At 45.2% G+C, this 288,358-nt stretch overlaps 1 protein-coding gene across 3 annotated transcripts; it reads left to right on the plus strand.

Annotated features, from left to right (window-relative positions):
* Positions 1 to 6,436: 6,436 nt before the first annotated feature.
* Positions 6,437 to 241,041, plus strand: LOC147460233 (ARM repeat superfamily protein). Of its 3 annotated transcripts, none has more exons than XR_015187951.1 (40): positions 6,437 to 6,658; positions 23,119 to 23,332; positions 23,444 to 23,539; positions 36,307 to 36,424; positions 37,009 to 37,185; positions 53,558 to 53,728; positions 53,806 to 53,861; positions 53,965 to 54,054; positions 54,145 to 54,296; positions 55,006 to 55,085; positions 55,168 to 55,287; positions 64,169 to 64,228; positions 113,533 to 113,701; positions 113,923 to 114,065; positions 114,148 to 114,264; positions 114,675 to 114,855; positions 145,099 to 145,190; positions 145,370 to 145,528; positions 145,629 to 145,785; positions 146,117 to 146,256; positions 158,541 to 158,616; positions 158,699 to 158,873; positions 158,955 to 159,036; positions 159,142 to 159,312; positions 168,686 to 168,778; positions 168,868 to 168,966; positions 169,454 to 169,543; positions 185,324 to 185,484; positions 185,604 to 185,802; positions 185,864 to 186,046; positions 205,715 to 205,810; positions 205,889 to 205,956; positions 229,193 to 229,550; positions 237,625 to 237,843; positions 238,126 to 238,764; positions 238,836 to 239,242; positions 239,340 to 239,586; positions 239,800 to 239,982; positions 240,073 to 240,679; positions 240,768 to 241,041. XR_015187951.1 is itself a non-coding variant. In XM_086511316.1 (40 exons), exons 3-40 carry the CDS (start codon positions 23,259 to 23,261, stop codon positions 240,301 to 240,303), a joined length of 6,129 nt encoding a protein of 2,042 aa, XP_086367442.1. In that variant the 5' UTR covers positions 6,522 to 6,658; positions 22,923 to 23,005; positions 23,119 to 23,258; the 3' UTR covers positions 240,304 to 241,041. The 3 variants fall into 3 exon arrangements, 2 of the variants coding, with proteins under 2 accessions (XP_086367441.1, XP_086367442.1); XM_086511316.1 differs by adding an exon at positions 22,923 to 23,005 and having other exon boundaries at positions 6,522 to 6,658; positions 240,073 to 241,041; XM_086511315.1 differs by having other exon boundaries at positions 240,073 to 241,041.
* Positions 241,042 to 288,358: the final 47,317 nt, after the last annotated feature.

Here is a 288,358-nt window from a genome sequence, read left to right on the forward strand (position 1 = left end):
TGCCAACGAGAGGCCAACTTTGGAGTTACACCACATGCATTCCACGTTGAAACAGAGGATGATTGGTTGGACTCTGACACGCCTCTACGATACCCTATTCAGCTAACTAGCACCTATGGGAAAGTGCTATATAACGCCTTATTAGACACGGGTGCTAAATATAATATGTTGTCATATGGAGTGTGGTGTCAGTTGGGAAAGCCATCTCTATCTGAGAGTACTATCCAAGTCAAGGATATCAATAAGAAAAAAACTGCGGTTTTTGGAATCTAGCACACTTAAGTCATTATGACAATGGGGTTGTAGCTCAAGACTTTTTGGTCATGCCTGTTGGAACTATGGAAGGCAATATAAACCTAGGACGCACGTGGATGATAGCGACCAAATGCACTATTGATTGGGGGACTGGGTGTCACGACGCAGAAACCAACTCTTAGCCCTGCCACTCAAGCCATAGTCTGTGAGATATTACCTCATAAGGAAATATAACCCAAAACATTGCATGTCCAAGAGGTTGAACCATATGTCCCTATAGCCCAACTCTCTAGAGCTTCAACTTCTGTAGTTGAAACAAAGCTTGAGACACACAAGACCCATCCTAATATAAAAAATAAAATATACAAGTGGGTCCCTAAAGCTTCTTTATGGACCATTGCTGATGCTAAAAAATAGGAGCCTTGTAAGAGACGCCCCACTCACTCCCAAAAATGTAAGAAAACATTGCCTTGGATTCCTAAATGACTATTGGAAGCCCAAGGCTACTATGAAGGAAATGATCAAATCTGGGTGCCAAAACGTAAATTGTGTTCTTACATGTCACCTGACCCATGTGAGTCAAATCTTGTAACGATAAAGCCAATTGAAGATCATGGGAAGGAAAAGATCACAGAACACTATACACCCGATTCGGAGCTACTTTGGGTACCCAAGCGAAAAAGGCTTGTTTTGCTCAACTCAGAAATAGAAAAAACAAATGAAGCTTCTTGCTCTTCATGTAGTTCATACACGGAAATAGAATCTTCGACACAACCTTCACCTACCATTGAACATATCCATACAAACAAGAAAGAATTTGCACCTCCCATTGTAAGTTCACTAGCTACAACAACATTGCAAGTAAAATCATGGAAGAGTACCTTACCACCCTTGCAACTAGATTAAACGCCTAGGGTGGTCAACAACTATTGGTCAAAGTCTTCACCCATGACAACTTGGAACAATTGATTTCAAAAGGTGACGACATCATTCCAAAAGGTATGATCTACCTAAGGAAGGGGGGAGTGTTTGCTGACATCCATCATTCACTTGCTCCCCTCTTAACCTTCCTCCCTGACCTCTCAATCTTTCAATTTTAGGGAATGTATATATATAGCCCTTACTCAAGAAAACAAAAAATAAAAAAGTAAAAGAGCAAGAGCCACCAAACAAAAAGCTGAAAACCTACAAGTTCTAGTACATGATCCAAAATCCTAAAACACATTATGCACAAGCACATGACCTTTTGACATGACCCTTATAATATTTGCACACTAATCATCATTTATCTGTGTGTACAGACATGGCTAGTACACTAAAGACAAATGTTTCACATAGTCTACCCGATGATTGCCTGTGAGGAATGGGATTTGGTAGATACGCTAGCATGTGAGAGGAATTTTGAGAAATTAGAATGGCTAATACATCTCTTGACCACGAGTGATCCATACTTAGTAGAGGACGTCTTTCCGATTTCACAAGCTTACCCTCTTGACCAAGATGACTATAGACGTCTAATGACGCTCTTAGTAAACATTTGTGCCTCTAATGATGAGGAAGAGTTACGTGATTACACGGATGGCACGTATGGTCTCATGGATGATGACTTTGTTTTTCTTTGATGATGACGAGGATAGTGGTTTAGACCTAGGGCTACCTGCCCATCTATCAATATCTTGTTCTCTTTACTCTTTAGGGGGTGCAAATAATTAGGTTAGGGCTCCTTATGTTGTTTGATTGTGTTCAATAAAGTTTGGTGCCTCTTCCCACTGATGTGTCTCCTAGAGGTATTCCTTGTATTTTCTAGTGTGTACAGGAATGCATTGCAGGATTGCGATTTTGAGCTTCATGGAATCTTTGTCTCGTTCACTCTTTGAATCGAACACGATCATCAACACGAACAAGTGTTTCTTCCCACTGATGTGTCTCCTAGAGGTATTCCTTGTATTTTCTAGTGTGTACAGGAATGCATTGCAGGATTGCGATTTTGAGCTTCATGGAATCTTTGTCTCGTTCACTCTTTGAATCGAACACGATCATCAACACGAACAAGTGTTTCTTGTCCATTAGCATTGCCTCTTGTTTTTTTTTAGCATCCATGATTGTCTGCTTTAACTGTGATTGGTAGCATAATACTCAACACCTTTGCTTAGTATTAAACATATAATTTTTTGTCATAATCCCTTATCTAGGTTTAAGAATCAAGCAGTATGATTAAGTTAGTTTGACCAAGTTAGGCATTAGAGATCTTCTCTTAATACCATGGGGCATGCCTTTCTAATAATCAATGGTTACTTTAGGTTCTTAATTTGATTTAGGCAACATTATGTGCAATGTACTAGGGATTTCTAGTGGACTTAATCCCTATTGACCTTTAGCTTAAGTATTATAAAGGGAGTTTGCTAGTGTAATGAGACTGGGGAGGTAACATTGTCATATGACCCGCCAAAGTTACAAAATTGAAAAGCTGAAAACGAACAAACAAAAGTGCCAAGAATGTAAAATCTTAATTTGGTACTTCACTACATGTATTGCCTATGGTACTAGAGCCCTAGAGGTTCCCGGTGTGGGCTCTTTTTCTTGAAAATCAAAAAGCCTAAGGCATACAAAATAAGCACACACATCAAAATTGAATCAATGTGAGAAAACTTTGGGGGTAAAACAAAGGGAATAATTCAGGCGATGATTTCATAAGCAATTCCTTTTATCGTAACATAACTACAAGGTCTTCTAGGAATAACCTCTAGTCATCCCTCGAACATGAAATACTTTGCTCTCACGATTAAATAGTTTAATTGACCGCAGGGAATTGAGAAGCTTGCCCATGGTATTAATAGTTGACTTCTAGTGCCTCTCGATCATTACATTAGCGACCCCAGACTTGTTTGTTTTTTTTACTTTTACAATTGCTTATGCGTTTAATTTTATTATAGTTTAATGTTTTATTGCTAGCAAATTGTTTAATATTTTGTTACCAATCAATTTGTGTGCTTACAACTGCATATGCTTTTTAATTGTATATGAGAATGCAATTACTATACCAATTTTGGTTGATTTTGCAGTGATTGAAGAAGGCTAAGGACATTCAATCTCAGATGTTCTTTCACCTCGACGAACGGGCTTCATCTCAATAGCTTCTGAGGAGAGAATCTACATCAGAAAGGGGGGCATCTTAACCCTCACAGACACCCTATCATCTCCGACAAACGCCTTATTATTTATTTGATTGAGTCATGGACTGGGATTGTCGATCCAATCGGTGTGTAGGTGATCTCCAATGAGAGGCGCACCACTTATCTTATTTTTACAGTAGTTTTGCAACGACCGGCCATTGTGGGCACCCATGTGTGAATGGGTCAAACTCTTATAAAAGGTCCATGTGACCTAAAAATCCTCATTCTTGGAGGTGCAAGCTAAGAAGTGCTCTTGCTTCATCTCTGTCTCCTTCTCCCTCGTGTGCTCACGGGTGTGTGTGCGAGAGAGAGAGAGAGAGAGAGAGAGAGAGAGAGAGAGAGAGAGAGAGAGCATCGCGGCGGCATCAACGGTGGCGAGGTGGTTGAGCGCGGCATCGACGGTGGCTCCTTCTTCTTTGTAGCACAAGATCCTTCACGACAGTAGCATTGAACGGTGAGTGACACACCATTGTTTCTTTGAGCTTGCTAGGGCTGTCTAGTTGTGTGCTTGCAGCCTTTCGAGGCTTGCACACAGTGCACATACAAGTTCCTAGCCTCCGACACGTGCGACAAAGCCCACAGAAAAGAAGTGGAAACTTTTTATGTTTGAGTATTATTTGGATGGAGAAGGTTTTGTTTTCATGAGTGAGAGTCAAATCGTGTATTTTTTTAGTTGATTGGGAGATTAAACTTATGTTAAAAAAATGCATTCCTAAAATCATAGCATTGCCATGGAGAAGGTTTTGTTTTTTAGTTGATTGGGAGGTTAAACTCATGTAAAAAAGACATTTCCAAAATCATATGACTACCATGCAGTGGTGCGACAAATATACGTATCTGTGAAAATTTACCAATGCCAACTTTAATAGTGGCTTAAGTCTTACAATTGAAACATTGATCATTAAAAATACTATTTACTTTGTGAGGTGAAGATAATTGAGAGAGAGAGATGTTGTGCCAATCATGCAAAAATGAAATCATGACTACTACCATCATTTAGGAGAATTGTGATATCGTGCTCTAGACTGTGTCCTTCACTTTAAGTAAAGTGAGTGGAGATATAGAGAAGGGTTGTCATTGTGATGATAACTACTACCATCATCTTTACTCTCTATTATGCCCTTTGCTTTAAGTAAAGTGTGTGGAGATATAGGAATACCTAGAGAAGGGTTGTCATTGAGGCCCCTCTTTACACTTTAGTTCATGTGTTGCACCTATCACTTATTTCATGACCCTTTATAGGGTGGTATCTCAATAAATATGTACAATGGAGCCATATCAGTTTATTAAAAAAATAACTACAACATTATGCAAAGATAAATGGGCCAAGAAGTATTATTTTATTGTTTGCACCTTCTCCTCAGTTCCCAGAGTTCCAGTCTACACAACATCAAATCACTATTAGCAAAAATTAAAGACAACACATTAATTAACCATTACACATCAGCTATCCCAATTGTAATGCAAACCACATACAACATGATGGTGTCCAATCTTGTAATAGAGAAATAAGTTCACTTGTATGATCATACTTCAAAGGGTGAGAAAGGAGTCGAATCACTATGGAAATCTACTTTTACACATACAATGGTATGTGTGCTCATTATCAATGGTTTAACTTTATGGAGTGGAATTAATGGATTCACATGTAGAAAACACAATGGGGATAGTGAGATTGACTATATGCTACTCTCCGAATCCATCATGTATTGCATAAAGAGTTTTATGCTTTGGACAATGAATTGGAATTAAAGTGCAACGAAAATTGTGGACCAATTAAAACAACTAATTAATTATGAAACATTGAGCATATTCAAACATGATAATTGCAAAGCAAGCATTAACTTAAATTCAAATCACACATCACATACATGTGCTGGAACAGAGAGAGAGAGAGAGAGAGAGAGAGAGAGAGAGAGAGAGAGAGAGAGAGAATTCAACTCTAGTGGAGGGCCGGACTTTTTAGAGCCAACCTTCCCTATGAAAGGACTTTGTATTAATTTAATTATTCTTCTTCAAAAGAGATTTTGATCAATACAACTAGCTAATTGCACTTTTAACTGCACAAATTGAAGAGATAAAAGCTCTAAAATTCGACAAAGATTGCGATTAGGCTTTTCACTTAAATCAACTCATTGAACTCAATCCCAAGGCCTTAAAAACCTCTTGGCTCATAGGATCCATGGAGATTAAGTAAGAATCATGTTGGAAAGAAGATATTTAAGCATTAAGAATTAGTTATTTGTATAGTTAATTATGCATAAGCATGAGCAAGCCAAAGCTACGAAAACTTGTGTGGGAGAAAGAGAGACTAACTATTAAAGTCATTTGCATGCATGCAAGGAATTGATTCAAAAGAAGATAAGAACATAAGAAGTCAAGCGTCAATTATTTCAAGTCCAAGGAAAGGCTCAACATGTGGAAGATTTTGGAGAAACTTGAAGAGCAAGCAACCTGAGAGTTTTGGCAATTTGAGTCTTATGGATATATACATGCATTGTAGGCAACAATATGAGCAATTAAATGCTGAAAAGATGTCATTTTATGGTTCACTCCCATGTATGCCCTCTATTTTTAGTATTGAGCATGTCTGCGATGGGATTGAAAGTTGGCCACTCACAAAGTGGGATATCTTTAAGGTATCAAGCCAAATCCTGGAGCATCAAGAATCACTATTGTCCCCATACATAGACAATCACATGTATCTTCCTATGAGGATGATAATAACATCTCTCTATCTATCTTCTTGCATCGTGCTAGCATTGCCCACCGACTTCAACACAAACCCTACCTAAGCTTCACGTTGTAGGTCTCGCCTCTCACAGTTAGCAACACATGTGGGTAAATATAGATTCTACTTCCCATCTGAGGCTGAAATGACAATGCCAACCTTAAAAAGCTATCTTTAAACATCTAACACTATTCATCGTGAGAACAACATACCTAGAGGATATATAGTTTCCTAAGCTAGAAAAAGTCATTTAGCCTAGGGTTGGTTCAAAGGTTTAAGGAAGGAAAAATGGATTGAAATACTACTTACTAGAAGAGAAAATTTTAACGTGAAGCCATGGCGACGGCACTGGCAGCGCAGCTGCAGGCCTTAGCAACAACCTCAAGAGAGGAAGACAATCAGAGCTTTTACAAGCAAAAGACACGCCCCTCCATCCTCTTCGATACTCGCGAGGCTGCTGACATTGACACTGCCACAATTTTCTCCCTTGCTCTTTCAGGTTTGCAAGCCCTTCTCTGTTTTTGTGCCTACGGTGTATTTTTACTATTCCTTTCTTTCTGTTTGTCAACAAGCTAACCTCTACTCCAATGCTTGTTTATTCTGCCCGAGAACGTAATACGAAGCACATGTCACTTATGCAGAAAGTTCTGCAGCTCCTTGTGGATGCCAGAGATCTTTTTCCATGGCAAAATTGGTGGTACCTTTATAATTCGTGTGGCTGTTTTTGGCTGCTGCAAAATCTACGTTTGAGCTATATTGCTATTGAAGGAGGTACATGTGCAGCATACCTAGATGGCTAGGTGTAAAGAACATTTGGACATAAGGTAGCCTTCATACGATGAAGGTGAAATGGAGGTTTTAGTCGACCTCTGCTCGATTTTGAAAATCTTCTACTTTGCTACAATACAATGCAAAGGCCATCACTTTTTTGCCCTAACTGACTTCATATCTACTCCGAAGCGGTAGGTGACAGAAGAGAGTACCTTGTTGCAATCTGCAAGCTTGATGGAATGTTGATTTTTTGTGACCAAGAGGATCTCGTGGCTGGTCGCTATTCTTTTTCACAGTCGTTGGGTTGATTTGATTTTGTTTGTGGCGGATTTGGAGAACCATCTTCAGATTAACCAGTCCTAGCCGATTCACATGCCCAAGTTCTTGTCGATCATTAACGGGGGACTTGGGGTGATGTCTCTGAAAAGACTTCGGTTCATGATGAAGAAGTTTGCAAATTAAAGTTATTTTCTTCGGTGTGGCTGACACAACAATACGAGGCCGATGTGGTCATAACGTGGAAGGTTTCTTTTTTGGAGCAGATGGAGCGGTGTTGGTGTGGATTACCCAAAGAGATCCGGCGATATTGTTTGCAACAGAAGTCCAAGAGCTCATGAAACATGCTATGGACAACTTCTCCATGCATTCAAGCTCCTTGAGTTACGTGGCAAGCAAGCTAGTGTCCAAGCTATCAGAGAAGGAATCTTCGAAGGAGAAGGAGAAGGGCAAGAAGTAGCAGAAGAAGAAATCCATAGGGCCTAACTTGATAGTAGAAGAGTGTTCCAAATAATAAAAAAAGGGCAAGTGCTATGGCTGTGGAGAAGTTGGGCACATCTTAGCTAATGTCCTAAGAAGAACCATAAAGGAAAGCAGAGGATAAACGAGAGAGTTCTAAAGTGGCATCGGAGCGAGCAAAGAAAGGAAAGACAAACTCATGACCCGTATTGGATTTCATGAAGGCAATCCTAGACCATGGGGATGAGAGGACTGAGCTTGGCAGAGCGTGGGGCAAGGTATGAGATGAGGTGGTCTTGATATTTTTCGATGGTGGAGAAGCCAAGACCAACTTAATTTCACCGGAATTGATGGCTCGACCTGGAGTAATGCTTGAAGAAATGGGACCACAAATGGATGTGGTTTTAGCGGCACCTGGGTGTGATGTTGCCATTACACTTGTCATAGGCAAATCTCGGTTGCATGCTCATGTCAAAGGAGGCAATGGAAGATGCAATGAAGACAAGAACTGGCTCATGATCCGATGGACACATTGACTCCGCCAATGCAACATACAAGAACAAGGTGCTTGTGGAGAAGAGAAATTGATGAGGTAGAAAGGACAAGACGAGAGAAAATGTAATGTAATATTAACGTCTTCAAAAGGCCAAAATGACCTATGAGACCAAAAGGTTACATGTGGTGAATCTAATACCATGTCTGGGTACAAAAAGTACAAAGAACTAAAAAGAAAATAGTGGGTAGGGGTGGGGTGAAAGCTGATACAAAGGAAAGACAAAGGGTGAGCTGATACAATGGAGCTCTTTGACAGTCGAGGCATCATATATATATATATATACATCAGTATCCGGGACGGCTCTTGTGTCGTGCCAGTATGGTATGGATCCTCTGTCGCAGTCTGCGTCGATATCGAGAGGGCCCTCTCATCCGTGGGCGACGGGACTGCTCCAACTCTATGATCTATCGCACGATCAAGCAGTATGCCTCTGGTACCCCTGGTGTTGTTATGCTGTGGGGATTGCTCGAACTCCTCTGTCTGTGACTGAAAGAAAACTGTGATCTTCCGCTGTCGCTGGATCTCTCATTGTGCCCCTCTTCAAGAGGCCCTCTTTGTGTTCGCGAATCTCTAGTAAGTATAATCCAAGGCATCTCTGATCCTGGTATCTCATGACCATAGAAAGTGGCCCAAAACCCTCTCTGAATAGACAGTGAAAGCGGTCTCATATCTCATAGTATACTGGGTAGTGACAGATGTAATGTAGCTCTGTCTCTGGCTCTATTTGGCACACCTGACAAATCTTGGACTCAGCAGGTACTCCTCTAAATCTGCCTGTCTCGATCTCTAGCTGATGTGAGGATGTGTGTATCTGTCCAATAGCACATCGTATCTTGTGGGATAGATGAGTATCCATGTATCCTGGTCTGATCACAAAACCATCCTTCGTGAGTTGGAGAAGATGCTCTCTATAGAAAGTCATCTTCGTACCTAGCTCATGTGTGGATTGTATCTATGTCCTCTTGGTATCCAACTGAATCAAGTCCTGTCTGATGAGCCTGGTAATCTCTGCTCTTGTGAGGAGGATGGAGGGTGCATCCAGAGAGTACTGAAATGGGGGTGGCCGGTCCATACTAAAGCCATGTAACTGAAACCAAGATGCCATCTCTGCATACCAACATGATCTATCTCCCTGCAATGCCAGCTGTCACAAAGACTTTAGTGCTAATCGAGCATATCTGTCTCTAGGGAGAGCCCAAGTGCTATGCATAAATGAAACTGATCGAGTGAGTGCCTCCACTACCAATGGAGGAGCAGCGAGCTCCGCCCTAACAATGTCATGTGGTACTGAGGCCTTGGCCTTAATCATCCAAGAAATCATAGACACCAATGGCTTCTCCATACATCTCCATCCGTCAGTACTGCCAGCTCTGCTATGATGATCAATTGAGGGCCCCATATCTCCACTCCGTACAGCATGGCCGAAGTAACCAAAGTGTCAAAGAGCCAAAGCTTTGTCCGAGGTTCTTGGAACTGAACCTGCGAACATATGCTCTCAAGTCTCCCCAATGCTGCATAGGCTCTGGTCAATCGCGTATGTGTTGCACGCCTCAGCTGGACCACTGAAAACCGCCCCAAGATAAGTGTATGTATCTGCATACTCCACAGTCTCTCAACCATATGTAAAAGTGGGGGCGGACCTCCTTACAGACAATCCACTATCCCGTGCAAAATCATGCAATGCATCCAAATGATGCTGCATCCCTACTGGAGAATCGGAGATCAACACAATATCATCAGCATATAATAGCAACGGAATCCATGTCCCTGCAAGCTGAGTACCTCTATCACCCTCTGTATGTACATAATCTGAAAACTCATCTACATATATCCCAAAGAGAGTCGAAGATAGGGGACAACCGTGCTTCACCCCAATGGTGGAGTGAACCATGTTGGACATGCCCTGAGTAGTGCGTACTTGCCCTACCACTGTCCTGTATAAAGCTAAGATCCCCCAGATCAGCTCTGTGGGCACCCCCATGTCTTGCAATCTGCGTATGAGTCTGGCTCATGGCACTGTATCAAAGGCTTGCGGAAATCCACAAAGCTATAATATATCCTCTTGCCATGGTGTCTACCCTCCTCAATAATGGCTTTGAGTGTCAAAATCTGGTCAAGAGTGGAGAAACCTCTCCTGAACCCTGCTTGTCCTGCTGCCCGTATGCCCTCTTTCTCTGCCCATCCACTTAACTCATGCTCAAGAATTGATGCATATAGCCTAGCCAGAGTGTGACCAACCATGATGGTTCGGTAATTCTCGGGAAGCATAGGATCTCCCGACTTGAAGATAGGCACAATAGTGGACATACTCCAAGTCTAAGGGAAACCCTCATACATGGCTCTATTAAACATCATAGCAAGAGGCTCTACAAGCATATCTCTGGCATGGATAAAGTGCTCTGCTACCAGACCATCATGATCCTGTGCTCTTCTTGTCTTCTACTTGTCAATGGCTTTCCTTATCCTCTCAGCAGTAAAGAAAGTACATGTTTCTGGGCATGCCTTTGGAAGATCAGGCAAAGATGGCTGCCTCGATGCTGTATAGAGATGTAGCATATTCTCCCCATGTCTCTGTGGAAGTGATGGCTGGCGGTGGAGAGTGCTCATTGAAAGCCTCCATGCCTCACTAGAGTCCTGACTCAGAAACAACGGATACAGATCATGCTCTAATTGAGATAGGTAAGCCCTCTTCTTTCGTTGCACTAGGTGGCGGAAGATAATACGTGATTCTCTATGTGTAGTAGTACCCATGAGCACCTCTCTATGTGATTTGATCCTCGTCTCTCTACACTTCTCATCATACCAACTGTTCTGAGGCATGCTTCCAGATCGTCTGCGTGTAGGCTGGCTGTGGGGATATGCCTCTGATGCTGCATCATGCAGCGTCTTTGTTAGAATCTGGGTGAGCTCATCTGGTGGTTGTCCTGGCTCCTCAGTGCATAGTTGCCTATATATCTCATCAGTGTATACGTGATCCGTCTCCCTCGTGAAGGTATACCGAGTATGTGTGGATGTAAAGCCTTGGGTGGAATTGCCTGGCTTGGATTCACCGCCCAACCTCCCTTATATAGCCCCTGGCTACTGAACCCCCTGTTCCACATTGGCAGCCGACCACTTATGGCCGAGGTCCGTGACCTCCCCTGGGTATGCCCTTGGCATGACATTACTCCCCCCTTGGAGAAGCGTTTTCGTCCTGGAAAACAAGAGTGATGATACACTAATGTTTCCATAGTGGAATCCTTCATAGATCCAACTGTTTGCTTGAGTGGAACATGGTTCAGTAGGAGATTCAATGAAACCAAGAGTAATATCTTGATTTTCTACATTGTTGTCCCTTTGTAACCATCTTGTGTTACCAGTTCCTATCCAATCATAGTGTGTAGACTCCATTTAGAACGCACATGAGCATGCTAAACGAGCTATCACAACAAAGTTGTACCCGAAAGTACCTCCTTTCACTGTCCATGAAAGTAACTTGATGACATAACTCATCGGCCAAGGTTAAGTCCTTGACTTGTTCTCAAAGTCCATCAGTAAACAACTCCACCATAATTAGTTCTCGACTTAAACATGAAGGGACTAAATTGAGTCACAAACATGCTTTACCTGATTGTAAGCAACGCCAACTAGAATGATACATTCTTGCCAATTGGAATGTTTGGTGCTAACGTACGCGCTTTGCATATCCTTCAGCACAAGAGTACACTTGTAACTTGTAATCTGCCTATCCTCTTTGGATTATGACAGTATTGAGATGTGTTTTTCCCCACGGTTTACAGACAGTCGTCCCAGATGACTAGTAAACGGGGATCACAATATCGTACAATAATGCTGAGGAAGCAACAATGTCCTAAATAACCATCGTGGTTAACTTGAAAAATCCACAAGCACCCAAACCGAGCCATGACCTCGATTGGTGATTCATAGACCCAAAAGTAATCTCAGAGAGATACTGCACATAGAGTGCAAAATGCTTCATCAGCAATCATTTTATGAATGCGCATGCCTTTCCAAATCAGCCTTTGCTAAACACTAGGGTCCATAACACCTAGTGTGCATACATTTAGCAAAAAACAGATCCGAACCTGTATATCCATAATCGTCCTTGCCAATACTTATGGCGAATATGGTGCTCCTAGCACACATTAAAAAGGAATGTAAATAGTTCTGAAAAGAAACTAAATACTTTCAGCTGCAATCATTTGCCTGTTGTGCTGAAACGTTTGAACCATAATAGAAGGTGAAACAGTGATCACTTCTAGATGGATACATCAAATAGAACAAACAGGTTGTAGTCTTAGTATTGATGTGTTTACTTCTTTGTTGGATGTGAAGCTCTACAATAGTAGAACTGTTAAAGTTTAGGCGTCTCAAGTGAACTGAGTTGAAGGGATTTTGTGACTCTGACATGGCTGGTGATGTGGATACACGGAAATCCACAAGTGGCTCATAAACAACCATCTGTAATGTTGTTTAGCTGCACTTGTACCTTAACAAGTCATTCCAAGTATCCTACAATTTCTGGCCACTGAAATTGCTCTTGATACGTCGTGCTAAAAATGGGCTAGAAAATAGATTTGACCAGTACCTAGGGACTTTGTCGTGACACGGAATTGAAATAGTGGGTGCCACTGTCAGTCTTAGAGACTCATATTCTCCACATGTGGAATATGTCTCATATAAGGATGTTTGAAAAAAACATCCTTCAAGTACGCGATGTACTTGTGCGTGGAGGTAACTGCAAACACTTTACGACGGGAGTGAGAGGGACCCTCATTAGCCTTGCTCCACACTAGCTAAACCGAACTCCTTGAGTTCCTAGACCATGTTGTATCCCATGTGACATGTGCCAAATAAACCCTACAAGTGGGTTATAATTGCATAATGTAGAAACTTATTTTGGACACCACTGCCCAAATGTCGTGGCTCTTACATGACCTTCTCTTTTCTTTGAAGAGCAAACATAATTTATGCATCCTGCATAAAAAACAAACCAAAAGAAACAAAACCAAAACAGATGCGTACCTATATCGGAGTGAAAAGCACCTGCCTAAATTTCCCCCGGGCAAAGGCCTAGGAACACTAATTGAAAATTAGTGAAATGCAAGTAGTACTGCACATGTAACTTTGGGTGTGGCCTTTGCAAACCAGACCCCTTGGGTAAAATCAGCATTGTCAAACCCCTGGGTTAAATGTTGCAGGAAAACTACTCAACGATTAGCCGATAGTATCTTAATTCAACTTTGAAAGTTGAAATTATCCACGAGCCCTTGGCAACTTATCAACTTCTTTCCTTGAAAGTGCAAGTGTGAAGATTCCAAGAATTGACCATCACACTTAATAAGTGATTTAATAATCACGAGCTGGGTCTTACCCCAAACTGGACTCATACACACTCGTAGTGCTAGAGATAAAATAAGAGATCCACTGAAGTTGGAATCGTATTTACAACTAGATCTTTTCCGGAAACTCCATTCTTGGGTTTTTGTGAACAGCCGTGCTGTCTGAAATATCCTAGCGTCATCTATACACCTTGGTAGAGATAAGCCCTTACGAGTTTAAGGCGTTCAAAAACTCAACTGGATTTTCACACTCAAAGTGTGTAGTGTTAAAATATTGCCCAAAAAATCAGTAATGGCAAGACTCTTGCTTGTCCATTATAATCGATGGGTACTTAACTGGATAGAAGTGTTAGTTCTTGAAATCAATCATTGATCGACTACAAACAAATGGCTCTTAGCCATGCCAAAATAGGTGTCAATAGATGGCGCTTAGCCCCCTTAGTCCGATTTGTGGTAACAACCATCTTAATCGGATGGAATGAACTGACCATGGTCGTACTTGACCCCTAGGTAGTCTCTCAGGGCACCATGGCCAAGATTAAAATAATGACACGCTCCTGCAATACAATCATATACAGAAAGCTATGAAAACGACAAGAAGGTGAATCTCAAACCTTTTAATACGTCCATTTTGGAATAGTTGACCAAAAGCCTCGATGCGATGTCCTTATTGTCAACACTTTGCTATTGGATGTACCATGAAGCATCTCCTATATACCAAATAACCTTCAACATGTACGGAGTTCCGTCAAAAATCCGTGAGGCTACGACCATGTCGTGCATGGTGCTCGTTCAAAGTTCTGCAACTATAGAAAATCGGCGGCTTGTCGAATATGTGTCATAATCTTGCCGAGATGTAGCACCTCGCCGTGCTCGATGAAGATTGTGATCGACCTTATGGCGCATGTACCCCTTGTTCATCTTGCATGATTGTGCAAGACCCAAGCTCGGCATATTCAGAATTGTTTTGATTTTGCCGATGTTGGAGAAATTCTGCAAGAGCGTGCCTTGACGGTCTTGTCGAAGCATGGAAGAAGAGGATGGGGGGCCGACCGTGGGCACCCCTCCTTGTTCATGGCTCTGCCACCGTGGGCGGCCAGTGTGAGAACACAAGAAGAAAATTGAAAAAACTTATTGCCTGCATAACGATGGCGATTACAGGGAGCAGCGCGCAGGGGTTGCAGACAAGGAAGCGCTCTATGCAAAACTCTCCGGGCTTCGGCCGCGTGACGAGAATTCCCTGGCTCGGTGGCGCGCACCCGTCAAGCATTGCCTTGCAGTGTTTGGCTTCGGTCGAAACACCCTCTCCCCTCGCCTCAAGAGGCTCTGCACACGCAACTCTTAGTCGACCGCCTTGCAAGGAGCACTGTACATGCCGAGCTTCGTCTTCTCGTGGCCAAGGTTTGCATGGAGCATGCAATTGTATGCCAAGAACTCAACGACCCTCTTTTGCATCCTCATCTTTGCTATGCAAATCCTGAAAATCCTAAAAGCATGTCCTTATCTTTTTCTCCTCCTTCAAGGAGAGAGAGAGAGAGAGAGAGAGAGAGAGAGAGAGAGAGAGAGAGAGAGAGAGAGAGAGAGAGAGAGAGAGAGAGAGAGAGAGCGAGAGAGATGCACAAAGCCATGCAAAGCCATCTTGCCCCCTCCTCCATAGCTCTCCTCCTCTGAGCTCTGATACCAGTGTAAAGCCCTGGGTGGAACTGCTTGGCTTGGATTCACCGCCCAACCTCCCTTATATAGCCCCTGGCTACTGAATTTCCTGTTCCACGCTGGCAACCGGCCACTTATTGGCCCAGGTCCGTGACCTCCCTTGCGTATGCCCTTGGCATGACAGTGGAGGCCTCTCCCAATGGAGTTGTGTTGAACTGGAACGATAGAGTGAAAGACAAGATAGCATGATCGACTGCTACCCCAACCGGTCTAGTTTCCACCACGGAATCCTGAAAGGAAGGAATGAGTCCTGGCGGAGCCATAACATAATCCACTGGACTAGCGCCATGCCGATGTGGAAAGCATGTAAAACCTCCATCTTCTGCAGGGAATCGCTGTAGGCCATTCAAAATGGCCAATCCATGTGCAGTCCCCATATCAATCAAGTATTTGCCATACTCAATGTGCTCCTCATCCTATGATAATCTAGACATGCCCATTTCTGTAATATCAAGCTCTCTCATCAACTCCTCTGAGGTATCATAGAATACTGTCTGGTGGTGGGCAGTCCTAGCATTGATGTTAGGTGCAGCGGAATGAATGTTGTATTTTCTCAAGATTAGTGATCACGAACAAAGTGAGTGGATCTCCTCCGAAGGCCCCACTCTCGTCGGCGAGAGTGGTCTATTCTTTGATTGCACAAAGGTGTACAATGCGTATGCAATGGACTATGCAACTTGGTCTATGCCGACGACGACGACGACGACGATGGCTGAAATCTGAGATCTTCTAATCGCTGAATTTCGTGACTGTTTCGGTGGCTCAAAATGACTGTTTTGGCTGCGTTTTCTTGGCTGAAAAATGAGGTTTCTTAGGGCTGAAAACTGATGGTCTTTACGGGCTGAATCTGCTACACTTTAGGTGAATAATGCGGGTCTTAATTTGCTGCTGAAATCCAGAAACGCCAGGGCTGAAATTGGTCCTTTTGTCACCGGGGTTCTGCAAATGCAAAAACGCTAGGCTGATCTGCTGTGTCGTGATGACGCCGGGGCTGATCTGCTGTGCACAAATCGCCAAGGCTGATCTGATGCAAAAACGCTAGGTCTTCTGTGGAGAAAACGCCAAAGTAGTCGCGGGGGTTGGTCTTGCTGAGAAGTTGCCTGTTGAGCAAGGTGCTCCTGCTGCCTCTTCTGCCAAAAAGTGCTAACTTGGGTTTGCTTATATATTAACTTAGCAAAATTGCCCTACCTACTTTTGTAGGAAAGTCACTTAAAAATAATAAGTGAAAATCCCAATAAATAGGAAAATAGGCTAAATGCATTGGAAAATTCCCCTAACTGATGCTAATGGATTCTGATGGGAATTTCGATGATCATGCTGTGTGCAATCGGAGGATATGCATCTATGCTAAGTGACTGGGCATGCACGGTCTACGAATAGACTCACAAAAGTGCCAGATCATTGCTAATCTAGACTTGACTGAACTGACTGAACCCTGCTGTGGTGTAGCTTGTCCACGGACACATAGGGTTGGGATGTGTCACGTGAATTGAAATCCCCCAAGATAATAATGTCGCCGTCTCTGGAAAACTCCCATATCATCATCTAAAATAGAGAAGGGGGATTGTCCTCTAGGTGATGCATATACTGACGTACTAGGAGGAAAATAGCAAATAGCGATGTAGAGATATTTGCCTGTCTCTGCCTTCAGTCTTACCCACATATATCTCTCATGCTCATCCCTCCGAGCTATATGTATCAGAGACTGTAGCTCCTCCCTGAATAAGACGGCCATTCCTCTTGAACCTCGTCCTCTGCGCTCTGATCGAGTCTCCTGTCTGCAAGTTGTCTTCCATCTGTATCCGCTCACATGGGGCATGTGCCATGGACTGCCCCGGGGCTTGATGCGTCTCAGAGTAGAAAATGATGTCTCTCCCTGTGAAACTATTCTTAAAGGCCCCTACATCAAGGCGCAAAGATCCATTACAATTCCATGTAGCCACTCTGAGTGTGGTCCCATAGGTCTCGCGCCGTCATGCGGGGCGCTTCTCCAGAATAACCACTAGTCCATCCCTGTAGAAGACCACTTTCCTCTTCTCTCGAGCTGTCATCATCTCGGGCATAACTTCTTTCATATGAGCAAGCTGTGAGAGTGTGAGGTCATCCCCAAGGAATATGCCAGTTTTCTTTAGTGTAGGACACTTCTTCAAGAAGTCCTTTTTTGCCTCCATGGATGGGACGCGCATGATTAGAGCTCTTCTTTTGAAGTCTCCCCATTTCCTTGTGTCTTCTTCCCTACCCTCCATGCCTTTGTATGAGTAGCCTCACTACCCATCATGCGGAGAAGTTCTTTGACTTCCCCTTCCACATCATCTTGGTCTTTTAGACCGGTTATTCGTATGTGCAAAGCTCTAGTCTTCCTTCACTGCTCTTCTTCTAAAGTCATGTTGATGATTGTAGGAGTGGGGGTAGACGTGGTTTCTTTCTCCTTCCCTTTCCTAGCGACTTCTATCCATTTCTCTGCCTCATCCGCCTTCTTCTGTGTCTTCGTGATTACATCCACCCACGAAGACTTCTTCGCCCCATTTTGTTTCTCTTCCTCTTTGATCATCCGTACCTGTTCCTTGATGACCTTGATTTCCTCTATCACCGAGGGTTGGAATTCACCTTCCTCTAGTCCATTGCTTGCTCTATCAGCGAGCTCTCGCTTGAGGGCTGAGACCTCTTCTTTGAGTGCTTGTGAATCCGCCTTAAGTGCTTGTATCACTACCTGCAGGTCCTCTTTCTCCTCCTTCCATTGCGTGCCTTCGTTGAGGAACATTTGAAGAAGGTTGGCTTTCTTCTTCCACCATCCTTCCATCTCTGCTTTCCATTCCTTCATCTCCCTTTCCACTTGTGTTATCCGCTTGTTTGTAAGCATGAAGGTCGCCTTCGTACGGGACTTGCAAACTGGTGAAGCGCTCATGACCTCCATCGTAACGGCCCCTGTGCGCAGACTAGCAGGGCTGCGCGAACCAGCAAGTCTGTTGTTGTGTGCCGCCTTATTACTGCCAATTGCGAGAGCAGCGACAATCCCAGCTACGAGTCTCCAATTTGGCGAAGGTCCCAAAGTATCACAAATACAAAGGAGCAACAAACCTGTGCCACTGATAGAGATGATGTCCTAAAGAGATGCACTGCGACCCCTTTTGTGTAATAGAGCCAAAAAAGGGGGGACTCAACTCGCCCCGTCCTTGCCAATTTTGCAGCTTTAATGGAGACCTTCGTCAAGAGTGATTTCCTTTTCACTTGCACTCAGAATGCAGGCCTTTCTGGGCTTCCCTTGCAGCGACGAGGGGAGAAGTGCACTGAGCTGCAACAGGCAATTGAGACAGAAAGAAAAGAGCGGGCACCGGGGAAGAAGCAAAATGTGTGTGGGCAGACAATTGCGTGAGTGTGTGTATTCGCGTGTGGGTGTGTGTGTGGCGTGGGTGTGTGTGGTGAGTGAGAGGCGAAATGCTCTGTACCTTGTGTCCTGCTCGTTCAGCCCTGTCTTGCGCGCTCTGCCCTGTCTTGCGTGACCTGCTCCCCCTGCTGCTGCCACGAGGGCTGTCTCTCTGCTGCCACGCGGACCCCTGCCTCTATGCGGGCTGCTGCGAGAGAGAAACTGCGTCCCGCTGTAAAGGGAGAAAGACTTGCGCGTTGCTGCTTACAGACCTGCGCGCGCTGCTGAGAGAGTTGCGCACTGCTGCCCGCCAGAGAGAGAGAGAGAGAGAGAGAGAGAGAGAGAGAGAGAGAGAGAGAGAGAGAGAGAGAGAGAGAGAGAGAGAGAGAGAGAGAGAGAGAGAGAGAGAGAGAGGCCTTGGGATGCGTGTGCAGGGCTGTAGGCACCTAACAGTGGCAACACAGAAAATTATAGCACGCTGAAATTGACCTGTAGCTCACCGTAAAGCTTCCAGAATGCAGGGAAAAGCGTCGTAGGCGTGTACTTTTGGCCTACAGGGATTTTGCACCGTTATGTTGGCATAATTGGGTCAAAAACTTGCAATTACAGCCATGGACAAGTCCGGACAGCTTGGAGGGAGTTAGGTGAAAGTGATCGGATCGTTTCTTTGCACTAAGAATAAAGAAATACCGAAAGAGGCACCAGTCTTTGGGGCCAACAGGTGTCGGCGTCTGCTTGGTAGCGCTCTCATATGTGTTTGAAGTGTCAATCGTTATAGGTTTTTATTTGCAAAGTTTCTCTGTTTCCTAAAGTTTAAATTTAAGTTTCAGGTGAGCCAAAGTCTACCGCCCTACGGACCGGTTTGATGGTTCCATTGCCGGGACAGAATCACTTTTTCCTCAAGAAGTGAGTCTCAATTGGTTTTTGGTGAAGACACAGAGTGCGGGATTTGGCCGACAAATGGAAAGGCATTATGGAAGAGGGTTCCTCTTCGGAGGTTAGGTAGGCAATTCCTACAGTGTTTTGAGGTTGGCGAGAGCTCATGGTCACCCCTATCTGTACCTCTTGTTGATGTGAGTGCTCCACCAGTGCAGGGCTTTATGACTAGGCAACTTGAAGGTGATGCATTTAGGACTCAGTTGGTTGCCGATGTGAATGTTTTCACTCGACTAGTGCAGAACCCAAGGTTTATGGAGTTTTTGCAAGCGCCACCAATGCCACAATAGACATGGCAACTCACACAGCCAGTAGAGCCCGTTGAGGCTCAAGCCCAGATACTTCATGCGTCCTAGTAGGATAGGGAGCACTCGCACGTTGCGGAGTCAAGGGCTCCAAGACAAGTTCCTTCTGTTGATGAACAGGTGGTTAGGACGCCAATTCCACAGGTCTTGTCAGTTCAACCCACCACCTTTCAGAGTCCACATGTTGCATTAAATGGACATGGAACCAGTTTCCAGGCAATGCATCAGGTTTTTCCACCACCCACGGTACATCTTGGGTATTTCGGGGGTGGATCTGTGTTCCTAAGTATGGCTGGTTATGCGCATGGAAACCAACAATATATGTTAGAAACAGTGTTTGGGGGTATGGAAGGCATGAACCCCATGTATGGAAATATTGGCATGCAACAAGGCTTTCAAAGCAATCAGGTCCAGTTTGGGGTGCCACAGGGCAATTTTGGTATGGCTGGTTTTTTTGGACAACAGCCAGGTATGGCACTTATGACGCAAAATGTCAATGACCAAGGAATGCCGATGATCCCTTTTACAGTGCCCATGTTGCAGGCAATTCCCTATGACAATTTGGGGGCATTGGAAAAGCCAAAAGTCTACAAAGAAGGTGGTGCAATTGTAAAGTTTGACACTTTCAGCGGCTAAGAGTTTGACACAGCTTATGCAGGGGGGGATTTTACAGAGGCCTCTAAGGTCAGGAAAGCTGCCACTTTCTTGAAAGGCAATGCGCTTACATGGTGGACGACACTGTTGATGCAAGGACAGGCACCCGCCGCATGGGTATACTTCAAGCAAATGTTTGCATCTGCGTGGCTGTCAAATGAATTTGAAGCCGATGTCGTGACGGATTGACACCAACTCACTGCGGCTACTTGCAAGAGCCTACATGATTACAATCGGAGGTTTTGTAAAGCGTTGCTCTCAGTAACCTCCTATAGGTTTGTGCCATTGACAAAGCAGATTGAGAAGTATTGTTGTGGGTTGCCTAAAGGGCTTCGAGATTACTGTACAAAGAACAAAGTGGCTACCTTGACTCAGCTTATGGAAGTTGCCAACACTGGTCTTGCCTTGTTGAAGGGAGAGGACAGTGGGTTTCTGGGCAACGTGAAAGGGGGGAAGCAAAAGAAAAATTCAGCAAAATAGCTTTGTAAAAATGGCTCTTGAAGCGTCACAGGGGTTAGAAAAGGTCAACAAGGACAAGGACTCAGGCGAGACTTCTGGAGCGCGGGCATAGAAACAGAAAAGGAAGCCTTTTGTGCATAAGTCGCTCGAGGAAAAGAAGGTCTTGATGGCTAAGAATAAATGCTTTATATGCGAGCAGCTTGGTCACTTTGCTACAGATTGTCCACAAAGGAAAAGACTAGCTGACTCAGATGACCCTCACAGGTATGCACATTTCCATCACGAAGGATGGCAAAATTGGAGAGTTTTCTCGCGTAAAAACTTGTCCGATTCGAAGGGGAATTGGTCCATTGCGTGCGGAAGCATCTGAGACACATGTAGACGTGTTCGCGGCTCGAAACGGTCCAAAACAGAGAATTACAGCCTGCTGCGTTTTTCTGCAGGTTTAGGGTTTCGCAATGAAACTGTAGGGAATCGCCAGTGGAGCCTCGGAAAGGCCTTGGGATGTGTGTATAGGGTTGTAGGGCCGTAGGTATCTAACAGAGGCAAAACAGAAAATTACAGCGCGCTGAAATTGACCTGCAGCTCACCGTAAGACTTCTAGAATGCAGGGGAAAGCGTCCTAGGCGTGTATTTTTGACCTACAGGGATTTTGCGCTGTTATGTTGGCGAAATTGGGTCAAATTCTTGCGATTACAGCCATGGACAGGTCCGGACAGCTTGGTGGAAGTTAGGTGAAAGTGATCAGATTCTTTTCTTTGCACTAAGATAAAGAAAAACCGAAAGTGGCGCAGTCTTTGGGGCCAACAGGCGTCGGCATTTGCTTGGTAGCACTCTACTTCCAAGCCGTGTGTGTTTGAAGTGTCAATTCCCGTTACATGTTTTTATTTGCAAAGTTTCTGTGTCTCCTAAAGTTTAAAGTTAAGTTTCGGGTGAAAGCCAAAGTCTACCGCCCCACGGGCTGGTTTCAAAGTGCCAAACCAATCACCAAACACATGCCAAAAGTGTGATTGAAACTTGACTGTTGGACCTAAAACTGTCGATTGTGGCAAACCACAATGGAAATGCCAACACTTGATGGACAATCGTGCTCGTGCTTTTGCTTTGAGTGTGTCATGCCGAGGAGTGAACATGCAAAATCGATTGACATGACCTACCTTGGGGAAACATCGTGAAGTCCTTGAATGCAAACTCTTTATCTTTTCTAGAGTGATCTTCATGCATCTGTGCTCATCCGTGAGTGAATCCTGTGCATCGTGCAATATGACATTCCTATGAAAAGGTAACACATAAAGATGCCAGTAATTTTAGCAATTTCAGCTATTAGTCCCAGTAATACCTTTTATGTTGTATAAATTTTGGTTGTCTAATTAGTTTGCACTACTAAACAAGGTTTAAAAAATGGTTTTTTGAGAGCAGGGTTTGTGTGGGCGCACATAAATATGTAGTGAGAGACATCATTAGGTTTTTGTGATAGTTAATTCTTTGGGAAGTTATTTCTGTGGGGTTCTTCAGCCATGCTATTGTCCTCTGGGAAGATTTATTGAGTGGGGTTATACAGCCTTGTTCCTTGAATCTCCATTGTCAGAAACTGCGTTCAACTTTAGTCAGGTGCTGATATTTTACCTCAACAACACTGTTTCAAGTTTTTTTTGTGACTGCTTGTAAGATAACCTTTTCCTACTTGCTCTTTTAAAAAGAAGGAAGTGCAATACGTGTTAGTGCAAAAAGGACTAGTGAAAGACCTGGAAGAAGCAAAAGGAAATGATGACACGCGCGTGCGTGCATGCACACGCACACGCACACGCACACACACTACATCAGTGCAAAAGACTGCCTTATATAGTGGAGGACACCGTTTGCTTTCTATAGTCCTTGAGTCTCGACTTTCCATTATATTTTCACCAACCTGTCCTTTTCATCTGTAGATATTTTGCAAAATTTTTGTCTTCTCGGAAAACCGTACTAGCCATCTCCAATTTGCAACAAAATTCTTTCACTTCTTGCTTAGGTGTGAATCTTGCTGGAGATTTTTGATTTGGACATTCCTCAACAATATAGCTATTTTGAACTGGTACATGTGCTGCAATCATAAATGGTTGTTCTTCTCGCAATGACATGCAGGTTTTGAAGAGCTCGCCACAGCAAATCCCTTGTTCAGAAATTTCAAGAAGACTCTATTTGGTGTTGAAAGCTGCCATACAGATAGAGAATTAGAAGGCCACGATTTTAATGCTAATCTTAACACTTCCATCCACAATTTTATGTACCTGGTCTCAGATTTTGTTCTGCTAAGGCCAGCTCATCAGACACTGGAATATCTGATCCGACGATACAAGTTGGTGAATTATTTTGTGTGTGTTTTGGGATGTGTGCTTATAGCGACAGCAATGTTGAAATCTTGTATGGGTTAGGCTACTAACTTTTTTTTTGTGTTGACTTGTTAAAGGATCCATATCTACAATGTAGACGATCTGATAAAATTCACGCTTCCGTATCATGAGACTAGTCTTTTTGTTCGGATCATGCAATTGTCAAATATTGGGTATGTTTGAAAGAACTTTTCTAAGAAAAGTCTGGTTGTTTGAAGTATTTCTCCTTAAATTTGGTTAATAGTTGCTTACCCCTTTTCTGACAAAATACTGGTTGCTTACTTCATTTCCAATATTTTTGCATAAATCTCATCAATCTAAATTTTCTTGTGGGGTCTAAAGGCCACGTTGGTTCCATGTATATATGGCCATTCGTAGGGTGATCTTGGCCTATGAGACTAATCAATGCAGATGTGTGGTATATCCTTTGTCATCCCAAAAAAGGAAAAGCTAAACTGAAAATGTAAGACTATCGCTAATTGGTAAATTGGTGCTAGGACTCACTCTGGAGTATTTAATGAGTAGTGTTGTGGGGGGGTTAGGGGGGTGGTTATGCGGGTGATGACCAGGGTGAATGGAGGATGGAGCTCTTCTGCCGGGAGCTTGTAATGCAAAACCATATACATAGGGGGTATACAAGCATGATTTGCAATCTAACTAGATCCTACCTGTACTATATGGGGGGTATAGTATGGTGTACATGAGTGAGGGGGGTATCAACAACTCCGTAGGGCTAAAGAATATGCGTGGATCTGATTTGAGTTGGGCCAGTCACCCTCCATTCTCGGTGGAACTTGGTCTCTGAAGTGCTACCTAGCACGAATGATGGTTCCATATATAGATACTGATTTAGCAAGTGCCTCGACCATGAGAGGGGGGGGCAGCTAGCTAGGCTCGAATAATCTCATGTGGTGCTGAGGCCTTAGCCTGAATCATCCGAGAGATCATAGAGACTATAGGCCTCTCCATACATCTCCATCCATCAGTGCTACGAGATCTGCCATGGTGGTCCCCAAATTTGAACTTTGTAAAGCATAACCGAAGCCACTAGAGTCTCAAGAAAGCCAGAGCTTTGCTCGAGGTTCCTGAAACCGAACCTGCGAACACATCCTCTCCAATCCTCGCAAGGTTGCATAAGCTCTCGTCAATCTAGTCTGTGCTGCTTCCTCAATGAAAACACCGGTCCACTCAAGACTACCCCAAGATAGGTGTATGCATCCACCATCTCATGTCCATATGTAAACGTGGGTGTTGACCTCCTGACCCATTGTGGTGTGGTGTTTAACACCATAACCTTGGGTTTTCCTAGGCTAACAAACAGTCCTTTATGATGAGCAAACGTGTACAAAACATCTAAGTGACGCTGCATCCCCTCCAAGGAGTCAGAAATCAACACAATATCATCAGCATATGACAATAGTTGGATTCATGTGAACAAGAGGTGGAATACAGATGCTCGTTGCTACTGCTCGCCCCCGCCTTCCCCCACCCCCCCCCCCCCCCCCCCCCCTCTTCCCCCCCATTGCCCTCGAGTAGACTCTTGAGACTTTCTGTTGTGCATCTGGCGCACTGATCAACTGGAGAAAGATAGTGGCTTTCTCGGTTGGTAGTGCTCCTACGCCCAATTGGATACCAGGTGAGGGTTTCTGGTGGATTCCCCCAGAAACTGCAGTTCGGTACTTGGGCTGTCAGGTTGGTTTGGACTTAGATTGCTCACCTCCTCTTGTCTATTAGGAGGAAGTTGTTACACTGGAGCTCCGCACGGCTTTCTTTGGCAGGCAGACTTGTAGTGGCCAACCAAGTGTTGTTGGCTACTATGTGGTACATCACTTCTTGTTGGATCTTCTCGAGTTCTTGTATCAGCCAAGTAGAGAGGCTGATGAGGAACTTCCTTTGGTCAGGGCGTGACACTCGGATAGCCAGGGCCAAAGTGGCATGGCAGGTCATCACTCTCTTCCTTGTTCTCAGGGAGGGTTGGGGATCATAGACCCAACACAGGAGAGCAGAGCCCTTCTTGGGAAGTTCATCGTCAGAGGATTTCTTCCAGGTGAGAAGCCCTGGAAGGAGTTCTTGCTTCAGCGGCTTAGTGCTAGGGTGCCTCAGGTTGGAGGCCCCTGGCGACCCTCGACTCGATGGATTTTCACAGAGATGCGCAGAGTTGGCTTGAGCAGGAGACTGGAGGATCGCTTCGCTGTGAGTCTGCTCCGATCTTGGGAGCAACTGCGGCAAGGCTTGGAGCAGTGTCAGCCTACTTGCACGGAGGAGCGCCTGAGACAGCCCCTTGTTTGGAACCCCATGGTTAGCACTCAGAGAGGCCACTTGGTTGGTAGTTGGCCTCATGTTTCCTGGGGTCCCATGGCAGAGGGTCCAACACGCTCTCTAGGTGACTGGTTACAGTTTTCAGGCTTGTCAGAGGAGCTTCAGGGCATTCAGCTACAGGGCATGAGAGGGGTGTAGAGCATGTGTCAGGACATCTCAGAGACTGAGTGGCTCACACCTCTGGAGTCAGCAGCACCCAGATGGATGGGAGCCTTCACGCGATTGGAGGTTCTCATCTCAGTTCGGGCTTCTCAGAGACTATACCCTCTCTGTTTTTCGAGCTACAAGGTGAGGGACGCTAACATCGAGTTGTAGTAGAGGCCCCGTAGGTGACAAAGTGCTGTTTTCAAAGGATCCGCATGGTGGCCATCTGTGGGAGGACTTGTGTCATAGATCGCGACCTAGCAGCTCTTGAGACTGGCCACTGGAGACTGTGGGCTTGGGAGAGCTGTCCACTGACACGAGTACAATGGGATTTTGGAGAGTGGCTTTGGAGGGAGCTTTCTCCTCTGCAGACCCTCTAGGTGTCCCTTTCTTTCAGTACACTGTTCAACTGGGACGTCACATACTGGTAGCGCAGAGAGGCTCGTCCTGCTGCAGCACCTCATTGGCAGGAGGAGGGTCTCACAGCTAAGTTCTTGGCAGCTTTTTGGGAGAGGTTGTGGGACTCCAAACAGCCGAGACGAGTCACTTTGTTCCAGTGGCTGGTTGCACACAGAGCTACAAGCAATTGGGAGCTGGCTTGTACATAGTGGTCTCTCGGCCGCATGTGCAGCTTGTGACCACCCTGTGGAGAGTCAACGTCACTGTCTTTGGGACTGTTCTTTGGCACAACAGGTGTGGCTTCGTGTCCTTCGGCTGATGCAAGCTCTTTCCACAGCTCGACAGTACACTTGGGGGGCAGCTGCTTGGTCCACTCTCACGGGCCTGGCACTTCAGTTTGAGCTATCTTCCACCAACAGGATGATAGTGATGCAGGGGGGCCGGCCTACACTCCAGCGTGCTATAGAGCTTACTCCACAGGAGTGTTGCAGTGAGAGAGAGGAGTGTTGGGAGCTCATCAGTGGCGTGACACTTTGGTTCATCTGGTGGGCCTGCTGCTTCCGCATCTTCGAGGCTCGCCTTGTACCACCAGCAGAGATTGTTCGGGATCTTTGGCTAGAGCTGATCCATACTCTCAAAGGACAATTTGAGAGACTCCAGGGCAGCTACGACCGCATGCCGGAGTGCAGAGAGGCTTTCCTTCGTCTCTGGCGCCCTGGGCCTTTTTTCACCATGGTACAGGGTGTGCTTAGATGGCACTACCGTCCACCTGTGTGGCTTGTCCCTCCTCCCATCTCTTGATTTAGCCTCACTATACATATGCTGTTTTTTCATTGGCAGAGTCTCCCCATTATGATTGTCGTAGCCCTCTCTTGTAGAGGTGGTTGTAGCCCTATGGGCAGTTTCATTAACTAATAGAAGGATCTTTTTCTCGGAAAATAAAAATAGTTGGATCCATGTCCCTGCCAACTATGCTCCTCTATCACCATCCCTCTCAATGTAGAAACCTCATCCACATACATGCCAAATAGTGTAGGAGATAGCGGGTAGCCGTGTTTCGCCCCGATAGTGGAGTGAACCAAATCAGAAATCCCCTCTGGAGTGCGTACATGCCCCGTTATTGACCTGTATAGAGCCATGATCTTGGGGGGGGGAGAGAGAAAGAAAAGAAAGAAAGAAAGATTTTTAACGTCTATGTCAGGCCGAAATCGGCCTATGAGACAAATCAAATGTACATGGTGTGTATGTCATCCGTCTATCGGAAAGACAAATGAAACAAAACTGATACAAAACTGAACTGAATGTAGGTAGTGGAGTATCTGAGGAGGGATGGAGCTCTATCTCTAGGGGTATATGCATGTCTATATGCTCAAGGTAGTACAATCATGAGAATGCATCAAGCTATCTAGCTCCATCCTGTACTAATGGGGGGATGTAAGATGTGGTACATGGGCGGGTCTGGTGCCAAGGCTACCCGAATGAAAGCTGTCGGGTCGGCCCTCATCTGAGCCACTCGCTCCTCAGTGGCACGGCGCTCCCGGGCTCGGATCTCCTCGATTTGTCGGTGGTGGGAGCTCGCGCCCCTGTAGCCTGTGACTTGTGGTCGTCGTCTAGCTCGGCTCACCTCCGCCTGTGGGAGTGTCACTCCCCTCTGAGTGTCTGGTGAGGGAGGGGCGGCAATCCTCTGAAAGAAGTCTGTGAGCTGCGACTGTCTCCCCTCTGTCTGTGTAGCTGTGTGTGGCTGTAGTAGTGTGTCCCGATGGCTCTGTATCTCTAGTAAGAAACGTCTGAGCTGTCTCTGATCTCGAGAGTCCATGATCTCTCGGAGAGTGGGCTGTCCTCTGAATAAGGCCTCATACCTGCCTCTGATCTCAGTGTATGCTTTGCATCTACATACAAAGTGCTCCTCACTCTCCACCTCCTCTGTGCAGGCTCTGCAGACTCGCTCCTCCCTGAGAACACCAGTATGTCTCCCGATCTCAATCTCTAACCTGTGTGAAGCCACTCTCAGCTGACCAATCGCCACCCGTGAGCTATGTGGCATATATGTGTCCATATAGCGTGGTCTCTGTATGAACCCCCCAGACAATATGGTGAGAAACTGGTCTCTGTAATATGACATCCTCGTCCCCAAGCCAGGTGACTCCCAGACTCTCCTAGTGTATAGCTGCCACAGATCCTGTCTCAATACCAAGTTCCTCTCACTGCGAGAGAGGTGAACATATGGTGAGTGGGGGTCGTACCTGAATGGTGGTAGGCTCTCCATGTCAAGACCGTGTCCCTCAAACCATGCTCTGACCTATGAGTACCATGCTCTCTCATGCCCACTCTCTGATAGCTGTATAGCTGCCTCAAATGCTCTACGAGTAAGTCTGTCAGGAGGTAGCTCTCTCATCCTCTGGATGAAGCAGACTGTCTGGAATAGTGCCTCTACAACCATAGGTGGTGTGGCGAGCTCGGCTCTAATAATGTCATGTGGCACTGTCTTCTTGCTGCAGAGCAAGCGTGAGATCATACATACCTGTGGCCTCTCAAGCTGTGTCCACTGGTCAGCTGTCAATCGTGGTGCCCATACTGCCGTCGAGTACATCAAGGCCGGGGTGACTAAGGTGTCGAAAAGCCACCCCTTCGTGCGGGGCTCCTGAAAGTGTGCCTGGTGGCATCTCCGCTCTAGCATGGTCAGAGCTGCATATCCTCGGGTGAGCCTGTCAACAGCAGCCTGCCTCATAGTGAAGGGTCCTGGTAGGCTGGTGAATGTGATGCCAAGGTAGACATAGGAGGTGACTACATCAACCTGTCCTCCTGCTGCTGTGAAGGTGGCAGCGCTCCTCACTGCACTGGATGTGTGAAAGATCATAACCTTGGTTTTGCCAAGGTTCACAGTCAACCCCCTGTGTGTGCTGAATTCGTCCAAGGCCTCAAGATGCCGTTGCAAGCCCTCGGGTGACTCTGAAATCAACACAATATCATCAGCATATAACATGATGTGGACCGGAGTACCTGCCAAGTCGCTCCCCTCTCCTCCTGCTCGCAGTATGTAGTCGGAGATCTCGTCGATGTAGAGCCCAAAGAGTGTCGGGGAGAGTGGGCATCCTTGCTTAACACCAATGGTGCTAGCAATGGTCTCTGAAAAACCGCCTGGGCAACGAACTCGACCCGTCACCCTCTCGTAGAGAGCATATATGGCCCAAATCATCTCTGTTGGTACCCCAATGCTGTGAAGGCGCTGGAAGAGTCTCTCGAGTGGGACTGTGTCAAAGGCCCTGCGGAAATCCACAAAGCAGCAGTAAAGCCTCTTCTTCCGCGCCTTTGCCCCATCAATGAGGCAGCGCAGAACGAAGATGTGATCAGTGGTGGAGAAAGCTCGTCTGAAACCTGCCTGGCCTGGAGCTCGTAAACCCTCGGTCTCTGCGTAGCAGCTGAGCTGTGCCTCAAGTACTGCTGCATATAGCTTGGCCATCGTGTGGCCAATCATGATAGTCCTGTAGTTCCCTGGGTCCAGGGTGTCGCCAGATTTGTGGATAGGCACTATGGTGTGCTGTGTCCACTCCTCTGGGAAGCCCTCCCCCATAGCCCGGTTGAAGACATGTGCAATCAACGGGGCTATAGTGGAGGCCGCATAAATGATGTGCTCACTTTGTAATCCAGTATGGTCAGCTGATCGTCTGTGCTGCATGCGGCGTATGGCCCTCTCTACCATCTCTGCTGTAAAGAAGGAGGAGCACGTGGGGCGTGGCTCGTGTGGCTGCGGGATAGGAGGCGACCCTGGCACCTCATAAAGTCGCTCTCCATAATCATGCCATATCTGTGGATCCTCAATAGCTGTAGTCGGACGTGGCTCGCGCACGGTGTGCCATGCCGTCGCGCTATCCATGCTCATGAATAGGCGGTATAGCTCAAGCTCCTGTGCCTCTTCGAATGCTCGCCGCTTTTGGCGTGTCAGCGTCTTCATATGCCGTCTGGCCTCTCTCTCTGTGATCTCTCCTAAGGCTCGCCGTGCACGGAGGCGTCGGTATAGCTCTCTGCACTCATCATACCAGCGGTTCTGAGGCATAGTCCCGGGGGGGGGAGTGCGTCCTGTGTGAGTGGTGTGTGGAAAAGAGCTAATAGCTGAAGTGTGGAGAACGGAAGAGACATGTGATGTGAGAACTGAGAGTGGTGTGGATGGGTGGAGGAGGCATAGGCCATGCTCGACCTCGGCCGAGTAAAGAGAGGCTAGCTCATGTGTGAAATGGATGGTGGTGTGTGGAGTGTGTGCTGTGGAGCTGTGTGGGATGGTATCTCCGGTGATGGAGAAAGAGAGGTATGTGTGGTCGGTTCCGATGGGTATGGGTGGAATGGTGAAGGATGTGATAAGGTGTGTAGCCTCCCTGGGTCCCAGAATATAGTCGACTGTACTCCCCCCTCCCTCTGCAACTCCATGTGGCATACAAGTCAGGCCCCCTGAGGTGGGCCACTGGACCATCCCGTTATAAATAACGAGACGGTGCTGGGAGCCAAGTCGAAGTAGATGTCGTCCGTAGGCTGTGACTGGAGCTCTGTCTGCTGTATCTCTCATAGTAGCCTCCTCATCTAGAGTGTGTAGTGCCTCTGGGTCCTCGTGGTCATATGCCTCACACTGCTCACTGCGCGTACGAGCATTGAAGTCTCCCATAAGGAAGACTTCACCCAGTGTGGAGTACTCCATAATCTCCTCCGTGAGGCATGCGTACGGTGACTCCTGCTCAATAGGGGCGAATCTGGAGCCTGTGGGAGCAAAGTAGCAAAGGGCAATGTAGACGATCCTGTCTCGTGAGAGCTCGAGGCGAATCCACATGTAGCGGGCCTGTGGTTCCCGGGCAACAATCTGTAGTCTGCTGTGAAGCCCCTGTCTAAAGAGTATGGCCACTCCTCCTGAGCCACGAGTGGTGTGCTGGCGCATACATCCCCGATGTAGAGACTCCCACTGGAATCCATGTATCCGTGGTAACGCTCTCTCTGGGCTCTCGTGTGTCTCTGTAAGTAGAATGATGTCTCGACCTCTCATCACCTCCTCAAGTCTCTCTGGGTGTGTCCATAGGTCTCCATTGCAATTCCAAACCGTGACATGAATCTCCTCGTGTGTCCCACAGGCCGCGAGTCCCTATGCGATGGTCTTGCCATCAATGATAACCCTACCATCTCGATATACTGCCTTCTTCCCTTCTTTGCGGGCTTGGTGGACTCTAGGCATGCACGCGCGACGGTGATCTTGTTGCATCTTTGTGAGGTCATCATCAAGATAAATCGGGGGGCCTTCTAGCCCTCTCAAGATGACCCTCTTTCGGAGGAAAGAAGTTCGAGACTCCTCGGAGGCGAATTGGAGGATGAGAGCTCTCTTCTTTGGATCTTTGCCGGCTCTCCAAACTTTGGAGAAAGGGATCTCTTCTTCCTTGTATCCCACTTTCTTGCATAAAGCTTTCCCATCGCTCTCGGGTGTAGACCCTTCTTCTTCTTTGATGCCGGTCACTCGCACATTGAGACGGCGAGCTTGTCGCATCTTCTCCTCCTCGATGGTTGTGTGTACGATGAGTACCTCATCTTTTTGGGCTTCCTCTCTTGCTACCTTCTTGATATTCTTTTTGACCACTTCGACCCATCCTTCTTTGGTGGCCTCTAATTTGTCCTCAATGCTTGCGGTGAGGGCTTTGGTGATCTCCTCCTTGAGGGCTTCCTTAGCCTCCTCTTTAATCTCTCCTTCCTCGGGGGTGAGGGATGTGATGGAAGCATGAAGGAGATCGATTTGTGCCTTCATCTCTTCTTGCTCTTTCCTCCATCTCTCCCTCTCCTTCTCGTTCTCCCGTTCCCTTCTCTCCTCCTCCTCTTTGAGATTTTGGATTTCCGCTCTCATGTCCTCCTTCTCTTCGTTCCATAGCTTGATGAAGGTGGCTTTCTCCTCCCTCCATATCTCTCTCTCCATCCACCATTCTTTCATGTCCTTCTCCAATTGTGCAAGCCTCTTGTTCGTGAGCATGAAGGTTGTCTTCATTGTCGATGTCGGCGTCTTGATGATGGGGGAAGACATGGTTGTCTTCGAAACTACCCTCTCTTCATATTGTGAAGAAGAGGGGAGAAGGGGAAGAGAGGGAGTACGTGTGTGTATGCGTGTATGTGTGTAGTGTGTGTGTGGGTATGTATCCGTGTGTGTGTGTGTGTGTGTGTGAGAGAGAGAGAGAGAGAGAGAGAGAGAGAGAGAGAGAGAGAGAGAGAGAGAGAGAGCTGCGTGATGGGTAGCGAGGAGGGGCTGCGTGAGGGGGAGGCTGGAGGGGGGCTGCGCGAGGGGGAGGCTGGAGGGAGGCTGCGAGGAGGGGCTGCGTGAGGGGGGGGGAGGGGCTGCGTGAGGGGAAGAGAGGGAGTACGTGTGTAGCAAGGAGAGGCAGTTCAGCAGCAGCAGTAGGTTGGTATAACAGCAGCAGCAACAGGCGGGTACTGGGGGTGCTGTGCAGGTGGGGTGGGCGCGCTGAGCAGCTGGGGGGACACAGCAGCGCGCAGTACAGCAGTAGTGTGCCTGGAGCAGCACAGCAGCAGGTACGCGCGCTGGTGCAGCAGGAGGAGGGCGCTGGTGCAGCAGGTACGCGCGAGAGAGAGAGAGAGAGAGAGAGAGAGAGAGAGAGAGAGAGAGAGAGAGAGAGAGAGAGAGAGAGAGAGAGAGAGAGAGGTGCAGCGGAAGTGAATGTTGAACTTTGCTCAAGATGAGTGCTCCGAACTGTGCTCAAGGTTCCTTTTACTTACGGAAGGGAGAGCCTTCTGTTCCTTTAATGAGAGAGTGCAAATGATCACAAACAAAGTGTGACACTGTGAATGAAGGTGCTGAGACTGAGAGATAGAGAGAGAAGAATACGACACCAGAATGTTATCAAACCCTCCTCCGAAGGCCCCACTCTCTATGGCGAGAGCGGTCTACTATTGATTGCACAAATCTCTACAATGCAATGGACTTGCCGACGATGTCGACAACGATGAGGATGGCGACGAGACGGGCTGAAATCTGAAAATGCTAAGAGCTGAAATCTGCAAATCTTGTATCTGCTGAATTCTGACTCTATGTCGGTGACGACGACGATGATGACGATGCGACGATGACACGCTGAAAACGCAGATGCTGAAATCTGCGCTCCGGGCTGAATCTGCAAACTTCAGTGGATCTGACCGTGCGGCGAGGATCTGCTGCGGGAAGGTGAGGTCTGCGAGGTTTGGGACGTCTACCGCGGTGTCTTGATGTTGAAAACTGAAAGCGCTGATGTTCCTGGGTGTTTTGTCGTGAAGGATCTGCAAAACGCTGAGTGGTCCTACTGATGCAAAAACGCTAGGGCTGATTCTGTGCTGATGCAAAAATGCTATGGATGTGCTGTGTCTTGCTGTTGCCGGGGCTGATCTGCAATGCAAAAACGCCAAGACTGGATTGATGCAAAAATGCTAGGCTGTTTGTAGGCTGAGAACGCTAGGTTTACCGCCGTGGAAGGTTTTGCTAAGAAGGTGCCTGTTGGATGTCTGGTCCCTGCTGCCTCTCCTGCCCAAAAGTGCTAGCGCTAGGATTTCTTATATACTTGCATGGCTAAATTGCCCTACCCAGTTTCCCAACAAAAGTCACTTAAAAATAATAAGCGAAAATTGGCTAAAATAGGAAAAATAGGTCTATGCACTGTAAAAATGCTTCTGATTGGTTCTAATGGAAATCTGATGATGATGCCGTGTGCAACCAGAGGATATGCATCTACTCTAAGTGTCTGGACATGCACGGTCTGCGAACAGACTCACAAAAGTGCCAGATCACTTCCTAATCTAGGCTGACTGAACTGAACTGAACCCATGTCTTGTAGTAGCTTGTCCACGTACACACAGGGTTAGATGAGAGAGAGAGAGAGAGAGAGAGAGAGAGAGAGAGAGAGAGAGAGAGAGAGAGACGTGATGAGGTCCCCACCAACCCTCTCAAGGCCCCCCCACTCCATTGCCAATATGGTGTTTGCTTTTGATTGCGTAATGGGAATGTACACACATGCAACACCTCAATGCAGACTCTATTGACTCGATGGGAAATGTTCCCTCAATAACTCTTTAAAAGGAAGTACCTCCGGGGCTGATTTGATGCACCTTTCGATCCGAAAACTGAGGGGTTGTTGATGGCCACCAAGGGGTAGATCTATGGCTGATTTGCACTCCCGATGTGAGAGGAATGAAGGGCTAAAAGCTGGCTGAAAACGCAGCTGATGATGGACAACGATGGGAGCACTCGATGCGACGAGGGAATGGCCGAGAAGAGGCTCAATAGGCTGCCGAAAGGTCCGGGTTGCAACAAAGAGTTTGCGTTAGCGAACAAGAGGCTTTTTTGGCAAGGAACAGGGCTGAAAATCCAAAACGCTGGGCTGGACGACTGATCCGGCTCGCGATGCTTGCAAAACACGAAGGTAGTCTCTTGGCACAAATTTATTGTTCAACTCAGCCTATCATCCTCAAACAGATGGTCAGACAGAAAGAGTTAACGAGATTTTGGAAGAGATGCTTATACATCACATTCAAATTCGATTGGCATCATGGGGAGATTGTTTGCCACTTGTGGAGTTTGCTTACAACAATTCTCCCAATTCAGTAATTTGCATGACTCCGTTTCAGGCTGCATGTGGACATACTCCTCTTGTGCCTACGAACTTTGTTCTTGGTGTCGAACCTCTCTATGCCAAGAAGCGCAGAGGAAGCCCAAGGAAGATGCTCCGGTCCGATGCTTGCACAGTGTGTGTGTGTGTGCTCACACCCTCACGCCGAGAGTGTGCACGCCGGAGAGAATCCCTGTCTTGCTTCTCCAAAAAAGGTCCGTGTGTGAGTGTGTATGCAGTATTGCTTAAGCTCACTTTCAAAAAACCCAAAGCTACCCGATTAGTGCAGAGCTTTGTTTTTCAAAGCTTAAACACTTTGTAGCGCTGTACAAAGGTCTCAAATGCCTTCAACCCCCAAATTGCCTCTTCACCGCTTCTCCTCGATACATGCTGTAGCCTGATTAAATGCTTGCTCGACCTCTGTAGAGCTTCAAACCCCTCAAATTGGCTCATTCACCAGCGCTGCCGATTACTATTGCATTGTTTGTGTGTGTGTGTGTGTACACGCACAACCTCACAACACTTGAAGCAAAAAAAAAAAAAAAAAAAAAAAAAAACGCGCTACTCAACTTTGATTGTGGATTGCGATTCACTTCACTGACTGCCTGGATTCTCCTCTGGCTGCTGCTCGACTTCAATTTCAAGGCTTACAGAGCTGCCCAGATTCCATTCTAGCTCCAATTTCCCACGCTGTCTGATTCTCTGTACCTGCTTCACACGCACGCATCCGTGCACTCATCAACTGGTATCAAAGCCGGCTACTGCAGTCATGGAGCTTGACGGAGCTTGAGCGATGGCAGATGCGGATCGGAGCTTGGCATGGGAGGTCTTGGAGCTTGGAGCTCCCGGCATGTGCAGGTCTCCCAAGTTGGAAATAAAATCTTGAAAAAATTGGCATCTGTGCAAGAATCGGGAAAGTATGCAAGGACTCTGGATCTGCAAAATCGACCAAACCAGTGATTTGAAGGCAGAGCACATGAGAGCGGGAATGGGAAAAGCAGAGCATACACGGTGTGGTTGGAGCAGGCCTCTCAAGAGAAGAAGTGAGAGTGCTCCTTATTCATTCATGTATATGTATATTGAATAAGGGTACAAATTTTAGCATACCAAGACAATTGGTCAAGGTCAGGGAATTGGAAAACTGTTCAAAGTACATAGTTTCTGGGTCAAGGTAAATTGTTTTACCACTTCCTCATTTAACAAGAAACCATAGTTTCAGTTTTTAGCCACCTATGATAAGACCATTTCATCAAACCTCTACTCCATAGGTTTATGTTTTGTTGGGACTTTTGTCTTGCAATGCGCTTAATCTATGCACCACCTAGTTAGAGAAGGTAAAAAATTGCTGCTAACATTGCGTGGCTGTGCTTGCATTGCCTCAAATTCCAGCAAAAGAGAATATCATTTGGAATGGGCCTGTATTTCATACTTTTTCCACTTAGTTTTATAATTGGTTGATTTCTTTTTAGGAAGACACGGTGGCGGTTTCTTGAAGGTGTAAGGAAGTCCGGTGCAGCTCCACCACGAAAAGTGCTGGTTCAACAGTGCTTACATGATGCGGCCGTTTTAGATGGAATATGCGAATCTGTATGTATATATGTCGAGTAGTTCATGTTCTGTAGTTCTCTTTGTTGGTTAAGTCAGCAACCTCTGGAAGGCTGTGGTTTGTCTGAAAAGCTGAAAGTAAATTTTTGAAAAGTGTTGTTAGGAAGACTAAATGCCAGCCCACTGATTACACAAGTATCAGGAAGTTGACACAGCTCTTGCTTTTGAGCAATCTTTCCAATTTTTAGACATCTAAAAATAGTAACATGGAAAACACTGAACAGGACTCGGTAAAGGGAAATGTGTGATGATCTGCTTCCTGTACTATGTGTGAGGACACAGTTGACTGTTTTGCTGTAGATGCACATTAGATGAACTAAAGGTTTAACTGATGACCATGGAATGTGTGCTGTGGCAGCTGTCCAATCACATTTTTGTCTGCCTAGACAGGCTGTAGATTTTATTTTTGTGTCTTTCCATATTAGTGTGAATATATTTCCTTTTATTCCTGACACTCCTATATTAATATTTTTCTTCATGACCGATACACGTGTTCTCAATTGTTTTCAAGGAAAATGTTAAGCTTAAGTAGCAAATGATATTCAGTGTTGTCTGGCTGTTATCAGGCTCAGATGTTGAAGATTGGTAGCCAAACTCTAAGGGCAAGGACACCATACTCATTTAGTGTTGCAATAATCATCGAGGTTCTTGATGCAGCACAAACAGTTGATTCTACCTTAGTGAATAAGATTCTTACATTTATTGTACAAAGTTTTGACAAGGGATCCTTTGAAGAATCTGAGGTACGAAACTCAGTATGTGTACTAAGTTGTAGGTTTGTTAAATAAGGATCGCTGAAAAGTGAATTATAGTAAAAGAATAATTTAAATGGCAGAAACATGCCCTACATTTTTTGTGTTGCGTGGTTAACATCTCAGTTCATGTTGTGCTGTATGACTTGTCAATTGTTGTTTCATGGTGAGCGCAGCCAGAGACTCGCTCATTGGAGATCCGAGCCCGGGAGCGCCGTGCCAATGAGGAGCGAGTGGCTCAGATGAGGGCCGACCCGACAGCTTTCATCCGGGTAGCCTTGGCACCAGACCCGCCCATGTACCACATCTTACATCCCCCCATTAGTACAAGATGGAGCTAGATAGCTTGATGCATTCTCATGATTGTACTACCTTGAGCATATAGACATGCATATACCCCTAGAGATAGAGCTCCATCCCTCCTCAGATACTCCACTACCTACATTCAGTTCAGTTTTGTATCAGTTTTGTTTCATTTGTCTTTCCGATAGACGGATGACATACACACCATGTACATTTGATTTGTCTCATAGGCCGATTTCGGCCTGACATAGACGTTAAAAATCTTTCTTTCTTTCTTTCTTTCTTTCTCTCTCTCGCAAAGCCATTGAGGCTTCCAGACAGATTTCAGAGTGAGGCGAGGAGTCTTGGTACTCATAGGTGAGAAAATGGTTTGGAGCACATGGAATATACATGGATAGAATATGACCCTTCTAGTATGACCCGGATTCACCCTTCATCTAGCTCTCACACGATGAGAGGAACATAAAACTCAAACAGGACCTATGGCAGTTCTATGTTAGAGAGACATGGAACGACGTAGACAGCCTCTTGCCTTGAAGATGTATTATTACATCGAGCTCTTCTTGACCATGCTAGACGAGTGGTTTACTGAGAGACCACGCTACATGGACACTTACATGCCACGAAGCTCACGAGTGGTTATTGGTCAGCTCTGGGTATCATCATGTCAGGTGCACATCTAACCCTATGTGCATGTGGACAAGCTACTTCATGTCCAAGGTTCAGGTCAGCCTAGGAAGTGTTCTGGCACCTTTGTGAGTCTGTTCGCAGGCCGTGCATATCCAGGCACTTAGAGTAGTTGCATATCCTCTGGTTGCACACAGCATGATCATTTATTAATAAGTGACTTTGTTGGGAAACTGGGTAGGGCAATTCTGGTAAGTCAATATATAAGAAAAGCTAGCGCTAGCACTTTCTGGCAGAGGAGGCAGTAGGAGTCCAACTCACAGGCACCTTCTCAATAAGATCGGCAAAATCCCTAGCGTTTTCAGCCATCAAGAAGCCTAGCGTTTCCAGCAATTGTAGATCAGCCTGAGTGTTTTGCATATTGCAAATCAGCCTGGTGTTAGCAGTTTGCAGTGGATCAGCCTAGCGTTTTTGCAATTGCTTATTACCATCAGTGTTTTGCAGTTTCTTGGCGACAGAACCATCATTTGCATCAGCGTTTTCAAATTTCAGCAGTCAGACTCCACATCGCAAGCCCCAAACCTCGTAGGTCTCACCTTCCCGTAGCAGATCCTCGCCGTATGGTCAGATCAGCCAGCGTTTGCAGATTCAGCCTGTTAGTCGCTGTAACAGACTTGGACACACCAAGTCAAGATTCTATCGCGACACAACAAGAATTCACTTCAAAACAGTTCACAGTTCACAATTGATTCGACACGGCCCGGCGGAGTTCCGTGCCCAGAGATATTAGCCCCAAAGACTGGCGCCCCTTTCGGTATTTCTTTTTGTATTAATCTGTTGCACAAAGTACACGGGAGTGGTTGGGTCTCACTCTCAGACTGTGCGTCCAGATGCTCTCGAAGTGAGAGGCCAAGCCACACTTATAAAGTTTCACAAGGGATGCCAAAAGCAGAGCCCCAAAAGCTGTAAAATCAAAAGCCTTGTAAAATTAAACAACTTTGACTCTCTCAAGCTTTGCTTGTTAATTAAAGCAACCCAAAAAGCTGTCCATAACTTTGCGTAGAATTCTTTTCAGCCCATTGCATAGAAAAGCAGCCCACACAAAAGCTTGCATTCTGTACACTAGCAGTCACGTGTCAGCTCTGTACAGGCCCCGCATTTTGTGCCGCAATTTGCGGAGATGTCCGTACAGTCCAGCCTCGCGTGAATTTCGGGAGGAGCCAACATTTTTGGGGCTGTGTGCCAGGGGAGGGTATATGTGCGTGTGTACTGTGGGCACGCCATGTCACTTGTTTGTGACATATTCCCCTCTTGAAAGCATTGTAATCGCCCTCGATTAGGCGTGCAAAACAGATAGAGGCCATAAACTGTCTTAGCAGACACTGACTGTTAGTACCGACGCACTAGGAACACATATCTAGCACATGTACCAATCGACAATCACATCACACGACATCACACGACATCACACGATATCACATGACAAATCACATTCAACATTCATTCGGATCTCAGACCATGATTTATCGGCAACGTATTTAGCAATCACATCTAGATCCAGTCGGGACCTCACAGATGCCCGATCGACTAATCCTTATTGCAACCATGTCTAACGAGATCATTCAAACCAAAATGTTGCAGTCATTTCGTCTATGAGTTCCTGCACTTAAACAAGTCAAGAACAAATTGATATCATATTATCGGGAGTTCATAAAGTCATACAGCAGAATATTGTCAGCTCACAGTATCCCTGAAACTAAAAGAGACATCAGTGACTTTAGTATAAAAGAAAAATTGAGGCAATCTATTGACAAAGGAGCGGAGCAACTCCCCTCTTGTGCATACCCGCTGCACCAGATTCCGGCCAAGCTGAGTTCGGGGTTCCATTTAGAATATAGACTATGCTAATCCAAATGCTTCATGGTAAAGATTCACAATATGAGGAGTATCTGCTAGGTGCTCCTCCTCCATCCACTTTGCGTCCAATGCAGGATAGTTCTTGAATTTAACCAAGAACCGCCTTATCACTTTACCCTTAATCTTTCTCTCTTTATGTGTCAATATCTGTTCTGGAACAAGGATCTCCTCGTTTTCTTCCACTTCGGGTTGCTCATCAAGCTCCCCATCTTCGGGCACATCGCCTTTAAAGGGCTTCAAGAGACTCACATGAAAAGCATTGTGAATTCTCCAAGTGTCGGGCAGCTTCAGTCTAAAGGAGACATCATTTATCTTTTCGGAGATCTGGAAAGGTCCGTAGTATCGCATACTAAGCTTTGGAAAAAGCCTCTCCTTTCCCTTTTTCTTTCTTAGAGATGCCTTCTCAAAACGTAAGAGGACCTAATCGTTCTCCTTCAATTTCAAATCGCGAAGATGGCGATCTGCTGCCTTTTTCTGTCTTTGTTGAGATTTCTGCAACGCCTCGCGGACCTTGGCAAAAGCCGTGTCCAAGTCACGCGTGTACTCATCGGCTTCAAAAATCTTATCTTTCGTGCTTAGGAAGGGTGGAACCTTCGTAGCACCTTTAATAATCTCAAATGGCGCCTTCCCCATTGAAGAGTGTATCGTGTTATTGTAGGCAAATTCCACCAAAGGTAAATACTTTTTCCATTGAGTCTTTTGATCCGAGATGTGAGACTTCAATAAATCTAGTACCACTGAATTGGCAATCTCAGATTACCTGTCAGTCTGTGGGTGGAAAGATGACGAGAACTGCAACTGCGTGCCAATGTTCTCCCAAATAGCCTTTCAAAACAAACTCGTGAATCTGGGGTCCCTGTTGGAGACAATCATATTGGGCATGCCATGTAATCTGAAGATCTGGGCCACAAATAGTCTCGCTAAGTGATCCGCCTTGACTGTTTCTTCATTGGAATGAAATGAGTTTGCTTGTTAAATCTGTCAATAACAGTCCAGATACCATCGTGACCACTCTGTGTTCTCGGGAGATCAAAAATGAAATCCATTGCAATGCTTTCCCAGGGGCGGGTGGGTATAGGTAAAGGCTGTAACAATCCCTGTGCTTTATGCCTGTCAAACTTGACCTCGCATACGAAGCAACCACGCACAAAATCGTCCACGTCCTTCTTGAGTCTCGGCCAACAGAAGTATCTCTCCACACCCTTCAAGGTGGTAGCTATGCCGCGGTGACCCGTAAAAGGTGGACAATGGCATTCGGTCATAACCTTTTCCCTCAACGGCTGTGTAACGCACAACATGGTTTTCCTCATCAAGTAGCCATCCCGAATGGAATATCCCGCTACTATCTCCCCATTCCGTATTCGAGTGAAAATATCTGCAAAATCTGTATCTGTGGCATACTGATCGACCATATCCTCGAAGCTCCTATGATGTAGTGCGGAAATAGCCAGAACCAACGGCTTCCGGGACAAAGCATTTGCCACCAAATTCTTTTGTCCCTGCACATGGACAATCTGGAAGTGAAACTGTGACAAGATGTTCGCCCACCGCATGTGCTTTTCCGATAGTTGCTTCTATGACAAGAAGTAGCGTAAACTCTGATGGTCTGTGAAGACAGTAAAATCCGCTCCGAGCAGGTAATGCCGCCACTGAGTAACAGCATGGATAACCCCCAAAAGCTCTTTCTCATAAATCTGTGCTGTCAATTCCGGTCTTGAGAAAAGTCGGCTCTTGTAGCCAATGACATGGCCTTCTTGCATTAAGACCGCACCCAGACTACGACCACAAACATCACAATATACTTCAAATGACTTCTGCAAGTTCGGCAAAGTCAAAAATGGTCCTGTAGTCAATTTCTCTTTTAGTGTCTGAAAGGCAGTCACCTCTGTGGGTCCCAAGGAGAAAGGGACTCCTTTCTGCGTCAACAAATGCAAAGGGGAAGCAACCTTTGCAAACTTTCTAATGAACCGCCTGTAGTACGAACACAATCCCAAGAAGCTTCTAACTTCATGGACATTCCTCAAATCGGGCCAATCAAGGATAATCTCTATCTTGGCCAAGTCCATCTGCACTCCTACTGCTGACACAATGTGTCCCAAAAAGTGTATCTCTGGTAGAAAAAATTCACTTTTCTTTGCATTAATCACCAACTCGTGATCTCGTAAAGCTTGAAAGACCTGTAGCAGATGTTCTCTATGTTCTGCCTCATCCTTGGAGAAAACAATGATGTCGTCAAAGAAAGTGCCAACAAATAGTCTGCACTCTCAAAAAATCGTGTCCATCATCTGTTTAAATGTCGCAAGAGCATTGGTTAGGCCAAAAGGCATCACCAAAAACTCAAATAACCCAAAAGTCGTCTGAAAAGCTGTCTTATAGACATCTCCCGTCGCGATTCGGATCTGATCATATCCGTTCTTCAAGTCGATCCTACTAAAACACGAGGATCCCTGTTGTCGGTCAAGAATATCATCGATCCTAGGAATCAGAAATTTGTTCTTGATGGTGATTTTGTTGAGAGCTCTATAATCGAAGTACATTCTCCAACATTTGTCTTTCTTCAAAAGCAACAACACTGGAGAGCAGTACGGTGAAGTACTAGGCTGGACAAGACCCTTTTCCAAGAGGCCTTTCACTTAATCTCTTCATTCTGGGCTCGGCTTACACGGTAAGGTGGCCAGTTCGGTGGTGTGCTTCCAGGTATCAGATCAATGGTATGATCCTCAGGAGCGGGTGGTAACTCGCCTGGCAAGCCCTTTGAAAAGCAATCGTCATGAGCGTGGAGAAAATCTTGGCGTTCTTTATCAAGTTCAGACATATTTGTCCTATTCTCATCATTCAACGCTTTCAAAAAAGATCAAGTAAATAAACAGACTGGATTTCATTAATTTGGAAACAGCCGAAGCTGATACAATAGGAACAGACTCCCCCTTAAGTTTTACATCAAGTACAATGGTTCGGCCCTTCTCTGTAGTCAAAGTCGCTTTTCTCGCCCGATAGTCGACCACGGCGTTGTTCTTATGGTACTAGGGAATTCCCAAGAGGACATCACAACCTTCCAAGGGCATTATGTAGAAGTCCTCATGCCCCAAATACCCCTGACAATGCAACCGAAGTTTGCCAATGACAGGTGTAATGGCTACGTCCCTGCCGGGTGTGGCTAGAACTGCCTCTGCTAGTGGTCCCATCCGATCGGGTGTGATCTCGAGCGGCGCCGCCAATTCAGGTGAAATGAAGTTGGCCTTGGCTCCTCCATCAAAGGAAATCAGGGCTTCTTTGTCTTTCACTTTGCCCCAAGCTCGGCAAAGTTCTGTACTCTCATCAATCGTGCTTGGATCAGTACCCATGCAATCTGGAACCAGTCCTACTTTCATCTTGCCTATTCGTCCACGTTCCGCAGTTGCTTTTGAACCCTCAAGCTTGTCTTCATCCTTTGTCATTCTGTTCTTTCGGTGCCTTTTTAGGGCACTTTGCGGAGATGTGCCCGTTTCCCCACATCCAAAGCACTTTCCCTCTTTGTTGTAGAGAGCTTTTTCTCGAAGAGTAAGCTTGGGTCGTGCATCCTTTTCTTTCTTTTCTGGGATGCTCTTCCTCTTTCTACTTTCATTGTTCGAAGTCTGTTCTGTCCTTTGTGTCATGATTTCATCTGCTGGGTAGGTCAAATTGTCTGAATGAATGGCAAAACCCTGTTTCGCATGACTCAGTAGTTCCTGAATGGAATCTGATTTTTGCTCTAAGCACTGATCTCGGATCTTTGTAGGAAGTCCCAAGGTAAACCTCTCAATCTGTTCTTTGAACGAGATCTTCTTAAATGAAGAGGCTGGTAGAAAAGAGCTCCAGAATCTCTCGCAATATGCGTCCAATGTATCCTTCTTGGTCATCCGAAGATGGTTCCAAGCAGTTCGTATGTCGTGTTCGTACTCCCGAGTCAACCAAGAAGAAATAAAAAGCCTTTTAAATTTCAGCCATTTAACTGGCGTTGTCTTGTTAAATAGAAGCGTGGACCACCAAGTTCGAGCATTTCCCTTGAAGTAAGAGGTAGCCCTCCGAATCTTGGAGTGCTCTGAGGAACGCCCTCCAGAGAAAGCTATGTCAAACTGCTGTATGAAGGCCCATAAAATGCACTTGTGCTTGCGCCTCCTCTTCTGCACAAGGTTCTTCCACAGTGACCCCAAACAAGTCAACATCAATCTTGAGCATATCATCCTCGCTTTCTTCTTCCTCTGTATCTGTGTAGCCCTCATCATAGGTTGTTTCAGTCTCGTACTCATAGCTGGTGGTGTCCCCTTCGTCTCTCGCCGCCATAGGATGGAAATGGCTTTCCTTGGTCTTCAGATCGGGCATCACCTGTCTTCCTTTCTCTTTATCAGGTAAGGTAGACACTCTGCTCTTCCAATCCTGTTTGGTACCTATTCCAACAGCCACGGCCTACCCAAGATGATAGGATATGCGTTATCCCCAGCTTTCATCACAACGGAAACGTGTCAAATTTAATTGACTGATTACTTCTTTAAACTTTCGGACTTTCTTGCTTTTATCCTCCGGAAAGTCATACTGGTTGGCTTTAGGAAAATTCTTCTTCTTTGCATAAAAGCTGTGATCATCGGAGTCCGAATTGTCTGAAGACGAGTCCTCGTAGAACTGTCAGAAACTGGGCGAAATCTAGGCTTCTTTGTCTTTTTCTTGCCCTTTCCGAAACTTTGCTTTTTGCTTAGCTTTTTCCCTTTCCTGTCTTCTTCGCTCAAGTCAAAGGAGCTAGAAGAACTGTCAGAAGAAGAAGAAGAAGAAGAAGAAGAAGAAGAAGAAGAAGAAGAAGAATTGGATACTCCTTAAAATTGCACATGCTTCTTCTGCTTTGTTGCCGAGGCAAAAGTAGACCGACGACCCAAATAACCCGGGAAGTTGGTGCCTTTCTTCTGCTTTTTGTCGTGCTTTTTAGCTTTGTTCTGCGCGTCAAAAAGTTGAGAAATCCGTGTATCAAGCACCTCTTCTAATTCTTGCTCTGTAAACATCCTTGGGAGTGGGAGGTTTCTTGAGTGCTGGTTTGAGGGGTGGTTCTGTGGTTTGCTGCCACTGTGAGTGCACCTCGTCGAAGAAGGTCTGGGTCATAAATTTTGCAAATTTCGGGTCCTTTGCAAATTTTAGCATCATCTTTGTTGCATCGTCAACAATTGTCGACGCTCCATCTCTTCAAGCTCCGCCTGAGTAGGCCGAGGTAGGCCGTACTCCTTGCGTGAATCTTCTTCGTGATCTCTTTCCGCATCTCCGGATGCAAAGGAAGTTGACTGATCTCTGTCTGAATCCATAAGTGCCACGTAAAAAGGATCGGATTTCCCGCCAGAAGAGAAATCGGCCGTGCTCTGATACCACTGTAATAGACTTGGACACTCCAAGTCAAGATTCTACCGCGACACAACAAGAATTCACTTCAAAACAGTTCACAGTTTCACAATTGATTCGACATGGCCCGGCGGAGTTCCGTGCCTAGAGATATTGGCCCTAAAGACTGGTGCCCCTTTCGGTATTTCTTTTTGTATTAATCTGTTGCACAAAGTACACGGGAGTGGTTGGGTCTCACTCTCAGACTCTACGTCCGGATGCTCTCCGAAGTGAGAGGCCAAGCCACACTTATAAAGGTTTACAAGGGATGCCAAAAGCAGAGCCCCAAAAGCTGTAAAATCAAAAGCCCAAATACTGGTATGGGGAGATGATATCATGGTTTCAGGTACATGGGTTGAACATGGACAGATTGCCCCCCTTCCAGTACTCATTGGGTGCACCATCTTTGACTCTTACACAGTCGGAGATCACCAGGCTCATCCACCAAGACCTGATTCAGCTAGATACTAGGAGGACTTGGTTACAGCCGGCACAGGAGTTGGGCACGAAGATGGCTTTCTATAGGGAGCATCTTCTCCCGCTTACTGAGGATGGTTTTGTGACGAGGCCCAAATACATGGACACCCACTTATCTCATGGTATACGATGTGCTATTGGCTAGATACACACATGTTCACACCAGCTTCGGATCGAGACTGGTAGATACAACGGAGTACGAGTAGAGGCCAAGACATGTCCCCCATGCCACATGGAGCCTAAGACAGAGTTGCACTACACATGCCATTGCCCAGTTTATTATGAGATACGAGGCTTGATTGCCTATTTAGAGAAAGCTTTGGACCACTCTCTAGAGTCATGGGGTATGAGGACCTGAGATGTCTGGGTCTGTTTTTGCTCGAGCTACGTAGACACAGGGAGAGCTTGATGAGAGGCGAGGCTAGCGAGTCTCAGAGATAGATCACAGACTTCTTTAGAGTGGACACTGGGCAGCCAGAGGAGCAGCTACCACAACAGAGCTTACATTCTCCTCACACCAGAGGCACGTTGATCGATCGAGCGACCAAGCTAGGGAGATCTAGACGCCCACAACTACAGAGGACCACACAACATGGACGGAGGTTGCAACAGAGGATTCAAATCACTTTGGCCCGACATGCACGACGCTCAGTCAGACTATTGACCATGGAGGAGATTGATGAGATTTGCCAGCGAGTGATGATGGATCTCCTATGATTTAGCTCTTTTGAGGATTGTACACCTTGCTCATCTTGTATCAGCCTTTGTATCAACTCTTACCCATTATATTCCCACACGCACACCCACATTGTGTTGTATTAGCCCCTAGTCACCACTTTCACCCCCCTACTCATTTCCTACACAGTTCCAGCTAGTTGCTTAGTTCACATCTAGCAGTTAATATTTTAGTTTTTCACTTTACTTCACTTTTTTTTTATATCCAGACATTGTATTTGATCCACCAAGATTGTATTAGTTTGGGTTCATAGGTCATTTTGGCCTTTTGAAGACGTTAATATAACATGTCATTTCATTTTCTCTCTCTCTCTCTCTCTCTCTCTCTCTCTCTCTCTCTCTCTCTCTCTCTCTCTCTCTCTCTCTCTCTCTCCCCCACCCCCACCAACAACACCACATCCCGAGCTGGGGAGATACAGGAGGCCGAGGATGAGGGGATGCTCCCAGCGCTGTCGGAGGTTGCAACCTAGGATGTAGGATGAGATTCATATTGGCGAGACATGAGAGACCCCTTGTGCGGACTCTCACCATGGAGGACATCTACATAATCATGCATCGACCAGTGTGAGCTATCACCGGATTTTGATACATACATATCCACCATATGTATTTTGAGATACTACCCACTTTTTGTATATGTACCCCTCAGGCTCATGCTACCCACCTTTTATAGATTTATTATTGTTCTTGTTTAGTTTAGTCTCTGTCCTTTATCCAGACTTTGTATCATATTCACCACGATGTAACTCTTCGGCTTCATAGATCACTTTGGCCTCTAGATAAGATATTTTATTGCATCTCTCTCTCTCTCTCCCCCCCCCCCCCCCCCCCCCCCCCCCCCCTGTGTTCACCATGATGAGCAATGTGAATTCTCCTGTGGCAAACACTCTCCACATTTGTGGCCACTGTCACGATTGTGACTATGTTACAGTATTACATCTACTCCTAGTTGCAGATACACGAAATGCCATGCCAAGGAGGACCCCTACGCTTGGATGGTCACACGTGTCCCTTCGCCCAAAAGACGTGTCTCTTCGCTAAAAGCCACACTTTTTCGACGACCGGTCACACCCCTTCGCTCTACGGGTGCGACTCTTCGCCCAATGGTTGCAGCTCTTCGCCGAAAGGATGTGTCTTTACGTCTAAAGTCGCGCCTCTCTTCGTCTCCTATATAAGGAGCCCTTGTATCACACATTCACTCAATTAACACAGAGTCTTCTGAGTCTTGTTTCTGGGTTCAGTTCAAGTTTCTTTAGTCTTAATCATGAGTTTAAGTAATTAATGAAGGATTAGCAACTAGAATCCTTATAGTGGTATCAGAGCAAATTTTTTTCCCGGGATCCGAAGGTTGTGAGCCTCTCACCCTCACTGCTACCCTCTCCCCCCCTTCCTGGAGTTGTATGGAAGTAGAAGAAAGGTGGTATACACACAACTATGAGCATGAGCTTACTTAAATTTATTCTGTTCCAATTACATACATATAGAACAAAGGACAGAGATGTAGATGTGGGTGTTGCGGGAGTGCCACGTACCCGGCCTGTTCATCGGGTGGTGTCCCTGCAAGATTGCGCTCGCACCTCTTCATGTGAAAGGACGGCACCTCTTCACCCTGCTGGCACCCTTTCGCATATGGGTGTGTCTCTTCGCGTGTGTGCCCGTTTACTCGGCAAGGGGCTGAATTCCCTTTGTTGGCTACTGCATATCCAAAGGGCACCTCTTCGTGAGAGGGCACCAAGGAAGGCACCCTTTCCCAGCGCTGGCTGCTGAAAACGTCTTCAATGGTTGCTAAAATTACCAAAACACTGGGCTGAATATATGAAACGCTGGGTGGAGTAATTCTTCGCGCGCTGGCTGGCTGCCCTTTCATCAAATATTCTACGCTGGTTGAAAACTTACGCTACAGAGTATTTTTGCGCTGGCAGCCTAGGCCACTTACGATTTTGGCTTGTAATATCAAAATCCTCAAATTGGCTGGCCGGCCTTCCCCCAGATTAACCCCAAAATTAAAACCCAATATGAACAACACCCTTATAATTCTTTTAAGCCCCATGTGACAGTACCCCTTCAATTAAACTTATTAAAAAATTGCCAAAAAAGCCAGCGATGCATTATTTTATTCGAAATTTCTCCTCTGGCTTCTCCTCCCAATGCTGACTTGGTGTGCACACTTCGCGCGCATTACCCTTCGCCAATGAGAGCAATTGGATAACCTATTAGAAAAATAAAATAAAAAAATTCCCGGACAAAATTTTGCCCGACAATTTCACTCTACAATTCTCTTGCTCAGAGCCGGGCGTTATACTTATTCCCGACTCCCTAAACTCCAGAGCGCAAACTTATTTCAACAAGACTTTTTGTTTTCGGAGTACCCGTCCCAGAACCTGCCTTTACCCCTGTTCGAGAGTTCCTTTTGAGGAGTCACCATGCCGACATCACGAGACGGCGTCGAACAGTCGGAAGACGTCCTCGCGCTCATCAAAGAGCAGATGGCCACACTTTCCACAAGTCTCGCATCACTACACACTCGTTTGGATCAGATGCAGATGCAAAACAATTCTCGGAATCGTCCTACAACTTCTCGTACGACACATGCTGATTCAACACCTTCTTTCGAAGCTTCAGTGGACGAATTAAACGAACCAGATCCAACTGAAGAGGTAGACAATCGCGAACTTCAATTGCTTTATAAATTTTTTAATGCTGCAAAGAAGAAGAAGCTGGATGCTAAATTGCCCGAGCCGTATAATGGTCGTCGCGAGAAGCGCGTGCTGGACCAATGGCTGTTCAAAATGGAGTTTTACTTATCGAACACAGACTTAGTGGAAAGTAAAAAAGTTGCACTTGCTAGTCCTTTGCTCAAGGACACAATATTTCTTTGGTGGCAATGACAGGTTGCTGATGGTAAACACACACCTTCTTGGGATAAATTCCGGCGTGCTATTCGCAAGTCGTTTGAACCTGCCAATGCGGATTTTCATGCCCAGTCCTCTCTTCGCCGCCTGAGCCAAACAGGTTCCTTGGCCGCGTACATCTCAGAGTTCCAAAGGCTAACTTTGGAGATAGAGACCCTTAGTCCCTCTGATAAACTTCATAGCTTTATCGATGGATTCGAACCCAACCCAAAGGACGATGTGCACAAAGGAAGGAAGGATTATGTACAATTTGCAGTGGTGACCATGGATGGTATCGATGTCCAAAGAAACCAAATCTGTTTTATTTGAAAAGAAATTTCAACGTGGAAACATTATCGAATGTTGAACAACGAGATTCTGCTAAGGATAAAGGAAAATCAATGGTCAATACGATTCGTGTCTCAGAGGATACGACTATTCTTATGAAGCATGCTCAATGCAATTCTTCAGTTTTGGAGCCTCTCTCAAAGCAAGTTTTGAGTCTTCTTGGAACTGTCAACGGTCGTTCCTTCAATGTTTTGGTGGACAGCGGATGTTCTAATAATTTCGTCAGTACTCAGATAGTTAAACAGCTTGGCTTACCAACTCAGAAGACATCTCATTTATATGATGTGGAATTAGCAAATGGATCAAATTTGACTTGTGATGAGACAGTTCGGCAGTTGCAGTTCTAGATTCAAACTTATGCAGATGAACTGGATTTCGAAGTCATGCCTTTTGTCTTACTACGATATGATTCTTGGTCAGCATTGGTTATTTCAATATGATCCCGTAATCAGCTTTCGAGGACATACTATCAACTTGTTCAAAGATGGACGTGAATTGATTTTACGCGGGCTTTCTCATGCGGAACGAGTGATTCAAGCCTCACGTGTACAAGTCAAACAACATGATACAGTGGATTATGAAGCAAATATGATCTCCGATGCAGATGCAGAAATTCTAATTGATAAATTTTTGAATTCATTAGCTTCTCCTGAATCAATAGCTGAAGACAAAGATGATTTCTAGCAAGAAGTTTTCCCAAGTGATACTCCGTTACCGAACAAAGATAAGGACATAGTTGTTGCAGATTCTGAGTCTGAAGACAACTATGCTTTCTTTGATTCTTTGTTGGATGATGATATACCAATTGCAAGTCATGAAGTGGCAGTTTTTGAAGACGATTTTGAAGAATTTTGGGATTCGTTATTGGAAGATAATTACAGTCTCAATCCAAAATCCTCTCCAGTGATTCATATAGCTTAAGTTACCCCATCTGAAGAGTACCTTGGGAAGATTTCCTCTTCCTCAAATATTTCGCAGTTATTGGAAGATTTTGAACCAGAAATCTTACATCGCATTAAGAATTTTGAAGATCAATCTCTTGTTGCAGTCAACCTCATTATGCTAGATTCCTCTAAAAAGTCTTTGAACAATGCAATGACATGGGATTTAGCAGTAAAAGAAAAAAGGTTTTGCAAGAAGCAAAGATTGAAGACAAAGGTTTCAGATAACTCAAAGATTGAAGATTTTCTAAGATTTAATGCTTTTCTAGAATTCTATCAACATTAGAAGTCATTTCTTTGACACGGGCTCTCATTTTAAATGGGGGGGAATGTCTCGATTGTGACTATGTGACAGTATTACATCTACTCCTACTTGCAGAAACACGAAGTGCCATGCCAAGGAGGACCCCTACGCTTGGATGGTCACACCCCTTCGCCCAAAAGACGAGTCTCTTCGCCAAAAGCCACATTCCTTCGACGAGTGGTCACACCCCTTCGCTCTACGGGTGCGACTCTTTGCCCAATGGTTGCAGCTCTTCGCCGAAATGATGTGTCTTTACGTCTAAAGTCGCGCCTTTTCACAATGAGACGTGTCTTTTCATTTGTGTCTCTTCGTCTCCTATATAAGGAGGCCTTGTATCACACATTCAATCAATCAACACAGAGTCTTCTGAGTCTTGTTCTAAGTTCAGTTCAAGTTTCTTAAGTCTTAATCATGAGTTTAAGTAATTAATGAAGGATTAGGAACTAGAATCCTTACAGCCACCAACTAGCTTCTCGCCACATTTGAGATGGAGGTGAAAGAATGGAGGAAGGAGATAGAGGAATGGAGGAACGAGAAGGTGACCGTGCTGAAAGAGTCGATGAAAGATATTGAGGAATGGAATAAAGAGAAAGACACAATGAAGGAAGAGATCGACATACTCAAGGGGGAGATTGCCTCCCTCCGGGGCCGCTCATCATGTGAAGAAGGGGAGATTGTCGAAGTGAACAAAGAAGCCATCAAGACAAAGCTTACAAAGCAATCATCGAGAGTATTGATGGCAAGATGGAGGCCACCATAGAAGGATGGGTGGAGATAGTGAAGTGGAACATCCAGAAAGAGGTCAAGGAGGAGGTGGAGGAAGAGGCTAAAGTGGTCGAGGAGGAGGTGTAGGTGTAGCAAGAAATCCCTTCTCGTATACATTACCCTTGAGGAAGAGAAGGTGCACATGCCCGCCGACTCAACATAAGAGTCATTGGCATAGGGGAGAAGAAAGATCCCCCCCCCCCCCCCCCCCCCCCCCTCCCCCCCAAAAAAAAAAAAAAAAAAAAAAGATGGTAGAGAAGTAATGTACCAAGCTTGGGTACAAAGAACAAGAGCCACCCCCCTTCAACAAGATTTGGAGAGTCGACAAAGACCGAATGAGTGCGAGGGCCCTCATCCTCGAACTCTCCTCGAAAAAGTACCACTTTCATTAGAAAGAGTGATTCTACGAGAACTTATAGGCCCCTCATCTACCTAAGGTCCTAGATGACAACCTTACACCAATGAAAGTTGAACATAGACGGGCATGCATGCCTAGGGTGCTCAAAGCATGTGAAGAAGGAAAGAAGGCATCATACCGCAATGAGCGGGTCATCATTGATGGCAAGGTCGTTGCATCCCTACTCACGGTCTATGGGACACAACATGAGAAGTTTCGCATTACGGTTTGGAACCGCAATGGTGATCTATGGACACATCGAGAGAGATTAGAGGAGGTGGTGAGAAATTGAGATGTTGTCCTGCTCACAGAGACACTTGAGAGCTCAGAGAGGGGCCTACCGAGGATCCGTGGATTCCAGTGGGAGTCCACTCATCGGAAGTGCACACGTCAAAATACTTTTCGAGGGTCTAAAGGAGTGGCTGTTCTCTTCAGAGAGGAAGGGCAGAGTAGGCTACAGATTGTAGCACGAGATCCAGAGGCCCGTTTCATTGGATCCACCTAGAGATTACTCAGGAGCTGATTATATACATCGCCCCATGTTACTTTGCACCCACAGGCTCCAGATACGCTACCATTGAGTAGGATGAGGGTGGAGTTGAGTCATTGTACACATGTTTGATGGAGGGGATTATGGAGTTCTCTACGCTTTGTGAAGTTGTGGCAATGAGAGACTTCCACGCCCAAACATACTTCCACGCCCAAACATGCAGCCACCAATGTGAGACATGCTTTCAAGGACCAAGAGATAGTACATACTACAGAGGAGGACCTCATCCGAGTCTCAGCAGACACAGCCCACCCCATTGCCTGTGGACGCCATTTACTCAGGTTGGGCTCCTTGCACCGTCTTGTTATATATAACGGGATGGCACTTTGGTCTACGTGTGGAGGTCTGACATGCATGTTGCGTGGGAGTCGCATACGAGAGGGGGAGTAGAGTGGATTTTATTATGGCACCTCTGGAGGCTACACATCTCATTAGCTCTTTCACCATCCCACCCTTCCCCATCGGAGCCAATGATGCCTACCTCTCTCTTTCTTTCATTTGAGCCACCATTCAGTAGGTTATGCTCTCCCATTTGTCATAAGAGATTCAGCATTATAAGATCTGATCATGACGGATTTATGGTGCACGGTTTCACTAGCGAAGAGGTTGCAACTGATGCCTTTTTTGGTCCCGTTTCTGTGAGCGTTTTGGCTTGTTTTTAATGATAAACTTTTTGTGTGTGATAGAGCTGCCTTTGTCTGACACTATCTTTTCCATTGAAATGAATGCCAGGTGGGAGGCTTAATGATTATAGGAACTTTGGTCAATAGAGTGAAACTATCTGATGAAGCAGTAGAATTGCTCCTCAATCTTATTGGGAATGCAATTGGTAATGAGGTAGATATGCAGGAAGATGGGCTTTTGTTTGAGATGGCTGTGATGGTTACCATTCAAATCGTTCAGGTTTGCCAGGGTCTTTATTTAATCTTTCTAATGTCTTGGCTGCTTGAAATGTGTATCTGATTTTATGTGCTTTTCAGACACAGTCTGTCAATGATATCCCTGTAAAAACTTTGCGAGCTATAGCAAGAGCGAGGTATATATGTCTACAGTTTGAGAGTATTGTTGCATGGGCATGATTCATGTCCATCTGTTCTACATGCCTTTCTTGGGCTGATCGTTAATCTCTCTATATGTAGAGAGCTTTCAACAATCTTATCCAAAATATGTGCTTCTTTCAATGCCGAGTTTGCATTAACACGCCTTGCTGAAGGTCTTATCAAACATTGGTAAATGCTGAAAGCGTTTCTGTCTGTAGTGAAGCTTAATTTATATGGGACCGGAGTGTTGAATTTTTAATTTTTTCTCTGTATTTGCAGTTTGTCAAATCGTCATTATAAGCAGGTGTTCGAAGAACTTGTCAGGGCAGCTCCATCAAGGGCCGTTGCAGAATCCATGACAATCAGTTTACTGAGGTTGATCACCGAGTGTCTCAAGTCACAGGATCTTGCGAATGGAACCGTAAAAGCAAGTGAGTTCAAAAGAATGTATTGGCCATTAACATATATGGATAAGCACACCTTTTCTGTCATCAAATTTACATGTTTTGCATTTGGGTGACACCCCTTTTAGTTGCAATACACGCGTTCAAGCCTGTTATAAGCTAGTGCACTGGAACGGAGTTAACAGTATCGCTTGTTAATGCATTGATCTTAGGGAACTTGCCTGTGGGAAGGTTTTGGAAGTTTGTGTAAATGCTAGCATAAGCTGTATGAGTTCGGCCTAGAGTAGAACAAGAAGTCATTGTGTGTGAAAAAGCTTTCGTTTTTTAGCTCAATGATCTTCTCAACAAAGGGAATGAATTTAGTGTCACAACTATAATCAATATTAAATAATTAAGTGATAGCTACTTGTGATACAGTGCTTCCAACAATGCAGACAGATTGATTCCGCATTTAAAAACATATTATTCCCCTTAATTTGATAGCGGTATTGATTCAGTAATGAAGTGGTAGTTGCTTGTGATTCACTGCTACCAACAACGCAAACAAATTGATTCTGCATTTTCAAACGTATTCTTGCCCATAATTTTTTTTTCAGGATGTGATGTGATGTTTTATGATTCTGTTGTGTTACATAGCTCCATGAATGTTTGCATCCCGTATGTATGTACTACAGTTTGCTCCCTTCTGGGTTGCAGTAGAAAGGAGTTTGCTGGAGGCTTTTTATTTTCTTGACAGATGATTTAGTGAAGCTATTGGTTACAATCAAAGAAGCCTTTTCAGAAGGCGTAGAGTCTGCTATCAACAAGTTTCTTGAGGTGTGAGGCTGTTTAGTATAAATCATGAACAACTTGCGTCAGTCAATTTATTTGACATGTAAGATTTCTGTAAAACCTGCAGTCTTATGGAGGTAACAAGGATGAGATATTGAAATTATTAAATACAAGTTTCACGGACAGCGTTAATGTCATTCTTCCTGAGTCGAATCAAACTATTTACAGATCATTGCAGCATTCACAGGTACTTAGTCGCATTTGTTTGTGTTTTTTAAAAGCTAGAGGTTTGATCATAGTATTTCTGCTTTTTTAAAGCGAGTAATTTTCAGAACGAGGTCGAACGTGTGAAGAAATTGGAGGTCGCTTTTAAAGAGAATGATGTTCATAGATGCTCACACTGGTTTTGTTCCATGTGGATATGCTTCCAAGACCACAGAGCCAAAGCTTAGGTAGTCTTAGTCTGGCATTTTTGTGAGCCCGTTGGCAAGATTTGCATACCCAAATGGTTCCTACAGAAATAGTTGCGAACCAAATGATTCCAACAGAAATAAGGCATTGTCGTGTGTTGTTCTACTTTGTGGGTGCTAGTGGTGTGAGGACATAGCCTAGGCAGCGCACATGTCTCCGGTTTCGTGCGAATCAGATTCATTGCATAAGAGAAGGATTGTAATAGGATGCTTCATAGACCGATTGAGCAACACATCCTTGTATGAGTGGAAAAAAATCAATTTATTCAAGCGTAAGCAATCTATTTATTATCATGCAGCATAGCCAGTAATTACCCAACAGGTTTTCTTGCGAAACAAAATTCATGGATATTGAGGCTTCTTAGGCTGTTTCCAACCTTTCTGCTTTTCAACAACTGGATTTTTGCCTTTAGGTTATTTCAGGTTCAGCAAGCAGGCCCATTTTATTCTTGTCAGGAAGAAGATAAAATCTAATCAGATGGCACGATTCTTGTTTTCAAGTACCATGGTATGCCATTGTCTATTGTCAGTGATCGTGATCCTTGTATGACGAGCCTGTTTTGGAGAGGCTTATTTGAAAACATGGGCACCACGCTCAAGTGTTTATCACCACCACCTCAGTTAGGAGATAGGCTTAGCTGGATTGTGATATCTGCCAGCTGTTGGTGACTCTTTAGGAGATACTTGTGAGTGGTTGGTTCCCGTCGTGGGACGCATCATCATCCATATTGTATGGTTTAGCGGTCTTGTCTCGAGTCCTGAGTCAAGAGTTCTGCACGCCACTTGCACTCTCCCTGCACACTGGAGCCTCGACATCCCGTTGTACCTTGAGTCCTGAGCTTGGAGCTGTGTGTGCTGCCAGCCAGAGTTGTATGGTTCTTTGAGCTTGTTGAGTTTCATTGAGTTGAGTTTGCAGTTTTGTTTTGAGTCGTATCGTGTCTTGAGTCATATTCCACTTTTTTGTTTGAGTCATGTTCCTGTGTGATGTTTCTTCTATTACAGTGAGGTTTCATGCATACTGCACTGAGGAGCACCCACTCTAGAGAGCACGACACCTTTTCCTCGCTACAGGTGCTCTCATTTTTGGCACGCCCGGTGGGACCTCTTCTGAAATCTCATTCCGTGTAGAGAGTAGAGTCAAGTCGAGGAGCTGCTGGTTTCAGCTCTTTACCTGTCTTGCCCTATTGGGCTCGACTTGGTTTGCTTAGTCTTAGTTCTAGACCTATTGGTCTAGTCTCTCGTCTTGGTCTAGTCTCTCCGGCCCAAGTACATCCGAGTGGTCCAGTCACTCGCCTTGGTCTAGTCTCTCTCGTCCAGGTCCAGCCAAGTGGTCCAGTCTCTCTCTCTCTCGCCTTGGTCTAGTGGTGATTGGACCAGTTTTCAGCAAGTTAAGGGTCTTCGTGCCCAAAGCTTGGGGGGGCGGGGGCTTTTGGTTACTGCATGACACATACAAGGCACTCAAAAAGAGCGACAAAGTCCACTACTAAGTCCTTTGAAGTACTACCACAGGAAGCGTCAACCCTTTTTGCCAAGCAGAAGTCCACCAGCCCCATTACCCCTACCTTCTCCTTCAACCAGTTCTACACCTCCCCAATCACCCCCATCAATAAACTTCTCAAGCTAAGGTGAATATTAAGTTTCCTACTTTCAAGGGTCTCTCCACAGAGGATGCTGACGACCATGCCCGGAGGTTTGTCTCTCTCTGTAGAGGTCGTGGTCTCAACCGAGAAGATGCCTACTTAGTACTCTTTCCATCCACCTTGGATGGCTTAGCCAACAAATGGTATAGTCAGTTTGCAGAGAACCACTTTACAACTTGGGCCACGTTACGACGACAGTTTTATGAAGCTTTCAGGCCAGGGGACTTCCAAGAGAAGGTTCTGGATGAATTAGCCAATCTGATGCTCCAGCCAAATGAGACTTTTGCAGAACTCATGACTAGAACCAAGTCTCTGGTCGCTAAGCTTCCTCAACAATCAGGTGAATTTATGGTTAAGAAATGGGTGGAGAAAGCTCTTCCCGAAACCTCTCAGCAAAAACTCCGAGAGAGTCTCCAACCTGACGCCACTCTGGAGGAATTCGTCGCAGCGGCTACTCGGATAGAAGGAGCTAGGAGGATGTTCACCGACTCTCCTCAGGTAGAGACCACTTCAGTATTTTTAGAAAGTCTCTCTGATCCTTTAACCTCTTTACGCAGGGAATTGGAAGCCCTAAAGTTACAGCGAGCTCTTCAAGAGGAGAAGTCCTTCTCTCTTCGACAGGAGAAGCCTCCACATCATGAGGCTTTGGACCAGATCAAGCGCGAGCTAGAGGAGCTTAGGTCTCAGCAGGAGACTAAGGCTACGGTCTAGTGTAGCTCATGCCGCTCTCCAAGGCACCCTCAACAAGAATGCCCCCTTTGGGCTTATTGCCACTTCTGTGAAAAGTCTGGACATGAGGACAAGGATTGCTACCACCTCAAGGGATTGCGACAAATACAGCAAAGTCTTGGTCTTACTCTTCAACAAGTGCAACCACCTGCATCCCACATGGTTTCCATCCAAACCACATGCCACCCTTGCTGATAGCCCCTCATATGCAAGGTATGCAGAGCACTTTTTCCTCTCAGAGCTTTTATCGTACCCAGGCTCCCTCATCTCCTCAAAGCTTCTGCGCCTCCACCTCTAACTCCATGCACTAGGGCGGGCAAGGAACACCTCGCCCTTCGACTCGCCCATTGAATCGGCCTATTTTATGCTATAGATGTGGAGACTATGGACACAAACAAAGCAAATGCCCTCTGTCAGAAGGGTCCCTCTCTGCCGTCATTGCCCTGAAACGAAGGATCACTATAGTAAGGATTGCCCTAAACTTCGTGCATCCACGGGTTCGAACCCAAGTCAAAGCCAGAATGAGTTTACCTTTCCCAAGCTTAATTTGATAATAGTTAGCTCCATTCCTCAGCCAAGTCAAAGTGTTCAAGGTATAGGTATATGTTGAAGCCTTCTTCGAAGTAGTTTCGGATCTACAGAAGATGAAGGTACCAGGGAAACCACTGGTAGAAAAAGATAAGCTTACAGTAGAGACAATTTTGAAGAACACCTTCCAACAAGTGTCCCTCTATGACATGCTGCGGCTAGATGCGAGTTTTAGGAGTGACACCCTTGCAGTTATTCAATCACTTTACCCCGGAGCAGTTCCTAGTGGCGGGCACCTCCGAGTGCAACCATCAAAGTCCTATATGATATCCCATCCCGCTGCTCCCCTCACTGATTATAGAAGCCCTCCTCTCACTGTGTCCGTCTTGGGGTGGCAATTCTAAGGAGTGATAGTGGATGGTGGATCTGGCATCAACCTGATGCCAAAGTTCACTATGTTGGCTTTAAATCTACAGCCTACCCCCCCTGCTGCTCCCTTCACAGTTACATTGGCTGACCAGAGGACAGTCTACCCAATGGGCATAGTGGACAAGGTGCCTGTGCAAGCACAAGACTTCACATTTAACTTGGATTTTGTTGTGGCTCGTCTTCCCCAGGTTGAGGGCGGATTTCCCTTGCTCATCGGTAGACCATGGCTGCGACACACTAAAGCACTTCATGATTGGGAAAACGACGCTATGTGGATACATACTCCTGGTTCCCCAATGCAACCCATTCGCCTAGAAGGAGGCATGGATCCCGTTGTACACAGTTCTTTGTCCCTAGAGACCAGCTTTGAATTGGAACAACCTACTCCACCTGATGGGTTAGACGAAGATCTGCTGGAGTGGTTGGATGCTACCAAATCTATGCCTTGTTATGGAGTCTCTATTCAATCTTTTCCTGAAGGTACATCATCTTCCAATGTTTTAAACCCAATGAGCCACCCGAGTTTGCTCTAAGGGTGGAAATCATAGCACCTACTCACCATGCGCCCTTGGTGGAAGCCTTTGGATGGGGTGAGCCTACGAAGATTCATAGTAGCGGAAACAGATCTCCTCTACAGGAGTTCACCCCCTCTTCATCATCAGCCCTATTGGTGTCTGCTTCTCTGACCAAAAATAAGCTCTCCTCTGTGTCTAGCAAACTTCCCTTCACCGAGCTCCTCAAGGTGGGATACAACAACAAAATGTTGATTTCAAGCGTGATGAGTGCTCCTTGACGCATCAATCTCTTCACCTCTAGGAAATCCTTTAGCAATGTCATCTTGAGACCCAGTAAAAGGAAGACAATTCTATGACTCTTGTAGCAGATTGCTATGGTTTGTGTCACAGAAGATAAGTTTAGCCTCATTTAAGGTTACAAAAGGATCCATCAATACTGATTTTGGAAAACTCTGGTGTGTAAAACTATTGGGAAGACTAGTGATTGAACTCCACCATTGCATAGCATTATCTTTAAGAAATCCCGCTGCTCGAGAAATCTTGGATTCTTCTGTATAGTTCCCTAAAGCATAGATGATGTCGAATTGCTGTAGGAACTGCAATGCTTTCTTGCGATCTTTCACCCCGGAAAAAGTGAAAAATTTGACTGTCGTGCCACCATCTTCGAAATCTTTGGGTTGGTTAGGCGCATATCCCGAGTACGGATAATAAGGGTATCCATATGGGCTCCAACCATTGTAGCTTGGTGGTGGTAGTGGTGGTGGAGGTGGGGGCAATGGTGGTTGCACTGGATCAGGGTCAGATGGCTGCACCATAATCCTGAAGACTCCCTCGATCGGAACAGACAGCTGAGAAGCTTGCCGGTTGGAAGCTCTCGTACTTTCTGGTGCAGGAGGAGGAGGTACCACCTGGGGCATCAGAGGGGGTAACATGTACCTTAAAAATTGTTGAAAACTTTGCAGCATCAGAAGATTATGCTGAGGATGCCGTGAAAGAATGTCGTGGAGTTCGTTGAGCAAAAACTGCAAGTATTCTGTTGAATCCATGAATTCCAAGTCTTGGGTTCTTAATGGCTTATGCCTTGTAAGACATGAGCGGTGAAGACGGGAGTGCGCCCGATGCGCGATGAAGTAAGGGTGGGAGTGGCTGCTGAGTCCGGGTTAGTGGGCGAAGATACCTCAATCTGCTCTTTTGTAGGACCGGTATGCTTTTAGAAAAGCACACGCTTGATGCTCTGATACCACTGTCACAAGACGGGCACCATGTGCCAATAGAAAAGAACAAACTGAACAGACTTTTAGCACTTCAATAACAACTGAGCGAGAGAGAAAGAGACGACATGCGACATGGAGTGGTGGAATTCCACCCCAGAGAGTATTGGCCCCAAACCTTGGCGCCCCTTTCGGTATTTCTTTATATTGCATCAACACAGTACAAGCCGGTACTCCAGACTCTGCACCTTCTCTAGGAAGCATGCCAGAGAAAGAGCCCTAACCTCATATTTAAAGGCCCTTGGCTTGAAAAGCAGTTACAATAAAAAGCCTTTAAAACTCAAAATCTTCTAGTCCAAAAAGCAATGCCAAAAGCTACTAGCGTAACTTACAGAAATCCGTATAACCTGCCACGTCATCAGCCAGCGCAAAACGCGAAAATCTGTAGAGCCTGCCACGTCATCATGCCAGCGCAATTTTCGGAAATCTGCCACGTCATCTTTTTTTTTTGTTTTTTTTGTTTTTTTGGGCGTGTGTGCGGGTCCTGCTTTATTTTAATCTTTTATGTCACTTGGGGCCCCATCGGACAGGGTCCCCATAAGTTGGTAGGACTTCTTGCTACTTGTTCTCTTAGGGTTTAGGCCCCTCGGCCGGCCTCTGTAAGTTGGCCCCCTTCTTTAGGGCTTTGACACGTCTGCAATTTGTTACACACACACCCCCCTCGCCCCTACCCTCACCCCCCCTTGCCCCTACCCACCCCTTCACACCCCCCCTCGCCCTTACCCTCTCTACCTGCCCCCTCACACCCCCTCTTGCCCTTACCCTCAACCCCCTCGCCCCTACCCACCCCCTCACTCCCCCTCTCGCCCCTACCCTCTCTCACTCGCCCCTACCCACCCCCTCTCACCCTCTCGCCCCTGCCCATCCCCTCCCACCCCCACTCGCCCCTACCCACCCCCTATACCCTACCCTCACCCCCTCGCCCATACCCACCCCCCCTCGCCCCTACCCACCCCCTTCCTCTCTCCTCGCCCCTACCCAGTCCCTCTAGCCACTACTCACCCCCTCTTCCCCTAGCCCCTACCCACCCCCTCTTCCCCTGGCCCCTATCCACCCCCTTCCCTCCTTCCGAGTCCTCACCAAACTTTTCCCCTACCCTCCCCTCCACTCTCCAATAACAACAACATACAAGGAGTTGATAAATTTACCAGCGCATTCCAGTCAGATTTTGAGCTGCCTTGAAGAATACCAAACAAAATTTTGCGAATTCCAGTGGTGAACGAAGCCCCAAAGCCTTCTGCTAGCCAACTGTTGGCCTTTTGGCCCATTTACAGTCCCCTTGTGAATTTCAGGCTTTTGTTGATGCTGGGGCATTCTTCAGTTTCTGCTTCTGGCAGATTCTCTCTCGTGCTGGCAGTATCTATACTTCTTCATCATCTCCTACAGTTGCTTACATACCTTTCCCTCACAACTTATTATCTTCTCTACACGCAACTTCTTCACTGTGGTAGATCTACATTTTCCTCTGCTAGTTTCAGTGCCCTCTCTAGTTTCTGTATTCTCTGTCAGTTGTCAGTTTTTTAGTGTTTGTCTCACCCGGACGGTGAGTGGTCTTGTGGCGAGCAACCTGTAGCAGGGCTACAGTGTCATGTTGGCAGCTTTTGGAGGTTGCATTGACATCTAGAAAGATTTTTTGAGACACTAGAATCATCATCATCACCAGAGTGCTGAACAAAGATAAAACGCTGCAGACATTCTACCTCGCACACACCAATCAGATCATAGTCCAATTGATAACTTTTTTGCAACAACCGTTGTTATATGTATTATATAGACGTCATCCAGCAGAGTAACGTCAGCTCAGTAACCCTGAAAATGTTAAAGACATTATTTGATTCTAGTCACAATCCTAGCTGATTTGTTAGCAAGAGAGTAGTGTGGCTCTCCTCTCCCCTGTGCAACGGGCACCGCACCATACTTGACTGCTGAATCGTATGAGCTTTTGGCTTGGTAGACTACAAATCCAAAAGCCTCACGGTAAGGTCTTCCAAGTCCAGGCAAGATAATTTCTAAACTTGACCAACAATTTTGGACTAGCTTTCCCTTCTTTTTCCTTGTTTGCCAAAATATGCTCATTTTGAAGAATTTTCTCTATTGTAGAAGGAAAAATGTGTCGTGCTCAGTGTACTTTTGTGACTGTGTGTGCCTTTCAATGCAATGTGCACACAGAGCAAAAATATTTAGTGAAGGGATAAGAAGAATAGATTACTATGGTGGAGGATTGTTAGGTAGGAGATGGCCTGACTGCCTCACAACCGTCTTCCATCAAGATGCTCGTCCAAGCCTAGGACTAGCCCCACTTGGTCCATAAATCTTGGATGAGTCTTGGACTAGTCCACACAACCATCCAGTAAATTGCTTGTCCAAGACTAGTCCAAGGTTAGGACTAGGCCCGCCTGGTTTGTTCCACTGTATGCAACTGCATCTGCAGCACTGTAGCTGGGGTCATAGTTTTTCATATGCGTTTGCGTACAGCAAACACATACGGGTATGGAACTATAATTGCAGTATGTTTTGAACAGTGTTCAGGAAAAGTGTCTCTCAGCATACAATCATGCCGCCTTGAGATTCCAAAAATTCTAGTTGAGAGGAAGAGGAAAAGGAAAAACCCCGCCTACATTTTGAAGAAAACAATGTATAAATAGTCCTTTTCCACCAGTGTGCAACTTGTGGGTTGTGATCAAGTCATCTGTACTCAATTGCACGTCTAGCAGGTCGGATAACTGCATCATAAATCGCGACATAAGATGTAGGCAATGACTGAATGGAGGGAACTCCATGGCTACAAGCAGTCTGAGCAGAACGTGATGGCAGAGAAATGGATGGGTTGGTGGCAGGAGAGGAGGGGGCCGAAATGAAAGGAGTGATATGGATGAAGAATGAGAGGGCGAGTGAAAAGGTGAAATGAGTGTCTGCTGTGATTTGGAGATGACAGCGGCGTATGCTATAGATGCAAAAACATGTGTAACCATGAGAGGAGGCAAAGATCTGGCGTGGTGTAGCATGGCTCTCTGAAAACAGGAAAACCTGGAGAGATGTGGGAGAAATCACGCACCACCTTGGCTCTTGTAACCTTGAATGGATATATAAGTTGCGGGATGTGGGTGAGGATAAGCCACACTGGAGGTTTGTTACCAGCTGTAAGTCTACCGGCACTAGACGAGGTTTTTGCAACTTTATCAGTGACTGTAGAACCTGTGAATGGAACCAACCAAACAGGCGCTTGCCCTTTCCTTACGAAGAGTGTTATGGCGTCCTCATAAGAGCTCAATGGGCAGCCCTAGGCCTGTCCATCCCAAAGTTCCAGGGGTAGTATGGAATCGGTTACAATGCAAGATCGTTCGATGAGCATATGCAGTCACTTACAAGATGAAAGAGGAAATCTTCTAATGGAAAGCGTCTTTACTTCCATTTACTCACATTTATCGGCACCTGTGTTTATCAGCTTCTTTCTGAAAAAATATTGTTGATTTTGGTAGTGCTGCCAGTTTATATAGTGTTATCTTAAGTTATATCATTTCGAAGATTAATGTACTCTCTTGGCAGGCTAACATCCGTATTCTAGCGCTTCAACAGGCAGCAGCATTTACAAAAAGCAATCCGAAGGTACTGATAATGATGAATACTTATCATGCTGCTCAATGTGCTCTCATGCATGATTGTTTCATTCTCCTGCACTGTAAGGTTTATGTAAGTGAATTTGCGAAAGACACAAATGATATTATTCTAGATGCAGATTATATTATTATTTTTGTGTATCTTTGCCTCATTCGTGGGCAATTTACTCCTTGATGTTTGTAGTATGGTTGTTTGTGGTTGTGTTTTGTGGGTATGTGTGTGTGCCAAGTCGTGCAAAAGTGCTGTTGTTAAGAGCCTTGGGCTAGAGAGAGCTAAGAAAACCATATTCCGTCTCTATAGCTCAAGTAATTTTTAACTTAAAATGCATGCAGACTTGCAGTACTCCATAAGATATCCACAAACCTTTAAAAACAGGTGTTCTTGGGAAATTGTCTTGTTGATGGTCCACCTTTGGGATGGTTGTCAAGTGGTGCTTGGCCTCTGTGTAAGATATACAGCTTCAAAAAAGACCAGTCCTTCATCTATCCTGATACTGTAGATCTGCTTCAGCAGTGTGTTTCTCTATCTCTGACCACCGGCTTCCCTTCCAAATTGTTTGACCTGGTTCATGCTGCGGTGCTTCATCTTGTTCTTCTATCCTCTCTCTTCTGCTTCTGCGCCATCTCCTTTTGCCCCTTCAGCTTCTTCATTGAAGTCTCGATGCTGTGAAGCGTCTACCATATCCTGTCCTTCATTCTCGTGTTCCACTTTCTTATCCTCTTCCTGGTCATTTTCATTTTCAATGGTGCAACAGCTAATACCATCTTTTTCTGTACCAGCAGCTCCTGTTTGTGGCTGCATCCCAGTGGTGGTGGTTTGGCAAGATAGGCAAGCACCTAGTAACGGAAAGCACGCGTACAATAGGGCTGTATGAGGGAGGGTTTACTTTGTTCTTACTAAAGATAGAAATTGCCCCTGGCAACCCTGAATTATCACAACTTAGGCATTTATTGGATAACTTATATCTTAGGGTGCAAAAATCTGATCACTAATCTGTGAGGCTTTTCCCTTGCAAGATCAAAGATGAACAGAAATTGGAGGAACAATGAAGCTTACCTCTTTCCAGAGCTCATTCAGACACTGATACAGCCGAAACGTTGGCGTCGTAGCCTGATCTTGTTTGAGCTCTCTGGCAGCAGCTCTCTAATGTAGGAGCACTGAGAATGAACTTGTCCAGCGAACCGTAGGAGTCCCATTTGTTGGGATTAAAGCCCAAGTGGCCTCTTATGCGGATATGGCCGGCCGCCCGCCTAACTCACTTACCTCTAACTCTTTGTATATATTCACTTATACTTTGTGAATACTAAGGAATTGGGAGATAACCCTTCTAACAGTTCTCTGCGTACTGTACTGTGTAAGCTCACTGTGTGTGTGTGTGAGAGAGTCGACCCACGCTCCGCTCCGCGACTTCAATTGGTATCAGAGCCTTGGTTCAGTGCGGTTTTGTGCAATCGCGCGCGCGCGCACTTTTCCGGCAGATTCTGGATCCGGAGTTCGAAAATTCACACTCGGCGTTCCGAGAGCGTTTCCATGAGGCGACCTGGGGTTTTACCCCCCTTTCGAAGCCGTTTATGCCCTCAGAATTTCGTTCTGAGCACTACAGTAGAAGATAGATTTCAGCCGCAAAGAAATCCGTCTTGTGTAGATTGGCAAGCAGGAGGTGGCCGACATCAATATTGGCATCGACATACATCACTCATTAGTCTTCAGAGCATCACCTATAGACCAGGTACACATATATATCATCAGATATATATATTGCAGTCTGCATTGTTACTTCTTGTGCTTGCCAGGTTCCAGGGGAGGTGTGGCCATACGACGGCTTGACACCACTGGCATGTATTGCAGATTGATGTACTGTGATTGTGGGTCTGCTAGTTGTGAGTCACGCTAGCAGACAGACCGTCGCAGCGGTCATAGGACAGTGATTGGTCTATTATAGGATGTATGCTAGTTCTGGGCAGTTTGCTGAGCCATCTGAGAGGGTTGTGTGTGAGGTTTTTTGAAGCCAAGCACTGGGGGCTGGGTTACCCAGTGTGAGGTGGATTAGGTTGCTGGAGTTCCCCTCTACACGCATCCTCTTCGGCGACTTTTATCCCATAGGATGTATGACTTTGTGTAGACACTGGATTGCATCTTATGCGTCAGGCCGTTGAGGCATTGTTCAGGGTTCAGTTTTGAGACAGATACAGGTTCTGTCATCGCCCAGAGAGGAGACAGTGTATGCTTACAGGACAACATATTACAGAAATTTTTTAGATTTGTCACTGGTCAGCTATTTATGATTGTTTTTTGAGCTATCTTTTGGTTCTCAGAGCTCAGTTTACAGGGGAGACTCTGTCAAAAATTTTCAAAATACTGACAGTTTCTGTGGAGAGGTGTTCAGCTTGTTGATTACAGCTTGTTTACTGTGTACAGAGGCCAGTTTACAGGGGAAACTCTGCCGGATTTTTCTCAGGAGTAAACAGTTTGGCAGATATGGCATCTTCTCAAAGTGAGACTCTTTACAACATAAAGAAGCTGGATGGCACAAACTTTCCATTCTGGAAGAATCAGATTTGGAGGTTTTGGTGCAGAAAAAACAAGTGAAGCCACTGAAGCTCATAGGAGAGAGACCAGAAGGTATGGCTGAAGATGAGTGGGAAGAGCTTGACGAGTTAGCTTGTTCCACAATCATGCTGACACTGGCAGAAAATGTTTACTTCAACGTAGCAAAAGAGACTACAGCGTATGGCGTATGGCAAAAGCTATGTGGTATGTACGAGAAACAAAGTGCTGCTTCTCAGATTTACTGGCTCAAGAAATTGGTGGATTTGAAGATGAAGGAAGGGACAGCCATGTCAAATCATGTGAATGAATTTCACACAATTTTCAGCCAGTTAACAGCACAGGAGATAGTCTTTCCAGATTCAGTGAAGGCTATGTTTCTCTTAATCACTTTGCCAGACAGTTGGGATACTTTTCGTACAGCGTTAAGTAATTCTGTCGTGCCAGAAGGTCTTACAAGTGCCAATGTAGAAGGCAGCTTGCTCATAGAGGAAGTGAACAGGAAGAACATTGACAAAGGCAAAGGCAATAGTGCTTTGGTCGTTCGAGGGAGACAACAGTTTAAAGAGAAGAAGGGTAAGAAGGCACAAAACCGAAGTAAGTCTCGTGATTCGAAGTCAAAGGATGACATAGAATGCTACCATTGTGGCAAGAAGGGTCACATGAAGCGAGACTGTACGAAGTGGAAACAAGAAAAAGGAAAAACAGTGTTCTGAGCAAGATGAAAAGAAGAGTTCAGTGAAGATTGAAGAGGTGAATGTCACAGGATCTGGTTCAGACAGTGATTCTGGTATAGCAGCTGGTGACATCTTCCTTACAAGCAATCTTGATTCTGTTTTCTTGACTGCAGAGGATGGACATGCTATGAGTGATTGGATTATCGACTCAGGGGCATCTTTACATGTTTCTCCGCACAAAGAGTGGTTTACATCATATGTGGCTACTAAAGATTATGTTAGACTTGGCAATGAGCAGGTTTGTGACATACTTGGAGTGGGAGATGTGCAGTTGAAGTTTCAGAATGGCTCTTCTTTATGGCTCAAGAATGTCAGACATGTTCCAGCAATCCGAAAGAGCTTGATTAGTACAGGGAAGTTGGATGATGCGGGTTATGTGACAGTTTTTGGGAATAGCGCTTGGAAGATCTCCAAAGGTTCGATGGCTGTAGCACATGGAAGCAAGTCAGGAACTCTGTACACTTTACATGTTTCAGAGGTTAAAAACCATGTAATTAATGTGATTTAACAGCCAAGTGTGTCACTGTGGCATCGTAGGTTGGGACATATGTCAAAAAGAGGAATGGAAATACTTTCTCATTATGGTTATTTGCCTGGCTTTTCATTTCAAGATTTTGAGTTTTGTGAGCATTGTGTTTATGGTAAGCAAACACAGGAACCGCACAGATCAAAGAGGAATCATAGGGACGAACGGTTAGCTCTTGTACACAGTGATCTATGCGGACCAATGCCTAGTTTGTCACTAGGGGGAGCATCGTACTTTTGTACATTCATAGATGACTATTCTCGCAAAGTATGGGTTTACTTCTTGAAGCACAAGGATGAGGTGCTCAAGGTCTTTAAGACATTCTTGCAGCTGGTGGAGAATCAGAGTGCTCAGAAGCTGAAGTGCTTGAGAACTGACAATGGTGGAGAGTACGTTTCCAAAGCTTTTCAAGACTTTTGTGAAGCAAAAGGGATGAAGCGGGAACTTACTCCACCATATAATCCTTCACAGAATGGGGTTGCAGAACGTATGAATAGGACCATACAAGAGAAGGTCAGAAGCATGTTGTCAAATGCTGAGTTGCCTGATGGATTTTGGGCGGAAGCAGTGGCTACAGCAGTCTATTTGATCAACACGTCTCCTAGTAAGGTTCTGGATAAGAGTGCAGTGGCCGAGATGCTATGGACAGGCAAGGCACCTTCGTATAAGCATCTCAGAGTCTTTGGTTGTGAAGCTTATAGCCATATTCCTAAGGAGTTCAGAAATAAGTTAGAACCAAAGAGCAAGAAGTGTATATTTCTTGGCTACGGAGAATCGGGCGAGATGGGTTACCGGCTTTGGGATCCTGAGTCCAGAAAGCTTATTCGTAGCAATGATGTGCATTTCAATGAAGCCAAGTTTCACGCTAAGCCAGAGAAGACAGAGGAGATCAGAAGAGTTGTCTTCAGGGAAGATGGACCTAGTGCTAGCACATCAAGACAGCATGGTCAGGCTCAGGAACAGCCTATAGTGGCTAGAGAGTCAGAATCAGTTGTGGTAAGACGTTCTGAGCGTGTCTCCAAACCACCTGATCGTTATGTGTCATCTCTAAATTATGTCATGCTCACAGATTGCGGAGAACCATCTTGTTACAAGGAAGCATTACAAGTGGTTGACTCGAAAAAATGGCAGTTGGCCATGCAGTCAGAGATGACAGCTCTGCATAAAAACAAGACATGGAAGTTGGTTAAATTACCACAGGGCAAAAAGGCTCTACCTTGTAAATGGGTTTACAGGTATAAGATCACCGCTCATGATAGTCAGCCAAAGTACAAAGCAAGGCTTGTTGCCAAGGGCTTTAAGCAAGAACAAGGCATTGACTTTGATGAAGTCTTCTCTCCAGTGGTCAAGATGACTACATTGAGATGCTTTCTTGCATTGGTTGCTATATTGGATTTGGTGTTGCACCAAATGGATGTCAAGACAGCGTTCTTGCATGGTGATTTAGATGTGGAAATTTACATGCAGCAGCCAGAAGGGTTTGTTGAGAAAGGCATGGAACATTTGGTATGCCAGTTGTTAAAGAGTCTTTATGGCTTAAAACAATCACCGAGGGCATGGTACCATAAGTTCCACCAGTTTATGCTTTCTCAAGGCTACAAACGTAGTGAGTTTGATCACTGTCTATATACAAAGCAGGCTAAGGATGGCAGTTGGCTGATCCTTATTTTGTATGTGGATGACATGTTGATTGCTGGCAAACACTTGGAAGAAATTTCAGCTTTGAAGTCAAAGATGGCAAAATCGTTTGACATGAAAGACATGGGTGAGGCAAGTCATATACTTGGTATGCGCATTGAGAGAGACAGATCAAAGAAGTTGATTTGGTTATCTCAAACAGAGTATATTGACAAGGTTTTGCAACGTTTCAATATGGAGAAGGGAAAGGCATTGAGTGTTCCATTGCCACCATATGTGAAACTTAGCAAACAAGATTGTCCTGTGTCTGAGGAAGAAAAGGCTGAAATGGATAAGATTCCATATGCGTCTGCAGTGGGTAGTTTGATGTATGCAATGATTGCTACACGTCCGGATATTGCATTTGCAGTGGGAGTGGTTAGCAGATATATGTGAAATCCCGGCAAGAAACATTGGGAGGCAGTGAAAGGTATCATGAGATACTTAAAACATACAAAGAGTATGCGCATATGCTATGGTAGTCAGGATTTGAGTGTTAGAGGATACACTGACTCAGATTATGCAGGAGACTTGGATAAGAGGAGATCTACATCAGGCTATGTCTTTACATTGGCTGGAGGTGCCATATCATGGCGATCTCGATTACAAGATTGTGTTACGCAGTCTACTACAGAAGCTGAGTATGTTGCAGCAAATGAGGCATGCAAAGAAGCTATTTGGCTTGGTAGATTGGTTGCAGACTTGGGAATCAAAGTAGATATGCCAGAGTTATATTGTGATAGTCAAAGTGCTATACAATTGGCAAAGAATCCAGTGTTCCATTCAAAGACTAAGCATATTGATGTCAAATATCACTTCATTAGGGAAGTACTTGAAGACAAGCAGATACAACTGCTGAAGATCCACACCAAGGACAATCCTGCTGATCTACTCACAAAGGGACTTCCAGGAGAGGGCTTTGTGCATTGTCGTGAGTTATTGGGCATTGGATAGATGGCAGCCATGTAAATCTTTGTACATTTATGTTCATAGATTTACAATTACTTAAAGTGCCACATTGGACTTTAAGTGGGAGGTTGTTGGGATTAAAGCCCAAGTGGCCTCTTATGCGGATATGGCCGGCCGCCCGCCTAACTCACTTACCTCTAACTCTTTGTATATACTCACTTATACTTTGTGAATACTAAGGAATTGGGAGATAACCCTTCTAACAGTTCTCTGCGTACTGCACTGTGTAAGCTCACTGTGTGTGTGTGTGAGAGAGTCGACCCACGCTCCGCTCCGCGACTCACTTACCTCTAACTCTTTGTATATACTCACTTATACTTTGTGAATACTAAGGAATTGGGAGATAACTCTTCTAATAGTTCTCTGCGTACTGTACTGTGTAAGCTCACTGTGTGTGTGTGTGTGAGAGAGTCGACCCACGCTCCGCTCCGCGACTTCACCATTTCTGTAGACTCATATTGACCTGTCCATAGTTGGCTGGACATTGGCCAAGGGGTCCAAACCTGTGGTAGACCAGACAAGGAGTAGAAGGCACGCAACAAAAGGAAGGGGGTTGCGAGGAGGAAGTTTTGTCAGAGAACTACAAAGCTTCAGACTCTCAGCCGAGGAGAGATTGGAATGTTTCAAACAGGGCAAGTGTTTCATGTGTGAGTAGGGCCATATTTCGGCCAAGTGTGTGATCAAGGAGGAAAACAAAGACTAGGAAAGCAAAGAAGAACGTAGGACTTGTGTTTGCTGCTGACCCTTTGGGGATGCACCTTAAAGGGTCAGCAGCAAGATGATGAGCCTATAGGGTTGTGGAGAGCATAATAGGCCTTGGTCTTGTTTGAGGATGGTGCTAGGGTGACTGCTCGCATCGTGGAATCCCGGTTAAACATTCCAACGAGCTTGAACCCACATAAAGTTTGAATGGGTGGAGAAATTTCCTTTGTAACAGATTTCGCAATGGCCAACATGCCTTCGCATTACTCGCATCCCAATCGACACACGATTTTTGATACTCGTCATCTTGAAGGATGGTAAACTTGTTGCTGGGATCCCTTATAGGACGCGGCTTCGAGCCGTCAACTATGTCCCATAAGCCTTTCCGCGTGAACTAGAGTCGCATAATCAAGTTCCAATGCCTGGAGTTATCACCGTTCAGTTTGTCGTTGGCGCTTGACGGGGGGGGCATATTGAAGTTGCAAGATGTGGAAAATTTTCTTCCTTACTCACTCGAAGGAATGGCCACATAAATTCCCAAGCCGCACCAAATTCTGTAAAAGGGAAGCTCCAAAAGCCTTTATTTCCACGTCACCAAGATGGTCAACCTTTGCCGCCGTGCGCCGCTCTCTATGCCGCCCACCACTAGGTGGACTCATAGCGTTTTAAAACGTTGGGTCATCCAAGGGGCAATCACAACTGGCAGTAGAGAACGTTTTAAAACGCTATCGTGTCAGGGTCAAACTCGGTTGGGCGAATGGCTTGGTTGAGCTTGACTAGTGTCGAGGTGTAGTCATCGCTCTCTCCCCACCAAGTAGAGGGCAGCCCTCCGATGTGGACCGAAAGTGCCATTCCTTCCTGTTGGCGACGTTCTTGTATGCACTCTTCTACCTTGGAGGAGACAATGATGATTGCTTCGTGTACTTGAGTGGCAAGGGTGTCCACGCTTGTGGTGAGGGTGTGCTTCACTTCCTTTGCCTTGGCGAGAAGGTGCTCGTTATGGGCTTGTTTTTCATACTTCAAGGAGGAAAAACGCATCTCAGGGGCTACAAGACGCGCCTTGAGCTCTGCGTTCTCGTCCTTGAGTTCTCAAATTTGAGCTTGAAGATGATCCATCAGATCCAACAAGAGTGGGCTCAAAAAGGCATGTCCACTTTACCGGGAGAAGGAGCTGCCGTGTTGCATCGTATCTAGGAGAAGCCCCGTTCATGATGAAAGGTCTGCCTTGTTTGCTTGCTTGATGAGTAGGCCGGACTTTACTTTGTTTGCTTGCTTGAGGTGTAGGTCGAACTTGAGCCTCTGCCTTCCCTGTGGGGAGGGCTCCTTGTTTTTAGGGCCACTATATTTCCTTGTTAGCGACGGCTTGATGAGACACTACCGCCGACGGCGGTGAGTCAAGGTTAAGATGGTGCCAAGGTCGAGTTCGCTAAGCTGAATAGGTTGGCGTCGAGGTCGAGGTCGAGTTCCGCGCTAGAGCCGTGGTGTAGAGGGGTTGGGGTCACGGTCGGTATTGGGTATAGCTTGGGAGAAGGGGGTAGGGGCGGAGTTGTGGGGTGCTAAGTGCTCTCCGGCAGGGCTGCCCCTCGGCCCAGGGAGGCGGACGAGAGGGAGGAGGAGGTGGGTGAACCTCTCCTACTACAGCTAGGGTTAGAGAGATTTGATTTGGTATTAACGTCTGCGGGGGGCCCATGGGACCTCAAAGTGATACATAGTCTCCCCTCACGGGGGTGGATGGTGTAGTGTGTGTTATTCTCTTTTTGTGTTCCTATGAGTGTCTTTTGATGCTCAAGTATGCGGGTGAGGTATGTTCCGAGAGCTGTAGGGGAGGGGTCTGTCTTGGATAATAGGTCCGCAAAGGTAGAACAACCGCTTAGAAGTGGTTGAAAATTAGCCGGATGTGAGCGTATTCTGGGCATTCCAATGTCACATGTGCTTCATCTTCGGGAGCTTGCATTGTACATGATGTGCATATCAGTTTAGAAGCATCAATTTTCAGCCAGCCCTCTGTTTCTATTTTGAGCATATGTGACCTTGTGCGCATCAAAGAGATGGCTCTTCGTGCCATGTGGGGCATGGGTGTTCGTATGTGGGCCTGGGCTTCCATTGGGTTTGTGCTATAGCCTTCCCAATACTTTGTGTTGACATGCTTGCAATAGTATTCAAATTTCGAGCGGTGTTGCGTTGTCTTCCACTTGGTGTGGAGGCTATTTAGTAATGCAATTTCAAAATTCAGCATGTATTCTCCCTCCTTGCCCTCCTCAATAAGCATGTCCACATATGCTTGTACATTCCATTTAGCAAACCATTATTTAATGTCTTGTATGAGGCTCGATGACAGAAATTTACTTTTCTTTTTGTCTTTTGTGGCGCACATCCCGTTTCCCATGCAATGCGGGGGATTCGAGTAGTAGGCATCGCTTTGACCTTCATGATATACGTGTACATTTTTTGCAATGCTTTCATTTCTAGTGGTCTCTTGCCTGTCTCTAAGAGTAGCATGGAGTATGGTGTCGTCTTTTTGACCCCCATGTGTCGACATAGAAACTTTTTCTGAATTTTTTCAATTTCATTCCATGTGTGGGCTGAAATGCTTGCTTCCCAGATTTCCACTCCGTAGAGGATGGCTTGCACTACGCATGTCTCAAAGATGGTCGCTTTTATCTCCCATCTTTTTATGCTCCTTTGTGTGCACATGTTTTCAAATTGATAGTACTTGGCATGGCCGATGTCAATTCTATTATGTGCGCATTGTCCCCAAGCATAGTTGCACGGGATGTCAATCCCCAAGTACTTGAAACTGTCGACTTTCTCAATTTGTTTCCCTCGATACATGAGGGGGGCGTGGATATCCATCTTACGAGTCTTTACAATCATGAACTTTGTTTTGTCTACATTGATTGATAGACCCACATTTTCACAAAAAGCATGTAACGCATTGACCAATTTCTGTAGAGCTATAATGTCATGGGCGGAAAGAGCCACATCGTCTGCATAGATGAGCATGAGAAGTGTAAGCATCCCGATGGCTGGTTCATCCCCCTCTAGTTGAGGGAGGAAACTTTCTATTTGATCAATGCACAATCCAAAAAGAGTAGGGGAGAGATGGCATCCTTGTTTGACCCCCATGTTGCTCGAGAAAGCTTTGGACAGCCCTTCGTGCGTTTTTAGTTGACATATGACACTGTCATAGAGACGTGCTACCGCACTCCTGAGATGCATCGGTACTTTTATGCATTCCATCCTTTTCCATATACCCATTCTCGGAACCGTATCGAAGGCTTTGGTGAAATCTACAAAGCAACAGTATAATGTTTTTCCCTTTAGCCGACTCTCTTCCATTAATACCTTGAGTGAAACAAGGTGATCAATGGTTCGGAAACCTGCTTGTTCTTTTGCTCGTTTTCCATTTTTCTCTGCCCATGTGCTTATGCTTTGTTCTAAGATTCTTCCCAAAAGCTTTGCCATGCAAGATCCTACCATAATGGTACGGTAGTTGGTAGGCTCCTTTTTTGTAAAGTGCTTTGATCTAGTTCTTTTGCCAATCCTTTGGAGAGAGAGAGAGAGAGAGAGAGAGAGAGAGAGAGAGAGAGAGAGAGAGAGATATGAAATAAAATGTTATATTAACGTCTTCGAAAGGCCAAAATGACCTATGAGACCATTACAATTGGTGAATCTTATATCATGTCTGAGTCTTTCCCCTGATGTCCTCAGCAAGCTCTCCCTAAGTCTGCGCAGCTCTAGCAGGAACAATCCGAGACAACTCTGATCCTTGTATCTCATGACTCTAGAAAATGGTCTGAAACCTTCTCTGAACAAGGAGTGGAAGCGGCTGCGTATCTCATAGTACGTCGGGCAATGACATGTGTAGTGCAACTCTGTCTCTGGCTCGAAGTTACATAGGTGACATATCTTGGCCCCTGTTGACACCCCTCAAAATCGGCCAGTCTCGATCTGGAGCTGATGTGAGGATGTGCGTATGTGCCCAATAGCGCATCGTATCCCATGAGATAAGTGCGTATCCATTTATGCATGCCTAATCACAAAACCGTCCTCCGTGAGTTGGAGAAGATGCTCTCTGTAGAAGGCTATCTTTGTGCCCAACTCCTGTGTCGGCTGTATCCATGTGCTCCTGGTATCTAGCTGAATTAGATCCTTGCATATGAGTCTGGTGATCTTTGTCCGTGTGAGAGACAGGGAGGGTGGATCCAGGGAGTATTGAAATGGAGGCAATCTATCCAAGCTAAAACCATGTGACTGAAACCATGTTGTCATCTGTCCATATGTACATGCTGTATCGCCTTGTAGCGCTAGTTGTCGAGATGGCTCTAGGGCAAGTCAAGCGTATCTGTCCCTGGAGAGATCCCATAAACCGTGTATAAAGGATACTGATCTAGTCAATGACTCCATCATCGGGGGGGGGGGGGGGGGGGGGGGCTAGCTCGGCTCGGATAATCTCATGCGGCACCGAGGCCTTAGCCCGAATCATCCGAGCGGTCATAGAGACCATAGGCCTCTCCATACATATCCATCCATTTGTGTTGCCAGACCTCCCATGGTGGTCTACTGAGGGTCCCCATACCTGTACTGCATAGAGCATAGCTGCAGTCACTAGAGTGTCAAAAAGCCAGAGCTTTGTTCGCGGTTCTTGAAAGTGAACCTGCGCCTCCCAAGGCTGCATATGCTCCCATCAGTCTAGTCTGTGATGCTCTCCTCAGTGAAAACACCGGTCCACCGAAGACTACCCGAAGATAAGTACATGCATTTCTGTACTCCACAATCTCCTGATCATACGTAAATGTGGGTGCTGACCTCCTAACCCACTGTGGTGTGGTGTTGAACACCATAACCTTGGTTTTCGCCAGGTTGACAGACAATCCACTGTCATGAGCAAATGTATGCAAAGCATCCAAACGGCGGTGCATCCCCTCTGGAGAGTCAGAAATCAACACAATATCATCAGCATATAGTAACAACGGAATCCACATCCCTGCTAGCTGAGCCCCTCTGTCTCCCTGACGCTCTACATAGTCCGCAGACTCATCCACATACATCCCAAAAAGAGTCGGAGATAGGGGGCATCCCTGCTTTACTCCAATAATGGAGTGGACCATGTCAGACATTCCCTCAGTAGTGCGTACCCGGCCCATCATAGTCCTGTATAAAGCCAGAATACCCCATATCAGCTCTGTAGGCACACCCATGTCCTGTAGTCTGCGTACAAGTCTGGCTCTAGGCACTCTGTCAAAAGCTTTGCGGAAATCCACAAAGCTACAATAGATCCTCTTGCCATGGTGTCTACCCTCTTCAATAATAGCTCAGAGTGTCAGAATTTGGTCAAGCGTGGAGAAACCTCTCCTGAATCCTTCTTGCCTTGGTGCTCGTATGCCCTCTCGTTTTGCCCATCTACTGAGCTTCTGCTCAAGAACGGATACATACAGCCTAGCTAATGTGTGACCAACCATGATGGTGCGATATTTCCCGGGAATCATGGGATCTCCCGACTTGAAAATAGGAACAATCGTAAACATACTTCAAGTCTCAGGGAAGCCTTCATACATGGCTCGATTAAACATCATAGCAAGGAGCTTTGCAAGCATATCTCTAGCATGGACGAAGTGCTTTGCTACCAGACCATCATGATCATGTGCTCTCCTTGTCTTCATCCTGTCAATGGCTTTGCTTACCCTCTCGGCACTAAAGAAAGAACATGTCTCTGAGCATGTCTCTGGTGGGTCCAGCAAAGGTGGTTGCCCTGATGCTGTATAGAGAGATGTGGCATATTCCCCCCATGTCTCTGTGGAGGTGACCGCTGGTGGTGGTGAATGCTCATGGAATAGCCTCCATGCTTCGCCTGAGTCTTGACTCATAAATAGCTGATACAAGTCCCACTCTAGCTGAGATAGATAAGCCCTTCTCTTTCGTCACACTAGGCGGCGAAAGATAATCGGTGACTGTCTATGTGTGGTAATACCCATGAGCACTTCCCTCTGTAATTTGATCCTCGTCTCTCTACACTCCTCATCATACCAACTGTTCTGGGGCATGCTCCCAGATCGTCTCCGTGTAGGCTGGCTGTGGGGGTGTGCCTCTTGATGCTGCATCATGGAGCATCTTTGTCAGTATTTGAGTGAGTTCAGCTAGTGGCCTTCCCGGCTTCTGAGTGCATATACACAGAATGCGTGTGCCTCATGAAGGTATACCGAGTGTGTGTGGGGACCTCTCCTAATGGAGTTGTGCTGAACTGAAACGTCAGGGTGAAAGACAAGATAGCATGATCAACTGCTACCCCTGAACGAATGGAATGAGATTTGGCTGGGCCATAACATAATCCACTGTGCTAGCACCATGTCGGTGTGGAAAGCAAGTAAAACCTCCAGCTGTCGAAAATTTCTGTAGGCCATTCAAAATGGCCAATCTATGTGCAGTGTATTCCATATCTATCAAGTATCTGCCATGCTCAGTGTATTCCTCATCTTGAGATAGTTTGGATAGGCCCATCGCTGTAATGTCCAGCTCCCTAAGCATCTCCTCGGAAGTATCATAAAATATTGTCTCGTGATGGGCAGTCCTAGCATTGAAGTCCCCTAGTATGATAATGTCACCATCCTTGGAAAACTCCCATATGTCATTATCCAAAATAGCAAAGCGGGACTGTCCTCTAGGTGATAAATATACTGACGTACTAGGAGGAAAGTAATAGATAGCAATGTAGAGGTATCTTGCCGTCTTTGCCTTGAGCCTCACCCACATGTACCTAGCCTGTTCATCCTTGTGCGGCAATTGTTTCGTTTCTTTCGTCGCGCTCGCGGTCCTTAGCTTCATGTTGTACTACTTTGCTTGCTAGTTGTGCTAACGCAACTCGATTCGTTTCTTGTTGTTGTGCCATCATGTCCAACATCGACTTGACCATCGCCTCCATAGAAGTTGGTCCAACTCGTGGCGTAGATGGCGAAGGGGGAGGGTCGGAAAAATCTCTTGGTGGGGAGAACTCTTCGTCGCCTCTCTCATGCTCATCACTTGTATGCGAAGTATCCATTCCGTTTCAGGTGACGACCATGCACTATGATCTTTGGTTCTTAAGTTCACGAGGAACTTGGGTTCTTGAGGGTCTTGGGTTCTTGGGTTCTTGGGTTCTTGAGGATCTGCTGAAATCTGCTGCAAGTAAAACGCTGATTTTCGGGGCTGTTTTGGTGCTGCTGAAAAACGCTGAATTTCCCTTGATAAAAACGCTGATGTCTGCTGTGTTTAGGGCTGAAAACGCAGGTTTATTTGCTGCTGAAAACGCTGGATGCAAAGGATGCAATGTGGTCCTAATCCTGTGGAAAACACTAAGGCAAAAAGGGTTGCTGGCGATGCTACAAAACGCTACGGCTGAAGCTGCTGGCGATGATGCTTGGGTCCAAAACCGCCAGGCTGCTAGGGAGTGGAAACGCTAGGCAAATGGGTGCTTGAGGGTTCTTGCTGAGAGAGGGGATGACCTGTTGCCAAAGGCCTGTTGTACTCTTGGCTCATCTGCCATTTAGTGCGAACTTTGGTTTGCTTATATATTTTCTTACCCAAATTGCCCTATCTACTCTTGTTGGGAAGTCACTTAAATTAACAAGTGAAAAATGTCAAAAATAGGGAAAATAGGCTAAATGCATTGGGAAAATCCCCTAATCGATTCTAATGGATTCTGATGGAGATACTGATGATCATGCTGTGTGCAACCAAAGGATATACATCTACACTAAGTGACTGGGCATGCACGGTCTACGAATAGACTCACAAAAGTGCCAGATCACTTCTAAATCTAGTGACATCCCCTCCTTTTCAAAGTGAGGTACTGGTACCGAACTGTATGGCATCGAGGGAGATCGCCAATAGCATTCGGAATCTTGGAAGGGACTCTTGGCCGGCCCACGCTGATGTGTGGATCGTGCGGTACTTGAATTTCGTAAAGGTCTGCAATGCCTGCTTCTTTGGGCCGCGCCGAAAGCAACACAAAGTCTTTTGTGGCTCCTTCAATGCTTCAACTTCGTCTAGAATCCTGCTTCTTTCTTCTTCAAGAATTTCCATGGCTGAAATTTTGTGAAACCACTTACAACACAAAACCATGAACATACCTATTCCATGTAAAGTGAGTGGAAAAAATCTTGTCTTCCTCAAAGACTGTGCATGCAATGTAGATGAACAAAGAGACGGAGTAACAAACCGTTCATCAAACACATGCAAACAATGAGATCGAATCTTGTCATGCTGATCTAAATCAATCAACTGTGGGAAAACCCAATGGAAATGCCCACTCTTGATGCTCATACTTTCATGTGCTCTTTCTACAACTGTGTCGTGCCAAGGAAGAGACATGGAATGTGACTTCCGTGAATGCATACTTTTCAGCTTTTCATGAACAATCCGTATACATTTGTGCTCATTCATGAGTGAAACGTGCTCAACGTACAATATGTCATGCCTAGGAAAAGGGATCACATAAAGACGCTGACTAAAATACAGGAAACGATCACGAATGAAACACTCGTACGATGCGTGCGTATCAATCATGCGAACAGAATACTTTCTGTGAGGGTTGTTTGGACCTAGGCTCGAGAGCCAAGATCGATCCTTCGTGATTGATCGAATCTGCAACGAGGTTAGCTTCGCTAGAAAAAGCATCAACTAACACATCATCCTCTTGAACAATCACATCTTCTTCATGCAACTGATCATGCTCGTGAGAAATCACATCTTGATCATGCAAATCATCATGCTTGTCTCTATCATCCAAATCATCATGCTGATTATTGTCAATCAAATCATCATGCTGCTCACAATCATGCAAATCGTGTGTGTCATGCATTGGAGAAAAAGAGACTGAGAGAGTCTCCTTCGCATGAATCCGTTCAATCTTGTCCTGCATATTAGCAATGAGAGATGGAGAATGAACAATGTCCTCTCCATGAATGACAATGGGAGAATCACTTTTGGCATTGAGAGTGAAAGTGTTAGCCTCCCAATCAATGAGAGGGTTAGCATTACGAAACCATCGAATGCCCAAAATCATATCACATCCTGAGAGAGGAGAGACAACAAATCTTCTAGTGAAGGAAGCGTTTTGAATTGCAAACAACACATCAAGGGACTCCTCCATGATGAGTGTCCATACCGGGAACAAAGCCAGAGAGCTCGATAGGAGATCTCTGACTAACTTCTAGGCGGGCTCTCTCAACAAGAGAGGGACTGATCACATCATGCATACTACCTGGGTCAAACAATATGACAAAACGTTGCCCCGTCATATGACCATAACATTTAATGAGAGAATCATCAATGGGAGGGTCATGAGAAACTTGGGGCACACTCGTGTTATCATTAATTGCATGGATAGAGGAAGTGGGTGAGCAATCTGCGAGAGGGTGAGGTCATCTCCAAGAAAGATTCCAGTCTTCTTTAGAGTCCGTCTCCAAGAAAGATTCCAGTCTTCTATGGAGGGGAAGCGGAGGATGAGTGGCCTTTCTTTCGAGGTTTCTCCATTGCTCCCACTTTTCTTATTGCCCACTCTCCACGCCCTCGTATGCGTCTGCTCGTTAACCCCCACCAGAGTCATGAGTTCTTTCACCTCTTCATCCACATAATCTGGTCTCTGAGGCCACATATCCTTACGTGTAAGGCCCGCACACGTCTCCATTGCTCCTCTCCTAGTGTCAGGTTAATGATGGTTGGTGTGGGGATGGGGGTTATTTCCTTGCCCTTTCCTTTCTTGACAATCTCGATCTATTTTTTGGCCTTTTCTAGCTTTTTGTTGGGTCTTTGTGATGACATCTACCTACGAGGTCGTCATTTCTTTTTGTTGCTGCTCACCTTCTTTGATGGCCTGCACTTGTTCCGAGGATTATTTATACTTTCTAGAGTTGCTTGCACAATTTTGGTCGCCAAAGATTTTAGGCAAAGGGGTTCTATCTTTGTGCAGATCTAGACATTTGTGCAATCTATGAAGGTGACTACTGCCCCTACCACAGTCTTTTCAATTACTATCACTCTTGAGTGGATATGGGTGCTATGTTCACAGAGGATTGTGGTTATGGGCGGACCGAACTAGTGTGCCTTGAATGTCATGAGATGGGCACTTGGTGAGGGATTGCCTTGACAAAGATAGATTGGTCTAGGGAAACTAGTAACAAAAGCGTTTGCCGTAGGAGCTTGGGTGCAATTGAAGTCTCTGTCGTCTCTTCTATTTTAAGGAGACGACAGAGGGTACCCATCCCCGATTCCTAAAACAAAACAAAACAAAAAAGGAGGAGATAGCCCTCACAACCACAACAGTCCCAACAAAGTTGTGCAGAGTTGTAGGCCCTGCCCAAAGTCAACAATAGCAAAGGGCTCAACAAGGTAAACACGTATGTGCACAACTTATTCTCGTAACAGGCGGGTAGTGAGTGAGAGCTTGGTAGAGGCAGAGCAGTTTGCCTTGGGATGGGTAGTGAGATGGAGTTTGGCAAAGGCAAAGCAGTAGCCCCGAGATAGACCTTCAGAGGAGAGGACACCAGATCAGGATCGCGAGAGGAGGTACTAGGGTAGTTGGATAGAGGGATAGACTAGGACCAACACTTGATGGTAGTCCAGGAGCACCATAGTTGCCCTAGAATAGGGAAGTCCAACGAACTTTGGATCTCGTGGAGATTCAAGCGCAAGCGCCTCTCATATCAAGCACTGTTCGGGGGGAGGAGGGGAGTGAGTCCAAGAAATTTGTAGAGGACTCGGACTATTTTGCAGGCTTCGCATTTCCAACAGATGTCCCGGTTTCTGAGATCTTACTTGCTCAGTTCTTTGTGGTTGGTCCATCGAGGTCTCCAATTGTTTCTTTGACGAGTGGGCCAGACATGTTTTTCCTACAGTTGGTAGGAGCACGTCACATTTTCCCTCGTCTGGAGAGAGCTCCCGTAATCAAATTAAGAGTGCAGGTTTCACATGATGACTACTCTTGGACAAGAAAGGCTGTTTATGATATTATACAACAGAAGACAACGGTTGAGACCAATTACTGTATGGTTTGAAAGTCAATTTAGAGAGGTTTTGGGGAAGGTGGTTTGGTCAGAGAGATGTGCATCTTGGTACCTTTCCCTTGCTTTTGAGGTGGACAGTGAGTGGGTCCCTCCTACCTCTCTTACAATTTAGTTGTGCCGTAGGGTACATCATCGAGAATTGTTAGAGTGGGTATGGATGATTCTTGAGGCCTCGCCAAGGGGTTTCATAGTACCTTGGTTTTTGTTAGCTTCTACGAGAAGTTGCTTTATATCAGCCTGATACTTTAGGCAGATATGTGTAGGCTTGATCACTATCTAGATAGCTACTTTTCACCACCTGATTATAGTATCTTTATCCCTAGATGGACCCTGTGGTTTGTTATGGGTTTTTTCCCATGATTTCAATGTAGATTTTTCATGGTTTTTCCCATATTTCTTGTATATGGAGCGATGGTCGATTTTATGTAATGCGAAGGGTCAAAGCCCAACTTAGAGAGAGAGAGAGAGAGAGAGAGAGAGAGAGAGAGAGAGAGAGAGAGAGAGAGAGAGAGAGAGAGAGAGTTCTATTATCGTCCTCGGAGGTCAAATATGACCTATGGGACCAAATGAACATGTCACGTGGTGTGAGTGGAGGTCATAAGTGGCTCTCGATGCTCAAAAATGGTTGAAATGAGCGTCGCAATAGAGAGTCCACATGGTGGTTGGGAGAGGAAGGTATGTAGGGAGAGCTCCTGGCTGAATATATGGGGAAACGAGGACCTAATGTGGTCGAAAGCTGAGCACTCAAGTAGTGTGTGGTACTCACTCTCTCGCACTTGACGAGGTCATAAGGTGCTAAGTCGATGAGACTCCTCCCCAATGCCCCAACGTCCTGTCTCGCAGCGTAGAGAATGGGAGCTAAGACGAATGGAGGCAATGGTGCGGATTGCACTCAATGGGATAGGCTCAAGGATGTAGGGATGGGTTCGGTTACCGCGTTCGGAGAGAGAGAGAGAGAGAGAGAGAGAGAGAGAGAGAGAGAGAGAGAGAGAGAGAGAGAGAGAGAGAGAGAGAGAGAGAGAGAGAGAGAGAGAGAGAGAGAGAGAGAGAGAGAGAGAGAGAGAGAGAAAGAAAGAAAGATTTTTAACGTCTATGTCAGGCCGAAATCGGCCTATGAGACAAATCAAATGTACATGGTGTGTATGTCATCCGTCTATCGGAAAGACAAATGAAACAAAACTGATACAAAACTGAACTGAATGTAGGTAGTGGAGTATCTGAGGAGGGATGGAGCTCTATCTCTAGGGGGTATATGCATGTCTATATGCTCAAGATAGTACAATCATGAGAATGCATCAAGCTATCTAGCTCCATCCTGTACTAATGGGGGGATGTAAGATGTGGTACATGGGCGGGTCTGGTGCCAAGGCCACTCGGATGAAAGCTGTCGGGTCGGCCCTCATCTGAGCCACTCGCTCCTCAGTGGCACGACGCTCCCGGGCTCGGATCTCCTCGATCTGTCGGTGGTGGGAGCTCGCGCCCCTGTAGCCTGTGACTCGTGGTCGTCGTCTAGCTCGGCTCACCTCCGCCTGTGGGAGTGTCACTCCCCTCTGAGTGTCTGGTGAGGGAGGGGCGGCAATCCTCGGAAAGAAGTCTGTAAGCTGCGACTGTCTCCCCTTTGTCTGTGTAGCTGTGTGTGGCTGTAGTAGTGTGTCCCGATGGCTCTGTATCTCTAGTAAAAAACGTCCGAGCTGTCTCTGATCTCGAGAGTCCATGATCTCTCGGAGAGTGGGCTGACCTCTGAATAAGGCCTCATATACTTGCCTCTAATCTCAGTGTATGCTCTGCATCTACATACAAAGTGCTCCTCACACTCCACCTCCTCTGTGCAGGCTCTGCAGACTCGCTCCTCCCTGGGAACACCAGTATGTCTCCCGCTCTCAATCTGTAACCAGTGTGAAGCCACTCTCAGCTGACCAATCGCCACCCGTGAGCTATGTGGCATATATGTGTCCATGTAGCGTGGTCTCTGTATGAACCCCCCAGACAATCTGGTGAGAAACTGGTCTCTGTAATCTGACATCCTCGTCCCCAAGCCAGGTGACTCCCAGACTCTCCTAGTGTATAGCTGCCACAGATCCTGTCTCAATACCAAGTTCCTCTCACTGCGAGAGAGGTGAACATATGGTGAGTGGGGGTCGTACTGGAATGGTGGTAGGCTCTCCATGTCAAGACCGTGTCCCTCAAACCATGCTCTGACCTGTGAGTACCATGCTCTCTCATGCCCACTCTCTGATAGCTGTATAGCTGCCTCAAATGCTCTACGAGTAAGTCTGTCAGGAGGTAGCTCTCTCATCCTCTGGATGAAGCAGACTGTCTGGAATAGTGCCTCTACAACCATAGGTGGTGTGGCGAGCTCGGCTCTAATAATGTCATGTGGCACTGTCTTCTTGCTGCGGAGCAAGCGTGAGATCATACATACCTGTGGCCTCTCAAGCTGTGTCCACTGGTCAGCTGTCAATCCTGGTGCCCATACTGCCGCCGAGTACATCAAGGCCGGGGTGACTAAGGTGTCGAAAAGCCACCCCTTCGTGCGGGGCTCCTGAAAGTGTGCCTGGTGGCATCTCCGTTCTAGCATGGTCAGAGCTGCATATCCTCGGGTGAGCCTGTCAGCAGCAGCCTGCCTCATAGTGAAGGGTCCTGGTAGGCTGGTGAATGTGATGCCAAGGTAGACATAGGAGGTGACTACATCAACCTGTCCTCCTGCTGCTGTGAAGGTGGCAGCGCTCCTCACTGCACTGGATGTGTGAAAGATCATAACCTTGGTTTTGCCAAGGTTCACAGTCAACCCCCTGTGTGTGCTGAATTTGTCCAAGGCCTCAAGATGGCGTTGCAAGCCCTCGGGTGACTCTGAAATCAACACAATATCATCAGCATATAACATGATGTGGACCGGAGTACCTGCCAAGTCGCTCCCCTCTCCCCCTGCTCGCAGTATGTAGTCGGAGATCTCGTCGATGTAGAGCCCAAAGAGTGTCGGGGAGAGTGGGCATCCTTGCTTAACACCAATGGTGCTAGCAATGGTCTCTGAAAAACCGCCTGGGCAACGAACCCGACCCGTCACCCTCTCGTAGAGAGCATATATGGCCCAAATCATCTCTGTTGGTACCCCAATGCTGTGAAGGCGTTGGAAGAGTCTATCGCGTGGGACTGTGTCAAAGGCCTTGCGGAAATCCACAAAGCAGCAGTAAAGCCTCTTCTTTCGCGCCTTTGCCCCATCAATGAGGCAGCACAGAACGAAGATGTGATCGGTGGTGGAGAAAGCTCGTCTGAAACCTGCCTGGCCTGGAGCTCGTAAACCCTCGATCTCTGCGTAGCAGCTGAGCTGTGCCTCAAGTACTGCTCCATATAGCTTGGCCATCGTGTGGCCAATCATGATAGTCCTGTAGTTCCGTGGGTCCAGGGTGTCGCTAGATTTGTAGATAGGCACTATGGTGTGCTGTGTCCACTCCTCAAGGAAGCCCTCCCCTATAGCCCGGTTGAAGACATGTGCAATCTACGGGGCTATAGTAGAGGCTGCATAAATGATGTGCTCACTCTGTAATCCAGTATGGTCAGCTGATCGTCTGTGCTGCATGCGGCGTATGGCCCTCTCTACCATCTCTGCTGTAAAGAAGGAGGAGCACGTGGGGCGTGGCTCGTGTGGCTGCGGGATAGGAGGCGACCCTGGCACCTCATAAAGTCGCTCTCCATAATCATGCCATATCTGTGGATCCTCAATAGCTGTAGTCGCACGTGGCTCGCGCACGGTGCGCCATGCCGTCGCGCTATCCATGCTCATGAATAGGCGGTATAGCTCAAGCTCCTGTGCCTCTTCGAATGCTCGCCGCTTTTGGCGTGTCAGCGTCTTCATATGCCGTCTGGGCTCTCTCTCTGTGATCTCTCCTAAGGCTCGCCGTGCACGGAGGCGTCGGTATAGCTCTCTGCACTCATCATACCAGCGGTTTTGAGGCATAGTCCCGGGGGGGGGGGGGGGGAGTGCGTCCTGTGTGAGTGGTGTGTGGAAAAGAGCTAATAGCTGAAGTGTGGAGAACGGAAGAGACATGTGATGTGAGAACTGAGAGTGGTGTGGATGGGTGGAGGAGGCATAGGCCATGCTCGACCTCGGCCGAGTAAAGAGAGGCTAGCTCATGTGTGAAATGGATGGTGGTGTGTGGAGTGTGTGCTGTGGAGCTGTGTGGGATGGTATCTCCGGTGATGGAGAAAGAGAGGTATGTGTGGTCGGCTCCGATGGGTATGGGTGGAATGGTGAAGGATGTGATAAGGTGTGTAGCCTCCCTGGGTCCCAGAATATAGTCGACTGTACTCCCCCCTCCCTCTGCAACTCCATGTGGCATACAAGTCAGGCCCCCTGAGGTGGGCCACTGGACCATCCCGTTATAAATAACGAGACAGTGCTGGGAGCCAAGTCGAAGTAGATGTCGTCCGTAGGCTGTGACTGGAGCTCTGTCTGCTGTATCTCTCATAGTAGCCTCCTCATCTAGAGTGTGTAGTGCCTCTGGGTCCTCGTGGTCATATGCCTCACACTGCTCACTGCGCGTACGAGCATTGAAGTCTCCCATAAGGAAGACTTCACCCAGTGTGGAGTACTCCATAATCTCCTCCGTGAGGCATGCGTACGGTGACTCCTGCTCAATAGGGGCGAATCTGGAGCCTGTGGGAGCAAAGTAGCAAAGGGCAATGTAGACGATCCTGTCTCGTGAGAGCTCGAGGCGAATCCACATGTAGCGGGCCTGTGGGTCCCGGGCAACAATCTGTAGTCTGCTGTGAAGCCCCTGTCTAAAGAGTATGGCCACTCCTCCTGAGCCGCGAATGGTGTGCTGGCGCATACATCCCCGATGTAGAGACTCCCATTGGAATCCATGTATCCGTGGTAACCCTCTCTCTGGGCTCTCGTGTGTCTCTGTAAGTAGAATGATGTCTCGACCTCTCATCACCTCCTCAAGTCTCTCTGGGTGTGTCCATAGGTCTCCATTGCAATTCCAAACCGTGACATGAATCTCCTCGTGTGTCCCACAGGCCGCGAGTCCCTATGCGATGGTCTTGCCATCAATGATAACCCTACCATCTCGATATACTGCCTTCTTCCCTTCTTTGCGGGCTTGGTGGACTCTAGGCATGCACGCGCGACGGTGATCTTGTTGCATCTTTGTGAGGTCATCATCAAGATAAATCGGGGGGCCTTCTAGCCCTCTCAAGATGACCCTCTTTCGGAGGAAAGAAGTTCGAGACTCCTCGGAGGCGAATTGGAGGATGAGAGCTCTCTTCTTTGGATCTTTGCCGGCTCTCCACACTTTGGAGAAAGGGATCTCTTCTTCCTTGTATCCCACTTTCTTGCATAAAGCTTTCCCATCGCTCTCGGGTGTAGACCCTTCTTCTTCTTTGATGCCGGTTACTCGCACATTGAGACGGCGAGCTTGTCGCATCTTCTCCTCCTCGATGGTTGTGTGTACGATGAGTACCTCATCTTTTTGGGCTTCCTCTCTTGCTACCTTCTTGATATTCTTTTTGACCACTTCGACCCATCCTTCTTTGGTGGCCTCTAATTTGTCCTCAATGCTTGCGGTGAGGGCTTTGGTGATCTCCTCCTTGAGGGCTTCCTTAGCCTCCTCTTTAATCTCTCCTTCCTCGGGGGTGAGGGATGTGATGGAAGCATGAAGGAGATCGATTTGTGCCTTCATCCCTTCTTGCTCTTTCCTCCATCTCTCCGTCTCCTTCTCGTTCTCCCGTTCCCTTCTCTCCTTCTCCTCTTTGAGATTTTGGATTTCCGCTCTCATGTCCTCCTTCTCTTCGTTCCATAGCTTGATGAAGGTGGCTTTCTCCTCCCTCCATATCTCTCTCTCCATCCACCATTCTTTCATGTCCTTCTCCAATTGTGCAAGCCTCTTGTTCGTGAGCATGAAGGTTGTCTTCATTGTCGATGTCGGCGTCTTGATGATGGGGGAAGACATGGTTGTCTTCGTAACTACCCTCTCTTCATATTGTGAAGAAGAGGGGAGAAGGGGAAGAGAGGGAGTACGTGTGTGTATGCGTGTATGTGTGTAGTGTGTGTGTGGTTATGTATCCGTGTGTGTGTGTGTGTGTGTGTGAGAGAGAGAGAGAGAGAGAGAGAGAGAGAGAGAGAGAGAGAGAGAGAGAGAGAGAGAGAGAGAGAGAGAGAGAGGCTGCGTGAGAGAGAGAGAGAGAGAGAGGGTGCGCCAGTGACTTGCTCCCTCTGCGTTTCTGCAGCCCTGCACGTTCAGCAACTCCTGCACGCTCAACAACCCCAACCGCTCTGCTTCCCTAAGAGCCCATGCTCTGCTAGAAACCTGTGCGCTGTGGTGCTGAGGCTGAGAACTTGCGCGCTGTGGTGCTGAGGCTGAGAGAGAGAGAGAGAGAGAGAGAGAGAGAGAGAGAGAGAGAGAGAGAGAGAGAGAGAGAGAGAGAGAGATAGATTTTATTATTGTCCTCGGAGGTCAAATATGACCTATGGGACCAAAGTTACATGTGATGTAGTATGTGTATGGCTGATGAGTGACTCTCGATGCTCCAAAATTGTAGTGATGAGAGTCGCAATGGAGAGCCCACACTTTGGCTGGGAGAGGAAAGTGTGTAGGTCTAAGTTATGGCTGAAAATGTGAGAGAAGCAAGTTCGGATGTGATCAAAAGCTGAGCACTCTAGTAGTGTGTGGTACTTAGACTCTCGAACTTGCAGTGAGCTTAATGTGCACAATCGATTTGACTCTTCTCCATTGCCCCAACGCCCTATCTCGCATCGAAGGAAATGGGAGCTAAGCCGAATTGCTGCGATAGTGCGTATCGCGGACAAGGGAATAGGCTCAAGCATGTAAGTGTGAGTACGGTTTCCTCTCTCAGCGAAGAACATGGTTTTGTAGTTGGGGGCAATATAGGTGGTGTAATGTATGAAGCGTGACCCACCGGATTTCTCCCAAGCCGTAATACATTGGCGTTGTAGAAAAGCTTCATTCACTTGAGAGTCAATTGAAGCATCATGTAGCAAGTGTAATGCATCCCATGTCCCAAACCACTTCTTTATGTCTTGCATCCATCCAGTGCTCAAGATCTTGCTTTTATTCGTCTTTTGAACTTTTTTGCTTGCTTCCCATGCAATTGTAGGAAGTCGATGTGAGGTGTTTTGACGTATCTTTATCATGTACTCCACAACCATTTCCATGCCCATAACCTCAATTGGAAGAGATCCCGACTCAAGAAGTAGGAGCATATATGGTGTTTGTGTCTTAACTTGGAGAAAGTTTGTAAGAAAACGCTTTTGGACATTCTCAAACTCTTTCCAAGTAGACTTTGAGATGCTCCCGCCCCACACTTCAACTCCATAAAGAAGAACCGGTGTCACCAATGCATCAAAAAGATACTTCTTGAGAACCCAACACTTGATGTTTCCCGCATTACACATGTTCGCAAATGCATAATATGCTCTCTTTCCCGCTTACAAACGACGCATAGCACATTCGTGCCACTTGTGATTGGATGGAACCTCAAGGCCAAGGTACTTAAAGCTCTCAACAACTTCAAGTGTCTCGTTGTTGTACACAATGCATGGCTTCTCCTTATGGTTGGTTTTCACAAGCATAACCTTTGTTTTGGATTCATTTACAATCAACCCACTATGCAAGCAAAAGTTCTCAAGGACAACCATAAGCTTTTGTGTATCTTCTAAAGTGTGTGCTAGAAGCACTACATCATCCACATACAACAAAAGCATGATTACCGCATTGCAAATAGTGACCTCTTCAATGCCTTCTTCTTGCATAAAGTCAAGTATCATTTGTTCCAATTGATCGATGCATAGACCAAAGAGAGTTGGTGACAATGGACATCCTTGTTTAACCCCAATAGTGCTTACAATTTTTTTTGAAATTTCTCTTCCCATGCGCAATTGACAAATCACCTTCTCATAGATTCGAGAAACCGCAAGCATAAACTCACTTGACACTTGGAGTTCTTCCATCCTTCTCCACAAATTGTTACGTGGAATCATATCAAAGGCTTTCTTAAAGTCCACAAAACAACAATACAATCGCTTGCCTTTCAACCGACTTTCCTCCATAAGAACATGAAGAGTGACAAAATGATCAATGGTGCTATGGTATCGACGAAAACTCGCTTGTCCCTTTGCACGCTTGTCATTCTCTTCAGCCCAATCACTCAATTTCATCTCCATTATGCATCCAAACAACTTTGCCATAAGCGACCCAATCATTATAGTCCGGTAGTTGCTTACATTCTTTACATCCCCTCCTTTATACAAAGGCTTAACCCTATTAGTACTCCAATCATAAGGTATACCATGTTGAAGTGCAAGGTTGAACATATCACACATCCACTCATGGGTAAAATCTTCCGTCCATTTGATCATCTCCGGCTTGATACCTTGAAGATCTCCCGCTTTGCGAGTGGCCAACTTTTCAAGCCCACCGCATACATCCTCAATAGTAAAAAAAGACGGCATACATGGGAGTGAACCATAAAATGGCATTTTTTCAGTATTTGCTTGCTCATATAATTGCCTACAATGTGTGTACATATCCACTAGACTCAAGTTACCAAAATTCTCAACCCGCTTGCCTTTCAAGTTTCTCCAAAATCTTCCACATGCATGTGCCTTTTCTTGGACTTGAAATTCTTGTTGCTTTACTTCCCATCTTCTTCTCTTCTTTTGAATCAATGCCTTGTATGTATGCAAATGACTTTGATAGTTGTCTTTGTCCATAGTTGCATCAAGCTTTATCAAGGACTTTCGAGCATCTTGACATTCTTTATCAAACCACCTTTTGCGTGATCTATCTTTGTTGATACCATGGAGATGCTTTATGGCAAAGCATTCTTCCGCACAAGAACAAATAGCTTTCTTGAAAGCTTCCCATTTAGTTTCCAATGGTGCATCACATTGAAGCTTGGTCATCCATAATTTTTGCTCAACCATTTCAATGTACATTGGTGCCCGTTTGAAATCCATACATAGTGATAACTTCTCTTTCCTTTGGCTGAGATTATCATGCTTAGTTGCTTCTCCACATGAAAGATCAATACATAAGGTGCGATGGTCGGATTCCGGGGTTCATTGACCAAACATAAAACTCTTTATGCGATACATGATGGCTTCAGAGAGTAGCATATAGTCAATCACACTATCCCCATTATGTCTCCTACATGTAAATCCATTGGTTCCACTCCACAAAGATACACCATTGGCAATGAGCATACCCGTGCTATTACACATGTGTAAAAGTAACTTTCCATAGTGATCCGGCTCTTTCTCATCCATTGAAGTACGATCATACAAGTGAACTTCCTCCAACTCCCTTGAAATATATGGCATATCAAATTGTTGAGTATCATATTGCAATGTTTTTGTGCGAGCATTCATATCCCCAAATACAATAACATCACCTTCACCTTTGAAATAAGCAATGTCCTCTTCCAAATCAGAAAATGGTTGATCTCTATCCATGCAAGCATAAAAGGGAGAATCATGATGAGGAATGTAGCAACCGGCTACAAAAATGGGTGCTCTTTTTGGTGTCATAATTTTCAGCCATACATAACGTTTGTACTTGTCATCTTTCACAATTGATACAAAATCTTCCAATCCTTTCTTAACCATACATGCTAACCCTCCTTGTCCTCTTCGTTGCTTGAGATTCTTTGACCACATCAATGAATGTACATTGTAATCCTCCAAGCCGTTAATCCTTTGTGTATCATGCTCCCAAGTTTCAACAAGAAGTACAACATCGGCTTTGCTTGTTAGTTCATCAATGCCAACCCCCGCATTCCATGGGTATCCATTACAATTCCAAAAGCATATTTTCAATTGTAACTTGGTCTCATAGGTCACGCATCCCTATTTGCTTGAGAGACTTGCTTCCTCCTAGGGCACATTTTCTTCATGAGAGATCTCCTTGTTTTTATTATTCTTTTCCTCATATGCCTTGCGACGCATATTTTGTTGCTTAATAGTGCGATCTTCACATACAAAACATTTTGTATCCCTCAAATAGATCCAACTATTATCAAGGATAATCTTTCGCTTGGTCTCATCCGGCATGGTGCATACAATTGGCCGTTCTCCCGAGCGAGGAGCTCCTTGCTTCCCCACTCTATGTGCTCCATAGACCATAACTCCGGACATGCCAAAGTGAGTTTTGAAGAAATCTTCAATAACAATGGCAAGAGAAGAAGGTGTCTCTAACTTCTCTTCGGGAATTCCACGAATAACAATGTTCTTGGAACGTCGCTCCCGTTCTTTGAACTCCTCCACATCCACATTCTCAACATTCTTTGTTTGAGCCATAGCTTGCATGAGTGAGGAATTAGAAACCACATTGCTATCACATACATCAGTCCAAGACTTGTTTGTGCATACATTTTTCATGTCGCATACATCCCGGCTCATAGTGTCAAATTTCTCCTCTTTCAATACATGGTCATGCTCTACTTTGCTCATCCGCTCCTTCAAAGCATTCAAGTCCACAAGAGAGTGTTTACATTCCTTGACTTCCTCTTCAAGTTGCATCAAACGTGTTGTTTGCATCTCAAGTGTTCTCTTGAGATTCTCATTCTCAACCACAAGTACCCTTAGTGTGCCATTCTCCATTGCAAGTGCTCGTAAGTCTTCGCCTTGTTTGTTTACGGTCTCTTGCAATGATACCAAGTACGCCATGATCATGGTTTCCGATGTCGTTGGTTGGGTGGTTGTGTTGTTATCTCCACACTTCGGAGATTTTGGATCATTTTCCACAATGGTTGTGGACCTTGTTGAAGAAGAAGGACCCTTGCGAGTGCCGGAAGACATTGTATGTAAAATAGGAAATGAGAATCAATTTTGTTGAACCTGTTCACTTCGGAAATGCTGCTACAGAAACGCCTTCCATAACTCTGAAAATTTCTGTCTTTACATCAATGCGTAGAGGACTTCGTGCTCTTCGATTGAGAGAGAGAGAGAGAGAAATGAAATGAAATGTTATATTAACGTCTTCAAAAGGCCAAAATGACGTATGAGACCAATCAGTTACAAAATAGTGAATCTAATACCATGTCTGGGTACAAAAGAACTAGAAAAGAACTAGAAGTGGAACAAAATACTACTACTACTACTACAATCTAAAACTACGTGGGTGTAGCAGCTGATACAATAGGTACCCGGTAAACTGGATGTAACAGTGTGTGAAACAAAGATGGAAGAAATGGTGAGGATCCATCCTCATCTGCACTCTGGATGTCGAGAGAGTATGGCTCGAATCTTCTGTTGTAGTCTCCGTCGATGCTGTGTAGCTCCTCTCCTCAGTCGCGGTCGTCTGTATCTCTGTAGCTCCAATGCTCGGTCGATGAGAGTGCCAGTAGTGGTCGAATGAGTGTGGGACGAGCTCTGCAGTGGTGGCTGCTCCTCTGGCTGTCCCATATCTAGTGAAAAGAAATCTGTAATGTGTCTCTGGGACTGCCTCTCTCTAGCTCTCCCCAGTAAAGTGTCTCTATACCTGTGTAACTCAAGTAGATATAGTCCAAGACATCTCTGATCCTCATAACTCATGACCCTAGATAGAAGACCAAAACCCTCTCTGAATAAGCAGTGGAAACGCCCCCGTATCTCATAGAACACTGTGCAATGACATATGTAGTGCAACTCTGTCTCTGGCTCTCTCTGGCATAATCGGCATATCCTGCTGTCTGCTGGTATCCCTCTGAATCTACCAGTCTCAATCTCGAGCTGATGTGAGGATGTGCGTATCTGACCAATGGCACAACGCAAACCATGAGACATATGTGTGTCCATGTAGCTGGGTCGAATCACAAACCCATCTCCTGTGAGGTGGAGAAGATGCTCTCTATAGAAAGCCATCTTCGTGCTCAACTCCTGAGGCGGCTCTATCCATGTCCTCCTGGTGTCGAGCTGGATCAGGTCCTGACGAATGAGTCTAGTGATAGCTCTGAGTGTCAGAATATGGTCAAGAGTGGAGAAACCCCTCCTGAAACCTGCCTATCCCTTTGCCCGTACACCCTCACCCTCTGCCCAGTTACTCAACTGCTGCTCAATAATGGATGCATACAATCGTGCTAGTGTGTGTCCAACCATAATAGTGCGGTAAAGAGAGAGAGAGAGAGAGAGAGAGAGAGAGAGAGAGAGAGAGAGAGAGAGAGAGAGAGAGAGAGAGAGAGAGAGAGAGAGAGAGAGAGAGAGAGAGAGAGAGAGTTTGTAAGCAGTTTGCAGACTTGTTTAAGAGTCAGCTTAGAGAGGCCTTTGAGAAGTTGGTTTGATCAGAGAGATGTGCATCTCGGTACCTTCCCTTGGATTTTGAGGCAGTAGACGAGTGGATCTCTCTTGCCTCTCTCACAATTTTGCTGTGCTGTAGATTTGCATCCCTTTTGGGGTACATCATCAATGCGGATGATTTTGGAGCCACGGCCTAAGGGTTTCACAGTCCTTGGGCTTTTGTGAGTTGCTATAGGAGGTTTTTTACAGCGGGTGCTTTACATCGGTCAGATACACAACACTGAAATTTGTGGTTTTCACTAGGTGGACAGTGGACAGAGCTTTGGGCAGATTTGTGTAGACTTGATCACAACCGAATAGCTACATTTCACCACCTGTTTAGAGTATGTCAATTCCTTGCTGTATCCTTTGGTTTGATTTGGGATTTTTCCCCATGATCTTTTTGTATATCTTTTAAGGTTGTTCCCATTTTCTTGTATGTGGACCGGCCCCTTGTTTTTATGTAATGCAATGGGTCAAAGCCCCACTTTTCTCTCACACACAGAGAGAGAGAGAGAGAGAGAGAGAGAAGAGAGAGAGAGAGAGAGAGAAGAGAGAGAGAGAGAGAGAGAGAGGAGAGAGAGAGAGAGAGAGAGAGAGAGACCCTCGGAGGTCAAATATGACCTATGGCACCAAATATAAACATTACAAAGTGACTCCACCATATGACTAATACAACTCAAGTGGGCGGGGTATAATTTGGAGATTGTAAATTCTAGCTTTGGGGGAAATTATATTGAAGGATGCACAAGCCAACTAACCCAAGATGAGAATACGGGGGGTAAAATAAGAAGAGAGTCCTAAGGGGGTATCTTTGGCTAGTTGTAGCGGGGCTTCTTAGGAGTTCGAAAATCCTAATTGATAGCTCGTCCATTCCGGTAGACTACCCATTTACCTTGTTTGCAGGAGTCGTGCATCTTCTTGAGCTTGCTTGCCTTGTCTTTTAGTTGGTTTGTCGTTAATTCTTCAGCAATCTAGAGCTTCATTCCCTTGAGGAGGCAGGATTGGCATATCAGCTCTACACGCTCCTCTTTGTCCTTGAAGGTAAGGGTGCATTGCTTGGGTGACAGGTGCCTATTCATGTCGTTGATCTAAGAGACTCTTCTGGGCTCGATGTTGACTCGTTGGAGTATGTCATTGAGCTTGATGATTGCTTCCTCAAGAGTTTCCTCGATTGTACACCATGATGATGGGAGTCCCACGATCCTAACTTTAAATCTCATAGTTGACGTTCCTGAAGGGCCGCTTGTAGCTTGGATCTTCTTCGTCATGCCATGTATTATCTTGTGGACTTCCTTTTGGACCATCGTGACAGACTTCGTGAGGCTTCCACCTTTTGTGCTTTCGCAAGGAGAGCTTGACTCTTCACTTTCTACACGATTTTCAAGCTTCTGTAAGCTTTGCTTGAGGTCTGCATTCTCCCTAATGAGCTCGTGGATCTGGGCCTCAAGGGTGTAATTTTAGCTTCTTCACGGGCGAGAGGGTCCTTCTGAGAAGCCTCTCCCACGACAAGTAAGCTCTTGCGTGGACAAGGGGCCGGTTCGTCGGAGTGGACATGGTGTCACTGATTTGTAGTGCCTCTATAGCTTAGTTCGGAGGCCCCTTTGCTACTCCACACACACACAGAGAGAGAGAGAGAGAGAGAGAGAGAGAGAGAGAGAGAGAGAGAGAGAGAGAGAGAGAGAGAGAGAGAGAGAGAGAGAGAGAGAGAGAGAGAGAGAGAGAGAGATGATGATGATTAAATGAAATGAATTGTTATATTAACGTCTTCAAAAGGCCAAAGTGACCTATGAGACCAGAAAGTTACAAAATGGTGAATCTAATACCATGTTGGGTACAAAAGAACTAGATACTACTACTAGAATCCATCCTCATCTGCACTCTGGATATCGAGAGTATGGCTCGATTACTCTGCTGTAGTCTCCGTCGATGCTGTGTAGCCCATCTCCTCAATCGTGGCCGTTTGGATCTTCGTAGCTCCAGTGCTCGGTCGATGAGAGTGCCGGTAGTGGTCGAATGAGTGTGGGCCGAGCTCTGCAATGATGACTGCTCCTTTGGATGTCCCATATCTAGTTAAAAGAAATCTATAATCCGTCTCTGGGACTGTCTCTCTCTATCTTTCCCCAGTAAAGTGTCTCTATATCTGTGTAACTCAAGTAGATATAGCCCAAGACATCTTTGATCCTCATAACTCATGACCCGAGAGAAAGGACCGAACCTCTCTGAATAAGCAGTGGAAACGGCCCCGAATCTCATGGTACACTGTGCAATGACAAATGTAATGTAGCTCTGTCTCTGGCTCTAGCTGGCATAAGTGGCATATCCTATTGTCTGCTCGTATCCCTTTGAATCTACCAGTCTCAATCTCCAGCTGATGTGAGGATATGCGTATCAGACCAATGGCACACCGCCAACCATGAGACATATGTGTGTCCATGTAGCTGGGTCGAATCACAAACCCATCTCCTATGAGGCGGAGAAGATGCTCTCTATAGAAAGCCATCTTCGTGCCCAACTCCTGTGGCCGCTCTATCCATGTCTTCCTGGTATCCAGCCGGATCAGGTCCTGACGAATGAGTCTAGTAATCTCCAACCGTGTAAGAGACATCGAGGAAGCCTGAAGAGCGCACTCGAAAGGGGGCAGCCTATCCATGGTGAAACCGTGCGTCTGAAACCGTGATGTCATCTGTGCATACCAGCATGAAGTGTATCCCTAAAGAGCTAATTGTATGGAAGACTCAAGGGCTAGTCTAGCATATCTGTCTCTAGTAGTATCCCACAAGCTGTGCACTAAGGAGACTAATGTGGTAAGCGCCTCAATCTCCAAAGGAGGGGCAGCTAGCTCTGCTCGAATGATAGTGTTTGGTACGGAGGCCTTGGCTCTGACCAGTCGAGAGATCATAGATACTAAGAGCCTCTCCATACGTCTCCAACCATCTTGGCCTATAGAAGGTTCCCATGTCTGCACCCCATACAACATAGCTGAGGCTACTAAGGTTTCAAAGAGCCATAACTTTGTCGGATGTTGCTGGAACTGAACCTGCGAACACATCCTCTCCTAGCCTCCCAAGGCCGCAAAGCTCTAATGAGTCTAGAGTCTGCTGCTGTCCCCAAAGAAAACCTCGGCCCAGTGAAGACAACCCCAAGGTAAGTGTACGCATTTCTATACTCTACAATCTCTTGACCATATTTGGAAGTCGGTGGTAGGTGCTGATCGCCTGATTCACTGTGGTGTGGTGTTAAACACCATAACCTTGGTTTTACGAAGGTTTACAGACAATCCACTATCCTCTGCAAATTTGTGTAATGCATCCAATTGTAGTTGCATACCCTCTGGTGAGTCAGAGATCAACACAATATCATCAGCATATAACAATAATGGGATCCACGTCCCTGCCAACTGGGCACCTCTATCACCCTCTGTGTGAATGTAATCAAAGACCTCATCGACATACATACCAAAGAGAGTAGGAGACAATGGGCAAACCTTTTTCTCCCTAATGGTGGAGTGAACTAAGTCATTTATCCCCTCCGGATTGCGTACATGTCCCATCACTGATTTGTATAGAGCCATAATCCCCCAAATCAACACGATGGGCACCCCCATCTCCTGTAGTTTGCGCATCAATCGAGCTCTCGTTACCATGTCGAATGCTTTGTGGAAATTCACAAAGCTACAATAAATCCATCTCCCATGTGAGGTGCCCTCCTCAATGATGGCTCTTAGTGTCAGAATATGATCAAGAGTAGAGAAACCCCTTTTGAAACATGCATGGCCCTTTGCTCGTACACCCTCACCCTCTGCCCAATTACTCCATTGTTGCTCAAGAATGGATGCATACAACCGTGCAAATGTGTGCCCAACCATAATAGTGCGGTAATTCCCAGGCTCTGTAGGCTCAACTGCCTTGAAGATAGGCACAATAGTAGACAATCTCCAAGTCTCTGGTAACCCCTCACACATGGCACGATTGAACAACATGGCAAGAACCTCTACCAACATTTCTCTAGCATGTGTAAAGTGCTATGCTACTAGATCTTCATGATCATATGCCTTGTTGGTCCTCATCCTGTCAATGGCTCTCTTTACCATCTCAGTGGTAAAGGAGGTGTTGGTAGGTGGGCATGGCTCTGTATGATTTGGAAGGGGTTCCTGTCCAGGAACTGTATATAACGATGTAGCATACTGGCCCCACACATCAGGAGAAGTAATCACTGGGGGAGGGGAGTGCTCATGATAGAATCGCCATGCCTCTCCTGAGTCTCTACTAAAGAACAACTGATACAAATCTCGCTCCATCTTGGGCCAAATAAGCTCGTTTCTTCCGTCGCTCAATGCGCCGGGAAGCAATCCAAAACTGTCTATAAGTGATGACTCCTAAAAGAACATCTCTCTGGAGCTGGGCTCTCATCTCTCCGCACTCCTCATCATACCAATTATTATGGGGCGTGCTTCCAGAATGTCGTCTCCGACTTGGCTGAGTGTGGGTATGCCTCTGATGCTGCACCATGCAGTGTCTTCGTCATTGAAGTGGTGTACTCCTCCACTGAGAGGCTAGGACTAGCTATGCATAGAAGGCTATAGATCTCCTCTGTATAAACCAAGTCAGCGTCTGGTGTAAATGCATAATGGGTATGTGACCTGCCTTTTGATGTCTGGGCTGTACTTTACTGAAATAAAACGGACAATGTCAAAAGAGCATGATCGAGTGCTACACCCACTGGTCTCGCTCCCACTTTGAAATCCTGAATACAAGGAATAAAGCCTGGCTATGCAAATAATATAGTCCATTGTAAAGGCTCCGTGTCTGTGTAGAAAGCATGTGAAACTTGCTGCTCTAGGAAATCGTTGTAAGCCATGAAGTATGGCTAAACCATGTGTGGTCGTCATCTCCGTGAGGTATCTCCCATTTTAAGTATGGCTAACCCATGTGTGGTTGTCATCTCCGTTAGTTATCTCCCATACTCCGTCTGCCCTCTGTCATGTGAGCATCTGTCAAGCCCCAAGTTACCCACATCCAGCTCTCTAAGCATCACATCTGAAGTGTCGTAGAGGATTGTCTGAGAGTTTCCCGTTTGGGCATTGAAGTCCCCTAGGAGGATGATATCACCATCCCTAGAAAACTCCCGTACATCATCATCTAGTATAGAGAAAGGCGACTGTCCTCTGGGTGCAGCATATACTGGGGGGTTGGGGGGGGGGGGTAGTAGCATATGGCAATGTATAGAAATCAGCCCGTGTCAACTCTCAGCCTCACCCACTTGTATCTAGCATGATCATCTCTCCGTACAATATGTAGTAGTGGCTATAACTCCTCCGTAAATAGCACTGCTATTCCTCCTGAACCTCTATTCCCATGCTTAGATCTCGCGACTGTTCTGTGGGCTGTCTCCCATTTGTATCCCACCACATGTGGCATAAGCTATCCAGGAGCTTGATGAGTCTCTGAGAAGAAAACAATGTCCCTCTCTTTGAAATTGTCCTCAAAGCACCAACGTCGAACCTCATAGATTCATTACAATTCCAAGTAAGTGTGGTCCCATAGGTCTCACACCGTCATGTAGAGTGCCGCTCTGCAATCACTACCCGACCATCTCTGTAAAAGGCCTTCTTTCCCTTCTCTCTTGCCGCCATAATCTCTGGCATCACCTCTCTCATATGCGCAAGTTGTGAGAGAGTGAGATCATCACCGAGGAAAATACCTGTCTTCTTGAGAGTAGGCCTCTTTTTCAGGAATTCCTTCTTCCAAGGAGGGGAAGCGTAGTATGAGAGCTCTCTTTTGAAGATTCTCCCGGGCCATCACTCTTCTTGCCTACTCTCCATGCCTTTGTGTGTGAAGGCTTGTCCACCCCTATCATGGATGTGAGGATTGTGACCTCTTTTTCCACATTATTTATGTCCTAGAGGCCGGTTATCCTCACATGTAGAGCGTGTATCCTCCTTTGTTCCTCTTAGATGTTCATGTTAATAAGAGTGGGTGTACAAGGAGCTTCCTTACCTTTCCCTTTCTTGGTGACCTGAATCCATTTTTCGGCCTCTTCTACTTTCTTTTGTGTTGCGGAGATGACCACGGCCTATGACTTCTTCTCCGCATCTTTCTTGATAACCCGTATCTCTTCTCTCATGGTATTCAATTCTTCTATCATAGATGGCTGAATTTCGCCTCCTACGAGCCGCCCACTTTTTGCTGCAAGAAGTTCACCTTGGGGAGTTCGGATTGTGGCTTCTTGTGAGGCCGCTTGCTCTTCGACGCAAGAAATCCTTTCGCATAGGTTCTTCTCCTCTTTCCATTCCTCCATCTTTTGAAGAAAGGTTGCCTCCATCTCTTTCTTCCACTCCTTCACTTCAACTTCAAGTGTTGATATCCGCTTGTTGGTAATCGAGAACTTCATGTTGAGAGGGAGGCGGGCTATAGCCATTGGAGAGGCCATGTGAAAGGGGGTCAATGGGTAGCCCAATGGAGGGAGACCATTAGAGAGAGAGAGAGACTCAAACAACTAAAAAATTACAAGAAACTCAAAAAAATAGCAAGAAACGCTTGTGAAACCCTAGAAAAGGGAGAAAAGCAGTTTTGAACTTTTGAAAAGAGCAAAATACATATTTGAAGCCCCAAAAAACAGCAATAAACAGTGGCAAAATCCTAAAAAACGGTAAAAATCAGTTCGAAACCCTAAAAAACAACAAGAAACAGTGACGAAACCCTAAAAAACTGTTAAAAACAGTTTCGAAACTGTAAAAACAGCAAAAAGAACAATGATGAAACCCTAAAAACAGCAAAAAAGATGTGTCGAAACCCTAAAAACAGTGAGAGAGAGTCCAAACCCAAGAGAGAGAGAGAGAGAGAGAGAGAGAGAGAGGAGAGGAGAGCAAGAACTGTGTGCAAGGACAGCGTGGTCTGACAGGCAGCCAGGGCTGCCCCAGCTCTCCCTTCGCCCTGCTCCTACTATTCACTTGCGCCTCTTTCTCCTGCTCGCGCATGTCCTGCCACAACTCGTGGGTATGCTGTTGTGCCTGCTCGACACCTTGCACTACCAATTGTGGAAGCTGGTCTGCTCTTAGCGCCGCCATCTAGGCCTGCTGTCAGTTCGTGATGCAGTCGAGGACACCTGCGCTCAGTTTCTCCTTCGACCTTACAGGGTTTTAGTGTTCACGCCTGATCATCTGTGTGAGCAAGGTACTACCCCACCTGCGTCACATCGTTGTGGCAGACCCTCGTTACCTTGTCCTTCTCGGACAGTTTGCTCCCGCCAGCAGAAGTACCTCTTTCTTTGTTCTTTGGAGTGTTCCTCGCTGAGAGCAGCCAGTCCCCTTGCCCTGTTTTCTCAGCACCTTGCAATTACTCCATCGACTCTTCTTCCTCGAGGTGCCTCCCTCCTGCCCTTCAACCTCGGCCTCCATCTTTCCATTGCTCCCTTCAGTCCAAGCTACACTTTGGGTCTTGTTTTTTAGCATTTGCCAGTCTCGCCCATTCTACATGGCGGCTATGCCGGTCTCGAGTGCTCCTCACGGCACTCCATCACCACTTGCTTGTCGTGTGGACTGCATTGGCGACCTATTGTCACACATTGACTCCAAAGTACAACACTTGGCTCAGCATGCCTTAGTTGGCCGGATGATTGGACAGTCTCCACCTCGATCTTCTATACGTGATTGGTGTCAGACTGCATTGGGCACTACTCAGGGACGGATCTCGGAGCTTACACTCCTTGGCAGAGGCATATTCATGGTACGTCTTTCAGATCGCGCCACTGCCTCAGCTCTCCTGGCTCGCTCTCCGATACTCTCTGATCGCAGGATGATATACTTGACGAGGTGGTATCCCGAATTTTCCACCGAGGAGTTTGACGGTCGACACCTTATTCCCAGATTCCCTTTGACGCTCTCCTTCCCGGATATGCCTCTCCATTTTATCGATGATCATCTCCTCCAGATGATTCCTGCTCATTTTGGCAATGTAGTTCCAGGATCGTGCATCTTCTCGTCTGGCCCACCTCGCATTTAGGTCTTGGTGTTTGAGGATACTTCATTACCAGATAGAGTTACTGTGGCTGTGCGCGATCGAGACTACTCTCTCCGGATGGTAGTCACTGGCCGCCTAGGACAGTGCTTACGCTGTCACGACATGGGACACTTGGTGCGAGATTGCCCCACCCAGCGACGACATCGGCGGCAGCAACAGCCGGCCCACGGCAGTCATGCTCAGCCACGTGGTCAGCGTCAATAGCAGGTTCCTCCTTCTCACCCATCTACTACTCAAGCACCTCAGCAGTCTACAGGCGCTCCTCGAGCTCCAGCCCCCCCTGTTCCTCCCTCCGCTTCAGCTCAGACTGAGGCAGACAGTGGGTCGTAATCATTCCTTCCGTTCTCGTCAGCAACCAGCAGCGCAGCCAACTCCCAGTGTTACCTCTCCAGCTCCCTCTCAGGTTTCCACCACCCCCTTACCCCCTGCATCTCCTCACCATTCTTCTTCTTCGTGGCAGGACGACTTGCCTCTGCTAGCAGCTCCTCCTTCACCTGCAGTTCCTTCGCCCGCTCCTCCTCTTCCCGAGGTCCCTGTTCCTATGCAAATGGATCATCCACTGCTACTTCCTCTCCCTCCTCCTCCTCTTCCTCTCGCCCTTACTCTCCCTCCTCCGCCTCGTGGTCCTCCTCCTCCCTCAGCAGCTCATACATACGTCTCATGCAGTTTTCTCAGCTATTGCCCTCTTTCCTGGGGCACTCATCGGGCTGAGATGTGCGGTGACTCGGAAGGACCATTGCGGGTGCAGCTCTATCTTCTGCATCACAAGACAGGTTGTGTTCCCTCTTTAGTAGGCAGTCGCTCTCAGCCTACCCATTCCTTTTTCCTTCCATTCCACGCTGCTCATGAATGGTCCGAGGATAGGGTTCTACATTTTGTGCACTCACAAACTATGGGTCAACTTCATTTATGGTTGTCTCCTTCCGCTCCTGATGTTTTGTCTCCTCACTACCCTTCATGTATTGGTGCTATGGAGTGGGGTGATGTTTATGCTTGCTATTCATTGCCTATGGTCATTCATGTATCCTCAGATGTGGTGCTTCCTATGTCTATGCGCATTTGGGGTGTCAAAGCTGCAGCATCGTTAATGCAATGTAAAAAAGCTGAGGTCCGCAGTTGGTGCAATGAGACGCCATATCTTAGAGAGGGCTGGCGGGTAGCTTTCCTACAGCCTGAAGCCCACCCCTTGGATGGCCCAGCTACCTCCAAGAAGATGCGCAGTTAGTCAGATGCTATTCACACTCTTTCATGCAATCTATGGATTTACATGTAGTTTCTTGGAATGCTAATGGTTTACAGACTTCTCGGGTAAAAGGTTCCCGTAAGCTTTTACTTCGCAGAGATTTACACTCTCATGTAGTGGGCACTGTGGATATATTGCTAGTAGAGGAGCATAAGATTGCCACTCCCTTTGGCAATCTCATGCCCTCGGGTGCCCGCACTTTTTGGGAGCCTGCTCTGGGCCTTCATGGACAGAGTTGCGGTGTATGCATCTTAGTGGGACCACGCTACTTGGCCTCAGTTCAGCAGCATGGCACCCTTGTCGCTGGCAGAGCAGTTCATGTTTCTATTCGGATTCAGGAATCTATCATTGGTTTTATGTCAGTCTACGCACCCACTACTCCTCGGGAGAGGGCTACATTTTGGTCCTTTTTGGCTGCTGTTCTACCTGTTGTAGACTCTTGGGTTGTTGGAGGCGACTTCAACAACATTGAGAGCGATTCTGATTGGCGAGCCACCACACCTCCAGTTCTATCATCCATCTCTCCCGATGAGCAGCCAGCTTGGGATCGATTTCTTCTAGCTATTCAGGGCGTTGACGCCTGGCATATACCCTCTTTTGGTCACCACCCTGCTACACTTCATTACTCTTGGGGGTTTCAGAGACAGCAGGGGAGATTATTAGAGTGTCTTGATCGTTTTTACATTGGCCCTTGGGCAACAACTCTAGGCGGATTCACTACTATATGGAGAGGGACCAACCTCTCAGATCATTTACCCATCTCATTGTTTATCTCCTTCACTAGATCCTCTGCATAGAGGAGAGGCTGCCGCATCCCTAACAGTGTTCTCACCACTCCGGTATTGAAGCAACAGATTCATGACTTATGGTCCACGGATGCTTCTTATTGTGGACCCCTGGAGAGTTTCTTGCTCATTGCATTACTCAGTCTAGTATTTATTGCTGTGCTCAGACCGCTATTATTCATCGTCAGTTGAGGGTACGCGAGTCTGATCTTCACATCCCTCTTGGTTCCACTCAGCGCTTCCTCGAGGAGTGGCCTCAGGATGCTTATCTTTCTGGTAGACAGACAGAGCTCACATAGGAGATTCGTCGCGTATAGGAGGCTAGGTCTGAGTTCACTCATCATGCTTCGGTATCTCATTGGATAGCTAAAGCTGATCGAATGAATAAAGACTTCTTTGTTGCGCATAAAGAGCACCCTCTTGGCACCACCCTTCGGACTTTGTGCGATGCTCAGGGGACACTACATATGCATCTTGATGTTATACTTGATATGACTGCAGATTATTTTGAGACATTGTTCATTGCTGATGTATGCACTACTGAGGTTTTACATGCACGTGAGCAGATCTGGCATCACACGCGACACCATTGTACAGACCCTATGGCAGAGATTTTGTTGGCACCCTTCACACTTGCAGAGCTCCATGCTGCTATAGAGAGTCTTGATCCATCCTCTTGTCCAGGAGAGGATGGCCTCACTAGAGCTTTCTTTTTGACATATTGGGATGTATTGCACATACCACTGCTTCGTGGTTGTCAGGACATCTTTGCATCAGGATATATGCATCCGGATCTTTGTTCAGGTCTCATATCTCTTATTCGGAAGGGGGGTGACACCACTCAGCTCCGACAGTGGAGACCTATTACCCTACTCCCTTCGGTCTATAAGATATTAGCGTTGATGATCAGCCATCGCTTGCGGCCGTTCTTACGTGATATTATTCATACTTCTTAGACATGCTTTGTCATGGATCGATGCATCCTGGATAATATCTTCACTTTTTATGAGGCAATGGAGTGGGCCAGATCATCTTCTGAGCCTCTCGCTTTTTTCATCCTTGACTTCGAGAAAGCCAACGATCGTGTTGAGTGGGACTTTCTCGAAGGAACATAATTTCCCTTCGAGATGGATCTCAGGCATTTCCGCTCTCTTCAAGACTGCCAGCAGTGCTTTTACTATTGGTGGTCGTGTCAGTCGCAGTTTTGAGCTTTCTCGATGTGTCCGCCAGGGATGTCCTCTAGCAGCATATCTATATCTGTTTGTAGGAGAGACTATGTCCGACTTTCTTCGTGCTCAGAGTCATGCATTTTGTGGCTTGACCATGGCAGTACCTACAGCTCCATACCTTATCGATCAGGAGTTTGCTGATGATACTATGCTCATGTTACGCTATTTGCTAGCTGCTCTTGATGCCATGCGGGAGGCCCTAGAGGTTTTTTGCATTGCCAGTGGTGCACGCATTAACTGGCATAAATCCTATGGGTTACTAGTTGGCAGTGATGGCATACCTACTTGGGGGGTAGCTGATGGTTTCACATGGTTGCGACCGGGTCAGACATGTAGATATCTGGGCTTTCAGGCTGGATTAGATGTTACCTCACAGCAGCTGTTTGCACCCGTGCTACAGTCTATTCGCAGGAAGCTATGCCATTGGTCTTCACGTCATCTGTCGTTGGCTGGCCGTGCATTGGTCGCCAATCATGTCATTCTGGCTACAGTATGGTATACGGCTTCTTGTTGGATGTTACATTCTGGTGTGATGGCTCCGCTCCGCCGCCTAGTGCGGAACTTTTTATGGAGTGGCACAGACGGGACTATTGATATCGTGCTCGAGTCCGCTGGCCCACGATCTTTCGTCCTAGGTCAGAGGGAGGCCTTGGCATTATTGATCCAGAGTTACAGAGCCGCACCCTTCTTACCAAGCTTATTGTTCGGGGTCTTTTTCCTGGACAAGAACCTTGGAAGATGCTTCTTCAGGCGCTCTTTGCACAGTGACTCCACGACTCGGCACTAGAGATGGTCATACTTGGCAGACAGGGTATCGTTTTCTCTTTATTGATGCCCCCTTGTCCACCACCTCCGTCTCCCCCTTCATCCGATCACTCCTTCAGATTTGGGTTTCCATGCGACGGGCTATCATACGCTCACCTCCCTCATGTCCTGAGGAGATTGAGCGCCAGCCTCTCATTTGGAATGCTGCAGTTCTTGATTCTTCGGTTGAATCACCCCGTCAGCTTGGAGAGCGGACTCACATTGATTGGGCTGCCTGGGACGCAGGCCCTGCTGCCTCTATGCGGTTGTTTCATGAGACACGGATGCTAGATTCTGATTTTGTGGTAGAGCATTATGACATTGGTCGTGGGGTGGCAGATAGATTGCTTGAGATTGATACTGCCCTTCCTTCACAGTGGGATGGAGTCATGAGAGCCACGGTTTAGATGCCTCCCCATGGTGGTTGGGAAGGCCTCTTTGCTCAGAGCACTCTCTTATTAGTTCGTTTAGACACCATGCTGTTCACAGTTGGTACTGACCAGTCTGAGGGGATTCATGCTAGATTGACATATGATGCCACCTTTCCACACCCTATCCTTCCCGGAGCTCGATGGGAGGCCATCAGAGTAGTTGGCTCCCGCGGGAAGCGTCGTTGTGTTGACCCTCGTTTCGCTTCTGTTGATGCTGCAATTTGGAGGCTTTGGGTGTGGGAGCGTCGTGCCCTATCTCAGCTATATTGGGACCCAGGAGAGTGGCATTGGCCTCACTCTGACTCTACATGTGCACCTGTATCCTTCTTTGAGTACACTGTCAGGATTGGACGGTTAGCATTGATGAGACAGCAGCCAGAGCAGCCCACTCGTATGCGTTTCTGGTTACATTCAGGTCTCTCTCATGCCTATCTGCAGCAGTTTTGGTCCGCCATCTGGGATTTACATGCGGCTCGTCATATTTCTTTTTTCATGTGGATGATTGCGCATGCGGGACTCCCAGTTGGGACTTGGCTAGCTACTATGGGTCATGATCCGTTATGTACTCGCCGTCCTTTGCGACTCCCTGAGTCACCTGCACACTGTCTTTTGTCATGCTCAGCTTCCCATGTAGTGTGGCTTGCAGTTTGCTTTCTACTTAGCAGAGCAGGTGTTCAACATGGATTTCTTACTTGGGGATCTGTCTCATGGTTGATGCCGATGCCCGCCCCCATCTTTTTTACGAGGGCTCAGACACAGATCCAGCCTTTATGCTTACCTCGGTTGGTTATCAGCGAGGGACTTTGGCTATGCTACCACAGATTGCTTGGCAGGGGGATTCTCAGACACGTGATGAGGTTTTTTCAGTCATCACTAGTATTACACTATGGAATGTTTAGAGAGCTCGTTGTCTCCACATTCTCAGTGCAGCTCCACAGCTCCTTGAGGATACCCTCACTGCCATTTGGCTGGATATCATTCACACCCTGATTTGGCAGTGGGATTCTTCCTCAGGTGCATCTCGAGCAACCGAGGCTCGCCATTTTGCCTTCCTTCGGCGTTGGGCACGATCCCCACTCTTTTTCACACTTACAGGTGGACTGATTACGTGGCATTATGCCCCTCCTCGGTGGTCTCTCCTCCACTCATCACACCGACCACCATGAAATTGTTTTAGTCGAGTTGTCACTATAGTGGCTCTCCTCCTTACATTCAGCTTGTACACCCCACGTGATAGGCTATTTTGGCATCCGCTGGGGATTATATTGTACTCAATAATATACAGCCCTGACTTTTTCCCAAAAACAAAAAAAAAGAGAAATGAAATGAAATGAAATGTTATATTAACGTCTTCAAAAGGCCAAAGTGACCTATGAGAGAGAGAGAGAGAGAGAGAGAGAGAGAGAGAGAGAGAGAGAGAGAGAGAGAGAGAGAGAGAGAGAGAGAGAGAGAGAGAGAGAGAGAGAGAGAGAGAGAGAGAGAGAGAGAGAGAGACTATCCCAAGAGACAGAAAGAGAAAATGCTAGAGAATGATGATCCCCAAACGTTGGCTATCTCCTATATGAGAGAGAGAGAGAGAGAGAGAGAGAGAGAGAGAGAGAGAGAGAGAGAGAGAGAGAGAGAGAGAGAGAGAGAATAAAGAGAGAGAGAGAGAGAGAGAGAGAGAGAGAGAGAGAGAGAGAGAGAGAGAGAGAGAGAGAGAGAGAGAGAGAGAGAGAGAGAGAAATGAAATGAAATGTTATATTAACGTCTTCAAAAGGCCAAAATGACCTATGATACAAAGTCAGAGTAACAAAATGAAATGACATAGTAACTTATGGATCCTAAACTGGTAGGTGTGAACTAAGCAGCTAGCTTGGATAGCTAAATCACAAGTCACAAGAAATCCAGCATCGGTCGATGGTGGATCTCATCAATCTCCTCCATGGACAGAAGTATGTCCGAGCGTCGTGCATGTCGGGCCAAAGTGATCCGAATCCTCTGATGTAGCCTCCGTGGATGCTGTGTAGTCCTCCGCAGTCGAGGGCGTCTGGATCTCCCCAGCTCAGTCGCTCGATCGATTAGTGTGCCTCTGGTGTGAGGCGACAAATTCTGCTGTGGTAGTAGCTCCTTTGGGTGTCCAGTGTCTGCTCTAGAGAAGTCTGTGATGTGTCTCTGAGATTGGCTAGCCTCTCCTCTCATCAGGCTCTCTCTGTGTTTGCTCAGCTCGAGCAGAAACAAACCCAAGCATCTTTTGATCGTCGTACCTCATGACTCTGGAGAGTGGTCCAAAGCCCTCTCTGAACAAGCATTGGAAGCGGCCTCGTATCTCGTAGTAGAAGGGGAGTAGCATGTGTCGTGTAACTTTGTTTCAGGCTCTATGTCACATAGGGTGCATGTCCTGGCCTCTGCTAGCACTCTGCTGTATCTCCCAGTTTCGATCCGCAGCTGGTGTGAAGACGTGCGTATCTTGCGAATAGCACACTGTATCCCATGAGACAAGTGGGTGTCCATGGATCTGGGCCTCGTCATAAAACCGTCCCTCGTAAGCTGGAGAAGATGCTCTCTGTAGAAAGCCATCTTCGTACCCAGCTCCTGTGCTGGTTGTACCCATGTCCTCCTGGTGTCTAGCTGAGTCAGGTCCTGGCGGATGAGCTTGGTGGTCTTGGACTGTGTAAGAGTGAGAGAGGGTGCATCCAGTGAGTACTAGAAGGGGGACAATCTGTCTATACTGAACCCATGTGCCTGGAACCATGACGTCATCTCCCCATATCAACATGCTATCTCTCCCTGCCTGGCTAACTCTCGAGAGGACTCAAGTGCAAGGTGGGCGTATCTGTCTCTGCGAAGTTCCCATAAGCGGTGTATGAAGGAAATAGATGTGGTGAGCGCCTCAACTACTAGTGGGGGGGCAGCTAGCTCTGCTCGGATAATGGCACGTGGTACTGAAGCCTTGGCTCTAATGAGCCGCAAGACCATAGAGACCAGAGACTTCTCCATGGCCCCCCATCCATCACTGAGACATTTTCTCCCGTGTTGATCCAATGAAGGCCCCTATATCTCAGCTCCATAGAGCAATACAGAAGCCACCAAAGTGTCAAAGAGCTAGAGCTTCGTCCGAGGCTCCTGAAACTGAACCATGAACACATCCTCTCCAGTCTCCCCAATGCCGAATGGGCTCTGGTCAATCTAGTCTCTGCTGCTCTCCTCAAAGAAAATGCTGGTCCATTTAAAACCACTCCAAGTAAGTGTAAGCATCTGTATATTCCACCGTCTCCTGGCCATATGTGAAAAGAAATCTGTAATCTGTCTGTGGGACTGTCTCTCTCTAGCTCTCCCTAGTAAAGTGTCTCTATATCTGTGTCACTCACGTAGATATAGCCCAAGACATCTCTAATCCTCAAAACTCATGACCCTAGAGAAAGGACCAAAACCCTCTCTGAATAAGCAGTGGAAACGGCCCCAAATCTCATAGTACACCGTGCAATGACATATGTAATGTAGCTCTGTCTCTGGCTCTAGCTGGCATAAGCGGCATATTGTGCTGTCCGCTGGTATCCCTTTGAATTACGAGTCTCAATCTCCAGCTGATGTGAGGATGTGCCTATCTGACCAATGGCACACCGCAAACCACGAGACATATGTGTATCCATGTAGCTAGGCTGAATCACAAACCCATCTCCTGTGAGGTGGAGAAGATGCCATGATGTCATCTGTGCATACCAGGATGAAGTGTCTCCCTGAAGAGCTAACTGTCTGGAAGACTCAAGGGCCAGTCTAGCATATCTGTCTCTAGTAGTATCCCACAAGCTGTGCACAAAGGAGACTGATGTGGTAAGCGCCTCAATCTCCATAGGAGGGGCAGCTAGCTCTGCTCGAATGATAGCGTGGGGTACGGAGGCCTTGGCTCTGATCAGTCGAGAGATTATAGATACCAAGGGCCTCTCCATACGTCTCCAACCATCTTGGCCTACGGAAGGTCCCCATATTTGCACCGCGTACAACAGAGCTGAGGCTACTAGAGTATCAAAGAGCCATAACTTTGTCCGAGGTTCCTGGAACTGAACCTACGAACACATCCTCTCCAAGCCTCCCAAGACCGCATAAGCTCTCGTCAGTCTAGTCTCTGCTGCTCTCCCCAAAGAAAACCTCGGCCCAATGAAGACAACCCCAAGGTAAGTGTATGCATCTGTATACTCTACAATCTCTTGACCATATGTGAAAGTCGGTGCTGCTCTCCTGATCCACTGTTGTGTGGTGTTAAACACCATAACCTTGGTTTTACCAAGGTTTACAGACAATCCACTATCCTCTGCAAAACTTTGTAATGCATCCAATTGTCGCTGCATACCCTCTGGTGAGTCAGAGAACAACACAATATCATCAGCATATAACAACAATGGGATCCACGTGCTTGCCAGCTGGGCACCTCTATCACCCTCTCCGTCAATGTAATCAGACACCTCTTCCACATACATACCACATAGAGTAGGAGACGATGGGCAACCTTGTTTCAACCCAATGGTGGAGTGAACTAAATCAGATATTCCCTCCGGGGTGCGCACATGTCCCATCACTGATCTGTACAGAGCCATAATCCCCCAATCAACACTATGGGCACCCCCATCTCCTACAGTCTTCGCATCAATCGAGCTCTTGGTACCATGACAAATGCATTGCGGAAATCCACAAAGCTACAATAAATCCGTCTCCCATGGGAGGTGCCCTTCTCAATGATGGCTCTGAGTGTCAGAATATGATTAAGAGTGGAGAAACCCCTCCTAAAACCGGCCTGGCGCTTTGCTCTTCCACCCTCACCCTCTGCCCAATTACTCAATTGCTGCTCAAGAATGGATGCATACAACCGTGCCAATGTGTGCCCAACCATAATAGTGCGGTAATTCGCATGCTCTGTAGGATCACCTGCCTTGAAGATAGGCACAATAGTAGACAATCTCCAAGTCTCAGGTAACCCCTTACACATCGCACGATTTAACAACACTGCAAGAACCTCTACCAACATACCTCTAGCATGTATAAAGTGCTTTGCTACTAGACCATCATGATCATATGCCCTGCTAGTCCTCATCCTGTCAATGGCTCTCTTTACCATCTCAGTGGTAAAGAAGGTGCTGGTAGGTGGGCATGGCTCTGAAGGATTCGGAAGGGGGTCATGTCCTGGAACTGTATATAACGATGTCGCATATTGGCCCCACATGTCAGGAGAAGTAATCACTGGGGGAGGGGAGTGCTCATGATAGAATTGCCATGCCTCTCCTGAGTCTCTACTAAAGAACAACTGATACAAGTCTCGCTCCATCTGGGCCAAATAAGCTCGTTTCTTCCGTCGCACAAGGCGCCGGGAAGCAATCCAAGACTGTTTGTAAGTGATGACTCCTAAAAGATCTCTCTTGAGCTGGGCTCTCATCTTTCTGCACTCCTCATCATACCAACTATTATGGGGCATCCTCCGTGAATGTCGCCTCCGACCTAGCTGAGTGTGTGGGTATGCCTCTGATGCTGCACCATGCAGTGTCTCAGTCAGTAAAGTGGTGCACTCCTCTACTGAGAGAGAGCATACGGAGTACATGTTTGATCGAAAAAGATTTTTTATAAACCTTAATTTTGCAAACTTAGTGCTGAGAGTTATGAAACGTGTTTCATACCATCGAAACGTTTCACAAAGTATTGTACTGATCCAAAACGGGCTTCATTGCAACGTTGATGACAGCTCCCCCTTTCCTATCGCAGCTTGGTCATGAGCTGGATAGCCTTAGTTAAAATATTATGGATTATGTATACTAAATCAGATTCAGGTCAGGTCCTTTCTTGGTTTGAGGAGACTTTGGATTCACTTGGTTTTGTGGACAGTCCTTGTATTTGGGCTTCTCACATCATTAGATCTGCTTATTGGGTTTGTATTTTTCAATGAGGACCTTTTCTTGGTTTGGAAACAAAGCAAACATCTTTGCATGTCTGCTTTTTCTGGAGAAGACACATATTACATTGCATCGAATACATGTGGTAGTGCATTCAGATTATCTTGTACTCTAAGATCTCGTGTCAGCCCTGTAACAATCGTACTTTCACAACTTCGGACTTAGGATTGCATAGGTTTTTTGAATGAACAAGGTAAGCGGAAGCAGATAGACCTACCTAATTTATTTACTTTCCAGTGAACAATTCTAAGACAGAATCGGAAGTTTTTCCAGTTGCTTATCCTTTGTAATGATTTTCTTCACAGAAACATCTAAATTGCATCTGGGCATGATGAATTTAATAAAAAATGCACAGATAAGGCTTTTCAAGTGGATTAATTTTTCTATTTGCAGATGAAAATAATATGCTCAGAAGCATTATTGCTTGGGCTCAGTGATATGGACTTGTCTGTGGTTAATTCTGTCTTATCTGTGGAGTGTCTGGAAATCCTCCTGAATGCTGAGGATATGTTCATTGCTCTAGCTTCAGTCATCGAGCGATGTGTCTTGCTACTACAAAATGGTACGTGAGAATTCTCATTAATACACCGTAGTGAATATTTGTTGTTCATATGATGGGGGGGTATGTGCTGCAAACCGACTTTGAACTCTCAAAGGTGACCATCATAGGAAATGGGTTTTTCTTTTTATGCTGCATTAGAGGCTCAAAGGAAGTTTTACTGGGATTCTTGTTGGTTAATTTCAATTAATATTGTGGAGCGGTCTGATAGACTTTACTTGCAGGTCCTGCATCATCGAGAGCAGCAGCTGTCTCAGTTGGAAAACACTGCCTGAAGTTCATGTCGTCTGTCTTTGTAGAAGCTCATCCAAATTATACACAAAGGGTGGGGCTCGTACTCTTGAACAACATGTTACTTTCTCCAAAGGTAAGGTACTTGTCACGACGGTAGCCCAAGAGATCTCTGTAGACTGGGTTTGTGCTCATGAGTTTTCTGTTTATCTATGTAGTGTTGGAAGCTGAACTTAGCAGCTTTGAAGACAGCCAAAAACTTTGATTGGATGCTCTTCAAAACATTGCCAGCTCTTAAGGATGAGATTTTCCAGCCAAGCGAGAAAAATGGAAAGGTAACACAGAGGGATGAGATGATGGACTTCTGTTTATGATAGGTCGAAAAGCTTGTGATCTGCTTGTTTTTTCAGCTACCACATGACTCTTGTAATTTTATCGCCAGAGTAGGTTTTGTGACACTACGTGGAACACTAAAGAGGTTTTATGTTTGGGTCTTATAGTCCAATCTGGTCTTCTGCAATGAATGTTTTTTTGTATCCTTCCTTGGTCTAAACATTCAGTTTTTACGTTATTGTAACACTACCACAGTTTTTATGTTTTGGGTGGCGTAGATCGAGGTAGCCATTTGCAAAGCTGAATGGGTGTTTTTTGTTTCTTTCTTAGTTTGAGAATTAGTCTTGTTTTGCAGCTGTAATGTAAATAAGATGGGTTGATTTCTTGCTGGGATTTGTTTTCCAATATACAGGACTCTCGTAAACTTTGGCTGTTTGAGTTGCACACAAGAGTCATTGAAGCATTGGCCGTTAGTTTGTCCGAGAACATGGAATGTCTTGCAATGGACATTACTGTTTGCTCAAGCAATCTGGAGCGTGCGAAACCATTGATTGTGCTTGTACTACTACAAAGTTTGACAAGAGTTCCGGAAGGTAACCATCTCAAAGTCAAAAGTAAAAAGTAATGTATATTTTGGGGGTCTTGCTTTGGCTTTAAAAGATCTTTTATCTACTTATTTGAGCTGTGAAGAGGAATGTCTCATGTGAGGGGGTGCAGCTCTTTTACCATGTGTGCGTTGCACAAACAAAGCTGAAGCAAATGGGGCATTGGGGATAGAGAAGCCATGTTCTGCGAGACAGATAACCCAAAATGAAGGAGGGAGGCTGTTAATTTTGTGAAAAGTCATAGAAAACTGCATTATAAGAATTATCTATGTACACCTGTGCCGAACCCATGAAGCTCAAACCATGATGTCAGCATGATGCGTCTCCCTCCATGGTAAGTTGCCCAGAAGACTCAAGAGCAAGTTGGGCATATCTATCTCAGGGCTGTGCCAATTTACTGTGGAGAAACGATATTGATCTAGAGAAGGCCTCAAGCACGATTGATGGTGCTGCCATGTAATATTAACGTCTTCAAAAGGCCAAAATGACCTATGAGACCAAAACGTTACATGTGGTGAATCTAATACCAGGTCTGGGTAAAGAGAGAGAGAGAGAGAGAGAGAGAGAGAGAGAGAGAGAGAGAGAGAGAGAGAGAGAGAGAGAGAGAGAGAGAGAGAGAGAGAGAGAGAGTTGAAATGAAATGAAATGTTATATTAACGTCTTCAAAAGGCAAAAATGACCTATGAGACCAGAAAGTTACAATGTGATGGATCTGATACAAAGTCAGAGTAACAACATGACAAAATGACAAAATAAAAAACTATGGAAACCTAAACTGCTAGGTGTGAACTAAGCAGCTAGCTGGGATAGCTAGATGACAAGAGATCCAGCATCGGTCACTTGCGGATCTCATCAATGTCCTCCACGGTCAGTAGTCTGACCGAGCGTTGTTCGTGTTGGGCCAAAGTGATCCGAATCCTCTGATGCAGCCTCCGTCGATGCTATGTAGTCCTCCGCAGTCGTGGGCATCTGGATCTCCCAGCTCGGTCGCTCGGTTGATCAGTGTGCCTCTGGTGTGAGCGGACGAGCTCTGCTCCGGTAGTAGCTCCTCCGGATGTCCAGTGGCAGCTCTGAAGAAGTCTGTGATCTGTCTCTGAGACTGGCTAGCCTCTCCTCTCATCAAACTCTCTCTGTGTCTGCGCAGCTTGAGCAAAAACAAACCTAGGCATCTCTGATCCTCGTACCGCATGACTCTGGAGAGTGGTCCAAAGCCCTCTCTGAAGCTAGCCTCTCCTCTCATCAAACTCTCTCTGTGTCTGCGCAGCTCGAGCAAAAACAAACCTAGGCATCTCTGATCCTCGTACCGCATGACTCTGGAGAGTGGTCCAAAGCCCTCTCTGAACAAGCAATGGAAGCGGCCTCGTATCTGGTAGTAGACGGGGCAGTGGCATGTGTAGTGCAACTCTGTCTTAGACTCGATGTCACACAGGGGGCATGTCCTGGCCTCTGCTGGTACTCCGTTGTATCTCCCAGTCTCGATCCGCAGCTGGTGTGAAGATGTGCGTATCTGGCCAAAAGCGCATCGTATCCCATGAGACAAGTGGGTGTCCATGTATCTGGGCCTCGTCACAAAACCGTCCTCTGTAAGCTGGAGAAGATGGTCTCTGTAGAAAGCCATCTTCGTGCCCAGCTCCTGTCCTGGCTGTATCTATGTCCTCCTGGTGTCTAGTTGAGTGAGGTCCTGGCGGATGAGGCTGGTGATCTCGGACTGTGTAAGAGTCAGAGAGGGTGCATCCAATGAGTACATCAAGTGAGTACCGGAAGGGAGGCAATCTGTCTATGCTGAACCCATGCGCCTGAAACCATGATGTCATCTCCCCATACCAGCATGTTGTATCTCCCTGCATGGCTAAGTGTTGAGAGGACTCAAGTACAAGGCGGGGATATCTGTCTCTGGGAAGTTCCCACATGCGGTGTATGAAGGAGACAGATCTGGTGAGCGCCTCAACCACTAGTGGAGGGGCAGCTAGCTCTGCCCGGACAATAGCACGTGGTACTGAAGCCTTAGCTCTAATGAGCCGCGAGATCATAGAGACCAGAGGCTTCTCCATGTCCCCCCATCCATCAATGCGGCCTGTCCTGCCGTGATGATCCAATGAAGGTCCCCAAATCTCAGCTCTATAAAGCAATGCAGAAGCCACCGAAGTGTCAAAGAGCTAGAGCTTCATCCGAGGCTCCTGAAACTGAACTTGTGAACACATCCTTTCCAATCTACCCAATACTGCATGGGCTTTGGTCAATCTAGTCTATGCTGCCCTCCTCAATGAAAATGCTGGCCCACTAAAACCACTCCAAGGTAAGTGTAAGCATTTGTATACTCCACTGTCTCCTGGCCGTATGTGAATGCGGGCGCTGAGCTCCTGATCCACTGTGGGGTGGGATTAAATATCATGACCTTGGTTTTACCAAGGTTGACGGACAAACCACTTTCCTGGGCAAACCTATGCAAAGCATCCAAGTGACGTTGCATCCCCTCCGGAGAGTCTGAGATCAACACAATATCATCAGCATATAACAATAGTGGAAATTATGTCCCTGCCAGCTGTGCACCTGTATCACCATCTCTCTCAATGTAGTCAAAAACTTCATCCACATACATACCAAATAGAGTAGGAGAGAGCGGGCAACCCTGCTTCACTCCAATGGTTGAGTGAGCCGGTGTGGATAGACCCTCTGAGGTGTGTACATTCGCCACTACTGACCTGTATAATGCCATGACCCCCCAAATGAGCTCTGTGGGTACTCCCAGCTGCTGTAATCTACGCATCAGGACCATCTATTTCGCTCGATCTCCTGCTACATATCGAGAACGCAGAAATCGACTTGCATTCTTGGGTACATCACACAGGTTCTACAGGGAATTACAGAACAACAATGACAGAAATTAACAGAAAAGGAAAATCAGAAAACTAGAAAATGTATGATTGATATGAGGAAAACATATGTATGCATTATGCGGGACATGGATGTATGCGTAATCTGGATATAGTGGGTTGGCCTCTCTTGCAGAAGTGCAAATTGTGTTTTTGATGGAGGTCATGAGCGCTTCACTAGTGTGTAAGCCTCATACGAAGGCGACCTTTGTGCTTACAAACAAGCAGATAACACAAATTGAAAAGGAGATGAAAGAATGAAAAGCAGATACGGAGGGATGGTGGAAAGAGAAGGCCAACCTTCTGCAAATGTTTCTCAACGAAGCCGCGCAATGGAAGAGATCCTTTATCCCAGTCTGCGTCGATGTCGACAGGGCCCCCTCATCCGTGGGTGACGGGACTGTCCCAAATCTATCGCTCGATCAAGCAGTATGCCTCTGGTGCCTCTGGTGTTGTTATGTTGTTGGGGCTGCTCGGACTCCTCTGTCCCTGACTGAAAGAAATTTGTAATCTTCCGGTGATGCTGGATCTCTCTCATTGTGCCCCTCTTCAAGAGGTCCTCTCTGTGTTTGCGAATCTCCAGTAAGTATAATCCGAGGCATCTCTGATCCTGGTATCTCATGACTCTAGAAAGTGGCCCAAAACCCTCTCTGAATAGACAGTGAAGCACATCGGATCCCGTGGGATAGAGGAGTGTCCATGTATCCTGGTCTGATCACAAAACCATCCTTTGTGAGTTGGAGAAGATGCTCTCTATAGAAAGTCATCTTCGTACCTAGTTCATGTGTAGGTTGTATGCATGTCCTCTTCGTATCCAGTTGAATCAAGTCCTGTCTGATGAGCCTAGTAATCTCTGCCCTAGTGAGAAATATGGAGGGTGTATGCAGAGAGTACTGAATGGGGGTGGCCGATCCTTACTAAAGCCATCTAACTGAAACGAAGATGCCATCTCTGCATACTAACATGATCTATCTCCCTGCAATGCCAGCTGTCGCGAAGATTCTAGTGCTAATGGAGCATATCTGTCTCCGTGGAGAGCCCAAGTGCTATGCATAATGAAATTGATCGAGTGAGTGCCTCCAATACGAATGGAGGAGCGGCGAGCTCCTCCTTAACAATGTCATGTGGTACTGAGGCCTTGGCCCTAATCATCCGAGAAATCATAGACACCAAGGGCTTCTCCATACATCTCCATCCATTAGTACTGCTAGCTTTGCTATGGTGATCAACTGACGAGCCCCATATCTCCACTCCGACAGCATGGCCGAAGTAACCAAAGTGTCAAAGAGCCAAAACTTTGTCCGAGGTTCCTGGAACTGAACTTGCGAATATATTCTCTCAAGTCTCCCCAATGGTGCATAGGCTCTGGTCAATCGCGTATCTGCTGCACGCCTCAATGAAAATACTGGACCACCAAAAACCACCCCAAGATAAGTGTGTGTATCTCCATACTCCTTAGTCTATCAACTATATGTAAAAGTGAAAGCAGACCTCCTTACCCACTGCGCTGTGGTGTTAAACACCATTACCTTGGTCTTACCAAGGTTCACAGACAATCCACTGTCCAGTGCAAATCCATGCAATGCATCCAAATGACGTTGCCTCCCCTCTGGAGAATAGGAGATCAACACAATATCATCAGCATATAATAGCAACGGAATCCATGTCCGTGCAAGCTGGGCACCTCTATCACCCTCTGTATGTACATAATCTGAAAACTCATCTACATATATCCCAAGGAGAGTCGGAGATAGGGGACAACCCTGCTTCATCCCAATTGTGGAGTGAACCATGTCTGACATGCCCTGAGTAGTGCGTACCTTTCCTACCACTGTCCTGTATAAAGCTAAGATCCCCCATATCAGCTCTGTGGGCACCCCCATGTCTTGCAATCTGCGTATGAGTTTGGCTCGTGGTACTGTATGAAAGGCTTTGCAGAAATCCACAAAGCTACAATATATCCTCTTGCCATGGTGTCTACCCTCCTGAATAATGGCTCTGAGTGTCAAAATCTGGCCAGGAGTGGAGAAACCTCTCCTGAACCTTGCTTGTCCTGCTGCCTGTATGCCCTCCCTCTTTGTCCATCCACTTAGCTCATGCTCTAGAATTGATGCATATAGCCTAGCCAGAGTGTGACCAACCATGATGGTTCGGTAATTGCCGGGAAGCATAGAATCTCCCGACTTGAAGATAGGCACGTTAGTAAACATACTCCAGGTCTTAGGGAAACCCTCATACATGGCTCTATTAAACATCATAGCAAGAGGCTATGCAAGCATATCTCTGGCATGGATAAAGTGCTCTGCTACCAGACCATCATGATCCTATGCTCTTCTTGTCTTCATCTTGTCAATGGCTTGCCTTATCCTCTCAGCAGTAAAGAAAGTACATGTTTCGGGGCGTGCCTCTGGAGGTCAGGCAAATGTGGCTGCCCTGATGCTGTGTAGAGGGATGTAGCATTCTCCCCCCATGTCTCTGTGGAAGTGATGGCTGGCGGTGGAGAGTGCTCATTGAAAAGCCTCCATATGCTTCACTAGAGTGCTGACTCATAAACAGGTGGTACAGACTCATGCTCTAATTGAGATAGGTAAGCCCTCTTCGTTTGTGGCACTAGGCGGCGGAAGATAATCCGTGATTGTCTGTGTAGTAGTACCAATGAGCACCTCTCTCTGTAATCTGATCCTTATCTCTCTACACTCTTCATCATACCAACTGTTCTGAGGCATGCTCCGAGATCGTTTGCGTGTAGGCTGGCTTTGGGGATATGCCTTTGAGGCTGCATCATGTAGCGTCTCTGTCAGAATCTTGGTGATCTTATCGAGTGGTCGTCCAGGCACTTGAGTGCATAGCTGCCTGTATATTTCATCAGTGTACACGTGATCCGTCTCGCTCGTGAAGGTATACCGAGAATGTGTGGAGGCCTCTCCCAATGGAGCTGTGTTGAGCTGGAACAATAAAGTGAAAGACAAGATATCATGATCGACGGTTATCCCAACCGGCCTAGTTCCCAACACAAAATCGTGAAAGGAAGGAAGAGTCCTAGCGGAGCCATAACATAATCCACCCTACTAGCGCCATGTCGGTGTGGAAAGCATGTAAAACCACCAGCTGCAGGGAATCTCTGTAAGCCATTCAAAATGGCCAATCCATGTGCAGTTCCCATATCAGTCCAGTATCTGCCATGCTCAGTGTGCTCTTCATCCTGTGATATCTAGACAGGCCCATTTCTGTAATATCAAGCTCACGCATCAAGTCCTCTGAGGTATCATAGAATACTGTCTGGTGATGGGCAATCCTAGCATTGAAATCCCCCAAGATAATAATGTCTCCATCTTTGGAAAACTCCCATATATCATCATCTAAAATAGAGAAGGGGGATTGTCCGCTAAGTGATGCATAAACTGACGTACTAGGAGGGACATAGCAAATAGCGATGTAAAGATATTTGCTTGTCTCTGCCTTCAGTCTCACCCACATGTACCTAGCATGCTCATCTCGACGAGCTATATGTATCAGAGGCTATAGCTCCTCCCTGAATAAGACTGGCCCTCCTCCTGAACCTCGTCCTCTGTGCTCTGATATATATATATATATATATATATATATATATATATATATATATATATATATATATATAGAGAGAGAGAGAGAGAGAGAGAGAGAGAGAGAGAGAGAGAGAGAGAGAGAGAGAGAGAGAGAGATGAAAGAGAGAGAGATGAAATGAAATGAAATGTTATATTAACGTCTTTAAAAGGCCAAAGTGACCTATGAGACCAAAAAGTAACAATGTGGTGGATCTGATACAAAGTCAGAGTAACAAAAAATGACAAAATAAAATACTATGGAATCCTAAACCACTGGTGTGAGGTAAGCAACTATGTGGGATGGCTAAATCACAAAAGATCCAGCATCGATCACTGGCGGATCTCATCAATCTCCTCCATGGTCAATAGCCTTGATTGGGCGTCGTGCATGTCGGGCCAAAGTGATCCGAAACCTCTGATGCAGCCTCCGTCGATGTTGTGTAGTCCTCCGCAGTTCGGGCGTGTGGATCTCCCTAGCTCGGTCGATCAATGTGCCTTTGGTGTGAGACGATGAGCTCTTTTGTGGTAGTAGCTCCTCCGGGTGCCCGGTGTTTGCTCTAAAGAGAGCCGTGATCCTTCTCTGAGCCTGGCTAGCCTCTCCTCTCATGAAGCTCTCTGTGTGTCTGCGTAGCTCGAGCAAAAACAGACCCAAGCATCTCTGATCCTCGTACCGCATGACTCTGGAGAGTGGTCCGAAACCCTCTCTGAACAAGCAATGGAAGCGGCCACGTATCTCGTAGTAGACAAGGCAGTGGCATGTGTAGTGCAACTCTGTCTCAGGCTCCATGTCACACAGGAGGAGGGATGTCTTGGCCTCTGCCGGTAGTCCACTGTATCTCCCAGTGTCAATCCGCAGTTGGTGTGAAGATGTGCGTATCTGGCCAATTGCACATTGTATCCCATGAGACAAGTGGGTGTCCATGTATCTGGGCCTCGTCACAAAACCGTCCTCTGTAAGCTGGAGAAGATGCTCTCTGTAGAAAGCCATCTACGTTGCCAACTCCTGTGCTGGCTCTATCCATGTCCTCCTGTTGTCTAGCTGAGTCAGGTCCTCGCGGAGGAGCCTGGTGATCTCGGACCGTACGTGACATATCCTGGCTCTTGCCGACACCGCTCGAAATCGTCCAGTCTCGATCTGGAGCTGATGTGAGGATGTGCGTATCTGTCCAATAGCGCATCTTATCCCATGAGATAAGTGTGTATCCATGTATGCAGGCCTAGTCACAAATCCGTCCTGCGTGAGTTGGAGAAGATACACTATGTAGAAGGCCATCTTCATGCCCAACTACTGTGTCGGCTGTATCCATGTGTTCCTGGTATCTAGCTGAATTAGATCTTGACGTATGAGTTTGGTGATCTCTGTCTGTGTGAGAGACAGGGAGGGTGCATCCAGGGAGTATTGAAGCGTAGGTAATCTATCCATGTTTAGACCATGCGACTGAAAGCATCTGTCATTAGTCCATACCAACATGCTGTATCGCCTTGTAGAGCCAGTGGTCGAGATGACTCCAGGGCAAGCCGAGCATATCTGTCCGTGGGGAGATCCCATAGATCGTGCATAAAGGACCACGAGGGGGGGGGGGGGGGGGGGGGGGGGGGGGGGGCTAGCTCTGCTCGGATCATCTGAGCAATCCTAGAGACCAGAGGCCTCTCCATACATCTCCATCCGTTTGTGTTGCCAGATCTCCCATGGTGGTTCACTGAGCGTCCCCATACCTGAACTCCATAGAGCATAGCTGGAGTCACTAGTGTGTCAAAAAGCCAAAGCTTTCTTCGCGGTTCCTGAAACTGAACCTGCGAACACATCCTCTCCAGTCCTCCCCGAGCTGCATATCCTCCCGTCAGTCTAGTCTTTGATGCTCTCCTTAGTGAGAACACCGGTCCACCGAAGACTACCCCAAGGTAAGTATATGCATCTGTGTATTCCACAGGCTCTTGGCCATACTTAAATGTGGGTGCCGACCTCCTAACCCATTGTGGTGTGGTGTGGAACACCATTACCTTGGTTTTCCCTTGACTGACAGACAATCCACTGTCACGAGCAAATGTATGCAGAGCATCCAAATGACGCTGCATCCCCTCTGGAGAGTCAAAAATCAACACAATATCATCAACATATAGTAACAGCGGAATCCATGTCTCTGCTAGCTGAGCCCCCCTGCCCCCTTGATGCTCTACATAGTCGGGAAACTCATCCACATACATCCCAAAAAGAGTCGGGGATAGGGGGCATCGCTGCTTTACTCCAATAGTGGAGTGGATCATGTAGACTTTGCCTCAGTGGTGCGTAGCCGCCCCATCACTGTCCCATATAGAGCCAAAATATCCCATATCAGCTCCGTAGGCACACCCATGTCATGTAGTCTGCGTATAAGTTTGGCTTTCGGCACTGTGTCAAAAGCTTTGCAGAAACCACAAAGCTACAATAGATCCTCTTGCCAAGGTGTCTACCCTCCTCAATAATACCTTTGAGTGTCAGAATCTGGGCAAGAGTGGAGAAACCTCTCCTGAAACCTGCTTGCCCTAGTGCTCTTATGCCCTCTCGCTTTGCCCATCTACTCATCTCCTGGTCAAGAACGGATGCATACAACCTAGATAATGTGTGACCAACCATGATGGTGCGATAATTCGCGGGAATCATAGGATCTCCTGACTTGAAAATAGGCACAATCATAGACATACTCCAAGTCTCCGTGAAGCCTTCATACATTGCTCGATTAAACATCATAGCCAGGAGCTCTGCAAGCATATCTCTGGCATGGATGAAGTGCTCTGCTACGAGACCATCATGATCATGTGCTCTCCTTGTCTTCATCCTGTCAATGGCTTTCCTTACCTTCTCGGCAGTAAAGAAAGAACACGTCTCCGGGCATGTCTCTAGTGGGTCCGGCTGAGGTGGTTGTCCTGATGCTGTATAGAGAGATGTGGCATATTCCCCCCATGTCTTAGTGGAGGTGACCGTTGGTGGTGGTGAATGCTCGTGGAATAGCCTCCATGCTTCGCCTGAGTCCTGACTTATAAATAACTGATACAGATCCCACTTTAGCTAAGATAGATAAGCCCTTTTCTTTCGTCGCACTAGGCGGTGAAAGATAATCCGTGACTGTTTGTGTGTGGTAATACGCATGAGCAGTTCCCTCTGTAATTTTATCCTCGTCTCTCTACACTCCTCATCATACCAACTATTATGGGGCATGCTCCAGATCGTCTCCGTGTGGGCTGGTTGTGGGGATATGCCTCTAATGCTGCATCTAATTCATCTGAGTTCATCTAGCGGCCGTCGCGGTTCCTGGCTGCATAGCTGTCTGTATATCTCATCCATATACACAGAATCCGTCTCCCTTATGAAGGTATACCGAGTGTGTGTGGGGACCTGTCCTGGTGGAGCTGTGCTAAACTGAAAGGTCAGGGTGAAAGACAAGATAGCATGATCAACTGCTGCTCCAACTGGCCTAGTATCCACCATGAAATCGTGAAAGAATGGAATGAGACCTGCCTGGGCCATAACATAATCCATTGTGCTGGCACCATGTTGGTGTGGAAAGCAAGTAAAACCTCCAGCTGTCGAAAATCTTTGTAGGCCATCGACAATGGCCAATCTATGTGCGGTTCTTGTATCTATCAGATATCAGCCATATTCAGTGTATTCCTCATCTTGTGATAGTTTGGATAGACCCATGTCTGTGACGTCCAGCTCCCTAAGCATCTCCTCGGAAGTATCATAAAATATTGTCTGGTGGTGGGCAGTCCTAGCATTGAAATCCCCTAGTATGATAATATCACCATCCTTGGAAAACCCCTATATGTCATTATCCAAAATAGAGAAGGGGGATTGCCCACTAGGTGATGCATATACTGACGTACTTGGAGGAAAGTAACAATTAGCAATGTAGAGGTATCTGCCTGTCTCTGCCCTGAGCCTCACCCACATGTACCTAGCTTGTTCATCGTTGCGTGCTATATGTATCGGTGGCTGCAACTCCTCCTTGAATAGAACTGCCACTCCCCCTGAGCCCCATCGTCGATGCTCCGGTCTGGTCTCTTGTCTGCAGGCTCTCCCATCTATATCCGCTCACCTGTGGCATGGATTGCCGAGGTGCTTGATGCGTCTCAATGTAGAAAATGATGTCTCTCCCCGTGAAGCTATCCTCAAAGGCCCCAATGTTAAGACGGAGTGACCCATTACAATTCCAGGTTTCCATCTTTAGTGTGGTCACATAGGTCTCGCACCGTCATGCGGGGCGTCTTTTCAATATCACCACCTTTCCATCCCTGTAAAAAGCAATCTTCCCCTTTTCCCTTGCTCCTCTAATTTCCGGCATTACTTCTTGCATATGAGCAATCTGCGAGAGGGTGAGGTCATCTCCAAGAAAGATGCCAGTCTTCTTTAGAGTCCGTCTCTTCTTCAAGAAGTCCTTCTCCGCTTCCATGGAGGGGAAGCGGAGAATGAGTGCCCTTTCCTTCGAGGTTTCTCCGTTGTTCCCACTTTTCTTAGTTCCCACTCTCCAAGCCCTCTTATGCTTCTGCTTGTTGACCCCCTCTAGAGTCATGAGTTCTTTCACCTCTTTATCCACATTATCTTGGTCTCTGAAGCCACATATCCTTACGTGCAAGGCCCGCACACGTCTCCTTTGCTCCTCTTCTAGTGTCAACTTGATGATGGTTGGTGTGGGGTGGGGGTTCTTTTATATATTTTATAATAATTCTCTCTCTTTACGAGGCAAGGACTCTCTCTACCCTTTCTCTCTCTACGCTATTCACCTGTTCCTCTCTCTCTCTCTCTCTCTCTCTCTCTCTCTCTCTCTCTCTTTTCTTCCCTTCCTATCCTCTTTCTCTCTCTACTCTCGCAAATGAAATGTTATATTCACGTCTTGAAAAGGCCAAATTGACCTATGAGACCAAAAAGTTACAATTGGTGAATCTGATATCATGTCTGAGTACGGAAAGTACAAAGAACGAACACTAGAAACTAGAAACATTCAGGAAATAAATCTGAAGCTGATTGTGGGGGGGGGTGTTGGTGGGTTCAAATGGAATCTCTCATTGGTCGCCGTCGAATCATCCACATCCTCCATGGTCAGTACTCTGGTTGGGCGTCTTGCATGTCGAGCTAGAGTGATCTGTATCTTTTGTTGCAGCCTTCGTCGATGGTGGGAGACCCCTTGAGGTTGTGGGTGTCTGGATCTGGCTAGCTCCATGGCTCGTTCAATCAACATGCGTCTAGTGTGGGCGGGCTTTGAGATCTACTGTGTGACTGCTCTTCTGCCTCTCCCCCGGCTTGTGTAAAGAAATCTGTGATTCGTCTCTGAGAGTGTCTCTCCCCTGATGTCCTCAGCAAGCTCTCCCTGAGGTTCCGTATCTCTAGCAGGAACAATCCGAGACATCTCTGATCCTCGTATCTCATGACTCTAGAAAATGGTCCGAAACCCTCTGTAAACAGACAGTGGAAGCGGCCGCATATCCTTGCCCCTCCTAGCACCCTTTGAAATCGGCCAATCTCGATCTGGAGCTGATGTGAGGATGTTCGTATGTGCCCAATAGCGCATTGTTCCCCTGAGATAAGTGGGTATCCATGTATGCAAGCCTAGTCACAAAACCGTCCTCCGTGAGTTGGAGCAGATGCTCTCTGTAAAAGTCCATCTTCGTTCCCAACTCCTGTGTCTGCTGTATCCATGTGCTCTTGGTATCTAGCTGATCTTCGTTCCCATAAAGGAGTTTATGTCTGCAACACATGTGTGCATGAGACTGCATCCAGGGACTCCTGCGGTGTGTTTGTGAAAGCATACCTATTAACTGTTGAGGTTTCATTAAGTTTTGAACAGGTTTAGAGTTTTTAAAAAGTGGCCGGCTGTATTAAGTGCGGGCAGCCATCCCCTTCTGGCTAAATCTGACATAAATTGACCCTCCCTCTCTATTCGCAGCAGCCAGGTAGTTGGCCCCTATTTTCAGCCCCCTCCTCTTGACCATTTTGAGAAACTTTTTTTGATCGATAGGTGCCGCTGGTTTCTTAGTGGACTCACTCATCTGTGAATCTCTATGCTGAGAGGATGTGTCGTCCTCTTGTCTCTTACAATCCTTTTCTTTATATTTCTCACAGTTATCCACCAAATAAAGTGCTTCTTTAAACAATTTGTTTAGTGTCATGCTCCTTATCATATGCAGATCCTTCTAAAGACCCGCATGTATCATTCCCTCGATAAAGATCACCATTAACCGTGCTTGCATAAGAAGTTCCGCTCTTGGACAGAACTTGACATATCTCTTGAGCCGTAATGTTACTTTGCGTACTGATTCAGCCTCTTTTTGTTTGAATCTGTGGATTTGTGAGACCGTATTGTCAGCTATGCCTTTCTGCAAGAATTCTTTGATGAATTCTTAAAATAGCTCGTCTAGACTCTCAAAATCACATCTTTCCATTGAGTCAAACCATGTAGCCACGTCATCTTCTACAGTCAGTCCAAATCCCACAAACTGTGTTGCAAAATCCAAAACTTCCTTTGCTCTAATTACTCTTTTGAAAGTCACTACTTGATCTCTCGAATCTTTCTCTCCAACATATTTCCTGTTTACCCATTTCGGGATCTGGGATGGTCTAAGTGACGGAGTGTCTACAAGTCTAACCATAGACTCTCCCAATCCTTCCCTCGCTTCAGGCCTTCTACTATGGCTAGGTTCTTCCTCGAACGGATTAGTCTTTCTACTGAGATTGGTCCTTGAGAAGGCATGTCTGCCATCTCTGTGATCACTTGTTATCGCTCTAGCAGGGAATCTAGGTGGCTCCCTTTTCAAAAATTTTGTAGGAATCCTTGTATTTGGTGGAGGTATCTGTGGTCCTTCATTGACCATATATCCACCTCTTTCTAATGCAATGTGTGGGTTTGTGCTTTTTACAACTTTGTATTCTCATCCATACTTGTCAACAACTATAGATTTCCATTGGTAGTCAACTCTGTATGTATAGACATATAAGAGCTTGTAATCTGTCAGCTCTTCTAGGTATGGCTTTGAGCACCTATAAAGGTTGACCTCACTGCCATCAACTTATCTATATAGTCCTTCACTCTCATGACATGTTATCCAAACTTCTTAAAGATGCTTGGTCTTTATCAATCACAAGTTTGGAAGATCCATTATGGGCGGATGTTCCTCTATTGTTGGGATTCGGAAGCTTGTGTAAGCTGAGTTAGACTCTAAAGAGAACATGATCTTTGGACTTAACAGCTCTAGCTTGATGTAAGAAGGCTTATTTCAAAGTGTTCAAGTGCTTTTGTTAGGGAATAGTCGAAAGTATGTCCAAAATCGTGATCGTTTTCTCACAAATTTCTCAAATTGTGAGCTTTAGACACCCCTAACTTCCAAATGAATTTTAAGGCCTTACACAATGTTTTTTAGGACGATGACGAACAATAATTGACCTGTGGGGTCAGGGATGACACAAAATTTCGTAGAGCTACTCTAGAGATTTGTTTGAATACAATATTAGATGGTCAAGTTATGGCCAAAATAGTTGATCTGTGCCTGGAGACTTCATAGGTGTATGATGTCTACTGACTCGGAATTTCTCCAAACTTTAAATGTAGACTCTCCTTGATGTACTCTAACCACTCTAGTTTGTGATTTTGACACTTTTAGACATGTCTATCAATCCTTTTTCTGTTTGTTGCTTGCAACTTGTCGGGAAGGTTTACTTGTCGGGAAGGTTTACTAAGCCAAAAGTAATCCAAATTGAATGAAACTTGGTCTCTAGGCCTATTTTGTTATGGAAAAAACTTATGTGAGCTCAGATGTAATTTTTGACTTCAAATTTGGCACTTGAGACATTATACGCGTATGATGTCTTTTGTGGCAGAATGAAGCGACTTTTATTCCAGTGAATCTTTATCACTCAACCAACTCTCAATAACTTTCAGAATTAAATTTGAACACTTATTGAGCAAGTTATGGCCAATACAACATGAATCTTGCCCAATTCTGTCTTTTGAAAGTTTTAAGCACAAATTTGCTCCAAATGCAATGAAATTTTGGCTAGGGGCTTTTTTATGCGCTAGAACACTAGGGTATACTCAAATGTTTGATTTGAACCAAATCTGGTCTCTAAGACATCATACGTGTATGATGTCTTTTGCATAGTTACATGGGACGGCGGGTCGGGGTCGGGGTCGGGGACGGGACGGCAAAAGTCAGGAAACGAGGACGGGGATTGGAACGGCAACAAAAAAAAGAGAGTTTTTTTGGCATTTTTTGACCTACACACATGCCACACACATAGAGCATCACTTTGACCACTAAATAGGCCAAAGAACACGAGTCATATAGGTGGAATGTGCTAATAAAACATCGATGGATACAAAATGAAAAGTGCATGCCACAAGGGCTCAAGAGTCAAAAAGCCTAATTAGGACAAGCCTCAAGGATAACAAAAAGTACAAAGGGCTATGTAGTAGGTAGAGTCGTAGACTCAAGAATCTAGACTCGAGAGTGATCAATGATCATCAAACACAAGAAGTGCGCGCCTGCTGAATCTCCATATCGTCGTCGTAGTCGAGGTCGTCAGTGACGTATGAGGCCTCAGGAGGCTCACATTGAGGCTCGAAGTCCTCCTCTAGCTCCTCCAAAAGTGTATCGGCCATAGATGGATTCTCTTGTGCCATCTCCCACTTAGTGAAGGAATCTGCCTTGTGTGTGACACTCTTGGCAAGCATGCGCAAGTTAGCGCTCACAAACACCAAATCATTGGCCCTCTCGACCAAGCGCTGCAAATGTGGGCCATCTCCTCCATAGTCCTCCCACCACAAAACCGAGCCAATCTTGTTGCGATCAAGCTGTGCATCTACACATCCATAGGAGCCCTTCTTTTGCCTGTTGTTGAGTAGCTCGTCTCTAATCTTGCGCCTAGTGTCACTGCTAGGCTCAAGGCGCTCCAATGCAAGCCGCCATCCTTTCCTCACCTCCTTGTCGGTCTCTTGACGCCTTCCCTGAAACGCAGGGTCAAGCACATAAGTTGCCGCACGAAGTGGAGAGTAGTATCCATTCCACCTCGACTCACACAAGCCATGAATCTCCGCGTACTGAACAGGGTCATGCACAAGCTTCTCAAGTACCTCTTATCATCCGATCCATGGCTTCGTAGACTTTGCCAATGCATGGCTGCAAGCCATCCACAACTCGAAGTAGGTGTAGAATAGGCTTGACCATGGCGTCAAGAGTCTTCACCTCCTCCCACCAAGCGGCGTCGTCGGCCCATTCTCGGCATTTCAATCTGTTGCTGATGTAGACTCCGGCATGGCGTGGAACTCATCACTAAGAAAGAGGCCCCATAAGGCTCCGCCACATGTAGACAAGTGGCCTAGCATAAGCCAATTGAATGCAAATCTTGTCTCTGAATATTTGAGCAAGGACAAGTGGCTTTTCTTTGAGAATTCATGGCACACTTTTTGATGGTTGAGCACAAAGGAGACAATTCGAGAGGCGTCACCAATGGTGGGTGAAGTCCATGACAAGTTCCCTATGTCCTTGAGGAGGTTATTGAGGCAATGCGCCATGCAAAATGTGACATGGATGTTGGGATACATGCCCTCAATGATAGCCCCGGCTGCCCTATTTGACGCCTCTCCATTTGCAACCATACAAAGGACATTCTCCGGGCCGGTGATCACTATGGTGCTTGTTCACTCCGCAGCAAGCATCTCCACGGCCTTGCCACTATCGGATGCATCATGTGACTCCACAAAGTACATCTCCCCCCGAGAGTAGGCCACCACTCCGTGGATGGACTGCTTGCGGGTGTCGCTCCATCCATCTACAAGGAGAGAGACGCCATTGGTCTCCCACAACTCCTTTGTTGCTTGGGCCGCTTGCTCCACGGCAAGCTTCTCTTTGTCAAGGAGGGTGGTGCGAAGCCTCTCCGATGAAGGGGGCACATAAGAGGAGCCATATTCCCCTGTTTTCGTAACCATGGTTCGAAAGTATGGAGACCTATCCACACAAAAGAGAGCATGTTGTGTTAGTATGGAGAGTCGAGAGTCGAGAAGTTAGAACCCATAATGAATACAAAATGGAAGATTGCAATGTGTATATGCCAAGGGAAACTCACCGCGAAGCATGGAAGGCAATGTGGTCGTGGAAGAAGAATCAGGCAACCGACCTATCCACCTCTTCCTTCAATTTAGGATTCCAATTTTCGTTGAGGGTGCTTTGGCGATGCGCAACGGAAGAGGACAGTGTAGATGCATTTGTCTTGAAGGCTTGAGAGATGTCGTCAAGGTTGGCTTCCCTTTACTCTCGCGGTGTCGCCGTGGTGGAGGGATCAACGGCAACAAAACGGCCCCTCTTGGCCGCTTCCGCGACCTCATACATTGTGAGCTTCTCAAGAAGATGCAACCTCTTCTTGGGAGTTACTCGAGGGCAAAACTTTACCTCGTGACCGTATTCATGAAGAAAATGGGCTTGCACTTTGTTTCAACCACCCGTTCTCTTGTACGGACATAGTTTGCATGTCCATTGTCTTGCACCGCCACCTTTGCCATGCGTGCTAAAGTCGACTTCATCCCACCACGACCATGTTTGCACGGCGGGCCTCCTTCGAGAAGAGCCGGCTTGAGAAGTGGAGTTGGCTTGAGATGACATGATGGTGGAGAGAGAGTAGAGCTTAGAAGTTAGAGGAGCTAGTAGCTTAGAAGTTAGAGGAGAGCTTGTGTGGAGAGTGTAACAGACTTGGACACTCCAAGTCAAGAATCAACCGCGACAGCACCAAATAACCACTTCAAAACAATTCACAGATCACAATAGATTTGCACTGGCCCGGCGGAGTTCCGTGCCTAGAGATATTGGCCCCAAAGATTGGCGCCCCTTTCGGTATTTCTTTTTGTATTAATCAATCATCAAAGTACAAGAGAGCGGTTAGGGTTTCACTCTCAGACTCTGCGTCCAGATGCTCTGAGAAGTGAGGCCCTCACCACTAATTTAAAGGTTACAAGGGATGCCCAAAAGCAGAGCCCCAAAAGCTTGAAAGCAAAAGCAGATTCTCTCTCTCTCTCTCAATGAGAGTCAATAAAAAGCAAGTCTCTTTTTCTCTTTCTTTCTCCCAAATCAAAGCGAAAAGCTGAGATTTGCGTCGCTCAAAATTTTCCAATTTTTTTTTCTTTTTTTAATAAAATATTTCGCCTCCGCGATTTTCGGAAAGTAGGGTTTCTGGCAGAAATTAGGGTTTTTGCTGTCCGCCACGTCATCACTTTGTGACATACCCCCTTCTTGAAAGCATTGTAATCGACCGCGATTACACTTGCAAAACCGACAAAAGCCATAAACCGTCTTAGGAGACACTGACTGTTAGTACCTACGTACTAGGAACACACATCTAGCACATGTACAAAATCGATAGTCACATCACACGACATCACAGGACATCACCAGACATCACAGGACATCACATGACATTCAACATTCATTCAGATCTTAGACCATGATTTATCGGCAATGTAGCTAGCAATCACATCTAGGTCCAATCGGGACCTCATCGATGTCCGATAGACTAACCCCTATTGCAACCATGTCTATTCGAGATCAATCAGACCAAAATGCTGCAGTCATTTCGTCTGTCAGTTCCTGCACTCAAAAGAAGTCAAGAACAAATCTGTATCATTATCAGGAATTCCATTTCATAAAGTCATCCAGCAGAATACTGTCAGCTCTCAGTATCCCTGAAGCTCAAAGAGACATCAGTGACTTTAGTATCAAAATCGAGGCATCTGTTGACAAAGGAGCGGAGTAACTCCCCTCTTGTGCATCCCACTGCACCAGATCTTCGGCCAAGCTGAGTTTCTGGGTTCCGTTTGGAGTAGACTATGCTAAACCAAAACATCGAGGTAAAGTTTCACAATCCGAGGAGTATCTGGTAGGTCCTCCTCCTCCATCCACTTCGCATCAAATGTAGGAAAGTTCTTGAACTAAACCAAGAACCGCCTTCGGACTTTACCTCTCTTCGTATCATTATGTGCCAAAATCTGTTCAGGAACAAGGATCTCCTCGTTTTCTTCCACTACGGGTTGCTCATCAGGCTCCCCATCATCAGGCACATCACCCTTAACAGGGTTCAAGAGACTCACATGCAATGCATTATGAATCCTCCAAGTATCTGGCAGTTTAAATCGGAAGGAGACATCATTTATCTTTTCAGTTATCTGGAAAGGTCCATAGTATCGCATACTAAGCTTTGGAAAAAGCCTCTCCTTTCCCTTTTTCTTTCGTAGGCATGCCTTCTCAAAAGTAAGAGCACCCAATCATCCTCCTTCAATTTCAAGTCGCGACGATGGTGATCCGTTGCCTTTTTCTGTCGTTCTTGAGACTCCTGCAAAGTCTCTTGAACCTTGGCAAAAGCCGTATTCAAATCTCGCGAATATTCATCCGCTTCAAATATCTAATCTTTCGTGCTCAGGAACGATGGAACCTTCGAAGCACTTTCAACAATCTCACATGGCATCTTCCCCGTAGAAGAGTGTATCGTGTTATTGTAGGCAAATTCTACCAAAGGTAAGTTCGTTTCCCATTGAGTCTTCTGATCCGAGATACAAGACTTCAATAAATCTAAAATCACCGAATTGGCAATCTCAAATTGCCCGTCAGTCTGCAAGTGGAACGATGACGAGAACTGCAACTGCGTGCCAATGTTCTCCCAAATTGCCTTCCAAAACAAACTCATAAATCTGGGGTCTTTGTCGGAGACAATCGTCTCAGACTGCCATGTAATCGGAAAATCATCGTGATCATTCTGTGTTCTTGGGAGATCAAAAATGAAATCCATTTCAATACTTTTCCAGGGGCGGGTGGGTATGGGTAAAGGCTGTAACAATCCCTGTGCTTTATGCCTGTCAAACTTGACCTTCTGGCATACCAAGCAACTGCGCACAAACTCTTCCACATCTTTCTTGAGTCTCGGTCAAAAGAAATATCGCTCTACCACTTTCATGGTGGTAGCAATGCGGCGGTGACTCGTAAAAAGTGGACAGTGGCATTCAGTCATAACCTTCTTCCTCAACGGCTGTGTAACGCACAACATAGTCTTTTTCATCAAGTAGCCTTCCCGAAGGGAGTATCCAGCTACTGTCTCCCCATCCCATAGTCTTGTGAAAATATCTGCAAAATCTGTATCTGTGGCATACTGATGGACCATATCCTCGAAGCTCCTATGATGTATCGCGGAAATAGCCAGAACCAACGGTTTCCGAGACAAAGCATCCGCCACCACATTCTTCTGTCCCTGCACATGGACAATCTGGAAGTGGAACTGTGACAAGATGTTCGCCTACCGCATCTGCTTTTCCGAAAGCTGCTTCTATGACAAGAAGTAGCGTAAACTCTGATGGTCTGTAAAGACAGTGAAATCCGCTCCGAGTAGGTAATGCCGCCACTGAGTAAGAGCATGGATAACCGCCAAAAGCTCTTTCTCATATATCTGTGCTATCATCTCCGGCCTAGAGAACAAACGGCTCTCGTAAGCTATGCCATGGTCTTCTTGCATCGAGACCGCACCCAGACTACGACCACAAGCATCACAAAATACTTCAAATGACTTCTGCAAGTCCGGCAAAGTCAAATCTGGTCCTGTAGTCAATTTCTCTTTCAATGTCTGAAAGGCAGTCACCTCTGTGGGTCCCCACGAAAAAGGTAGTCTTTTCTGTGTCAAGGTATGCAAAGGGGAAGCAACCTCTACAAACTTTCGTATGAACCGCCTGTAGTACGAACATAGTCCCAAGACGCTTCTAACTTCATGGACATTCCTCAAATCCGGCCAATCACGGATAGTCTCTATCTTGGCTGGGTCCATTTGCACTCCTGCTGCTGTTGACACAATGTGTCCCAAAAAGTGTATCTCTGGTAGGAAAAATTCACTTTTCTTTGCATTAATCACTAACGTGTGATCTCGTAATGCCTGAAAGACTTGAAGCAAATGATCTCAGTGTTCTGCCTCATTCTTGGAGAAAACAATGATGTCGTCAAAGAAAGTGCCAACAAATAGCGTGTACTCTCGAAAAAAAGAAAAATCTTGTCCATCATCCGGTTAAATGTCGCAGGAGCATTGGTTAAGCCAAAAGGAATCACCAGAAACTCAAATAACCCAAAAGTCGTCCGAAAAGCTGTCTTGTAGACATCTCCTGGCGCTATCCTGATCTGATGATATCCACTCTTCAATTCAATCGTGCTAAAGCACAAGGATCCGTGTAACCTGTCGAGTATATCATCGATCCTAGGAATCGGAAATCTGTTCTTGATGGTGATTTCGGTGAGAGTGCTATAATCGATGCACATTCTCCAAGATCCATCTTTCTTCAAAACCAACAACACTGGAGAGCAATATGGTGAAGTACTAGGCTGGACAAGACCCTTTTCCAAGAGGTCTTTCACTGGGTTCATAATCTTTTCATTCTGTACTCGGCTCACACGGTAAGGTGGCCGATTCGGTGGCGTGCTTCCAGGTATCAGATCAATGGTTTGATCTTTAGGCCCTCTGAAAAGCAATCGGCATGAGTGTGGAGAAAAATCTTGGCGTTCTTTTGATCAGGTGAAAACATATTCAACCTTTATCCAACGTTCAGTTCTCTCCCAAAGAATGAGTAAGAAACTGAAGTTCATTAAGTACAATCTCTAAGCCCTTCATTTATCAAAGTCGCTTTCTCGGCCCGGTAGTCAACCACGGCGTAGTTCTTGTGGTACCAAGGGATCCTGAGTAGAACGTCACTCGCGTGCCTTGAACACCCCTGTCATTGCAAACGAAGTTTGCCAATGCTCGGTGTAATGGCAACATCCCATCCGGGTGCCAGTCGAACTACCTCCGCCTGTGGCGTCAGTCTGTTGGGCGTAATTCCAAATTGAGCCGCGAATTCCAAGTGAAAAGAAGTTGGCCTTGGCTCCTTCAAAAGAGCTTCTTGATCCTTCACTTTGCCCCAAAAGCGGCAAAGTTTGTACTTTCATTCATTAGATTCGGTACAGGTCCCACGCCATGTGGTACCAGTTCTGCTTTTCTATCTGCCTTTTCTGCCACATTCCTCAGCTGCTCTCGAACTCTCAGACCTGTCGTCGTCTTTATCATTCTGTTCTTTCTGTGCCTTTTTAGGACACTTCGCGGAGATATGTCCATGTTCCCCGCATCCAAAGCACTTCCCCTCTCTGATGAAGCGAGCTCTCTCCTCAGGAGTAAGCTTGGGTCGTGCATTTTTTTTCTCTGGGTTGCTCTTTTTCTTTCTACTTTGATTCCCATAAGTCTGTTCGGCTCGTTGTGTCATGGCCTTATCTGTGGGGTAGGTCGGACTGCCATAGTGAATTGCAAAGCCCCGCTTCGCATGACTCATCAACTCCTGAATAGAAGCTGACTTCTGTTCCAAGCAGTGGTCTTGGATCTCTGTAGGTAGACCCAAGGTAAACCTCTCAATCTGTTCTCTGAATGAGATCTTCTTGAATGAAGAGGCGGGTAGAAAAGAGCTCCAGAATCTTTCACAACAAACATTGATTGTATCTTTCTTGGTTATCCGAAGATGGTTCCAAGCAGCTCGTACATCTCGTTCATATTCTTACGTCAAGCAAGAAGAAATAAAAAGCTTCTTAAATTTCAACCATTTAACTGGCGCAGTCTTGTTTAAAAGAAGCGTGGACCACCAAGTACGAGCATTCCCCTTAAGGTAAGAGGTAGCTCTCCGAATCTTGGAGTGCTCTGAATAGCGTCCTCCCGCGAAGGCGATGTCAAACTGCTATATAAAAGACAAAGCCTTTGAAGCATCTGAGTATCTTGAAAAGTATCAAACCTGATCGAGTAGCCACCTTCCTTAAACTCTCGGACTTTCTTGCTTTTATCTTCGAGAAAGTCATGCTGGTTGGTTTTGTAAAAATTCTTCTTGTTCGCATAAAACTTTCCGTCATCGGAATCTGAGGTGTCTGTAGACGAGTCCTCAGTAGAACTGTCAGTCTCTGGGCGAGATGTAGCCTTCTTTGCCTTTTTCTTGCCCTTTCCGAAGCTTTGTGTCTTGCTTCGCTTTTTGCTTTTTCTGTCTTCTTCGCTCTAATCCGAGGAGCTAGAAGAACTGTCAGAAGAAGAAGAAGAAGAACTGGGTACTCCTTCAAATCGAACACGCTTCTTCCGTTTCTTTGCCTTGTCAAATGTCAACCGACAACCCAAATATCCCGGGAAGTCAGTGCCTTTCTTCTGTTTTTTTCCGTGCTTTTTGCCTTTCTATTGCATGTCGAAAAGCTGAGCAATCCGTGCATCAACCACGGTCTCTAGTTCCTTCTCCGTATATTTCTTGGAGGCAGAAGGTTTCTTGAGAGCGGGGTCCGGGAGTGGTGTTGTGGTTCTTTGCCACTCCATCTGTACCTTCCAAAGAGGCATATATTTTGCCATCTTCGGGTCCTTGGCAAAATTGAGTTTCATCTTTGTTGCATCGCCAATCAATTGACGACGCTCCATCTCTCTTTGCTCTGCCTGAATAGGCCGAGGCGGGCCATACTCTCTGTTTGAATCTTCGTTGTGATCCCAGCCCGCATCTCCAGATGCAGAGGGAGTCGACTGATCATTGCCTGAAGCCATAGTTGCCGCGGAAAAAAAAATCCGGGGATCGGATTTCCCGTAGAAGAGAAACCAGCAGTGCTCTGATACCACTGTAACAGACTTGGACACTCCAAGTCAAGAATCAACCGCGACAGCACCAAATAACCACTTCAAAACAATTCACAAATCACAATAGATTTGCACTGGCCCGGCGGAGTTCCGTGCCTAGAGATATTTGCCCCAAAGACTGGCGCCCCTTTCGGTATTTCTTTTTGTATTAATTAATCATCAAAGTACAAGAGAGCGGTTAGGGTCTCACTCTCAGACTCTGCGTCCAGATGCTCTGAGAAGTGAGGCCCTCACCACTAATTTAAAGGTTACAAGGGATGCCCAAAAGCAGAGCCCCAAAAGCTTGAAAGCAAAAGCAGATTCTCTCTCTCTCTCTCTCTCTCAATGAGAGTTAGTAAAAAGCAAGTTCTCTTTTTCTCTTTCTTTCTCCCAAATCAAAGCGAAAAAAAATCCGGGGATCGGATTTCCCGTAGAAGAGAAATCAGCCGTACTCTGATACCACTGTAACAGACTTGGACACTCCAAGTCAAGAATCAACCGCGACAGCACCAAATAACCACTTCAAAACAATTCACAGATCACAAAAGATTTGCACATGCTCGGCGGAGTTCCGTGCCTAGAGATATTGGCCCCAAAGACTGGCGCCCCTTTCGGTATTTCTTTTTGTATAAATCAATTCAAAGTACAAGAGAGTGGGTCGGGTTTCACTCTCACACTCTGCGTCCAGATGCTCTGAGAAGTGAGGCCCTCACCACTAATTTAAAGGTTACAAGGGATGCCCAAGAGCAGAGCCCCAAAAGCTTGAAAGCAAAAGCAGATTCTCTCTCTCTCTCAATGAGAGTCAGTAAAAAGCAAGTTTTCTTTTTCTCTTTCTTTCTCCCAAATCAAAGCGAAAAGCTGAGATTTGCGTCGCCCAAAATTTCCCCAAAATTTTTTTTTCCTTTTTTATAAAATATTTCGCCTCCACGATTTCCGGAAATTAGGGTTTCTGGCAGAAATTAGGGTTTGCAGGAATTTTAGGGTTTCTGGCAGAAATTAGGGTTTCTACTGTCCGCCACGTCATCACTCTGTGACAGAGAGAGTAGAGGAGAGCTTGAAAGTTGAGAGGGTAGAAGAGGGAAAGAGTGGAGACTCAAGGGTAGAGTGTAGAGTGTAGAAGGCTTAGAAGCCTCTAGAAGGTAGACCGTATGGGGCGTAGTCGTAGAGCTTGAGTAGAGAGGAGAGCTTGAGGGAATAAGAGGTCCAAGGGGGATTTTATAGCCTCCCAAGGGCCAACCTCCCCCCCCCCCCCCCCACCAAAAAAAAAAATGGTCGTTGGTTGCAATTGGCTGTTTTAAACGGTCGTTTTTTTCAAATTTTGAATTTTTTTGGGCGCCAAGAATTTTAATTTCCCGACCGTCCCCGGCCGTCCGACTGTCCCTAGTCTGTTTCTTGCTGTCCCCGGTCCGGCTTCCTGCGACCCCTCTGTCCGGCCGAAAAACCCTCCGTCCCTGGCCCGGTTTCGGGCGTCCCTCGGCTCTAGGGCCCGTCCCCCTTGTCCCCTGTAACTATGGTCTTTTGGCTCAATTTGACTTATATTTCTATCCAAGGTACACCTTGATGTATACAACAAGAATATTTAATCACAACAAATTTTGGATGCCAAAATTGCACAAAATCATCAGTTTTTGACAAGGAGATCCCCTGAAAGAGTAAAATCCCCTCAACTCTCAATCTATAAGCCCAAATGATATGAAATTTAGTGTTTGTGCTCAACACAACATGCAAAAGATGTGTATAATGTCAAAAGTTCATTTTTGCTGCCAGAATCACCCTTCAGACATCATACGCATATGATGTTTGCTGATGAATTTTTGGACGGAATTCATTCACAAGCATCCCCAAGTCTTTAGCATTGGTTTTCAAGCACTTCTATCAATTTTCATGCAAAAATGTGCTTAAAATCACAAGTTTCTCTTTTTTTCGTTTCAGACACTGTCTTTTTTCTGTTGGGTGTCAAGAGTTGGTTCAAACTCTAGTCTCAAGGTGTACTTAAGTTAAAACCCCTCTTTTGAACACTCTGGTGCAGTCAAATTTTTCAAATTTGGCCTTCAAATGCCTCTTGAGACACCATACACATATGATGTCCAAGTTTACGGAATTTTTGTTTTTGTTTCCAAGACCCTTGCACGTGTCCTCTTATATGCACAACATCAATCAATCATGCAAAAATATCAACAAGAAGGTTCTTATTGCATTTTTATCCTCAAAAGCAGACTTTTTAGAGATTCTAAATGCAAACAAGCACTTTAGCAAATAAACCAGTGATGAATAGCTCTAGATCAAAATCAGCATGTTCTACCTAAAGCTGCTCCTACACATCATATGGGTTTTGCATTTATGAGTAGAAAAATGCTTCAATTCCACACACGGACTAGCAAACGCTTTTATCACCTCACAAATCACTTGACTACCAACAATTACTTTAATCTACATCTAATAGTACAAATCCTAACTAAATCTATCTAGTTGCAGACCCTCCACAAGACACACGCTTCCTGGCTATCCACTTGATCTAGGAATAACGTCTTCCGGATCCACTAAAGAAAAATTCTCTCTTTAGCTGAAACTTAAGCAAGCAACCATCACACGAGCGTTAATAGGATTACCTACTCAAGCCCTTGTATCTCCGGCAATGGCACCAATGTTGCGGGAGCGAATTACAACACCTATGAAGTGCATGCAACACAACCTAAAGCAACATAATGTCAATCAAGGACACAGATGACACGATAGGTGCACGAAGGAAATCTCTTTAGCTTGTCAGGCTGAGACCATCCTATGCATGCAACACGTTGAAAGGCTAACTAAACCACAATCTAGAATCTCACTACTCTCAACTACACCATCCAACCCACATACACACAAACGGAAGAAAACTCACCAAATAATTCAAGAATCATACAAAACTTAAGGAACATCATCTTGTCACTAGGATATACCTGTCCCTAAGCCTCTACACTCAAAATCCTTGCTCTAAACCCATCTGCAAAAAATGCGTATGAAGACATAGCAAAATTCTAAAAGTGTCCCAAATTGAAATCGATGGATCCTATGCGTAGCTTAAGTCGCCACGATTCTAATGACTACTTGCAGGCATAAAACAGACATCGTTTGATACACTTATGACCACAAAGGGCTCGTAGATGCGTCAGCGCGTATGCTCCATGTCATAATAACTAATATCTAATTCTTCTAAATGATTTTCTCATGTTAAACTGATCATTTAATATGGGGAAGTACTAGGGGAGAAAAAGCTAGAATATTGGTAAGGCTAGCAGACTGGTCTCAGTAGGGATTCAAAGGAGGGAAAATAGGGACTCAAAGAGGGACCATCTGCAAAAGAGAAATGTGCATCAATGGGCTTCAAAGACCCTAAGGTTCATCCCATTAAGACTTCCAAAAAGCTTACGCTCCAAAATTAATGAAATGCTCAACGGTCAAGCCTTAGGGAAATTTGGATGCTTGTGGGAAGACTCAAAAGTCTTCCCACATCCATATCAAGGAGGGGGCGAGCCATTTTTGTAAGGGAGAGAAACACATACACACACTCTTCGAAGCTCCCTTTACACAAAGGGCATAGTGGACACATGTCAGGCTCCTAGGCCAGCTGTCCCCAAGGTGCATTCAAATCCTATTGCATGGCCATCGAGGTGGACCAATGAGAATTAGGCCAGAGTAAATTTAGTTTAATTCATTTAAAAACACTTGATAAAAGAACCAATAGAAATTAAGCTCTTTAGAAGACTATTGGACAGTGTACCAAGGGGTCCAATGAGCATTCGGCAGCACAATGGCTTGCCTGATTCCTATTGGCCAGAAGACTGAGAGGTCCAATGAGAGTTTAATTGAATTATTTCAATACCTAAAGCTCTCACAAAAGGGGAAGGGGGACACATGTCACAAGGCTAGCAATTATGCTTCTAATTTTCTATTGGCTAAGCTTGGCATGAGCCAATGAGGGGCCATCAAGAGGAAATAGCAAGAGGGGTTGACCAAGAGAGAGAGCCGGACTGATTTTTGCAAGGCATTATCACACACACACACTCACACACATTCATGTGTGAAGAAAAGAAGACCATCTCCTTCTCAAGCTTTAATGGAAAGCTCATCATCTACTCCAAGCTTGTGAGAAGGGAGGCCTACACCTACAACTCTTGGCTTTGTGATGCAAATCCAACCAAGAGCCAAGCTCCAATGCATGCTCATCTCCTCTACCATGCTAATTACTAAGCTATGCTAAGCTATTAAGAGTGATTATGTGAGAAGAAATACTTCTTTCTCGTAAGAATACTTCACCTATTGGCCCTATTCCGGCGGGTCCAGAAGCATATAAAAGCAAAGCTGGAGCCTCCACTTCTGGTATCTGCTGTCCCAAAATCAAGGTGCCCCTACTGTGAGAAGGTAATGAGGAGATTCTACCGCGGCGGAACGGTAAGTTCACTCAACGAGTTATCAATAGAAGGTTGCTTTCCGTGGGAGGAGCAACAGGTGAAGCTCTGTGCATGAGTTCTACCAGAGTTTGCTTCTGTGTTTGGGTTTTGTAGGTACTCTTATATGTGAGATCTGAGCAAGGAGGCTTTGGCCTACGCTCGAGGAATTCCGGAAGTAGAATTTGCAGAGTGCTTGTGGTTTGAGAGCAAACCAGAGGATTGTTGAGTAGAGAGCCTTGCCTCTTGAGTTCCCGAATGGGAAGGAAACTACCATCGAGTCTGAGATCTAAAATGGAGGAGGTTGTTGTGCTTCTAAACGATTTTTGGTGTGGGGGGATGGGACCATCTTCTAGTCCCCAATACTGTGTTGATCCTCTCCCTTTTCTCTTTCTCAGATTCGAGCAAAAGGTGAAGCTCTGTGCATGAGTTCTACCAGAGTTTGCTTCTGTGTTTGGGTTTTGTAGGTACTCTTACCTGTGAGATTTGACCAAGGAGGCTTTGGCCTACGCTCGAGGAATTTCGGAAGCAGAATTTGCAGAGCGCTTGTGGTTTGAGAGAAAACCGGAGGATTGTTGAATAGAGAGCCTTGCCTCTTAAGTTCCCGAGCGGGAAGGAAACTACCATCGAGTCTGAGATCTAAAATGGAGGAGCTTGTTGTGCTTCTAAACGATTCTTGGTGTGGGGGGATGGGACCATCTTCTAGTCTCCAGTACTGTGTTGATCTTCTCCCTTTTCTCTCTCTCAGATTCTATTTACTTTAGTCTATTAATTGTTTGTGTGCGCTCCCGTTTGTGATAGTGGGATACAAGCTACTTTTCTTAACAGTCCCACTACTAAGATTGTGATTATCTCCCTCTTGGGGAGAGGTTTTTTCAGGTTCCAGTTTGAGACATCAGTCAAGGCTACTCTTGTTCTTGCACTGAATCCCTTGGATTTGTTGTTATTTATGTAGATGGAATAGCTTGTTGTTATTTATGTAGATGGGATCAAGGGATGAATCTTACTAGTCTGTCTGAGTTTTAGGCTTATTGCCGGAGTTTTAGCCTTTTATTTTAGAGATTGGTAATAGTTTGTGTTGTTTTGAGTATTCCTGGCACTGTCCAATGGTGTTTACACCCCAACCTTTTTGTCCAGCCCTCTTGTGAAGAATCCTCCATGCATCACTCTCCCTAGACTACATGATAAGGACAGTCCTTAGTAAGTCTTCTTTATTAGCCTCCAAGGACAGTGCTATGTTTGTAGTGGAGCAGGTCATACGGCAGCTAGATGCACATGTAGAGTGGATCGCCCAAAGCATAGACGGTAGACAGATGTTCATGAGAGACAACATGCTCCGCAGGAGCACAGAGGTATGAGGAGATTAAGAGAGAGTCACGAAAAGGGAAGCAAAAAGAGGACAAAGGCAGGTGGATTACTTAGCTATATAGGCTCAGGGGTCCTTCAGCCACGGGTCCACCTCTAGATGCTTCTACCTCTCGGCAGCTTTACCATCTGTTTCTTCCGAACCTGATAAGGCACCTAAGCATACTGTCAGTCCCTACATGTTCTTCAGACAGTGTGGATGTTGCTCTAGGTGTTCGTGTAATGAGGAAACATTCCACCTGTTGGTATCCATTTTGAAAGGTCTGAGAGATTGAAAACCAAAAAGTAAACTGATTTTGATCGAGTGTATATTTTATGATTTTTGGGATCAAATCCCTGTGGTTATTGGTGTATTTTGTACACTTTATTCTGGGGATTTTGTGCGCACGTGCACACACGTGTGACTCTTATGACCACAGTATTATTTTTCTTATCAAAATGCTGAAGAATGACAGCATGCATGATTTGTCCAACCTTTTCTTTTGGGTGTGCTTGTGCTTTTACAATGGATGGCTAACTATCTTACCTTATGGAAGTTCAAGATCTGATACAAGATTGCAAAGCATTGAAGTTTCTTAATTTTACTGATGTGTAATAATGGTGTGATAGAAAATGGTTCTGAATTTGCATAAAAGGGTGGCGTATCTGGCATTATACAGCTGTTGGGGTGCAAAAAATCTTTGCATGTGAGCTTGCAGTGATGGGTCTCTGTTGATTGCCCTTGCAATCTTCCTCTGTCGGTTACTCATTGTAATGTTTACATTGAGCAGACACCACTCTTTCTTGAGTATTGTGGGGCCCGCTGACCCTTGGATGGACTTTCTTTACTAGGCATGCATGGCAGCCAGAGTTTAGACATCCAAAAGAAACCTGGAGTGCAGGCTGGAGCCCACTTTGTTGGAAAGAGAAATAAAATGGCCAAACTAGCAACTGTTAGAAAGGGAAAAATTGGATAAGCATTTTCGGTTGGAAGCTTCCAGGAGGGCTGGAGCTGCAGACGCCCATTTTGTACTTTTGTAAATGCAGGCACAACAATTTTTGTGACATGTAAATGGACTATACATGCAGGACACATATCTCATTGTGCTTCTCATCGTACCTTTAGAAAGCAGCTTGGTTAATAGAGAACGGAAGTGATCGCAGACTTGCAAGGGTCCTCAGAAAACAGAAGCTTTGATGCATGTGTGAAAATTGATGTCCTCTCTGTTGACACAACTGGGCATGTTTACATTCAGCTGCACCATATGTGTACCAATTTCATGATCAAAGTATAACTGTTGTCTTGCCAAGTGTTATGAGATTGTGCTGATGTAGCGTAATTCTGCATTTCTACGCAGGACTAAATTGGGAAGCAGTGAACAAGTACTTGGGGTTTTTACGGCAGGAGTGGACAGCAGTGGAAACCAGTGAAGATTTCCCAATGTCTCAGGTATTTTTTTGCCAATGATATGCATAATTGCAAGAAGGTTTCTTTTGGAATGGCTAGTTAATATAATATGCTGGGCTGGAAGTTCTTTGGATACTGTGAAAGGGTTTTCTGGATTTTCTCAAGTCTCCTGTGTGTTGGTGGAGTCTTGAGCAACCTTTTGTTGACAATTTGGATAACAGATCGATGACAAGAATGTCGTGGGGGAGAAAATTTTCACTTTTGAGTTTTTCAAGTTACTCTTTCGAGAACAAAAGCTTGCACTAATGTCTCTTCTGGTGGCATGCTTCTACAAAGCACTAAAGTGCATACCAGTAGCAGATAGAAGCAGCAGGACAATGGTATTGCTGGTGGCTTTTATTTAGTGCTAATGAAATTATAATGACTGGACTTCCATGTTAGTATTGTACTATTTTTGATTTTTCGGTTTGCTTTTGGCAGGAGTACAATGAGACAGTTCATAGGGTGCTTCAGGATATGTTTGAGATATTTTCTTCGCCACGTTCAAGAACAGTTTTTGAGCAACACTCAAGACTACTATTGAAGAAACTTCCGCTTCCGACTGTTATCTTTCTGTCCTCATTTTTTAATGCGGAGGGTAAGCATTCAGTCACTGTTGAAATCAACAATAGTCTGGTCCAACTTTCTTGTCAGTTCTTTGTGGTAGCCTCTACTATACTCGTGCTACCTGGTTTAAATGGCATAATGCAAGACAGACAACAAGTTGTGGAGCTAGATAAGATTTTTACAAAGCTGCTAAATTTGGTCAACCTCTATCATGAAACAGATCACAATGGGACTAATTCTTGTCTCTAAATTATTGTAGTTCTCTTATTGAAATATCATAATGCACCGACATTCTTTCATGGAGCTAATAGAGGCAGGTTAGTTGATTTGAGGTTGTCTGATCGTTTTGGTGCTTGATTCAGGTGGGACAGTCCCTGTCACTGCTCAACTCAACAGCTTGACGATCCTTTTATCTCATTGGGATGAATCTTCAAACTTACCAAAGGCAGATATTCAATCTGCAGTTCCTCATTTGGTGGTTGCACTTGCAAACCCTCTTAAGGTATTGCAAAAGACCATGACAGTGCTCGGTCTTTTATATGGTTTGTTGATTTAGTCTTTTCGCCAGGGAAACAGATTTTTGGTGACTGTTATGGTATGCTGTTTCTAATTTCCATTAGAGGATTACAATACCTTTTTGTGAAACACAATATAAAACAAGAACTACCAAGAAAGAGTAGGTGCGCTAGATTGGTAGTCCTGTGGAAGTGCTTTCTCTGATTCAAGCTAATTATTCTCCATACGAGTAAAGATAGGTCGTGACCATGTCTTTCTGAAGATGCTCTCTTACATGCAGTCCTGCCCTTGGAAGTTTTTTCCTCTAATGCATCCAGCACACCTTGTATTTGGACGGGAAAATAATTTGCAATATAAACGTCGTATAGAATTTAATACTCCGGATTGGTTAAGTCAAAACATTTTGCTTTATTTGATATTTCCATTTTCTCAAGCCAGAACACATGCTGACTCGAGTGAGACTGATTGTGCAGTCTTTTGGAGGTGGTTAGCAAACCATGTAGCTCTAGCCTATCTGAGCCTTAATCCTTCAATTATGAAACGGAAGGAATATTACCTGGGAGTACGGAAATCCAAAGGGCTCTAATGGGCCAAATATAAGCTCCGTGGGATGAATATCACGCGCAAGTACCTTTTTCGGTGCAACTTATCTCTGAGTATGAAGCGTGACGGCGAGCGCCTCCTACTGCTCGCCCGAGTAGGAGGATTAAGACTGCGGATAAATTCTTACCGAGGGGGAGTGCATGCCCCCTTTGCAATGACTTGGAGGGCGGGCAATCAATTGACCACATTCTTCTGAACTGCCCGGCCCTGACCCGAGCTCGAGCTGACCGTCTGTGCGGGTTGTTGTATACCATTCGGGACCTTCAGGACCCGGCGCGTGTTGCTCTAAGTGACGGTGAATTTACCATTATCCTCCTTGGTGGGGAGGCTCGCGGAGTCAGGTTGACCCATTGGGTTAGCCCGCATCCGCATTCGAGGGGAGCAGTTGCAGGGCACCACCTTGTAGCAGCTTTCCTTGGTGAGGCAATACCACAATATCAAAGAGCATTACACGCTAGGTTGTTAACCTAGCGGACCGATTGGATGAATCGGAGATGAATCAGATCCCTCCGACATCTAGAAGGGGGGAAAGGACGAAATTCTCCTTAATAGCAAAAAGTTATGAAACTATGTGCTAACCCGAATGACTTGATGATACTGATGCATGGGTTGCCTCATCAATGGTGAAGAGGAGTGTTGGAAACTCTAATTGTCGCCAGATCGGGACTCCACCTACGAGCTGACGCACAAGTTGGGTATGGCAATTTCTCTCGAAAACCCGCCGGGGTGATCAAGGTTTTGGCGAGTGAGGGAAACCAAGTCTCGCACTATCGGGATCCCTACAGGGCTCTTGGGCGTTGTCACGCCGCTAACGGGGTCTGCCAAGGATCCCTTGGATAAACTAACAAGGGTGCAAGTTCTAAAAGATTGAACGGGCTAACCATCCCCAAGGCGGTGTCTAAGGTCTCTAATTGAGATTGAAATCACTGACAAAAGCTTCACCTTGCGAGAGTAGGTGCGCGGCCCCCCGGCTCGCTAAAGTAAAAAAAAATTAAAAAAAAATTGAGTGAGCTTTCATTATCAAGGAGTACGGTCACGTCGTGACTATTGATCTTTCTGGGAAAACGAGAAGATCGTGCTTATCAAACACTTTGCTGCTAAAAGTACAATTAGTGCATGAACTGTGCGCTAAATGATGGATTTCAACTTGAATGACATCAGAGTTACCTGAGATCTCGTGAATCTGAACCGAAGGACGACCTTACGGTTTCTTTGTCTTCTTCTTCTTGGGGCAATCCTTGATTTGGTGATCTGTCTGGCCACATCCGAAGCAAGCCCCCTTCTTCACTGCATCAGCAACTGAAGCATTTTTGGCTTTCTTCTTCTCCTGAGAAGATCTCGGTGGTGATTTGGACTTATGCTGGAATCGGGGTTGCTTCCTCGAAGTGCCCTCATCGGAGTGATGGTCTAAAGTTCTTTTCTTCTCATAGTTCGCTCCATTTATCAAATGGAACGTCATGGTGTTTGCCACTTCATCCTCGATGTCAGTCGGGGCTTTGTCCTTGATTAAGGCCCAACGGTAATCTTCATGTAATTCTAGCAACTAATGTGCACAACGTGCGTGGAATCCACCTTGCAGGAGGTGAGCGCTTCTTTGAAAGTTGTCCTATACTTATCAAAAGATAGAGCTTTCATCGAAAGACTTTGCAATTTGGCGTAAGCTTTCAAAGGATCCATTTTGGCGAAATCCCTCTTGAATTTCACACAAAAGTCAGTCCATGCCCTTGGCTTCTCTGTCATGTCGTGCCACCGGGTAAGCGCCTTACTGCGCAAGTAGAGAGGAATCGTCTGAATCCTCCGTTCATCATGCTCTCCATGGAGGTCAAAATACGTGGTCCACTAATGCAACCAATTTTTATTTACAACCAATTCCGTACATTCTTTCTCCTTTCGTGAGAAATTTGTAGTTTTGTACGGAATCGTGGCAGTTGGACCACCCTGTGAATGCCCAAAAGCAACAATCCGCGGCTGCAGTTGCTGGAGATGGGTTTCGCCTTCGAAAATACGTGCAGTCGTTGACTGAGCCATAAGTTCCAGAGCGGTAAGCCGGGAACTAAGCCCTTTCACGACCCCTTCGAGAGAGGCCAAGCGAATGTTCGTCCGAACATTCGTGTTTTCTAGAGCTGTAACACGCTGGTCGAAGTTATGGAAAGTACCTGCAATCCATGTGTATAGAGTTGCGTGAACGGAATTTGAACATTATCTAGCGTGTCGTCACATTGCACATCCGAGCTAGAGGAATCCATGGCAAAGTGCGTGAAAAACTGGAAGTTTCACGCGAAACTTGGAAGTTTCACGCGAAACTGGGCCTTTTCTGCACTTTTCGATGGCAAAAAGTTGAATTCCGAAGAGCGCTACGCGTCGGCGTACGCGTCCGGAGGCGAGTAGGTGGTGGCGGGAGCGCGAGCGGGTGAGAGAGAGGAGCGGTGGGAGAGAAGCAGAGGGTTGAAAACTGAGTTCTTCTGACAAAGACTCACTCTCTGTAAGAGTTTTTTGTAATAGCCTGCAGGTTTCATACTTATCTTTAAAAGTTTTAAAATGTCCACACACAAAAGGCCTGGCCACTTAAAAAAATTAAAATGGTCACTTGATAAAGGGGGTAGCGTAAAAAAAAAATCAACACAAAGAAAAGGACTACCGACGGCATGAAAATAAAATCAGCGATCAACGCTGTTGCAGCGACTACCTCTCGTGTGCTTGCCCGTGGCCTTCATGCGAGAGGTAGTCTACCTCAAATGCCAATGCAGCAATCACCTCCACGCTGGCAACGCTCTGCAACTGTTTCCTTTGGTTTTTTTTAACGCTGGATTACAGCCAAGGCCAACACTCCCTCCTCTGCAGACTCACAACATCAGACTACTCTGTGTGTGTGTGTGTGCGCGCGCGCGCACGCTTCGCACAGATGTAGAGGAGATTACAGAGAAAGGTTGCAATGTGCTGAATTTACTTTAAAATCAGCAATTCAATGAATAAGCACTGATTTTCATCAAAAATCAGCAAAAGCAATAAAAATCCACGGCTTTTCAGCACTTCCTCTTGCTAAATTGATGAATTTTATCAAAAATCAGCGAGAAGCACATTAAATTTCACCTGCAAACATGCTCATGAGAAGAAAATAATCGATTAAACAATTATCTCATAAAAAATTGCATGAAACAGTGACTTTCCGACTCTAACCGGCCCGTAGGTGTGCACACAGTCCTTTGTGGAGCCAAGCTAGCTTTGAGACCATGAAACGAACAGAGGGAGTGTTTCTCCCGGCTACACGGACGGCCTACAGAGACTCGTCGGACGAATCACCCGACCATAGCCACCATCTGGCAGCTCCCCCGTGCTAGGGCAGCGTCCGAGGACGTAGGCGTGCACCTGTAAGACCAAGAGTCCCATACCACCCGGCCTCACCTCCTCGAGGTGACCTCACGCCAGTGGGGGTCGATAACTGCAAATGAGGCCTTGGCCTTCCTTTTATAATAATGGCGGGCCACACTGGCCGGGTTCACACTATGTCTGCGCGGACACTGGACACCCATCTCGACGGCGTGTGGGTTAGATCCCCCCTCTTATGAGCGGGACATAATAGCTCCACCTAAAGTCCTCTCTGGGCGAACCAATTGGGCGTGGGATTATGACCAACCCAGAAAGCCACTGTCTTGCGCTAGTTAATCAATGCTTTGGAAGCACAACAAAACACTTCAAGAGACTGCTCACACTTGTGCAAATTGTCCTCCTGGTCCTTCAGAAAGAAAACATGCATGAGTCATCAACAATCTCAGCTTCCAAAAGCTCATCTCCCCGCATAGGTAGTTGTAGACCACGCAAACCAACCTCCTGTGATGCCAAGAATGTACTCATCGCCTCGGCATAGAAAAGGAATAGGAAGGGGCCAAGAGGGCATCTGTCACAAACTGTTGGCGTGTTAAAGCCTTGAAAAATATAGCCAACTTGGAGATCCTGGCCGAGGGGCTTAAACCCTAAGAAGAACAAGTAAGAGAAGAAGTCCTACCAACTTATGGGGACCCCGTCCGATGGGGCCCTAGTGACATAAAAGACATTAAAATAAAGGAGGACCAACACAAAGACTTGCGTTGCTACGTGGTGCCTGTCTTGTGACAGTGGTATCAGAGCATCAAGCGTGTGCTTTTTTTAAAAGCATACTGGTCCTACAAAAGATCACAAGAAGCTATTGGAATTTTACTTGAAGTATCTTCCGGGTCTCGACCCCCGGACTTATTAGCCACTCCCACCCTTACCTCATCGCGCATCGGAGACGCTCCCATCTTCATCGCTGTGTCTTACATGGCATAAACCATAAAGAACCCTAGACATGGAATTCATGGACTCAACAGAATATTTGCAGTTTCTGCTCAACGAGCGTCACGCCATTCTTCCGCGGCATCCTCAACAGAATCTTTCGATGCTGCAAAGTTTTCAACAATTTTTGAACTTCATGTTACCCCCTCTGATTCCCCAGGTGGTACCTCCTCCTCCGGCATCAGAAAGTACGAGAGCTTTCAACCGGTAACCTTCTCAGCCGTCTGTTCCGATCGAGGGAGTCTTTAGGAATATGGTCGAGCCATTTGACCCTGATCCAGTGCAATCGCCTTTGCCACCGCCATTGTGCCCACCTCCACCACCACCACCACCACCGCCACCAGGCTACAATGGTTGGAGCCTATATGGATACCCTTATTGTCCATACCCGGGATATGCGCCTAACCAACCCAAAGATTTCAAAGATGGCGGCACGACAGTCAAATTTTTCACCTTTTCTGGGGTGAAAGATTGCAAGAAAGCATTGCAGTTCCTACAACAATTCGACAACATCTATGCTCTGGGGAACTATACAGAAGAATCCAAGATTTCTGGAGCAGCGGGATTTTGTAAAGATAATGCTATGCAATAGTGGAGTTCAATCGTGACACAACCGCATGCTCCAAGGACTTGGCAAGCTTTCAAGACTATTTGCACGTAGTTATACGACTTTGATGTTTGAAGTCCGGAGTTTGGCAGAGTCAGGCAACTTGAAAATTGCCACCAAAACCATGGACGACTATAACCAATGGTTTCTTGATGTGTACCTTAGGGTGCTTTCTATAAGTTCATTTCCTTGGAGGATCAGTGTGAGCGCTACACCATTGGACTACCATTACCATTGCAAGAATGTTCTCTCTCTAAGCAAGTCTCTACCTTGCAAGAGCTTATGGACCATGCTTCTGTCGGGTAAAAGTCCAATAGCAGGTCTAGCCCTCTTGGCCGGAGGTGGCCCCGGGGATCTGTCTGTCGTGGGAGCAGAAGGTCACTGAGGACGCACTTAGGACGTCGAGGCACGCTCAGGACATGTATTGAACGTATGCCCTATTTGGAAACATTCCAAGCATTGGCCTTCTTGTAACAAGGGGTCTGGTTGACGGTGTGTCCGACGAGGCCGTTGAGGTTGGTTTTCATGGGATTCTCGAGAATTTGTTCGTTGTTGTCGAGAGTTTTGGTTAGTGGTTGGAGGTTTTTCTGTGGTAAACTCCAACTTTGACTTCATGACAATATTTGTGGTATACACCTCGAGAGTTTTAATGAATTATGCAGAGCTTATGGAAAAGTCAACAACTTGAAAGCCCTTATTTTCTTTGACCCCGGAGCTATGGAGAACTTCATCCATCCAGAATTCTTGAAGTGATGCAGTTTGATTATGATGCAGAGGGTGGAAACATTAAAGCTGAGCTAGCCACGAGGCAAACTCAGAAAGTGGTACCGCTCATTGGTGCTCTTCCAGTGACTATACAAGATTATCATGGAAAAGCTGATTTCTACATTATGAAATTGGGCAATTGCGACGTTCTCTTGGGCATGCCCTGGCACGACAAGAATGATGCAACTCTCGAAGTTCGGAACCGAACCATCACCGTGATGCAGAAGGGCAAGCCAATTGTCCTCAAAGTTTGGTTGTCTGAACAAAGCCTGACCTCTCTAGTTATTGTCTAGTTAGATACTTTTGAACATTGTTTGAGAAATTATTGTTTGAAGTTTGTTTGAAATGGATGCTATCTGTTTTTAACTTGCCTTGGTGCCGATTTGAATTGTTTGACTCTGGTTTTAACTACTGGTTTCAAAGATTGGTGATTATACTCCCGGGTGGAGAAGTGAGAAATACTGTTTTGGTATTTTTTGAACCTCGCAACGACGCAGGCCGATGCTTGGGGAGCGTTTCGTTGTATGTTTGAAAACCTCCGAACGACGCAAGCCGATGTTTGGGGAGCCCATGATGCATAGGAGAAGGATCCAAAAGGGAAAAGGAAAGTAGTATGTCTCCCCAATTTTGAAGCAGGTTCATTAATGGGTATCTGCGGAGATACTTTTGTTTAAAAGGATGTAAAAGTTTGAATAAGAAACGTGTATCTATTTTTGAGTGGTCAGCATGTGATTTGTATGTTTTTGACGCGTGGAAGAAGGGCAGTCACTCTCTGTCTTGGAGTGCTTGACAAAATGACGGCACTTCTGCACGCATGACATGCATACACAGATGCGATGCGGCAGGTGTTGGAGGTAGGCAGCCTACTGCTTGGGTCGAACCTCACGCGAGATCGGAGAGAAAGAGAGAGAGAGAGAGAGAGAGAGAGAGAGAGAGAGAGAGAGAGAGAGAGAGAGAGAGAGAGAGAGAGAGAGAGAGAGAGAGAGAGAGAGAGAGAGAGAGATTTAATTTTGTCTGGCTCGATAGGACGCGGTGATCTTCATGCTATCGCCATTGTAGTAGATAGCTCATGCGTAGAGTCTTGAGAGCTGGCATTGCTTTGGGGGGGGGGAGAGAGAGAGAGAGAGAGAGAGAGAGAGAGAGAGAGAGAGAGAGAGAGAGAGAGAGAGAGAGAGAGAGAGAGAGAGAGTCGTTGTGTACAGGCTGCTTGCTGGACGTTAAACCTGCAAGCCTCAGCGTGGAAGATCTACGTCTGCGAACGCGAATGGAGAGCATGGGAGCCAGACGCAAGGACAGCTAGGGCGTGACCGGGGATCGGGGCGCAGGAAGAGGCCATGGAGGTAGAGCGAACTGACAGTATAATGAATAGTTTTCTTTTTGTGAAGAGGAGTGAGGAGAGAGCATCTGGTCTGTCATGAAATTGCCAGGCCTTAAATAACAAAACACAAAACAAAAATTTCCCTTAATTTTCACACGCATTAGCCCAAGCCATCTCTTACAGATGTTCTCTCACATGACCAAGTGGACAACTTGGGTGTAAAATCGCTAGCTGAAGCTGTCCTTTCTGTTGACATACCTGTCAGCATGACTCATCAAATGCTGAAAATTTTTCCGAAAGTCAGAGGACACTTTGATAGCGGCAAGTCTAGGACATGCAATGGGGATGACCAAGTTTCCCTCCTTGCAGCCGAGTACTAGGTCTTATTCAAAGCTCTCCAAAGCTGATACGATACAGGCATGCAAGGCATTGTTCGAACCCGATCATCCGAATCTGCAGCATCATAAAGCTCTCTTAGCAGTATTCAGATATTATTTTTTTAATGAGAGATGCTCAAGGACCAAAGGGGAAATGCGAAGTACCTACCACATTTCCACAATGTGATGGTCTTTATTGTTTAATCAAGAACATACCTTGTGGGTTTCATCAGATCCTCTTTACATCATTGCAGACTAGGGCAAAAAGGTTTAGAGCATAAGTCTAGTCACCTCAATTTAGCTTCCAATGTTTTGCCGCCCCACTGTTGGCTTGGGTAATAAACATCCGTATCAACCCTCTTGAAGTGCATGAGGATGCAACATAGTCACCGCAAGCAAAAAGAAAGTCTCTTGGCACAGATGATCAAAAGAAGAAACAAAAGAAAGGAGTCAAAGTGATAAAAGATATGGCAAAGACACTGCGACATCTGCCATTTTCAGAGAGCCAGACTCGGGTGACGCATTTTCCACGAGGTTGTTCTGTTACATCTATCCGCGTCTCTACAATGCCTGAGGCCGTCGGGAGCTTTGCTGTTCTTGGTATGCCCACTCCTGTTACTGATGCGGTCTCTCTCTCACAAGTACCTCTCCCTACTGCTCTCGTCTATACTCCTGCCATTGTTACCACACCTGTCTCACCTCCTGTGGTACCCTAGTCATTCTCTCCCATCTCCAGCTCACCCATTGAACCGGCTATGGCTGTCACCCCGACATCCACTGCAGTGCCTCTTGGGCACCCTACCCCTACTGTCACTCCGACATCGACTGCAGTGCCTCTTGGGCACTCTACACCTCCAGGTGCTACTACTGCTTCTTCCAGTGGAACAGACACTACCTCGTTGTTCAAAATCTCTGAAGAGAACCTGCAGGAGTCAAGAAATGCTATTGCAATGATTGAACTTGGTACCAAGAAACTAGCAGCTACCCACCAGAAGCACTCGACCACATATGCGGCCATGGAAGGTTGCTTGCGAGTTGCAGAGAGTGCCATTGTTGATAGAGATACTACCATTTTCGCCTTGTGTCAAGCTTTGCATGTACAATCCCAAATAAATGATGAAGCTACCATGCGATATGGGTGGCCTCGTCCCGCTAGATCAGTACAGACGCCCATGGGATATGGAGAGTACAATCATCGATAGTTTTGGAAAGGTGCTCCAACACAGCAGCATTTTGACTACTACCCTCAGGGATTTCAGCAGCCTCGCACCTTTGGCTCCCTACCTCACATGTCATCTTCACAGACGGCTCCTTGTGACGGCTTTGTAGGCGCACATCGACATGGGTGTGCGAGTCGGCGGCCTCAGTACACTTCAGGCCAGGTACTCCCATTTGCAGAGCAGCAAGTGGCTGCTCCTTTCGCTGAGAGTTGGTTTGTGGAGAGCACTCATAGAGTCGAGAGTTTTCCCATCGATCAGATGGCTCCACCTCTAGAGTCTGATACTTCGGGTGCAGTAGTGGCCACAACTCTATCTCTATGACGGAATCAGAAGCTGACCATTGTACAGATGCAGTACCTAGTGGTTCTTTTTTTCCAGTATTCCTCTCACCCAGCCGATAAGCGGTCTTGTGGCCGGCAACCTGTACCAGGCTACAATGTCATTTCACAGGACACACAATTAGTACAGTGGTCTGGTCTGGTTCACACTGGACGAACTCTCTGGGCTGTGCAGTAACACGTGGCAGGGATGCGGACGGTGGTCTACTGGACATCGTGGCGAGGTCACCATCACCACTCAGTTGGAGATAGACTTAGATGGCTGACATGTATGAGCCGTTGGTGGCTCTTTATGGTTGCACATATGAGTAGTAGCTGCTAGGTCATGATCATCATCTTCTTCATATATGATACAGCGTCGTCGTCTAGAGTAGGGAGTCTATACACATAGCATGTCTGCACCATCCCTGCACATCTGACCCTTGACACTCCTATTGTACTCGTGAGTTCTGGGCTGGAGCTGAGTGTGCTGCCACGCTAGAGTCTGTATGTCACGTGACACATCCAACCCTATGTGTCCGTGGACAAGCTACAACATGACAAGGGTTCAATTCAGTCAAGTCAGTCTAGAAGAGGAAGTGATCTGGCACTTTTGTGAGTCTGTTCGCAGACCGTGCATGACCAGTCACTTAGATTAGATGCATATACTCCGGTTGCACACAACATGATCATCAGCATTCCCATCAGAATCCATCAGGGGAATTTTCCAGTGCATTAAACCTATTGTCCCTATTTTTGACATTTTTCACTTATTAATCAAGTGACTTTTGTTGGGAACTAGGTAGGGCAATTTTCCTAAGATAATATATAAGCAAACCAAAGCTAGCACTATCTGGCAGAAGAAGAAGGAGAGCATCAGGCACTCAAGTGCAACAGGCCTCTGGAGACCCTTCTCAGCAAGACGATCCCCCCTACCAACCTGGCGTTTTTGGAGCCCATAAGGCCAGCGTTTTTCAGTACTGCCATCAGCGTTTTCAGCCCTTGCATAGGCGCTTCCCAACCAGCAGATTCAGCGAGAAGCAAGGCCTTGCAGATAGCGTTTTCCAACCACAGCACCTGACGTTTTTCAAGCAGCCCAGACCAGCGTTTTTGTAGCAGCCAACAGCCAGACATTAGCGTTTTTGAAACCAGCCACTTCAGCGTTTTTGGACAGCGTTTTTGGTGAGCAAGATCAGCGATTTAACATCAGAAAATTCAGCAGTGGAAGAGTCAGCAAGACAACGTTTTTGGGATGCAAAGACAAAGTAGCAGATCAGCCCCGACTTGGAGCAACAGAACCGATTCGAAGCACTCAGTTTTTCAGCTTTAGCATCGTCGTCGTCGTCCACTCCGTCGACATTGACATAGCCATTAGATTTGGATTCAGCATCTTGTACCAGATTGTGCAATCAATAGTAGATCACTCTCGCCATCGAGAGTGGGGCCTTCAGAGGAGGGTTTTACAAGGTCTCTGGTGTCGTATTCTCTTCTCTCTCTCTATCTCTCAGTCTCATTCACCTTCACGCACAGTATCCATTCACTTTGTTTGTGTCCATTGCAATCTCTCATTAAAGAACGGAAGGCTCTCCCTTCCCTAAGTAAAAGGAACCTTGAGCACAGTTCGGAGCACTCATATTGAGCAAAGTTCAGCATTCATTCCACTGCACCTTACATTGGTATCAGAGCTTTGACAGTGTTCTGTATCACTCAAGGAAAGAACCACAAGAACCACATAATTTGTTTTGCTTGTTGCGGTCGCATGTAACCCAAGACCTCTTGGGCGTGTCGGTTCCTAATCGTGTTTTTGAAGAGTGACAGGAAACCCAAGAAAGAAAGGCTTGTCCAACCCCCCCCCCCCCCCCCCCCCCCCCCCCCCCCCCCCAAATCCCTCTCTCCCTCCCTGAAGCTCTCAAGTCTACACGACACACGTTTGCCATAGTAAGGTTGAATGTTCTTCAAATCAAGTTTTTTGTGAGTATTAGACTCAAAGGACTCTGACACGACTTCTATTCAATCACAAGCTTAAACTTGCATTATTTGGGTGTTTTTATGCCCCCCTGTTCCGTGCCGTTTTTTTCCGGACCCCTCGTCGTTCCCTTGCTTCGCATGGATCCCGTTCCTGTTATGCGTCCCAGGTACCCGGGGAAAGGGAAGGGGGGGGGGGACGCTAGGGGGGAAGGTAGTGTGCTGGTGGGGGGGCAACGGGAGGAAGGAATGGAGTGCATGGAAGGTGGGCAAATGGGCAGTAGCAGCAAGCACTCCGTCGTGCACCTTGTTTTGTGACATTGGTGGATGTGGAGCTCTTGTTTCTTAAATTTTTTGGGTCTCATGTTAACGCAAATCTTGGCTGTCACGGTAGTCGTTCCACTTCAAAGATGACCTCTTTGGTTTGATGAAAGACTTCCCCAAAAACTGATTTTCCTGTATCTTTAGAAAAGGTTGCGACTGCCGCGTAGCAGAGAATTAAAATTTTGCAGCAAATATCCTCTGAGACAAAGGAATGGTGTTGGTAGCTTTGAGTATTTTGGTCTGATACTGATTATCATAAAATATCCTCTGAGTCAAGAAATGGTGTCGGTAGCTGTGAGTTTTTTACTTTTCCTTGTACCACCCATTGTCGTCTGTGAAAGAACGGTAGAGAGGATTTTTGTTCTTTAATTCAATGGCTGGATATTCTGCTTATGGATTCGTCTAGTTATATATTCTGCTTAAAGTGCATAGACCATGCAGTATTTATTGCGGTTGTTTGCAGGCTGTTAGGAGAGCTGCATTTGATTGTTTACAAAAGCTTTTGCAGATGTGGAGAGAGACCTCAAACTTGCCAAATGGTAAGCTATCTGCAGATTATATTGCTTAGCATTTACATCCCCAAGTTCATTTTGTTAGTGAGATTATGCTGGTTTTCTCCAGGTTCTCAGATGCAGAAAAAAATATTAGATTCAGAATATTTTAATTCTTTCCTGGAATCTCTAATGGGGTACAGAGATTGCTTTGTGTCCAACGGCGATTTCATTTGTACATTTTTCACATGTGCATTAGGCTTTTCCAATGTGCAGAAGCAGAGTGAAGCTGATACAGAGTTAAGGTATGTGATTGAGAAGCTTATGTCAAAATGCAAGAAACGTTTGTTGGAGATTTTTTCTCTGATATCTTGACTTGTGCATAGAACAAGGTTTACAAAGTCAGCTCAATTGTCTATCTATCAGTTTCTCCTGAATAATGCCTTAGCTATGCCTTTGCATGAACAGGTAGTAGCCTGTGTCACTTTCAGCCTTTTTCGGGGGTGTTAGAGTTGATAGGGATTTCATATTCATCTTTCAAGCTAATGTTTGGGATTGAAATATTTCCTGCAGGCTACTCTTCTTCTGGCTTTAAAAGGGGCAACTTCTGCAAAAGAGCAAGCATTAGACACGAAGAAAGTTCTGGAGTCATTGCTGAGAAAGTGGAAAAAGTGGAAGCTTGATACAGCAAGCGAGGAAAGGTTTTCTAAATATGAGGTGCAGATTTTCAGGCATCTTTTACAGGTAGGGGTTTGTGTGTGCGCGTATGTGCATGTGTGTGGGTGCGTGTTTGCATACATTTTCAGGCATATTTTTAGAAGTCTGTCCATGCATTATTTAGGAATGTATCCTGTGGTATTGTAGACACCTGTGGATAGGAGAGACGTTGGACAGAGCCGTTGCCCTTAACAAGATGGCCCTGACCAAGAGGACGACACAAACAGTGTCCTCACTTCTACCACATTGTGCTTGCACATTCAGCTTCAAAGAGTGGCATAGAAATCTGTGTTATTCAGGAGTTACTTATTTTATATTCTATCTAGGGATTAAGGGAGGATGATCTTTTACCTATATGATGCCTGATGATATCTCTAGAGATCTCATAATCAGTCTCTATCTTCTTTGGTTCTCATGGGCCATATTGGCCATTGAGACAAGTGAATAGCTCTTGATTTCTCTCTTTTTTAATAGATGTCTAAACTCTTTGTAAAAAGATCCGAGGATGCAAAATCAAGTACATAGGCTGGGGCCAAGATAGGCTTCTCTGATGCTATAAGCACTGATTTATGATGGCCTAACCACCACTGTCCTCTCATGATGTCTTCTGAGGAGTTTTTTTGCTCAAAGTGTCTTGATCCTAGTAGTCTCAAGCATTGGTCTACTCTCTCTCTAATGAGGAGATATGAAGAGAGACTATCCTAGAGACAAATAATGGATTTCTTCACACCAAACATTGGACGGATAGACAAGCAGCCAACACTGCAAAGCTCATCTCATACTCACACCCGCGGTACTCTCATTGACCGAGCATTGGAGCTAGGGAGATCGAGACGCCCACGATTGAGGAGAGGAGCTTCACAACATCGACGAAGTCTACCACAGAGGATTAAAGCCATACTATCTCGACATCCAGAGTACAAATGAGGATAGATTCATCACCCATTTTATCATCGTCTTGTATTGGGCACCCATTGTATCGGTGGTCACATAGGTCCCCCACAATTCCAGGTAGTAGCACTGCTAGATTCATTTTCGTATCTATTTTTTTGTCCTTGGTCTCATAGGGCATTTTGGTCTTTTGAAGCACATATATCTCACGGTTTGCGGTGTGCCATTGGTCAGATATGCACATCCTCACATCAGCTGGAGATTGAGACTGGTAGATTCAGAGGGATACCAATAGACAGCAGGATATGCCGCTTATGCCAGCTAGAGCCAGAGACAGAGCTACATCACATGTGTAATTGCACAGTGTACTATGAGATACGGGGCCGTTTCCACTGCTTATTCAGAGAGGGTTTCGGTCCTTTCTCTAGGGTGATGAGTTATGAGGATAAGAGATGTCTTGGGCTATATCTACTTGAGTTACACAGATATAGAGACACTTTACAGAGAGAGAGAGAGAGAGAGAGAGAGAGAGAGAGAGAGAGAGAGAGAGAGAGAGAGAGAGAGAGAGAGAGAGAGAGAGAGAGAGAGAGAGAGAGAGAGAGAGAGAGAGAGAGAGAGAGAGAGAGAGAGGCCCAAAGACAGATTACAGATTTCTTTTCACTAGATATGGGACAACCAGAGGAGCAGCCATCACTGTAGAGCTCGGCCCACACTCATTCGACCGCTGCCGGCACTCTCATTGACCGAGCATTGGAGCTACGGAGATCCAGACGGCCATGATTAAGTAGAGGGGCTACAGAGCATCGACGGAGACTACAACAAAGGATTCGAGCCATACTCTCTCGACATCCTAGAGTGCAGATGAGGATGGATTCTAGTAGTAGTATCTTTGTTCTAGTTCTTTTATACCCACACCTTGTATTAGATTTACAATTTTGTAACAGATTAGTCTCATAGGTCATTTTGGCGTTTTGAAGACGTATATATAATATTTCATTTCATTTCTGTCTCTCTCTCTCTCTCTCTCTCCCTCTATATATATATGTATATATATATATATAGATATATATAAAACGTTTTGGGTCTCATAGGTTACTTTGGCCCTTTGAAGAAGTTTAACATACCATTTCTCATTTCTTATTCCTCTCTTGGCCTTGAGGTTCCGACCAATCACAAGTGGCATGAATGTGCTATTTGTTGTTTGGAAGCTGCGTAGGAGTGTCAAAGGTTGGGCTCTCAATAAGTACCTTTTTGACACATTGATGACACCGGCTCGTCTTTATGGAGTTGGAAGTGTGGGGTGAAAGCATCTCAAAGTCTACTTAGAACGAGTTTGAGAACGTCGAAAAGCCTTCTCACAAACGTTTTCCAAGTTAAGCGACCCTAACGAGGCCTATCGAGGGCGATTACTATTCTTTCAAGAGATGGTTTGTCTTAATGTGTTGCGTGGTAGGCCCATACTTAAGTCTCTGTTCGAGAAGTCAATCAAAGGGTTAGGGGTACAAAGTTTTCCTACAAAACTTACAGAACCTGGCCGAGGAGCCTAAACCCTTCAAAATAAAGTAGGCGACCCTAAATTGCGTAGAGCTGGATACGTGGCAGCGCTGTACGAACTTGCCCGCAAAACACGAAACCCGCTGACGTGCCCTGTGTTTTACGAAGGGGCCCATAGGGCGCTATTTTTGGGTCTGGGCCATTTGGACTCTTGAGCTTTTCACTATAGAGATTTTCATGTGAGTGCTATTGGCGAGGGGCCTTTCTAAGTGTGTCAGGGCCTCTTCTCTTGCAGATTAGCTTCTGAGCATTGCTAGAGAGAGGACCCTTGGACATTGTACCTTTGTTAAGCAAGAATAAAGGAATACTCGAAGGGGCACTAGTCTTTGAGGCCAATGCATCGAGGCACAAATCTCCGCCGTGTTGTGTCGACTCTCCTCTTCTCTCTCCTCCTCTATTCAAGTTTTGCTCAATTGTTTGCAGTTTTCTCACATGTGTTGCCGTAGATCTTTGGATTTCAGTGTCCAAATCTATTATACCTTGTGTTTATCCTTATCGACCTGTTCATTGCGAGGGAATTGTTTTATCATCTCATTATCATGAGTAGAGTCACTCTTTCTCGAGGAAGGGAGCAGTAAATGGACGGTGTAAAACCGTGGGGCATTCAGAAGCCATGTGTCCAAATTTATGAGACACAAAACATGCACCCACGAAATCTCTCCATGCCATTTTAAATCCTATTATTGTTTCTTGTAGGCCAAGGTGGACATACAACTCTCCCCAAAGCAGTAGCAATTTCAGGTAATTGTTGGCGTAGGTACTTGACAAATTCAACTACTTCAACCTACAGTGGACAATGATGCTTGATCAGTTATTGGTAATCCTTGGGCGGGGATCATAGTACATGATCCAATTGTAGGCCCAATAGCAATGTGGATAGAATACATCATACTTAAGCGACCCAGGCGAGAGTTGGTACAGTGTGAACCTACTATTCTTTCAAGAGATGGTTTGTCTCAATGTGTTGCGTGGCAGGCCCAAACTTAAGTCTCTGTTCGAGAAGTCAATCAAAGGGTTAGGGGTACAAAGTTTTCCTACAAAACTTACAAAACCTGGCCGAGGAGCCTAAACCCTTCAAAATAAAGTAGGCGACCCTAAATTGCGTAGAGCTGGACACGTGGCAGCACTGTACGGGCTTGCCCGCAGAACACGAAACCCGCTGACGTGCCCTGTGTTTTACGAAGGGGCCCATATGGCGCTATTTTTGGGTCTGGGCCATCTGGACTCTTGAGCTTTTCACTATAGAGATTTTCATGTGAGTGCTATTGGCGAGGGGCCTTTATAAGTGTGTCGGGGCCTCTTCTCTTGCAGGTTAGCTTCCGAGCATTGCTAGAGAGAGGACCCTTGGACATTGTACCTTTGTTAAGCAAGAATAAAGGAATACTCGAAGGGGCGCTAGTCTTTGAGGCCAATGCATCAAGGCACAAATCTCCGCCGTGTTGTGTCGACTCTCCTCTTCTCTCTCTTCCTCTATTCAAGTTTTGCTCAATTGTTTGCAGTTTTCTCATGTGTGTTGCCGTAGATCTTTGGATTTCAGTGTCCAAATCTATTATACCTTGTGTTTATCCTTATCGACCTGTTCATTGCGAGGGAATTGTTTTATCATCTCATTATCTTGAGTAGAGTCACTCTTTCTCGAGGTAGGGAGCAGTAAATGGACGGTGTAAAACTGTGGGGCATTCAGAAGCCATGTGTCCAAATTTATGAGACACAAAACATGCACCCACGAAATCTCTCCATGCCAATTTAAATCCTATTATTGTTTCTTGTAGGCCAAGGTGGACATACAACTCTCCCCAAAGCAGTAGCAATTTCAGGTAATTGTTGGCGTAGGTACTTGACAAATTCAATACATCATACTTATATATCCCCCCCCCCCCCGCCCCCAGCCAACCCAAAAAGCACTCCATTCACAAAAGAGCCGCCCACAATAGATTGAATTGAGCTACATCTTGAGCTGATGACATACGGCCCTGAAGAAAGATTATGATTCCTTTTTCTTGAGAACTTCTTAAGCGAGGACACAATAGATAATGAAAGTCGAGTGGAATGCTGGACCATTTCTTCCTGCTTTTCACAAAATAATCATCCAACACATGGAAAGCTCTCGGGAGTGAGACGAAGAGATTCTGAGGTATCCAATGAGATGAAGTTGTTGGTGGAACCTAGATCAAACATGACCAATACTCTTTGTCCATTCAAGGTGCCTCGCCCTTTGAGCAGCTGCCTTTTTCCTTGCTCCTTCTTGGTGTTGGCTTATACGTCAGGGATTGAATTTGATGCAGGAGGAGGAGAATCTTTCTTAAGGTGTGGGCAATCTGGTTTGGTGTGGCCTTTCTCGCCACGATGGAAATATTTGTCCTCTTCCATGTACGCCTTCAACTGAGAGGGAGTGGGGAATTGACTTTTCTTTGCTCCCTCTGGCTTCTTTTCTGGGCCGCTTTTGAGTGAGTTTTTTTGCCTTAGTAGTGAGAGCCTTCTGCTTTGCATGAAAGGTACTAAACTCCCGCTTACGAGGAGTTCCTTTCGAATGCAAGCTACCAGATATCAGGGCGGACTGTACATAATTTGAAGAGTGTTTCGGGGGTAGAGTTTCATACTTGTTTGAAGTCCTTGCTGGAGCCCCGCTTGAACTTACGTATCTTCTCTGCATCAAAAATTTTCAGAAAGGGAGTAACCTGAAGGAGGATTGTCCAAAATTTGGTGACGTAGTCGGACACAACGTCATGCTCCCTTTGGGAGAGCGAATCCCATTCTTTCTTCACATCATCGGCAAAGTCGGGAGGAAGGAACTGAGCATAAAACTCCCTTTTGAACTCCTCCCAGTCTTTGGGTTTCTGTTTCTCCAGAATTGTGGTAGGCCACCAATTTCTAGCTGTATCTTTCAGATACATGCTAACATGGCGTACTTTTGAGCGCTGTGAAAACTTACCTTTGGCAAAGGCCACCTCAAATTGTCGAATAAAAGCGAGTCTTCGTATTGAGCCTCTTTCCATCTTAACATTCAAACTTAACATTCTTATTTGTAGCTTTGAACATCTTCTTCTTCTGCTTGTGGTGTCAGGACGGCTTCTTGGTGATGGCTTTTGAGTCCTTTCAACGGAATTCGGTGCCAACTTTTCTTATGTTCCTTGTCTTGCTTTTCTGCTTTTTGTGGTTGATCTACAGCTTGTCGGGGGGCAGCTCAAGTTCCTCATCACGAACGATATTGTCCGGGTTCTTCGTGAAAGAGTAATTTGGCGAATAAGTCGACGAAGGGATCTCTTCTTCTTCTTCATGCTGTCAGGAGGCTCCTACTGCAGGGTCCCTCTGTTCGGGGGCCAGTCTGAGGTATTCCCTATGTTGGTAGTGAGGGATTTTGAGGACGCTGTTCCACCATCTTTGCTTTCCGTTTTTCAAGAGCCTTAAGCACTTTCTGTGCTTGTGGTTGGGCAAGAGCAGCTTGCAATTTTGCCATTTGTTGTCTGAGCCGCGTAAGCTCTTCTGCTTGTCCTGCCATGACGGTTTTTGTTTTCTGCCAAGGATCTCTCCTTAAGAAAAGAAACGAGAAGACCTTACCGTGATATCGTTGTCACAGAAACAGAAGCCTGCACTTAATTCTTTCAAATTAATGAAGCTTTTTCATATGAGATTCCACTCATAAAGATAAAGAATTAATAATGATGTCGAAGACGGACACAACACTAGGGACCAGAAGATGGGCTGCCCCCCCCCCCCCAAAAGGAGATTTCTTATTATTTGTGGACAATTACAAGCATATGAATACGAAACAGCATACGCTACTCATATCCCAGATGCTATACTATTGCATTAGAATGGATAAGCTCATAGACCTATTGGTTGAAATTTCATGCCTGTAGCCGTGAACGACTTATTTTGCTTCGTACCGAGACTTTGCTAAGCTGGAAATGTTTCTGTTGTTATCTGCTCGTGTCGGAGTGCTGAAGTTTGTGTGGACAACCGGTTTCGCACTTGTATGAGTGTGTCAATTCCCAACAGGGGCGCACACTAGCTCTGTGAGCTGCCCTACTCCGTTCCTGTGCGCTTCGTGGCCTCTACATGCCCTTTTGGACGCGGAGCAACAAATCGTTTTTTGGAGAGAGAGAGAGAGAGAGAGAGAGAGAGAGAGAGAGAGAGAGAGAGAGAGAGAGAGAGAGAGAGAGAGAGAGAGAAATGAAATGTTATATTAACGTCTTCAAAAGGCCAAAGTGACCTATGCGACCAGAAAGTTACAATGTGGTGGATCTGATACAAAGTCAGAGTCAGAGTAACAAGATGACAACAATGACAAAAATGAAATGACAAATGTCACAATAAAATACTATGGAATCCTAAACTACTAGGTGTGAATAGCAATTAGAGAGAGAGAGAGAGAGAGAGAGAGAGAGAGAGAGAGAGAGAGAGAGAGAAAAGAAAAAAGAAAAGAAAGATTTTTAACGTCTATGTCAGGCCGAAATCGGCCTATGAGACAAATCAAATGTACATGGTGTGTATGTCATCCGTCTATCGGAAAGACAAATGAAACAAAACTGAACTGAATGTAGGTAGTGGAGTATTTGAGGAGGGATGGAGCTCTATCTCTAGGGGTATATGCATGTCGAGAGAGAGAGTCAGAATCGTTCAGGGGAATTTTCCAGTGCATTTAGCCTATTGTCCCTATTTTTGACATTTTTCACTTATTATTTTTAAGTGACTTTTGTTGGAAAGTAGGTAGGACAAATTGAGTAAGTTTGTATATAAGTAAACCTAGACTAGCACTAATTGGTAAAAGAGGCAGCAGGAGCACCTTGCTCAACAGGCAACTTCTCAGCAAGACCAACCCCCGCGATTACTCTGGCGTTTTCTCCACAAAAGGCCTAGCGTTTTTGCATGAGATCAGCCTTGGCGATTTCTGCACAGCAGATTAGCCCCGGCGTCGTCAAGACACAGCAGATCAGCCTAGCGTTTTGCATTTGCAGAACATCCGGGGACAGCATAACCATTTGCAGCCCTAGCGCTTTTTATTTGCAGATCAGGCCCAGCGTTTTGCAGATTCACCGCGAAATGTCTATCAAGTGTCGTCCATACTCAGTATGTTTCACATTCTGTGATAGTCTGGGCAGGCCCGTCTCTACAACATCTAGCTCTCTCTGCATCTCCTCTGGAGTATCATAAAATACTGTCTGGTGATGGGCTGTTCTAGCATTGAAGTCCCCTTGAATGATAATGTCACTATCTCTAGAGAACTTCTATATGTCATCATGAAAACTAGTAAAGGGGGAGTGTCCTCTGGGTGATGCATAGACTGACGTGCTCGAGGGAAAGTAGCAAATAGCAATGTAAAGGTATATGCCTGTCTCTGCTCTCAATCTCATCCACATGTACCTAGCCTGCTCATCCTTGCGAGCTATATGTATCAAAAGCTACACTGCGTCCTGATCAGCAATCAATGACTTTCATTGAGATTGAACTAGTTGATCTGCATCTTTACATCTTATGTTGTCTCAGTCCCTGACTTGGGCCTTTGCTCTACTTATCATACTATCCGGACACGGATAAATTCCCAGATTACACTTGAAGAATTTACCTGTTTTATTTTAAATAATTTATTGGTACCAATAAATTCATAAGTTCATTAATTTATTCTGTGTGCACAAAAAGCATTTTCATTTAACTGTAGACCTAGCTAAAAATATTACGTAGGGTATTTTTCAAGATAGTCTGTGTTGTAGGTTTTTCCAGTTTGGATCAGGCCATTCTCTGGTATCTTGGTCTACTACAGGTTGGCCATTGCTTCCAAGGTGGTCCCATAAATATTGGAGAGAAGAAAGGTATGGTGTTAGTAGATGGCTTGCCAACAGCTAGAGGAGGTGGACTAGGTGGTGAAGTGGGAATGAAAGAGTTGGATCTCTTGGAAGATTGAGGCCGAGGTTTGCGCTCTGTGCGCGAGTGAGGAATCGAGCGGGCTCCTCTACCTACTGGAATTTGTCTTGAGGGGCCACCACATGAGTAGCCTGTGACGGTTGAGGGGTGGTGCTAACCGCTATTGGATTGATTTTGGGAAATGTGAATTCTTGTAATGAGTTGTGAAAAGTCTCACCTGGCTAGAACACTAAGTTTGGCATATGATCCAGAACCTTCTCTTGAAAGTCACTTGGCCTGAAAGCTTCACTGAATTGTCGCCTTGGTGTTGCCCAAGAAGTAAAGTGGTTCTCAGCAAAGTGACTGTACCATTTATCTGCTAAGCCATCCAAGGTTGATGGGGAGAGCACTAGGTAGTAGGCGTCCTCTCTCTTGAGGCCACGACCCCTGCAAAGGGATAGATATTAGAAATCTCCTAGCATGGTTGTTTGCATCCTCTGTGGAGAGTCCTTTGAAAGTGGGAAACTTTATAATCAACTTAGCTAGAACTCTTGTTAGTTCGTACATGGATGCCTGCTTAGGAGCCTGTTGCACAAGAGTCTGCTGTAACATAGTTAGTGGAAAGTGTCCTAAGGAAGGTGACCGGTGTGGTGAGGAGATGGTTGAGGGAGTTGAGGTATATGCTTGAGAAGGGTAGGAGTAGGGGGACTGGGGGACTTCTACTAGGCATGAAAGAAAGAGCCACCAACGGCGAGCAAAATATCCCAGTCCAGCTACGTCTATCTCCAAAATGTGGTGGTGGTGATCTGGCCACGGTGACCACTAGACCACCACCCATATCTGTACGTGTCTCTGCCTAGGCGAGAGTCCGTTCAATGTGAAGTCCAGACCAACTGCAACCAACTGCCTGCCGTGTGCAAGTGACAACGTAGCCCTACTATAGCTAGGTGGATTTAAAAGATTGGGGTGCTTGTACCCGGTAGCTACACTTTTATTATGAAGGGATGTCTTCAGTACTCAAAAGTGAAAGTCCACGGTTTTGAGTGTGTGGTTCCAAACAATTATAGATTGAGCGAGGCAGATTTAAAAGATTGTTTGTGTTTGTATGTATTAGGTACACTTGGATTATGAAGGCATGTTTTCAGTACCCAAAGGGAAAATCAACTGTTCAAGTGTGTGGTTTCAAACAATGATGGAGATACTTAATGTGAGTAAGTTAATCTGATAGTGGCTACTTGATAAAGCAGTTCTGTCAAACTGTGTATCTTATTTTCATCTTTTTGGAAAATGAATCAGACAGAAAATTTCCTTGATATTGATGCAATTGAGACTCTCTGCATTGCAATATCTTCCTTGGAAGAAAGAATCTTCGAAAATTTGGATGGCAAATCCCAGGTATCACTGATTGGGACTCTGATGGCAGGAAAAACTTCCACTGTTCTTGATCCTGTCTCTAAAAGTTACACAATCTTGGGCACGAGTATCAGTAATATCTGTTTTAATATGGCTTGTGGGGTGTAAATAGGCTATACTAAAGTTTTTTTATTTGGAGGGAATCGTGATTCTTGAATGCTTTCATAGGACTAGGCAATAGTATGTGAATTTAGGGGGAATTTCTAAGGTTTGTACAGCTCGAGGCTTTCACATTGTTGTGAACTCTTGCTTATTTTCTGAAGTGGCAAAGGGAGCAGACGTTGGCAAGTACAATCCTCAGGATTTTTGTTTTTGTAGGCTGAGTAATACATAGGTGACTTAGACACTCTTTTTGATGGTTTTTGTTTCTTAATATTTCTACTGTTTCTGCTTTGGGCTCTCATTATTTATGGGGGCAGCCTTTTTTTGTGGTATTGGTTTTTATAATTTGCTCTATGATCTTTTACAGGATGCTATTTTTAAAAGATTGATTGAGTTGAGTTGGTCAAAGCCAGAGAAATTGCAACTTGCGTCACGCAGAACAATGCAAAAGCTCAAGGTAAGCAGAGTAATTCTAAGGAATATTTGCAAATTAGATTCATGAGTTGAAGAATTAAACTTATGATAGATTACATTGTGTGTTTAATTAAGGTACCATATTATAATGCGAAAGCTCAATTTTTAACTTAGCTAAAAGCCTTCTATTTTGCTGGATTATTATTTACATCTTTAGAGTCCTACAGGACAGATCAAAAAAATCTTGGTTACAACTTCGTGGCCTCGATGAGATATACAGAGAGTGGAGGCACACAATAATAGAGGGAAAGGCCGGAGACATCCAAATCGAATAAATTAAATCACCTTAAAACACATATAAGAAATAGAATAAGGCTTTTGCTGAGGTAGCTAAACAAACTAAGGCAGAGGTGGAAGATAATGGTTTGAGGTTGTCAAGCGGAGACTAGGGGGCAGAGTAGAGAGTACATATTATTACTCACAGAGATGTATGGGATCGTTGCACAGGAGTACGGGGCTATAAGTGGGAGACAGAACATAGAAATTATGCGAGGTTTAGCAGATCGAGATGTTCGGGGGGTTGGGAGGTCTATACAGAAGGGAGTTAGATGATCGGATATAGGTATGTTGCTTTTCAAGGATGCGCTAGCTACATGAGCAGCGCTTCATATAGATTGCTATATGCTACCTTACTTCCTCAAGATTGGAAGTTGTGACAATGGAAGGAGATCTAGAGGAGGGGGTCCTAGAGATAGGGAGGGATAGGAGAGAGATTCATGCTTGCCATGGACATGCCTTGTCAGGTGGATCATGGAGTACTCAGGCTTGGGAGAGGTCTTACGTACGAGGGACGTGAAGAAGTGGTCACAGAGCATAAAAGGTGTGTCCTTTGATTTGAAATAATGCAAAATGTTATATCTCATGGACAAAGAGTCTAGAGGACTTTAGAGGATACCATGACAATCCAACAGCACTGGCATGCGTCCCATTGGCTTTCTCAGAAAAGGGTAGTACATCCACAGAGGGAACACACCTCGTCATCTGGTTCATCATTTACCATTGCCTAACGATGCCCACAATACATCCCTTCTACTTTCCTTCTGCATCATCTACATATACACTATCTTTCACAACACCCCATGCTACATGTCCTCCATTTGAAGAGTCTGCACAAGGTGTCTCCCATGTCTTGCCAATATAGATGTGATCCTCTGTTGCAACCTTCTCCGGTGATGGGAGCATCTCCTCATCCTGGACCTTCTCGATTTTCCCAGTTCTAGTGTTTGATCACTCTATTTACCTGTGCTAGTGATATGCCATGTATCCTTCCTCCCTGGCTGCTCGTCTCTACTCAATCTCTCGATGGACGAACACTATGATTTGTCTCTGGGTGTGTCTCTCGGTGTGTGAGCCTCTCTCTCAGATGTGTTTCCTACGATGTTAAAACAATCTTCTTCTCCTCCTCAGTAACCCTGCTTGTCGATGTCGCTGAATCTCCAGTAGATAGAGTCCAAGACATCTCTGATCTTGGTATCTCAGAACTCTAGATAAGAGACCCAAAATGCTCTGTAAAGAGGCAATGAGAGCGGCCAGGTATATCATAGTATGCTATACAATGACGTATATAGTTGAGCTCTGTATCTGGCTGTCTCTGACACAGCTGGTACGATGTGGCCTCGGTTGAAATTCCTCAAAAATGGCCAGTCTAAATCTCTAGCTAGTGTGACGATGTATGAAGCTATCCGATAGCACATCATAAGCCGTGGGACAAGTGAATGTCCATGTAGGCAATCTAGATAAAAAACCATCCTTGTTGAGCTGGAGAAAATGCTCTATGTATATCTTCTATAGGCTGTATCCGTATCGTCTAGGTATCCAACTGAAATAGATCCTATTGTATAAGTCTACTGACTTCCCTCCATGATAGCGAGAAAGAAGGTGCTTCTAGAGAATACAAAAAGAGGAGGGGGGGGGGGGCTCCCTCCCTATATGCTGTTAAGTGCTGTGAGGACTTAAAAACAAACTGAACATAAAGATCGTGTAAGAGCACCTATAAGGCGTGTATGAATGCCAATGATCTCCTAAGAGCCTCCACCACCAGAGGAGGGGCAAGCAGCTTTGCTCGTATGATTGCATGGGGAATGGAGGCCTTAGCCTTGATCATCCTCGAGATCATGGAGATAAGTGGTGTCGTCACCGATCTGTACGTCCATGTCGATGACTGTGATGATCTACTAAGGGTGCCCGTATGTAATCTCCATATAGCATAGTTGAGGCAACCAAGCATCAAAAAGCCAGAAGCTTGTCAGCTAACTGAGGGAAAGAGTGGCGTTGGGTTCATATTTAAAGGCCTCAAGGGCTTCAAACTCAAAAGCAACTACATGAAGAGTTGCAACTTAAAAGCTTTTGGCCTAAAAGCAACCAGCGTGAAATGCATAATTCTGTTCGTTGCCACATCAGCCCTCTCAGCGCATTTCATGGGATTCCGTATGGCCTGCCTCGTAAGCATGTCAGCACGTTTTTAGGTCATTCGTAGAGTTTTGCCAATATACTCTGTTTGAGATAACCAAATCAACTTCTTTGATCTGTTTCTCTCAATGCGCATACCAAGTATATGACTTGCCTCACCCATGTCTTTCATGTCAAACGATTTTGCCATCTTTGACTTCAAAGCTGAAATTTCTTCCAAGTGTTTGCCAACAATCAACATGTCTTCCACGTACAAAATAAGGATCAGCCAACTGCCATCCTTAGCCTTCTTTGTATATAGACAGTGATCGAACTCACTACGTTTGTAGCCTTGAGAAAGCATAAATTGGTGGAACTTATGGTACCATGCCCTCGGTGATTCTTTTAAGCCATAAAGACTTTTTAACAACTGGCATACCAAATCTTCCTTGCCTTTCTCAACAAACCCTTCTGGCTGCTGCATGTAAATTTCCATATCTAAATCACCATGCAAGAACGCTGTCTTGACATCCATTTGGTGCACACCAAATCCAATATAGCAACCAATGCAAGAAAGCATCTCAATGTAGTCATCTTGACGATTGGAGAGAAGACTTCATCAAAGTCAATGCCTTGTTCTTGCTTAAAGCCGTTGGCAACAAGCCTTGCTTTATACTCTGGCTGACTATCATGAGCGGTGATCTTATACCTGTAAAGCCATTTACAAGATATAGCCTTTTTGCCCTGTGGTAATTTAACTAGCTTCCTTGTCAAGTTTTTATGCAGAGCTGTCGTCTCTGACTGCATGGCCAACTGCCATTTTTTCGAGTCAACCAGTTGTAATGCTTCCTTGTAACAAGATGGTTCTCCGCAATCTGTGAGCATGACATAATTTAGAGATGACACATAACGATCAGGTGGTTTGGAGACACGCTCAGAACGTCTCACCACAACTGATTCTGCCTCTCTAGCCACTATAGGCTGTTCCTGAGCCTGACCATGCTGTCTTGATGTGCTAGCACTAGGCCCATCTTCCCTGAAGACAACTCTTCTGATCTCCTCTGTCTTCTCTGGCTTAGCGTGAAACTTGGCCTCATTGAAATGCACATCATTGCTACGAATAAGCTTTCTGGACTCAGGATCCCAAAGCCGGTAACCCATCTCGCCGGATTCTCCGTAGCCAAGAAATATACACTTCTTGCTCTTTGGTTCTAACTTATTCCTGAACTCCTTAGGAATATGGCTATAAGCTTCACAACCAAAGACTCTGAGATGCTTATACGAAGGTGCCTTGCCTGTCCATAGCATCTCGGCCACTGCACTCTTATCCAGAACCCTACTAGGAGACCTGTTGATCAAATGGATTGCACCAAAACTTGCCAAATCTGCTTCTTCCAGAATGAAAAGTTTGTGCCATCCAACTTCTTTATGTTGTAAAGAGTCTCACTTTGAGAAGATGCCATATCTGCCAAACTGTTTACTCCTGGGAGAAATCCGACAGAGTTTCCCTTGTAAACGGGCCTCTTTACACAGTAAACAAGCTGTAAACAACAAGCTGAACACCTCTCCTCAAGAACTGTCAGTATTTTGAAAAATTTTAACAGAGTCTCCCCTGTAAACTGAGCTCTGAAAACCAAAAGATAGCTCAAAAAACAACCATAAATAGCTGACCAGTGACAAATCTGAAAATCTCTGTAGTATGCTATCCTGTAAGCATGCACTGTCTCCTGTCCGGGCGATGACAGAACCTGTATCTGTCTCAAGACTGAACCTTGAACAATGCCTCAACGGCCTGACGCATAAGATGCAATCCTGTGTCTACACAAAGTCATACATCCTATGGGATAAAAGTCGCCGAAGAGGATGTGTGTAGCGGGGAACTCCAGCAACCTAATCCACCTCACACTGGGTAACCCAACCCCCAGTGCTTGGCTTCAAAAAACCTCATACACGACCCTCACAGATGGCTCAACACACTGCCCAGAAACTAGCATACATCCTACAATAGACCAATCACTGTCCTATGACCCCTGGGGCGGTCTGTCTGCTAGCGTGACTCACAACTAGCAGACCCACAATCACAGTACATCAATCTGCAATACATGCCAGTGGTGTCAAGCCGTCGTATGGCCACACCTCCCCTGGAACCTGGCAAGCACAAGAAGTAGGAATGCAGACTGCAATATATATATTTGATGATATATATGTGTACCTGGTCTACAGATGATGATTTGAAGACGAATGAGTGATGCCGACCACCTCCTGATTGCCAATCTACACAAGACAAGAGAGAGAGAGAGAGAGAGAGAGAAATGAAATGAAATGAAATGTTATATTAACGTCTTCAAAAGGCCAAAATGACCTATGAGACCAATCAGTTACAAAATAGTGAATCTAATACCATGTCTGGGTACAAAAGAACTAGAAAAGAACTAGAAGTGGAACAAAATACTACTACTACTACTACAATCTAAAACTACGTGGGTGTAGCAGCTGATACAATAGGTACCCGGTAAACTGGATGTAACAGTGTGTGAAACAAAGATGGAAGAAATGGTGAGGATCCATCCTCATCTGCACTCTGGATGTCGAGAGAGTATGGCTCGAATCTTCTGTTGTAGTCTCCGTCGATGCTGTGTAGCTCCTCTCCTCAGTCGCGGTCGTCTGTATCTCTGTAGCTCCAATGCTCGGTCGATGAGAGTGCCAGTAGTGGTCGAATGAGTGTGGGACGAGCTCTGCAGTGGTGGCTGCTCCTCTGGCTGTCCCATATCTAGTGAAAAGAAATCTGTAATGTGTCTCTGGGACTGCCTCTCTCTAGCTCTCCCCAGTAAAGTGTCTCTATACCTGTGTAACTCAAGTAGATATAGTCCAAGACATCTCTGATCCTCATAACTCATGACCCTAGATAGAGGACCAAAACCCTCTCTGAATAAGCAGTGGAAACGCCCCCGTATCTCATAGAACACTGTGCAATGACATATGTAGTGCAACTCTGTCTCTGGCTCTCTCTGGCATAATCGGCATATCCTGCTGTCTGCTGGTATCCCTCTGAATCTACCGGTCTCAATCTCGAGCTGATGTGAGGATGTGCGTATCTGACCAATGGCACAACGCAAACCATGAGACATATGTGTGTCCATGTAGCTGGGTCGAATCACAAACCCATCTCCTGTGAGGTGGAGAAGATGCTCTCTATAGAAAGCCATCTTCGTGCTCAACTCCTGAGGCGGCTCTATCCATGTCCTCCTGGTGTCGAGCTGGATCAGGTCCTGACGAATGAGTCTAGTGATCTCCACCCGTGTAAGAGACAGCGAGGGTGCCTGAAGAGAATACTGGAAAGGGGGCAACCTGTCCATGGTGAAGCCATGCGTCTGAAACCATGAAGTCATCTGTGCATACCAGCATGAAGTGTCCCCCTGTAGAGCTAACTGTCTGGAAGACTCAAGGGCCAATCTAGCATCTCTGTCTCTAGTAGTATCCCATAGGCTGTGCACAAAGGACACTGATCTGGTAAGCGCCTCAATCTCCATGGGGGGGGCAGCTAGCTCTGCTCGAATGATCGCGTGAGGTACGGAGGCCTTGGCTCTAATCAATCGGGAGATCATAGATACCAAGGGCCTCTCCATACGTCTCCAACCATCCTGGCCTACAGAAGGTCCCCATACCTGTACCCCATACATCATAGCTGAGGCTACTAAAGTATCAAAGAGCCATAACTTTGTCCGAGGTTCCTGGAACTGAACCTGCGAACACATCCTCTCCAAGCCTCCCAAGGCCGCATAAGCTCTGGTCAGTCTAGTCTTTGCTGCTCTCCCCAAAGAAAACCTCGGCCCAGTGAAGACTATCCCAAGGTAAGTGTATGCATCTGTATACTCCACAATCTCTTGACCATACGTGAAGGTCGGTGCCGATCTCCTGATCCACTGCGGTGTGGTGTTAAACACCATGACCTTGGTTTTACCAAGGTTTACAGACAATCCACTATCCTCTGCAAAACTGTGTAATGCATCCAACTGTCGCTGCATACCCTCTGGTGAGTCAGAGATCAAGACAATATCATCAGCATATAACAACAATGGGATCCACGTCCCTGCCAGCTGGGCACCTCTATCACCCTCTCTGTCAATGTAATCAGACACCTCATCAACATACATACCAAATAGAGTAGGAGACAATGGGCAACCCTGTTTCACCCCGATAGTGGAGTGAACTAAGTCAGATATCCCCTCTGGGGTGCGTACATGTCCCATCACTGATCTGTATAAAGCCATAATCCCCCAAATCAACACTGTGGGCACCCCCATCTCTTGCAGTCTGCGCATCAGTCGAGCTCTCGGTACCATGTCAAATGCTTTGCGGAAATCCACAAAACTACAATAAATCCGTCTCCCATGTGACCTGCCCTCCTCAATGATAGCTCTGAGTGTCAGAATATGGTCAAGAGTGGAGAAACCCCTCCTGAAACCTGCCTGTCCCTTTGCCCGTACACCCTCACCCTCTGCCCAGTTACTCAACTGCTGCTCAATAATGGATGCATACAATCGTGCCAGTGTGTGTCCAACCATAATAGTGCGGTAATTTCCAGGCTCTGTAGGATCACCTGCCTTGAATATAGGCACAATAGTAGACAACCTCCAAGTCTCAGGTAATCCCTCACACATGGCACGATTGAACAACACTGCAAGAACCTCCATCAGCATATCCCTAGCATGTATAAAGTGCTCCGCTACTAGACCGTCATGATCGTAAGCCCTCCGGGTCCTCATCCTGTCAATGGCTCTCTTTACCATCTCAGTGGTAAAGAAGGTGCTCGTAGGTGGACATGGCTCTGTAGGATCTGGAAGGGGATCCTGCCCAGGAACCGTATATAACGATGCCGCATACTGGCCCCACACATCAGGAGAAGTAATCACTGGGGGAGGGGAGTGCTCATGGAAGAGTCGCCATGCCTCGCCTGAGTCTCTACTCAAGAACAACTGATACAAGTCTCGCTCCATCTGGGCCAGGTAAGCTCGTTTCTTCTTTCGCACAAGGCGTCGGAAAGCAATCCGCGACTGTCTGTAGGTGATGACTCCTAAATGAAGATCCCTCTGAAGTTGGGCTCTCATCTCTCTGCACTCCTCATCATACCAACTATTCTGGGGCATGCTCCCAGAATGTCGCCTCCGATCCGGTTGAGTGTGTGGGTATGCCTCTGATGCTGCATCATGTAGTGTCTCAGTCAATAAAGTAGTGCACTCCTCTACTGAGAGGCCTGGAGCAACTGTGCATAGACGATCCCAGATCGCCTCTGTATAAACCGAGTCAGTCTCTGGTGTAAATGTATAACGGGTGTGTGACCTGCCTCCTGATTTCTGGGCTGTACTAAACTGAAAAGATACAGACAGTGTCAAGAGAGCATGATCCACTGCTACGCCCACTGGTCTGGCTCCCACCATGAAATCCTGAATACAAGGAATAAAGCTCGGCTGTGTCATAACATAGTCCACTGTACTGGCCCCATGTCTGTGTGGAAAGCATGTGAAGCCTGCTGCTCCAGGAAACCGCTGTAAGCCATTAAGTATGGCTAGCCCATGTGTAGTCGTCATCTCCGTGAGGTATCTCCCATACTCAGTCTGCTCTCTGTCATGTGAGCATCTGTCAAACCCCAGCTCACCCACATCCAACTCTCTAAGCATCTCATCTGAGGTGTCGTAGAAGACTGTCTGACAGTTGCCCGTTCGAGCATTGAAGTCTCCTAGGAGGATGATATCACCATCCCTAGAAAACTCCCATATATCATCATCTAGAATTGAGAAAGGCGACTGCCCTCTGGATACAGCATATACTGACGTACTGGGGGGGAAGTAACATATAGCAATATATAGAAATCGACCTGTGTCAGCTCTCAGCCTCACCCACATGTATCTAGCCTGATCATCTCTCCGTACAATATGTAGTAGTGGCTGTAGCTCCTCCCTAAACAACACCGCTACTCCTCCTGAACCTCTACTCCCATGCTCAGATCTCGTGACTGTTCTGTGGGCTGTCTCCCATTTGTATCCCACCACATGTGGCATCAGTTGGCCAGGGGCCTGGTGAGTCTCTGAAAAGAAAACAATGTCCTTGTCTCTGAAACTGTCCTCAAAGGCACCAACATCCAACCTCATAGACCCATTACAATTCCAAGTCGCCATCCTCAATGTGGTCCCATAGGTCTCGCACCGTCATGTAGAGCGCCGCTCTACAATCACCACCCGACCATCTCTGTAAAAGGCCATCTTCCCCTTCTCCCTTGCCGCTTGAATCTCGGGCATTACTTCTCTCATATGCGCAAGTTGTGAGAGAGTGAGGTCATCGCCTAAGAAAATACCTGTCTTCTTGAGAGTAGGTCTCTTCCTCAAGAATTCCTTCTTCTCTTCCAATGAAGGGAAGCGTAGTATGAGAGCTCTTTCCTTTGAAGATTCTCCGGGGCCCTCACTCTTCTTGCCCACTCTCCATGCCTTTGTGTGTGAAGGCTTCTCCACCCCCATCATTGATGTGAGGCTTGTGACCTCTTTTTCCACATTGTTTATGTCCTTGAGGCCGGTTACCCTCACATGTAGAGCCCGCACCCTCCTTCTTTGTTCCTCTTCGAGGGTCATGTTGATAAGAGAGAGAGAGAGAGAGAGAGAGAGAGAGAGAGAGAGAGAGAGAGAGAGAGAGAGAGAGAGAGAGAGAGAGAGAGAGAGAGAGAGAGAGAGAGAGAGAGAGAGAAATGAAATGAAATGTTATATTAATGTCTTCAAAAGGCCAAAGTGACCTATGAGACCAGAAAGTTACAATGCGGTGTATCTGATACAAAGTCAGATTAACGAAATAAATTAAACTAGGATAACAAAATATAAATACTGCGGGATCCTAAACTAAGCAGTACAATGTGAAGGCAATCTGGGAGGGGAGTAGAGATCCATCTTCATCTGCACTGTGGAGGACGAAAGAGTATGGCTCGAATCCTTTGCTATAGCCGCCTTCGAAACCTTGTAGCTCCTCTTCTCCATCGAGGTTGTCTAGATCTCCCTAGCTCCAATGGTCGGTCTATGAGAATGCCAGTAGTGCGGGTAGACCTGTCCGCTGTTGGCTGCTCCTTTGTCTGTTCTTCTGGGTGTACAATATCTAGTGTAAAGAAATCTTTGATTTGTCTCTGGGGTTGTCGCTCTTCAGCTCTCCTCAGTAAAGTTTCTCTATGCGTGTGTAACTCAAGTAGATATAGCCCAAGACATCTCTGATCCTCATAACTCATGACCCTAGATAGAGGCCCAAAACCTTCTCTGAATAGACAATGAAAACGGCTTTGTATCTCATAGTACACTGTGCAATGACATATGTAATGTACTTCGGTGTCTGGCTCTAGATGGCATAGGCGGCATATCCTGCTATCTGCTGGTGTCCCTCTCGCGATAGACTGAGGAGGGCAGCGCGAGGGGCGGGCAGCGAGAGAGAGAGAGAGAGAGAGAGAGAGAGAGAGAGAGAGAGAGAGAGAGAGAGAGAGAGAGAGAGAGAGAGAGAGAGAGAGAGAGAGAGAGAGAGAGAGAGAGAGAGAGAGAGAGAGAGAGAGAGAGAGAGAGAGAGAAATGAAATGAAATAAAAATTTTATATTGACGTCTTCAAAAGGCCAAAGTGACCTATGAGACCAGAAAGTTACAATGCGGTGTATCTGATACAAAGTCAGATTAACGAAATAAATTAAACTAGGATAACAAAATATAAATACTGCGGGATCCTAAACTAAGCAGTACAATGTGAAGGCAATCTGGGAGGGGAGTAGAGATCGATCTTCATAGGGATCCATCTTCATCTGCACTGTGGACGACGAAAGAGTATGGCTCGAATCCTTTGCTGTAGCCTTCTTCGAAACTGTGTAGCTCCTCTTCCCCACTGGGGTCGTCTAGATCTCCCTAGCTCTAATGCTTGGTCTATGAGAATGCCAGTAGTGCGGGTAGACCTCTCCACTGTTGGCTGCTCCTCTGTCTGTTCTTTTGGGTGTACAATATCTAGTGTAAAGAAATCTGTGATTTGTCTCTGGGGTTGTCGCTCTTTAGGTCTCCTCAGTAAAGTTTCTCTATGCCTGTGTAACTCAAGTAGATACAGCCCAAGACATCTCTGATTCTCATTACTCATGACCCTAGATAGAGGCCCAAAACCTTCTCTGAATAGACAATGAAAACGGCCTCGTATCTCATAGTACACTGTGCAATGACATATGTAATGTACTTCTGTCTCTGGCTCTAGATGGCATAAGCGGCATATCCTGCTATCTGCTGGTGTCCCTCTGAATCTGCCAGTCTCAATCTCGAGCTGATGTGATGACGTACGTATCTGGCCAATGCACAGCGCAGACCATGAGAAAGATGCGTGTCCATATAGCTAGGTCGAATCACAAACCCATCCACTGTCAGGTGGAGAAGATGCTCTCTATAGAAAGTCATCTTTGTGCCCAACTCTTGTAACGGCTCTATCCATGTCCTCCTCGTGTCCAACTGGATTAGATCCTAACGAATAAGTCTATTAATCTCTACCCGTGTCAGAGACCTCAAGGGTGCCTGTAGAGAGTATTGAAAAGGAGGCAACCTGTCCATGGTGAAACCATGTATCTGAAACCATGATGCCATCTGTGCAAACCAACATGATCTATCCCCATTAAGAGCTAATTGTCTGGAGGACTCTAGAGCCACCCTGGCATATCTGTCTCTAGTAGTATCCCACAGATTGTGTACAAAGGAGACTGATTTGGTAAGCGCCTCAATCTCCATAGGGGGGGCAGCTAATTCCGCTCGAATGATATCATGCGGTACGGAAGCCTTGGCTCTAATCAGTCGAGAGATCATAGATACGAGGGGCTTCTCCATACGCCTCCAGCTATCTTGGCCTATAGAAAGCCATCTTTGTGCCCAACTCCTGTAACGGCTCTATCCATGCCCTCCTCGTGTCCAACTGGATCAGATCCTGACGAATAAGTCTATTTATCTCTACTCGTGTCAGAGACCTCAAGGGTGCCTGTAGAGAGTATTTAAAAGGAGGCAACCTGTCCATGGTGAAACCATGTGTCTGAAACCATGATGCCATCTCATCAAACCAACATGATCTATCCCCATTAAGAGCTAATTGTCTGGAGGACTCTAGAGCCACCCTGGCATATCTGTCTCTAGTAGTATCCCACAGACTGTGTACAAAGGAGACTGATTTAGCAAGCGCCTCAGTCCCTAATTCCGCTCGAATGATATCATGCGGTATGGAAGCCTTGGCTCTAATCAGTCGAGAGATCATAGATACGAGGGGCTTCTCCATACGCCTCCAGCTATCTTGGCCTATAGAAGGTCCCCAAACCTGCACCCCATATAACATAGTAGAAGCAACCAAAGTATCAAAGAGCCATAGCTTTGTCCTAGGTTGCTGGAACTGAACCTGCGAACACATCCTCTCCATTCCTCCCAGAGCCACACCAGCTCTAGTTAGTCTAGTCTGTGCTGCTCTTCTCAAAGAAAATCTCGGCCCAGGAAAGACTACCCTTAGGTAAGTGTATGCATCTGTATTCCTGACCATATTTGAAGGTAGGTACTGATCTCCTAATCCATTGCGGTGTGGTGTTAAACACCATAACCTTGGTTTTACCTAGGTTTACACACAGTCCACTATCCTTTGCAAAACTGCGTAGTGCATCCAAATGTCGTTGCATACCTTCTGGTGAGTCAGATATCAGCACAATATCATCAGCATATAGTAGCAATGGGATCCATGTCCATGCCAGCTGGGCACCCCTGTCACCCTCTCTGTCAATGTTCTCAGACACCTCATCAACATACATACCAAATAGAGTAGGAGACAATGGGCAGCCCTGTTTCACTCCAATAGTAGAGTGAACTAAATCAGATACCCCTTCTGGAGGGCGTACATGTCCTACCACTGATCTGTACAAAGCCATAATCCCCTAGATCACCTCTATGGGCACCCCCATCTCCTGCAATCTACGCATCAATCGGGCTCTTGGTACCATGTCAAATGCTTTGCGAAAATCCACAAAGCTACAATAGATCCGTCTCCCATGTGCTCTACCCTACTCAATGATGGCCCTGAGTGTCAGAATATGATCAAGAGTGGAGAAACCCCTCCTGAAGCTGGCTTGACCCTTTGCTCGTACACCCTCGCCCTCTGCCCAATTACTCAAGTGTTGCTCGAGAATAGATGCATAGAACCGTGCCAATGTGTGTCCAACCATAATAGTGTGGTAGTTCCCAGGCTCTGTGGGGTCCCCAGCCTTGAAGATGGGCAGAATATTAGACAGCCTCCAAGTCTCAGGAAATCCCTCACACATGGCACGATTGAACAACACTGCACACATGTATAAAGTGCTCCGCTACTAGACTGTCATGATCATATGCCTTCCCGGTCCTCATCTTGTCGATGGCCCTTTGTACCATCTCAGGTGTAAAGAAAGTGCTCGCAGCTGGGCAAGGCTTGGTAGGTTCTGGAAGGGGTTCCTGTCCAGGAACCGTATATAATGATGTCGCATATTGGCCCCACACATCAGGTGAAGTAATCACTGGGGGAGGGGAGTGCTCATGGAAGAGTCGCCATGCCTCTCATGAGTCCCTACTCAAGAACATCTGATATAGGTCTCGTTCCATCTGAGCTTAAGCTCGCTTCTTCCGTCGCACAAGGTGTCGGAAAGCAATCCGAGACTGTCTGTAAGTGATGACTCCTAAAAGAGGATCCCTCTGAAGCTGAGTTCTCATCTCTCTGCATTCCTCATCATACCAACTATTATGGGGCATGCTCTCAGAATGTCATCTCTTGCCCGGCTGAGTGTGTGGGTATGCCACTGATGCAGCCCCATGCAGTGTCTCAGTCAGTAGAGTGGTGCACTCCTCCACTGAGAGGGCTGTACCATTTGTACCAGCTGTGCCTTCCAATAGACGGTCCCAGATCTCCTCGGTATAAACGAAATCAGTCTCTGGAGTGAATGTATAGCGGGTGTGTGACTTGCCTCCTGATGTATGGGTTGTACTATATTGAAATTTGACGGACAGTGTCAAGAGAGCATGATCTACTGCTATGCCCACTGGCCTGGCTCCCACTATGAAATCCTGAATGTAGGGGATAAAGCTCGGTTGTGTCATAAGATAATCGACTGTACTGGCCCCATGTCTGTGTGGAAAGCATGTGAAACCGGCTGCTCCAGGAAATCGTTGTAAACCATTAAGTATAGCTAATCCGTGTGTAGTCGTCATTTCCATGAGGTATCTCCCATACTCCGTCTGCTCTCTATCATCTGAGCATCTGTCAAGTCCCAACTCACCCCCATCCAGCTGAGAGAGAGAGAGAGAGAGAGAGAGAGAGAGAGAGAGAGAGAGAGAGAGAGAGAGAGAGAGAGAGAGAGAGAGAGAGAGAAAGAGAAAGAGAGAGAGAGAGAGAGAGAGAGAGAGAGAGAGAGAGAGAGAGAGAGAGAGAGAGAGCTTGAGTAATGTGTGCACTCGCAACTTGCAAGTCAAGGGTTGAAAGTTGTGAGAAGGAGCTAGAGAGCTTTACAGGCATCTCTCAATGCAAGGGCGCGCTCAGAGATGTAGCTTTTCAACAGGAACCGTACCTGCTATAATGTATACGGAGGTGTAACTTTTCGACACGTAACTATACCTGCTATGATGTATGTATCAACTGTTTGGTCACCTCAACCTATGACCTCATGGTGGTCAGAGATAGAGAAACTACACGTTACGGATAATGATGCTCACACATTTTTCGCTGCAAACCCTTAACCCCTTTCAATATTATTAGAGCGGAATTGGGTGCTGGACCCGTGCTATTGGAGGCCATGTCCCTGCCAGTATGTTTCATTCAGAGGATGAAAGATTCACCACAACATAGGTTTTGCCCACATGGCCTGGACATACAATACTTGCCTCCCATACTAATATAACCGTGACTCGCCTTTTAATCACCTTTCTCACAGCGAGAGGAGTTGGATTCATTGAGAGGTTTTCTCGGAATCTTTTATAATAGGTACAACTACACTACCTCTGCTACTGAAAGTTCTGTACTACAGATATAGAATCTTGATTACACTTGAGGGCAGGTTCATAGAGAGACTAAGATCTATGAACATATACATGCCACCCACTGCCGAGGAGTGGTGATTGGTTAAGCTTACAGTGTCATTCCATGGATTAGAGATTGATACTGGTTGAGCTGCAAGCATCCCCAAAGCCGAGAGGATTTGCAAAGTATGTACAATAGGGGTGGAGGGTGAGGAGCACTTCTGATGCAAATGCATAGCTTATGAAAGCATACAGAGTTGTCACACGATGTTGTTTACAGGGCAGTCCATACTGAGAGTTGATTGGGCCTCGGTGACGGCTTTGGTGCTTCCTGCTGGAGATAAAGAGACACAAAGTGTCAACAGAGTTTAATTTGTGGGCCTACACGTTTGGGGTGCTAGTTTGATACGTGTCTATCTCATGCCTTCATGTACAGATTTGGGTCCTTTGTCCGGGATTTGCAGATCAGCCACCGCCATATTCTTAACTTCATGTGGTCAATGAATTATGCTGGGCACGTGGGCATCAGGCATATGTCTTTAGATCAAATTTCGCCTTCATAGTGATTGTTATGTCCATCCTTGAGGTTGACAACTCAGTTACTCATGTTTTTAAAAGTTACTAACTTTTCTGTAACTTATAATGTGTAGATGTCCTACACACTAGTGGATTTATTTCTCTCACAGGTCCACTTAAGTTGATATAAAGATAATCCTTTGTGCATATATGTTTGAAAATGGGGGAGGCGGGGAAGTGCTTGAAGAGTAATACAATGAAACAAGTATGTGCCCTCGATTCTAAAAAATACCTTCATTAAAGAGAATCTAAGTGAGATCCTCTCTGCCAGCGACGAAATAACACCTGAAAGGAGTGGGCTGTCGCGAGATAACTGACAGGGGCACCCAGTTGCCGGCAAAGAAGGAGGCCTCACGAGGACTGCAGCGCGAAGACCATGAGCGTGGGATTGTGCAGCAAGAAGAAGATGATAATTATCATAACTGCAGCACGGTCGACAAGCTGGAGCTGCGGTTTGTTCATTATGCGAACAGCGATGAGAATTGTTCTTTCGCCTGGATGAGTTCGATCCCTGCTCGAGTCCAATCTTCCGACGTCCTTTTACATAATAAGCTCCTCATTAAGGTGAGCAATGAGATTCGCAGAATGAGATTCCTGCGAATCTGTGTAGGAATGAATAAAATAACGAAGCCACCAGTATATATGAGTTGAGAAAAAAAATCAAGTGGGTTTTCTTCACACCAATTGCCGCAATAAACTGAAAGCAACAGTTTTAGAAGTTTTACCACTGAATGATGGCTGTTGCACAGGTGAATTGGGCAGTTATGCATGGATATATAAATGGGATTCTGGATGAAATGATTCTGTACCTGAACAAGAAAATAATAATGGAGGAGTCTATGATCAGGACAACTAAGTCTTTAACTGCTGTCTTGGAGTTTTTGCTGGCACAGTTTGACATGGATAGTAGGTAAGTTTGGTTGTTGCTTTTCTAGGTAAATTAATTGTTCAATCAGAGTAAAGGGATTTTGTCTGCTCAGTAAAGAAAGGATAAACTGTTAAGCACTTACACTTTTGGTTATGTCACAGGCATAATTTGATTCCTTGTTTGTTTGAATGCCTTCGAACCTCAATCAAGTTGTCTGCAAATGTCGACAAAATGAAAGTTCAATCAGCAACCCTTAAAATCCCATTGCAATATGAGGGCATTCATGTCAGCTATATTCAGCAGCTGGTTTTGGAAGTATTAGAAAATATCTTAAATTCTGCTGCAGCTGGAGCTGAAAAGGTATGTATGCTGCATATTCACTAAATCAGGTGTCGGTAGTCGTCTCATTATGTACTTGCAGGAAGGAGTGAAGAACCTCTTTGAGGTTGATTTTTTGGTGGATTTCATTCATAAAACAACCGACATTACCACTCTCAATCAGTCTCTTAATCTTTTGGCGACATTGGCAAGAGACTTTCCAAACCTTATGCTGGAGCATGTGATCAGTGTATTTGCTGTCTTGGGGGAGACTACTATGATTCAAGTAAGCTGATGCATCTAACACCACCAATTGTCAAACGCGTGCTTGATTGTTTGTTTGTGTGAGCATGTTTGATATAAGTAAAGAAAGAATTGCTGTTTTATTGTCTATTGGAGGCCAAAATCACGTATGACACAGATCAATATCAATAATACGCTTGTGAGTGCCCTCTGGGTAGGAAGAGAAATGAAAAAAAAGGCAGAGTACAAAAGCTGAATTGAATATCGCAGATGGATGGAACTCTGTCTCAGGGGCTCAAATTGCAATACTATATGCACTAGGTGACAATTATACTATGCAAATTGAACTCCATCCAATACCATAGTGTGGGTGTCGGATGCCATAGAACAATGACTCGAATGTAAGGCAGTCAATGGCTTGGAAACTGTATCCTGGTTTCTGTGTAGGGAAAGATTTCGGAAATAGCTTATTTTCCACCACGTTAAAGACGCAATATGTTAAGAAAATATGATCTTCGTAAAAAAAAGGACCTGTTTTCTTAACAGGGTGCTTTTTGTCTGACACAATGAAGTTGTCAATTGATTAAGACCTACACAATTGTATATCACCATAATTCTTTTATGACATGTTAGTGGCCCTATAATATATATTTTAAGTGTCACAAAATAGATCCTTTAATACGGGAAAAAGCGACCAGTGAGCTGCCTCAACCGTTAACAAAAACAATGGATCGTGTACAAATGGGAGACTCTCCCCAGATAGAACTAGAATTTACAAAATAGAAGGGGGAAGAGCCAAAAATTGGCCTACACTGCCGGTGGTGGGAATTCAAGACATGGGAACACAAAAGAAGCGACTGTCCGCCTCTGCGGCATGGAAACCTAGCAGAATGAGAGAGAAGCAGCTGGAAGCAACAAGGAGAAAACGCTTCAGCTCTGCAACATTTTATTCTGAAAAGCGGACTTTTAACACGAAACGTATCATCCCATAGGAAAGAACTAAAATGCGTGATTAAATAGGCAATATATAGAAATGTAAGGGAAATTAAAGTAGTATTAAGAAACAATATGCAAACACTTCTTGAATTAGCACTATATGAAACAGAAGGCATAATATCACAAATTATGTGATTCTATTTTGAAGCCAGGTTACACCCTAGCATAAAAGATTGAAAGGTTTTAAAGGTTTTCACATTGAAATAGTCTTGAAATGTGTTTCACAGGACCATGGTCCCGGATTTGTCACTCTTATCTCTGTTTCCATACTGATGATATTGTCTTAGTATTTGAGTCACAGGAGGGACTATAGGTCCATCCACATGCTGTGACTGCGTTTTACAGTTAGTGAGGACTCACATGAAACGAGCCTTCTATTACGGGCAGACAGTCTTCACCGACCTCGACTCCACTGACAGCTATTTGCACTAAGTTACTACATACTCTTTACAGCCAGTAGGCTCTTCTGAATAGCAAAGCGGCATCAATACTCTTTCTGTAGGACAAGCGCGAGATCTTCAGTCCTTGTCAGTTTGGATCACGACCACTCCATATGGCACTACGCACCTCCTCAATGGTTTATTCTGCATTCCTCCTACATGCCACATTGATGTATGCATAGCACTCATCTTGTACTTTCCGTCTTGTACGTACGGCCTCTTTTTTGTGAAGAATAAACATGGACTCACATGGGGGTGTACACACGTGTGAGAAATGAGGGCACTCCAACTCAAACCCTAATGGATGTGAAACTAGCGACTACAACCATGATACGCAAAGACTAGCTAGCTTTGCACTTCTAAACGCGTGGGTGGCCTTAACATTTTGGATTTGCGCAGGCATGTTCTTGCTCGGAAAGCTATGTTGTTGCTTGCACTTGCGCAACAAATTGAGCCTTGGATCCTATGTTTGCACACCTTGGTCAGCATGTTGTTACTTCCTCTTTTAGCCATTGGCAACCATCTATCTGGGAGGTGGTTTTCGGCAAGATGGAAGGGTACATTCCTGGATGTCCTCTTGCTTCCACTTTAGTGTCTGCCTGGAAAGAGGTTACGATTCATCTTTCATGGAATCCTCCGCAGGAAGGTGATTCGATTCGTTTGGAGAGTCTCCATTGGAGCCGAGCATTTTTTCTTACTTTGGTCGATTGCTCCCCTCGCCAGGCTTATTTTTTTTCTGGCCGTGGCATTCGTGTGGTTGAGGATGTAGTCGATGAGGCTGGATATACTTTTGAGTTCCCCTGCGCCGCTCCCCGTTTTGGATTGGGCATGCATTACCGTCAGTTTTGGAGAGCACTTCAAAGTATGTTGCATGACTTTTTGCCAGTTTCACCTTTACCTGATGGTGATCGCATGTCTGATTGGGCTCTTCGGGATACGCCTTTTCGGGATATTAATGCGGGTCAAATTTATGCTCTTCTGCTACCGTTATCTTGGCTTGCTGATCATTGCAATGCCCTTTGGCACATGCACAAATTTGATCTCTGGTGGAGGAAGTTTCTCTCTGTCTTGTGGAAGAGTCACTTGCTGTTGAAGGAGCGACTCTTTCTCTGGCGTTGTTTGCTTGAAGTGCTTCCTGTTGGCACTTTTCTTAGGGCGCTTCATTTTCGCTCTTCTTGCGTCCATTGCTCCACTCCAGAGAGGATATTTATCATATGTTGTGGGATTGCTGCATTATTAGAGACTTCAGTCGCCGCGTATCGGCATGTATGCGGCTCTACTTTCCTGGGGTTGTTTTTCACAAAAGGTTCTGGGTATTTGGTATTTTTCTCACCGACACTACAACGTTTTGCGGTCTTCTTTATGTGGGCTAGATATTGGGCTTATTGGACCCTATGGAGTCAGCGTAATGCTTACATGTTTCATCGTACTTATGCAGACCCGTTCCCACTCTTCCAGCTTTCCCTTAGGCAATCGTTACAATTTACCTTGGAAGCTGGTGATATCATTGCAGAGATACATCGGCTTTCCTATGAATGTTTCTAGCTACTCTGGACAGCTGAGTAGTTCTGTGTTCTTCCCCTTGTATATTACCCTTTTGGTGGGTTTTCCTCACTTTGAGGTTTCCCACTAGTAAATTAATCAAATAGATTTACAAAAAAAGTGTGTGTGTGTGTTGTTTTTTAAGAAAAGCATTGCTGACGTTCTATTACGTGATTCCCCTTGCAATGCTCAAAGTGGGGCTTACCCCAAGCGGAAGTAGAAATTGTTACAAGAGATGCTCATAGGACCCCCTCGGAGTGTAGGTAAAAGTGCCTTGACAAGTATTGTAGGAGGAAAGATAGCCTATGGCCTGCCACCTTCAAGGTGCTGTGAAGAGGAAAATCAGCCAAGAAGGTATGGGGTGTAGTTGAGAAGCCCTGGAGAGCCTCAAAAGACAGAGTGTGAGGTGACTTTTACACATGCAGTAAAGGATAGAACAGAAGCCGATGACCACAACTTCTGCCATTGATGGTGTCCATCCAGGAAGAAGGAGGAGTAGTGATCTGCTGTGAAAGAAAGCAAGGAGACCGCGATTTAATGACCAAGTAGCAGCTAAGACGCATGACCGCAAGAGGGATGGTTGAAAGCTAGCAGATCAACAAACACTAGAAAAGCGCAGTGTGAATGATGAGGATGATTGAAGGAAGAGATGAGTGGACTTGTGGAGTTTGTGGGGTGGAGGTGGAGGGGGAGGGGGAGGAGCAGTTTGTATGCTGATGCATTGCCGATGAGAGCATTGCTCTCTTCTGAAACCCACACGTGGGAACGTATTAAGTCGAGATCTGTGAGAGTTGGGTTGTTTTTAATGTAGACACCCCTCCGGTGTACCACCTTTAGTTGAGAACAAAAATTCGAGCTCAGGGACGTGTTTTAGAGCCATTCTTGTACCCTTTCTCACCACTGAGAGAGGAGTCACTTTGTAGCAAGCAAAGATTGTTCTGTGTTGCAGGTGGCTCTGAGCACCTAGGTACTTAGCCATTGACAACGCACCATGCCATGTGCCCTCACATATTCACAGGATGACTAGACTGCTGATTGTACAAGAGGTAGTACCCATAGAGGTTAGGCCAAAGGCCATAATCCCAACAATCATCCCTTGGACTTTGGACTATACTAAAACAAGCCAGATGAAGACTGAATGCCACACATGCTAGTAGCCACGTAGAGTGGGCTAGTCATACAGACTGTAGTTACATAGACTAAAAGGTGGTCTCAATTGATATTGTATCACACAGACTATGATGATGCAATGCAAGCTGCTAAATTGGTTGAAGTCTTCTTTGTTTATTTTGTCTCTTCTTCGCATTGATAACATGTTGTCCTAGCACTATGACAATGCTGTCAAAATTTTAAGGAACAACACTTACGAGCGCAACATTCTTATCTTTCTCGGGAGTATGGCACTTGAGTCTTGAAATGTCCTTCCCTTGATTCAGGCTGAGTATATTAAGGATATTTTAAGGCTTGATGCGATTTTGACCGAACCCTCCAAAGAAATACTTCACAAGTCGCCTTCTCACCAAGGTTGTGAGCAACTACAACACCATATAGAGGGAAGTTTTAGTTTTTGTTTACGTAGTGCAAAAATTCCGCCATTATTTATGGGTTGTATACGTGAAACGAACGCCCGCCAGTTTATCTCCCTGCTACACGGACCGCCTCTAGACACGCGTTCGACGAACGACCCGACCATAGACACCTTTCCGCAGCTCCCTCGTGGTGGGCCTAGCCTGCGAGGACGTAGGCGTGCACCTGTAAGACCGAGCGTCCCATACCACCCAGCCTCACCTCCTCGAGGTGACCTAGCGCACTCCTAGCCTCGTGGGCTAACCATTGGCACTCTGCCTGTGGGGCTTGATAATTGCAAATGAGGCCTTGGTCTCCCTTGTATAAAAATGGCCGGCCACACTCACCGAGTCCAGACTACATCCGCCTGGACACTGGACACCCATCCCGATGCCGTCTAGGCTAGATTCCCTCTCCTGTAATAAGCAGGACATAACATACTTCCCTCCTTAAGAACCATTGATGTCCTCATCAATGAAGTGGGGATACTGAGCTTTCAAAGCCCTAACTGATTCCGAAGTAGCAAACCTTTTAGATTGACCCTTCCATTTAATCCTCAATAGGTACAACAATGAAGGCCTCGCCTAGTTTTTCTCTAAGGCGGCTCACATGAAACACTAGATGTACACTTACATCCGAAGGGACCTTTGTGATAGAAAACGGACCTAAATATCTAGCTGAAAGCTTATAATGCTTTCGCGTTTGCATAGTCTTGGAGTCCTTGGGTATCCTCAGATAGACTCATTGTCCCATAGCTAGAGTCCTTGGAGATCTCTTTTGATTAGCATAAGTGATGGCTGGATCAAGAGCCGTTCTTATACTATCCTTAGCCCGTTCGAGCATTTCTTGTATCTCATACAAGAAATCAGGGGATTTAGACTCAAATCTAATAGCAATCAAGGATTTAGACTCAAATCCATATATCAGCTGAGCGTATCTCTTTACATAGCTCTCCTTGTAAGAGCGCATTCTCAACAGAGAGGGTTAAAGATGGACCTAGCCAACAAGATAGAGACCATCCGGAATTGGCGAGTTTGTGATTGCATTACAGGCGGGTCGTTTGAAAAGTTTGCAGAGATTGCTTTGCCTTTGCAAACCGTGACTCAGAAAGGTGTTCCATTGACTTGGGAACGCTCATAAATTACAACATTTTAAACACTGAAAGAGAAGTGGCGAGGGGTCGTGTTTTGATAATGCCTGATTTGGAGAAGCCATTTGAGGTTAATTGTAACTCTTGTGGTAGCAGTCTTAAGAGGAGAGGACCATGTCATAGCTTATGAGAGTAGATCTTAAAGGTGCTGCTAGGAGTGATACATACTTACTCTCATTGGAAGCATTTCTTGCTTGGAGCAGATTTCAAAGTGTTTATAGACCATTAGAGTCTTCCGAGAAGTAACATTCCAATAAGCAAAGGACATGAGCGAACATGTTGTCTCAGCTCCATTTCCGGATGGTTAACATTACGGGAAAGAAGAATTTGGTTGCAAACCCGTTTTCTGGAAAGACCACAAGAATCGGCCATCTAGATGATACATTATTAGAACTTTGAGGAAATGCTTGACTAGTATGCTACATGGAGTGTGCAACGGAAGTGATTGATGGTGAATGCTCAGTGGATAGTCAAGGGTCCTTTTACTGAATGAGCGAGTTCCTTTTACTTTATAAGATATGTGCAAAGACTAGAGAGAAAAGAGAGAGAGAGAGAGAGAGAGAGAGAGAGAGAGAGAGAGAGAGAGAGAGAGAGAGAGAGAGAGAGAGAGAGAGAGAGAGAGAGAGAGAGAGAGATGAAATGAAATGTTATATTAACGTCTTCAAGAGGCCAAAGTGACCTATGAGACCAGAAAGTTACAATGTGGTGGATCTCACACAAAGTCAGAGTAACAAGATGACAAAATGACATTATGACAAAATAAAATACTATGGAATCCTCAACTGCTAGGTGTAAACTAAGCAGCTAAACAGCTAGCTGGGATAGCTAGATCACAAAAGATCAAGCATCGGTCGCTGGTAGATCTCATCAATCTCGGTCAGTAGTCTGACCGGGCGTCGTGCATGTCGAGCCAAAGTTATCCAAATCCTCTGATGCAGCCTCCGTCGATGCTATGTAGTCCTCCGTAGTTGTGGGCGTCTGGATCTCCCCAGCTCAGTCGCTCCGTCGATTAGTGTGCCTCTCGTGTGAGGTGACTTGCTCCGTTGTGGTAGTAACTCCTCCGGGTGTCTAGTGGCAGCTCTAAAGAAGTCTGTGATCTGTCTCTGAGACTGGCTAGCTTCTCCTCGCATCAGGCTCTCTCTGTGTGTGCGCAGCTCGAGCAAAAACAAGCCCAGGCATCTGTGATCCTTGTACCGCATGACTCTGGAGAATGGTCCAAAGCCCTCCCTGAACAAGCAATGGAAGCGGCCTCGTATCTTGTAGTAGACGGGGTAGTGGCATGTGTAGTGCAACACTGTCTCAGTCTTGATGTCACACAAGGGGCATGTCCTGGCCTCTATTGGTACTCCACTGTACCTCCCAGTCTCGATCCGCAGCTGGTGTGAAGATGTGCGTATCTGGCCAATAGCACATTGTATCCCATGAGACAAGTGGGTGTCCATGTATCTTGGCCTCGTCACAAACCCATCCTCCATAAGCTGGAGGAGATGCTCTCTGTAGAAAGCCATCTTTGTGCCCAATTCTTGTGCTGGCTGTATCCATGTCCTCTTGGTGTCTAGCTGAGTCAAAGTCTTGGCGGATGAGCCTGGAGATCTCGGACTGTGTAAGACTCAGAGAGGGCGCATCAAGTGCGCATCAAGTGAGTACTGAAATGGAGGCAATCTGTCTATGCTGAACCCATGCGCCTGAAACCATGATGTCATCTCCCCATACCAGCATGCTGTATCTCCTTGCATGGCTAACTGTTGAGAGGACTCAAGTGCAAGGTGGGCATATCTGTCTCTGGGAAGTTTCCACATGCGGTGTATGAAGGAGACAGATTTGGTGAGCGCCTCAACGAGTAGTGGGGGGGAGCTAGCTCTTCTCGTACAATAGCACGTGGTACTGAAGCCTTGGCTCTAATGAGCCGCGAGATCATAGAGACCATAGGCTTCTCCACATCCCCCCATCCATCACTGCGGCCTATCCTCCCGTGATGATCCTGTGAAGGTCAATCTCAGCTCCATAAAGCAATGCAGAAGCCACCGAAGTGTCAAAGAGCTAGAGCTTCGTCCGAGGCTCCTGAAAATGAACCTGTGAGCACATCCTTTCCAATCTACCCAATGTTGCATGGGCTTTGGTCAATCTAGTCTCTGTTGCTCTCCTCAATGAAAATGCTGGCCCACTGAAAATTACTCCATGGTGAGAGAGAGAGAGAGAGAGAGAGAGAGAGAGAGAGAGAGAGAGAGAGAGAGAGAGAGAGAGAGAGAGGACTAACACCAGATGGGGTCCCAAACCCCCCTCCAAGGGCACCCCTCTTTAACGCTACAACGGTATTTGCTTTAGATTGCTCAAATGCTGATACAATGGTACTGGATGCTGATGGGATCTTGCAGTAGATGCTTGGATTTCATAGGCTAAAGGCTGAAAACGCAAAACACTAGGAATTTCGGATGGAATCTGCAACTGCGACGAGGCTATGGGCCGGTCTGCTATTGACAATGTCGGTGATGGGCTGAAAACTGAAAAATGCTGGCTGATCTGCTGGCTGAATCTGAAAACACTGGCTGATCTACTATGATGCGCTGAATTCTGAAAACGTTAATGCTGAGACTGGATGTGCAATGAAGTGGCGAGGCTATGACTGAAAACTGAAAATGCTAATGCTGATGGCTGATCTGGTGCAAAAACGCCAGAGAGATTGAGGTGCTGTGGGTACTTGGTACTTGTATTGTGGGTACGGACTCATAGTGGAGATTTGACCGTTAGGGTCACTTATATATGGGATAGAAGCTGTGTAGGGCAATGCCTCCTAAAAATCCCACGATTTCGAAATGGGTGCAAAAATTACCTAGGCTGGGTACTAATGTAATTGTGAGGGCTATGCCAAGGACCTTTGGCTGCACCATGTCCAAATGGATACACTAGGATTCCGGACATCCCTCCGGCTTGAAATCGACACCAAGACAGGAGTCCTCCTGCTCTTCAATGCCAACTCAAGGGGGTGATAACATTCACTTTCTCTCATATGGATCCCTTAGACCCGAAACACCATTACTTACCGATTTAACTTTCGAATCAGAGTCATCAGACTAAATTCAAACTCAACTCTCCACGGGCAACTCAAGATCATTGACACTTGTGGCGTGGATAGTGTGTCGTGCTCTTTACAGTGGGCGCTCCTCAGTGCAACCTGCGTGACATCTTACTCAAAATAGAATGGAAACATAGAAAACAATAGATAACAACTGATCAACACAGAGATAAAGCAGCAGACGGGAACATATGGACTCGACTATCTCAAAGGATTGATACAGACTCTGGTGGGGGAGCACACTCAGCTCCAGCCTAGAACTCACAGGTACAATGTGGGTGTTAAGGCTTAGATGTGCAGGGATGGTGCAGACGTGCTATGTGTATAGATTCGCTACCCTGGAGGATCATGCTGGACCATATATGAAGAAGATAAGTCATGACCCAACCGCTACTACTCATATGTACAACCATAAAGAGCCAACAACGGCTCATAAATGTCAGCATCTAAGTCTATCTACACTGAGTGGTGGTGGTGACCTGGCCACGACGTCCACTAGACCACCGTATCCCTGCCACGTGTCACTGCCCAACGAGTCGATCCGGTGTGAACCAGACCAAACCAAAGACCAAGTGTACTAACTGTGTATCCTGTGAAAGTGACACTGTAGCCTACTACAGGTTGCTCGCCACAAGACCGCTCCCTGTCCCGGAGAGTGGAGAACTGAAAGATTTGCAACGAGGTCTAATATTGGTGAGGACTCCAAGAGGTGATATCTACTAGTGGTCGGATGATGGAGGGGACGGGAGAGGTTGGTAGAAAGGTGGGTAAGGAGACGGAGGCGAGGTGTATGGTGGAGGGTAGTGGCCATGAGGAGGGTACATTGGATATGGAGTAGCAACCCCATGAGCAACAGACTGAGTAGGGTGAGAAGGTGGGACAGGTCGAAACTGAGGAAAGTTGTTGTAGAAGGGAGGAGGGAAAGAGGTGGACTGGGAGGGGGGGACCCATGGAGGGTCCATGAAATTGTGAGGAAGCCGATCCTGCTTGCTTAGATTCCATAGTAGGTTGTGTTTTCTCAACTACTTGAGAATCCCCTGAATGAGCTTTGGAAATGTCCGTTTGTGGTGCCATAGCAGGAACTTGCGTAGAACTTGGAGCCGAAGTTGTTGGTGAAACAACTATAGACTGATGTTGGGCACATGAGGGACACATTGAATTTACCACACGAGAAATTTCCTGAACTGCGGCCATATGAATTCCCTCTTTTAGCTGCATTTGTAAAGTGTGGACTATGTGTTTGAGGTCCTGTACCTGTTGAGTGAGAATCCTTATGTGATCTTGAGCGTGAGCAATTAACATATCCCTATCCATCGATCTTTGAAGGTGGCCGTACACTTCCCTTTGCATACTGTCATAGACAGCGCGATGCAGATCGTTAGTACGTTGCAAGGAGATGGCTGCATCTATAATAGTTGAAATTGCTCTTTTGCCGGCATCTAGAAGTTTGTCGGCCTGAGGCGCAAAGTTGGCAAACATGTCAGGCTGCCCAGAGCTAGGTGTCCCTGAGCTAGGTATCCCTGCAATACTCCTATGTGTCCTTGCACTAGGAGTAGTAGTAGGTGGCATTGCCAACACAATTGGAGAGTGTTTTGGGTGCCTGCAACACTACTAACAATAGGTGGTGTAAAAGTAGAGGTGGCTGCAGAAGTAGTCATGCTCACTCGGGTTTGCGGTATTGACGTCATAGATTTTAACCTGTGATTCAGAGAAGGGTAGTGTTGCTAGCTCTTCCATCGAATCCTTTTGTACTTTAGCCCTCTTGCGTAAAGTGCCTTTCTCTTTGGACATTTTTGAACGGCCTTGTTCTTTGGCATCTTCTTGGAGAGTGAGAACAGTAGTTGCATCTGCTTTTTGTTGCATAGTTTGCACTACCCGATACATAATAGAGGTTGCATAGCAATTGAACCTCTCCGCTTTTCCTTTTCGTTGCGTCTGAAATCGTTTTGCCCTGTCCTGCAGCGCCTTAAAGAGCGATAGTGGCAGACAAAAGAATGCATCACATATTCCTGCAGAGGAAGGAACCACTGCTCTTTCCGGTGCACGTAGTAAAAAATAATACTGTAAAATGGAGTACAACTGCTGATTCCTGTGATAGTCCGCATGTGAGTGCAACAACAGTTGTTGGCACGCATTCACAATGTCTTCAGGGGAGAGATTGGAGAATGTTTTAGTGGTGGGCAAAGGTGCAAGCACATTCAGTATCCCCATCGACTGTCCAATGTCCTCCATTGTAAGAGTAACTCCATTTAGTTTTGGAAAAGTAAGTAAGAGGACACTCAGCTTGGCATTAGAAATGGTGCAAGACACATCGGCCTGAGCCAGATTTTGGAGACCAAGGTGTAGTAACTACTGCTAAGAGAACATATCTTTTAGTACATGGTTGGGCGCCTGTAAGTGATAGATCATTAGTAAGGGTACCTTCGAGATGGCACCAAAAGGGCGGGGCACTTGGAGAGTGGTGACCTTGCCAGGAGTGACTGCTTGGGGTGAATCTTCCTCGGAAGATTCATCTAACAGTTGCTCTGAACTTTGGACATAGTCTGATTTACTCTCACTGCTATCCCTAGAGGAGGCAGAAGACTCTTGCTCCGAGCGGAGATATTGCTCTCAATTTCGAGTACGAACCATATTGATGAAATGTACCAGAGAATTGTAACTCAAGTTTGCAATTGATGACATCACATGAAAGCACCTGATACAGATACAACTATTTTCTGCAATTGAGTAGAGCTCCTTAAACCACACCTAGATACATGTTCTCAATGACACCCGAAGACATAGTACAAGTGCCAGATAATTGTAGCATGGTCAAGCTCAATTTAACTCTGTTCTATAGCTGCCATCTTCAAGTATTATTGAGCGCTTGGTTGGCCATGTCACAAGGCGGTCACCACGTGCCAAAAGAAAAGAACAAACTGAACAAACTTTTAGCACTTCATTAACAACTGAACTAAAAGAGAGAGAGATGACACGCGACACGAAGCGGTGGAATTCCACCCTAGAGAGTATTGGCCCCAAAGCTTGGCGCCTATTTCGGTATTTCTTTATATTGCATCAACACAGTACAAGCCGGTACTCCAGACTCTGCACCTTCGCCAGGAAGCATGCAGGAGAATGAGCCCTAACCTTATATTTAAAGGCCCTTCGCCTAAAAAGAAATTACAGTGAAAAGCCTTCAAAACTCAAAAGCTCGTGGTCCAAAAAGCAATGCCAAAAGCTGCCAACTTTTCGTAAATCACGGAAATCCGTACAGTCTGCCACGTCATCAACCAGCGCAATTTTTGGAAATCTCCTTGCTGCCCTTAGGGTTAGGGTTAGGGTTTTTGCAGTTTTAGGGTTAGGGTTTGTAGCATTAGGGTATGCAGGTTTTAGGGTTAGGGTTTCCAGATTTTAGGGTTAGGGTTTCCTGCATTAGGGTTTCAGCAGTTAGGGTTTTTGGCAGAAGTTAGGGTTAGGGTTTTTGCTCTCAGGCAGCCACGTTATCACTTTGTGATAGTTCAGGCTGCTCGGCCACATCTGTAAGTTGGCTCCATTCTTTAGGCTTTGACACGTTAGCAGTTTGTTACAGGCCAAGGAGCACGGAGAGAGGTAGCCTGGCGATGGAGAGAGGAGGCTGGTGGCGATGGAAGTTGGGTTCTTTTCGGAGATGCAGCCCTAGGCTGAAAACGCTTTGCAGAGAAATTGCGTGACTGTGGGATGCGGGCTGAAATTAACGGGTTTAACTTAATACGCTGAGGCTTACTTTAGCTGAGGTGGAAAATAATGCCAGGTAAGTTTTAAAACTGACATGGCTTGCAAAGGCAAAGGCTGCGAAGGGCGAGGGCGAGGGCGAGGGCCAGAGCAGCACTTAGGGCAAGGTCCAGCACGAGCAAAGGCGAGGCCACCGAGGGCGAGGGCGAGGCCGAGGTCAAGGCCAACAGCAAGGGCGAGGGCGAGGTTGAAGGTCAGGCAGTAGAGGCGAGGGCGAGGCCACCAAGGACGAGGGCAAGTCGAAGGTCAGGTAGCAAAGGCGAGGACGAGGCCACCAATGGCGAGGGCAAGTCGCCAGAAACATCAAGCAGGTTGAGAAGATTAACAGGTAATGCAGAGATAGAGAATGAGGTAACCTGAGTAGTTAATTCCGTGAATTCCGTGGTATATGAAAATGCGAAGTTAAATTGATAATGAGCATGTAATTGGCACACCACAAGATACCCAATTGAAGAGCAAGAAGAGAACTTAGTGCCTAGTGTGTGGTGCTAGAGATGATCAGAAGCTAGAAGCTATAGCAAGGCATTAGTAGGGTGGATAGAGTGGTTAGGCCAAACAAAAGGCAACTAAGCGAGCAGAGTTAATCGAAGAACAACCAACAATTGAGAACCCAAAAGTGAATCATAGCAAGAGTGATCCAACTCTAATACAACTTTAATACGACCGACACACACAAAGTCAGTCATACAAAATCTAGAACCACGCTCACCAGAGCGGCGAAGGAGAGGGTACATGAGATACTAACACAGAGTGGTTTTCCAAATTCTAGAATCATGTCCATGAAAGTAGCAGAAGCAATAGAAGGAGAGGGTGTATGAGATAGTGATGGGGAACATTAAGATCCTTTAGGATTGAGGAGTCGGTGAAGATCAACACTTGATTTTAGACCCTTGACCGTCAGCTTACAGTATGATAGCATTTGATCCTAGACCCATTGACTAAAGGCAGCGGAACTCCCTCTAGGGAGGCTAATTGTACGGCCCGTTGGGGTAGAATCTCCTGCACCTTGTATGCTCCTTGCCATGCTGGAACCAACCTCTTTGCTTTGTTCCGATATTTAGCTTGGTAGAGTAGCACCAGTGCTCCTTGCGTTATTTTCGGCTTTCTGAGATGGCGATCATGTCATGCTTTGCGACGAAGCTGCTCTGCTTGCAGAGCCAGAGAAGCCAATCTTCGGCTTTGATCCAAAAGGAGACAGATGCTGACCCCAAATCACCATTGGCATGGAGACTATTGACTCGCGGAGATCCTGAGTTGAATTCAAAGGGTGCTATCGCTTCCAAACCTAAAGCGAATTGAAATGGGGTGATTGGCTGTGGCTTTGAAAGAAGTTCCGTATGCCCAAAGGGTGTTGTGATAGCTTGAGCCCAAGACGTTGGATGAAGATGACAGGCTTTCCGTAGAAGGGCTGTCAAAACCTTATTGGTGCTCTCGGCCTGCCTATTTTCTCTAGGGTAATACGAACAAGACTTACGGTGAAAAATCTTGTAGTTGGCGAGCAAGGTTGAAATCATTTCATTAACAAAGTGACTGCCCCTATCACTGGTGATCGCCAGGGGACATCCAAACCTGCACAAAATATTTTCATATAGAAACTTGGCTACATTATTGCCAGTGCAATCAGTTGTTGCCAGTACCTCTGTCCACTTGGTTGCATAATCTGTAGCCACCAGTAGATACTTCCGATTACCTGGTTGGGCGAGGGGAGTAATTGGACCCACAAAATCCATGCCTCATTTCTCAAAGGGTTGCCATGCCATAGAGACGTGCAGAGGACGTTGGACTGCTTTCTCGGTTTAGGTCCACAGCGCTGACACACATCATATACTTTCACATACGCAATTGCATCCCGAAAAACATAGAGCCACCATAGACCACTCTGGACAATCTTCTGGGCGGCGATATGACCAAGGTAATGGCCACCAGTGGGACCACTGTGGACATCCTCCAAAATATACTCAACTTCATGAGGGGAGACACACCGCCTCAGAACACCATCCGGTACTGACTTGTAGAGCTGGCCTCCAATCAGAGGGAATGGCTTAGACTTCAACAACAGTCGTCTCTGCTGCAGTGGAGACGCGTTCGCCGGGAACAAGCCATTAGATGGCAAATGCAAAACATCGCCATACCATTCCGGAGTGGTATCCACCTTAAAGAGATTGCTATCTAGAAAGTCGTTTGCAACCCCTGTTGCTTCTTCACCTGTCACCTGTGTGAATGCAAGAGAGGTGGTCGGCAAGGACATGATGTTTGCGAGGCCTGAGTACCACTTTGAAATCAAACTCTTGAAATAAGAGTAGCCATTGCCATACTCGGCCTGCAACTTGCACTCCAGGAAGATAGCAGAGAGCTGAGCGAGGTGTTCCTCTAGATTTTCCACTGGGGTTGAACATTGAGCACTTGAGAAGGTCGAAAAATCGTCCATGAAGATGATCCGTATGTAAATGACAGAATATGAGATATACTGCTCGATTGACGGAAGGGGGAGCGTTTTTCAACCCAAACGACGTTCTAGTGTAGATAAAAATACCTCAGGGAGTCATGAAAGCTGTTTTAATGTGATCACCTGGATGGATGTCCAGCTGATTGTATCCACTGAATCCATCCATGAAATTGTACAATACATGCCCTGTTCATTTTGTAGCACACGCTCAGTGAAACGTGTGGGAAAACCATGTGTGATAGGTACCTTGTTCAGACCGCGGTAATCTACGCACACGGATTTTATTGGACTGCTTCTTAGGCGCTATCACCATGGGTGATAACCACTCAAAGTGCTCCACAGGTACAATGATCCCTGCCTCTTGCATTTTTTCTAGCTCTGAAATGACAGCCTGTGCATACTTTGGGTTGAGCTTGTAAGCTCGGCCTTTGACAGGCTTAGCCCCTTCAACCAGAGGGATAGTGTGGACATGCAATTCTGGTGGGATCCCTTTCAAAGGTATTGTCTCGACATAAGTTTCAAGTTAATTTCGACTTTGACGAATCCCATTTTGGTCCCTTTGTTTCATTTGTCATCCATGGGTCATCTCCATGGAAGTGATGGGAGTTTTATGTTCAAGCAACACAGTCACGACATCCGTGAAGCTATCTCCTTACTCGGGACCCTTCGAATTTGCAAAACGAACTTGAAAGTAAACAAACTTGAAATGAACAATGCATATGCTTCCTACAATGAGTTTTGCTTTCGTGTGATCTGAATGTGGTAAACATAAAACTTCGGAATGCACTAACATGCAATCTTGAGACAAATAATCGTAGAACTTCCTTTGATTGCTTATGCAAGAGTGAAACTCTTCTATGCATGGTAGTGTAAGCGTAAAAAATTACGAAGTTCTTAAGAGTCGACATGCTAGTGTGTTGAAAAATGGTTCGTGCAATAGTGTATGATTGATTAACAAATTCTTCTTTAAGAAGGGATTTAGGGATACCTTTGCTTCCATGGATAGGATTAATTTTGTAGCTAGAAGAGAGATATGGTTTCGGGACTTTCAATTGATAAGAGGAGAAAGATAACCATAATTGGAAGGAAATTGCTACTTTCAAGGACAACTCCTTGGACTAAGATACAGCTACCCTTGAAAACTTAACTCTCCTTAACAAATCTAACACGTATGCTCTGTTTGTCTTTGAAAGAAGTAAAGTCTTATTTCTTAAATTTATAGAAAAACTTTTGAACCCTTCATAAGAGATTTTTTATAGAGTAGATTATAATGTCACTTTGAATAGAATAGTTAATTTCAGAAATTTCCAATACTTAATTGTCCGTCATTATGTGGCAATTATCTCGTGCATCTTAAAAATAGAAGAAAGATATTTCTGACGGGGTTTAAGGGTACGCATAGATATTAACATCATCCAACATACATATTATTTTTGTATGATTTCGAGTCACCTATGGTGAAAGAGAGTGCTTTCCACTCTCTCTATGCTATATTAGTATGGTAATGTAGAGAACGGAACTTGAAATATAAGTATTATCTCCAGTCACCTATGGTTAAAGAGAGTATTTTCTACTTTCTCTATGCCATATTAATCTGGTAATCTAGAGAACGGAACTTGAAATAACAACGGGGTTAGTTGTTAGCAATATGATTAGTTATGATTAGTAATGGACCATAATTAGAGGGTAACAACAAAGTTAAGTAGTTATTTCTTCTTCCCAAGCAAAAAGCTTGCTTATGGAAAAATGAGAGCTTAAGCATAAATTTATGTAAGCATGAGAGTAAATCAATTTTAAACAAATGCAATAGCATAAAAAGAACAAGAAAACATTATCTCAGTGTGTGTATGGTGTAGTCTTCTCCTTGCTTTGGATATAGCCGGCTCTTCACTTCGCTTGAAGACCACCAATATGGCTACTTGCAATGAGAGAATGATAAGAGGGAAAGGGGATTCAAGCTATGGAAATCTTGAGAATTAGGAGAGAGGAGAGGGACAGTGTAGTGTGAAGAAGAAGATCAAGTTTTGACAAACTTGATTAGAGTTTGTCCATGGCTTCTCTTATAGAGATGTGTGTGTGTATATAGAAAATGTGTGTGTGAAAGAGGTTTGGCTATGGCTTTCTTAAGCTAACTCTCAAGTTTGCACCTTGAGAAAATGACGGAGAGAATGTGAAAAATGAGAAGAGAAGCTCTCTTTTTATGCGTATTTTTTATAAGTGCTTTCACTTATCTTGATAGCTTATCTTCCTTATCTTGATAACTTATCTTACTTATCAAAACTTTCTCAACAAGTTTCTAAATCACCTTATTCTCCTTTTCTCATTTATCTTTTTCTTTATCTTATCTTATCCTTTATGCTATTTTTTCTCAAAGTGAAAAGGTAATTTATATGCATTGGTTATGTCCATGTTTCCTTGGGAGAAGCCGGAAGTGTCTTGTGAGTATACTTTGGTGCTCTAATTGAGCCCGAATTTCTTTCGAATATACTTTCTTTCTATTATTTTCTTTTTCTTTTTCATCTTTTAAGTTGGTGGCTTAGATGTGTTGGCCTTGCGTAAGGGCTAGGAGAAGGCCCTTACAGTAATTGTATGAGAACACTCCTTAATGCTTACACGTAGCAGACATTGGCTATGCTCATGTGCATTCAGAAGGTATGTACCTAATCTAAAGTGCCTGACATGCACATCGTGCGTACAGGCTCACAAGGTTGTTTGAACACTTTTAAGGCTGTCCTAAATTTTAGGTACCGTGGGTACTTGGTACTTGTACTGCGGGTATTGACTTATAGTTTAGAAGTGCGGGTAAAAGCTGGGTAGGGCAAGGCCTCTTAAAAGTCCCACGATTAATAAGCTGATGAACTTGTAATAAGAGGCGATTCGCATGCAGATAAATACCTAGGTTGGGTACTAATGCAATTGTATGGGGACATTCCCCAATGTCTACACCTGCTCATGTGCAATCAGAGGGTATGCAACTAATCTAAAGTGCACGGATATGCATGTCCTGCGTACAGGCTCACAAGGATGCTAAAACACTTCCTAGGTTTTCCTAAACCCTAGAGATGGGAGTTAGCTTGTCCACATACACATAGGGTTAGATGTACACGTGACATTGCTGGGCGCATAAATGTTTAAGAAGCCTACAAGGCTACCTTGAACTTGCATAGTGACCTTGTCCACCAACCCATGCCCAAGCTAAGCGTGTAGTCCGTGGAGCAAGGCACACTGTAGGTGTTTGCAAAGAAGTGTAGCACAATGTGTCTACATCCTAGTGCATTAGGTGGCACTTGGCCAATGGCCATAGGGCTGTATCAACCTTCAGTTGGCTGGGCACCAGTCTCTGAGAAGATGCAGCCTATGCACCTTGAGCCTCTGTCTATTGTGCTTGGCTAGTCTTGGTAGATTGAGTTTTTGGCGTCAGTTAGGTTCTCGTTCGAGGATACGCTTTGAAGGGTTTGTGACTCCCAAATAGTCCACGCTCCGGTAGATCCATTTGCCAATCACCTTAGCCAGTAGGACTACCTTTGGGAGAGAGTGGGTGTTGCGCATCAAAACGCGTATGGTAGGTGTATACTTGCTGCCCTCGCAACAATTAAAGTTGCCGTTTCTGAGGTCTCGAAGATTGTTTCAATTTTTGAACCAATCCTCGATAACGGTGGGAGGTGTTGTCTCCTCAAGCTGGAGAAACAGACTGGGATGGATAAATCTGCTTCCTCGACAAGAACTTAGAAGCTGGTTCGAAACCATGGTGCCACTGTCGAAAACGAGCCTTGACTAGTCGGATGGCAAGCAGGCTTAACGAAATGATCTTGGTGGCCATCTTGGGAGTCTTACACTTGACCCGGTAGTATCCACGTCCCCTACGTTGATGAACTTTTCTACTTCTGAGAGAAGGGAAACTTAGAGGAGATCATGCACCTTGCCTCTGCTAGGCAGCATGCATGCGGGGGGATGGGGAGCAGGGCTGGAGAACAGCGCGAGTGGGGAAAAGGTGATAACTCAAGATGAGTGCTAGTAAAAAAACGCAAGGGTTGGTGCTAGCTGAAAATGCTAGGCAAGACAAAGCAGGGGGAGGCAGCGCGAGAAGGGAGACGAGAGAGAGGAAGGTGAGCGCAATGTAGCAACAACGACCTTGTATCATTGGTGGTTTTCCCCTATGTTTTCTTGTAACTGTTATATTTTTGGGGTTCTTTTACTACTAGTCCTGTTTTACTTTGTGATAATCACAGGCTAATATGGCCTACGGGCCTTTAACTTGGTTATTTAGTACAAAGAATCAAGCCCTCCATAGAGATTTCATTATCATTCTCAAAGGTCAAATATGACCCCACACACACACACAGAGAGAGAGAGAGAGAGAGAGAGAGAGAGAGAGAGAGAGAGAGAGAGAGAGAGAGAGAGAGCGTTATTTGGAGGCCAAAGGAAACATATATGGCGGATTAGATATGCCATTCTTATACATTCCATTTGAGTGGTGTGCCATATATGGCACATAGATTTAAGAGGATTATCTATAGCCCTACCTGGTGATATGAGAGAAACTGAATAAAAGTTGAATGGTTGCTTTTCTTTTCTTTGTAGACAGCCCATTTTCCTTTCTTTCTTACTTCTCAAACTAGCGTACTTTAAGGAATGCCTAGTAAAGGCCTACATATCTTTCATTGTAGTTTGTGTTTTTTTGGCTGAGCTTTGATTTGATATGCTTCTGTGAGAAAAACAAATGCCTTATTGTTGAAGTTCTGTAGGATAATAGTTATTCATATGTTGTTACCGAAAGGCTTTTAGCAGCTGTTATTCCTAATTGGTTGGAGAAGACAAAAAATCCAAGGCTACTCCTGCAGGTTAGCCTCTAGAGCAGATGCTTATTTGTAATTGTACGTTTTTAACATTGGCAAACTCTGATCTTGTAAATTTTGCAGATATTTGTTAAAGCTTTGCCTGATATACCAAATCATCGAAGAATTTCATTGTTCAAGACAACGCTAAGGTTCGTTCTGTAAAACATTGCTCTTTTTGGACACTCTTGTTTTTAATTCTTGAAACATGACTTCACAATGTTGCATTTATTTCATCTTTAATTGTATATGGAGATGCAAATAAATGCGCGGAACGGATAAGGTTCGCACGCAGCAATTCAGGAGGCAACTTGATGTTACTGGACCTCTCTCTCTCTCTCTCTCTCTCTCTCTCTCTCTCTCTCTCTCGGATGAAGCTGCTACTCCAATCTCGACTTCTTAAGGATAAAAGCTTATGGATCGCTGAGGAAGTGACCACAAATCAACTCAAGAGTAAAGCAAGTGAGCTCAAGAAGATGCATGAAGCACGCAAGCAAGGTAAATGGGCAGTATATCGAGGTGGCAAAGCCATCATCCAAGAGTTTCGAAGCCCCAAAACAGCCCTTCTCTCAGCCGGTCCTCCTTAGTTTTCTTTTCCCTAACCTTTCGAATAGACCCTCAGTCCCTAACTAATATGTATCACGATCGCCTTCACTTAGAAGAAACCGTTGTAATGCTTTGCTTTGGTCCCATGGGTCATATATGACCTCCGTGGACGAGAATTCAATCTCTCTCTCTCTCTCTCTCTCTCTCTCTCTCTCTCTCTCTCTCTCTCTCTCTCTCTCTCTGTTTTTGCTCGAGCGGCACAGACACAGAGAGAGCTTGATGAGAGGAGAGGCTAGCGAGTCTCAGAGAAGGAACACAGACTTCTTTAGAGCAGACACCGGGCACCCGGAGGAACTACTACCATAGGAGAGCTCGTCGTCTCACACCAAAGGCACACTGATCGACCGAGCGACCGAGCTAGGGAGATCCTGACGCCGGACTACATAGCATCGACAGAGGCTGCATCAGAGGATCCGATCACTTTGGCCCGACATCACAGCGCGTGGTCAGGCTATTGACCATGGAGGAGATTGCTGAGATCCGCCAGCGATCGATGCCGGATCTTTTGTGATTTAGGCATCCCACATAGTTGCTTAGCTCACACCTAGCGGTGTAGGATTCCATTGTATTTTATTTTGTCATTTTTTGTTACTCTGACTTTGTATCAGATCCACCACATTGTGACTATCTAGTCTCATAGGTCACTTTGGCCTTTTGAAGACGTTAATATAACATTTTATTTCATTCTCATGATTGTACTACCTTGAGCATATAGACATGCATATACCCCTAGAGATAGAACCCCATCCCTCCTCAGATACTCCATTACCTACATTCAGTTCAGTTTTGTATCAGTTTTGTTTCATTTGTCTTTCCGATAGACGGATGACATACACGCCATGTACATTCGATTTGTCTCATAGGCCGATTTCGGCCTGACATAGACGTTAAAAATCTTTCTTTCTTTCTTTCTTTCTTTCTCTCTCTCTCTCTCTCTCTCTCTCTCTCTCTCTCTCTCTCTCTAAAAATGAGGCTTGTTCCTCTTTGCATTACATCAAATCGACTAAAGGTCCATATACACGAAATATGGTATAACCTATCTTATACAATGAGATCATGGGGAGATTACCTATACTCTCTCTCTCTCTCTCTCTCTCTCTCTCTCTCTCTCTCTCTCTCTCTCTCTCTCTCTCTCTCTCTCTCTCTCTCTCTCTCTCTCTCTCTATTTCCTTGTTGGATAGATTTTTAATGTCACTTGGGATAGTTTCGTACGACGTTAAAATACTCTTCTTCTTCTTCTCCTCTCTCTCTCTCTCTCTCTCTCTCTCTCTCTCTCTCTCTCTCTCTCTCTCCATGAGTTGAGTGGATGGGCAGAAAGAGGGCATACAGGCAGCAGGACATGCAGGGTTTAGGAGAGGTTTCTCCACTCTAGACTAGATTTTGACACTCAGAGCCATTATTGAGGAGGGTAGACACCATGGCAGGAGGATATATTGTAGCTTTGTGGATGTCCGCAAAGCCTTTGATACAGTGCTATGAGCCAAACTCATACGCAGACTGCAAGACATGGGGGTGCCCACAGAGCTGATCTGGGGTATCTTAGCTTTATACAGCAGAGTGGTAGGACATGTACGCACTACTCAGTGCATGTCTGACATGGTTCACTCCACCATTGGGGTGAAGGAGGGTTGTCCCCTATCTCCGACTCTCTTTGGGATATATGTAGATGAGTTTTCAGATTATGTACATACAGAGGGTGATAGAGGTGCTCAGCTTGCAAGGACATGGATTCCGTTGCTATTATATGCTGATGATACTATGCTGATCTCCGATTCTCCAGAAGGGGTGCAGCGTCATTTGGATGCACTCCATGTATTTGCACGGGATAGTGGGTTGTGTGTGAACCTTGGTGAGACCAAAACACCACGGCGCAGTGGGTAAGGAGGTCCACCCCACTTTTACATATGGTCAAGAGACTGTGGTGTATGCAGATACATACACTTATCTTGGGGCGGTTTTTAGTGGTCTAGTATTTTCCGTGAGGCGTGTAGTATATATGCGATTGACCAGAGCCTATGTAGCATTGCGGAGACTTGAGAGGATATGTTCGCAGGTTCAGTTCCAGGAACCTCGGACAAAGCTTTGGCTCTTTGACACTTTGGTCACTGCTACTATGCGGTACGAAGTGGAGATATGGGGCTCCTAAGTTGATCATCATAGCAGAGATGGCAGTACTGACGGATGGAGATGTATGGAGAAGCCATTGGTGTCTATGATTTCTCAGTTGATCATCATAGCAAAGCTGACAGTAGTGACGGATGGAGATGTATGGAGAATCCCTTGGTGTCTGATTTCTCGGATGATTAGGGCCAAGGCAGACATGGTTCACTGCACCATTGGGGTGAAGCAGGGTTGTCCCCTATCTCCGACTCTCTTTTGGGTATATGTAGATGAGTTTTCAAATTATGTACATGCAGAGGGTTATAGAGGTACTCAGCTTGCAGGGACATGGATTCCGTTGCTATTACATACTGATGATATTGTGCCGATCTCCGATTCTCCAGAGGGGATGCAGCGTCGTTTGAATGCATTGCATGTATTTGCACGGGACAGTGGATTGTCTCTGAACCTTGGTAAGACCAAGGTAATGGTGTTAAACACCACGGCCCGGTGGGTAAGGATGTCCGCCCCCACCTTTACATATGGTCAAGAGACTATGGAGTATGTGGATACATACTCCTATCTGGGGCGGTTTTCAGTGGTCCTGTATTTTCCGTGAGGCGTGCAGCAGATACGCGATTGACCAGAGCCTATGTAGCATTGGGGAGACCTTAGAGGATATCTCTGCAGGTTCAGTTCTAGGAACCTCGGACAAAGATTTGGCTCTTTGACACTTTGGTCACTTCAACCATGCCGTCACTTCAAACAGGAGTGGAGATATGGGGCTCCTCAATTGATCATCATAGCAGAGCTGGCAGTATTGATGGATGGAGATGAGGGGAGAAGCCATTGGTGTCTATGATTTCTCGGATGATTAGGGCCAAGGCCTCAATACCACATGAAATTGTTAGGGCGGAGCTCGCTGCTCCTCCGTTGGTAGTGGAGGCACTTACTCGATAAGCTCACTGCTCCTCCGTTGGTAGTGAACGAGTACCACATGACATTTTTAGGGTGGAGCTCGCTGCTCCTCCATTGGTAGTGGAGGCACTCACTCGATCTCCCTAGAGACAGATATTCTCGATTAGCACTTGGGCTCTCCCTATAGACAGATATTCTTAATTAGGACTAGAGTCTTCACGAGCCACATCTGCATTGCAGGGAGATATATCATGTAGTAGAGATGGCATCTTGGTTTCAGTTACATGGCTTTAGTATGGACCGGCTACCCGCATTTCAGTACTCTTTGGATGCACCCTCCATCCCTCTCACAAGAGCAGAGATTACGAGGCTCATTAGACAGGACCTAATTCAGTTGGATATGAAGAGGACATGGATACAACCCACACATGAGCTAGGTACGAAGATGACTTTGTATAGAGAGCATCTTCTCCAACTCACGGAGGATGGTTTTGTGATCGGACCAGGATACATGGATACTCATCTATCCCACGGGATACGATGTGCTATTGGTCAGATATGCACATCCTCACATCAGGTAGACATCGAGACATGCTGATTCAAAGGAGTACCCGCTGAGTCGAGATACGAGGCCGCTTTGACTGTCTATTCAAAGAAGGTTTTGGGCCACTTTCTAGAGTCATTATACTTACTGGAGATTCACAAACACAGAGAGGATCTCTTGAAGAGGGGCACAATGAGAGAGATCCAGCAACAGCGGAAGATTACAGATTTCTTTTAATCAGAGAGAGAGGAGTCCGAGCAGCCCCAACAACATAAAAACAGCAGAGGCATACTGCTTGATCGGGCGATAGAGTTGGGGCGGTCCCGTCGCCCACCGATGAGGGGACCCTCTCGACATCGACGCAGACTGCGACAAAGGATCCATACCATACTGGCGCGACATAGGAACCGTCTTGACAGAGTGCCTACCTTGGAGGACATTGAATGTATATAGCGTTTTGGATACTGATGTATATGTATATGATGCCTCGATTGTCAGAGAGCTCCATTGTACAGCTGACCCTTAGTATTCCCCTTGTATCAGCTCTCACCCCACCCCTACCCACTATTTTCTTTTCAGTTCTTTGTACTTTTTGTACCGAGACCTGGTATTAGATTCACCACATGTAACCTTTTGGTTTGATAGGTCATTTTGGCCTTTTGAAGACGTATACATTTCATTTCATTTCATCTCTCTCTCTCTCTCTCTCTCTCTCTCTCTCTCTCTCTCTCTCTCTCTCTCTCTCTGTGTGTGTGTGTGTGTGTGTGTGTGTGTGTGTGTGAATCACCCAAGTGTCGGAGATTGGTTATCCCAGTTTTCTCAAAATTGTGATATCTTGAGTTGAAGACTAATCCGACAGATCTTTGAGTTCTCTTGGAATTATTCCTACGATGTAAAAATCTCTCTCTCTCTCTCTCTCTCTCTCTCTCTCTCTCTCAAGCAAATACGAATGCACGACCTATGACCCCGAGCTACAATTAAAAGAATACTTTTGAAATTACAAAGGATACCCATGGAATGCGGGGGTTGGTATAGATGAACTAACAAGCAAAGCCGATGTGCTTAAAACATGGGAGCATGATACACAAAGGATGGACGGGTTGGAGGAGTACAATGTACATTTATTGATATGGTCAATAAATGTCAAGCAACGAAGAGGGCAAGGAGAGGTAGCATGTATGATTAAGAAAAAAATGGAAGATTTTATATCAGTTGTGAAAGATGACAACACAAACGTTATGTATGGCTGAAGATTATGACACCAAAAACATGTATAATTGGTTGTTACAATTTTTTTCCTCAAGAAAAAGATCCTTCTATTAGTTAATAAAACTGCCCATAGAGTGACAACCACCTCTTCTAGAGAGGGCTACAACAACCTTAAGGGAAAACTCTCCCAATGAAAAAACAACATATGTACAATGAGGGCTAAATCAGGAGATGGGAGGAGAGAAGAGCCACACAGGTGGACGGTAATGCCATCTGAGCTCATCCTCCTGGACCATGGTGAAGAACGGCCTCTCGCACCAGAGTCGAAGGAACGCCTCTCTACACTCCCGCATGCGGTCCTTGAAGTCGGAGCTGCCTTGAAGTCTTTCGAACTGTCCCCTGAGAGTATGGATCAACTCTAGCCAAAAATCTCGAACAGTCTCCGCTGGTGGCACAAGCGAGCCTCGACGATGCGGAAGCAGCGGGCCTGTCAGATGAGCCAGAGTGTCATGCCAGAGACGAGCTCCCAACACACCTCTCTCACTACGCCACTCCTGTGTAGGTCGACCCCCCTGCTGTATCACTACGCCACTCGTGTGTAGGTCGACCCTCCCCTTAATCACTATCATTCTGCTAGTGGAGGATAGCTCAAAATTTAGTGCAGAGGCCGTGAGAGTGAACCAAGAAGCTGCCCCTAAAGTGCGTTGTTGTTCTGTGGAAAGCTCTGGCATGAGCCGAAGAACTTGAAGCCAAACCTACTCTTCCATAGGGCAGTCGTAGAAACAGTGACGCTGACTCTCCAAGGATGGTTACAAGATGCGCATGCTGCCAAAAGGCCACTATGTACTAGCCAACTCTCGACTGCTGTAGCTTTATCTGTAAGTAGCCACTGGAACAAAGTGATTCGCCGCAGCTGTTAGGCGTCCTAGACCCTCGCCCAAAAGGTTGACAAGAACTTAGCTGTAAGACCCTCCTGCCAATGAGGTGCTGCAGCAGGACGAGCCTCTCTCCATGCTGCGAGTATGCAACATCCCAGTTGAACAATGTCTTGAAAGAAAGGGACCCCTGGATAGTCGGCTGAGGAGAAAGGGTCCCTCCAAAACCACTCTCCACGATCCCACTGAATTGGTGCCAGTGGACAGCTCTCTCAAGACCAAAGCCTCCAATGGCCTATCTCAAGAGCTGTTGGGTCAGGATCGATGACACAAATTCCCCCGCAGATGCCCACTACTCGGATTCTCTGAAAACAATACTCTGCAACCTTTGTGTAGTCGCCCCTCACCCCGAATCTCGAAGAACATGGAGGGTACAGTCTCTGAGAAAGCTCGAACTGTGATGAGGAGCTCCAATCGCGTGAAGGGCCCCCATCTATTTGGCAGCTGGTGTATCTAGAGGCTTGAGCTACTCAGCTGGTACTGCCTTTGTGATGTCCTCGCACATGCTCTGCACCCCTCATGCCCTGCAGCTAGATGCTCTGTAACTTCTTTTACAAACTTGAGAACTGCAACGAATCACCTAGAGTGCGTGCTAGACCCTCTGCCAGAGAACCCCAAGAAACATGAGGCCTACTACCAACCAAGTGTCCTTTTGAGTGCTAACCATGGGGTTCCAGACATGGGGTTGTCTCAAGCGCTCTGTGCAAGTGGGCTGGTGCTGCTCTAGGCCTCTCTGCAGCTGCTCCCAAGAGCGAAGTAGACTCACAACAAAACGATTCTCCAATCTCCGCCGCTGAAGCAAAAACTCCTTCCAAGGCTCCTCCCTTGGATTCAGTCCTTTGACAACAAACTTCCCAAGAAGGGCTCTGCTTTGTTGTGCTAGGTCTAGAGTGATGACCTGCTAGGCTACTTTGGCTTGGGCTATCTGAGTGTCTCGCCTTGACCAAAGAAAGTTCATGATCAGCCTGTCTACTTGGTTGATGCAGGAGCTGAAAAAGATCCAGCAAGATCTAATGTACCACATAGTAGCCAATAACATCTATTGGCCACGACAACACTACTTGCCAAAAAGAGTCGTGCCGAACTCCAATGTAACAACTTCCTCCTTATGGACAGGAGGAGGGGAGCAATCTGCTGCTCAGGAGACAAGGCCAGGTCAACGTGACAGCTCAAGTAGCGAATTGCAGTCCCTGGGGGAATCCATCTAAAACCCTGACCTGGCAACCAATCAGGCTAGGAGCACTGCCAACCCAGAAAGCCACTGTCTTCCTCCAATTGATCAATGCGCTTGATGCACAACAAAATGTCGCTAGAGCTTGCTCACATCTATGTAGGCTGCCCTCCTGGACCTCCCAGTGCAAGGATGAGTCGTCTACAAACTCAGCATCCAGTAGCTCGTGGCCCCGAATAGGGAGCGCTAAGCCACACGGACGAACTTGCTGTGAGATCAAGAATTTGCTCATCGCTTCCGCCTAGAATAGAAAGAGGAAGGGGGCTAGATGACAGCACTGACTGACCGAGCGTGCGAGCATGAAATGGTCTTCTCTGTCTCTTGCCAAGAGCACCTCACTATGCACGTCTCTAGTGAGCTGACACACCTCTGAGCCAAGCATCTGAGAAACCCATCCTGCGTAGAGTGCCCTCCAAGAAGTTCCAGTCAACTCTATCGTAGGCCTTCTCAAAATCGAGAAGAAGAATCACGAGATAATCACCTCGGAGAGGCGCGATGCCTCCCAAAAAGTAAAGATGTTGTCAAGGATATTGCACTCCTTGACAAAACCTGTCTGGGTCCCATGTATAATTCTCTCTAGAAGTGGCTGAATCCTCAAACTGAGTTGAGGATGGTGATGGGCGTCACTGCCGATTCTCATCCAAGGAGCCACCCTCCTTGGGGATGAGGTAGATCAAGCCCTCACTCATGCTGCTAGGGATCTCTCCTGTGTGCAAGATGTACTGAAAAGCGTTGCAAAGGTCTGAGCCAAGCAAGTCCCAGTACTCCAAGAAACAACTAGGAGTCAAACCATGCTCACTAGGACAACTACCTCGAGGAAGTGTTCTAAGGGCCGTATGGAGCTTCTCTAACTGAAGAGGAAACTCAAGCCTTTGACGCATCTCCTCAGTCAGAAGATAAGGCATCTGTGCCCCAACCTGCTCTCTATAGGCATCCTGACGCTCTGACTGAGGCTCTGCTGACAGCACGTCGCGATAAAAGTCAGTAGCAACTGCACGCATATCCTCTGGCTCTGAAGCCACTGACCCGTTAGGTCTCCTCAATTGGCTGACACTAGTGTGCGCATGACGGGGTCCCACTGTCTCAAAGAACGCCCTAGTCACTTTGTCACCCACCTCGGTTCATTTAGATACCTGTCGATGGAAAGCAAACTCATGGCGCCTCTCCTCTATGCTGGCAAGCTCCTAGCGAGCTTGCTGCAACTACTGCTCGGGGTGCTTCTCTTGCATCCTCTACAAGGAAGCAACGCCCCGTCAAAGAGGCTGTTCCTTCTCCCTCGCTGTAGCTAGGCGAACCGTAGACTCCTGAAGAAAGAAACGGCTAGGTTGAGCAAGTCCATAGGCCACTCTGTCAGCAGGAGAGTCGTGTGTGTCCAAGCCCTCTGTCCAAAGAGCCACCACTCGCGCTCTGAGCTTTGAGTCCAACAAGGGCCTCTCAGGGATCCGTTGCATCGTGCTCCCCGTCCTCTGTCTATCTATCACACTGAGGATCAATGGTGCGTGTCCCAACTAAAATGCAAACTGTCCTACCCAAGTCACAGATGTGGTCACTAACGTAGAAGCGATCTATCTGAGATAGATTGACTCCTCCCACTATGCGGTCAGAGAGATAGAATACCAAGTTGTCTGGGAGCCTGACAAAGCCAGAGTGCTGCCAAACTTCCGAGACCCTTGAAGTCATACATAGCCTTTCCCAACCTGCCAACGCAGCCGCGTGCACAATAGCATGGCTACCTCTAATTCTGTCAGAGAGGTCCTCCAACATGTGGAAGTCACCCCCAATGCACCATTGCTCTGCATGCGGCGACTCTATAATGTGAGACCAAAACTCTGCACGTGCACTTGCCAATTGGGTGCATAGATGTTCAAGAAGGCCATGTGGTAGCCCTAAACCTACATATTAATCCACTAGGCCTTGCCAGGCACAATAATACCTCTGCCCACAATGGCCTTTTGTCAAGAGCCCGGAATAGTCATACATACCCTCGTGGATACCACCAGGTCCAAATGCAGTTGACCTGAATGTCTCATACCGCACGCGCAAAAGGTGACCACATCGTCTAATGCGACTCTCACAAAGATGACGCTCTTGGAACAGAAGAAGATCAATCTCGTCGCCCACAAGGCATCGCTGAAGCTCCTAATTCAATCGATCTCGCTGACACTGAAACTAGGCCCATATACTCCGTGCACGTTCCATGCGACAATCCTCATGGAGATCGAGAAAGAATTGATGCTGCAGCAGGAGCCAACCACGCTACTACAAAGAATATCTAGCCGAAGCCCAAGAAGAGCGTGTCGTGGGTAGGGCAACCTCCTCTGTCTAGGAGTCCTCATGTATGTTTACATAGCATGTTGGGCTCTGCGTGTCAACAAAGAGGTGTACCATAATTTGTCAACATCCTGCCGAGTTTGGAGGTGTCATTGAGAACTTGGTCAACGGCCACAAAGTCTGTACCAGGTTTATAACCCCCAGGTCTCCCATGTAGTGAGAGAACGCGCACAGCCTGGCGACCACCCGGAGGGCGAGGCTGAGGAGGTGGCCCGTGTCGACGCCGACCACGAACCTTTTGCCAACCCTTCTCTGCTTGAGCCCTAGTCTCGAAGGGTGAGTCTGCCTGAGTACCCTGTGACTCTGTCTGCTGTTGCTGGCTAGTCCTAGGAGGTTGGGGCTGAGCTTGAGGTTAAGGTTGGGGCGTTCTCTGTGTACAAGGCTTCGCAACATGGCTCATCTGAGGACAACCTCACCAAAGGTAGTAGATTGACCTTTGGGAGGGTAGGGGTGTCCCGAACCAAAACAGATACTGTGGGAATGCCAGCTTCCTTGGTAGCTGCAGAGGCTGCCGTGCGAGGTGTCTCCAGGACGTTCCAATTTCTAAGCCAATCCTGGGCAGGAGCGGAAGGTACTCTCTCCTCAAGCCAGGGAAGCAGACCGAAAAGGGAAGATTTGCCTCCTCAACAAGAACGTCGTTAGCTCCGTCGAAACTGTGATGCCACTATCCAAAATGAGCTTGAACCGCTCGGATGGCCAAGGGGCTCATCGCAATGACCTTGGACGCCATCTCGGGAGTCCCAAACTCTATTTGGTAGTAGCCACACTCGAGAAGCAGATTATCAAGGATCTTCTTTGCGAGAAGGCAGACTTGGAGGAGATCACGCACCTCCCATCTGCTAGGTCTAGTGCCGAGAATCTTGCAGATAATAGAGGTGGCCTGAAGGCGTGCCACCTCTGCCTCTAAGCTCGCTTGCTCTGTCAGCGACAAAGTAAGTCGGATGGTGGGTTCTGCAGTGTCGGGCGAGGGGGCTTCAATAAGGTCCCTCTGTGGCAGAGCATAAGCTTCCATCTGTGTCTGCTCCCGCACAGGCGAGCGAAGGGGAGTTGAAGGCGTCGATGAGAGGGTGGGTCGATGCTGCTGGAAAGCAGTACCAAGGAGAGAAAAGAGCTGGCATTGGACACCCGGAGGAGCTACTACCACAGCAGAGCTCGTCGCCTCACACCAAAGGCACACTGATCGACTGAGCAACCGAACTGGGGAGATCCAGACGCCCATGACTGCGGAGAACTACACAGCATCGACGGAGGTTGCATCCGAGGATCCGTATCACTTTGGCCTGACACGCACGACGCTCGGTCGGACTACTGACTATGGAGGAGATTGATGAGATCCTCCAGTGACCGATGCTGGATCTCTTGTGATCTAGCTATCCCAGCTAGCTGCTTAGTTCACACCTAGTAGTTTAGGATTCCATAGTATTTTATTTTGTCATTTTGTCATCTTGTTACTCTGACTTTGTATCAGATCCACCACATTGTAACTTTCTGGTCTCATAGGTCACTTTGGCCTTTTGAAGACGTTAGTATAACATTTCATTTCATCTGTGTTTGTGTGTGTGTGTGTAATGATTTGTGCCCAAGCACACACCATAGAGATCTCCCTTAACTCTATTATGTCTAGATTCAATATATTTGTACTTCTGCCTTGCCTACTTGATTTGGGAGATGCTTGCATTAACTCCTTTTGCCACATACACCTACACATCAATCCAATTTGTGCCTTTTTTTGTGCATTTTTTTTTCCGAGAAAAAGATCCTTCTATTAGTTAATGAAAACTGCCCATAGGGCTACATCCACCTCTGCAGGAGAGGGCTACAACAAGCATGATGGGGAGACTCTCCCAATGAAAAAACAGCATATATACAATGAGGCTAAATCAATAGATGGGAGGAGGGAAGCGCCACACAGGTGGACAGTAGTGCCATCTGAGCACCCCCTGGACAATGGTGTAGAAAGGCCCAGGGCGCCAGAGTCGAAGGAAAGCCTTGCGGCGCTCCCGCATGCGGTCGGAGCTGCCCTGTAGTCCCTCAAGCTGTCCTCTGAGAGTATGGATCAACTCTAGCCAAAAGTCACGAACAGTCTCTGCTGGTGGCACAAGGCGAGCCTCAAAGATGCGGAAACAGCGGGCCCGCCAGATGAACCAGAGAGCTAGGCCGTTGATGAGCTCCCAACACTCCTCTCTCTCACTGCACCACTCCTGTGGAGTAAGATCTGTGGCAGGTTGGAGTGTAGGTCCCTCTCCCTGCATCACTATCATCCTGCTGGTGTAAGGTAGCTCAAACTGAAGTGCCGGGCCTGTGAGGGTGGACCAAGCCGCTGCCCCCCAAGTGTACTGTCGAGCCGTGGAGAGGGCAGGCATCAGTCGAAGAGCTCATAGCCACACCTGCTGGGCCGAGGGACAGTCCCAAAGACAGTGACGCTGACTCTCCACCAACTGGTCACAGGCTGCACATGCGACCGAGAGACCACTATGCACAAGCCAACTCCCTACTGCTGTGGCTCTGTGTGCAACCAGCCACTGGAACAAAGTGACGTGCCTCGGCTGTCTAGAATCCCACAGCCTCTGCCAAAAAGCTGCCAAGAACTCGACTGTGAGGCCCTCCTCCTGCCAATGACGTGCTGCAGCGGGGCGGGCCTCTCTCTGTGCTACAAGTATATGACGTCCAAGTCGAACAGTGTACTGAAAGAAGGGGACTCCTGGGCGGTCTGCAGAAGAGAAGGGGTCCCTCCATAGCCACTCACCAGGATCCCACTGTACTCCTGCCAGTGGACAGCACTCCCAAGCCCATAGCCTCCAATGTCCCGTCTCCAGAGCTACTGGGTCAGGGTCTATGACGCAAGTCCTCCCACAAATGCCCACAACTCGGATCCTCTGGAAATAGCACTCTGCTACCTGCGGGGCCTCTACTACAACTCGTTGTAATCGTCCCCCACCCTGAAGCTCGAAGAACAGGGTTGGGACAGTCTCTGAGCAAGCCCTGACTGAAATGAGAACCTCCAGTCGTGTGAAGACTCCCATCCACCAGGGTGCTACTGGCTCGAGAGGCGTGAGCCACTCAGCTGGAACTGACTCTGAGATGTCCTGACACATGCTCTGCACCCCTCTCATGCCCTGTAGCTGGACAGCTTGCACCTCCTCTGACAAACCTGTAAACTCTAGCCAGTCACCTAAAGAGAGCGCTGGACCTGCTGCCATGGGACCCCAAGAAACATGAGGCCGACTCCCAACCAAGTGGCCTCTCTGAGTGCTAACCATGGGGTTGCAGACAAAGGGCTGCCGTATGCGCTCCTCCGTGCACGTCGGCTGTCTCTTCTCTAGGCCACACCGTAAGAGCTCCCAAGATCGAAGCAAACTCGCAGCGAATCGGTCCTCCAGTCTCCTGCGCAAACCAACTCGGCGCAACTCTGTAAAGATCCATCTGGTCGAAGGTTGCCAAGGGCCTCCTGACTGAGGCACCCTGGCACAAAGCCTCTGCAGCAAGAACTCCTTCCAGGGCTCCTCGCCTGGAAGAAGTCCTCTGACGACGAACTTCCCAAGAAGGGCTCTGCTGTGTTGTGCTGGATCAATGATCCCAAGCCCTCCCTGAGAACAAGGAAGTGTGATGATCGACCAAGCCACCTTGGCTCAGGCAATCTGAGTGTCGCGACCTGACCAGAGGAAGTTCCTGATCAGCCTCTCTACCTGGCTGATACAAGAACTCGAGAAGATCCATCAAGAAGTGATGTACCACATAGTCGCCAACAACACCTGGTTGGCAACTACTACTCTACCAGCCAGCGAAAGTCGTGCTGAGCTCCAATGTAACAGCTTTCTCCTAATGGACAGGAGAAGAGGAGCAATCTGCTGCTCGGGGGACAAGTCCAAACCAACCTAACAACCCAAGTACCGAACTGCAGTCCCTGGAGGAATCCACCTGAAACCCTCTCTTGGCATCCAATCTGGCACAGGAGCATTGCCAACCGAGAAAGCCATTGTCTTTCTCCAGTTGATCAATGTGCCCGATGCACAGCAGAAGGTCTCCAAAGCCTGCTCACATCTGTGTCGTTGGCAAACTCAGCGTCCACAAGCTCATCTCCCCGTATAGGGAGTGCTAAGCCCCTCAGACCAACCTGCTGTGACACCAAAAATCTGCTCATCGCATCCGCATAGAAAAGAAAGAGAAAGGGGGCAAGAGGACAACCCTGTCTGACCGATCGTGTGAACATGAAGCGCTCACCTTTGCCTCCTGCCAAAAGCACCTGACTGTGAGCCTGCCTGTACAAAGGTGACACCCCTCTAATCCAAGCATCTGAGAAGCCCATCCTGCGTAGCGTGTCCTCTAGAAAGTCCGAGTCAACGCTGTCGTATGCCTTCTCAAAATCGAGAAGAAGAATCACAAGGTCCTCCCCACGGAGACGTGCTAGGGCAGAAGCCTCCCAGAAAGTGAAGATGTTGTCAAGGATACTGCGTTCCTTGACAAAACCTGTCTGAGTCCCTTGTATAACGCTCTCCCAAAGTGGCTGAATCCTCAAACTCAGAGCCTTGGCAAGAATTTTGTAGGCCGAGTTGAGGATGGTGATGGGGTGCCCCTGTCGAATCTCATCCAAGTAGCCACCCTCCTTTGGAATGAGGTAAATCAGGCCCTCACTCATGCTATCCGGCATCGCTCTTGTGTGCAGAATGTACTGAAAGGCACTACAAAGATCTGGGCCAAGCAGGTCCCAGTACTCCAAGAAGAAGCTGGGAGTCAGCCCATCCTCACGTGGACAGCTACCACGGGGGAGGGCCCTAAGTGCCGTGTGCAGCTTCTCAAGCTGAAGAGGTATCTCTAGCCTCTGGCGCATCCCCTCAATCACAAGACAAGGCATCTGTGCCCAAACCTGCTCCCTGCATGCATCCCGTCTCTCTGACTGGGGCTCAACCGACAGTAACTCACGGTAAAAGTTAGTAGCAACTGCACGGATATCCTCGGGCTCACAAACAACTGACCCATCGGGTCTCCTCAACTGATTGACCTTGGCATGCGAGTGCCGAGGTCCCACTGTCTCAAAGAAAGCACCTGTCACTCTGTCACCCACCTGAGTCCACTGAGATGCCTGTCGGTGAAAGGCAAACTCATGGCGCCTCTCCTCTATGCAAGCAAGCTCCTATCGAGCCTGCTGTAACTGCTCCTCCAACCATGGACTGTCTGGATGAGTCTCCTACATCCTCTGTAGTGAAGCAATGCCTCGTCTGAGACGCTGCTCCTCCTCTCTCGCTGCAGCGCGTCGAGCGAGAGACTCCTGGAGAAAATAGTGGCTAAGCTGAGCTAGGCCTCAGGCCACTCTGTCTACAGGTAGAGTGTGGTTGTCCATACCCTCTATCCAGAGAGCCTCTACCCTCTCTCTGAGTGTTGAGTCCAACAAGACCCGCTCTGGGATGCGAAGCATCGTGCTCCCACTCCTCTGCCTGTCTGCCACTGTGAGGATCACTGGTGCATGGTCCGAGAAGGATGTCCCTGCCAGGATGCCCACTGATCCCTCCAAGTCACTGAAGTGGTCACTAGTGTAGAAGCGATCTATTCGCGATAGATTCACTACTCCCACTCTGCGGTCCGATCTAGAGAAGGCAAGACTCTCTGGAGGCCTCACAAAGCCAGAATGCTGCCATGTATCTAAGACCCTCAAAGTCATACACAACCTCTCCCAAGCTGCTAAGTCGACTCCATGCACAGTAGCATGGCCGCCTCCGATCCTGTCAGAAGGGTCCTCCAACATGTTGAAGTCCCCTCCTACACACCAATGGTCAACCTGTGGCAAAGACTCAACAATCTGTGACCAAAACTCTACACGAGCACTCGCCACATTGGGCGCATAGATGTTCAGGAAGCCCACAAGGCCACCTTGAACCTGCATAGTAATCCACTGAGCCCTGCCTGGCACAATAATCCCTTTGCCCACAATGGCCTGCTGCAATGAGTCCGCAATAGTCATACATATCCCACCCTGGATGCCTCCAGGTCCAAAAGCAGCTGACCAAAGGGTATCATAACGTCCACACAAAATCTGACCACATCGCCGAATGCGGCTCTGAGACAAATGGTGCTCCTGAAGCATAAGGAGATCAATCTCTCCTCCCACAAGGCAACGCTGAAGCTCCTGACGCAATCGGCCCCGCTGTCGCTGAAACTGGGGCCCACCTAGTCCCTGCACATTCCACGAGACGATCCTCATGGGGAGCGAGAGAGAACAGATGCTGCCGCAGCAGCAAGACGGGCTATCTTCGAGGCTGGCTTGGATGCGGAATAATCCGCATCCGAGTCTAGATAGGCGAGACTGCAATGAGTGCCTGGCCCAAGCCCAAGCAGAGCGAGCCGTGCGTAAAGCAACCTCCTTTGTCCAGGAGTCCTCATGAATGTATACATAGCAAGGCAAGCACTGCGTATCAGCAAAAAAGTACACCACAATGTGCCTACATCCTGCTGAGTCTGGGGGTGTCACCGCAAACTCGGCTAGTGGCCGCAAAGTCTGCAGCAAATCTGTAACTCCAAGTTCTCCCATGTGGTGAGAGAACTAGAGAACCTGTGTATGCAACCATCCCACCACTGAGTCGAGGGACCACTCTGTCTCGGTCCTACCACAGAGGGGGAAGGAGAAACCAACTGCTGAGTCCAAGGCCTCTGTCCCCCTAGCGGCGAGGAACAAAGCGTGGAGCCTGAAGCAGGCTGCCTCGTGGTCTGCTGCGGAATCGTCGAGAAAGCGAGTGAACCCGTAATCGAAGAAATCCCAGCGGCGTCGAAGGTCAATGCTCGTCAGACCACGAGGGATAGCTGCAAGGGAAGATGTCTGAATCTGCAGAGGGGGCCGCAAGAAGGGCTGACCCTCTCTCGCTAGGCGACTCGTGGCAAAGGCGTTGCCAAGAGATCTCCTAGCCACCGGCGAGGGACCAGTCTCCTGAGTCGACTGTGGTACTGAAGCAGGAGGAGGGGGAGAAGGAGCGGGGGGGGGGGGGGGGGGGGGGGGGGGAGGAGAAGAGAAACGGGGTGGGGCGACAGAGACAGGGGGGCGAGGCGAGGAGTGGGCGGGGGAGGGGATGAGGAGGAGGAGGGGAAATCTGAAGGTGGGGCGGCTGGCGAGGGTGAAGTGGAGGTGGAGGCTGGCGTAGGGGGCTCCTCCTGCTCAAGAGGACCAAAGCGGTTCCCCGTGAGAACCCACTGCTGCTGAGTAGGCACCTGAGGGCCACTCTGAGTGCCAGGATGTCGTTGTGGCCCCTGGCGTCGACGGCCACGGGCCTGCTGCCACCCCTCCTCCGCTGGAGCCCCAGGCTCGGAGGGTGGCTCTAAATCTGTGCGCTGTGCCGCTGGCTTTGCTGCGGCCCAGCCTTGGCAGGTTGGGGCTGAGGCTGAGGTGCAGGTCGTGGCCTCCTCCGTGCACAGGCCTTCGCTAGGTGGCCCATCTGTCTGCAAATGAAGCACTGGTTCGGGAGACCCGAGTACTCCATACTCTGTCTGAACCAACCCCCACTCACCCGAGGCAGAAGGATGACCTTTGAGAGCGTGTGGGTATCTCTGACCAAAACTCGAACTGAAGGGATGCCAGCCGCCTTTGCAGCTACTGATGCTGCCGTACGAGGTGTCTCCAGGACAGTCCCGATGGCGGAGCCAATCCTGGAGAGAAGTGGAAGGTACTTCCTCCGTAGACCCGGAAAGCAGACTGAGATGGGGATGTCTGCCTTCTCTACTAGCACATCCGAAGTCGGGTCAAAACCATGTCGTCACTGTCGAAAGTGGGCGCGCGATGCTCGGATGGCCAGTGGACTCATAGCTATAACCTTGGAGGCCATCTCGGAAGTCTCAAACTCAATCTGGTAGTACCCCTGTCCGAGAATCTGGACATCCAAGATCTTGCCTACCTCTGCGAGAAGGCGGGCCTGGAGAAGGTCTTGCAACTCTCCTCTGCTAGGACGGGTGGCGAGAACCTTGCAGATGACAGAAGTCGCTTGCAAGCGCTCTACCTCTGCGGCAAGGCTCGCTTGCTCTGTCGGCGAAAGAGCAAGTCGAATTGTGGGCTCAGCGGGGTTGGGCGAGGGGGCTTGAAGCGAGTCCCTCTGTGGCGGAGCTGGAGCCTCCATCTGTGTCTACTTCTGAGTGGAAGAAGCGGACGGTGAAGAAAATCTGCAACCGAGTACACTGAGCACTTGTCCGAAGAAAAAGTGTTGCAGAGCCAGGTGCAGAAGACCTTCGGGAACGATGAGGACAGGGGGGGGGAGATGGAGGGGCGGATAAAGCGGCGAGCTAGAGTTCAAGAGGCTGTGGGGGGGCCGGGGGGGGGGGAGAAACGGCCAGGGAATGGGGGGCAGCGACGTGCATGGGGGGCAGCTAGGGGCGAGGGCGGAGGGCAGCAGAGGGCAAGGGTGGCGGGCTGGGTTGGGCGAGGGAGGCAGGGAGAGGGCAGGGGAGGCAGTGCGAGGGCAGCGCGAGGGCGAGAGAGAGGGGGAGGGGGGGGGGGGGTGGTGGAGCGTGCAGCAGCAGCGAGCGTCCGAACTCGTCTTTTTTTTTGTGCATTAAGTCTCCTTATTGTGCTTAGTGTGGTTCTCACCTAATCTATCGCCCTTAATCTATGTACTTAGAAAGTGGTATCAGACCATAAAGCTAGATCGACTTTGGTCTAGCACTCGATCCTAGCAAGTTTGCATTTGCATCATTCCATCTCTAAGCTAGGCCATTGGAGCTCGCTCACTCTCTTGCATACAATGGCTGTCATTCATACCTCTTTGCATTGCATTCTCTAGGTTCTTTTGCACAAGAACTTTTGCATTGGTTGATTATTATGTGTGATCATTAAAGCCGATTTTTGTGCTTCAACTTTTGAGCCTACGACAACCACATTCTTTGCAAATTGTTATGTGAAAATGGTGTTTGCCTATCCCTTTCATATAAGCCCAAGCATGCCTCATTTGGAGTTTTGTGATTTCTAGCTCTTGAGCAAGCTGCTAGACTCACAAGTAAGCGAGAAGGGCACCTTGGCGGTCTCGAGCACAATTCGCAGTACGAGCTGAGATTATACGAGCCGAGCTAGTCCCCCCCGCCCCCCCTTCCCCCTCCTCGTAGTTGAGGCATTGACTAGATCAGTATCCTTTATGAACAGTTTATGGGATCTCCCAAGGGACATATATGCTCGGCTTGCCCTGGAGTCATCTCGACAACTAGTACTATAAGGAGATACAGCATGTTGGTATGGATAGATGACAACATGTTTGCAGCATGGATAGATTGCCTCCGTTTCAATACTCCCTAGATGCACCCTCCCTGTCTCTCACACGGGCAGAGATCACCAGACTCATACGCCAGGATTTGATTCAGCTAGATACCAAGAGCACATGGATACAGCCGACAAAGGAGTTGGGAACGAAGATGGCCTTTTACAGAGAGCATCCTCTCCAACTCACGGAGGACGGTTTTGTGACTAGGCCTGCATACATGGATACACACTCATCTCATGGGATACAGTGCGCTATTGGGCAGATACGCACATCCGCACATCAGCTCCGAATCAAGATTGGCCGATTTCGAGGGGTGCGAGCAGGAGCCAGGATATGTCACCTATGTCACTTAGAACCAGAGACAGAGCTGAACTACACGTCATTGCCCGGCGTAATATGAGATACGCGGCCGTTTCCACTGTCTGTTCAGAGAGGGCTTTAGACCATTTTCTAGAGTCGTGAGATACGAGGATCAGAGATGTCTCGGATTGTTCCTACTAGAGATACGTAGACTCAGGGAGAGCTTGCTGAGGACATCAAGGGAGAGACAGTCTCAGAGACGAATCACAGATTTCTTTACACAAGCCAAAGGAGAGGCAGAGGAGCAGTCACCACAGAAGATCTCAGAGCCCACCCGCACCAGAGGTACGTTGATTGACCGAGCCATGGAGCTAGGCAGACCTAGATGCCCACGACCTCGAGGGATCTCCCACCATCGACGAAGGCTGCAGTAGAAGATACAAATCACTCTAGCTCGACATGCACGGCGCCCAACAATAGTACTAACCATGGAGGATGCGGATGAGATTCGATAGCGATCGATGAGAGATTTCATCTGAACCCACCAACCTTCTATATCCCCCCCCCCCAATTCAGCTTGAGATTCATTTTCTTAATGTTTCTAGTGCTAGTTCTTTGTACTTCCGTACTCAGACATGATATCAGATTCACCAATTGTAACTTTTTGGTCTTATAGGTCATTTTGGCCTTTTGAAGACGTTAATATAGCATTTCATTTTATTTCATTTCATGTTCTCTCTCTTTGGGCATCTCTCTATAGAGCATCGGGGCAGCCACATTTGCTTGACCCCAGAGGCATGCCTAGAAACATGTACTTTCTTTACTGCTGAGAGGGTAAGGAAAGCCATTGACAAGTAGAAGACAGGAAGAGCACAGGATCATGATGGTCTGGTAGTAGAGCACTTTATCCATGCCAGAGATATGCTTACTGAGCCTCTTGCTATGATGTTTAATAGAGCCATGTATGAGGGTTTCCCTGAGACTTAGTGTACGCCCACTATTGTGCCGATCTTCAAGTTGGGAGATCCTATGCTTCCCGAGAATTACCGAACCATCATGGTTGGTCACACTTTGGCTAGGCTATATGCATCAATTCTTGAGCATGAGTTAAGTGGATGGGCGTAGAAAGAGAGGGCATACGGGCAGCAGGACATGCAGGGTTCAAGAGAGGTTTTTCTACTCTTGACCAGATTTTGACACTCAGAGCCATTATTGAGGAGGTTAGACACCATGGCAGGAGGATATATTGTAGCTTTGTGGATTTCCGCAAAGGCTTTGATATAGTGCCACGAGCCAGACTCATACGCAGAATGCAAGACATGGGGGTGCCCACAGAGCATATCTGGGGGATCTTAGCTTTATAGAGGACAGTGGTAGAACAGGTATGCACTACTCAGGGCATGTACGACATGGTTCACTCCACCATTGGGGTGAAGCAGTGTTGTCCCCTATCTTCGACTCTCTTTGGGATATATGTAGATGAGTTTTCAGATTATCTACATACAGAGGGTGATAACGGTGCTCAGCTTGCAAGGACATGGATTCGGTTACTATTATATGCTGATGATATTGTGCTGATATCCGATTCTCCAGAAGGGGTGCAGCGTCATTTGGATGCACTCCATGTATTTGCACGGGATAGTGGATTGTCTGTGAACCCTTGTGACACCAAGGCGCAGTGGGTGAGGAGGTCCGCCCCCACTTTTACATATGGTCGAGAGACTGTGGAGTATGCAGATACATACACTTATGTTGGGGTGGTTTTCAGTGGTCCAGCTGAGGCGTGCAACAGATACGCGATTGACCAGAGCCTATGCAACATTGGGGAGACTTGAGAGGATACGTTCGCAGGTTCAGTTCCAAGAACCTCGGACAAAGCTTTGGCTCTTTGACACTTCGGTCACTTCGGCCATGCTGTACGGAGTGGAGATATGGGGCCCCTCAGTTGATCATCATAGCAAAGTTGGCAGTATTGATGGATGGAGATGTATGGAGAAGCCATTGGTGTCTATGATTTCTTGGATGATTAGGACCAAGGCCTCAATACCACATGACATTGTTAGGGCGGAGCTCGCTGCTCCTCCGTTGGTAGTGGAGGCACTCACTCGATCAGTTTCATTTATGCATGGCACTTGGGCTCTCTCGAGAGACAGATATGCTCGATTAGCACTAGAGTCTTCGCGACAGCTGGCATTGCAGGGAGATAGATCATGTTGGTATCTAGAGATGACGTCTTGGTTTCAGTTACATGGCTTTAGTATGGACCGGCTACCCCCATTTCAGTACTCTCTGGATGCACCCTCCATCCCCCTCACAAGGGCAGAGATTACCAGGCTCATCAGACAAGACTTGATTCAGTTGGATACGAAGAGGACATGGATACAACCTCTTGTGATCTAGCTATCCGAGGTAGCTGCTTAGTTCACACCTAGCAGTTTAGGATTCCACAGTATTTTATATTGTTATTTTGTCATTTTGTCATCTTGTATCAGATCCACCACATTGTAACTTTCTGTTCTCATAAGTCACTTTGGCCTTTTGAAGACGTTAATATAACATTTCATTTCATTTCTCTCTCTCTCTGTGTCAAAGTTCAGTGATTTTGCAGTTTTTGTTCGTGTGTTGCTATTGACTTCTCACTTGGAGTGTCCAAGCCTGTAACAGGTTATATGAGTTTATTCTTAAGTAGGAGTTGAGTAAATGGGCAAAGAGAGAGGGCATGTGTTTTCGGACTATGTAGAGGAAGAGGGGGACACAGGTGCTTAGCTAGCAGTGAACTTATGAAATTGTGCTGATTTCAGTCGTTTAGTACCGCACATCATCGTACGCATACAAAACGTACGGGACCGTACGAGGCCACTATGATTTCAGATTTGCCAAAGGGGATACAAAGTCATTTGGATGCATTGCATATGTTTGCACAGGATGGTGATTTGTCTGTTTAACCTCGGTAAAACCAAGGTAATGGTGTTTAACACCACAGCACAGTGGGTCAGGATGTCAGCTCCCACCTCTACATATGGTCGAGAGACTGGAGTATACAGATGCATATACTAGATGGGCACCGGGGGAGGGGGGGGGGGGGGGGGAGGGGGGGGGGCGCTAAGAGGATTATACGATGGCACCTCGAGAGGCTATGCATCTCGTTAGCTCCTTCACCATCGCACCCATCTGCATCAGAGCCGACCATGCGTACCTCTCTTTTTCTTTCACTGGAGCCACCATCTCCCTCACACCTGCTCCACCTACTCCAAAGTCTACAATCCACTTCACATGAGAACCAGCTCTTATATACTCAGCAGAGGTTCATGCAGGCCTTTGAAAGTTGTCGGCTTAACCCTGCTACACCATTCTCCACACTCACGTCCCACATCTCATCTGTCTTACACACATCAGCCCTCAGCTCCTCTCCACACACTACTCACATCCCCAGCAGGTAGCCTTGCTGATACCCACAAGCAGCGAGCACACAGCACGGGCTGACTCATGCAAGAGCAATCGATCTCAAAGCTTGATCAACACCTGCAATAAGCAACCATGAGTATCCACTGTAGTCTGCCCCCAATGCATATTTTCAAAAGTGTTGGAGCAGAAAAGATTTCTGCCATGTTCTGGGCAAGTGAATGTATTCCCTTGTGCGGAACAGGTAGTAAGTATTTTATGTGTAGGGAAGAGGCTCAGGACGGTGACGCATCCTCAAACGACCTTCGCATGCAATAGACTGTATTCTAAAGGTCTTGCAGACTTTCAGTTTATCTCTAGGGTAATTTATATGAGCTGCGGCAATCAATTTTTTGTGGTCTTTCTTTCTTGTGCTATGAGTTTTCTTTGATTGCTTTTATTTGATGCTTTTGCCCAGCAATGGATGGCACAGAGTAATATGCCTCAACATTTTGAGGTTAATAATGGTTGTCTGGTTTTTATAAGTTTTCTACTTGTATAGATGATTCTGGTGTGTGTATGTTTGACATTAACAGCATCTTCTTGCAGATTGATGCAGGAATCGACAAGTTTGCATGTTTTGCTTTTGCTGCTTTTGGGAAGTGACTTAACACCTTGGAAGAATGATAAGAATTTGCACAAAAGGGGGAAGAATACTATAACAGAATCGATACATCAACTTGACCATACAAATTGGTTGGAGGATTTCAGTTCGAATATTTGTGAAGAATATGAACTCGCTATTCTCATGCCTGCACTTCGTTTATTGTTGAAAGAATGGCAGAAAGAATTTGCGGAGCATTCATGGAAGCTTGGCGATAAGATCATTATGTTTGTTTCCAAGCAGTTGCAGAAAGCACACATCTCTGCTCAAGGTGAGAGCAGAGAAAAGGATGGCTCTCTAAAGGTATGGCATAGGCGTTTTAACTATTTGGCTATTCTGAATTGGAAAAGTATTAACAAGATGTGTTATCCCGAACGATTAAGAGACAACATCATCGAGTCGCTTATCCTTTGCAAGCTCTGGTTCCTTTGTTTGTATCTTAGATTTAGCAAGAAGCAGATACAGTTTGTTCTTCTTTTTGCAAGTTGTAAGAGGCTGGTAAAGAAATGCTTCTTGACTGCTGATAGGATATTAGCATGGACGTCTACTTCGATAGCAGACTGTAATTTGATCTTATCTCACATTTCCCTGCTTTTAAGAAAGTTCTCCGGAGGTTGTTGAACACCCTGGCAGCAGTCCACTAGTGGTGGTTTCTTTTGTGTGCTTAAATTTTTCCCAATGGTTTCTTCTCTCTTTTGTGTATGTGGGTGTGTGCATATCTATATGGCGGGGGAGGGGGGAGAGGGGGGGGGGGGGGGGGGGGGGGGGGGGGGTGAATGCTTACCCTAATTATGCCCCCATAACCCTAACCAGTCACTGGGGATCCGGTGACGGGAGGCTTTTTGGCAGGGACGAGGCTGGGGATGCGAGACAGCAGAGGGGTCCCTCACATGGGACGCGTCCGGGGACGTGGGTCCCTGGTTACACAAGCGGGCGGGATGCGGGCAGGAGACGGCAGGTTTGAATTTTGACAGGGGGCAGGGTCCCATATATGCTAATGTTGCCCACTAGACTCAACTTATCCAGTCGTCACTTGTACATAATTACTTTTTGCCCTTTGAGTATGATGATTGATGACAATTTCACCGCATCAACGTGCCTGGTGCGTGCCGATCGCGTCCTTACCACATGTCATATTTTGGTATTATGATTGCAAAACCCACGTTTTCTTTGGAATCTTGTGCTCGTAGTGTTGTGTTGTTTTTTAACACAAGTCCCCTAACCGGTCCCTTGTCCCTTGTTTTACCACATCCCCGTCCCCGGGACCGGTCAGGTCCCCGAGACCCATCCCCCTCCCCATGTGACTATGACCCTAACAACTAAGATGTTGGGCTAATAAAATGAAGGGCTTCTAACATGATGGATTGCATCTTGCTCAATATGGTTTTATCTCTCAAAAACACATCAATCATAATCTGGCTATTGGATTTATTGGCATGGAATATGCCAAATATGCTGAACTAAATTTGCTACTGGTTGACATTGATATTGTTAGCCAGGATTATATTGCCATGACTATGGCATAATTAGGCTTTAGATTGAGGTTGCAGTGTGTAGTGTACAGACTTACCGTGATCGTGATGCTTCCTTGATTCTTGGCTTCGGGCGTACTAATAGTTGGAATTCAAAAAGATGTGTCAGACAAGGTTTCCCTTTGAGTGTCCTAGTTATGTTGTGGCTACTCATCCTTTGCTTACATATTTGGATCATTTGGTGAATTATAGTGGACTTCTGTTGCAATTGCCAGATAGTAAATCATTTGTAGTTCAAGCTTATTCTGATGATTTCTTTTCTATGCCCCGCAATGTAACATGGAAAAAGCTCGTACAGTTTCTTTATAGAACTCCACAATTCAATAATCGTTGCAATTTGCTTAGTTTGGAAAGTATTTTTTGGAGCAAAGCTTTCTTGGAGCATTGGCTGTCCAAAAGACAAAGAAGGCTTATTTCCTTGCGAAAAAAGGTGTCTACTTCATCAAAGATGTACAGGATGACAGAGGTCAAGTGTGGTTTTTTGTAGATGCTTCTACTAAGTTTAGCTGGGACTATCATTATGGTCCTCTATGGAGAAAGCTTCAAAATTTGTTGCCTCCTTTTGAGCATATTCCTCCTCTGGATGAGTCCAAAAGAATGATGGATTGGACCCTATATCAGGCCACCCCTGCTGATGGTCCTTTGTCCCGGCCTAAGTTCTCTATGCATTCAGTTTCTTCCTAGACGATGGGTTCATGATTATGATAAGCCTTCTTCTTGGTGGAGAAAACGACCAGAATGATATGGAGCAGTAAGATGCCTTCAAAATGTTGACTTTTTCTATGGCGCTACTTGCAGCTCCTTCAGTTGGGTTCAAGCACCATGTCGTCCATAGAGGTTTTTTTTATTGGCTCTGGTGGGTCGCCAATTGAGACCTTATCCTTTGTTAGACAATATTTGCATTAGTCTCTTTATGATTGTTTTTCTCTTCAGAAGATTGATCCATCATTATATGCCTATTTCTCAAATATTTTTTTGACTAAGCCTTTGTTCACTATGAGCCTGGGCATTACTTGTTTATGATATATTATGTGGCTTTCCTCATTTTGAGATTTCCCACTAGTAATTCAATGGTGATTTACAAAAACTGTGTGTGTGTATGTGTGTGTTTTATCCGTATGGCCATTGCATGTTCACCAGCAAATTGTTCAAAGTGTCTTGATGACTTACGTTCAGTTCTACTTGCCATTCTTGCAAAGGCCTCGTCATTGTTTCGCTTCTCTTATGTCGGCTATTTTGTCTCATTTATGGCGAACTCATGCTCACAAAAAGGACTTGCTGTTCCTATCAATGGGAAAACTATGCACTCCTAAGCGTTTCGGTGGCCTCAATATCTTGGATTTGCACAGGTATCTTGCTGCTAGGAAGGCTATGTTCTTGCCTACCCTTGTGCAACAAACTCACCCTTGGACTAGTATGCTTGCCTCATTGTGTCAACATGTTGTTACCTCCTCTTGTGGTCATTGGCAATCATCTTTTTGGGAGGTCGTGTTTGGCAAGATGGAAGGGCACATTCCTGGTGGTTCATTTACTTCCAGTCTGATTTCTTCTTGGAAACAGGTAACAATTCATTTATCTTCGCTTGGCCGACAACAACAGGAAGGAAATTCGTGCCGTTAAGAGAGAGTCTTCATTGGAGTCGGGCATTCTCTCTTACTTTGGTTGACCGCTCGACCTCGTCAGGCGTACTTTCGTGTAGTGGATGATGTGGTTGACGAGGTGGGTTGTATCTCTTGTAACGGGAACGGGCACCACGTTCCAACAGAAAAGAACACACTTAACAACTTTAAGCACTTCAAATAACACTGAAATGAAAGAGATGCACGACACATGAGACGGGGAGTGGCAGAATTTCCCCCCAAGTTAGCACTGGCTTCAAATGTTGGCGCCCCTTTCGGTATTTTTTTATATTGCTTAAACTCTGTACAATTCCCGGTACTCGTGCTTTGCACCTTCACAGGAAGGGTGCCAAAATATGAGCCCTTTGCACATATTTAAAGGCCCTTTGCCCTTCAAAAGCAGAAGCTTTTAAGCCTTAAAGCATCTGGTCCAAAAGCTAATGCTCAAAGCTATCAGTGCATTTCTCAGAAATCCGTATTGCCATTCGCTGCCACGTCAACAGTGTCAGCGCGTTTTATGGAAAACCGTAGAGCTGCCACACCAGCATTGTCAGCACGAAATTGTTGGTACACTTGCAATGTCCACCTCTCAGTTTTGCCACCACAATATATGCTGCACAGTTTGTAAGGCCCCCATATAGCGCATGGGTGGATGACTCCATCAGTTTGTAATAGTGTGCTAATCTAAAGTTTTTGATTTGCCACTAATCTACTTTGCACCGTATCTCTCTCTACTCTCCTTGCTACTAGGTCTTATTGTATTCTGCATTTCTTACATGGTACCAAAATTTCCGCAATTCTAGATTCATATGAATTGTTGGATACGGTGTTGGGGCCAAATGGTGCAGACCCGGAGTCCACTGCAACAAATGATCCGGCAAATCCAAGCATTGTAATCCCCATGCTACTCTTCTACATGCTAGAAAAGAAGGAATGTAGATGCATTATGCGCCATTGTCATGTGTGAGTGATTCTGTCCTCACTTTGATTCAGCACACCACTAAACCACATGAAGCTTGGAACATATTGGCTAGCCAATAGGAGGCGCACAATCACAGCAGAATTCAAAATCTGGAAAATCAGCTTGCTGCTGAGAAACTTATGGAGAGAAAGTGGAGGTCTTTATCAAGCGGATTAAGGACCTCCAAGATCAATTAGCTACTGTTGGTGTGGCTATTTCTCCGAAAGATTTAGCTCGGCGCTGCATTCACATACTTCCGGCGAGATATGATGGTCTCGTTACGGCACTCAACACTCAGGTTCGTCCCACCCCTCTTATGTTTAAAGAATTGAGTGCAATGTTGCTTTAAAGAGGAGCTGCGACTCAGAACCAGGGATGGTGGAGGTGATGCTGCCTTCACAACCAATGCAAAAGGCAAGGGGACTATGTCAAATGCTTCTAAGAAGAAGCCCAAGAAGAGAAATTTTTTAGGTAGCTGTTTTTACTGTGACAAGAAGGGTCATGCTGTTAAAGCCTGCAGAAAGAAGAAAACAGACGAGAAGAAGGACACCATGAAAGCTTCTTGGAAGGAAAGAGAATCCGCCAACAATGCTAAAACAGACCTTGAACTATGGGCCGTCATAGAAGAGGTATGCTCATTAGCACAAACTCCGCTTGTTGATGGTTCTTGGATTCTAGATAGTGGTGCATCCCGACATATGACTAGTAAGAAAGACTGGTATAGTTCCTGGAAGCCTCTACAGGAACCCATAAGTGTAATTATTGGGAATAATGCCAAATGTCCACCCGAAGGGTCTGGGACAATTTCTTTTTTAGCAGCTACAGGTGAAACTAAAGAGCTCTCTAATGTGTTGTACATGCCTCAAATCAAGAAGAATTTGTTGTCTATTGCTACAATCATTGATCGTGATCTTGAAGTCCGTTTCAAGAAAAATGGAGCAGAAATCTTGGATTCCAAAGGCAACACAATGGGAAAGGACGTAAGGCGCAACAACCTCTATGAACTTTCTGCACTTACGGTCACTATAGAAAAAGGTACAACTCAATCATGTCATGAGGGATCTGGTCACTTGCATTGCTGTGCTAATAGAGATGCAAAAACTTGGGATGGTTGCACACATGCCTCAAATCTCAGATATGAATGAAGTTTGTGAAGCTTACATGATGGGCAAGCAACAAAGAAAGGCATTTCCACAAGAGAGTAGTAATCGAGCTCAGTCTCCTCTAGAGTTGGTACACGCAGATCTCTGTGGAAAAATGTCTACATCGGCTTTGGGTGGATCTTTCTCTTTTTGTTGTTAGTCGACGACTTTAGTAGAAAGATGTGGGTGTATTTCATTCGTGAGAAGTCTGAAGCTTTTGGAAAGTTTAAAATGTGGCAAAAGCTTGTAGAAAATGAAACAAGAAAAAAGGTGAAAAAGCTTCGCACAGATCGAGGAGGAGAATTTATCTCAAATGAATTCAACAATTACTGCAAGGAGCATGGCATAAAACGACACCTTACTACAGCTTACACACCATAACAAAATGGAGTTGTTGAGCGTCGCAATCGGACGGTGGTAGAAATGGCAAGGTGTATGCTCAAAGCCAAGGGTATGCCAGATTCCTTTTGGGCCAAAGTAGTAAGTGCAGCGATGTATATCTCAATCGAAGCTACACAAAGGCTTTGAAAGGGAAAACGCCTCAAGAAGCCTATTCTGGTAAGAAACCTTCAGTCTTGCATTTCAAAACATTTTGGTGTTTTTGTCATGCACATATTCTTGATTCACAAAGAACAAAGCTAGAAGCCAAAAACAAGAAGTGCGTATTTCTCAGATACAGTGAAGAGTCCAAGGCTTATAGACTCTGATCTAGAGGCAAAGAAAATACTCAGCAGTTGGGATGTGGTATTTGAATGGAGAAACCAAGTTCGTCCACTTTCTCATCAAATGAAGAAATAACTCACCATGTGCCAGACCAAAGTCAGGTTAAAAATCAAGAGGAGGAGTCGTCTGATGATGACTCAAATAAATCTAACCAACCTGTTGCAGCATCACAGGAAAAGCCACTACCAAAGGGGGCTCAACAGCTTTTTGACGCTCAAAAACCTCAAGTTCACAATCCTCGTGAAGAGGAGGGGAGTTTGTGACGTTCAAAAAGAATAGAGAAGCAAAGGAGAGCCTCCGAACATATCGTCAACATGGCTCTCATGACAGAAATTGTGGGCTCTGTGAAGGAGCCTTCCTCCATCGACGAGGCAATGGCTGATCCAAAGTGGAAGGAAGCGATGCAGTCTGAATACGACAGCATCACAAAGAATGACACTTCGGAAGTAGTGGATCGGCCTCCAAAGAAGAAAGTCATCGGCACAAGATGGGCGTACAAGCTCAAGCATAAAGTTGATGGCTCTTTGCAAAAGTACAAAGCCAGGTTAGTAGCACAAGGATTCTCTCAAGTCGAAGGGTTTGATGTTAGCCAATGGTGCACATATATTTGGTGGATTCCAGCTTTGCACGCTGATGAGATCTCTAATTGTGATCGTGGATGGTACAGAGTAAGTTCAGGGGTAACTTCGCCGGAATATCTTGGCCGATGAAAGACAATCGGAAAATGGCCGTTCGGTGGCCGGTGGCTGGTGGTCCGTGGTCTTTGGCTAGTGGTCGGCGGCCAGTGGTCTTTGGCCAGTGGCCGGATTTCCTTGGCCGGTGGCCGATTTCTAGAAGGACTTGTCTACCCAAAAGCGGCTACACATGGGCGCATGGGAGAGTCCTACTTGGACTTGCTATCTAAGGGCGGTTGCACATGGGCATTTATAGGCTCCCTTACATCTATATAAGGAGGCCTTCTCATGAGTAATTCGGTAGAATGGTGTGCACACATGACGCACATAACACATCCTTGTGTAAGGATTGTTAGTCCCTGGTATTCCTACTTGCTCTAGTTGTTTAAATCGCCATCTAAGCTCTACCTTGAGAGCGCATGGGTGGATGACGCCATCACTTTGTAATAGTGTGCTAATCTAAAGTTTTTGATTTGCCACTAATCTACTTTCCATCGTATCTCTCTCTACTCTCCTTGCTACTAGATCCTTATTGTATTCCGCATTTCTTACATAAATCTGGGACTGCCGTACAGTTGTGCCACATCATGAGTTCTCTACGCAAATCTTGTGTCCCTTGGGCCTCATTGGACGGGGTCCCCTAAGTTGGTGGGAACTTCTTAGAAAATTGCCCCACTCGACAAGACTTTGCAAGCTGGTAAAACTTCTTCTACTGCTTTTGCTTCTTCTACTGCTACTAGGGTTTAGGCCCCGCGGCCGGGATCTGCAGGTTGGCTTGGTTCTTCAGTGGCTTGACATGTCAGCAGTTTGTGACACCTTCTCGTTTTCTATTGCCGCTCGCCATTTTGGATTGGGTATACATTACCGTCAGCTCTAGAGAGAGCTTCAACACATGCTGATTGACTTTTTATCCGTTCCGCCTTTAGCTGATGGTTGCCACATGTCTGATTGGAATTTCTGGGACACACCTTTTGAAGCCATTTTTGCCAGTCAAGTTTATGATCTTTTACCGCGGCCTTGGATTGCTGACCATTGTGATGCCCTATAACCCATGCACAAGTCTGATACTTGGTGGAGGAAGCCTCTCTCTGCCCTTTGGAAGAGTCACTTGCCTTTGAAGGAGCATTTATTCCTCTGGTATGCTTGCTTGGAGTCTGCCTGGTGGGCAGTTTTCTCAGTGCACGTCATATCCATTCTTCTTGTTGTGTCTGTTGCTCTACTTCAGATGAGACAGTGAGCCACCTGCTTTGGGATTGCTTCTTTTCTAGAGCTTTTCTTCGCCGCATATCAGCATGTACGCGGCTCTGTTTTCCCTCTATGGTTTTCCACCAACAGATTTGGGCTTTTGGCATTCTCTCGCCTTGTCTCCAGCGATTTGCGGTGTTCTTCATGTGGGTCAGATATTAGGCCTATTGGACCCTGTGGTGTCAACGTAATGGATGTATGTTTCGTTGTTCTGATGCCCGTTCTTCAAGCTCTCCTAGGCAATCCTTACGTTTTGCTTTGGAAGTTGGTGACATCACTCTAGAGATACATCAGCTTTCCTATTGATGCTTTTAGCCCTTTCTCACAGTTGAACACTACTAAATTAATTCAAAGATTTACACACAAAAATAGTGTGTGCGTGCGCATGTGTGTGTTTTGGAGATGGTTTGAGTGTTTTAGGGGTTCAAGTAAATACCTTTCATTTCATCCGGCTGATCATGTATATATTGGGTTTTGGCAGTTCACATTGATTAGCATGCTAGAAGAAACACTATCACTTTTGCAAAAGTTGAGCATTGCACAAAAGAAGGAAAAAAGTTCGAGCCAGATTACCAAGAATTCTCTTCAAAACAGTGCCAGCCTTCTGCTTGGAGCCATCATAAACCTATTATCACCGGTGTCTTTTGCAGAAGCCATTGTCCATCTGCTCAAATCAGAGGATGAAAATTTGAGAATCAGGGTTAGTTCTTCTCTTGAGATATTTTGTTGTTGTTGTATCAGAATCCAACAGGTTGTATTGTTTGATTTTGTTTGGATGTAGGCATACGGTAGGAGTATCTATATGAGGAATTTTCTAAGTGTATCTTTTGTTTTATGAGGAATTTTAGCTTAAATGTTGCCTCGTAATTGTCCTAGGCAAGTCAAGTGCGTCGTGTACTATCAATACTGTGCGTATTTTGCAGACAGCTAGTGAATCCTCAAGGCTTTTTAAATCCCTAAAGATATTGTTTGTGAGGTGCAGGCACTTCGTCTTATTGCGGCAAAAATGCATACTACTGGACTAAAGGACGGGGATAGAAATGTCGATGCCTATCAGGAGGATATTTCCTCAGAAAGCCTAAGTGCATATGAGAACCTTGTCAAGGCTATCGGAGTTCTTCTAGATGATTCTCATGGTCATACCTTAGACAGACTGCTCCCAATCATCTCAGCATTACACAGCTGCAGTAAACGGCTTGCGAAAAGAATACCATCTGCTTTTGTATCCATCTTGCAAAAGTTGTTAAGCCTTTTGCATGAGCTCTCTCCTCTTCCAGCTTGCTTGGAGTGCATATCGTCAATTGTTGTGGAAACTGGACTAAATGTCCTACCTATGCTGAATGGACTTATAGAAGGAATAATGTCTACAGCAAGGCAACTGCAAACAGCTCATGCCATGATTGAACCTTCTTCAATCGAGCATTTGAAGGAAATTGACTTTTGTATGGCAATTTTGAGCATTTTAGAATCCGTGGCAGGAAGCTTAGGTAGCTTCCTAAATCCATATCTTAATGAAATCCTGGAGTTATTGCTACTGGAGCCATTTTTTTTCTCAAATGCAAATAAAAGTCTAATGGAAAGAGCTCAATCTGTGCGCCATCTCCTCACCAAGACTATTCCGGTAAGGACAAGGTCATGTTATTTTGTAAACATTTGGTCTTGGTATTGAAATAATAAATTTGTATTATCCAGGTACGTCTCCTCCTTGAACCACTCATCAGTGTGTATGATAGATCACTCGAAAAAGGAGAGGCCTCTGTATTAGCTTGCATTGATATGCTGTCTCTGGTTGTTACCTCATTTGAGAAGGCATCAGTGCTTGCTCACTACAAGACAGTTTTTGAGCTATGCTTGAGGTCATTGGATTTGCGCAGACGGCATCCAGATTCGCTTACATCTATCACTGCAGTAGAGACAGCTGTCATCTCTCTATTATCTGCTCTTGTTTTGAAGCTTAGTGAGTCTACATTCAAGCCATTATTTGTGAGAGTTCTTGAATGGGCTGAATCAGTGGTGCCCGATGAAGGGAACGACAGCAAAGGTGTTCTTCGATTTATTGTTTTTTACAGGGTGGTCAATCAGCTAGCTGATAAACTAAGGTACACTTAACTTTTGAGCTCACCGATAGCAGTGTAGACCTTAAGGCTGTTGATAGACTAACGAAATTATTTGTCACGATACATCTTGTTTTTGCAGGTCTGTGTTTGTGCCGTACTTCCAATATTTTCTCAAAACATGTGTTGGCCAGTTACTGGAGGGCCAGGATAGGGAGATTGACAAACCCAAAAAGAAAATGAAGATGTCGGGACAGTTGTTGAAGAAGAAACCAAGAACATCTTGTCTAACTAGCTCTGAGTGGCACCTTCGCTACCTCATTGTTTGTTCTCTACAGAAATGTTTTTTACATGATACCATTGGTTTTCTCGATACTGAGAAGTTTCAGGTTTGTGTTTTTTGCTTCGCACTGTTATATTTACATGTGAGCCAGGAATGTCATTCTATATCAGATCATTGTGACGTTCGCTCTCCCTTCTTGGATCTATTATTTACTCATAGACGCTCGCTGCAACTGTATTCACTTTCCTAGGAATGATACACAGGCACTTGCTCTTTTAATTCCTTTGGGCGCAACTAAACCATGTTTTCTGAAAAATAGTTGCTATTAAGGCCATTGGTCCAGCAAATTTCTATAGAGAGACCACTCGTGGATGAGGCTGAGTCTGATAGCTTGGAATGGCATCCAACCACTCAAGATATGGATAGTGCTCTGGTAGCATGTTTGGGTCAGATGGCTATAACGGCCGGCACTGATTTACTTTGGAAGCCACTAAACCACGAGGTATAACGGCTGGTTTGCTTTGGAAGTCAGTGGAAGGTTTTAAGAATTAAGTCCTAAATGGGTCTTGTTCTTCTCCAATTTTGTTTCCAGGTTCTGCTTTGTACTAGGAGTGAGGCTGTTCATGTTAGAACTGTCAGCCTGGATATTGTCAGGTTCATAGTGGATAACCTGAAAGAAGACTACCTAGCACTACTTCCAGAAACTATTCCTTTCCTTGCAGAGCTTTTAGAAGATCATGAGCAAACTGTGGTGTCAAAGAGCCAGGAGATCATAAGATCATTGGAAGAGCTTAGTGGTGAAAGTCTCTCCCAGTACCTTTAGACCATTGTGGCAAATTTTCAATAGACGGCTGGCCAAACCATGAAGAACAGCAGATGATCAAACTGTTGGTGGGTTAAGCCAGACAAAGTCAGGTAATGAAGAAGCTTATTGTGTAGGAGCGACCTTTCCATGCTACTGTTGACAGACCTCGAGTAACCTCAGCCATGGTATCAGAACTGGCAAGCTTCTCATAACTGGCTATCCAGAAGAATATAGTCGACTATGAGGTTGTCGAGGCCAGCTTAAAGATCAATCAAGAACTGATTCTGGCGGTTGCACCGTACCAGTGTCAGCGTATTAGTGTTGGGGCAAATTTGACAAACTCCCTGAAAAGACGTGTATGAGCCAGTAGAAGAGCAGCAGCTCATAGAAAAGGGTGAGGTGCATGCCATTGTAATCTTGTTAAGAAAGCTTTTACCTTGTAAAGTCAAGAGAGTATATAATTGAGATTGTCCTTTTGGCAGTCACTCTTGCGGGTAGACAACACCGATGATCCTTTTCTTGTTTCCCAAATTATGCCAGCATTTTATGTGCACTTGCAAATTTGATGTGGAGACGCCTCTATATGAATAGATCTCCCCATGCTCCAGTTCAGTTAGCAATAATACTACAGAAGGAATCAATGTGATTTGAGATGAGGAGAGCTGACCTTCAAAAGCTTACAAATTGTATCTGTTTCCATAGTTGAGAACAAAGGAAAACTTCCAGGAGTAATACAAAGGAAATTTTTGACTTCAATGCCCTTTAGATTTGTTTTGTTGTGCAAAGGTACCACAGGTTTGACACACTGTAAAGATCTAGTGCAGAAAATTTGTGTTTGTGTGCGCGCACATGCCCTTGTGCGCACATGAGCAGACGATCGTGGATGTGTGCATGCTTGCTTGCTTGCTTGCGAGTAGACCAGTGCTCCTGCTTGAAATATTTTTTGGTTTTCCTGGTAGCTTTATAGGACTCTTTGGAGGGTGAATTTGTTAGCCGAGAAGAGTTTTTTATGTGAGCAATGATTAGTTTCATAAGAGTTACATCCTTTGTCTTGTTTTACTAAAAAGAAGGTATGATTGCATTCTTGATGAAAACATCATCTCCCCTTCGATTTGTGAAGGGTTTTCTTTCAATCGACACCATGCACCATTCATTTCAAAAAAAAAAATCATTCAATCATTGTACATGGACTTGAGAAAAGATCTTTTAAACACTAATATGTAATATCTATGATTGCTCATGAGACCTCTCGTGTGTGTGTGCGCGTGCGCGCTTTCAATGGAGAAGCTTTGCACTTTGAAGCGTTTTTTAGGATTAAATATTTTGGACCTTTGCCGCCAACATCCCGCAAGGAAGGCCATGTTAATACCTACCCTTGCGTAGAAATCCCAACCTTGGGACTCTCATGATAGCCTCATTGTGTCAGCATGTTACCACTTCTGCCTTTGGTCATTGGCAAACGTCACTTTGGGAGATTGTATTTTTATAAGATGATCGCTCATATTCTTGGTTGTTCGCTTACCTTTGCTTTACTTGATGCTTGGAAAGTCATTACGGCTCATCTTTCATGGAATGGCAAGCAACCACAAGATGGGAATTTGTTGCACCTAGAAAGTATTCATTGGAGCGGAGCTTTTGCTTTGACTCTTGTATACTGGTCGTTACGCCAGGCAGGCTTCCTTTCTTGTTGTGGCGTGCATACGGTGGATTGATGTGGTTGATTTATATTGAATTTCGATTCGTTATCCTTAGGCGGTTGTACACTTTGGTTTGGCCATGCATTATCGTTGGTTTTGGGGTGAGCTTGAGCGCATGTTGGTTGACTTCTTGCCCGTTCCACCATTTGCAATTGGTTGTTGCATGTTGGATTGGATTTTATGGGGCACACCTTTTGTTGGTTTTTTTGCCCACAAGATTTATGCTTCTCTCTTGCCTCGGTTTTGGCTGGTTGACCACTGTAATACATTACAATCTTTGCACAAATAGATTATTGGTGGAGGAATGCTCTTACTGTGATTTGGAAGAGTCGTTTGCCTCTCAAGGAAAGTCTGTTTTTATGGCGTTGCTTGTTGGGAATGCTCCTTGTTGGCAGTACGCGTCATATCCGTTGTTCTCGATGTACCAGATATTCACCCTTTGATGAGACAATCGGACACCTGCTTTGGGATTGTCGCTTTACCAAGGTCTTGTTGGACCACATATCCGCGTGTATGCGTCTTTGTTTTCCAGCGGCAATTTTCCATAGACGTTTTTGGCTCTTTGGCATTCTCTCGGATCCCCTTCAGTATTTTTGCAGCCTTCACCTCGGTCATGTTTTGGTCGCTACGGTTTGTATGGTGCCATCACAACTTCTGCCTATTCCATCAGCAAGATGTGGATCCCTTTCCTTTGTTTCGGATTTCACGTGGGCAATCCTTACATTTAGCCCTTGACATTGGGGACATATCCTCGGATATCCTACAACTCTGCAGTGTGCGCTTTTAATTCCTTCCCTTTTCAAAACACTTGTGTTAGTCTTTGTATTTGATCTTTTTGATGGGTTTTCCATACATTGAGGTTTTCCATGTGTGAAAAAATTTAAGATTTTACACACAAAAAAACGTGTGCGTGTGTATGTGTGTGTGTGTGTGTGTGTGTGTGTGAGAGAGAGAGAGAGAGAGAGAGAGAGAGAGAGAGAGAGAGAGAGAGAGAGAGCTTGTGTGTTTACTCTGAGAAAACCTTCATATTGTTGTGTGGGTGGTTGGATAGGTTGTGGTGTGAATGCCCATATCTAACTAACTAACATCATAATATAAGGATGTGCCCTCTCGTGGAAGGGACACACTCAGTTTGGTCCCATTTGTGTGCACATCACAATGGTGGAGGTGGCGGGCAATTAGAAAAGTTTCTTGGTTTTGTCTTTTGCTTTCTTGGGGTCTTTACATAGTTATGGCAAGCTTCATCCATGAGCTTGGGTAGTGGGCCTTCCTTGCTCTCCTCCCAGTTGTTGCATATCGATTGTCGTAGAGGTGTTCGATCTTTTTCTTTTGTTCGTCATGAAGCTGATCTACAACACTCAAGGTTAACCTTTCATTGTGTTTAGTGATAGTTTTTTCACCTTTAGCTCATATTGAAATCTAGTATTTGTTGAATAACCGTTATCATCACACCAAGCCCCTTATGGGAGGGATGAATGTTGCCAAAAACATCATGTTCATGCCGCTATGTCATAGCCCTCATCTTATAGCTCCTCACTTAGCCATTTACATTGGGATAGTGACCTAATGCATTGCCTATGTCGGATGTTCAATGTCAAGTCGTCAAGCCAAGTCCTGTGGTCCCTCAGCTGTTGTAAGATCACTCCCCCGCATGAGGCGTTGGAGTTGATACAGTCCCTTCAGTGGTGTCGAGTCTCTCCTTAGTCCTAAATTTGGTAAAAAGATGTGCATTTTTTTCTCCTTGGGGGGGGGGGGGGAGGTGTGGTGTGGGTGGCTAGATAGATCATGGTGTGAATGGCCATATAGCATAATATAAGGAGGTGCCCTCTCGTGGAAGGGACACACTCAGTTTGGTCCCATTTGTGTGAACATCACAATATGTACATAAAAAAGCCATGTATGTGTTTACAATATATTCCCCCAAATTTGGTATGCTTCTTTGTAATTTTTAGGTGTAAATTTAACGAATTAGAGGTGGGTTGACATTGTCTAGCGTACCACTATGGCGCAACTTTTCAAGGTATGAAACTTGGTTTGGCAAATGGAAACTTTTTAATGTGGTGCAATATAGGGGTCTTTTCACATGTAGCAAGGTTTTCATTGCTCTATTAATCATTCATCACTCTGTGTTCGTAGCATTTATTTTAAGGTACTGGACATTTTCATTTTCAAGCGTATACCAATGACATAGGTAGTGGAACAATTATGCATCAAAAAGTAGGAACTTTCAATCAAATAGTGATCCTTATGAGTTGATCATAAGGTTGTTTGATTACATTTAGTCGCAAATCTTTTAGGCAAATAGTGATCCTTATGAGTTGATCATTATGTATTTCAACGAAGGTTGACGATGTATCAAAATTGTGAATTTGAGTGTTCATGAGAATATTGATGTACATTTAGATTGTTTGAAGAAAATCTTGATGAGGATTTGGGAGACACTTAGGAAAGATACCTGACAGTGATCCAAGTTCACACGAGTTCGAAGAGAATTTCTTGTAGTGGTTGATACATGATAGGTATGTGGTTTATTATTGTGCACATATGATAGATTGCGCAAGATGTACAATAAGTACGTTTTGTAGAGTTTGCAAATGCAAATGCAAGTAAGGCATGAATGCAATGCTTGCACTCCATTGCTTGAAACAAAAGGATTGTGCATATTTATTTCTTCAAAGATTTAGTATGGTTGTTGAAAATCACTTCTCGTATCCATGGAAGATTAATGATTGTATTGAAATTTTTTGCATGTATTTATGATGTGATTGGAGGGGGGGACAATGGGGATAATGTAAAAAGTTCACACAAAACACAAAGAGGTCCATTAGTGCTTTATATTGGAGAGGGTCATGGTTGGCAACATCAATTTTGTATGCGGGACAAATGAGTAAGTTGTAGTGATCTTGAAAAAGGCCCACAAAGTAAAAAAGTCGTGGAAAATTTGACCAATGCTAGCAGTGGGAGTTGGTGTTAATACTTTATAGTGGAGAGGGTCATAGTTGGCAACATCAACTTTGTATGTGGGACAAATGAGTAAGTTGCAATGGTCTTCACAAAGGTCCACAAAGTAAAGAAGTTGTGGCAAATTTGACCAATGCAAGTAGTGGAAGCTAGTGTTGGGACTTCACAGAGAATGCTGAGATATCAAGCTCACATATGGTACACATGAATGACTTCTTGTTTACATTTGACTGTTTAGAAAGTGAGGGTCCCCACAAGGAGCTTTGTAGTAAGGGGTAACTACAACCAGCCTTCATCAACCTGGTTTATCTACCAAAAGTGATGGCGTATTATATTTGTTAGCTCACTCACTCTCGACCACTGCACATAGTGATATTTACGATGTGTTTCTGCATAGACTATGTGCACCTTTTTTTATCTTTCTAAGTCGTGCATCAAAAGATGATTTCAAACTATATTTCTAAGCATGATTTCTTTGAGTGTGTGTGTGTGCGCGTGCGCACGCTTGCAAGTGCTCAGTCTCCCTCCCACTTTTTTATTGACTTATTTTTCCTTCTTCAATTACTAGTCTATCCCACATGATTTTTTCAACATTCTTTCTAAGAATGCAAATGATTTGTGGGCATAGTCATTAATTAGTTGCCATTTTTATTTTAGTACAAATAATAATTGGGAAATCCTTTTTAAAATTTGCATTTGCCTAAGTAGTATTTCTCTAGTTGGTGTAAGGGGATGTTCAGTTGTGCCACAAATGAAGTCATCCTTAATCATAGAATCTTTGTTGTTGGATTCTTGATTGTGTTTGAGGATAGGACTTATATACTTTAAGCGTCCCTCTTACTAACTTTGAGAGGTCTAAGCGTTTGGAGAGAGACTTGATTGGATGGAGCATCAAAATGATGAGGTTGCACCTCCCTTTGTATTCATGTAAAAACATCTCCAAAATGATGAGGTTAGACCTCCCTTTGTATTCATTCAAAAACATTTCCACATTCAAAACAATCAAACGGGCCCCTCTATCTTGAGGTTATGAAGAGCCATAATGGCCCATTTACTAGCAAGCTTTATCTTTGGATTACGTAGAGCCAAAATGACTTATTATTATACAAGCTTCATGATCCGTCGATGTGAATTTGCCAGTGAGTGAGTTGGAAAGTGAACGATCATCACTCTCAATAGGTAGACCATGTCCATGAAGTTCATTTGTAGTACCACTCATGACGATTATCATGTCCGCTATCCCGTGCCCATGATGAATTAGGTGAGGTCATCCAACCGAATTATGTGTTGAGCTTGATATTTCAACACTCCTCGATGACATCTTCAATACTCCAAGCATCACTTGAAACCATCTAAGTTTTCTTGCTCTTAGGGCCTCAATAAAGATTTTTGCAACTACTCGTCTATCTTCACGAACTTAAGTTTGATGTCGCTAGCCATGGGTCTTTATAGAATGATGTGCTAGTGCACCTTAATGTGGTTTGTCTTGAAATGGAACACTAATTCTAGCATCATACAACTAAGGCTATCACATTAAATGAAAATTATCCTTTGTATTTCACAAACCTTCTTATCACAAAACTTAGTGAGCGTAGACTTGTTGACACACATTTAAGGTTCAAGTCCGAGGTACATATGCTCATATGCATGCTAACTTCCGTTCCGAGATACAATCCTCTTTCTATATACTTACCTTTTTAAAGGCTCCACACATCCAGAGATGTGTTTTGATCATAAAGGTATTTGTGTATTATTCCTTGTCCTCTATTGGTGTTGTAGATACATCCTTATACAAATAATCTATCATATTGATGCATGCGATTGAGTGGTTGAGAGGTTTTTATATTATAGTAAGCAAAAGATTACATTTTATGAAGGAGTTGATCATGATCAAGCTTCTTTTCAACAACACCATAATGTGACAAGTGCGACATTTTTATGACATTGAAATAAGTTTCAATGTTTGACCATGATCAGATTGCAAAAAAATGACCCACCTTCTAATATTTACTAGTATTTTCTTGACATTGCTACAAGCCTTACAATATCGCTCTACAAACATTTACCAGTTGCTATTGCTTTGCAAGCATTTACAAATAATTTATTGAGATTTCTACAAGCATTGCTACAAATATCTTTATGCAAACATCTGCTAGTACTTTCTTAGCATTGCTATAAGCATTGTGAGTAAACATGACAAGATGAGAAAAAAAAAATCCATCTTGTAGCATTTACTAGAACTTTTTTGACAGAGTTACAAGCATTATAATATTGCTTTGCAAACATTTACCAATACTTTCTTGACACTGCTACAAGCATTGCTACAAGAACGTGACTGAATGCTTTAAGTAATTAATAGTGAATAAATTCAAAACATTTATTGCCACCACAATCACTCCCATAGATCTTTGTTCTAAAATACATCAAATTCTCCCAATAATCACAAGAAAAACAAATTTTTCTTACCCCCTTAGGCAAGACAGTAGGAACAAGGTAACATGGCATGGAATGGATCACATACTATCAACTAACTTTCTCCACAATAGCTCCCATCACTCTAAACAACATCGACTTGGCTAAATAACTACACTATCTCTCTTCAAACATTGCTACAAACATTACATTATTGCTCTCCAAACATTTACCAACACTTTCTTGACATTGCTACATTATCACAATATGAACATAAAAAAACTAAATAAGAAATTAAGATTGACTACTTTTAAACAATTTACTTGCGAAAGAAAGAAGGTAGGAACATGGCAACATGGTTAAAACATGATCATGTATACACTATTCACTTTCACCACAATATCTCCATAACTCTATACACCATTGAGGAGTCTCAAATCAATTACAATAATCAAGAACGTTATAAATTCCATTGAGCATTGATCTCTCTTGAAATGTCCTCTATAAATTTCTAATTATTGTCCAACCTATAATGTGCAATGAGCATTTGAACACTCGTGAAAGGTTCTCATGTGTGAGCTTATATTGATAGACAAATATGTTGTGGTTTACACCTAATTCAAAGATACGCAAAAAAATGTAGTAGACATGTCTACATATAAGGCACGATCGTCCTTGTGCTCTTCCATCGACAAAGTCTCTGCAAGTACACATTGGGTGCACTACAATGTGTACTTCGTACACCTTATCATGTACTTGCGAGCCTGAAGTTTCTATCATAAATATCTGATGTTGATTTTTGTTTATCACAAACTTCCCCTCAATCTTTATCTCCATAGATATTGCAACGCCTATTTATTTAGTAGCAATGACATAGACACCTAGACAATACCGCATGATTGTCGGCTCCATCATCATCCACTTTTGAACCTTAAGTCCTCTTTCCATATCTTTAGTTCACATGATGGCAAATTTATCCTTTTCTCAACATGCCATGTGTTTGGAACTCTTCCTGAACATTGGGTAATTGTATTTCTTATTCGCTAGGCGTAGTCCACACTATCATTGCATAACCAAATAATCGGGCCTGAATTGTTAATATTCATTTTGAATTTTCAAGCTTGGCTACCCAACCATCCTTGACATATACTCTACTACCTTTAGCGACTTTGGATTACCCACATTGTTTTGTAGACTTTAGATTCTTCAGCAACAATCTCGTCATTGTTGTCTTTCTCCAAGATTGTCGACGATGCTTGAGGAGTATTTCTCCTCTTCTTTGGAACATTTTCAGTCACCTATTTTGGCCTATGTGAATCATTTTCCTCTTCTTGTATCACAGGCCTTCTTGTTCTTTGCTTACGTGAAACTGTGATATTATCTCCTTCTACATTAAATCACTGGTAAATTGGAGTTCCTCACAGAGCTTGGTCTACTTGTTTAGCAAGCATTGCAGTAGTTGGAGCATGCCTTTGTGACATTCTTCTTGCCAGTTTCCCTGCAGAAGGTCCAATTCCATGGTATTTTCCCTCCACAAATGCAAGCATCTTCACACTTTGCAACAACAAGTTTGTGAGATGTTATACACTTGCATTGTACAAAGTGAACATTTGTTTGTTTTGAATGAAATTTCATCTGAATCTTGCGGTAATATCTCTATTTTATTGTCATGCAAACATCATGTCAAAAATAGCTAGTGACTATATAAAAGAAATATCTATTTACTGCCACGAGATGCTTTCTCTAGTGTGGATATCGAACACACCACCAACTCATCCAATAGCCCATCTTCAAAATATTTTCATCAGTCACTTTGCTAGTGGCCCACCATGCACGGATCAGTCTTGACATGGTTGTGAATTCTTCCTCAGTCCAAGCACAATGCCACATTTCACATAATTGTTTGTGTTCTTCTTCAAAGTTTTTGTTTACAAATTGGGTTGTATGAATATTAAGGCTTTCTTCCCATTGCAACAAACACAAATTCTCTCTTCCATCCATAACATTTAACTACCCTCTATTAAATTGATGCAAATTTCTCTTCCATGAACCCTTGAAAATCTATAGGGTATGGCCATTATTTAACATGACTACATTCATCCTTCCCTAAAAAATGTCAGGGGCCTTTGTATCCTCCTCTTTCATCTTGCATATTGCTATAGTTTACATTTCGTGAACACTATAATGCGCATGAAAGAAAATCTATATTATGCATCTAGGAAGCATAAAATTGTTGAATGACGGTAACTGATGTTGGATCGTATACATGTGATGCTAGGGTTGTCCAGATTCATTGAACATGATCAAAGAAAACCCAGATGATTCAAAGATCACCTGATCCATCTCAACACATTCTATTCACTAGCTCAATTCTAGAACCGGGCTCATAACATGCAACATCTTCTATCTCGATCGACACTCTATTAAAAAAACAAAGTCATATAGAAAAATGAATATCCACATGTGCTTTTTAATTTCAGTAGCTGCGTTTCAGCACCCACTCCAATTCTACGAGCACTTTCCTCCATCATTTGTTTGAATCTGCAAAAAGCCAAATGTATTAGTAGTTTATGAATAAAAGTACAATCCTCCCAAGCTAAACTTTTATTATGGGCCACCTGTTTGTATTCATAAAAGGCCTCATCTCCTCCAAAATTGGCAAGAAGCTTATTGCTATTGAGCTCACACCCCGATCCTCTCATGTGACAGCTCCCATCACCATCTGTAGTGCTAGATTTAATTGCAATTGTCTTGGCACGGGACACAAGGTCACATATTCTTTTAATAATAGATCTCAATATCCCCTTGGAAATTGGATGATAGTGTGTACCTTGATTAATGAACAAACAAGACTTTTCATTGTCTGCTCTCGTAACACACTCAGTATTGGCGCTTTGCCACGATGGAAGCAAGTGAGAGAACCATTAGTATTACTTTTAATAGCACCTAACGAGATTGCGTAAAATAAATTTTCCATGATGTTCGGTCTTCCACTATGGGCTTTAATGGGATAGGAACTATTATTGCACATTAGATGCCCTCCATATTTAGTTCTCCTTACCACAATAGGAAACCTTAGCCTTGTTTGGATTGTCTTTACCCAACAATGTCCGTCGTACTTTTGATCCATCCCCATCATGGTTGAACTACCAACATGAATAATGGGCAACTCATACACACAATTATGATTATTGTGTTGAGGAATCACTTCAACCTCCTGAACATTGTGTAGCTAGAAATAATTCTTCCTAGTTTGTGATACTTATGCTTAGCTGAAACAATACACTACAAAGTGCTTTCCATAGCATCTTCTTTGGGCAAAGCACACATAAAATCTTCCATGCTCTCATCTATACCATAGTTGCTATGGTTGCAAAGAAATCTATGGGTGATTCTTATTTATTCTCCATGATTGTCACTATTTCCCTCGTATATAGAAGAAATGAAACATGCTTTCTTTCAAGCCCATCCAAAGAGCTATCTAATAAATCAATAACAAGAACTCTATTATCTTTGGGACACATGTATGGAGTCAAATTACTTGAGGATCCTGCATTTTGAATGAGCAAGAATTTCTTTGCAAATGTTGAATCCAAGTTCCAACACAAAGAGAAATTTATTGCCTATTGTGACACCAACCCCTACTTGAGTTTGAATCTCTCCCACCGGAGTAGACACAATTGTAAAAATCTCTAAGTGTCTTGACCCTGTGTGATCCTTGGGATTGATCATAGCATATCTCAATGGACAATTAACAACAATTGGATGTGAAGCAACCGAGCCCAAGAATTAACTCACCTCGTTAGAAGCATCCGTAAGAAAGAACTTGATGATGACCTTGTACATTCAGGTTATTCATTACGAGAAAAAAAAATTCAATCTCCAAAGTCCTTGAACATGGTTTAAACATGGCAACTATGCTTTGCGTCACATTGAGCATCTCAAATCTTGGCATGCAAACATTGTAGGCCAGCGACATCATGACCTTCAAAGCATTTCTTAATGTGATGAGCTCTAACCCTGGAGTGTCTTGGGATATTAGCCTACAATAAAAAAACTTCCATCACACCACATGTACTTAAAGTAATGATAGAGTGTTGCCTAGGGTACAACTAATGTTGCCAGTGGGTTGATTTTCATTCTGTCAGTATCATTAATTTTTTTATACTAATGTTTTATTTTGAAGCTTAGATATGTGTGCAGTAGTAGATATGAACTATATGTTTCGCTTTTGAGAATAGGTTTGTTCCTGGTGTTCCTTATACAAATGCTTATTGTTTTGTTATAATAGAAAATCAAACCATTGTTGTTTTACTGAAATCATATATATCTTCGTAGAGATTCTAATGCCTCCCTCAATGATTCACATGCTAAAAAATTGCACTTGGTCATGTATGGCAATTCTACATTGCTCTCCTAGACCCTGTCATAATTTACGTCCACCCTTGTTTGTTTAGTGGTAGTGGATCTGGGTACTACCATTAAAGCCTTACAATCAGCAATCTATATGTGCGACAACATCTCCAATGAGTAATGGAATGTGGTTTGCATGCTGGAAAATTGCCCTTGGCTGAGTATGACAATTCTACATCACTCTCTTTGGCCATATTTAGAGTAATGTCATAATTTATGTCCGGATACTCCACAATAGACAAGGGTGGACCTCTTAATACACAAGGAGAAGTTGGTTGGGAAGATTAACAGGTAATGCAGCGACAAAGAATGAGAATGAGAATGAGGTAAAGTGAGTAGTTATTTCTGTGAATTCCGTGGTATGTGAAAAGGCGAAGTTAAATTGATAATGAATATGTAATTGATACCCAATCGAAAAGCAAGAAGAGAACTTAGTGCCTAGTGTGTCGTGCTAGAGATGATTAGAAGCTAGAAGGTTTACAGCAAGAGTGATGGAACTTCATACAACTTTAATACACCTTTATACACAAAGACAGAGTCAAACAAAATCTAGAAACAGGCTCACCAGAGCGAGAAGGAGAGGGTACATGAGATACTAACACAGATTGAAGGAGAGAGTATTACAAAATCCAGAGTCATGCCCACCAAAGCAGAGGAATGAGAGGGTCCAAAGAAGGAGAGGGAGAGGGTGTCTGGTATAGTGACATGAACATTAAGATCTAGTTTAGGGTTGAGGAGCCGACAAAGATCAACACTTGATTTTAGACCCTTGACCGTCATTTTAAGTATGAAAACATTTGATCCTAGACCTATTGACTAAAGGCAACGGAATTCCCTCTAGGGTGGCTAATTGTACGGCCCCTTGGGGTAGAATCTCCTGCACCTTGTATGGTCCTTGCAAGGCTGGAATCAACTTCTTTGCTTTTTCCAGATATTTTGCTTGATAGAGTAGCACCAGTGCTCCTTGCGGTATTTTTGGCTTGCTGAGATGGTGATCATGCCATGCTTTGCGACGAAGTTGCTCTGCTTGCAAAGCCAGAGAAGCCAATCTTCGACTTTCATCCAAAAGACAGAGACGAGAGATGGATGCAGACCCCAAATCCCCATTGGCACGCAGACTACCTACTCGCGGAGATCCTGAGTTAAATTCGAAGGATGCAATCGCTTCCAAACCAAAAGCTAATTTAAATGGGGTGTGGTTGGTTGTGGCTTTGAAAGAAGTTTGGTATGCCCAAAGGGTGTCGTGGATAGCTTGAGCCCAACTCGCTGGATGGAGATGACATGATTTCCGTAGAAGGGCTATCAAAACCTCATTGGTGCTCTCAGCCTGCGCATTTGCTCTAGGGTAATAGGAACAGGACTTTCGATGAAAAATCTTGTAGCTAGCAAGCAAGGTTGAAATCATTACATTCACAAAGTGACTGCCACTATCACTGGTAATCTCCAGAGGACATCCAAACCTGCATAAAAGTTTTTCGTATAGAAACTTGGCTACAGTATTGCCAGTGCAATCAATGGTTGCCAATACCTCTGCCCACTTGGTTGCATAATCTGTAGCCACCAGTAGATACCTCTGATTACCTGGTTGGGCGGGGGGAGTAATTGGACCCACAAAATCAATGCCCCATCTCTCAAAGGGGTGCAACCATGCCATAGAGACCTGCAGAGGATGGTTGGACTGCTTGTTTGGTCCACAGTGCTGACACACATCACATACTTTCACATAGGCAATTGCATCCCGAAAGACATAGGGCCACCATAGACCACTCTGGAGAATCTTCTGGGCGGTGATATGACTGGGGTAATGGCCACCAGTGGGACCACTGTGGGAATCCTCCAAAATAAACTCAACTTCATGAGACGAGACACACCTCCTCAGAACACCATCCAGTCTCGACTTGTATAGATGGCCTCCAATCAGAGTGAATGGCCTAGATTTCAACAACAGTCGTCTCTTCTGCAACGGAGACGCGTTCTCTGGGTACAAGCCAGTAGATAGCAAATGCAAAACATCTCCATACCATTCCGGAGTGGTATCCACCTTAAAGAGACTGCTATCTGGAAAGTTGTTTGCAACCCCTGTTGCTTCTTCACCTGTGTGAATGCAAGAGAGATGGTCAACAAGGACATGATGTTTGCCAGGCCTAAGTACCACTTTGAAATCAAACTATTGAAATAAGAGTAGCCATTGCCATACTCGGCCTGCAACTTGCAGCTTATTAAGCAGATAGCGCAGGGCATGGTGATCAATAATAAATGTGAAGTGGACCCTAATAAATAATGGAAAAATTTTGTAGAGCATACACAATAGCCAAACCTTCCCTTTCTGTGGTGCTATAGTTGCGTTCTACCTTGGTGAGTAGGCGACTTGCATAGTGAACAGGGCGATCCAGGTTGTACTCCTTACTAGGCTGAGTCAACACAGCACCCACAGCCAGTTGACTGGCATCAGTATGCACATCAAAAGGAAGAGACCAATCGGGAGCCACTAGAATAGGCGCTTCAGTGAGGTGTTTTTTGAGGTATGCAAAAGCTTCAGCCTCTGCATTGGACCATTGAAAGGGGACAGTAGCACTGGTGAGTCAGGTCAGTGGTTGAGCCACCTTTGCACACATGCATATAAACTTGCATACTTGAGCCACCTTTGCATACATGCATATAAACTTGTGATGATAGCATGTGTGGCCTACAAAGCTCTGCACACATTTTGGGTTGATGGGAGGTGGTAACTTCAAGATTTCCACGATCTTCCTTGGGTCAGGCGGCTAAACCTTTAGCAGAAACGACATGGCCTAGAAGTGTGCCCTCAATGACCAAAAAATGACATTTGTTAGGATTGAGCTTTAGGCGTGCCTCTCTGCACTTGAGGAAGACAATAGAGAGCTGAGCAAGGTGTTCCTCTAGATTTTCCACTGGGGTTGAACATTGAGCACCTGAGAAGGTCGAAAAATCTTCCATGAAGATGTGAAGATGATCCGTAAGTAAAGGACAAAAGATGAGATATACTGCTCGATTGAAGGAAGGTGGGGCGTTTTTCTACCCAAACGACATTTTGTATAGATAAAAATACCCTTGGGAGTCACGAAAGCCATTTTAATCTGATCATCTAGATGGATGCCCAATTGATTGTATCACTGAACCCATCCATGAAACTGTACAATACATGTCCTACTACATCTTCTAGCACACGCTCAGTGAAAGGTGTGGGAAAACCATCTGGGATAGTTACCTTGTTCAAAGCGCGGTAATCCATGCACACACGGATTTTATTGGACTGCTTCTTAGGTGCTATCACCATGGGTGATAACCACTCAGAGTGCTCCACAGGTACAATGATCCCTGCCTTTTGCATTTTTTCTAGCTCTGACTTGACAGCCTTAGCATAGTTTGGGTTGAGCTTGTAAGCTCGGTCTCTGACAGGCTTAGCCCCTTCAACCAGAGGAATAGTGTGGACACCCAATTCTGGTGGGATCCCTTCCAAATCCTTGTAGGACCAAGCAAAAACATCTTTAAAAGAGTGTATAAAAGAGACTACCTGATTGAGTAACGCAGGATGCTCCCATAACTAAGCTGCTAAGAGTACGTGCTGAGGGTTGTCAGGATCTCCCAAGTTGACTTCTTTGATCGGGTCAGGAGGTGTAGCTGGAGAGGGTGCTTCAGAAGATAAAAAGTGAGCTGCCTCTTGGAGCTTCGAGACATCATGGTCTGGTGTTTGATCGATTGGAAACTCTACATATTCCTCTTGTAGCCATCCTGGTGGAAGCTCCTCGAAGGGTAAGTCTTCAGAAACAGACATAGCAGAGTGCTTTTGAGTGGGTGGGGCGTCAGACACCACCAGGGAGATGTTATAGGAAGAGGTGGAACATTGGCGAGCTCATGCAGAGGAGATTTCTTCCCCCTTCAGTGATGTGTTATAGGTTAACCAAGGCCAACGGTTTCCGTCAGAAGAACACTTGAATCATGGTCATCAGGGACAAACACACTTGCTTCTTTGACTGGCACACTTTCTGTTGTAGGTCTTGGGACACTGGTGTCGGCTTGAGGAGCTGGGAGAGAGAGTGTTATAGGCACATGTGAGGCTTGAATAGAGACCACATAGAACGGAATTGATGTGGTAGCTTCCAACCACTAAACATAGGTCTTTGTCAGACCCTTCAGGTGGGATGGGTTTCTCGGGGTCGGGGTTGGACTATACTGACAATGAGATGTGATGAACCACTGGATCCATACCTCCTTCGAGTCAAATCGGTTGCATGGGGGAGCCAGGCGTATGTATCCACATGGCATTGTTTCCCCAATCATGAAGTGCCTTAGTATGCCACAACCATGGTCTACCAATAAGCAAAGGAAATCCTCCCTCCACCTAGGGAAGACTGACCACCAAAAAATCCAAGCTAAATGTGAAGTCTTGTACCTTCAGAGGCACTTGCTCTACTATGCCCACTAGATAGACTATCCTCTGGTCTGCCAATGTAACAGTGAATGGAGCAGGGTGGGTAGGCTTTAGACCTAAAGCCAACATAGTAAACTCTGCATCAGATTTATCCCAGATCCACCATCCACTATGACGCCTGAGAATTGATGCCCAAGAATAGACACAGTGAGATGAGGATTTTTGTAGTCGGTGAGGGGAGTAGCTGGATAAGAAATCATATAAGACTCTGAAGGCTGTATAGGGAGATACCCTCCACTAGGCCCCAAACCCGGGTACAGAGACTGAATGACTGAGAGGGTGTCACTTCTAAGGGTTGCATCTAGCCGGAGCATCTCATAAAGGGACACTTGTTGAAAGATGTTCTTCAAGATTGCTTCCGCTGTGGGCTTAGCTCCTACAATTTGGGCTTCCTCTGGAACTTTGACCTGTTGCAAGTCAGGCACTGCTTCCAGGAAGGCTCCATCAATGTCTGAAAGCATAGAGATTGGCCTACTCCTTTCACCAATTAAGGGTTCGTCAGTTTGGTCAGGTTGCGAAAGTGATGGACGAGATGGACCTGTTGGCTCCCTAACCCCTTTATTTCAATGACCCCCCCCCCCCCCCCCCCCCCCCCCCCCCCCCCCCCCAAGCTTTCCATCGGTGTCGGAACCGTGGGACAGTTCCAACACCGACTGCAAGCAGGGGGCATTTTTTCAAATCATGGAGCACATAAATAATAAGAAAAAATTGTTTTGTTGAAGAACTTTCAAAAGTAAACTACTGTACTGGGAAACTAAAAAGCTCCTTAGTGACCTTCGGAATTCTTGTATCTAAATGAAGAACGACTAATGTGTTAGTCTTGTGTTAATTGATTTTTTTTATAAAAGAACTATGTGATGCAACCTATGAAAAGCATAAAAACCATGGAGCTCTCTCCCTCTCACGTCCTCTCACTTGAGCACAAAGAATCAAAGAAAAACACACAAATTTGCTTACTTATGCACAATAACGATCACATTAGACATGGCTTTCTCTCATTCAAATATTCATGAGTCTCTCTCTCTCTCTCTCTCTCTCTCTCACACACACACACACACACACACACACAAAGTTCAAACACACGTAAATTCGATTACTTGAGCATTATTTTGATCAACAACTTTAAAATAGAATGATAATGCAAAAAAAGGGAACACCAAACAGTCAGCACGCTGGCTGGCTTAGTAGTGTCTCCATGTATAGCATGGGACTGGTTTGCTCTTGCAATGAGCCTGTGCCAGCACAGACTCGTTGCAGTAGTAGACTAGTCCCATGCTATACACGGTGACAATACTGATACAAATGGGCATGTTATATATACGTTACCTTACCATACTCCAAGAAAGCTTGTTCTATCTTTGCAAAGGGTTTGATTTTTTTGCGAGCTTCCTTTGGGGGCGAGCTTTTTTGAGAAATCAACATTTTTACGAGATTCTCCATTATTGAGAATTTTTTTATAAATAGCATACCATTATCAAGACTGCTACAAATCATGAAGGCAAAACTATAAGTGATAGTTTATAGAAACTCATCAAAAATATGGTTGAGCGATTCCCAAGTTCTAAAATCCTCTATCAAGCAATGAAGACAACAAGATAATTGTATGAGTTATTTCATGAGAATGGTCTAGGAAGGTATTGCATGTTCCAGTTATTGTTAGAAAACAAACATCTTTATATCAAGGTATGCTAAAGAGGACCCTTGAGACAAAAAATCCAAAGTACATAGCTAGATGGATCTAAGGACGTTGGATTTGATGGCAAGAATATATAATGAATGGCATGAGGATATAAGGACAATTAGAATCCCATATGCCCCTATACCCCTATTCCACACAGTTCCCGCTGGATAGTAGCACTTCTAGATTCAATTTAGAGCTGCATCCCAATTAGTGCTTACAACGCATGCAACGCTTCAATGCAGTGCCATTCTCCAATTTTAGGCTCCACATCATCTTTTTGACTCTGTGTAATTTGTGCGGGATTGCAGCTTACAAAATATTAGCTTCAAAGTTAAGCATTGTAAGTTCCTTATGCGCCAAGTGTGACTCGGCTCTTAGTATCTCTTTTTTGTTGGTATATGATTGGTCAAGTTTATAACGGATTGGTCTGTATAAGAGCAGAGTCTCTCTATGTGCTAATGTATTACATGTACTTTTTTGGTTTAGAGGTCCGCATGAGACTGTTTGCTTGCTAGATATGTCTTCCATAGGTAAGTAATGATATTTGCCCACTTAATATAATGAAATTTTTCAATATCATTTAGGACAAGAGCATCTGCCCTTCAATGCATACTATTACAAGGCAAAATTTTGAGACTACTAGTCATCAATGGGACTCGACTCTAAGACATAAAAATATCATTTCATTTCCTTTCATATCTCTATGTGGACTCTACACCTTTGATTTTCCACGCTGGACTCCCATGTCTACCTAGTGTGCCAACTTGCATGTCTACTACCTACTTCTACATGTCACACAAGACCTCAATTCACCTTTTTAACCCACTTGCAAGTTTGCGCTCTCTCTTCTCCTCCCCCTGCTCCCCCCCCCCGTCTCTCTCTTTTTGGAAATTCCTTTTCTTCTATATTACATTTTCTTACATCTTTACAGGCTTCTTGAGGACCATCTTGCTTTGCCAAAGCAATTGCAAAGGCAAATGCAATGATATTCTCTCTCTCTCTCTCTCTCTCTCTCTCTCTCTCTCTCTCTCTCTCTCTCTCTCTCTCTCTCTCTCTCTCCCCCCCCCCCCCATTGCACGGAACCTCAAACAAAGATCTAGCTTTTTGACACTATAGTAGCTTTAGCTATGCTTTATAGAGTTTAGATTTGCACGGGACCCTCAGTGGACCACCATGGCAAATCTGGTAGCACTGATGGATGGAGAGACCTTTAATCTCTAGGATCTCTCGGAAGGATGGATGGAGAGGCCTTTACTCTCTATGATCTCTTTGATGATTTCAGAAAATGCCTCAGTGCCACATGAGATTATTCGAGTCGAGCTAGCTGCCTGTCCTCTCATGGTCTATGATCTCTTGGATGAATGGATGGAGAGGCCTTTAGTCTCTATGATTGGATGATTCTGGCTAAGGCCTCAATGCCACATGAAATTATTCAAGCCGAGCCAGCTGCCTCTCCTCTCATGGTTGGGGAATTTACTAGGTCATGTCCTTCATGCATAGTTTGGGACCTCCCCAAAGATAGATATTCTTGAGTAGCCCTTGAGTCCTCCCGATAGCCTAGCGCTACAGGGAGATGCAGCATGCTGGTATAGGTAGATGATATCATGGTTCTAGTTACATGGTTTGAGTCACATGGTTTTAACATGGATACACTACCTCCATTTTAGTACTCCTTCAATGCACCCTCCCTATCTCTCACACATATAGAGATCAATAGACCCATATGTCAAGATTTGATTCAACTCGATACCAAGAGCACATGGATACAGCCAACGCAAGAGTTGGGCACAAAGATGGCTTTCATAGAGAGCATATTTTCCAACTAATAGATGATGGATATTTGATCAGAACGGCTTATATGGACACTCATAAATTTAATGGGATACGATGTGTTATTGGTGAGATGTGAACATGATTGCGTCAGTTAGAGATTGGGAGTCGAGACTCGCAGGTTTACTAGAGGACCAGCAGAGGCCGGATTTTCTAGTTGTGGCATATAGAGGAACAAGGCTAGAAGCTGCATGTCCCTCTCTCTCTCTCTCTCTCTCTCTCAACATTAACTTCACATTAATACAAGCCATTAATCTCTACAATCTATGTTGGCCAATCAATTGCTAATGTTGCAAACAATGACGTATTATCTGTAGAGTTGTAGTTGTAGATTTATGCACCGAAGAAACAATCCTCCATAGCCTGACGACTCTGGAGCTTCACTATGCTGGCCACTCCCTGTTGTACCCAACTGACGCTCTCTCTCTCTCTCTCTCTCTCTCTCTCTCTCTCTCTCTCTCTCTCTCTCTCTCTCTCTCTCTCTCTCTCTCTCTCTCTCTCTCTCTCTCTCTCTCTCTCTCTTAACCGGATTAAAAACATTTCAGATTAGCACGGATGAGCGACACAAAATCCTACACACCTTGTTTGTGAAGGAGGTCATCCCCGTTAACTAACCCACTCAACCAAGATTTTGGCTTATTTAGCTGGGTTGAGACGAGCCAGTTGGCCGTTCTCTCTCTCTCTCTCTCTCTCTCTCTCTCTCTCTCTCTCTCTCTCTCTCTCTCTCTCTCTCTCTCTCTCTCTCTCTCTCACACACACACACACACACACACACACACACACACACAAAATCAAAACGAGGATGAAGTGATTCTGATGAAAACACCAAATATGAAAATCTTTGCAAATTAGACACTTTTCTCGTGCAAGTTCACTCATCCAAACTTTTGACCTAATCAATCAGTCAATAAGGGACGGACTAAATTGACTTGAAGAGCACTTTCTTGAATAATGCTTGTAGCTCATGACATCTCCAGGTTGAGATGAGCCACTTGTCAGCTCCGCTTTTTTTTCTACAGATTTGAAGAGCGCTTTCTTGACTGCGCGCTGCAACTCATGACAAAGGATTATCCGCGCCTTGGGACTTGTAGAAACCAACAAAGAATAGGGAATTTGGCAAAAAAATTATGAGATTGATCTCAGTGAATTCAACAAAGGGGTCATCCGCATTAACGCAGAGGACCCCCCTTGCCAGCTTGGTGCCTAGAGCATGTTAGAAAAAGCTGTAATTTCATATGTTCGACCAAGAATGGGCATGATGCATTCACGCAAGGGGTTATGTGCATTAACAGAGAGGACCCTCAATTGCCAACTTAGTGCACTATTGGTCTGCTTGGCCAAGAATGGGAGAGGTTTTTCAAGGTCAAATGTTGCAGAAAATTGGGGTGATTTCGTTATGCTTTTCCACGATTATGATTGGCCAAGATTGGGTGAGATTATTTGGGCAGGGGTCATCCGCTTTAACTCGGAGGAACCCCCATTTCCAACTAGATATTCCTTTGGGAACATCTAAAGGTAAACCTCCCCTTTCATGGCCAACCATTCTAGCTATTAATGTAAGAGTGTCCCTATCCAAAGCAAGTTAGAATGATATAACAACAGCTAGCCTACCCCTCAGCTCACATGCCATACATGCTTTTCCATACAATGTACTAATCATATTGGGCTCTGTCATATTCTAATTAGTATAGAAGCACATTATTTATTTAATTATCATGACTAGTGAAGGCTTGATTATTTAGCTATGTCATTTCATAAACAACTTACAAAAGGAAACATTGTGCAACAAAAAACCATGCGTAGCAAACAACAAAAGAAATTGACTTACTTCTGTATAATTTGGTCATCCGCCAACAAAAGAAACTATCTTACTTCTGTATGGTTCAGGAAATAATGCTCAACTGACTCTTTGGGATAAAGAAGATACTCATACACACAAACGTTAGCATGCACAAACTACTCAAGTTTTATGATCTAAAATTTTCTTTTTTGACAAACTTCTTGGTTTTGCTGGCTTTGTGAACAAGATATGGCTCCCAAGAAATGAGGATGGAAGGCAACGAATATAAATAAAGGTTGGTTCTAAGCATATTTTTTTATTTTATGTCTTAAACTTCGATTCATACATTGACCAAAACATTTGATTTGAACATGTCCTATAGCATGCTTTAGCTATTAGCTCAAGGTCAACATCATCTTCTATCCTTAGATAATGTCTCTTCAGCTCTTGGCATGCATGCCCTACGCCTCCACATCTAGTAAAAATATCCACAATAGCATCCTTCATCCGTGAAAGTCCACATCAACCATCTGTAAAAAAAAAAGAATCTCAAAAATATCTCTTCTACCATAAGAAATTTTTTGAAACCACAACAAATAAATATGATGAGTTTCTATCTCATCTAAAAAACATAGGAGACCTTTTTTGTGCCACCTCAAATATAGTGTCCATGTACCAAAGTGCGTCGAAATGGACTCTTCTTTCTATTCTCTACAATGAAATTTCTTTAAGCGTTGAATAAATTTTTTGCGACCTCTTCACCTGCCTCACAATTAATTAGAGGAATATCACAATGTTCTCAATAGAACGTAGTTAGTGCCACACTAGAGGGACCACAGGGGGAGGTGCTTATCCCTTTCAAATATAAGCCATGTTACTTGGTTGGGCAAGGGGCCCTTACATCAGACAAGGGATGCGTACGTACAATTACACTTATGTGCACCCATTAAATACTACATATTTTGTTGATGAAGATTAGCACTTAATGATTAAAAATGAAATTAAATGTCCCTACTAATTCTAGAACTAGGTGTACTTCCTTACTATGAGACTTTAAAACCAATAGCAACTCTCCTTCTTGCTTCTTGTAGACCACCAAAAATTGACACCTTACACACACATGGAAAGACTAGATGGGACATGTGACCAGGCGATCAATCAAGGAGCATAAATTTTTTAAGGATATTTCTCTCTTCATAATACATCTTCAAATATTTTAAGAAGGATCTCACCTTTGTGCACACGTGACATCCATGCTTTCACACAATATTATCATTCCAAACTAGAAAATATTCACCTTTGAGATCCTTCCACTCTGTTCCTGTGATTTCTGTCTCAAAGCTCTCATGTTAAAGAACCCAATTTGGCCCAAACTCTTAAAATTATAGTTGTGTCACATCAAAGTAGATAGAGATTCTAGAGAGAGTGAGGGAGACCAAGAAAGGGGCAGATGCATCAACATAACCATAGCTATCAAAGGAATCCCAAAATATCTCAACTTGGCTAGAGACCGTGTACATTGCTTCACTAGGAATCAATCTACACAAAGGGATCAATGGAGGAGAGCAAATGCACTTCACAAGGAATTTTGAAAACACATCATCTAACAATTTTAAGTCAAGTGATTGTGCAATAAGCCGTCTATGCCCAACCTCCACATCATTAGTGGTATCATGCCTCGCAGATTGTGATTGGCTAGCATTTTTTTGTAATGAAGGTAATAGTTGGGGCACTAGGTGATACCATGATGGTAGTTGGTTGCTCCCTATAGTGATCATTGTCCACATCATGGGGTGGTGTATCCACTCTTTCTCTTTGTTGAACTGTAGTTAATTGTGAGTGTGCATGAGTCCCAAATTGTGCTTCTTCACTCAAAGTTCAATACACATATCCAAATCTGAGTGAATAACCCTTTTTGGCTACAAGACATGTCCAAATAAAATTTTTTTTGGTCAATATATGAATTGAATTTCAAGACATAAAATTAAAAAATATGCTTAAAACCAACCTTTAATTATATTCATTGCCTTTTGCCTTCGTTTCTTGGGAGCCATATCTTGTTTACAAAGTCTACAAAACCAAGAAGTTTGTCAAAAATGAAAAAATTAGATTATAAAACGTGAGTAGTTTGTGCATCCTAACATTTATGTGTATGAGTATCTTCTTGATCCCAAAGAGTTAGCTGAGCATTATTTCCTAAACCATACGGAACTAAGACAATTTCTTATGTTCTGATTCTTTGTGGACTAAGATGTGATTGTGGTCAATTGTAATGAAATATTTCATCATGTGCTTTGAGTGGAGAAAAGATCGCGCAAATCAACCATTTAGCAATAAAATCTCATTGAAGTAAGGTCGCAAAAGAATATCCCTTTTTTGCAAACAACGCTCTGGCACATTTCCATTTATAGACCTCAATGGGGTTAAAAACTAGTTCTTCTTTTTGACAGTCAGTTACAAAAGGTCAAGGTTGACACAATTAAACAACATTTTGATATTCAAGATGGAGATTTTTTTCTATGTCCTCTCACATTGTTTCGAGAAAATATGAAGCTAAAACGTGAGGAAAACAATGTCGTGATGATCAGATTTATGCCCTTGACAAAGAAGTCTCACAGTTCTACAAGATAGGTGTCATATGTAAGTTGTTGTTGGATGCTATTAGCTCAAAAATTTCACCTATAGTGATCAAAGAGGAGACTAATGACTACAGGCATTCATGGAAAAGTGTCACTGACCTCATTAAAAACCTCCCACTATTAGTACAACTATGGAAAAGGAAAGAACTATGGTAGACAAATTGGTAAGGGAGGTAATCGTGGTTCCCAATGCATCACATGTGTTTCATATTAGTACAACTAGGTTAGCAGAGGAAGGGTTTGAGTTACAAACTTCTTATGATGCTCATATGTGGATTTTCAGAGATGCGATAGCAAACGTGTTACTACATACATGCCTTGCAAGCACAACTACTTTTTGTTTTTTAGAGTCTTGGGTTTGGACTACATCGCCCATGAGTTTGTGCATCAAGACGCACTCACAAAAACGGAGTTGTTCTAGGCCTTAGGAGGTTCATGGATAGCATCATAGGCTCACAAGGCTGTGTTGACTTTTTTACAAAATCCAAGTGCCAAATTTTTGGTGGACTATTTTGAGAGAAGATTTGTCACCTAGAATTGCATTATATCTCTAGTATAAAGAGATTATATGTGACCAAAGTGTTCAATTTTCGTAATGGTTCAAAAATTTGGATTTTTGTCCATCAATTCACATATTTGTGATCGTGAAACTAACATGCATGACCTAATTATTTTCTTTTACCATTGTTTTTCTTGCATCAAGTTGTCCCCGAATTTGCTCGAAATTTGTTTTTGCTTGCTTATTTTCTCTCAATGATTAGAAAACCTTGGATTTAGCCAATCGGAAAGAATATTTGACTCTAGATTATAAACATCATCTAAATGTATTTTAAACATATTGGCATATGTGAATATCTTGGCCCAGTTATATTCAAGACTTTAAAACCAAACCTAGGAGCCAAACTTGAAGCATATACATATTTACTTGGAGTAAAGTGAAACCTGGATTATATCACCATTGTTTTCAACTTATGCAAAGTGTGAGAGAAGGAGAATCCATGTAGGAGAGAGAGAGAGAGAGAGAGAGAGAGAGAGAGAGAGAGAGAGAGAGAGAGAGAGAGAGAGAGAGAGAGAGAGAGAGAGAGAGAGAGAGAGAGAGAGAGAGAGAGAGAGAGTATATCAAGACTAGAATCCCCAATTAATAGTTTTCAATGTCCTATAACCAAACATGGAGTATAGACAACTTGGATATATACTTGGAGTATTTTGCAACCCAAACAGCGACCTAGACTTGGAACAAAGTGAACCCTAGATTGTAAACCTCAATATTTGGATTATAAACAATTGGCTAAGTGAAATCATCTTGGACCAGATATATTCAACTCCTAAGGATGAGTACAATTGCACCTGTGCCCATTTGTGCCAATGAGTGTGTGTGTGTGTGTGTGTGTGTGTGTGTGTGTGTGTGTGTGTGTGTGTGTGTGTGAGAGAGAGAGAGAGAGAGAGAGAGAGAGAGAGAGAGAGAGAGAGAGAGAGAGAGAGAGAGAGAGAGAGAATCTCATGACTACAATCTCCAATTAGTATTGTTTGAGGCCTTAAGCCCAAACTTGTAGTCAAGCATGGAGTATATCTAACTTGGATTTAAAATTGGAGTGTTTTCTTGGAGCATATTGAACTCTACATTATTGATCTCAAACTTTGGATTGTAAACATATTTATAGATGAGAACATACTGGCCTGTGTATATTCAAATCCTGAACATGAGTACAAGAGCATCTGTGCCAATGCTTGCAAGTCACCAAAAGAGAGCGAAGGAGGTAGAATCCATAAAGGAGAGAGAGAGAGAGAGAGAGAGAGAGAGAGAGAGAGAGAGAGAGAGAGAGAGAGAGAGAGAGAGAGAGAGAGAGAGAGAGAATATTGAGCCTAAAATCCCCAATCAGTAGCTTTTGAGGCTCTTAACCAAAACTTGTTGCCAAAATTGGAGTTTAACTAACTTGGACTTTTACTTGGACTATTTTTTGACCCAAACTGGGAGCCAGTCATGGAGCATATTGGACTCTAGATTGTACATCGCATCCACACATATTCTAAACATATTGGCAGATGAAAATATCTTAGCCCAAGTATAGTCAAGGCTTTAAAACCAGACCTAGTAGCCAAACTTGGAGCATATCCAACTTGGATATAGCTTGAATTGTTTTCTAATCCAAGCTTAGAACTAGACTTGGAGCAAAACGGAACCTAAATTAGAGACCTCACCAATTCTTGCAACTCACCAGCAAAGTTGAGAGGGGGAGAATCCATGTAGAAGGGAGAGAGAGATAGAGATAGATAGATTGTATTATCATACTCGGAGGTCAAATATGACCTATGGGACCAAAGTTACATGTGATGTAGTATGTGTATGGCTAATGAGTGACTCTTGATGCTCCAAAATTATGGTGATGAGAGTCGCAATGGAGAGCCCACACTGTGGCTTGGAGAGGAAAGTGTGTAGGTCTAAGTCATGGCTGAAAATGTGAGAGAAGCAAGTTCGGATGTGACCAAAAGCTGCACACTCTAGAAGTGTGTGGTACGCAGACTCTCGAACTTACAGCGAGCATAATGTACACAATCAATTTGACTCTTCTCCATTGCCCCAATGCCATGTCTCGCATCAAAGGAAATGGGAGCTAAGCCGAATGGCTGCGATAGTGCGTATCACCGACAAGGGAATAGGTTCAAGCATATAAGTGTGAGTATGGTTTCCTCTTTCAACAAAGAACATGGTTTTGTAGTTGGAGGTAATATGGGTGGTGTAATGTATGAAGCGGGAACCATCAGATTTCTCCCAAGCCGTAATACATTGGCATTGTAGAAAAGCTTCATTCACTTGGGAGTCAATTGAAGCATCATGTAGCAAGTGTAATGCATCCCATCTCCCAAAACACTATTTATGTCTTGCATCCATCCCGTGCTCAAGATCTTGCTTTTATGTATCTTTTGAACTTTTTTGATTGCTTCCCATGCAATTGTAGGAAGTCAACGTGAGGGGATTTGACACAACTTTATCATGCAATCCACAACCCTTTCCATGCCTAACCTCAATTGGAAGAGATCCCGACTCAAGAACTAGGAGCATATATTGTGTTTGTTTCGTAACTTGGAGAAAGCTTGTAAGAAAATGCTTTTGGACATTCTCAAACTCTTTCCAAGTAGACTTTGAGATGCTCCCGCCCCACACTTCAACTCCATAAAGTAGAATCGATGTCACCAATGCATCAAAAAGGTACTTCTTGAGAACCCAACACTTGATGTTTCTAGCATTACACGTGTTCTCAAATCCACAATATGCTCTCTTTACCGCTTCCAAATGATGCATAGCACCTTCATGCCACTTGTGATTGGACGGAACCTCAAGGCTAATGTACTTAAAGCTCTCAACAACAACTTCAAGTGTCTCATTGTTGTACACAATGCATGGCTTCTCCTTATGGTTGGTTTTCACAAGCATAACCTTTGTTTTGAATTCATTCACAATCAACGCACTATGCAAGCAAAAGTTCTCAAGGGAAACCATAAGCTTTTGTGCATCTTCTAAAGTGTGTGCTAGAAGCACTACATCATCCGCATACAACAAAAGCATGATTACCACATTGCAAATAGTTATCTCTTCAATGCCTTCTTCTTGCATAAAGTCAAGTACCATTTGTTCCAATTGGTCAATGCCTAGACCAAAGAGAGTTGGTGACAACGGACATCCTTGTTTAACCCCAATAGTGCTTAGAACTTTTTTTGAAATTTGTCTTCCCATGTGCAATTGACAAATCACATTCTCATAGATTCGAGAAACCGCAAGCATAAACTCACTTGGCACTTGGAGTTCTTCTATCTTTCTCCACAAATTGTTACATGGAATCATATCAAAGGCTTTCTTAAATTCCACAAAACAACAATACAATTGCTTGCCTTTCAGTCGACTTTTTCTCCATGAGAACACGAAGACTAACAAGATGATCAATGGTGCTATGGCATCGATAAAAACCCGCTTGTCCTTTTGCACGCTTGTCATTCTCTTCAGCTCAATCACTCAATTTCATCTCCATTATGCATCCAAACAAATTTTCCATAAGAGACCCAATCATCATAGTCCAGTAGTTGTTTACATTATTTGCATCCCCTTTATGCAAAGGTTTAATCCAATTAGTAGTCCAATCATAAGGCATACCATGTTGAAGTACAAGGTTGAACATATCACACATCCACGCATGGGTAAAATCTCTCGTCCATTTGATCATCTCTGGCTTGATACCTTGAAGATCTCCTGCTTTGTGAGTGGCTAACTTTTCAAGCCCACCGCATACATCCTCAATAGTAAAAAAAGAGCGCATACATAGGAGTGAAACATAAAATGGAATTTTTTTAGCATTTGCTTGCTCATATAATTGTCTACAATGTGTATACATATCCACAAGACTCAAGTTACCAAAATTCTCAGTCCACTTGCCCCTCAAGTTTCTATGCCTTTTCTTGGACTTGAAAACGTTGTTACTTTACTTCCCATCTTCTTCTCTTATTTTGAATCAATGCCTTGTATGTATGCAAATGACTTTGATAGTTGTCTTTGTCCATAGTTGCATCAAGCTTTATCAAGAACTTTTGAGCATCTTGACATTCTTTATCAAACCACCTTTTGCGTGATCTATCTTTCTTGAAACCATGGAGATGCTTTATGGCAAAGCATTCTTCGGCACAAGAACAAATAACTTTCTTGAAAGCTTCCCGTTTAGTTTTCAATGGTGCGTCATATTGAAGCTTTGTCATCCATAACTTTTGCTCAATCATTTCAATGTACATTGGTGTCTGTTTGAAATCCATACATAATGACAACTTCTCTTCCCTTTGGCTGAGATTATCATGCTAAGTTGCTTCTCCACATGAAAGGTCAATACATAAGATTCGACGGTTGGATTTTGGGTGCCATTGACCAAACATAAAACTCTTTATGCAATACATGATCGCTTTGGAGAATAGCATATAGTCAATCACACTATTCCCATTATGTTTCCTACATGTAAATCCATTAGTTCCACTCCACAAAGATACACAATTGGCAACGAGCATACCCGTGCTATTACACATGTGTAAAAGTAACTTTCCATAGTGGTCCACGGCTCTTTCTCATCCATTGAAGTACGATCATACAAGTGAACTTCCTCCAACTCCCTTGAAATGTATGGCATATCAAATTGTTGAGTATCATGCTGCTGCAATGTTTTTGTGGGAGCATTCATATCCCCAATACAATAAGATCACCTTTGCCTTTGAAATCAACAATGTCCTCTTTTAAATTAAAAAATGGCTGATCTCTATCCATGTAAGCATAAAAGGGGGAATCATGATGAGGAATGTAACAACTGACTATAAAAATGGGTGCTCTTTTTGGTGTCATAATTTTTAGCCATACACAACGTTTGTACTTGTCATCTTTCACAATTGATACAAAATCTTCTAATCTTTTCTTAACCATACATGCTACCCCTCCTTGCCCTATTTGTTGCTTGAGATTCTTTGACCACATCAATGAATGTACATTGTAATCCTCCAAGCTGTTCAACAAGAAGTACCACATTAACTTCGCTTGTTAGTTCATCAATGCCAACCCCTCATTCCATGGGTATTCATTACAATTTCAAAAGCATATTTTCAATTGTAACTCATTCTCATAGGTCACACATCCCTATTTGCTCAAGAGACTTGCCTCCTCCTTGGACACATTTTCTTCATGAGAGATCTCCTTGTTTTTCTTTTTTTTTCCCTCATATGCCTTGCGACACATCTTTTGTTGCTTAATAGTGCGACCTTCACATACAAAACATTTTGTATCCCTCAAATAGATCCAACTATTATCAAGGATAATCTTTCGTTTGGTCTCATCCGGCATGGTGCATAGAATTGGCCGTTCTCCCGAGCGAGGAGCTTCTTGCTTACCCACTCTATGTGCTCCATAGACCATAACTTCAGACATGACAAAGTGGGTTTTGAAGAAATCTTAGATAACAATAGCAATAGAAGGATATGTCTCTAACTTCTCTTCGGGAATTCCACAAATAACAATGTTCTTGGAATGTCTCTCTCGTTCCTTCAACTCCTCCACATCCACATTCTCAACATTCTTTGTTTGAACACCATAGCTTGCATGAGTGAGGAATTAGGAACCACATTGTTACCACATACATCAGCCCCAGACTTGTTTGTGCATACATTTTTCATGTCGCATACATCTAGGCTCATGGTGTGAAATTTCTCCTCTTTCAATACATGGTCATGCTCTACTTTGATCATGCGCTCCTTCAAAGCATTCAAATCCACAAGAGAGCATTTACATTCCTTGACTTCTTCTTCAAGTGGCATCAAACATGTTGTTTGCATCTCAAGTGTCCTCTTGAGATTATCATTCTCAACCACGAGTACCCTTAATGCACCATTCTCCATTGCAAGTGTCTGCAAGTCTTTGGCTTGTTTGTTTACGGTCTCTTGCAACAATACCAAGTATGCCATGATCATGGTTTCTGAGATGTCATTGGTTGGGTGTTTGTGTTGATGCAGCCTCCGTTGATGATGTGTAGTCCTCCGCAATCATGGGCATATGGATCTCCCCATCTTGATGGCTCAATTGATTAGTGTGTCTCTGGTGTAAGGCAACAAGCTCTGATATGGTGGTAGCTCCTTCGGGTGTCTAGTGTCTGCTCTAAAGTCTGTGATCTATCTCTCAGACTGCCTAGCCTGTCCTCTCATCAGGCTCTCTCTGTGTCTGCGCAACTCGAGAAAAACAAACCCAAGAAAATCTCTGATCCTCGTACTACATGACCTTGAAGAGTGGTCCAAATCCCTCTCTGAACAAGCCGTGGAAGTGGCCTTGTATCTCGTAGTAGATGGTGCGGTGGCATGTGTAGTGAAACTCTATCTCAGGCTCCATGTCACACAAAGGGCATGTCCTGGCCTCTGCTGCTAGTACTCCGTTGTATCTCCCAGTCTTATTCCGCAGCTAGTGTGAAGATGTGCATATCTGGCCAATAGCACATCGTATCCCATGAGACAAGTGGGTGTCCATGTATCTGGGCCTTGTCACAAAATAGTCCTCCGTAAGCTGGAGAAGATGCTCTCTGCAGAAAGACATCTTCATGCCCAACTCATGTACTGGTTGTATCCATGTCCTCTTGGTGTCTAGCTGAGTCAATTCTTGGCGAATGATCCTGTTGATCTCGAATTGTGTAAGAGTCAAAGAGGGTGCATCCAGTGAGTACTGCAAGGGGGGCAACCTGTCTATGTTGAACCCATGCACCTGAAACCATGATGTCATCTCCCCATACTAGCATGTTGTATCTCCCTGCATGGCTAATTGTCAATAGGACTCAAGTGCAAGGCGGGCATATCTATCTCTGGGAAGTTCCCACATGCGGTGTATGAAGATAGATCTCGTGAGTGCCTCAACCACGAGTGGGGGGGGGGGGGGGGGAGGCTAGCTTTTCTTGGATAATGGCACGTGGTACTAAAGCCTTGGCTCTAATGAGCCGCGAGATCATAGAGACCAGAGCTTTCTCCATGTCTCCCCATGCATCAGTGCGACCCATCCTCCCGTGATGATCCAATGAAGGTCCCCATATCTCAGCTAGAATTGCAAAAGCCACCCGAGTGTCAAAGAGCTAGAGCTTTGTTCGAGGCTCCTGAAATTGAACGTGTGAACACATCCTCTGCAATCTACCCAATGCTGCATGGGCTCTAGTCAATCTAGTCTCTGCTGCTCTCCTCAATAAAAATGCTAGTCCACTAAAAACCGCTCCAAGGTAAGTGTAAGCATCTATATACTCCACTATCTCCTAGCCATATGTGAATGCGGGTGCTGACCTCCTGATCCACTATGGGGTGGTATTAAATACCATGACCTTGGTTTTACCAAGGTTGACAGACAAACCACTTTCATGGGCAAACCTATGCAAAGCATCCAAGTGACGGTGCATCCCCTCTGAAGAGTCAGAGATCAACACAAAATCATCAGCATATAACAATAGTGGAATCATGTCCCTGCCAGCTATGCACCTCTATCACCATCTCTCTCAATGTAGTCAAAAACCTCATCCACATACATACCAAATAGAGTAGGAGAGAGCGGGCATCCCTGCTTCACCCCAATAGTGGAGTAAATTGGTGTAGATAGACCAAGGTGTGTAAATTCCCCACTACTGACCTGTATAATGCCATGATCCCCCAAATGAGCTCTGTGGGTACTCCCATATCGTGTAATCTGCACATCAATCTAGCTCTGGGTACTGTGTCAAATGCTTTGCAGAAGTCCATAAAGCTACAATAGATTTGTCTCCCATGTAATCTGCCCTCCTCAATGATGGCTCTGAGTGTTAAGATATGGTCAAGAGTAGAAAAACCTCTCCTAAACCCTGCCTACCCAGCTGCACGTATCCCCTCCCTCTCTGTCCATCTACTTAGTTGGGCTGCTCAAGAGTGGATGAATACAACCGTGCCAATGTATGTCCAATCATGATAGTGCGATAATTCCCAGGCTCCATAGGGTCTTTTGACTTGAAAATAGGTACAATAGTAGATAGGATCAAAGTATTAGGCAAGCCCTCACACATGGCAAGGTTAAACATAACTGCTAGAAGCTCTGCTAGTAGATCTCTGGCATACATGAAATGCTCAGCCACTAAGCCATCATGATCATATGATGTCCCAGTCCTCATCCTGTCAATGGCCTTCTTCACCATCTCACTCGTGAAAAAATCATATGTGTGTGGGCATGGGTCAAGGGGGTCGGGAAGTGTAATGTACCCAATATTTTTCAATAAAAGTATTTCATTTAATTTGCAAATATTTGAGGTTTGCATTTTATCAAGTCAAAGAGCATTCTAATGGAACAATCGGATAAAAAATTAGACTTTAGAACTATTAATTATGACCCTTATTTACTTGAAAACAATAAGGTTGATGGGAAACTTAAGCCTCAAGATTGTATCTAGAGATAAGAGTTGACTCTTGGGAAAGAGGGAGCAATTTTAGGAAAGGAGAAGTATTTTTAGGAAAGAAAGAGGAGAGAGTTAAGTTTAGAGTTCTTGTCTTGGAAGCCAAGCTTCTTCTAAAATTGGAGAACCGAAATCGTGCATCGGATTCAATGTCTGAAAAAAAAAATTAAAAAATGTGGGGGCTGCGAACGTACATGAACTTATTTCTCTATTCTTAGCTGGTCTTGAGAGCCTATATAAAGACCTCTCTCCCCTCACTTTCAAGAGACAAACACACACTCTCAGAAGCAGAAGCTCTCTTGCATTGACGTCGGAGTTATCTTCTCTCCCTCAATCTCTCTCCCTCAAGCTCATACCTTCAAGCCATCTCCATCTCCAACTTCTTTCTCTACCATCATCGTGTTGCCCTTAGAATTCTGGAGTTCTCTTCTCTCTTTCCCTCTTCTCTGCATCGATATGATGGCCCCGAAGCGAGTTACTCGAAGCTCGAAGGACGTTCATGTCGCTCCACCTCCAAGGAAGGTGCAAAAGAAGATATCATCTACTCCAAACATTGCTGAAGCGGATGTATTGGTCGTGGAAGAAGTTGAAGCTGTCCAACCTCAAACACGGGAGGTAATCAAACATGTCGCTAATCCGGTAAGACAAATTTACAATTCTGCATTGTTATTCATGTTGACTTGGGAAGCTAAGCATAGGGAACCCCTTAAACTGTCCAAGAAACGTGATTCTATCAAAAGAAACAAGCATATGTTTTCATAGATTAGTGAAAGAACTGTTTGATAAAATTGTCACTGTTTCATAGATTGTTATTGTTGATAAGTTGTTACTGATTGATATGAAGATTTGGTTGATCATGTTGAAGAATCATTTAAAGAAAAGAATTGTTGAAAGAATATCTTTTATTCCTCGCGGATAGCGAGATGATTCCACAGTTAGCGGAGATGAAACTGAGGTTATTGGCTCTTTTATTGTTCCTCGCGGTTAGCGAGATACCTCGCAGGTAGCGGGATGCCTGGCGGTTAGCAAGATGCCTCGCGGTTAGCGAGATGGGAAGGTTACACAATTTGCAGTTAGTGAATAAATCCTTTGCAAAGGCTCTGTTGGTTAGACAAAGAAAGTCCACGGGTAGCGGCAAACTCATAAGAAATTGGAAAAGTTGTTTTTGTTGAAATAAAGCGTTGTCTTCATTAGACCTTGTTTGAATTGTTTTGGTATTATTTGAAGGGCTGTATAAAAGAACCTGTGTCTAGAATTAATTAAAGAACATTATTTGTATATGTAAAATAGTGTGGTAGTAATTAGTAAACAAACAGAAAAGTGTGAGTGTGGGGTGGAAAGTGGGGACTGGATCAGGTTGCCAGTCAAGGATGGGTGGTCTCGATTAGTCGAGAAACTCTCCGCTCCCTCTTATTAAGAGAAGTGAAATTAGAGACTTATTATGCCAAGAGTGAAAACGACCCAAATCTACGTGACACAAGATTACTATTTAGTTTAGACTAAGTTTCATATCATATTTATGGTTTATGGATGGCGGCCATGCCTCGCAGCCATGCCTCTTAAACATGGGGAAAAAGACGTTGTTTATGGATTGTAAATATATCAATGGGATTTCATCTTTATGGTAGAAACAGCTTTCATTGGTAATCTTAGATTTATCGACCTGGCTTGTGGCATATGATCCTTATAACCACGTAAACGATGGATAGAGGACTTTCTCTCTTCTGTTGCTCGTATCTCTACTTTGTGGAAACAGAGTACGGTGTCGTCAACGGAAAAGGAGAATAAAGGAAGGCTATCTATCAAGTCGTCCCAATATTCTCGGGGTTAGGGACCTCACAATTGGTATCCGAGCCTAAGTTAAAGAGATTAAATTGACTTCTTCAAGCTTCCTCATGTGTATAGTTACTATACCCATTATCTGACTTGTGGATATATTATGCTATGTCGATTGACATGTATCATAGTTATGGTTGAAACCTCTATTATGTTTTTTTTTCATGGAGAGATCTTTGGAGAGATCTTTTGTAGAGCCCTATATGACATTTTGATGACTTTATGATTATAAGTTTCTACAAAGAAATTGTTTGACTGGTTAAGTCATGTATGTGAGTTTTTTGTATGGATTGAATGAGCCATGACTGGTTAAGTCATGTGATTGAGATAATCATGATTGGTTAAGTGATATGATTGAGTTTTGACGGATTGGATAAGTTATGACTGGTTAAGTCATATGACTAAGTTTTGATGGACTGGTTAAGTCAAGGTTGGTTAGGTCATGTGATTGAGGTTTAATGAATCGGATAAGTAAGGATTGATTAAGTCATACGATTGAGCTTTTAATGGACTGGATACGTCTAAGTTTGGAAAGTACCCTATTGATTTGAGTTATTATAAACATTGATGTACACTCAGGGGAATTCTCAAATCACCTCTACGTTGGAAACCCTCAGAACGATGCTATCTATACAGATATTCAGGAGAAGAAGTTGTTACTCAAACAAATGCAACCACCTTCTTTTAAAGGAGAGTGTGATGATATTGAGAAAGATGCAGAAGTATGGATCGAAGCTATGGATGATTACTTTTCTACTGCAAGGACCACACTTGCAAATCAAGCGATGCTAGGGATGTTTCGTCTCTCAGGGGAAGCAAAATTATGGTGGAAACAACATTGTCGTGACATGGGAGTGTTGGAGAACTCTCAGAGTTGGTGGGAGATCAAACAAGCGGTGAAGGAAAGATACTTACCTCCTGCCCATGAAGCGATAAAGATAAATGAGTTCTTTAGCTTGAAACAATACATTTTATCCTTGGAAGAGTACTACTCAAAGTTTGTAAGGCTTAGACGTTACGCACCATCAATGACCATAGAGCAGCACGTAGCTCGCTTTTGTCAAGGTTTAAGAGAGCCAATTAGCTCACGATTGGAAGTCTTAAAGCCTGCCACAGTATAAGATGCTTTACTACGAGCTAAATCCTTGATGAAGGAACAAGGGATTACAAGAAGAATCGAACAGAATCAAAGATTGAACGATAGACAACCACAAAGGGTTTATGCCGCTCCTGCGTAAGATTCTCGACGCTTGAATGTTCGATGATTTGAATGTGGAGAGTTGGGACATTATCGGAACACTTGTCCACGACGGACTAATGGAGCAGCAGTAGCAAGTGAAGCACACTAAAGACATCACCTTTTTTGACATAATGGTGGTTGTTAATAATTAGAGTAAGAGTATCCTCACTTTTTGTCGAGATGAGGACATCTCGAATTCCTAAGTTGGGGAGATTGTAATGTACTCAACATTTTTCAATAAAAGTATTTCATTTACTTTGCAAATATTTGAGGTTTGCATTTTATTAAGTCAAAGAGCATTCTAATGGAACGATCAAATAAAAAATCAGACTTTAGAACTATTAATTATGACCCTTATTCACTTGAAAACAATAAGGTTGATGGAAAACTTAAGCCTCAAGATTGTATCTAGAGATAAGAGTTGACTCTTGGGAAAGAGGGAGCAATTTTAGGAAAGGAGGAGTATTTTTAGGAAAGAAAGAGGAGAAAGTTAGTTTAGAGTTCTTGTCTTGGAAGCCAAGCTTCTTCTAAAATTGGAGAACCGAAATCGTGCATCGGATTCAGTGTCCGAAAAAAAAATTAAAAAAATGTGGGAGCTGCGAACGTACGTGAACTTATTCCTCTATTCTTAGCTGGCCTTGAGAGCCTATATAAAGACCCCTCTCCCCTCACTTTCAAGGGACAGACACACACTCTCAAAAGCGGAAGCTCTCTTGCATTGACGTCGGAGTTATCTTCTCTCCCTCAATCTCTCTCCCTCGAGCTCTTACCTTCAAGCCATCTCCATCCCCAACTTCTTTCTCTACCATCGTCGTGTTACCCTTAGAATTCTGGAGTTCTCTTCTCTCTTTCCCTCTTCTTTACATCGATACGATGGCCCCGAAGCGATTTACTCGAAGCTCGAAGGACGTTCATGTCGCGCTCCACCTCCAAGGAAGGTGCAAAAGAAGATATCATCTACTCCAAACCCCGGGGGGTTCACCTTACATAGTATGTAACCTATCACGTGAGTTCAACAGAAGGGTATTTAAATCCCTTAAAACTTACACAAATAAATTTACATAAGGATATGTTATTTACAAATCTAATTTTTTTTTACAGAATTTAAAAGAAAAGGGTTCATTATATTTCCTAGAAAATTCACAGAATAGGGATTTTAAAAAAAGAGCCTTAACGCAGGTGATATAATGGTCTTAAATATAGTGAACCCCCCAGGCTCCAAACGTTGCTGAAGCGGATATATTGGTCGCGGAAGAAGTTGAAGCCATCCAACCTCAAACACGGGAGGTAATTCAACATGTCGCTAATCCGGTAAGACAAATTTATAATTATGCATTGTTGTTCATGTTGACTTGGAAAGCTAAGCATAGGGAACCCCTTAAACTATCCAAGAAACGTGATTCTATCACAAGAAACAAGCATATGTTTTCATAGATTAGTGAAAGAACTGTTTGATAAAATTGTCATTGTTTGATAGATTGTTATTATTGATAAGTTGTTACTAATTGATATGAAGAATTGGTTGATCATGTTGAAGAATCATTTAAAGAGAAGAATTGCTGAAAGAATGTCTTTTATTCCTCGTGGGTAGCAAGATGATTCCGCAGTTAGCGAAGATTAAAGTAAGGTTATTGGATCTCTTTTTGTTCCTCGCGGTTAGCGGGATGCCTCGCGAGTAGCGGGATGCCTGGCGGTTAGCAAGACGCCTCGTGGGTAGCGGGATGCCTAGCGGTTAGCAAGATGCCTCGCAATTAGCGGAATGCCTCACGGTTAGCGAGATGGAAAGGTTGTGCAATTCACGGTAAGCGAATAAATCCTTTGCAAAAGCTATGTTGGTTAGACAGAGAAAGTCCGCGAGTAGCGACAAACTCATAGAAAATTAGAAAAGTTGTTTTTATTGAAATAAAGCACTGTCTTCATTAGACCTTGTTTGAATTGTTTTGGTATTATTTGAAGGGCTGTATAAAAGAACCTGTGTCTGGAATTAATTAAAGAACATTGTTTGTATATGTAAAACAGTGTGATAGTAATTAGTAAACAAGCAGAAAAGTGTGAGTGTGGGGTGGAAAGTGGGGACTGGATCAGGTTGCCAGTCAAGGATGGGTGGTCTCGATTAGTCGAGAAACTCTCCGCTCCCTCTTATTAAGAGAAGTGAAATTAGAGACTTATTATGCCAAGAGTGAAAACGGCCCAAATCTACGTGACACAAGATTACTATTTAGTTTAGACTAAGTCTCATATCATATTTATGGTTTATGGATGGCGGCCGTGCCTCTTAAACATGGGGAAAAAGACGTTGTTTATGGATTTTAAATATGTCAATGGGATTTCATCTTTATGTTAGGAAACAGATTTCATTGGAAATCTTAGATTTATCGACCTGGCTTGTGGCATATGACCCCTATAACCACGTAAACAATGGATAGAGGACTTCCTCTCTTCTGTTGCTCATATCTCTACTTTGTGGAAACGGAGTAGGGTGTCATCAACGAAAAAGGAGAATAAAGGAAGTCCATCTATCAAGTCGCCCCAATCTTCTCGGGGTTGGGGACCTCACAAGAAGGGGCGTCTGTCCAAGAACTGTGTACTGAGATGATGTGTATTGGCCCTAGGACTCTGTAGAGGTAATGGCCCGCGGGGGGGGGGGGGGGGGGGGGGGGGGGGGGGGGGCTCATGAAAGAACCACCATGCCTCACGTGAATCATGACTCAGAAAGAGCTGGTATAGATCCTGTTCTTCTAGGCAAGCCAAAAATTCCCTCTTCTTCCACCGCACTAGGCATTGGAAGTCAATCTATGACTGTCTGTGAGTGATGTCCCCCAAAAGCACCTTCCTCTAAAGTCTTGCCCTAGCCTCGTGGCATTCCTCATCATACCAGCCGTTCTAGGGCATGCTCCTAGAACGGCATCTCTGCTCAGGCTGGGTGTGTGGGTATCCCTCTACTGCCGCATCATGTAATGTATGTGTCAGTATAGTAGTAAGCTCCTCCATAGGTTGCACTGGCTCCTCTGTGCACATGTGTCTATAGATCCCATGTATGTATACAGAGTTCGTCTCCTGCATGAAGGTATAGCGAGTAGGGACTGCTGCCCATAGCCTATGTGCTACACTAAACTAGAAAGAGATGGTCAACGACACAAGAGCATGATCCACTACCACATCAACAGGTCTGGGTCCAACCATGAGATCCCAGATATTAGAAATGAGGCTCGGCTGTGTCATGACATAATCCATTGTGCTGGCTCCATGTGTGTGTGGAAAGCATGTAAAATCCCCCATACCGGGAAATCTCTGTAGGACATTCAAGATGGCCAATCCATGTGCATTCCCCATGTCTATCAAGTGTTTTCCATACTCCGTATGTTCCCCATCATGTGATAGTCTGGATAGGTCCGTCTCTACACCATCCAGATTTCTCAGCATCTCCTCTGAAGTATCATAAAATACTGACTGATGATGGGAAATCCTAGCATTGAAGTCCCCTAAAATGATGATTGTAAAGAATGAGGATGCAAGAGAGATACACAAGACAAGCACAAAGCACACAGAGATGGAAAGCTTCTTCTTCTTCTTCACAGAAAAGAGAGTACAAAATGACTAAGTGCTAAAGCTGAAAAATAGCACATATGTACATGCGGTCACTAAGTGTGAACTCGCTAGAAGCGTACTAGGCTAGCACTATAAGTGTAGTCCAACTATAGAATCACTGGTAGAGATCCTCCGTGTCGGTCACCTAACGCGCTAGTGAGTAAATGTCGTAAGCGGCCAAGACCCGTAGTGGATGCTAGCTCAAGGTGTAGAGCTCGACATCTCAACACTCCCCCTCGAGCTCTGCATGTCGCAGAGTCCAAGCATAGTCCGAAAACGTCGAAGCTTCTCAGCTCCAAGGGCCTTGGTAAAGATATCCGCTATCTGCTCCTCTATGCTGACGTAGACCAAGTCGATGTCGCCCGCCAACACTCGGTCTCGAACATAGTGATAATGGACCTCTATGTGTTTGGTCCTGGCATGGAACACTGGGTTCCTAGCCAACTGCATGCTGCTGAGGTTGTCACAATGGATGAAAATCTGCTGGTCCACCTGCACTCCCAAGTCCTCAAGTAATGTGCGTAGCCAAGCTACCTCGCACGCCGCAAGTGCTGCACCTCTGTACTCGGCCTCTGTGCTCGATAAAGCAACCGTAGGCTGCTTTTTGCTGCTCCAAGTAACAGCAGCACTCCCAAAAGAGAACATGAAGCCACTCGTAGATCTCCTATCAACAATGCTACCTGCCCAATCTGCATCTGTATACCCATACAATGCTAATGGTGCATCTGCTGCATAGAACAATCCGTAGTCAAGAGTACCTTGCACATACCTAAGTGTGCGTCGTACTCCATCCAAATGTGGCTTCCTCGGAAGCTGCATGAACTGACTCTCCAAGCCTACTGTGTAGCTCAAGTCTGGCCTCGTGATAGTCAAGTAGATTAGACTACCCACAATCTTCCTGTACATGTTGACATCCTCAACAACACCCTTCTCTGCACTCAGCTTTGCATTCACATCCAAGGGAATAGAAATTGTCTTACAATCAGCCATACCATACTTTGACAACATGTCCAAAGCATACTGTCTCTGTGATAGCCATACACCCTCTGGAGTCCTGATCACCTCAATGCCAAGAAAGTAGCGCAACTCGCCTAAATATTTCATTTCAAAATCCTGTTTGAGAAGACCCTTCACATGGTCAATCTCCATAGCATTGTCACCAACAATAATAAGGTCATCTACATATATGGTAATGACCACAATCCCCACATCACTCTCACGTACATAGAGTGAATGATCAGCATGAGCTCTCCTAAAACCAATACTGACAAGATACTTGGCAATCCTGTCATACCATGCTCTATAGCACTGCTTCAAACCATACAAAGCTTTGAGAAGTCTGCATACATAATCTGGGTAACCTGGATCGACATAACCAGGTGGCTGATCCATATACACTTCCTCTTGCAACTCACCATTCAAGAAGGCATTCTTTACATCCATTTGATGCATAATCCATCCTCTAGATGCAGCCACTGCTATGACACCTCTCACAGTCGTCATCTTTGCCACTGGAGCAAAGGTCTCCTCATAGTCTATGCCATACGTCTGTGCATAACCCTTTGCGACCAGCCTTGCCTTGTGACGCTCAATGTTACCATCAGCCTTATGCTTGGTTTTATACACCCATTTACAGCCAATAGCTTTCTTGCCACTTGGCAATGGCACCAACTCCCATGTGTCGTTTGCTTCCAATGCAGCCATCTCTTCATTCATTGCATCATCCCAATGCACATTTCCAACTGCATCCTCAAAACATGTGGGCTCCACATCCTGTATCACCTTAGCCATGTAGGCTTGGTGATGCGCTAGATACCCATCATAAGTCAATTTTTGAACTGGATTTCTGACACTATTAGATCTGCGCGGTCCTGGGTCACTCCTTTGCCCTCTAGCATCTTCTTGTACTTTCCTTACACCAGGTGTCCTGACAGCTGGAATTCCAAATTCCTCATCAAGACTTTGTTCAGAACCATCTGAATCCATGTCTAAATGTGAAAAACCTGATGATGCATCAGCCATAAAGGGAGGTTCATCAACCTTTTCCTTTCCTTTTCGTGATACATTCCCTGTACCTGTTGGTGGAGTAACCTGCGTATGTAGTCTACCATTCCATGGTTTCTCAATAGAGCCACAAGAAGAGGACTCTTGTGGTCCACTCAAAACCTGTGATTGTGGCCTCACATTTTGTACAACCACATCATCTTTTACATCAACCCCAATAGTGCCATGTGCATTACTGTACCAGCTGCTCATCTCATCAAAGACTACATCTCTGCTCACTCGTAATTCTCGTGTAGTAGGATTGTAGCACCTGTACCCCTTTTGTTCAAGGGAATATCCCACAAGAATACATTTCTCTGCTTTAGGATCCAATTTCCTACGCAACTCATATGGTACATGCACGTAAGCTATGCAGCCAAACACTTTCAAGTGTGCCAAATCAGGCTTTGTACCTGTAAACTTTTCCTCAGGTGTTACATCATGCACCGCAGCTGTAGGTGTCCTGTTCATAATGTACACAGCTGTATTTACAGCTTCAGCCCAAAAATGATGAGGCATGTTCTTCTCATTCATCAATGCACGTGCAACCTCTGCAATGTGCCTGTTTTTCCTTTCTGCGACCCCATTCTGCTGTGGAGTATATCTGCATGTAAACTGCCTGCGTATACCATGCATTCGCAGAAAATCTGAAAAATCATTGGAGAAGTACTCTCCCCCTCCATCTGACCTCAATGTCTTGATTTGCATATCTGTCTCCTTCTCAATCATGACTTTGAAGTCTTGAAAGTGACCAAACACTTCACTTTTGTTACGCATGAAGTAGACCCATACTTTCCTTGTATGGTCATCAATGAAAGAGACATAATACCTGCAACCATGTATACTTGCAGTATCGGTTGGACCTCAAACATCTGTGTGCACCACCTCAAGTGGATTTTTACATACATTGCGCTCATGTGGAAATGAGCCCTTTGACTGTTTTCCAAACTGGCATGCTGCACACACTTTATGTATACCATCCACCTTGAATTTGGGCAAACCTTTTACAATCTGTTTTGATTGCATGCTGCGCAATCTCTGCTCATTGACATGGCCAATGCGTTTGTGCCAAATGTCAACATCAGCCACAACACCTGTGCCCTGTGCAAATAATGCATCTTTTACCTCAGGCATGTCTACATTCAGCGTAAACATTCTGCCCACACATTTTCCCTCTGTGATCAGCTTACAGCCATTCTGGAAATCTTCTACATAACAGCCATTCGGATTGAAGCGAACCTGCAAACCCTGCTCAACCATTTGTCCAACAGAAATAAGATTCTTTGTAATGTTTGGGACATGAAGTACATCTGCTAAGTACTTTGATTTCCCACTCTTCGTATTTAGAGGTATGTCCCCTACATGAGCAATGGGGTGAGCTGTGTCATCTCCTGTCTGCACATAGCCTGACACATCTGGTTTGCGCATATCTCTAAACCACTCTCCACGAGACGTATGTGATTAGAGGCACCTGAATCCACATACCAAACATCATCTTGGGTGGAATTCTCTGCAGTCATTGTATTCATTACATGCTACATAACAAACATGCGCTCGTTTTTGTTGTCATCTGCATCTCTGCTAGTAGATGCATAGTTGCCCTGTTCTCTCTTTCCACTTGCTTTTCCCTTTGGACAGTCACGTGACATGTGACCTCTTTCACCACAAGTCCAACATTCTCTGCTATCTGGAGTATGTTGCTGCCTGCTTGATCCTGCACCACGACCTCTTTGACTCCCCCTGCCTTGAGACTGGTTTCCCCTGCCACCTATATTGTTTTGATTTGATTGACCTTCTTGGAATTGGCCCCTGCAACCCCTTGGGCCTCGACCACGACCTCTACCTCTACCTCTGTTGGAGTTAGAATAGAAGGCCTGTTCAGAATTATTTCTGCCATGAGAAGAAGATGTGTCAAGGTTATTCTCCTCAAGAATAAGCATAGAAATCAAATCTTGGAACACGGGGATGTCGTCTCTTGTATTCATGGAAGACCTAAAATGTACATACTCATCTCCTAGACCATCCAAGCATGCACGGACAATGTCATCGTCTTCCACTGAGACTTTAATAGATCCAAGAGCTTCAATGATACTCTTGGTCTTCAAGGCATAATCATTAATTGAGAGGTTGTTCCTCTTAACCTGATTTAGCTCCGACTTTAGTTGAAGCTTCCTGGCCTTGGTGTTCACCTCGAACACTCTGCCTAAGTTTCTCCATGCAATGGCGGGGGTTTCAGCATCCTGTAGATATCCCATCATGCCATCTGTGATGCTCATAGAAAGCCAATACATCACTTTGCTCTGGCCTTGTTGCCAGTCCCTCAAAGCTTTCCTTTGTTCTGCTGTAGCATTTGCCTCGGGAATCTCTGGTTCCTTTTCATTGTCTCCTTCTACATAGTCCCAATAACCTTTTCCTTTTAGGAAATTTGTTATTCTGAACTTCCATGCAGGGTAGTTATTTTTCTCAAGCTTCTCAGTAACAATCTGACTGAAACCGTTAGACATCTTGAAGCACTAAGACAAAATAGTTGCAATCTGCAAAAACCTGCAAATCTGCTGAACCTGCTATCATGGTACTTGTAACGCTTTCTACACTCAACGAGTGTCCACAATCAAGCGTACATACAACCACTGTACTTGTACAGTAAATCTTTGTATACTACGCTTTGGAGACCTATTCAGAAACTTGTGCGAAACTTGTGGCATCTGGTCGTGGATTGCGAACGAAGGGATTGCGATGCTCTTGCTCTCTTAGCCTCTCTTGCCTGCACCAGGCTCTGATACCATGTAAAGAATGAGGATGCAAGAGAGATACACAAGACAAGCACAAAGCACACAGAGATGGAAAGCTTCTTCTTCTTCTTCACAGAAAAGAGAGCTAAAGCTGAAAAATAGCACATATGTACATGCGGTCACTAAGTGTGAACTCGCTAGAAGCGTACTAGGCTGGCACTATAAGTGTAGTCCAGCTGTAGAATCACTGGCAGAGATCCTCCGTGTCGGTCACCTAACGCGCCAGTGAGTAAATGCCGTAAGCGGCCAAGAAATCTCAACAATGATGTCACTATCTGTAGAGAACTCTTATATTTCATCATCCAAAATAGAAAAGGGGTACTGTCCTCTGGGTGGTGCATATATTGACGTACTCGGGGGGAAGTAGCAAATAGCAATGTAAAGGTATTTGCCTGTCTCTGCTCTCAATCTCATCCACATGTACCTAGCTTGCTCATCCCTGCAGGCTATATGTATCAATGACTGCAACTCCTCCCTAAATAACACTACCACTCCTCCTGAGCCCCGCCCTCTATGCTCTGAACGTGTCTTCTGTCTGTAGGTTGTCTCCCATCTGTATCCACTAATGTGAGGCATAGAATGCCCAAGGGCCTGATGTGTCTCAGAGTAGAAGACGATGTCTCTTCCCATAAAACTTTCCTCAAAAGCACCCACATCAAGGTGCATAGATCCATTACAATTCCAGGTGGCAACTTTGAGTGTGGTCCCGTAGGTCTCACACCGTCATGTGGAGCACCGCTGTACAATCACCACCTGACCATCTCTATAGAAGGCCACCTTTACCTTCTCCCTTGCCACTTGAATCTCTGGCATTACCTCTCTCATATATGTAAGCTGTGTGAGAGTGAGATCATTTCCAAGGAATATGCCCATTTTCTTTAGTGTAGGACGCCTCTTAAGGAAGTCCTTCTTTGCTCTCTCATTTGAAGTCTCCCCATTTCCTTGTGTCTTCTTCCCTACCCTCCATGCCTTTTTATGAGTAGCCTCACTACCCATCATGTGGAGAAGTTCTTTGACTTCCCCTTCCACATCATTTCGGTCTTTTAGACCGGATACCCATATGTGCGAAGCTTTAGTTTTCCTTCGCTGCTCTTCTCCTAGAGTCATGTTGATAATTGTAGGAGTGGGGACATATGTGGTTTCTTTCTTTTTTCCTTTTTTAGCACCTTCTATCCATTTATCGGCCTCATCCTCCTCCTTTTGTGTCTTCGTGATCACATCCATCCACGAAGACGTCTAACCACATTCTGTTTCTCCTCCTTTTTTATCATCCGTACCTCCACCTTAATGACCTTGATTTCCTCTATCACCGAGGGTTGAAATTCCTGTTCTCTAGTCCACTACTTGCTTTATCAACCAGCTCTCGCTTTGAGGGCTAAGACCTCTTCTTTGAGTGCTTGTGAATCCACCTTAAGTGCTTGTAGCTCTACGTACAAGTCTTCTTTCTCCTTCTTCCATTGCGCGCCCTCGTTGAGGAACATTTGAAGAAGGTTGGCCTTCTCTTTCCACCATCCTTTCGTATCTGCTTTCCATTCTTTTTCCCTTTCCATTTGTGTTATCCGCTTGTTTGTATGCATGAAGGTTTCCTTTGTATGGGGCTTGCATGAAGGTTGCCTTTGTATGGGGCTTGCAAGATGGTGAAGCGCTTATGAACTCGGAAACAGGCATGGGTTAGTTGAGCTCGCCTTATCTGATGTCTTCAGAAGCTTCCTGCTCCTTCACAGGCTTAACATAATGGGATGGGTTTTTGTCATCTTCTGTCGCCATAGCTCAATGCATGCGTGCGTGCGGGATGAGAGAGTGTGGCTGGGTGTGAACGGGCTATAGCTAAGAGGCGATAAGATGACCAATTTAAGGCAAGATGGTGAGAAATCAAAGAAAAATACCTTTGGGCACATGAACCACCTCCAAAAACCAAGAAAAATTTAATACAGGTAAAGAAATATATGGACTTGCATTGATAAGCTAGCAATAGGTGTGTGTAAGGTTCAAGCGAGCAGCGTGGCAGATGTGTTCAAGAAGAAGCATGGTTGTCTACACGCAGGAGAGAGAGAGAGAGAGAGAGAGAGAGAGAGAGAGAGAGAGAGAGAGAGAGAGAGAGAGAGAGAGAGAGAGAGAGAGAGAGAGAGAGAGAGAGAGAGAGAGAGAGAGAGAGAGAGAGAGAGAGAGAGACCCTGTTTGTTGTGGCAAAATCGTATGCAAGCTGTCCTTCACCTACGTGGCAGAAGAGAGAGAGAGAGAGAGAGAGAGAGAGAGAGAGAGAGAGGAGAGAGAGAGAGAGAGAGAGAGAGAGAGAGAGAGAGAGAGAGAGAGAGAGAGAGAGAGAGAGAGAGAGAGAGAGAATACATAAACCTCTGGATTATAAACATATTTGCAAATGAGAACATATTGGCCCGGGTATATCAGACTCTTGAACATGAGTACAAGAGCCTCTATCTACGAATGCTTGCAAGTCACAAAAAGAGAGTGAGGTTTACCTGGAAATAACATCATCTTTTAGAAATCGTAGAATTGAGGAGTGTTGTTTTCAGCTGTGTAGAGATGACTTGGGAGTAGTCGAACCTTTTGAGGATCTGTTAGGCATAGATTAGGTTTTTTTGGAGTGGTTGATGAGCAAGACTATATCACAGTCTAAAAGTTGCCACTCAATTCATAAAAAGCAAGAAAAAATCAGTGTTTGGGGACACTTTCCACTACATGTGTTGTGATTTGAGTAGGACTAGGTTAAGTAGTCATGATGGTGGGTTTCCAATCTATATCATGAGCTCTTTAAAGGATTATCAATGAATTGTTCTTTGACCTTTCAAATTTTCAAGTTTTGAACTCCTAAGATAAGCTAAAAAACCATCAAACTCTATTTCGGGTCAAAATCTGATCTTGTGGGAGCTGTGGAAGCACTGTGGTAAGTCAAAACTAGCATTAGAGAAAACTTACAAAGATTTGCAAAAAAAGAGGTTATTATTTGCAATGTGAATTATGCATGCAAATTGGAATTTTTCTAGCCATAAGTGCTTGCAATACACTATAAAAAGACTTGATTGGCTTCAAATTTTCAAAAAGATGCAATTTTAGGCATGTAGATAATTCTTTATTTTTGTAATTTGAGGTTGGAATTGAGCCTTGGGTCAAGGGTTTTCTTGCCAAGGTAAAGTAAAAGAACTTTTGTGAAGTCTCAAGAAGTTTTGAGTCTGAAAAGTGATGTCATATCTACTTCCATCTCTAATCAATTGGTAAGTGAAGGTAAGTGCATCAAAATTGATCAAAGTTTGCATCAATTGACCATACCATAGGCTTAACCATAATGTAGTGAGCTTATGATTCCACTTTAGAGTCATTTGGAGCTACAAAGTGCCAATTGCACCTACTTTTCTACGAAATCCAACAAAATAGCTACAGAAAATGGGGTAGAAACTTGAAAATTGATCCAAATTCCATGAAACTTGTCAAGTGACCTCTTCTTAGTGTGCACATCTAGTGTGGGTCAAGAAACTATGAAAAAACCTTCATTGTAGACCCAGAGATAATAATCATGCTTGCTATCTCCTACCGTAAAACTAAATAATTTTGAATTTTTCTTAAAGAGATTTTGATCTATGATATCAATAGAGTGTATGTGCCAAATTTCAAGTGATTTGGAAAAGTCTTGACTAAAAGTGACCACAATTTGGTATCAAAATTTTACAAAGTATTGCAGCTAGTGTTTGCTAAAAATTGATTCACAACTCTTAGACCACATCCTTAATGATTGGGT

This window comes from Adiantum capillus-veneris, chromosome 4 (assembly GCF_014529385.1).
Source record: "Adiantum capillus-veneris isolate H3 chromosome 4, ASM1452938v2, whole genome shotgun sequence".
In the NCBI taxonomy this organism is placed as follows: Eukaryota; Viridiplantae; Streptophyta; class Polypodiopsida; order Polypodiales; family Pteridaceae; genus Adiantum; species Adiantum capillus-veneris.

Excerpts from the sequence above, each read along its gene's own strand:
- LOC147460233 (XM_086511315.1), top strand. The coding sequence starts at position 6,496 with ATGGCGACGGCACTGGCAGCGCAGCTGCAGGCCTTAGCAACAACCTCA. Across the intron at positions 113,702-113,922 it reads TGTCTTGCTACTACAAAATG|GTCCTGCATCATCGAGAGCA; the intron begins GTACGTGAGAAT and ends CTTTACTTGCAG. Across the intron at positions 158,874-158,954 it reads GAAGCTGATACAGAGTTAAG|AACAAGGTTTACAAAGTCAG; the intron begins GTATGTGATTGA and ends ACTTGTGCATAG.